This window comes from Salmo salar, chromosome ssa28 (genome assembly GCF_905237065.1).
Source record: "Salmo salar chromosome ssa28, Ssal_v3.1, whole genome shotgun sequence".
Classification (NCBI taxonomy): Eukaryota; Metazoa; Chordata; class Actinopteri; order Salmoniformes; family Salmonidae; genus Salmo; species Salmo salar.
In genome coordinates this window covers 414792-641242 of record NC_059469.1, presented here as the reverse complement: position 1 = coordinate 641242, position 226451 = coordinate 414792, and the positions used below count along the sequence as shown (strand labels likewise).

General features: G+C 42.9%; 4 protein-coding genes and 1 long non-coding RNA gene across 8 annotated transcripts; 2 read left to right on the top strand and 3 right to left on the bottom strand.

The window, feature by feature from the left end:
* Positions 1-23180: 23180 nt before the first annotated feature.
* Positions 23181-24392, top strand: LOC106589214 (uncharacterized). Its single transcript, XR_001324798.2, has 2 exons — positions 23181-23312; positions 23503-24392. It is a non-coding gene; the product is annotated as an uncharacterized lncRNA (long non-coding RNA).
* Positions 24393-25999: 1607 nt separating this feature from the next.
* LOC106589264 (inhibitor of nuclear factor kappa-B kinase subunit alpha) lies at positions 26000-53540 on the bottom strand. Its single transcript, XM_014178991.2, has 22 exons — positions 53094-53540; positions 52797-52903; positions 47832-47926; positions 46573-46690; positions 46263-46332; positions 46084-46172; positions 45827-45916; positions 45568-45692; positions 45349-45456; positions 43264-43399; positions 42810-43004; positions 42555-42657; positions 42237-42360; positions 41859-42010; positions 41586-41647; positions 41307-41416; positions 39573-39622; positions 39158-39263; positions 31960-32107; positions 29132-29268; positions 28887-28986; positions 26000-27639 (listed from the first exon to the last, which is right to left on the bottom strand). The coding sequence occupies exons 2-22, from the start codon at positions 52899-52901 to the stop codon at positions 27574-27576; spliced, it is 2289 nt and encodes a 762-aa protein (XP_014034466.1). The 5' UTR covers positions 52902-52903; positions 53094-53540; the 3' UTR covers positions 26000-27573.
* A 6112-nt stretch (positions 53541-59652) lies between these two features.
* LOC106589263 (PH and SEC7 domain-containing protein 1) lies at positions 59653-123945 on the bottom strand. 2 transcript variants are annotated; one of them, XM_014178990.2, is made up of 14 exons: positions 123484-123945; positions 122275-122811; positions 112934-113122; positions 112541-112621; positions 111989-112101; positions 110779-110837; positions 108854-108943; positions 72231-72274; positions 65160-65353; positions 64764-64834; positions 63577-63734; positions 62537-62681; positions 62117-62260; positions 59653-61848 (listed from the first exon to the last, which is right to left on the bottom strand). In XM_014178990.2, exons 1-14 carry the CDS (start codon positions 123816-123818, stop codon positions 61591-61593), a joined length of 2418 nt encoding a protein of 805 aa, XP_014034465.2. In that variant the 5' UTR covers positions 123819-123945; the 3' UTR covers positions 59653-61590. The 2 variants fall into 2 exon arrangements, with proteins under 2 accessions (XP_014034465.2, XP_014034463.2); XM_014178988.2 differs by having other exon boundaries at positions 122320-122811.
* LOC123723868 (uncharacterized) lies at positions 123905-170830 on the bottom strand. Of its 3 annotated transcripts, XM_045710136.1 has the most exons (5): positions 170407-170830; positions 131837-134298; positions 125016-125109; positions 124650-124767; positions 123916-123999 (listed from the first exon to the last, which is right to left on the bottom strand). In XM_045710136.1, the coding sequence occupies exons 2-4, from the start codon at positions 134126-134128 to the stop codon at positions 124676-124678; spliced, it is 2478 nt and encodes an 825-aa protein (XP_045566092.1). In that variant the 5' UTR covers positions 134129-134298; positions 170407-170830; the 3' UTR covers positions 123916-123999; positions 124650-124675. The 3 variants fall into 3 exon arrangements, with proteins under 3 accessions (XP_014034464.2, XP_045566091.1, XP_045566092.1); XM_014178989.2 differs by lacking the exon at positions 125016-125109 and having other exon boundaries at positions 123905-123999; positions 170407-170828; XM_045710135.1 differs by lacking the exons at positions 125016-125109; positions 170407-170830 and adding an exon at positions 150412-150532 and having other exon boundaries at positions 123905-123999.
* Positions 170831-184560: 13730 nt separating this feature from the next.
* Positions 184561-208520, top strand: LOC106589262 (elongation of very long chain fatty acids protein 6). Its single transcript, XM_014178984.2, has 4 exons — positions 184561-184951; positions 188018-188149; positions 202516-202667; positions 204640-208520. The coding sequence occupies exons 1-4, from the start codon at positions 184860-184862 to the stop codon at positions 205065-205067; spliced, it is 804 nt and encodes a 267-aa protein (XP_014034459.1). The 5' UTR covers positions 184561-184859; the 3' UTR covers positions 205068-208520.
* Positions 208521-226451: the final 17931 nt, after the last annotated feature.

Genomic DNA, 226451 nt, shown 5'->3' with positions numbered 1-226451 from the left:
GAATTACATTTATTCAGAGCTCGCAAGGGAACCACGCCTGCAAAGCCGGTTACGCACTTTCATACGGTAAGTCTGAATACCAACTACTGAGAAGTACATAGGAAAGGTGTGCGTAAGAAATGTGTAATTTCCTAAGTTGGAATCGGGCCCTAAGAGCGTTGCACACCTGGATTGTACAATATTTTACCATTTTATTCTTAAAATAATTATTCATGCTGTGTCAAGTTGGTTGTTGGTCATTCCTAGACAGCCATTAACTTGCCGATTTAGGTCAAAACTGTAACTAGGCCACTCAGGAACATTCAATGACGTTTTGGAAAGCAACTCTAGTGTATATTTGGCCTTGTATTTTAGGTAATTGTCCTGTTGAAAGGTGAATTTGTCTCCCAGTGTCTGATGGAAAGCAGACTGAACCAACTTTTCCTCAAGGATTTTGCCTGTGCGTAGCTCTATTCCATTTATTTTATCCCAGCCACCACCATGCTTGAAAATATGAAGACTAGTACTCAATGTTGTGTTGCGCCATAATGTTTTGTATTAAGGACAAAAAGTTCATTTCTTTGCCAAATTGTTTTTGCATTACTTTAGTGCCTTATTGCAAACAGGATGCATGTTTTAGAATATTTTTATTCTGTAAAGGCTTTCTTCTTTTCAGTATGCCATTTATGTTAGTATTGTGGAGTAAGTACAATGTTGTTATTGATCCAGCCTCGGTTATCTCCTATCACAGCACGGGAAGTTGGTGGCACCTTAATTAGGTAGGACGGCTCGTGGTAACGGCTGGAGCAGAATCAGTGGAATGGTATCAAATTCCGTTTGCTCTGTTCCAGCCATTATTATGAGCCGTCCTCCCCTCCCCAGCCTCCACTGTATCACAGCCATTAAATGCAAAATCACCATTGGCCTCACGGTGAAATTCCTAAGTGGTTTCCTTCAGTGTAATCAATAACTGTGCCATTCTTTTTAAAAATTTATTTTCGTGGTATCCAATTGGTAGTTACAGTCTTGTCGCTGCAACTCCCGTACGGACTCGGGAGAGGCGAAGGTCAAGAACCGTGCATCCCCCAAAACACAACCCAACCAAGCCACACTGCTTCTTGACACAATACCCACTTAACACGAAAGCCAGCCGCACCAATGTGTACGGAAACACCATACACCTGGCGACTGTGTCAGCGTGCACTGCGCCCAGGCTGCCACAGGAGTCACTAGTGCGCGATGGGACAAGGACATCCCTGCCGGCCAAACCCTCCCCTAACCCGGACTCCCCTGGGCCAATTGTGCGCCGCTCCATGGGTCTCCCGGTCGCGGCAGGCTGCGACAGAGCCTGGACTCAAACCCAGAATCTCTAGTGGCACAGCTAGCACTGCGATGCAGTGCCTTAGACCACTGCGCCACTCGGGAGGCCCTGCACCATTCTTAAAGGGATATTCAATGTTTGTTAGGTAAAAAAAACTATCCACAAAGATGTGCCCTACTTTGCGAATCATTGGAAAACCTCCCTGGTCTTTGTGGTTGAAACTGTGCTTGAAATTCACTGCTCGGCTGAGGGACCTTACAGATAATTGTGTGGGGTACAGAGCTGGGGTAGTCATATAAAAATCAGGTATACCACTATTATTGCACACAGAGTGTAGAAAAGGCTTTCATTTGCTCACACTTTTTTGTTAACTTACCCTTTAATTGCACTTTTTTGTTAACTGTTTCTTTATTTGCTGAGCCATAGAGATCCCAACATATCATTCTTCAATGTTGCTGCCAATGTAATACAGGCTTTTGGGCACTAGAGATCTCAATACATCTCAATGCTCTGAGTGCACCTGCAACCCATTCACTTGTTAAATACCGGAGTTCTTTCATTTTTCAGTTCACTACCAAACAATCCAGGCAGTTGTAAAGAACCTCTCCAGCATTATCCATTTTATTTATGTTATTTGTACATGTGTAACCCAAAATATTGTTAACATTTTTCATGTATGTATAGATGCACATTTTAAGATGTGCTGTGTATAATTTAGCGGTGAAATGTTTATGATCCAAGATATGATAATGTGAATTCTTTGTAACATTCCCTAATGCAGATATATTTTACTTTCTATTTCCTGTTTATCATTTAGCACACATACTCAAGTCAATGGAACTTATGATGGAATATGTTTGATTGACCCTCTAAGTCTCTCTCCCTATCCTTGTCCTCTAACCGGGACACCTGCACCTGTATCAGCTCCTACCTCACCCAGTGCATTCAAAATAGAAAAATAACAAATGGTCCTTCGGCTGGATATGGAGCGGGACACGTGTTCCCATGGATAAGGACCTCAAACCCTCCACCCTCAATGGCGAACTACAGCCTGACTCCACCAATGCTGGGCCCGGCACATGTGAGATGCAAGCAAGTTGAACCTTCACTGTCTCAGCCAAGTGCAGCAAGCGCACATTCAGCAGGAACTAGGCCTAAAGAGGAGCCTGTTTTGGGTGGGAAGAGACGGAGTGGGAAACAGCCCCCAGACCATTTGAGAGACAATGAGGTTTACCCCCACATAACCCGATCTCAGAGATTATCCACGCAACCACAGCGGCCTACCTGGCTCAACACTCTCTATCCAAGCCCTCTTCCTCAAAGCCTATGGAGGCCCCAACACAAGAAGGCCTGCCATTTCACCAGTCTCTGGAAGACTCCTCACGGGGGAGGCACTCTGGGGGATCAGAACAACATTCTGATACATCTCTCGTATCCACTAAATCATCTCATTCAATGAGAACAGAGGGCCGCTCTTCATACCGGTCATCTCAGAGCCGTGGGAGTGGATGGAGTGAGTCCCTGAGTGACTCAAGCTGCCGCTCTCAGGAAGTGTATGAAGCTCCTCAAACTAAAGGTAAAACGCCAAATCATTAAAGGACACTCAAGTTGATGAGGAGTGTCGGCGCTTGGACACCCAAACGCGACAAGCCTTTGAACCACATGAAATCATAGCCAAACGGCTAGAAAGACAGCGACGTCTAAGGCAAGTTGAAAGGGATCTGGTGGAGGCTTAGATGATGGCAGCCTTCTTAGAAAGGAACCAACAGAAAAGCGGTGAATCTGACCAAGAGCAACAAGAACAAAGGGTTGAGCCTGACCCCCACCATGGGGCTTACAGGAGTAGGCAGAGCACCACAACCTGTTATTCTCCTCTGCCAGTGAGTCAGAGGGGGAGTCACAGGTTCAAGATCCGGACCAGGAGGAGATGCGTAGCGGTCTAAGGCACTGCATCGCAGTGTTGTGGCATCCCTACAGCCTGGGGTTCGATCCCAGGCTGTCATTTTTAAACATTTTATTTTATTTCACCTTTATTTAACCAGACAGGCCAGTTGAGAACAAGTTCTCATTTACAACTGTGACCAGGCCAAGATAAAACAAACCTACAGTCAATAACACAATAGAAAAGTCTATATACATTGTGTGCAAATGAGGTAAGATTAGGGAGGTAAGGCAATAAATAGGCCGTAGTCGCGAAGCAATTACAATTTAGCAGTTAAACACTTGAGTGATAGATGTGCAGAAGATGAATGTGCAAGTAGAGATACTGGGGTGCAAAGGAGCAAAATAAAAATAAAAAACGTCCGTGACCGGGAGTCCCATAGGGCGGCGCACAATTGGCCCATCGTCCTCTGGGTTAGGGGAGGGTTTGGCCGGGGGGGCTTTACTTGGATAATCGCGCTCTAGCAAGTGCTTGTGGAGGGCCAGGCGTCTGCAGGCTGACTAAGGTCGTCAGTTGAACTGTGTTTCCTTTGACACATTGGTGCAGCTGGCTTCCGGGTTAAGCGAGCGGGTGTTAATAAGCGCGGTTTGGCGGGTCATGTTTCTGAGGACACGACTCGACCTTCGCCTCTCCCAAGCCCGTAAGGGGAGTTGCAGTGATGAGACAAGATCGTAATCACGAAATTGGGGAGAAAAAAGGGGGTAAAAAAAAAGAGGACATGCCGGTACAAGATGAGGAGTCAGAGAAGTGAGAGGTTCAAGATCCGGCTGGATCACAGGATTAGTTACCATCACCAAGATCTCCTTCACCATGACTTTATCGGCCTCTTCCTACACCTGGCCCGAAACCACCTCTTCGTCCACAGACTAGTGGGGTTCAAACCCCACCTTCTCCTATACCACGCCCGGCTCCAAAACCACCTCAGCCGCCACAGACCATTGGGGTCCAAAGTAGAGTTCGACCGATTATGATTTTTCAACACCGATACCGATTATTGGAGGACCAAAAAAAGCCGAAACCAATTAAATCGGCCGATTTTTAGATATATTTGTAATAATGACAATTACAACAATACTGAATGAACAATGAACCCTTTAATTTGAACTTAATATAATACATAACATCTATTTAGTCTCAAATAAATAATGAAACATGTTCAATTTGGTTTAAATAATGTAAAACACATTGTTGGAGGAGAAAGTAAAAGTGCAATTATGTGCCATGTAAAAAAGCTAACGTTTAAGTTCCTTACTCAGAACATGACAACATATGAAAGCTGGTGGTTCAATATTCCCAGTTCTTCAATATTCCCAGTTAAGAAGCTTTAGGTTGTAGTTATTATAGAAATTATGACGCGTCAACTATTTCTCTCTATAGCATTTGTATTTCATATACCTTTAACTATTGGATGTTCTTATAGGCACTTTAGTATTGACAGCCTAATCTCGGGAGTTGATAGGCTTGAAGTCATAAACAGCGCTGTGCTTCAAGCATTGCTAAGAGCTGCTCGCAAATGCAATAAAGTGCTGTTTGAATGAATTCTTACGAGCCTGCTGCTGTTTACCACCGCTCAGTCAGACTGCTCTATCAAATATCAAATCATAGACTTAATTATAATAAACACACAGAAATATGAGCCTTTGGTCATTAATATGGTAAAATCCGGAAACTATCATTTCGAAAACAAAACGTTTATTCTCAGTGAAATACGGAACCATTCCGTATTTTGTCCCTAAGTCTAAATATTGCTGTTACATTGCATAACCTTTAATTACAGTCTTTGTTAGGAAGAAACACTGTTCGCAACGAGCCAGGCGGCCCAAACTGTGGCATATGCCCTGACTCTGCTTGCACTAAACGCAAAAGTGACACAATTTCCCTAGTTAATATTGCCTGCTAACATGCATTTATTTTAATTAAATATGCAGGTTAAAAACAATATACTTCTGTGTATTGATGTTTATGGTTAGGTACATTTGTGCAACGAATGTGCTTTTTCGCGAATGCACTTTTGTTAAATCATTCCCTGTTTGGCGAAGTTGAATTAGGCTGTGATTCGATGATAAATGAACAGGCAACGCATTGATTATATGCAATGCAGGACAAGCTAGTTAACCTAGTAATATCATCAACCATGTGTAGTTAACTAGTGATTATGTTAAGATTGTTTTTTATAAGATAAGTTTAATGCTAGCTAGCAACTTTTACCTTGGCTCATTGCAGCCACAAGGTCCTTTTGACGCTGCACTCGCGTAACAGATGGTCAGCCTGCCACGCAGTTTCATGGATTGCAATGTAATCGGCCATAATCGGCGTCCAAAAAGGCTGATTACCGATTGTTATAAAAACTTGAAAATCGGCCCTAATTAAATCGGCCATGCCGATTAATCGGTCCATCTCTAGTCCAAAGTCAAACCCCACCTCTGCCATTACCTCCCAGCAAGTTTCCGAACCAACCTCGGCGTCAGTCGACTAGCTGTGGGGTCCAAACCCCATCTCAACTGGTGTTTCCAAGCAGGGTTCTGGACTCACTTCCAATGATAACTAGTAAGGTCCAAATGAGGGAGCTACCCCAGCCTTCCCTGCTTAGCTGGGTTCCAAACCCACCTCAAGCTTCTGGGCTACGCCGACCAGAAGAATGCCAGGGGGCCCAGTCTGGCACTGGCTCTGATCCACCAGCACAACTATCCTCCCGGGCCTTCCACTCAGCAACTGGCAGGGGTGGAGCACCCTAGCCCCTTTCTCTCACTATACGCTACCACAGCCAGACAATGGGGCCAACATCATGGAGCTCCTTGTCGCCTCCACTTATGGTATACCCAGACCTAAGCTGCCTTACTTCGAAAGTGGGAAAGGGAGTGCTTTCATCCTCTTGAAGATAGCGCTAGACAGGCTCCTAGGTAACCATGGTCACCTCTGAAAGCAGTACAAGTTTCAAGTGCTCCTGGATCGTCTGAAACTTCCAAGTGCACAGAAACTGGCGAAATCCTGCATGTACGAAACCAGGCTATAGACCTCAGCTCTCAATGCCAAGTATGGACAGCCCTGCCAGCTCGTACAGAGTGAAATTGGCAACATCTTCAATGTGCCACGTGAGGGCAGATGCCACAGCCTTCTAAGAATTAGCCCTTTCCATCCAATTGTTGATGGGCATTGGAAGGTGACCAGGGTGCTGAGCTCAAGTGTGATCATGTGAACTGGTTGCTGGGTAAACTTCCACCTGCATACCGTGATGGGTTTATTGATAACTGCTTGAGTTGTGGTATCTTAGGAGATAGAGTAGGCCAAATCTATACCCTCCAGAACCTGTCTGATTGTTTGCAGGTGAAAGCAAAGGCCAAAAGACTCTCCCAGACAGCTTCTGTCTACTACCAGGACAAGAGGGAAGTTAACCGGAAATAACCACGGTGCCTGGGTACCACCAACATGTTCCTGACCAGTGAACTTGACAAACAAGCCAGTTACAGCTCTCCGTGTGGTAAGCAGCAACAATCGAACTAGAACTAGCCTAAGAATTAAATGATATTGTCCTTACTGTGAAGGGGAAGAACACTTCCTAGGCTCATGTCCTGAGTTCAAGCAGCTCTCAAGGGAGAAGGTCAGGAATTGGTCTCAGTTAAAGGCCTTTGCTGGAGGTGTGCTTCAGAGGAGGAACTCACACCTGAAGGCCTTGCCGCTTCCACAGATCCACAGGGCACAGCCTCTATTGCTCATAGGGTCTGACCATCCACACCTGCTGGTCCCCATCAATCCAGTCCATATTGGCCCTCTGGGAGGCCCTGTCCCTGTCCAGCTTGGTTGGGTTGTGCAGTACCCAGCAAGCCAGATGCCACACACAGACGTCCAGCAATGCCTATTCTCTACCATTGTTTCCCCAGCCACTGAACTCCTGAAGAATGTAGAGAAGCTATGGCAAGTGGACACATTCCTCCATCGAGACGAAAAGGAAGTCATACATTCCAAACAAGATCTGTGTGCCTTGAATCTACTGGAAGAAAAGACCACAAGAATCTTGGTGGATGGGGTCCAGAGATATGCAAAGCCTCTACTCAGGGCCCCCAATAGCCCACAGCTTCATGCTACAAAACGAGCAGTGATGCCTTCCATTCGTGGCACTGAGCGTTGGTTGCTAAGGAACCTGAGGTTGGCCGAAGTCCACCATCATGAGATCTAAAAGCTGATAACCTCAGGCTATGTCACCAAACTCACTCCTGATGCTGAGGAAGGATCCCTAGAATTCTGGTACCTGCCACAACACCTTGTTGAGCAACAGACCGGCAAATGCAGACTAGTGTTCAACTGCTCCTATCAGCACATCAGTCAGATCCTGAACGAATGTCTCTTACCAGGACCAACACTTGGCCCTTCCCTGCTCTGAGTGCTCCTCAGGTTTGGGCAACACACAGTGGCTATAAGCAGCAATGTTCAAGGCATGTTGCACCAGGTGTGCCACCTTTCCTCCGACAAGTCACTCCTCAGGTTCATTTGGAGGGATTTGGACTGAAAAGCAGAGCCCAGCACCTATGAATGGCAGGTCCAACCCTTCGGAACGACGTGTTGTCCTTGCTTTGCCATCTATGAAACATGCTCGGGACCACCACAATCGCAACACTTATGTTTAGGAGTCGAGCACACCTATGTGGACAACTGTCTCAAGTCTACCCACGGAGACAGAGGGAAAGTCGTTGGCAGACAGGCTGTACTGCTGCCTCTTAGTTGGGGGGTTTCAAGTTCAGGCAATGGGCCAGTAACATACCCTCTTTTGTGGAACACCTTCCTCCAGAAGCGAGGTCTGAGAGCAGTGAGCTATGGCTCTCCTAGACCACCATCAATCCACAAGAACCAACTCTGGGACTGCGCAGGAGCTGTCAGCCAGACACCCTCTGCTACAAACAACGAGCTGTCCAAAGAGAAGATAAACCAACTCTGAGGGTCATTTACACAATGCTAGCCAGCTAATATGATCCCTTAGGCTACATCCTCCCTTTCACAGCCCAGGCAAAGGTTCTTGTACAGGACCTCTGGTGCAGCATGAGGGGCTGGGAAGACCCCATACAGCCTGTACAAGAACCTTTGCCTGTGATGGACCTCCTCCACTCCTACCACCACCTGAGCCTGAGCCACTTTGGGCTCCCCAAGGGCCAGAGCCACAAACGGTTGCAACTGAAGAATGGCCTATGCGGGCACGAACTTGCCCTGCTCAACTGGAGGACTACTTAACCTCCTTTCATTCTTATGCTCCGTTAGGTGTCTTAGCCAACCTCCAGATTAAATGGACAGAACTGTCTAGTTTGGAGAGTCGTTGTTTACATCTTCTGTTCAAGGGCTAATGTTTCTTTCTTACAGGTGCAGTTGAAGTAGAAAGTTTAATTTAATCCTGTCTTAGGTCAGTCAGGATCACCACTTTATTTTAAGAATGTGAAATGTCAGAATAATAGTAGAGTGATTTATTTCAGCTTTTATTTCTTTCATCACATTCCCAGTGGGTCAGAAGTTTACATACAGACAATTAGTATTTGGTAGCGTTGAGATGTTGAGATGTTGCTTCAATTTAGCCACACAATTTTCCTGCCTCATGATGCCATCTATTTTGTGAAGTGCACCAGTCCCACCAGCAGCAAAGCACCCCCACAACATGATGCTGCCACCCCCATGCTTCACGGTTGGGATGGTGTTCTTTGGCTTGCAAGCCTTCCCCTTTTTCCTCCAAACATAACAATGGTCATTATGGCCAAACAGCTCTATTTTTGTTTCATCAGACCAGTGGACATTTCTCCAAAAAGTACGATCTTTGTCCCCATGTGCAATTGCAAACTGTAATCTAAATGTATAATAATATAATAATATATAAATGTAAATGTAAATGTAATCTGGCTTTTTTATGGCTGTTTTGGAGCAGTGGCTTCTTCCTTGCTGAGCGGCCTTTCAGGTTATGTCGATATAGGACTTGTTTTACTGTGGATATAGATACTTTTGTATCTGTTTCCTCCAGCATCTTCACAAGGTCCTTTGCTGTTGTTCTGGGATTAATTTGCACTTTTCGCACCAAAATACGTTCATCTCAAGGAGACAGAACGTGCCTCCTTCCTGAGCGGTATGACGGCTGCGTGGTCCCATGGTGTTTATACTTGCGTACTATTGTTTGTACAGATGAACGTGCTACCTACAGGAGTTTGTAAAATTGCACCTAAGGATGAACCAGACTTTTTTCTGAGGTCTCGGCTGATTTCTTTTGATTTTCCCATAATGTCAAGCAAAGAGGCACTGAGTTTGAAGGTAGGCCTTGAAATACATCCACAGGTACACCTCCAATTGACAAAAATTATGTCAATTAGCCTATCAGACGCTTCTAAAGCTATGACATCATTTTCTGGAATTTTCCAACCTGTTTAAAGTCAGAGTCAACTTAGTGTATGTAAACTTCTGATCCACTGGAATTGTGATACAGTGAATTATAAGTGAAATAATAATCTGTCTGTAAACAATTGTTGGAAAAATTGCTTGTGTCTTGCACAAAGTAGATGTCCTAACCGACTTGCCTAAGCTATAGTTTGTTAACAAGAAATTTGTGGAGTGGTTGAAAAACGAGTTTTAATGACTCCAACCTAAGTGTATGTTTACTTCTGACTTCAACTGTATCACTCTAGGTTCTTGTCCTATGAACATTTGTATATATGGTACCAGTCCCTGGTTTTGGAAAGGGGGAAATGGTTATGTATGGTATGACGTTCTGTTATTGTACTGTACGTTGTTATGGTTTACAACAGTGTGCTGCTTTACGTATGAATGGGTTGTCAGAATCAAATCAAATCAAATTTATTTTTATATAGCCCTTCGTACATCAGCTGATATTCTCAAAGTGCTGTACAGAAACCCAGCCTAAAACCCCAAACAGAAAGCAAAGCATGTGAAAGAAGCACGGTGGCTAGGAAAAACTCCCTAGGAAAAACTCCCTAGAAAGGCCAAAAACCTAGGAAGAAACCTAGAGAGGAACCAGGCTATGAGGGGTGGCCAGTCCTCTTCTGGCTGTGCAGGGTGGATATTATAACAGAACATGGTCAAAATGTTAAAATGTTAAAATGTTCATAAATGACCAGCATGGTCAAATAATAATAATCATAGTAGTTGTCGAGGGTGCAACAAGCACGTCCGGTGAACAGGTCAGGGTTCCATAGCCGCAGGCAGAACAGTTGAAACTGGAGCAGCAGCACGGCCAGGTGGACTGGGGACAGCAAGGAGGAGTCATACCAGGTAGTCCTGAGGCATGGTCCTAGGGCTCAGGTCCTCCGAGAGAAAGACAGAAAGAGAGAAAGAGAGAATTAGAGAGAGCATATTTAAATACACACAGGACACCGGATAAGACAAGAGAAATACTCCAGATGTAACAGACTGACCCTAGCCCCCCGACACATAAACTACTGCAGCATAAATACTGGAGGCTGAGAATGAGTGGCATGTCATAAAACATCAGAGTGATGTACAATGTGAAACTGTGCATATGTGTGTTCTTCTACAGCTAAGCTAGATATAACAGGTACCAAAAAATTTCTGCAGCATTGAAGATCCCTAAGAACACAATGACCTTCATCATTCTTAAATGGAAGAAGTTTGGAACCACCAAGACTCTTCCTAGATCTGGCTGCCTGGCCAAACTGAGCAATCGGGGGAGAAGGGCCTTGGTCAGGGAGGTGACCAAGAACCCGAACCCGGCACCATACCTACAGTGAAGCGTGGTGGTGGCAGCATCATGCTGTGGTGATGTTTTTCAGCAGCAGGGACTGGGAGACTAGTCAGGATCGAGGGAAAGATTAACGGAGCAAAGTACAGAGAGATCCTTGATGAAAACCAGTTTCAGAGCACTCAGGACCTCAAACTGGGGCGAAGGTTCACCTTCCAACAGGACAACGACCCTGAACACACAGCCAAGACAACACAGGAGTGGCTTCGGGATAAGTCTCTGAATGTCCTTGAGTGGCCCAGCCAGAGCCCAGACTTGAACCCGATCAAACATCTTTGGAGAGACTTGAAAATAGCTGGGCAGTGATGCTCCCCAACCAACCTGACAGAGCTTGAGAGGATCTGCAGAGAAGAATGGGAGAAACTCCCCAAATACAGGTGTCAAGCTTGTAGTGTCATACCCAAGAAGACTCGAGGCTGTAATCGCTGCCAAAGGTTCTTCAACCAAGTACTGAGTAAAGGGTTTGAGTACTTATATAAATGTGATATTTCAGTGTTTCATTTGTAATAAATGTGCAAGAATTTCTAAAAACCAGTTTTTCCTTTGTCGTTATGGGGTATAGTGTTTAGATTGATGAGGAAAAAAAGCAATTTAATACATTTTTGAATATGGCTGTAACATAACAAAATGTGGAAAAAGTCAAGGGTTCTGAATACTTTCTGAATGCACTGTATTGCACAATCTCTAAATCTAGGAGAACAAAAACAGCTGTGTGACAAATTCAGCTTTGATTCTGTGAATGTCTAATCCAAATGGCCAAAGTTCTAAAGGGAAAATGTGCATTAAAGCCACAATCTGTAATATTTCTGGTCTTACAGTGTGTCTTATTTGTTAAATTGCTTCAAGACGATATTGGCAATAAATAGAATTCACAAACTCAAAGAAGCCCGGCCATGTCTTCAATTACAAATTTGATCTCCCTTGTGTTTCATAATGATTTGTTAAAGACCAACACAAATGTCAAGCTCAATCGCCATATTCAAGTACTGTACAAGTTCCTACATACTGGGTACTGGGGAAAAGTCCAGCTAGTCGATTACTTATCAACTAGATTCCATAACAACATCCTTTTCAATAGCAAGTGCAAACGTAACGGCACAACATTAAGTTCTTAATAGTCAAATCATGAAATAAAATGCATACAATTATTTTCACTTCAGTTGTCTTCCTTTAAAAATATATTTTTTAAAACAAGAGGACAGTTTAATACAGTCCCTTGCTTACAGCCGCCTGTCCGGTGGCTTCCACAGCCGACCCACCCGTGAGTAAGTGTGAACTCTGACAGGGGTAGGGCACGAGTTGGTGAGCTTGGTGGGGGAGAAGCTTCAGCCTCAGTTGGGTCATGTCTCAATTTTGCACCGCTTGCCCTTAGGCCTGGACTGTGATCCAGCTCATCTGAGTGAGTGTATGGCGTGTTCTGGTTTGTTGATGGCTCTGCTACATGCAGATCCACCCAATTGCGACAATAGAGGCACCGACATCCACCAGGTAAGAACGTGATGCAACTCTGTAGGCACGTGCCCAGCCTCCAAAGTCCTGTATGGTCTCCCGGCAGCGGTTTCATCCTTATCGTTTCACCCACCTCCAGCTCTGGTAGGTATCGAGCAGTCCAGTCATAGAAGCACTTAGCGAGCTGCTTTCTGTGGCGCAGTTTGTCCGTGATGCCAACCATGACGCCGGACTCAAGTAGCTTGTTGGCTACAGGGGTGGTAGTCTTCAGACGTCTGGACTGAAGGTGTTGTGCTGGGCTGCTGTCCATGTTTTCGGTGGGTGTGTTCCACGACTGTAAATGGATTTCCAGAGGTCATTGCTGTCACTCAAGGCCTTGTGTAACCGTTGTTTTGCTATCTTGACAGCTGACTCTGCCTTGCCATTTTCCTTTGGTTGCCTTGGAGAAGAGGTCACGTGGTCAAACTCCCATTCTGAGGGGAAACGCTTGAACTCTTGAACTCTGCATGGAATTGTGGGCCATTGTCCATGACGACCTTGTCAAGCTGGCCTTGCAAACTGTGCCTTGCAGTGCTTTATGAATGTCTCGGCAGACAAGTCAGGGAGCAGTTCAATTTCCCAAAAGTCAGAGTAGTGATCAACGATGAGAAGATAGTATTTTTGTCTGTGGCTGAATAAGTCCATGCTCACGATTTGCCAGGCCCTTGTGGGCAGTTCATGCGACATCATGGTTTCCACTTGCTGTTCATGAGCGTATTTGTAGTTTGTGTCAGGGGGCTAGGGACAGTCTGTTATATCTGGAGTATTTCTCCTGTGTTACCCGGTGTCCTGTGTCAATTTAAGTATGTTCTCTCTAATTCTCTCTCTTTTTCTTTCGGACCTGAGCCCTAGGACCATGCCTCAGGACTACCTGGCTTGATGACTCCTTGTTGTCCCTAGTCCACCTGGTCGTGCTGCTGCTCCAGTTTCAACGGTTCTGCCTGCAGCTATGGAACCCTGACCTGTTCACCGGACGTGCTACCTGTCCCAGGCCTGCTGTTTTCAACTCTCTAGAGACAGAAGGAGCGGTAGAGATACTCTGAATGATTGGCTATGAAAAGCCAACTGACATTTACTCCTGACCTGTTGCACCCTCGGCAACCACTGTGATTATTATTATTTGACCCTGCTGGTCATCTATGAACATTTGAACATCTTGGCCATGTTCTGTTATAATCTCCCCCCAGCACAGCCAGAGAGGACTGACCACCCCTCATAGCCTGGTTCCTCTCTAGGTTTCTTCCTAGGTGCTGGCCTTTCTAGGGAGTTTTTCCTAGCCACCGTACTTCTACACCTGCATTGCTTTCTGTTTGGGGTTTAGGCTGGGTTTCTGTACAGCATTTTGTGACATCAGCTGATGTAAGAAGGCCTTTATAAATATATTTGATTTGATTTGTTGCATGTGGTACAGCTGCTGACAGTCTAATTTCTGCCTGCATGTTTGGCCAGTATAATGTTTTGTGTGCGTGGCAGTAGCATGCGTCATCTCCAACGTGACTAGAGTGTATGCGGATAAGCATTTCTTGACGTAGTGATTTGGGGATAATTACTTTCTGACCTCTGAACAAGATGCCATTTTGCACACTGATCTCGTCTCAAAAGGTCCAGTATTCTCTCACTGTGAAAGGCGTCTCCTCTTTCAGGTACAGCCAACCTGTGAGAACCATTTACTTCAGTGACAGTAGGTGTTCGTCCTTGTCAGTGTGTTGCCTGATCTGGGCTAGGCAGTGATCTGTGACGTTCAAGTAGTTTGCCTGATTGATTTGTTGAACATCTTGTTACTGTAGCGAACAGATGGCATGTCGCTAATAGGCAGTGCCTCTGCCTGTACATTGTGCTGTTGCCCTGCACAGTGTGTCACTGATGTATATCTCTGGCCCTGGATTGTAGAAGACCTTCAGGCTGTAGTTTTTCAGAGTCAGGAGCATGCTATGAAGTTGAGGAGAGGTTTACTGAATATGGTTGGGTTTTAGAAACTGAAAGCACGAACCACCGCATGTAACAATGGCAAGGCGACTGTTAACATGGCAGAATATAAACAGTGTAGTTATTCACTCCACAAGGCAATCAAACAAGCTAAACGTCAGTATAGAGATAAAGTGGAGTCGCAATTCAATGGCTCAGACACGAGACGTATGTGGCAGGGACTACATACAATCGCGGATTACAAAAGGAAAACCAGCCACGTCGCCGAGACCGACGTCTTGCTTCTGGACAGGCTAAACACATTCTTTGCACGCTTTGAGGATAACACAGTGCCTCCGACGCGTCCCGCTACCAAGGACTGTGGGCTCTCCTTTTCCGTGGCCAACGTGAGTAAAACATTTAAACGTATTGACCCTCGCAAGGCTGCCAGTCCAGATGGCATCCCTAGCCGCATCCTCAGAGCATGCGCAGACCAGCTGGCTGGTGTGTTTACGGGCATATTCAATCTCTCCCTATCCCAGTCTTCTGTCCCCACATGCTTCATGGTGGCCACCATTGTTCCTGTACCCAAGAAGGCAAAGGTAACTGAACTTAATGACTATCACCCGTAGCACTCACCTCTGTCATCATGAAGTGCTTTGAGAGACTAGTCAAGGATCATATCACCTCTACCTTACCTGCCACAATAGACCCACTTCAGTTTGCATACCACCTCAATAGATCCACAGAAGATGCAACTGCCATCGCTCTGCACACTGCCCTACCCCATCTAGACAAGAGGAATACCTATGTAAGAATGCTGTTTATTGACTACAGCTCAGCATTCAACACCATAGTACCCTCCAAGCTCATCATTAAGCTCAAGGCCCTGGGTCTGAACACCACCCTGTGCAACTGGGTCCTGGACTTCCTGATGGACCGGCCCCTGGTGTTGAAGATAGGAAACACAACCTCCACTTCGCTGATCCTCAACACTGGGGCCCCACAAGAGTGCATGCACAGCCCCCTCCTGTACTTCCTGTTCACTCACGACTGTGTGGCCAAGCACGTCTCCAACTCATTCATCAAGTTTGCAGACGACACAACAGTAGTAGACTTGATTACCAAAGATGACTCGACAGTCTACAGGGAGGAGCTGAGGGCTTTGGGAGTTTGGTGCCTGGAAAACAACCTCACTCAATGTCAACAAAACAAAGGAGATAATCGTGGACTTCAGGAAACAGCAGAGGGTGCACCCCCCTCTCTACATCGGCGGGACAGCAGTGGAAAAGGTTGGAAAGCTTCAAGTTTCTTGGCGTACACATCACTGACAGACTAAAATGGACCACCCACACAGATAATGTGGTGAAGAAGGCGCAACAGAGCCTCTTCAACCTCAGGAGGCTAAAGAAATTTGGCTTGTCACCTAAAACCCTCACAAATATTTACAGATGCACAATTGAAAGCATCCTGTTGGGCTGTATCACCTCCTGGTACGGCAATGGCACAACCAGCAACCGCAAGACTCTCCAGAGGGTAGTGCGGTCTGCCCAACGCATTACCGGGGGCGAACTGGGGGCGGCAGGTAGCCTACTGGTTAGAGCGTTGAACTAGTAACCGAAAGATTGCAAGATTGAATCCCCGAGCTGACAAGGTAAAAATCTGTCATTCTGCCCCTGAACAAGGCAATTAACCCACTGTTCCTAGGCCATCATTGAAAATAAGAATTTGTTCTTAACTGACTTGCCAAGTTAAATAAAGGTAAAACAATAACAAATACCCGCCCTCCAGGACACCTACAGCACCTGATATCACAGAAAGGCCAAAAAGTTAATCAAGGACGTCAACCACCCGAGCCACTGCCTGTTCTCTCCGCTATCATCCAGAGGGCGAGGTCAATACAGGTGCATCAAAGCTGTGAACGAGAAACTGATAAAAAGCTTCTATCTCAAGGCCATCAGACTGTTAAACAGCCATCACTAGCACATCAGAGGATGCTGCCTATAGGCATAGACTAGGAATCACTGGCCAATTTAAGGAATGGAACACTAGTCACTTTTTTAATGTTTACATATCTGGCATTACTCATCTCATATGTAAATACTGTTTTTTTTATACTATTCTACTGTATCTTAGTCCGTTCCGCTCTGACATCGCTCGTCCATACAGTTGAAGTCGGAAGTTTACATACACTTAGGTTGGAGTCATTAAAACTCGTTTTTCAACCACTCCACAAATTTCATGTTAACAAACTATAGTTTTGGCAAGTCGGTTAGGACATCTACTTTGTGCATGACACAAGTCATTTTTCAAACAATTGTTTACAGACAGATTATTTCACTGTATCACAATTCCAGTGGATCAGAAGTTTACATACTAAGTTGACTGTGCCTTTAAACAGCTTGGAAAATTCCCGAAAATGATGTCATGGCTTTAGAAGCTTCTGATAGGCTAATTGACATAATTTGAGTCAATTGTAGGTGTACCTGTGGGTGTATTTCAAGGCCTACCTTCAAACTCAGTGCCTCTTTGCTTAAAATCCTGGGAAAATCAAAAGAAATCAGCCAAGACCTCAGAAAACAAATTGTTGAATTCCACAAGTCGGGTTCATCCTTGGGAGCAATTTTCAAACGCCTGAAGGTACTCCGTTCATCTGTACAAACAATAGTACGCAAGTATAAATACCATGGGACCACGCAGCCGGCATACCGCCCAGGAAGGAGACACGTTCTCTCTCCTAGAGATGAACGTACTTTGGTGCGAAAAGCGCAAATCAGTCCCAGAACAACAGCAAAGGACCTTGTGAAGATGCTGGAGGAAACAGGTACAAAGGTATCTATATCCACAGTAAAATGAGTCCTATATCGACATAACCTGAAAGGTCGCTCAGCAAGGAAGAAGCCACTGCTCCAAAACCACCATAAAAAAGCCAGACTACGGTTTGCAACTGCACATGGGAACAAAGATCGTACTTTTTGGAGAAATGTCCTCTGGTCTGATGAAACAAAAATAGAACTGTTTGGCCATAATGACCATCGTTATGTTTGATGAAAAAAGGGGGATGCTTACAAGCCGAAGAACACCATCCCAACCGTGAAGCACGGGGGTGGCAGCATCATGTTGTGGGGGTGCTTTGCTGCAGGAGGGACTGGTGCCCTTCACAAAATAGATGGCATCATGAGGGAGGAAAATTATTTGGATATATTGAAGCAACATCTCAAGACATCAGTCAGGATGCAAATGGGTCTTCCAAATGGACAATGACCCCAAGCATACTTCAAAGTTGTGGCAAAATGGCTTAAGGACAATAAAGTCAAGGTATTGGAGTGGCCATCACAAAGCCCTGACCTCAATCCTATAGAAAATGTGTGGGCAGAACTGAAAAGGTGTGTGCGAGCAAGGAGGCCTACAAACCTGACTCAGTTACACCAACTCTGTCAGGAGGAATGGGCCAAAATTCACCCAACTTTTTGTGGGAAGCTTGTGGAAGCTTGTGGAAGGCTACCCGAAACGTTTGACCCAAGTTAAACAACCAAATACTAATCGAGTGTATGTTAACTTCTGACCCACTGCGAATGTGATAAAATAAATAAAAGCTGAAATAATTCATTCTCTGTACTATTATTCTGACATTTCACATTCTTAAAATAAAGTGGTGATCCTAACTGACCTACGACAGGGAATTCTTACTCGGATTAAATGTCAGGAATAGTGAAAAACTGAGTTTAAATGTATTTGGCTAAGGTCTATGTGGGTGATTCTGCAACTTCGGGCACTTTGGCCGGCAAGCATTCAGAAATTAAAATGTATTGAAACACCATTTTACCAGTATTATAATCATCTTTGATTTGTCTAGAAATAATATCTGTTAATGGCTGCGATTGTACTATTCAGGAATTGATATTTGTCGTTTTTCTCAGACAGCCATAGACAAATGTCATTTCCATCACATCATTAAACATCCATTTTAGTTAAATGAAGTATCATACAATTATTTTATAACACATTTCTTATACATTTGTACTTTAACTTGCATTGAATATTATTTTAAAAGGTTTTCCTAAAATTAATAATTCAACACTGTCATGACGTTGCCCTCTCTCTGGGAACAGGGAGCACAGTTGACCCCCTCCCCCTTGCACCATCCCCCTACCTACCTCTCCCTACCCAGGCCCTGTGAAAACGGTCGTAAATTCCAAAGGAAATGTCCTGCCTAACAGGCCACAGTTGAGACAGAGAGGGGTTTCAAAGAGAGACACAGGAAATTCTTCCAACTCACAGAATTGGGGAACCGAAATACATTCATGTTCTGGAGAAGGTATAAAAGATCGGTGAAGAATCCAGCTACGAACTGGTCCGCTTGGTACAATATTGTGATACTCAGAAGAGACAATATAGCCATATTACCATAATACTGTTTATATAATAGCCTCAGCTATGGGACTTGCATCTAAATGGTTGTATAAAATGTATTTAATAAGATTAAAGCTATTTGGAATATGTAGAGAGGCTATGTACTGATGTTAATGTGATAGAATTGTATTTCTGTTCAAAGCTTAACTCAGTCATCGGCACGCCCCCAGGGACACAGACAAGACCTGGCGTCATGAGACAGCCTTTTTCTGTCATTCCGAATAAAACCCCCACCCAGGGTTACTTTCTTGAGACCTCCACTCCATGATGAGTTGGCCAATAGGTTTGACCATCCAATTCCTCTACTGAAAGTTAACTACACCACGTGGTTAACTTTTAGACTATCGATAGTCTAAAGAATAAGAACAAGTCTTTGATATTAATTATTAGTCTGCAGCTAAGTATTATATCATTGAACGCGAAGACCGACGAAACATCAATTCTATAACGACATTAATGAATGTCGCTTTGAAAGATCCATTCTAACTGAGAGAGAGAGAGAGAGAGAGAACAGGACAGAACTCTCCAACAAGGATCCTGACGACACACTGAGCGTAATATATATTGATTGCAATTGTTCCCGAATGAGTGAGCGTTCATGTGCAAAGTATTAGCATATCAATTGTTACTATTAATGAACTCTGTGTGCCTTCTCAGCTGCCCTTTATGACCCTTTGTTTTAACAAGACACCAGCCATGCCTGTTTAGCCCACTAGGGCACATTCCTCTACCATTTCTTTGTAGCGATAACTACTGTTTGTATGCTTTCTGTGAATTACTTAGTTTAGTAAATACATGATTTTAAGACAATTGATGTATGGATGACTTTTAGTAAGGGCTGGATTCGTGCAGATACAACAATTTACGACGTTTGGAATGAGACTGGACGCGAGGTAAAATACACCATTTAAACCAGAAGATAATCGGCCTATACTATAATATAATATATAATGTTATAATATAGGAAAGTTATATTAGGAAAATTATAACTTTGTAATCTGAATATTTTCCTTGGTGCCCCGATCTCCTAGTTAATTACAGTTAAACGATTAATCAGTTTAATCGCGTGATAATAATTACAGGGAGTTATTTTGATAAACATGTCTTCAGTTTAATGGTGCCCAAAGACACGACAACACAATGCTTGAATGTATAAACTTGCCTTTGTGACAGCTGAAAATATTTATCATAAAAAAATAAGATATTTCCACCCAACCTTTTTGTGAGATGATAACAACAATATGATTTCCCTATCTAAAACAAATCAATCAATGTAAATTATGCATAATATACTAGTGTAAACGATGTGAAATGGCTAGCTAGTTAGTGGGGTTCACGCTAATAGCGTTTCAATCGTGACGTCACTCGCTCTGAGACCTTGAAGTATTTGTTCCCCTTCCTCTGCAAGGGCCGCGGCTTTTGTGGAGCGATGGGTAGCGATGCTTCGAGGGTGGCTGTTGTCGATGTGTGCAGAGGGTCTCTGGTTCGAGCCCAGGTAGGGTCGAGGAGAGGGACGGAAGCTATACTGTTACACTAATTTACAGAAAAACATGGGTGTGGTGGAAATGACATCTATGTAAAAAAAATTTGAAAACAATATTTTATTGCAAATATTTTGAACAACAACCATTGTAGAACATTTAATTAACTTAATTAACATTTAATTAAGAAAAAGTAAGATTCCAAAAGTGGGCAGAGCTCAAGTAAGTAGGCCAGTGTTTTTGAGAGATGAGCCCATATTGCAGAGTGGTCATCCGCATAGAAGAGCTCCGTGAGCAAAGTGAAACGGTATCATTTGTGGTATGTCCAACACAGGTGTGGAGGGTCACCTGCATGTGAGAATCACCAAAGTGAACTGCCTGGATTTCACTGGTGTATATTAAACACAGGTAGTTCTCTCAGTGGCACAACTTTGGTTTTAGAAGTGGGGGGGAAATAATTATTATAATTTGATTTATCCAGTCGGATAAACACTCCAAACAGCCTACCCGACCGCTCGGAGGTGTCTGCATGGTCCTAAAGCACACTGTTGCCTCATTTTGTATCACATTCAAATGATAAAACTGGAGGGGACGAAAATGCAATTTCAGAATGTGAGGGGGACATGTCACCCCCATCCCCAGTGAAAGTTGCACCCCTGAGTTCTCTGCAAAGTCAATATGCACGATGATCTCCTCTTTCCGCAGATTCTCTTTTAATTCTCTCAGTTTGGAGTATTGGTGTCGAATGTTGTACATGCGTTTCCCCAACTTCTCTTTCAATCCTTTGGTGAAGTCCTCCAGTAGAATATGCAGTGTGCCATACACCTTTTCTTATACTATCAAATGTACGGTGAACTTTTCCATGTTTCCCTCTTTGTTTTTCCCTCTCTCTCTCTCTCTTCAGCTATATTTTTCCACTCAAACCACCATGTCTGCTCACCAGCATCAAAGTCAGATGTTTAAGCTCTTTGGCTTGGCAAAGGGAGAACTCTGTGTACATGCACTCTTTCTTCAGGTTCCCACAGCACAAAGACTCAATAAGGTTTGATTGTTGCTGCAGCGGATCACTTTGTGATGCTGTAGTTTGTCCACCATGAACTGGAGGTTGGCGTGGGTTTTGCAGAGGCATGTGTCCTTATCCTGGACTGTTGGCTTGACAACCCAAGAAGATGTCTTTTAAAGAATTCATAGTAGGACATTTTAGTCTCTGAATATTCCCTCTTAAAATCCTGATAATGGTTTTGAATTGTGCCATTCAAGAAGCGCTTATGCTTTTTTTCTTGTTCCTCATTAGTGTGTCCTTTTTCCCAGTTGTTGCTCTACTGTTGACATCATGTTCATAGAATCTAGTGATTTTCTCTTCTGTGGCTGTGCTAATTATGTTACACTGCTTTTTCCTGGAGTATTGAAGACGTTGGCCTGATTTTATTTGCCCTCATTGCTTTTGCTGAAAATCCAAATTCTCTGTTTGCAGCTTTGACCAGGTCATACTTTCTCAGGATGTTGCCTCTGAGCATTATTGAAGCCACTTGTTGTTTGTTCTTGGCACTGCGCATTTTTTGATACGTTTGCTTTAACTCTGCAATGATGGCATTTTGAAACAATAAAATCCTTCTCAAGTTCTTCGGAGTTCCCTTCATTTTCTGTTTTGTCTTTGGGGAATCTTGTCTATCCATTTTCTTCATCAGTTGATCATACCATTTTTTGTATCTCAGTTTTCCGTTAAGCTTTATCAAGTTTGACATTTGTCATGTAAAGATCTCTACGTTTTTCAGCGACCTCTTCCAACCTTTTTCCTTCCAGCAAGTATTAGACTTCTCATTCCTGTTGCAGACAATGAGGAAGGGGTATAAGGGTGTGCATCAGGGGCAAGTATGTTAGCCTCTTGTTCTGGCTGCAAGTCATCTGGTGACTAAGGTGATATGTTGCCTGATAGGTAGGTCTCCATTGCAACTGTTCTCTTTAAAGTCTGTCTTCTATTCCATTGGTTACATTTCCATTGCCATCTCTTGCTTCTTTGTTCTCACTTTGTAAGCTCAGAGATAGATATCACTTCTCCCTTCTCTTTTTTCTTCCAGTATCTCTCCCTGTCTTTTTGCAGATGTTCCTGGTATCGTATAGGATCATTTTTTATTTTGTTTCTATGTCTGTGACCTCTATGCTGTTTTTTGTGGCATCTTCTAAAAACAAAGAAAAATACTACTTAAGTTTTCCAATTGTGCACACCTTGGAGCATTTTCTAGATTAAAGTAATTTAAAACATTGTTAAATAAGCCTAAAGTAAAAAAAAGTAATAACAATGAATTTTTTAAATTTCCACCACGTTCTGACATTTCCATCACAGTTAAGTTTGTGATGTAAATTATGCTTTTGCTGTTTTTGGAGAAAAATGACAGCCTGCTTAGCAGTCTGTCAATACACTAAATACATCAAATATATATTTTTTTTAAATCAAAATTGTAGCCTGTTTGGAAATGACTGACAAAAATATTCTCTACACAAGCAATATTTACCTAGATTTTTCTTCAACTTCTGGACATCACATCTGGAACAACTGTCCTCTGCAGCCAAATTATTCATTGTGTCACAATACATTTCCGTGGTAACTAAATTAACATTCTCTTGACAAAACTTTATTAATGAGGAATTTGCCCTCAGTGGTGGAAATGACACCACTACCAATGGACAGGTATATTTTGTGTAAATAACAATATAAAGGGAATACTCACAATAAATATTGATATATATTTTATTTAATTGACTCTCTCTAGAAGATAACATGAATAATTACACATTATGTAATGCTTTCTCATAGAAAAACATAGAAGCTCAAAAGTCTGTCAGGGACAAGGGCAAAACAGTGAAATTGAGGTATAAAATGCATCTGAAAAGTAGCTAAAATACTTGGTGTTGAAAAAAATATGGGGTGATTGTTGTGTGAACTTAACATATTAAGAATACTTTTTAAAAAATAAAATCCCCAAAATTGACCCTGAGGACATCCCGTAGTTGCAGAATTACCCATGTAAACTTATGACTTCAACTGTATGTATATAGTCTTAATTCATTCCTACTTAGATTTGTGTGTATTGGATATATGTTGTGTAATTTGTTAGATATTACTTGTTAGATATTACTGCACTGTCGGAGCTAGAAGAACAATCATTTCCCTCCCTACACCCGCAATAACATCTAACCACGTGTATGTGACCAATAAAATGTGATTTTCTCACAGGGGAATGGAATACTAACTGGGACAACTTCTGGGATGAATTTGAGAACTATGCACTGGCGACCGGTCTACATGGAAAAACTCAACGAGGTCCATGCGGCAACTCTGAGGAACTTAATGGGCTGCGAATGCAGGCAAATCTCACTAACAGCACGACAACGTGATGCCAAGGCCATACTAGATGCATTGAGAACTACTTAAAATCCGCAAGGAACGTAATTTACGAGCGGTTCGTTTTTGGAAGCTGCAAACAGAACGAGTGAGTTAGTACACAACTGTATAACCCGTTTGAGAGAAAGATCCGAAACTTGTGAAAGATGAACTGAATTGTGGCAAAACAGAACTGAGAATTGCAAATGAGTGCACGCGCCGGCGTCTACTAAGAGAGAGGCGTAAGGTTAGTAACTGCCATTGAAATGTGCCGAGAGCGATGGAAATGGAAAACCCACGCACACGGACACTTGATACTTTTCATGCTGTTGCCAGGCAAACATTCAGACAAAACCAATCGAGGCAGAGTAATTCACCGCGAACTGCGGACACAGACAGACCCATACCATGCAAATACGGTGGAAATGCACACGCAAGAGGCAAAGAGCACTGCCCAGCCTATGGTAAACCATGCAGAGTTTATGGAACTGATGAACACTTTGCAAAAGTGTGTCTCAAAAGCAAAAGAAGGGCGAGTGAGGGCAAGCGTCATCTTCCGCATGCTGGGTCCTCCGATGACTGTGTGAAACACTGCTGGTTTTTATTAGAAGGGGGAATGGGATAGCAGTGTCTGTGGTTGTTTTATTTGGTTAGTACTTGGTTCACTAACATCGAAACAAGGACAGCTGTGTCTTGTTTTGTACTTGAGTTTACTAACAATTAAACAATGGGTTGTGTCTGCACTTGTTGTTCACTCATATTGAAACAATGGTACATGGGTTAGAGGGATGATCAATACGTTGGAATTCAAAGAAAAGTACATTATCAATCCTTGGAACATGGAACAAAGACAAAATCAAAGCAAACAGCAGTTATTATGGTCTTGTTAAATGCTGAATGAAAACTACCAGACAAAACCAATTTCCCTCGTGACACCTAAGAGTCCTAGACTGGGCTTTAGAGCAACTGGACCACAAGTTTATGGAAGTTGTTACTTACAAGCAGTTGCTATTTATATTGCAGTTTGCCAGGCCACAGCAAATGCTGAATAGTATTCATTTTCCTCTATCACTGCAAAGGCAGAAACTACTTAGCTCAGAATCTTAATAAGTGATGACACCCACACCAGAGAATGACTGACTATTGGCCTATAATTAAATGATGCCATGTGAGCAAATAAATGAGAAGTTCCACAATCTTCAATGAGGATTGAGATAAATCATCTTCTTCCTCCTCTGGCACAAAAAAAGCAGCACAAATAAGCAACTTAAAGGAAAACTTCAGCCAAAAATCACTTTTTGTATTTGTTTCATTAGTCCATTGTTGATTTAGTCTGAACATATTTGGAATGTCAGCAATCAAGTTACAATATACAACTTTTAAAATACAGCCAGTACCAGCTCTATTTCTGTATTTTGTAGGTTACAAATCTTGAAAACTTCATTGCTGACATGCAAAATATTTTGGGACTATAATATTAACAAATGGACTAATGGGAGGAGTTTTCCTTTAAGTTTAAATACTAGGTGAAGAGATGACTAACCGCCTCTTCATGAAGGGAATGCAAACATATTTATCTGACAAATGCACTGATCACGTCAGAAGCGAGGACCAATAGACCTACTCTTCCATTCATTTATAAAAAAATGGGGAGATACATTTCTCTGCCGGACATGACCTGACAAGCTTCACAGGCACTCACCCTCACAGCTCTTAAATCATTTCCTGACATCTGCAGTAAAACTAACATGTCACATGGCCAGCTGAGAGTGACTCTTTTCAATGGAAACAAAGAAATGTGTCATAATGACGGTGGGAAAAAGTGCAAAAACACCAGCATATCCTTTGGACAGTGATTCATGTAATGAACCAGTGACTGATTCTAAGTGTGAAGGGAAAGAACAGTTTTTTAACTTCCTTCATGTTAATCTCAATGGTGAGAAATCACCAGTATATTAAATTCCTGTTAAATTTTTTAAATTATTTTTAAAAATAGGCCTAATTGATTGCAGCTGCATATTTAAAATCAGAAGAATTATATAATCTGTTTGCCAAGTATATGTTAAAGGTTTCCCTGAACACAAGCAATCATGTAACCACAGTAAACCAAAGACACAGCTTGTGTTTGCGGACAGGTTTCTTCTTTACACACATTCCTCAAGCTTCAGCAAGCATATTAAAATCAACCTTTGGAATCCGGTAAAGCAGAAATATGGGCATAGTAACCACCACTACTATGTTTGTGGTACTCCCTATTTTTGCCAAAGTAGGGCTACATTCTCTCAATCCACAGCAGCCAGGGGACAATACAGTTAAGGAGCTTCTTCAGAACCAATGTAAGGAATACAAATTCATGCCAAAGTAATTTTTTATTGTAATAACAAGAAAATGCTTATCTATACAATTACTAGAAAGTAAACATTCATAGACAGGTTAAAACCATCAGATGGAGACAAACCTTAATGAAGGAAACTGACATGTCACTTAACTACTAAAAATAAATGTTGTCCATTGCACTTAAGTACATAAATACATCTTTCTGGAGCAAAGCATCCACTTTATCTTTGTTACAGTCAACACTTAAGTTACACCTCAAGGGTTGTAACTACAGTACATTCAATAATTTACCATGCCCCGCCATTTGTTTCCATACATTGAGCATCCAGTGAAAAGAATGCACACAAAATAAATGTACAGTGCACCTGACAAACTGAATTGAACTTTGGTGGTATGTATTCCATTTTTCAGGTTTAAACATATCAACAATTCCAACATATGGAGAAACAGACCAGCATCCTCTGTCACAAAGTAACTATAGGATTTCCATATTTCCCCCTTCTATGTAAAGTGTGTAGTCATGATAGAATACTTTTCTTAAAATCAAAATAAGATTCACACATGATCAAAACCCTATCCCCTTGATCAATGCATGACTTTATTTTAAATACAGTTTATACATTTCCTGTCCCCATTGGATGATTGAAACGAGAGCTGTGTCACTAGAGCACAGACTCATAAACAGGATTCTAGAGGGCATCCATCCCCCAGATGTCTGACTACTTCCTCGGTATAGAAGGGAACCAGGATACTTGGGAGTGTGAAAGTGCTGTTGCTTGATGGTAAAAGGAAATTACAACCTGCATCTTTTGTGGTTTTCCTTGTGTTGAGTCACGTCAGGAGACATGATAAGGCTCAATACAAATGTGCATGCATATCAAGCTTTCTTATCAGTCCCATTTCCATAGCCCAAACACACTGTAGCTATACTCCATCATTACAAAAAAACTTTTCACTCACAATCAGATGCTACAGTTCGCCTGATTTAACAGTTTAGATACTTGATATGATATTAATAGTAAAATGTGGATTTTGATGAATAGAGGTACTTAGATTTGCACAATAATCAGTGAGGAAAAGGTGACATTTGCTTGAAGAGCAAAGGATGACTGACGTCTTGTGTTCAGATAATCAGTTTTTTTTGTTCATATAAAAGCCATGCTACATCATCCACCTTTCCCACCAAATAGCTGAAAAAAATGGAGAAGTGAGTCATTGAGCACGTGTATTTTTTATCTGCCTTTTGGGGGGGGGGGGGCCTCAGGCTAGTCTTTAAAGTGAATGACCACACATCAAAATGTACAACATAACCGTGACTCCATTTTGTTAACGACATTCAGTCCTTAGTGTTACTTGGTTGGAGAGCAGGCAGGGATTAGCTAGACGGTGCCTTGTTTGTTGTTGACATCAGAGACAGCCGGTGGCACCTTAATTGGGGAGGGGCGGGCTCATAGTAATGGCTGGAACAGCATGAATGGAATGGTATTCAACACATGGTTTCCATGTTTTTGATGCCATTCCATACACTCTATTGCAGCCATTATTATGATCCATCCTCCCCTCAGCAGTCTCCTGTGGTTGACGTATTCACACATTTCGTTTTTGCAGTTTTGTAGACAACGTTTCATATTTAGTCCAGCTCCAATCTTGGTCCTACAAAGACAAACCAAGAGATTATGACATAAAGCTACATTGAGATCAGGTTTTAAGGTTGCTGCTGTCACAAACAAAGGGGTAACTGTGGAATGGCGTTTGGGTTGTGGTTTAGACATTAATCTCCGTTCCCTCCAGCAAGGCAGCCAACCTCCCATTTACATTTGAGTAATTTAGCAGACGCTCTTATCCAGAGCGACTTACAGGAGCAATTAAGGTTAAGTGCCTTGCTCAAGGCAGATTTAGCACTTAGTCGGCTCAGGGATTCGGTTACTGGCCCAACTTAACCGCTAGGCTACCTCCCCAGACTTGTTTTAAATGGATCAGAGTCTAAATGCAAACTCAGTTAGCCTTAAGGTAATGTTCTACACTTAACAAGGCCAGATAAGAGACATCCTGAAGGCCAAATGAGAAGGAACGACTCAGAACCTCATCACGCTCCTGACCTGGGATACCTAATCCCACCCTTATAGGGAGTTGACCCACATAAGAGTGCTGGGTAAATGACGCACACCAGTGGTGCCAACTAAAGAAGAAAGTATGTGTTTCAGGTGTGAATCACATATTATAAAGACTTAAAGGGGGGCTGAACTTTCTGATTTGGCCTTTTGTCACAATGTAAATGTGACAATATGTTAATGTTGCACATCGTTTAGTTGTCTCAAATGCTTTAAATATTTGTATATGAATTTCTACAATTTATTTGGTTTGACGGTTTTAAGTCATTGAAATTTGAAGCTATTGAAATTGTCCCAATATTTTATTCCTTGTGATGGTCCCTAACTAGCCCCATAGGGATATCGAATGTCAAACCAAACTGACCATTACTAATCGGGTCACGTGCAGCTGTGCTGCGATTGATGATTACTTGGTTGCTGCCAGCTGAGGGCAGGATTGAAATAAACCCAACGAAAAAAAACTTACAGTACCCTTTATTATGTTACATGACATTTTTTTGCTATCATCTCGCAAATCTCCATTTTGTATTAGACTAACTTTATGACCAAAATTATCCCATTTACACTTTGTAGTAAATTTTGACACAAGAATAAAATGTTTGACTCTTATCGATGCCACATAGGTCATTTTCAAAACAGAAGCTGCTTTTTAGGGGCAGTCTCTCTTAACACACTGAAGAAAATGTGGTGAAGTGCAACAGTGAAATGTAAGACACTGCATTGACAGAATACCAGGAAACAGGATTCCATTACAAGTCTAGCTAGCTTTGAGAAATTGGCATAACTTACCACTACGCTTTTGGACTGCTCGTCAGCAGCTTCTTGCATCAGGCTGGTCAGCTGACTGAGGTACTTCTGGTTCTCCTGAAGCAGTCGTGGGGCAGCATCACTGGAAGGGGCGGGGAGAGAGAGAGAGACAGAATAAGTCACAATGTATGAAGGACATTCTTTTCGGTCTGCTGTTGAATGTCTGGACATTCCTTTCAATCTGCTACACAACACAAACTCTTCCTGTCTGCTGTATAGACCAGTACCTGTCATTGGGTCCAGGTAGGGAGGTGAGTGGGTGAGGGGAGCTGATGGGCTGGGCAGACTGGGCCCACTGGGGCACCTGCAGAGGGTTGGACGACTCTGGGCTGGCTGCTATCGAGTTCCTTGCAGAATTCTGAGCCTGGGAGAAGACAAACGCCATTACTCATATAGAACACATGTTCACATTATGACCTAAGCTAAGTGAATTCTATAGAAAATTTACCCTTTGCTAAATCAAGTCAAGCCGGCCCCCTTGGTTACTGTTGCAACCTCAGATATTTTCCTGGGAAGCCCAATACTCCAAACTAGTGGAGAAAAACCCTCACAATGATCTTAAACTGTATTTTTAATATACAATGAAATTAAGCAGACTGCTTCTTGCTAATCAGGAGACCCCCTGGTATGTTGTGGTGGACTGTCATAACAATTGCTTCACAGGAACATGGTAAAATTACGTTTTTAGTGTGACTACATACCGGATGGCTCTAAATAAACTGTCAGCATGCAATCGAAGATAATAATCACTCTCGGAGCTAATTAGTGCTCTCAAATCATAATGTCCACAATAGGTGTTATATTCATAATATAGCTAGCTTAACTAGCTAAAATACATTTATAGAAAATAAGTTATATTAAAGGTGGCAATACGTAACTTTTTGGTCGACCTGGCCAAATTCACATAGAAATGTGAGTTATAAATCTATCATTCTACAAGTCTAAGAAGTGGTAGATCTGTTCTATGTGCGTTATTTCTATGCTTCACGTTCTTAAGTTTTGTTTTTGCGTCTTTTACTTTCAGTTTTGTACACGAGCTTCAACCAGCTGAAACAATATTTTTGGTTATGGAAAATATATTTAGCAGTGGTTTAGATAGTATAGAGAATCACTGTACCATCTTATTTTGTCACATAAATTGAAATTAGGTGAACTATTAACCTCTCTAGGGTCGGCGGGATGAAATCGTCCCACCTGCGTTATTCAAATACCTTAGAAATGCTATTACTTCAATTTCTCAAACATATGACTATTTTACACCATTTTAAAGACAAGACTCACGTTAATCTAACCACACTGTCCGATTTCAAAAAGACTTTACAACGAAAGCAAAACATTAGATTATGTCAGCAGAGTACCCAGCAGACGCCCATTTTTCAAGCTAGCATATAATGTAACAAAAACCCAGAAGACAGCTAAATGCAGCACTAACCTTTGATGATCTTCATCAGATGACACACCTAGGACATTATGTTATACAATACATGCATGTTTTGTTCAATCAAGTTCATATTTATATCAAAAACCAGCTTTTTACATTAGCATGTGACGTTCAGAACTAGCATACCCCCCCGCAAACTTCCGGTGAATTTACAAAAAATGTACTAAATTACTCACGATAAACGTTCACAAAAAGCATAACAATTATTTTAAGAATTATAGATACAGAACTCCTCTATGCACTCGATATGTCCGATTTTAAAATAGCTTTTTGGTGAAAGCACATTTTGCAATATTCTAAGTAGATAGCCCGGCATCACAGGGCTAGCTATTTAGACACCCAGCAAGTTTAACACTCACCAAAGTCAGATTTACTATAAGAAAAACGTTATTACCTTTGGTGTTCTTCGTCAGAATGCACTCCCAGGACTTCTACTTCAATAACAAATGTTGGTTTGGTCCCAAATAATCCATAGTTATATCCAAACAGCGGCGTTTTGTTAGTGCGTTCAAGACACTATCCGAAAGGGTAAAGAAGGGTGACGAGCACGACGCATTTCGTGACCAAAAAATTGTAAATATTACAATATACTTCAAAGCATGTCAACCGCTGTTTAAAATCTATTTTTATGCCATTTTTCTCGTAAAAAAGCGATAATATTCCGACCGGGAATCTGCGTTTAGGTAAAAAGACGAAAGAAAATAAAGCATGGAGTCGACTCGTGCACGCGCCTAAGCCCATTGTCCTCTGATCGGCCACTTGCCAAAAGCGCAAATGTGTTTCAGCCTGGGGCTGCCTCGATATCATTCAGCTTTTTCCCGGGCTCTGAGAGCCTATGGGAGCCGTAGGAAGTGTCACGTTACAGCAAAGATCCTCAGTCTTCAATAAACAGAGACAAGAAGAACAAGATCTTGTCAGAGAGGGCACTTCCTGTAAGGAATCTTCTCAGGTTTTTGCCTGCCATATGAGTTCTGTTATACTCACAGACACCATTCAAACAGTTTTAGAAACTTTAGGGTGTTTTCTATCCAAAGCCAATAATTATATGCATATTCTAGTTACTGGGCAGGAGTAGTAACCAGATTAAATCGGGTACGTTTTTTATCAGGCCGTGTCAATACTGCCCCCTACAGGTTAAGAGTTTTACCAACGAGGAAATGGCGGAGCGATTTTTGCACAGTGCAACTTTAATGGCTAGCTAGCTAGCATTTTCATTGAAGGTAGTACCACTGTAGCTAGCTAACCTGCTAGCAAACAATGGAACTAAAGTATAATTTCGGATTCAAAAAAATACCCCAACAGGCTCTGCATTTTAGGAATCACAGTCGCAAGTACCCCTGGTGCTTTTTTTTTAAATGAAAAATCAGTTTTTGCCATTGCCATCATTGGCTTCCATGCGTTTAAAACTAGAGCTTGTTTGAGGCTTGTCGGACACGAGCAAGGTTAGCTCGTGTCCGACCAGCGATTGGTTGCCCATAAATCTGGGGCGGGGCTTAGCAAAGGGTCAATTGCACATTACTTAATAACCCAATGACATCTTATAGTAAGTTATATGACTTCATGATCTTATGACTAACTTTACTGAAGTTCTATAGATAAAACCTCATCACTCACACAGGCAATCTTCAATAGGTGCCAGAACTCTCTTTGTCTCTTAATCTGCATCTGCATCACGGTGTTGTCGGCATCCTTGATGTTCTCCAGTGTCTTCTCGATGCGCGGGAACAGGTCAATGATCTTCTGCTTGCTCAATAAGATCTTACTGCATGGGGAAACAGAAGGTAAACAGTGTTTTCCAGTTAAATTAAGTAGAGTACTTTTCAATTCGTTAGTCAGAAAAGTCTGCCGAGCCCTCTGCCTCTAGAAAGAACAATATGCATCTTCTAGTGATCTTTCGATAGGTCAGGCGCCTGTCAGTTAAAGTCAGCGATGATGGCTAAACACTGCTGGTTTGACGGTCTGCTGTCTGTCCCGCCTTTCGGTACCAGGTTGTAAGTGCCGTGGTTGCAGTCAAGGGAGAGAGAATGAATTTGCATGTTCCATATAATGTGAGTGAATTTGCACTTCCCATATGTGGTAACGATGAGTGGAAATCCACTTAGGCAATTTTTTTTATGGCATATTATTTTATTTTGCGTGCAAGATCCGACATTAACGATGGCCTGGGACCAGTAAAAACATGTTGGGACAGTAACTGTTCTGCGCATTTTGGTATTCCAATTCAACATTTACCTACTCTGTCGCAGTCTACCATTGAAGACACGCGGACAAAGCTCTCCCCTCGCCCTCCATTTGGCAAATCTGACCATAACTCTGTCTTCCTGATTCCTGCCTACAAGCAAAAACTCAAAACAGGAAGTACCAGTGACAAGCTCAATACGGAAGTAGTCTGATGAAGCAGATGCTAAGCTACAGGACTGTTTCACCAGCAAAGACTGGAATATGTTCAGGGATTCATACTATAACATTGAGGAGTACCAAATCAGTCACCAGCTTCATTAATAAGTACATCGACGACGTCGTTCCCACAGTGACCCTACATACATATCCCAACCAGAAGCCCACATTTATAGGCAACATCCGCACTGAGCTAAAAGGCTAAAGCTGCCACTTTAAGGACCGGGTCACTAATCTGATGCTTATAAGAAATCCCCCATAACCTCCGTTGACCCATCAAACAGTCAAAACAGGACCAAGATGGAATCCTACTACGCTGGCTCTGATGCTTGTCGGATGTGGTAGGGCTTAATCTATCATAGATTAAAGGGAAACCCAGCCACAAACTGCCTAGTGACGCCTTATTAGGCTCAGTGCCTTTGGCCAAACTCGTATTTCTAAAAATGAATTCAGAGTCTGTGGCTTCAGGCTCGTGCAATGGTGCCTGGAGAGCATGCCAGCATCGGAGAATACCCTCTCCGTGCTTGCAGAGCCACTGGGGAGGGATGCAGGTAAGAAAGGGTTATTTTGCCTAAAAACCTTTAGACCTATCAAAAAGATATGCTCCTTGAAAGAGGTAATATCCCAGGCCTATTGGGACAAACTCAATGGTGGCCTATTGTATTGATAACAAAACAAAAATGAAAACTTAAGATATCAGATTTGTAGTTTATAAATACTTTGCTACAATGACACTTAGCTAGCTACCCACCTCTTTCCTTTGTTAGCATGTGCACATAGTAAGTACAACAACAGAGGGTAGTGAGGTCTGCACAACGATCACCGGGGGCAAACTACCTGCCCTCCAGGACACCTAAACCTCCCGATGTCACAGGAAGGCCAAAAAGATCAAGGACAACAACCACCCGAGCCACTGCCTGTTCACCCCGCTATCATCCAGAAGGCGAGGTCAGTTCCTGGTGCATCAAAGCAGGGACCGAGAGACTGAAAAACAGCTTCCATCTCAAGGCCATCAGACTGTTAAACAGCCATCACTAACATTGAGTGGCTGCTGCCAACATACTGAGTCAACTCCAGCCACTTTAATAATGGAAAAATTGATGTAATAAATGTATCACTAGCCACTTTAAACAATGCCACTTCATATAATGTTTACATACCCTACATTATGCATACTCATACTGTACTCTATACCATCCACTGCATCTTGCCTATGCCGTTCTACACCATCACTCATTCATATATATTTTTTATGTACCGTAATTTCCGGGCTATAAGCCGCAACTTTTTTCCCACGCTTTGAACCCCGCGGCTTAAACAATGACGCGGCTAATATATGGATTTTTCCCGCTTTCACATTTTTTTTCTCTCCCAAAAAACACATTCTGTGACGTGCTCAGTTTTTTGGCGGCATGAAGCTTTCATTAGACCAATGAAATTGCTGAACGGGTTAAGGTCAAACAACTTTTTTATTTACTGTTTAGATTAAATCGAGCGCTCTCAAACTTCCCATCATTCTGATTACGGTAGTCATTTTGTCACCCTCATCATGGCAAAGACACAGAGAAATGCATATGATGCAGCTTTCAAGTTGAAGGCGATTGATCTGGCTGTTGGAAAAGGAAATAGAGCTGCTGCACGGGAGCTTGGTCTTAATGAGTCAATGATAAGACGTTGGAAACAGCAGCGTGAGGAATTGACTCAGTGCAAAAAGACAACTAAAGCTTACTGCTAATGTTTTATTACAAGCCGTGTTTCGTTAAAGCCTATTTATTTTTGTTACAAGCCGTGTTTCGTTAAAGCCTGTGTAAAGTTCATTTGTTTCAATGTACCGGTAGGCACCTGCGGCTTATAGACATGTGCAGCTTATTTATGTTCAAAATAATATATATTTTTTAATTCAGTGGGTGCGGCTTATATTCAGGTGCGCTCAATAGTCCGGAAATTACGGTACATATTCATTCCTTTACACTTGTGTGTATAAGGTAGTTGTTGTGAAATTGTTAGGTTAGATTACTTGTTGGATATTACGGCATTGTCGGAAGTAGAAGGACAAGCATTTCGCTACACTCGCATTAACATCTGCTAACCATGTGTATGTGACAAATAAAATTTGATATCATGCTTTCAGGATACGTGTTTTTTCAGATTAGACAATGATTCTTTAGTTGTGGACACCACATCACCCCACTCACTCTCTTGCTCTTGGTCCTCCTCAACTTTGTAAGTCACCTTGATTTTGCACCTGTGTGTTTTATCAGTTTCTTTATGACAATATTTTTCCCTGACTCAGTCTGTAATACCTACATTTCCCAAGCAGACCATCATAGTCCCTGTGCCCAAGAACACTAAGGTCACCTGTCTAAATTACTATTGCCCCGTAGCACTCATCTGTAGCCATGAAATGCTTTGAAAGGCTGGTCATGCACACATCAACACATTATCCCAGACACCCTCGACCCACTCCAAGGGGTGCGTGCTTAGTCCCCTCCTGTACTCCCTGCTCACCCACGACTGTGTGACCACGCACAACTCCAACACCATCCTTAAAGTTTGCTGACGAGACAGTGGTTGACCTGATCACCAACAACGAGACAGACTATTGGGAGAAGGTCAGTGACCTGACAGTATGGTGCCAGGACAACATCCTCTCCCTCAACAAAACAAAGGAGCTGATTGTGGACTACAGGAAACAGAGGGCCGAGCACGCCCCCATCCACATCGACCAAGCTGTAGTGGAGCGGGTCGAGAGCTTCAAGTTCCTTGGTGTCCACATCATTAAGGAATTACCATGGTCCACACACACACACACAAACAGTCGTGAAGACATGACAATGCCTCTTCCCTCTCAGGTAGCTGAAAAGGTTGGGCATGGGCCCTCAGATCCTCAAAATGTTCTACAGCTACACCATTGAAAGCATATTGACTGGCTGCATCACCACTTGGTATGGCAACTGCTTGGTATCCGACCACAAGGCGCTACAGAGAGTAATTTACATTTACGTCATTTAGCAGACGCTCTTATCCAGAGCGACTTACAAATTGGTAATGCGTACGGCACAGTACATCACTGGGGCCGAGTTACCTGCCATCCAGGACCACTATACTTGGCGGTGTCAGAGGAAGGCCTGAAAAATTGTCAAAGACTCCAGCCAACCAAGTCATACTGTTCTCTCTGCCATCACATGGCAAGCAGTAATGAAGTCTGGAACCAACAGGACCCTGAACAGTTTCTACCCCAAGCCATGCTAAATAGTTAGTCCAGGTAGGTATTTGGTTAACTATCTGCATTGACCCATTTTGCACTAACTCTTGACTTGGATACGCTGTAGCCGCCACCGCTACTATCATGTTGCCTTGTCACTTTATCCCTACCTATATGTCCATACTGTATTTACTTTAATTACCTTGTAACTCTGCACATCAACACGGTACCCTGTGTATGTAGCCAAGTTATCGTTATTCATTGCGCATTTATTCCCTGTGTTTTTTTTTTGTGTCATTTCCCTCCATTGTTGGGAAGGGCCCGTAAGTAAGCATTTCACTGTTAGTCTACACCAGTTATTCACGAAGCACGTGACAAATAAAATTAGATCTGAAGACTATACATGTAAATGTTATGCTATTTGTACACTGAACAAAAATATAAAAATGCAACAATTTAAGATTTTACTGAGTTACAGTTCATATAAGGAAATCAGTCAATTTAAATACATTCATTAGGCCCTAAAGCTATGAATTTCACATGACTGGGAATACAGATCTGGTTGGTCACAGATACCTAAAAAATAAATATATATATATTTTTTTAAAGTAGGTGCGCAGATCAGAAAACTAGTCAGTATCTGGTGTAACCACCATTTACCTCATGCAGCGCGAAATCTACTTCAAAGGCTGTGCGAAGTTGCTGGATATTGCCGTGAACTGGAATACACTTTCATATGCGTAGATCCAGAGCATCTTAAACATGCTCAATGGGTGACATGTCTGGTGTGTGTGCAGGACATGGAAGAACTGTGACATTGTCAGCTTCCAGGAATTGTGTACAGGTCCTTGTGACAGTGGCGTGCATTATCATGCTGAAAGATGAGGTGATGGCGGCGGATGAGTGACACCGACAATGGGCCTCAGGATTTCGTCACGGTATCTCTGTGCATTCAAATTGCCATCGATGAAATGCAATTGTGTTGTCCGTAGCTTGCCTGCCCATACCATAATCCCACCATTGGGCACTCTGTTCATAACGTTGACATCAGCAAACAGCTTGCCCACACGACGCCATACACACCGTCTGCCATCTGCCCGGTAAAGTTGAAACCGGGACTCATCCGTGAAAAGCACAGTTCTCCAGTGTACCAGTGGCCATTGAAGGTGAGAATTTGCCCACTGAAGTCGGTTAAGATGCCGAACTGCAGTCAGGTCAAGACCCTTGTGAGGATGACAAGCACGCAGATGAGCTTCCCTGAGACAGTTTCTGACAGTGTGTACAGAAATGTTTCAGTTGTTCAAACCCACAGTTTCATCAACTGTCCGGGTGGCTGGTTTCAGATGATCCCGCAGGTGAAGAAGCCAGATGTGGAGGTCCTGCGGTTGTGAGGCTGGTTGGACGTACTGCCAAATTCTCTAAAACGACATTGGAGGCAGCTTACGCCAGTGAAATGAACATTAAATTCTCTGGCAACAGCTCTGATGGACATTCCTGCAGTCTGCATGTCAATTACACCCCACCCCAAAACTTGAGACATCTGTGGCATTCTGTTGTGTGACAAAACTGCACATTTTAGAGTGTGGCCTTTTATTGTCCCCAGCACAAGGTGCACCTGTAATGATCATGGTGTTTAATCAGCTTCTTGATATGCCACACCTCTCAGGTGGATGGATTACCTTGGCAAAAGAGAAACACTCACTAACAGGGAAGTAAACAAATTTGTGCACAACATTTGAGAGAAATAAGCTTTTTGAGCATTTCTGGGATATTTTAGTTCAGCTCCTGAAACGAGGCACCAACACTGTACATGTTGTATTATATTTGACGACTCACACCAACTTCTTCTGCTCCTCTGTCGTTCGCTACAAACTTTAGTCAGAGTACCATCAATGAAGTCGTTTGTTGTGACGAGGGGCGTGGTACAAAACAAAGACGTCAACGATTGGATCGCCTCCAACCAATAAGAGTATCAAAGCCAATGACGAATTTTCAAACCACTGCTTTATCCACCTGTGTTTTGGCTTAACCCATTGGTTTCTGGACCCATCAGACAGCCCCGAATGGTGTTCGCATTCAGTTAAGGGTTGGGGAGGTACTCAAGATCCATGCTCATTGTGGAGAAGAAACCAGCATCTACGGGCGGGGCAAAGCGATTGGCTGGAGCGAGAAGTCTGGGTAGCCAGGTAACCCGCGAGTCAACTTCGAGCAGTACATGAGTTTCCTTCACACCGCACACGCGAGCTGTCCAGAGCAAAAAGAAGCGCCCATCAATCTACTCGCAGAGCTTATTTATGTATTTTAGGGAAAGTGATTAACAACAGTAAACCTTAAATAGTGAATATACTAGCAATATGCAGGCAACTGTTGACTGTCAGCAAAAAGAAAGCAACAAAGACACCTAGCATTTGTCTTGGCTAGCCTACTGGAGCCATGTCTATATCTCTTTTGAAATGTTTCTTATAGAGGCAGCTTCCCATTTTCATATCTTCTATGAAAATGACATACTGTACTTTAGAAACAAATGTATACAATGCAATTCTAAAGAAGAGTAATGACTGGCATTGCCAAATTGTATTAGCCAGGTTTTTAAAAAAACTACATCATAATAACCAAATGTAGCCTATTAATAGCTGAATATAGAGAGAAAGCATGACAACCTATAGGCCCTGCATGACCCCCAAGCTAATTTCCTGCAATTCTATACATTTTGCAGAGAAGAAACTTTGCAGTTCTATAGGATTACCTTACAGTGAATTCATGTTCAAAAACAACATTTTGGGGGGAATACAAGAAGTACTATGGATACTAATATCCTTGTGAGCCTCCCAGGACCATGTTGCCCATGGTTAAGAACATACTGTAGATTAATATTACACCCTTCTTAATTTACAAATCCCTTAGCCAAAATTGTTTTAATCTGTTGTTAGCAATATCCATAAAAAAATAAACAAACAATACATATAATATAAATACATTTCGAGATCTGGCCGTGGACCCCCTGCCGCAGACCCCAGTTTGGGAACCTTATCAGTAAGGCACATTGTTGTGAAACATTTACAATGGGGTAAAAATATATTGCATAGAACAGACGCATGCCTCTCTAACATGCAGAATATAGAATCAGGTCAGCTTTATTAAGGGCATTTCTATCTGCAGCGTTCAGTTGGTGACGTGACAGTCCACTGAACAGTCCCAGACCCTGCTTACCTGAGGTGTGTGTAGAGGTCTCTCAGGACCTTGTCCTGGTTCTGGACAGTCTGTATAATGGCTTTAACCATCTCTGAGCTGTCGCTGCTCACACCAGGGTCAGGCGCTGAGGGAAGAACAGCACACAGGTGTCAGAACGTGGTAGTGTTTATACAACTTTCAAAAGGCACTCGCACATCTGAGCAATCTTGTTACAGGTGCATGGCAACAGTTGAAACAGGATGAAGGAAAAAAAGGAAACCGCACACTGTTCTTGATAGTATCACTATTAGTGATACTATCAAGAACAGTGTTTATACAACTACCATCGTACAATTACAGATTATATTCAATATCCAAAAGTACTACAGTGCCTGATTGAAAATGAAAACAGCTGCAATGCAGTGACTGTATTTATTGGACAAAAGTGGCTTACTTCGGCATTTCATTTTTAGTTGTTTGTAGAGTTCAATCGCCTTGTCCTCCCTGAAATCAAAGAATAAACGATCAATTCTCCTAGAACATTCATTTAAATCTTGTTTGAGGCTTTCAGAATGATACAGCAGTTGAACTTTTCTTGTTAAAATGTGCATTTGAGTACTCTAGATGTATAGGACTGGCAATGAAAATGAAAAACAACATCAGGTCAGCTACTAGCCAAATCAGAAGCCAAACATTTCAATGAGGCTCCATCTACTTCCACAACTTCCTGGCACTTCCTAGACCAGTGGTCGCCAACCGCGATCTTCAAGGCATTCCTAGTCGATCATCAAATACTTCTGTAGAAAAGCCAACGAACGATAAAGGCTTGCGCTCCTTCTTTAAAATCGTGTTGACCTTTTGCCAGTATATTCACTTGAGTCCTGCGCACCAGGTAAGCAAAGTGTTCACATGAGACAAACTCCGCCTACCTGGCAGATCAGGCAAATCTGTGAGTAAATCGAGTGCATCTACTGCGCTGCCCAATCGGATAGCTCAAATCACCATGGCTACAGAGCGTCCATGACCCAGGCCACAGCCAAGTTTAATAGGCTACTAACTAGCCTACGTAAAATGTAATAACTTTTAAAACCATGACCACAGAGAGACTGTCAATGAATACAGCAAAGAGCTGCTGTTTTTATGAGTGAGTTCATGTTTAAGTTTATATTCAGCACTGTCACTGTTTTTATTCAACGCTATCGCAAAATGCCTTTCTCCGTACTTCCGTTCGGGCTGCAGCTGCAATGAATGAGTAGCCAAGTATCGATAGCCCTGCGTTTTATTATTATTAGCAGTTTGTCGTGTCGATTTTAATATTAAGGAATATTGAACTTTCTCTGGTCATAGGAACAACATTAATTTGTGCATGAGGCAGATGCGGTGCGACTCGAGTTTCGCCATCAGGTGGAAGACGGGTGTCCCCTCTCTCTGGTCAGTCTCACCAGAGGAAAGGATGAGGAGAGCTGGGACCGTGAGAGGCGGTTGGGAAAAATCGTTTTGAACAGTCATCCAACTCGGAAACTCGGGCATCTTTCTAGAGCTCCGACTTTTCGACCTGAAGATCACTGACGTTGTGATTTGACATCGTTGACCATCAGATGCAGGTTCTATCAGTCCAGTAAAATAAAAAAGCTAATTATTTCAATTCATGCCCCACAGTGCTAAACCAACTGATCTATTTTGTTATCAAAGCTCGAGTTTTAAAATATAATATGGTCTGATTAACAATATTGGCAGACCAATCATATACATTTTTACATTTTAGTCATTTAGCAGACGCTGTTATCCAGAGCGACTTACAGTAGTGAATGCATACATTTCATTTAAAAAAAATTCTGTGCTGGCCCCCCGTGGGAATCGAACCCACAACCCTGGCGTTGCAAACACCATGCTCTACCAACTGAGCTACAGGGAAGGCTGTAGCCAATATGCTGTGATAAGGTATAAGGTATTAGGCCAACTGCCCAAACCTCATTCCTACAAAACTGTTTGTGAGGTTAATGTATAAAAAATAAATAAAAAAATATAAATAAAAAAATACATCTGAGCACTAGATCTCAGCTTGCTTTTTGACTGCGAAAGTGATCTCGACTCAGAAAAGGTTGGTGACCACTGTCCTAGACCTTCATTGCATTTAATTCAGTAGAGGCAGACAGCCTGTCATTCCTGCCTAGAGTAGAACACTCACAGCTGCTCCATGATGTCTCCTTGGCGACGAGCGTAGGGACTCCTCTGCAGCTCCACAATCTCTGAGTGTAACGACATGATTTCCTCGTCCAGGTGGCTCACCTCGGCCACCTAGAGGACAAAACATACACAGCGGGTGTAGCTAGGGCTAATTAGGATTGGTGGGGTAATCTGATCCTAGAGCTGTGGTTAACTTGTACCTCGATCCATTCACAGACAGCAGCTCAACTAAGATGACCAACCCATGCGATCAATACCAAAAATCCATCCCAGCCAGTACCTGTGCATATGCAGCCGCCTTCTCCTCATTCTCCTGCCAAGCTTTCAGCATTTTCTCAGAGGCTGTGGGAGAAAAAAAAAAAAATCTCATGAAAATAACCAACACTATCTTGTCATAATACAAAACCATGGTTGCTTCTAAAATGGCACCATTCCCTACTTTGCGCCCTGGTTTAAAGCAGTGCTCTATATAAGGAAAAGGGTATCATTTCAGCTGCAGGCCATGTGGGTGACCATTCCTGGCACTACCAATCATCAGCCAGCCAATACTCACAGATCCCATAGTGCATCTGATCGCTGTACTTCTCCAGGTCGTACTGGATACTGCTCTTGAAGAAGTCCAGCTTGGCCTTCAGCTGCTGGGAGAAGGCAAACATGCCGTTCTTGCACCGGGTCAGGTTGGTGTTGTAGCGCAGGAGGCTCAGCCTGGACAAACACACAGAATATAATAACTTGTTAAAAAACTAAAATGTACATCAAGATAACAAGATCACACATGCCATAGATGAAAAAGCAAAGAGTTGATTCTTCCAAAGCAAGTCTGGAAACTTCTTTCAGCCATTCCAGTTTGAGACATTACCAAATTCAAAAGAAAGAATCTCGCTTCCTTTAACTTCACTCTTTTGGTGCCTAGTAAAGCAGGCTTACTCACATGGCAGCCCTCTGGCCCTGGAACAGTCTGCTGTAGTCGTCCTTCAGTCCACAGATGTAGCTCACCGCCTCGCCCCACACCTTCTTCAGCACCACCAGGGGCAGCTGGGACTTAGCCTCCCGCACTGGGAAAAAGGACAACAAGCTCCTACATAAGGCTTGGTACATATGATGGAAGAACATATTGACTGAAGACATCTTTCAACCAAACCATGAATAAAAAAACACAACCTCTATTTAATTGCATGAGCTTGTATTTCCATCCGATCGCCTTTAGATCTCTAAATACTTATCAGCAGGCAGAGAAGGCAGTACTCACCAATAGTGTTGACTTTATCAGGCAGCTGTCTAGCACTGAAGGGACCAGAGTACTTGGTGAGACTCTTGTCAAACAAATAGATGATGTAGCTGTCCCAGCCTCGCTGCACAACACAAAGACAACCACTTTACATGGTGGTCAATTGCTAAATATGTTAATGCTAAACAGGTGAGTAAGATTTCCAATGTATTGTATCAAAACTATATTCTAACAAAATACAACACTGAAGTAGCAAAGTGGAACCAAAGTCCTTACCACCCCGTCGAGGACACACTGGGCTGCAGCCTTCCTGGGGTCCAGCGACACCCCTGTCTCCTGCAGCAGCTCCTGGTTGACCAACTCGATCTTGGTCTCAGTTTCGATGCGGCGCTGCAGGCTATGGAGGCTCTCATCTGGGGCCAGCTGAAAGGAGTGGACCTGGGCCGTGGTCATGTTCAGGATGTGGACAACCTGCCAATGGCATAAATGATATGGGTAAAGTAAAGGAAGCTGATTGGCTAGCAGATGGAGTCAATCCATAATATCAAGCACGAACCGGCAAACTTAACATTTTGCTTAAAAATAATATTATGTGTACATTAACACACTATGGGAACTATAAGCGTTAATTGAATCTTGTCCATGAGAAAAATCAAATAAGAGCCTTAAGAGACACTTGAAAGACTATTGTTAGCTCAAGAGATACAGCATGATACGTTAGAGAACTAACCTTCATGCATAATATCTGTTCCAGCACTTCAAAGCACAGGGGTTTCTTGCTGTCAGCGTTGGTCTTGCCTCCTCTCTGGACAGGGTCCCATTTCAGCATCAGCTGCAGCAGCATCTCCATGGGCTCCAGGAGTGTCCTGAATGAGTGTAATGCAAATTAACATCCCCCGGTGGAGGGGAAACAAATTCAATCTATACAGGTCATGGTCATTTCCCTCAAGTTACTGTCTTGGTTTTCGATTTATGCTGCTCGATGAGGTGAAACTTTCAGAATGTGGTCATAAATTGAGCTGACACGATTCCCTGTTCTACTTTTGACAGACAACCATATTTGTTCTCCACAATAATGTTCTGTTACTTGGCACCCTAATGAACAGGACCCTGGTTTCCCAGGTTGAAAATTAGTCTGTGGCTAAAATATAAGGATGAAAACCAGCGTACACATCCCTCGAGGTTCAGAGCTGGGCACCCCTGCTATACATAGACAGAATAAGACAGGTGGTTACAGTGCCTTCAGAAAGTATTCATACCCGTTGACTTATTCCACACTTGTGTTACAACCTGAATTTATTTTTATTTATTTTTTAATTACACATCTACACATAATACCCCATAAGGACAAAGTGAAAACATGTTTTTAGAAATTGTTGCAAATTTATTGAAGATTAAATACAGAAATCTAATTTACATAAGTATTCACACCCAAGTCAATACTTTGTAGAACCGATTACAGCTTTGAGTCATCTTGGGTATATCTGTATCAGCTTTGCATATCTGGATTTGGGGATTTTCTCCCATTCTTCCTTGCAGATTTTCTCAAGCCCTGTTAAGTTAGATGGGGAGCTTCCACAGATTTTCAAATGGGACTTAAGTCTGGGCTTTGGCTGGGCCACTCAAGGGCTTTCACATTCTTGTTCTGAAGCCATTCAAGTGTTGCTTTGGCTGTATGCTTGGGGTCATTGTCCTGTTGGAATGTGAATCTTTGCCCCGGTTGAAGGTCGTTTGCACTCAAAACAGGTTCTCATCAAGGATATGCCTGCATTTGGCTCCAATCATTGTTCCCTTTATCCTTACCAGTCTCCCAGTCCCTGCCGCTGAAAAGCATCCCCATAGCATGATGGTGCCACCACGTTTCACTGTAAGGACGGTGTTAGATGGGTGATGAGCTGTGCCTGGTTTTCTCCAGACATATAGTTTTGAATTCAGGCCAAAGAGGTTCTCGTCAGACCACAGAATCTTTTGCATTATGTTCTCAGCGTTTTTCACATGGCTTTTTGCAAACTCCAGGCGTGCGGTCATGTGCCTTTTTCTCAGGAGTAGCTTCTGTCTGGCCATTCTCCCATAAGGCCTAGATTGGTGAAGTGCTGTAGAAACGATTGTCCTTCTGTCTGGTTCTCCCATCTCAGCCAAGGAACTCTGTATTTCTGTCAGAGTGGTCATTGTCTTCTTGGTCACTTCCCTGACCAAGGTCCTTCTTGCACAGTTCCTCAGTTTGGTTGGACAGCCAGCTCTAGGCAGCATCTGGGTAGTTCAATATTTTTTCAATTTCCAAATGATGGAGACCACTGTGCTCTTGGAAACTTTCAACACTAGAAATTGTTTTATACCCTTCCCCAGATATATGCCTCCTCACAATTCTCTCTCGGAGATCTACGGACAGTTCCTTGGACTTCATGGTATAGTTTCTGCTCTGACATGCACTGTCAACTATGGGACCTTATAGAGACAGGTGTGTTTCTTTCTTAAACATGTCCAAACAATTGAATTGGCAAAAGTTGGACTCCAATCAAGTTGTAGTGACATATCAAGGATGAACAAAGGAAATTGGGTGGACCTGAGCTCAATTTGGAGTGTCATAGAAAATGCTTATGAAAATATGATTTCTGCATTTCATATACAATACATTTCCAAAAACATGTTTTCACTGTCACTATGGGGTATTGTGTGTAGATGGGCAAGATAAAAAAATATTTGATCCATTTTGAATTCAGGCTGTAACAACATGTAGAATAAGTCAAGGGGTATGAATACTTCCTGAAGGCACTGTAATAATGACAATAGAATAGAATATGTGACGGTGTCTGACCTGCTCAGATTGTTGGGGTATGGTAGATGTGTGGAGAATCTGACTTCCCCATTCAATTCCTCCACAGCCATGATGTCTTTGGGACCTTTGTTCCGCACTTTGCTGGCCCTGAGGAATAACATTGAAATGGCATTCAGGATGGTTAACTAGCGCCCCTTGGAGGATCACTCAGAATTGAAACTAACACTTGAAAACTGTTAAATGTGCAGGGACAACTACCACTGGACAGGCTGAAGATTGTGCAGAAAAGGCCGGAACCCACAACTGCATTCAAATATCATTGTGCCAAAACTCCAGTAGTCCACTGTGACAGTGTAAGGCTTATTCTCAAATAATTCAGGGGCCTGGGGGGAAAAGATATGCAAGTACCAATTAGTAAGTCTGGTTTTAATCAATCGTGACTAACAGACAGAGACAATGTCGCAACGTTAAGTCAACAGGAATCTAGGAGTGCTTGCAGGAGGGATAATATGCTCACCAGGTATTGCAGTGTTCCCACAAATGAGGTGCACAGACTCCCCTGGTCCAAGTCTTTGGCATAGCCCAAGTCTATAATTTTGTGAACCAACTGAACAAGGAAAACATTTTGGCATATTAACATTGCAAGATGAACAGTAGTCTATAAAAATAAATAACAGACAAAGTCACACCACAGAACATCAACAACTGAAAAATGTAAACAGTTATAAAAAGAGCATGATGACACTGTGTGCTGTACCATAAATATTGGGTTACCTTTCCATTGACATCCTGCAGCACTATGTTTTCTGGTTTAAGGTCTCTGTGTATGATCTTGTTTTCATGCAAATACTGGATGCCTGAACCTGTATATAAAGACCATTCAGAAATCAGTTCTATGCAGACCCACAATTGATACAATTATACACAATACAACAGTGGGGTACAGTACATACCAACATCATTGAGCAGGGAAAGTACTTCACTTTCTTTCAGTCCACAGCAATTTTCAGGCTTGCTCAGCATCTGTCAAATTCAACCACAAACACATTGTTGGACAAATGCCTGCTCATGACAGAACCATTTTTTTGTCACTGTAAACTTATGTGAGGCATTTAACCCCTTACTGATCCAGGGGCACTGCCACATGGCCGACGACACTCGGGAGTCTGCATATGTCAAGGGGGTTTATAGCAAATAAAAGAAAAAAAGTGTGTGGACTATAAGGGAAATGGACAATAAAGTATTCATCTTCAGCTGCCCCACCTTTCTGAGGTCTCCCTTGGAACAGTACTCCATGGCCAGCAGTGGAAGGTCGTTTAAGGCAATGTGCTTCATCTCCTCTGGCACGTCTCTGGCTGTCACTACATTGAGATTATTCAACCTGAATAGGCAAGAAAAACATTGTACTTGATAAATACAGTGCATATGGAAAGTATTCAGACCACTTAACTTTTTCCACATTTTGTTACATTACAGCCTTATTGTAAAATGGATACAAAATTAAAAGTGCCTCATCTACACACAATAACCCATAACAAAGCAAAAACAGAAGACATTTTTGCCAATGTATTTACATAAGTATTCAGACCCTTTGCTATGAGACTCGAAATGGAGCTCAGGTGCATCCTACTTCCATTGATCATCCTTGAGATGTTTCTACAACTTGGGAGTCCACCTGTGGTAAATTCAATTGATTGGAAATGATTTGGGAAGGCACACACCTGTCTATATAAGGTCCCACAGTTGACAGTGCATGTCAGAGCAAAAACCATGCCATGGGGATGTTTTTCAGCGACAGGGACTGGGAGACTAGTCAGGATTGATGGAAAGATGAACGGAGCAAATTACAGAGAGATCATTGATGAAAACCTGCTCCAGTGTGCTCAGGACCTCAGACTGTGAAGAAGGTTCACCTTCCAACAGGATAACGACCCTAAGCACACAGCCAAGACAATGCAGGAGTGGCTTCGGGACAAGTCTCTGAATGTCTTTGAGTGGCCCAGCCAGAGCCCGGACTTGAACCCAATCGAACATCATTGGAGAGACCTGAAATTAGCTGTGCAGTGACGCTCCCCATCCAACCTGACAGAGCATCTGCAGAGAATAATGGGAGAAACTCCCAAAATACAGGTGTGTCAAGCTTGTAGCATCATACTCAAGAAGACTCGAGGCTGTAATCGCTGCCAAAGGTGTTTCAACAAAGTACTGAGTAAAGGGTCTGAATACTTATGTACACGTGAATTCAGTTAATATATTTGCAAACATTTCTAAAACCCTGTTTTTACTTTGTCATTATGGGGTATTGCATGTAGATTGATGAGGGGAAAAAACAATTTAAACAATTTTAGAATAAGGCTGTAACTTAACAAAATGTGGAAAAAGTCAAGGGGTCTGAATACTTTCCGAATGCACTATACAAGAAGCAAATGCCGATATTTCAATCATTGAAAAAGTAGAAGTCACCCAGTTCAAACGTGTGTGGCATTCAATGATGTACACAGGATAATACGATATAGACAAACTTTTTCATGATCTGGATCTCTCTGCTCCATCTGTCTTTGTTTCTTGCTGTCAACTCCAGGCGACACATTTTCACCGCAATTTTTTCTGATGTGTCCTATGGTGGAAAAATTGCAAGATTATGTTATAATACTTTTATTGCATCAAATGGGTGTTTTATGCAACAGAATAGAGTACTTTGTTAACTATTGTGTGTGTGTTATACTGAGGATGGGCCTCTGGGAGATGACATTGTAAATCTCCTCTCAGTGTTTTTTGGGTGATAAAACCCAAAGAGCATGAGTTAATGTTTCTGTTCTATATGGTACCAGAGATGGTTCCAGTTTGGAGTCGGAGGGACAGACACTGGTCTTTATACAATAAAAACTGTTGACACAGCAGATACGTATAATACATAGCAGACAGTATCTTTCATACAAATCTTAACCTTGTGACCCATTCTATATATCTGTTGTTCATCATGTAGGTTGAAAAGGGGTGTATCTTGGCTATAAAAGACCTTTGTACTTTTGTCTCGGGGCTCTCAAAGAATCGTTTGATCGTGAATCGTCAACCAGCCATCATTATCGTAGAGCACTCAATCGATTCACTTTATATGTGTGTGTTGTATTGACCTGCTTCCTTATAAGTGATTCAAGATTTAGTTTAAGTATAACTCTAACTTGTGTGATAAGTTTGTCTCTCCTCATTTGATAGTAAAGAAATTAACCACCACAGTCCTTAGAAACAAGGGGGAAAAAAACAGTAAAGTCTCATCTATTATCTCATCAACTCAACAGATGTGCACTTATGAATTCACAGGGAGAAGAATACAAAACAATAAGGAATTTTTAAGCCACAGGGTGTTTTTCTCAAGTGGTGGCCATTTGACCTTTGCCAAAAGATACTGACCCTACCGTTACAGGCTGACTACACCGTCTGCATCGCGCGTGCAAGCGTTGCAAAATAAATTTAGAAATCTATATTATTAAATTATTGCACCCACACTGCTCACGAGCGTCTGCGTTGCCAAGGGCTAAAATAGAAGTCAGTTCTATTTGTGACACAGATCGCACAGAAAGTCCTGCCTCTCCCATCTCCTCATTGGTTTATAGAAGCAGGTATCCACGTGCCATCTCCTTATTGGTTATACCCACGTGGGTGACTGAAAGACGAACGAGGTCGGTGGCGGTAATGCACCTAATTTATGAAAGTTGCCAATTGCAATATAAAGTCCAGAAGAAAAAGCCTGGAAGGAGGAGAGATGACTAGAAACTATTTGGTTGACCGTTTTGTGTGGATTAATTGTCGGATCCACCTCGTGCATTTCAAGTAAAATAACAACTCAATGTTTAGACCAGGGGTGTCAAACGGATCAGGCCCGCAAAGGGGTTTAATCCGGCCCGCGAGATGATTTTGTAAAGTATAAAAATTAGCTGACATTTTTCAATAAAAGAAACTGCTGTTCCAATTGCATCCACTGGATGGCGCAATAGCAATTGTGTTAAGCAAGCAAACTGTTTATACCGGAGCAGAGCAAGTAGGTCAAGCAAGTGCAGCCAGTCCGGATGAGCTACTTTGTTTTGCCCGCGATATTTATTACGGCTTCTACTTTTAACATTATGTGCTTTGGCACCCTCATTGCCCCAATATGTCTCTGTCAAAAAAGAGAAAAGTGGACGCAGAGTGCAGAGTGTTCCAAGAAAAATGGTCATCCTCCTATTTATTCACGGAATTGAATGGGAAAGCTGTATGTTTGGTGTGTTCACAGCATGTTGCAGTGCTGAAAGAGTATAACCTTCGTCGCCACTATGTGAGTCTTCATGCCGACAAATATGACAACTTTCAAGGACAGCGGAGAAGAGAGAAGGTGAATGAACTGTTGGCGGGTGAAAGCTAGCTACCTCATTGCTAATGAAATCGCAGTGGCTTCAAAACCATTTAGTGAGGGTGGATTTGTAAAAACATGCATGATGAAGGCAGCGGAGATTGTGTGCCCTGAAAAGCGCCAGGCTATTGCAAATATCAGCCTGACAAGAAACACAGTTGCAGACAGGATTTCCGATCTTTCAGTGGATTTGGACAGCCAGTTGAAGCAAAAAGTAAAGTCATTTATTGGGTTTTCAGTTGCAATTGATAAAAGCACGGACATTACAGATTTTGCACAACTGGCCATTTTCATCCGCGGAGTTGATGACACATTGACCGTCACCGAGGAGTTCGTGGAGTTGGTGCCGATGACAGATACAACGACAGCAGCTGATATTTTCACCGCACTCGTCGGCGCGCTGGACAGGGTCGGAGTGGACTGGTCCCATGCTGTCAGCCTGGCTATAGATGGTGCGCCCTCAATGATCGGGAAAAAAGCAGGCGTTGTGACAAAGTTCAGAGAGAAAGTGCAATCTGCAAATGGAGGACGTGATTTTTGGACTTTTCACTGTATTTTGCACCAGGAGGCTTTGTGTTGCAAGTCATTAAAGATGGATAACGTCATGAAGGTGGTCATCCAAACTGTTAATTTCATCCGATCCAGAAGCCTGAATCACTGTCAGTTTGACAGCCTTCTCAGAGAGAAAGACCACATCTATGGCCTGCCATACCACACTGAGGTAAGATGGTTAAGCCGAGGTGCTGTGCTTAGGCGTTTCTTTGAGTTACGAGAAGAAATTGAACAGTTCATGGAAGAAAAGGGCAAACCAGTGTTAGAATTTCATTCCGCAGAATGGATGCAGGACCTTGCATTTATGGTGGATGTTACAGAGCACCTGAATAACTTGAACAAACAGCTGCAAGGGCGCAACAAAGTCGTCACCCAGTATTATGACAGCATACGTTCTTTCAAGTTGAAGCTGTCATTGTGGGAGACGCAACTCGCCGGTGGTGATGCAGCTCACTTCCCCTGTCTGAAAAATGTGTGCGTGACCCAACATGTGGCAGACATGAAGTGGTTCAAAGATAAAATAACGGGACTGTTACGGGAGTTTGAGCAACGCTTTCAGATTTTTGGTGAACTGGAGAAAGACTTCAACGTTTTTTGCTCGCCATTCACCGTGAATCCCTCTGATCTGCCCGTCAGCATCCAACTTGAAATAATAGACTTGCAGTGTGACTCGGATATGAAGGGCAAATTTGCCGCAGCTGGCTTGGACACATTTTATCAGAATCTCTTGCCACGTTACCCCAACTTGACAGCCCTCGCTGCAAAACTGTTGTGCATGTTTGGAACCACATATCTTTGTGAGCAAGTTCTCTGTAATGAGCATAAATAAAACAAAGCTGCGCTCAAGGCTCACGCACAAGCACTTGAATCACATCCTGAAGTTGGCTGCCACTCAGGATGTGACGCCTGATATTGATGCGCTGGTGAAAGCTAAAAGATGCCAGGTATCAGGATTCAAATAAACTATGCAACCCCACTTAAAGTGCTGCATGAGACACCCTGATATAGTTCTGTGATCTGTGATATACTTCTGTGAATCACTGAGGCATTGTGTGTTTGTGTGTTCTTTTTCTTTAGAATTTTCAAATAAACTTGAGGTGTTTTATGATTAATAGTGATGTGCTTGTACTATTGTGGACACACTGTCCTCAGGCTCCAGCTTTATGTTTTATGTTGATCATATTAAATCAAAGAAAACAATCTGAAGTTGTTGTTTTTAAGTTATATATACCAAGATTTTACCGGTCCGGCCCACTTGGGAATAGATTTTCCTCCATGTGGCCCCTGAGCTAAAATGAGTTTGACACCCCTGGTTTAGACATTATCCCAGGACAAATTAGCTAGCAACAGCAAGCTAGCTAAATAGGACAAATTAGCTAGCAAGTACAAGCTAGCTAAATTGCCATAAATGTTTAATGCTTTTCCACCTGGCCCCAAATTAGTGTAATTGGTTCAGAGTTTGCTTTGATATTTTAACCGGTGTGTCGTGATGGCGTTTGGTGTGGGGGGACAAAATACATTTATGCAGGATGGCGCAGGCTGGTTTGGGTTCAGTAATATACTTGTTTACAATGAGCTTCTCCGTGGAGCAGGTGTGAAATATAGACCAGAAAACGTACATCAATGCAGCGATGGGATGTGCCACTACTCCAAATTGTACCTTTATTCACACTGCTCTATCGAGAAGACTTAAATACTGCTAGTTTTCCCGGAAAACTGCAATTTTTCATCCTCATGCTAGCTAGTAGAGCCAGGACGATACCATTTCACAATATTTTTTCAAAGGCAACATTTTTAACAGGAAGCAGACCAAACTATTGGTCCTTTAAAAACCTGCTTTAAAATATTGTGTGCTTTAGCTTGGAAAATAAATACATTTGACTCTGGATGACAACATAATGGTGTTTGTTTCCAACATTAAGCCTGTTTTACTAAAGAAGTTAAATTCGCTTCTTGTTGTTTCCGTACCACGATACTAAGGTGTATCGCGATACAGTATCGTCCCGCCCTACTAGCTAGTAGTAGCCACCGCTGCGGTGGCTCATTTTGGAATGGCAGTGTTAGCCAATCAGCTCATTTGTTGTTCAACATGTGCCATTCCATAATGCCCGCAGTGTCTACTGCTAGCGAGCACGAGGACAAAAAGGGCAGTTTTTCAGGAAAACTAGCATTATTCCAACATTCTCGATGAAGCATTGTGAATAAAGGTACAATTTGTAAAACAGCGGTATATTCCATCCCTGCATTGAGGTACATTTTCCGACCCATTAACACACCAGCTTCACGGTAATCATGATTGCATTCACATCCCTGTGCAGCTCAGTGTAACAGTAGGGTCGGTATCTTCTGGCAAATTTGAGTTGTGATATCAGACTTACTATTCACATCTAGGAAGTGGTTAACTTCCTTTCACCTATATGTAAACATACATCCAACTCTTGTCTGATTTGGCAGGATATTCAGCTACCATGATTCAAGTCTGGACTCTGGAACAGCTTAGAGTACTAGGGGTTACTTATGAAAATGTGGCCGTTAGTTAAATACTTACATGATGTTGATACAGGTAGACATGGGCAAAACCGCCCATGCCCAATCTCTCTTTCAATTCCCAGTTCCCGCAGTTTTGGTTTTGTCTGAAAGGAGGCTTATCCATTGCTGTAACGTTAATAACAAGGAATATTAATTTTACACTTGGCTATGCAAATTGTCAACATTTCTAACTAGCCACATATGCGGTAAATGAAGCATTTACTAGCTAACAGTTAGCTTGATAGCTAGTTAGCACTAGCTGTAAACAGTAGCTAACGTTCGCTATTTAGCTAAACAACTTTCAAGTTTGCCATACCTTCGTTAGTGTTGCTAGTCAGCTAGCGTTGCTAACTAACGTTAGTTATTAATTTAGTTCCCCTGCCTGATGTCCGTACACAAAATTGATCAATGGGCAATATAAAGATAAACGTTTAAACTTCACAATCGCCCATGTTTCCCTTGCAGGGTTGTACCCGTGACTGAACAACGAAGACGAAAGTAAACATAGCTCGCTAACGTTAGATAGCAGTTAGCTCGTTGGACTGCCAGCTAACGCTATTTGCTTGAGAAAAAAAAAACGAATATAGCTTGTTATTACAGAAATCTTGGTGTAATAATAGCTAATTGTTACGATATTTCATAAGACAGTCAGCGGCCGTTTTTTCAGAAAAAAATAAAGATCTTCTTGTGTTCGATTAATGCACCATGACAGGAATGTGTACTTTCCTAGATGTGACGTCGCCCAAAAAAACCCGGCTGCTTTTCTGAGGAGAAAAAAAAATGATACGGGTGTGTGTCCGAAAGAGACGTCATGCCCATAAAGGGCACCAAGGCACGTGCCCGCTAAGATTTTAGAAATTCTTTTTGAATTTATGAATAAAAAAATTAAGATATATTTTTATTTTATGTTAAATTAAGTATTAAGCCAACGTTTTATCATAATTATCTATAAAAAAAGATCTGTCAGTTGTATTTTGTGGGCACAGTAAATGTATTTTATATTTTATATTCTTCAAAGTAGCCACGCTTTGCCTTGATGACAGCTTTGCACATTCTTGGCATTCTCTCAACCAGCTTCATGAGGAATGCTTTTCCAACAGTCTTGAAGGAGTCCCCACATATGCTGAGCGCTTGTTGGCTGCTTTTCCTTCACTCTGCGGACCAACTCATCCCAAACCATCTCAATTGGGTTGAGGTCGGGTGATTGTGCAGGCTAGGTCATCTGATGCAGCACTCCATCACTCTCCTTCTTGGTCAAATAGCCCTTACACAGCCTGGATGTGTGTTGGGTCATTGTCCTCTTGAAAAACAAATGATTGTCCCACTAAGCACAAACCAGATGGGATGGCGTATCTCTGCAGAATGCTGTGGTAGCCATGTTGGTTAAGTGTGCCTTGAATCCTAAATAAATCACTGACAGGGTTACCAGCAAAGCACCCCCACACCTTCACACCTCCTGCTCCATGCTTCACAGTGGGAACCACACATGCGGAGATCATCCGTTCACCTACTCTGCATCTCACAAAGACATGGCGGTTGGATCCAAAAATCTCACATTTGGACTCATCAGACCAAGGACAGATTTCCACCGGTCTAATGTACATTGCTCAGGTTTCTTGGCCCAAGCAAGTCTCTTTTTCTTATTGGTGTCCTTTAGTAGTGGTTTCTTTGCAACAATTGGGCCATGAAGGCCTGATTCACGCAGTCTCCTCTGAACAGTTGATGTTGAGATGTGTATGTTACTTGAACTCTGTGAAGCATTTATTTGGGCTGCAATTTCTGAGGCTGGTAACTTTAATGAACATATCCTTTGCAGCACAGGTAACTCTGGGTTTTCCATTCCTGTGGTGGTCCTCGTGAGAGTCAGTTTCAATATAGCGATTGATGGTTTTTGCGACTGCACTTGAAGAAACTTTCAAAGTTCTTGAAATGTTCCGTACTGACTGACCTTCATGTCTTAAAGTAATGATGGAATGTCGCTTCTCTTAGCTTATTTGAGCTGTTCTTGCCATAATATGGACTTGGTCTTTTATCAAATAGGGCTGTCTTCTGTATACCCCCCTTACCTTGTCACAACACAATTGATTGGCTCAAACGCATTAAGAAGGAAAGAAATTCCACAAATTAACTTTTAACAAGGCACACCTATTAATTGAAATGCATTCCAGGTGATTACCCTATGAAGCTGGTTGAGAGAATGCCAAGAGTGTGCAAAGCTGTCAAGCAAAGGGTGGCTACTTTGAAGAATCTCAAATATAAAATATATACTGCTGAAAAAAATAAAGGGAACACTTAAACAACACATCCTAGATCTGAATGAAAGAAATAATCTTATTAAATACTTTTTTCTTTACATAGTTGAATGTGCTGACAACAAAATCACACAAAAATAATCAATGGAAATCCAATTTATCAACCCATGGAGGTCTGGATTTGGAGTCACACTCAAAATTAAAGTGGAAAACCACACTACAGGCTGATCCAACTTTGATGTAATGTCCTTAAAACAAGTCAAAATGAGGCTCAGTAGTGTGTGTGGCCTCCACGTGCCTGTATGACCTCCCTACAACGCCTGGGCATGCTCCTGATGAGGTGGCGGATGGTCTCCTGAGGGATCTCCTCCCAGACCTGGATTAAAGCATTCGCCAACTCCTGGACAGTCTGTGGTGCAACGTGATGTTGGTGGATGGAGCGAGACATGATGTCCCAGATGTGCTCAATTGGATTCAGGTCTGGGGAACGGGCGGGCCAGTCCATAGCATCAATGCCTTGCTCTTGGAGGAACTGCTGACACACTCCAGCCACATGAGGTCTAGCATTGTCTTGCATTAGGAGGAACCCAGGGCCAACCGCACCAGCATATGGTCTCACAAGGGGTCTGAGGATCTCATCTCGGTACCTAATGGCAGTCAGGCTACCTCTGGCGAGCACATGGAGGGCTGTGCGGCCCCCCAAAGAAATGCCACCCCACACCATGACTGACCCACCGCCAAACCGGTCATGCTGGAGGATGTTGCAGGCAGCAGAACGTTCTCCACGGCGTCTCCAGACTCTGTCACGTCTGTCACATGCTCAGTGTGAACCTGCTTTCATCTGTGAAGAGCACAGGGCGCCAGTGGCGAATTTGCCAATCTTGGTGTTCTCTGGCAAATGCCAAACGTCCTGCACGGTGTTGGGCTGTAAGCACAACCCCCACCTGTGGACGTCGGGCCCTCATACCACCCTCATGGAGTCTGTTTCTGACCGTTTGAGCAGACACATGCACATTTGTGGCCTGCTGGAGGTCATTTTGCAGGGCTCTGGCAGTGCTTCTCCTGCTCCTCCTTGCACAAAGGCGGAGGTAGCGGTCCTGCTGCTGGGTTGTTGCCCTCCTACGGCCTCCTCCACGTCTCCTGATGTACTGGCCTGTCTCCTGGTAGCGCCTCCATGCTCTGGACACTACGCTGACAGACACAGCAAAGCTTCTTGCTATAGCTCGGATTGATGTGCCATCCTGGATGAGCTGCACTACCTGAGCCACTTGTGTGGGTTGTAGACTCCGTCTCATGCTACCACTAGAGTGAAAGCACCGCCAGCATTCAAAAGTGACCAAAACATCAGCCAGGAAGCATAGGAACTGAGAAGTGGTCTGTGGTCCCCGCCTGCAGAACCACTCCTTTATTGGGGGTGTCTTGCTAATTGCCTATAATTTCCACCTGTTGTCTATTCCATTTGCACAACAGCATGTGAAATTTATTGTCAATCAGTGTTGCTTCCTAAGTGGACAGTTTGATTTCACAGAAGTGTGATTTACTTGGAGTTACATTGTGTTGTTTAAGTGTTCCCTTTATTTTTTTGAGCAGTGTATATCCTCACGTACTTCGTTCCCCTGTCTAAAATAATTGGGGCATGACACCCTTGTCTGACGTTGCTGCTTAATGTGTGACATCATGCCAAAGACCTAGATCACTGTGATATTGTTATTAAAAAGTGATACGTGTTTAAAAGGTCTGTGACAGACACACACGCACACACGCACACACACACACGGCTGTGAAGGATACTAATGGCATCATGATCATGTCTTACCCACTTTATACTTAAGCAATAAGACCCGAGGAGGTGTGGTATATGGCCAATATATGATGCTACGCGTAGTGCCTGGAAATATCCCTTAGCTGTGGTATATTGGCCATATATCACAAATCCCTCAGGTGCCTCATTGCTATTATAAACTGGTTACCAACATAATTAGAGCAGTACAAGTAATTGTTTTATCATATCCATGGTATACGGTCTGATATACCATGGCTGTCAGCCAATCAGCATTCAGGGCTCGAACCACCCAGTTTAAAATCAATGTTTAATTCCCTTTTGAAATGACAGGTGCAAACAGTCTGGCTCCATGTGTGGTGGTATATTATTTTATGTACTTTGACTTTGATATTTCACAAAAGAAAGAAATGCACAGACATGAGTCACTTTTTGAAACACTTTTATTTTTCCTCTATGCTTCCCAAAAGAAAAGCTCATATACAAACAATGTGTTCTTACAGAGGTGAGGTTTTAACAGGTGGTGGACACATGTACAGCTAAAATGAGTAAAACAATCCAAGTAAAAACATTTTAAATGTCTCTCATTGGCAGCAGTCTAAGAAAACTGAAATGAGTCAGAACCCCACTGTAGTGTATAATATCACAGTTTTGAAAGCGTTGGTGTGGTGTCTACAACACATCAGCATAAAACAGCATTAAATACATTGACTTTATTCAGCTTTATAAAACAAAAAACATGACAATGAACTGAAGGACAAAAATGTTCTTCTGTATATTAACCTTTCATTAAATACACTAAACATAATACAAAGGAAAGCAGACCATAATAATATTATCTCATGCTGTTTATATATATATATATATATATATATATATATATAAACATATATATATATATATATACACGTCACATTCAGAAGTGCTGGCTGGGAATGGGTTGAACATACAGTAACACCTAGGCTTTCATTTCAGTATCATAGAGCCAACACTTGGAGGGAACTAGCGGTTTCAATGCAAACCAGTGCCATGGAGACCCTGCAGCTGCTCTGTGATGATGTCAGAGGGGGCAGGGTGTCAGAGTGGGCATAGAGAGCTCGCTGAGGTTGAAGCTGAGGCTAGTGCCGGCTATCATACTGCTTTATAACAGATTCTATACGGTATTAAACTGTCTGTGCCTCTCTCCCTCATGGTTAGTGCCTGGGACACATGAAACAGGGCATGTATTGCATAGACCCTATGATATGAACAAATAGTGTGTGAGAGATTAGATTTTCAGTTGTTCACCTGTTGATTGAACTACATAATGTCCCTTTGTATGTAAAAGGCCCTCAGTCCTTACCCTGTTCCCTCCAATGTCCGAGGGGACATGTCATTCTGTGGTAGACTACCCTGGCCACATATCCCACCAGTGTCAAACACTATCAATAAATACAAGTACCAAGCAGTAATATCACAGTTGTAACATCGGTACAATACAATTAAAGGTTTATATCATCATATAGTAACAATATACACATACAGTTATAGTAACAATATACACATACAGTTATCTGATAAAGGCAGCTTCCTAAAAGATTATCTAGGAAAGTGATAGCAGTGAGATGATGATGGAGACAGAGGGCAGAACAAACTGACAATATATCAATGACAGAGGGAAAGTGAAGTGATACGAGAGAGGAGGAGGAGTGGAGGGGAGAATAGAGAGGGAAAGAAAGCATGAGCAGAGGAGACTGGAGTGGGGAAGAGATCATGGAAAAGGAAGGAGAAAAATGTGAAAATGACTGAGGTGAGATAGGAAAAGACGAGAGGCAAAATACACCATGCTAAACTTAGACCTAACATTCAATTATCTGTACTAAAATTGTACAAAAAAAACATTTCCAGCAAGGTAACTAAAGTTAATGGACACAGCTGGATAAACCATTCCTGCTTTAAAACATCACATGAATGCACTGGCTAGACCATTATCCTCAGCCACATTCCTTAAATAGGCTCCTTAGTAGAACAGCAGGTCGGCCAGGTCGCAGCATGCTGCATTCAATGACATTCACAAACTTACAGCAGAACAGAAACACATCTCCTCAGATGTACACACACAGACAGACACAGACAGACAGACACAGACACACACACACACACACACACACACACACACACACACACACACACACACACACACACACACACACACACACACACACACACACACACACACACACACACACACACACACAGCAGTACTCCATATCCAGAGACTGCCAATGGGCCACCCTAAAAAGCTTGTGCAGTGCAGGTGCAGCAATGTTATGGCTGAAAGGTAACTGAATGTCCTGCTAAACAGCTCTCTCTGCTGGTACGATGCTGGCATTACAGCTGTTCAAGGCCGACATTTGAAAGCCTGAGTAGCTTGAAACTGAAGGTATGTCATGAAATAGCTATGTTGATTATTTTTCTTTACATTGATTGAGGATATGGTATGGATATGCTTCCATACATATTCCGTCAGTAAATGTCTTGCTGCTTCCCCCCGTCTATTAGCCTACAAGGCCCTGCTCACGCATTTGGCACATTACACATACACCCACTACATTATTCCATATGTCTGTTTTTCATGTAGCAACAACAGCAAAACATTACGCTGTGACAACATCAACAAATACCTTCAAAGTGAATCATGCTACCAATTTAAAGAAGAATGCCCCTCTCACTCGCTTCAGAATACTTCAGGCCAGGGAGTTGAAATAATGATGGGAATTTGATTATGGTATTGTCCCACCTCGCTAGATCTCCTTTCTCAATCTCATCATTGTTTGATAGATACATAGGCATTTAGACAAAACTCAAGACTGTGCTGGTGCCTTTATTGACCCTTTACATACAGAATACTATGTAAAAACACATGATTATCATAGATCACTTTCAGGACATTTAAATACAGGGAATGTATAATATCAACTCTATGTTTATTTTATGCATATTCACCAGGATATATTGTAAAACGACATATATAATGTATCATACAATATAAGCATAATATAGTAGTTGGCAGGTTATTAGAAAACATATGCCATACGTTTACTATAATAACACTTATGTATAATGACACTTGTAACAGTACACAGGAGGAGGGGGAGAATGTCCAACATCAACAGGTTATTGTAAAATGCTGTACAAATATTGAAAAAACAAGTACATTCAGGGTCTGCCTGGTGAGTGTTAAAACAGGTCTTATAAACGAGTGATTACACAGGGAGTAACAGGGAAGACATGTCAATACAACAGGATTGGTACAAAGACAACATAACCCAAACATTTTTTTTTCCCCAAACAGAAGAAAAAGGCAGAGCTCGATGCAGGCATGCTGAGAAAAAACAACATTCACGCACAGAGTAGTAAAAAGAAGCCTGCTGCAAGACAAAGCTAAAACAACTGGCTAGGTAGGAGGGTTAACAACTGTTATTAAAGGGGCAATCTGCAGTTTTGAACAATAACATAGCGGTTACCCTACCACTGATTTGGTAAACAGCTGAGGGATGGGGATGGCGTTTTGAGGCTATACCATGTTTGTTTACAATTACATTGTTTACAAACAAAGGAGTGAAACAAGTTTATATTTTGGGTTGAACTAAGCTCATGAGGCATTGATAGTTTTATTCTTCAAGAATCAATGGGCATATATATTAATCGCAGAAAGCCCCTTTAAGGAAAAGCAATTAAGAAACAATGGGCCTCTCTTGCTGAGAGGATTATTAAGTACAATTACATTTTTTTAACTTGTGTGTAGCTGTACAGTAGTAAACTAGTGTGGCTCAAATGACATCAACCACTCTGACAACCCATTTGGAAAAGATGATAGAGAGGGGAGCCACAGTTACCCCCTCTCTGAGACAGAGAATGTGAGAACAGGGGAACAGAGAGAGAGGGGGCAGAGATTGGAGCGGTCTGAAGTCACGAGAGCATAGTCTCTCGCCCTGACTTGGGCCAGGAGGGAGGGCTGCAACTGAGCCTCCATCGTGGATCCGGGTGTGTAGTGCACTGCCATTCTGATCCACTAGAGCCACCTTGTTGCCATCACATTTGCCCCAAAGAAGAGTTCAGGAGCTGTAAGTACCCTGGTCGTTAGCCTCCCTCATGGAATGTGGACACACCCAGATGTCGTGGAAAAAAAGGGAACGGCAAATGCAATGAGTCGAGGATCTAGCTCCTGTTACTACAGTACTGTAACATGTGTTCAAATCAATAGCACAGTCATCTGAGACTTAATGTGTCAAACGTGTAAACATGTTTGGTCCCAAATCAGAGGAAAACATTTCAAGAAAAAAGGCTGTAGGAGGGGTTTGTGGGAGAGGTGCCCTGAAAGAAAAGGAAAGAAAAAGATGCTGGATGGGAGTCCCTGTACGGCGGCGTTACTGCTTACGGGAGGAACCTCTGTCTTACCATACGGTATGGTACCGTCTATTAACGTATGCAGCAAGCCTTCTCTGGAATACCTTCTTTCCAAGCTACATGACCTCTCCAACGCTCCTCCCTCCCTCCTGTCCCAACGCACCGCTGGCATTGGCCAGTCATAGGATCTGCACCGCTGCACCTCCCCTATTGGCCGAGGAGATCGGGGGTGCCGGGTGGGGGCGCCATGGGGGGGGGGCATGGTGTATACAGTACACTCTCACCCCTCTCCTTTTCAAGCTCTTATAAGCCCCCTCCACTGGATTTCAAATAAAAACTTGCGCAGGGAGACAAACCTGCCACGTCATCACCACCCGGCGCCCCGCCCTGCCTCACTTCTTGACAGCCTGGCGGTAGCTGTATCTCTGGCCCTCGGTGTGCTTTGAGCCTTTTCCTATGCCACTGCAGCCCACTGGCTCCTTGGTGCTGCTGCCCTGGGAGGCCTGGCTAAAGTCCTGCAGCGTGGGGCTGGAATGGGCGCGCTGCAGCCCATTGTCCTCCAGGATCTGAACCTCGAATACGGACAGGTCATCCTCGCCGCAGCGGATCTTGGTCCGCAGCAGCATGGCATAGGTACCGTAGCGTGTTTTCTACATGACAGAAGAGGGAGGGGATGGAGGAAGAAGGAGACAGAGGGAGAGGAGGGAAGGGAGAGGGAGATTGGAACAGGTGATGAGAGAGCACAGGAGACAAGAGGGAGAGCGAGAAAAGGCAAAAAATGCAAAGAGGGGAAGCAGAGGAAGTGAATGAGACAGAAATGCAGTGCTGCATAATTACTTAACACTCGAATAAATTCCAATTTCTTTCTTTTCCTTTCTGTTGCCATTTAAAGTTCACACACTGTCGCCTCGGGCTCACCTCAAACTCCAGGTACTCGTCTCGCTGGCGGTACTCCTCCAGCTCGCGACCTTTGACCTTTCGGTCTGGAGGATACGAGCGCAGCTCAGCCAGTTCAGTGGAGATGGCCCGGAACCGAGTCTCATGGGACTGGACCTGCTCCTCCTGTAAGCACAGATACTCAGAGTTCAGAGTTCACCATCCATATCACCTGACCAGGGTGATGGGAAGATAGACGGCCATGCATTTTCTCCCAGCACATCATCATCACTCATGTCAACTCTCTAGGCCTGACTGAGTTTTGTCCTTGTGGACATTTAAAATGATCACATTTATTCATTAATTTTAAAGAGTGCCTTCAGGGATTTTTTTAAATCATGGTGGTGATATGGTATGGTCAATTTGATTGGTGATATGATGATATGGTGTAAAGGAGGGTACCTGTGACAGTTTGGAGGTGGAGCTTGGCAGCAGCGGTCGGGCAAATTTCTTCTGTGAACCAATGGCTGCAGGGAAAGGTGGCGCCGAGAACATGGCTGATACCGTATTGATGCGTGTGATCCACGACTGCATCTGCTCTGTACTTCTATGGTGGACAAAGCACACACGCACAGTGAGTTTGTGTTGCACAAACACAAACCAAGGATGGACTTGCACGCATGCATATACACAACACACACACACCACACACACCCCTCCCCCCACACACACACATTTCAATCCGCACCGCACAGAGCTAACTAAAACATCTTAGTGATTATCATCACGGCTGCTGAATTAAAAAAATGCTGCTTTGCTCAGACAGCGCTGCCACATCTCCCTGGACACTGGCTGAGAAAGGAGAGAGACAGAAAAAGGGAGGGAGGGAGGGAGGAAGAGAGAGAAAAGAGAGAAAGGGAGGGAGAGAGAGACAGAAGGAGGGAGAGCGGGAGAGAGAGGAAGGTATCTGGGACAAATGCAGGCTGCAACTGGAGAAGAGCCGGTCCTCCTGGGGGACTGGGACATGTGGCCACGTCATGTGCCTCTGCATCCTGAATTTACACCCCCACACTGCCCTCCTCCTCACACACACACACACACACACACACACACACACACACACACACACACACACACACACACACACACACAGCAGGAGGTAGCAACAGCCATTATTTGGCTGGTGAGAAGGGGAGAGACTGGGGCGAGACAGGTAGTGCTCAAACAAGGAGACAAGAGGAGGAGGGCGACCTTGCAAATTCAAGCCCAGGTTTATTGACCGAGGCGGATGTGTGCTGTGCAATTAAGAATAAGTTGCAGGATATGGCTCCAAGCAGAAGAATGAACCCTCTAGCATTCAATTGAAAGTGTGTGAACCGAACTCGTAGAAACGAGGGATGGCTCGATCTTACAGGAGTGTGAGAAAGCAAGGTATAAGTCAGTCTATGAGGTGTGTTAAGAATGAATGAGACAAGAACAGTGAAGTGAGGGATGGGACTCACGGTGCCTGGAAGAGGTAGACCCTCCAGTCGGCGGTGCGGAGGTAGAACACATTGGGTCTCTTGCTGTAGTCGGCAGCCCTCATGGCCAGAGAGTGGTGGATGGACACGGCGTTCTTCAGATCTTCGTCCGACAGCTGCTTATCTGGCCGGTACTCTCCCTGCATGGTCAAACAATGACAATCAGCATAAAGTGTGAATACATCATTATGTCATTATTGACCATCGCAGTAGTTCTTCTAACCACAGGGTAGTGTATTCAATGCCCAGATGGTTCTTTAAGCACCGATAATCTAATGTGGTTGTAATGTGAGAATGTTAAGCATCAGTAAGTTGGCAATGGATGTTACGGTGTGAAATGTCATCAGTCATAAAACATTGATTGTAACTGGATTGTGGATGATTGAATCAGGATAACTGTGTCCCGACCTCTCTTTCTGCAGGATGACTTGTTGTTGGGATGTTACAAAACAAACCATACTAAGGAAAGGGGTCTTTTTGACACCCCCAGTAAGGGGCCTTGCCTCTACCCAAAGCAGACATGACTGTTGGACTAGAGACCACTGCCCATAGACATACAGTACATAAATCATTGGCACAGCTGCGTTGCAATGGTAACATCTCTGGACGGGACCCTTGCTTCCGTTCAAATTTAGCAGAACACAAGCCCAAGAAGCTGACAGGGTTGCCCGTAGCAAAGGCCAGGACCACAGGTCTATATGGGCATAGAGGGCAGTGCCAGGTCTGAGGACTGTAGTCTGAAGGCACTGAACAAAAGGCTAAACCTTTTGTGAATGATCTCATTCTGATAATATCCACAGTCAACAGGGTATGAAAATCCATCCGCATAGTTGGAGAGTGCATCTGTATGAGCAGTTTTAGTATTTCAGTGTGTGCCAATCAAATTTTGGTATACATGCATCACAAATGTTATTGTATATATGGGTATGTTGTAACAAAGTGGGATAGTCTTAGCAATCTTTTGGGGGGTTTTCTTTGGTGCAGAAACTGTATCGTTACTGAATACGAGTGTGTAAAAAGTGATTGGACATGGAAGTCTTTTTGAGACGTTTCAGAACATTTTGCCATGTTCTGTGGTGTGGAACAGTGAAAGTCTCGTGAGTTCATAAAGTGGGACAGAAGTGGCAGAAGTTTCTTCACACCTGCTCCCATCGGCAGGAGCTGCTCACCTTCTGTAGGTAGAGAATCAGCCCTTTCAGAATGCCATAGAACGTCTTCCATCCTCTTTTTCCACGCGGTGCTGTGAACAGGAGAATAGTTAGGTCAAAACTCAGGTCAGCTTCAAATGTCCATACTAACATCAGACCTATCAGACCTCAATACATTGCTTCATACTAAGTGGTAGGAATTATACGATTTACTGTATGTGGACCACAAGAAGTATACTGTAGCTGCTGCTAAAATAACAGCAAAAGACTAAATGAGTAGGATTAACAAATAAACAGCGATGAGGATAGGGAGCGGATAGGGGGTTTGACACATTCTATGCTGATTTATAGGGGTCGATAGTTGCTTTTTTTTTTACCAGTGAGCTATAAATGTATGTATATGGTTTTGGCACGTACTTCTTTTGCCGTCTGAGTCGGCGTGCACCTTGCGCACCAGGAAGCCGTTCTTGTACAGCAGGGCTCCTGAGGGCTGGGCCATGGCCACTAGGGGTTTCCCGCCGCTGGCCATGCTCTTCATGTGTTTAGAGGTGGAGTCTGCCTGGCTGGTGTCCCCCAGCTCTGAGAAAGACTTCCGCATCTCCTCCTCGTCGCTATAGAAGGGTGAGAGACCTGGTTACTACTTTTACCACTTTTACCACGCCTCCATTGGCAACAAGTCAACCAATCACATTCACTTTCCATCCGTCTCACTCTGTGACCGTCTATTATAAGATAGGATGAAAGAGAGTAGTTTCAATGGCAGAACACATAGGCCTATTCAAAGTTCCTCTTCCGGTTATAATGTGCATTTTGTCATCTACCAACATTTCTAAAGTGAAGTGTGTGGGTATAGCCTTGGTTATATAACATATTTACAAAGCACAATTCTACCTAGGGGGAACCTGAGTGAATGATAGTGTTTCTTCCTCTTCAAAGCCTTAATTTTCTGTCTTCCCCTCTTCCCTCCCTCCTTCCCTCCACCATTTATTTGTGATTTCCTCCTGGTCTCCAGAGAACCAGTCCACTCTCCTTGATCAAAACACACCGCAGCAGGAGAGCGACATGATCGATCGCATGGCAGCTTTGAGGTGAAAAACAAGGGCATTCTGTTCCACTAGGGACTTCCTATCTCTGAGATAAATTTCAGACTTGTCACTGACTTTTTCAGTGGCATGTTTCCCCATTGTTTATGAGAGGAACCCCTCCAAAATGGTGAAAAGTAAATGCGAAACTAGCTCAAACAAAACAAATAAATGGGTTACAATTGATGTGTTATCAGAAAACGATACAATGTCTGTGGTTATCAGTGCACGCTGAAGATATATCTGTATCTGTATCTTAGTATATAGTTGATTGTCATCCCTATACCAGTGAAGGCTGGTGGAAGGAGGGTGGATTATTGTAATGGTTGAAACAGAATGAGTCGAAAGGTATCAAACACATGGTTTCCATTCCAATTGGTTTCCATGTGTTTGATGCCATCCCCCATGTGTTTAATATCATTCCATTACAGCCATTACAAAGAGCATGTCTTCCGACTGAAGTGACACCTCCACTGGTCTATACTGTACATAGAGCCAGGAGGTTTTCCTGATCACATGGCCTGACAGGAAAAACTCTGTTCGTAGTTTTTCTTCTTCATGTCACAAGGTCAGGAAAAACTCTTGGCACTGCCTACTAAAAGTATTCAAACCTTGGCTTCCTACTATGTCTAGGATTTGGAGATAGTTTCAGCTCTCTGTTATGTACCCCATCAGAGCAGCCATGAGGAGCCATTTCTCTTAATGAGATCTTAGCAGATCTTAGCAGATCTTAGTAGATAAGCTCTCTCAACTCTCGAACTGAGTGTTATTATAGAGGAGTTAGTCCAACGATGTCACGTTAGGTCCCACTGGGCACAGACATCAGTTTACCGTCTAGTTTTGATATACATTTGGTTGAGTTGTCAACTAACGTGAATTCAACGTAAAATCAACAAAAATATTTTACCATGTCATTGGATAGGCATCGAGGCATTCAGTTAATGTTTAATTGAACGTTAGAATGGGCAAAATGAGTGACCTAAGCGACTTCGAGCGTGAAATTGCTCGTCGGTTCCAGACATGGCGGATCCAGTATCTCAGAAAAGGCTGCCATCCTGGGCTTTCTACGCACAACAGTGTGTAGGGTTTCCTGAGAATGGTGCGACAAACCAAAAACATCCAGTCAGCGGCAGCCCTGTGAGCAAAAACAGCTTGTTGATGAGAGAGGTCAAAGGAGAATGGCAAGATTTGTTCAAGCTAACAGGCGGGCCACAAAGAGACAAATAACGGCGCAGTACAACAGTGGTGTCCAGAACGGCATCTTTGAACGCACAACTTGTCCACTATGTTCGACTCTTATCAGTTATTCAACAAGAAGCACGCGATCACCAACACTGGACATTTCAGAAGTGGAAAAACATTGCCTGGTCCGACAAATCCCGGTTCATGTTGTGTCATGCTGATGGCAGAGTCAGGATTTGGCGTAAGCAGCATGAGTCCATGGACCCATCCTGCCTGGTGTCAACGGTACAGACTGGTGGTGGTGTACCGCCGTCCAATCTGCAGCAACTGCATGATGCCATCGCGTCAGCATGGACCAACTTCCCTGTGGAACATTTCTGACTTGTAAAATCCATGCCTTGAAGAATTTAGGCTGTTCTGGAGGCAAAGGGTGGTTGGACCTGGTACTAGATGGGTGTACCAAATAAACTGGCCGGTGAGTGTAGTTTGGAATTTTGAGGCAGGTTCAAATAATTACATTCACATTTACATTTAAGTCATTTAGCAGACGCTCTTATCCAGAGCGACTTACAAATTGGTGCATTCACCTTATGATATCCAGTGGAACAACCACTTTACAATAGTGCATCTAAATCTTCTAAGGGGGGGGGTTAGAAGGATTACTTTATCCTATCCTAGGTATTCCTTAAAGAGGTGGGGTTTCATGTGTCTCTGGAAGGTGGTGATTGACTCCGCTGTCCTGGCGTCGTGAGGGAGCTTGTTCCACCATTGGGGTGCCAGAGCAGCGAACAGTTTTGACTGGGCTGAGCGGGAACTGTGCTTCCTCAGAGGTAGGGGGGCCAGCAGGCCAGAGGTGGATGAACGCAGTGCCCTTGTTTGGGTGTAGGGCCTGATCAGAGCCTGAAGGTATGGAGGTGCCGTTCCCTTCACAGCTCCGTAGGCAATCACCATGGTCTAAATAATGATCACTCTAGTTCCACTCAAGATGAAGATACTGTACTTAGTATAAACCATTTACACCACATCCCCCCCCTTACTTATGATAATCCTACAAACATGGTTGTGGTGCTGCTAACATATTTTTACATGTGGGATAATCTGGACCTGACGCGGCAGTTAAGAGGATAGCTCATTTTAAGAGCTGAACCTTTCCTATAATGTTTCCCAATACTAGTCAGTTAATCCACCAAATATCAGTCAAACCCAGTTTAAAACAAGGACTACACTTGTTACCTCAGTTTTACCTGTGTAAAAGTTCACAAAACAGACGTGTAAACTACCATCAAAATGGACTCCCTTGGAACCCTTTGAGATTAAGATATGAGTAACCATATTAGCTCTATATGAGTGAGAGAGAGAGAGCAGGATGGAGAGCTAGTGAGAGCTGGTGCTGGTGGTGAGCATGTGTCTCAGAGTTCTAGCCTGTTGCCTGGTAACTGCTGGCCTGCGTGAATCTCACTATACACTGTGACAAAGTAAAGGGAGAGAGAGAGAGAGAGAAAGAGAGAGAGAGAGAGCGTGAGATGGGAAAGACGGGAATGGGGGAGCGAGCAAGATAGACAGAAAACAACAGCCTAGAAAGACAAAGCTGATATAGGAGGTAGGAGCCATAATAAAGAGGGGATAGGTGAGATAGAAGGAGAGGAGGATCGGGTGGTGATGCGTAGTTGGAAGAGAGGGAACAGGTTGATCAGGTCTGGGGCTGGGCTGGCAGACCTGCACGGCATGCTGGGATGTGTGATGACATTGCTGCACCAGTAGCTAACGTGGACACAATAGTCTTGTCACACCTATGACACTTTCCCATTAAAACACATATGACGCGTGACAAAATACAGTATCAGTGTTCCTGTATACTGTGTGGTCAGGTGAAATAGGGCACCCGATGCAGAGCAGAAGTAATCACAACGCCTGACGTACATTACCGTGATGATAGAAAGCATTTCATCCATGGAAATGGTTCAGCTTTTATTTTAGTCCTCAAAATAATCATTATCGTAACCAAAATCTATCAAAATCATTGTTATGCAAATGAGCTACGTATGTAGCTGTAGGTGCTATTTGCATGGTCCCTTATAAATAAATGAATAAATAAATCATTGAAGTCATTGGACTGGTATATTGGTATTATTATGAGAATGTTTTTCAGAAGCCTGGTGGTGTCTATATTCTAATGCCAGTGAAATAGTTTCTTCTTATTCCTTCTTCTAACAGGTGATAGGAGCAAGCAGGAGAGGATACAATGGAAGACAGGATGATTATAGAGAAAATAGCCCAATTAAAGGTGCACTATGCAGAAATCGCTCCACCATTTCGTGGTTGCAAAAATTCTAACAGTTTGCTGAATTTCAGTTTATGTGACAATACAAGCATAGAGAATGTCGAAATCATTGTACCATCTAAAACTGTTGTGAATTATATTTTCAATTACCAAAATATTATTTTTTCAGCTGTTTGAAGCTGATGTACAAAACTGAAAGTAAGACGCAAAAACAAAACTTAAGAACCATATGCATAGAAATAGCACACATAGAACAGATATACCACTTCTTAAATTTGCTTTCAATGAGAATGATGATCTATAACTCACATTTCTATGTGAATTTGATTGGGTTGCTCTAAAAGTTATACATTGCAGCTTTACTGAAGAAAAAAAAATCAACAATGGCATATTTTCAATGAACTCTGAAGCTCTTCCAACTATTGTATTTTTTCACAACTGACGCCAGACATATTGACATAGTAAGGCGTGTAGCCTAGTGGTTAGAGTGTTGGGCCAGTAACCGAAAGGTTGCTGGATCGAATTCTCCGAGCTGACAAGGTAAAAATCTGTCGTTCTGCCCCAGAACAAGACAGTTAACCAACTGTTCCCTGGTAGGCTGTCAGTGTAAATAAGAATTTGTTCTTAACTGACTTGCCTAGTTAAATAAACAAAAGTGTGTCAAATATATAAAGGATATTTCATGCTGAAACCCTCATAATAAACACCACTGGTGTTGATGGTTATTTAGGATAATGTTTTACAGTTTTGTCATTCTATATTGTTTTATATAATCTTATTAGATTGAAAAATATATATTTTACACGTGATAAGACCACAAAGAGTTAATTACAGACATAATCTGAAGTACCCAAAAAGGCCACTAAAATTCCGTATATTCCTTATAAAATTTCCAAAATTCTGTTAATTTACTGGTAAACTTAACGTTTATGTAATATACTCTCTCCTTGCAACCCTAGATTTGAGTCAATAAGGGAGGAGAGCAAGATTAGCAGAATAGAAGAATAATAAAGCAGATGGGCCTCGTTTACCTTTATCTCTATTTCCTCTTCTATTACATTGTTCTTCCCCTCTATCTCTCTCTCTCTATCTCTCTCTCTCTCTCTCTCTCTCTCTCTCTCTCTCTCTCTCTCTCTCTCTCTCTCTCTCTCTCTCTCTCTCTCTCTCTCTCTCTCTCTCTCTCTCTCTCTCTCTCTCTCTCTCTCTCTCTCCCTCCCTATCCCTCTCTCCTTCTGTATTCTCTCTCTACTTCCTCTCTATTCCCTTTCATTATTTTCTGTTTCCCTCATTCTCTCTTTTCTCTCTATCCCTCCCTCTCTCTCTTTCTATGGGGAACATGATGCCCACCCTCATTTCTCTCTGAATCCCCAGAGCTTCTCCCCACCCCCATTCCCGCGCTGAATGAGGAAGTGTGTGTGTGTGTGTGTGTGTATGTTTGAGTGTGCGTGTGGGCAGAACATGTGGGCGCATCCACCTGCATTGGCAAGAGTGGGTATGTGCGCTGTGTGTTTCTCTCTGTGGGGGTGTGAAATAACATTCTCGGCTATCTAGTGGTGCAGCAAATCTATCCGTGTTTGTGTAATCACATGTACACATATTCAATGGTGATAGTTTATGCATTCATGTATTCAAGGGTATATGTGCCTACTACAGTAACTGTATGAATGTTTCTAAAAATGACAACTCTATCGTCGGCCTCTTGTCCCCGGCATCTTGGCCATGTATTTTAATTGGCAGTCTGTTTCTATGGAGATGTTTGAACTGGATTTGCCTCTCTTTTGTAGATCTGTTCCCAGACCTGTTTCTTTGACCACATTTCAGTCAGCTGCTCCAGGATTGCTGCTATTTTGGGGAAGTTAGTGGGAGGCTGTGGTCATACCTTTGTAGAGGATGCAACGAGGACCCTTTAATGAAATGATAGGTGTGTGCGTGTGCGCGAGTGTGTGTGTTCAGAAGTGCGTGTTTATGCTTGCGCTGGAACACAGAGGCAAGAGCAGAATGGTAGCTATGGAGCTGTAGCCATGGTGCTGTAACTATGGCAACAAAGCTTGGAAAGCCAGCAACTGAATTGGCATCTCTGAATCACAGTGGGCTGAGATCCAGAATAGCAACCCTTGACACACAAATGTTTCCATCACAATCCGACAACATGCACATCATTAATAAGGATGCTAACAAATCTATCAATACTCTTCACTGTCCAAATACTATTTGAGTGTGTGTGGACTCTGGGTGAACTGTGTGTGTGTGTGTGTGTGTGTGTGTGTGTGTGTGTGTGTGTGTGTGTGTGTGTGTGTGTGTGTGTGTGTGTGTGTGTGTGTCAGAACACACACATACCCATTCACACACTCAAAATGCACCTAAATGCACAAATACTGTATGTAGAGTACCAGTCAAAAGTTTGGACACACCTACTCATTCCACGGTTTTTCTTTATTTTTACTATTTTCTACATTGCAGAATAATAGTGAAGACATCAAAACTATGAAATAACACATATGGAATCATGTAGTAACCAAAAAAGTGTTATATTTGAGATTATTCAAAGTAGCCACCCTTTGCCTTGATGACAGCTTTGCACACTCTTGGCATTCTCTCAACCAGCTTCATGAGGTAGTCACCTGGAATGTATTTCAATTAACAGGTGTGCCTTGTTTTGTGGAATTTCTTTCCTTCTTGATGCGTTTGAGCCAGTCAGTTGTGCTGTGGAAAGGTAGGGGTGGAAACTTTGAAGAATCTAAAGTATAATATATATTTTGATTTGTTTAACACTTTTTTTGGTTACTACATGATTCCATATGTGTTATTTCATAGTTTTGATGTATTCACTATTATTCTACAATGTAGAAAATAGTCAACATAAAGAAAAACCCTTGAATGAGTAAGTGTGTCCAAACTGGTACTGTAGATAACAAGGCATGCAGGCATTGAAGTGGAACTCACATTGTCCATTGAAGCTTCTCATTCTTGATTGAGTTGTACAGAGCCTGTGGAAGAAAACCAAAGTAATACACCCATTAGATAATAATGACAAATAGTACACAGATTCACCTGGTAGAAACTAATGGCTGAATCCATCAATCAATAAACTATTTAGTCGTAAAGCCAGTGAACCATCAATCAATCAATAGTTTTGGCTCCTCCTTCCTTTCAAGAATCCTCTTTGTCATGTGGCAAAATTAAGTTTGAGCACTGCATGCTCAATTAAAGTGAGTCTATGGAATAACGCAGCAGGCAAAATAGGATTTTTAAGAAAAAGCAAGTGTTTAAGTGTGCATCCTCATTGATAAATGCAACAGGCTTTTGGAGAGTGTCTGCATTTCGCTTCGCTCTCCCATAAATCTCCTGTGACAGCCAAGCGATTTAGACATTCCTATTCAAATCCAGCCCCTTTAGTGACAATGGGATACGCCAACGGAATATGATCAACCGTTTAGCACTGAGGTTCTGTGAAAGGACTGTAGAGGTAGTGGAGTGCAGAGCTATCAGCCCCTGATGGTAAATTCATATCAAGGCCTAGTAGGGATGGGACTGACGGACAACTGTGACAGCTGACATGATGGAGAGGACTCTAGCAGGAAGTACATCATCACCACTACTGTCCCTCCCACATCCTCTGAATTCGGGGAAAATATACAATGGTGTACCGATTAAGGAGACAGGACACCATTATCAATACATAGTGGGTTCGGATCCCACTTCTAACACTAGCGTTGATAGAAAGACAGGACAAATGGCTGTCATGAGTAGTAGGTCTTACCTGCCATTTAAATCAGTGTTGGCTTTTTTTATTAATACATTCTGTCTGATTAAGAAACTGATGCTGATGATGTTCAATTCAATTGAATCATTCAAGTTGATTGACTGTTGGTGTTGGATTTCACCAACTATTCTACAAATAATTTTGCAGTGTGCTTTGTCAGTCAAACCCATTGAAATGAACAATGTGTTTGATGCAGTGTGTCCAATAAAACAAGTGTTCTAAGTTCCCTATTAAACTGTCCCTAACTGAAATACTTGAATGTCAGAGTTTGAGTATTCATGAGCAGCCAGACCATGTAGATTTTCAGTTCTGGGCTGAATCAAATTTCCCATTGCTATGGAGACAAACTGTATCAAATTGAAAATCAAACTGTGTTCCAAGCTTTATGAATATTAATATTCAGCGCAGATACGGCCATCTTTGTGGGAAGCAGGCGTTGGCACATTTCAAAGTCTCATTTACATGCAAGCTTTTGTAGCACAAAACTCTTCAACATAAAATCTGGGGGTGAATTTGTGAACCTGAAAAACAGATGGATTGATCTGCTGTTGCTAGTAGCAACAGTGACTACAGCCATAGTGGCTCATTGAGAAATCTCATTAACTTGAGATTCATGGTCATGTTTTAGTAAATTATTGGTTTCTACATACAGTGGGGAGAACAAGTATTTCATACACTGCCGATTTTGCAGGTTTTCCTACTTACAAAGCATGTAGAGGTCTGTAATTTATATCATAGGACAGTGACACATTATTTGTTGTTTTGGCTCTGTACTCCAACACTTTGGATTTGAAATGAGACATTGACTATGATTTTAAGGTGCAGACTGTCAGCTTTAATTTGAGGGTATTTTCATCCATATCAGGTGAACCGTTTAGAAATTACAGCACTTTTTGTAAACACTTCTACACTAATGTGGATAATACCATGATTACAAATAATCCTGAATGAATCGTGAATAATGATTAGTGAGAAAGTTACATATCATACTCTCCCAAAAATGATAACCTCCCCTGTTATTGGAATGGTGAGAGGTTAGCATGCCTTGGGTGTATGATATTTGTGCGTCATTCATCATTATTCACGATTAATTTAGGACTGTAATCATGATAGCATCGACATTGATGTAGAAATATTTAGAAACATTTTCTATTCTTATTTACAATAAAAGTAACTCCAAACTGGCACAATAGATTATTTACCATTAATTTCTATTGGGCACAAAATTATCAGAAACACAACCAAAACAAACAGCAAATGCATCCAACACATTTGTAGAGCCACAAGCTTGATGTAATCATTGTGTGCTAGGAATATGGGACCAAATACTTAACTTTTGACTACTTTAATATACATATAAGTGTATTTGTCCAAATACTTCTGGTCCCCTAAAATGGAGGGACTATGTATAAAAGTGCAGTAATTTCTAAACGGTTCACCCGATATGGCTGAAAATTAAATCTGACAGTCTGCCCTTTGACCTCATAGTCACTGAATCATTTCAAATCCAAAGTGCTGGACTACAGAGCCAAAACAACAAGAAATGTGTCACTATCCCAATACTTTTGGAGCTCACTGTATATCTCAGAATACAGTACTGTTCATCCAAACTCCATTAGCTAGCAAAATAGATTATCTCAAACTCAGGGTCCAAAATACGCGTTCTTTCCAAAAAGCCTATATCTTCATTATGGAAGTATACATAATTACTGTAGCAGTATGTTGGAATGAGATCAAGCTAAGAGAGACTGATGCTGATAAACACATTACATTGGTCCTGACTGCCAAGGAGACCGTGGAAGGGAGTCTAATGTAATGGAGATGAGAGGGGAGTTAATGGTGGAATAAGTGAAACTTATGGGGAGGACTTGTCAGAACCAGAAGAGGAGGTGAGGAGAGGGGAGAGAGAGGGTGAGGAGTGGGGGGAGAGGCGTAATCAGTGCCATTAGGATCAACTGGCCTCATTCAGATCAGGATGGATGTTCGTCACCTTCACCTCCGAGCTACGTCAGCATCACACGGCACCAGGGCAGCAAATGAGAGTTAGCCTTGAGGGCTGGTGTTAGCACCGGTTACTACACACAACATGCCTAGGTTGCCTAGGTTACGGAAGGGCCTGTCAGCCTGGTGAACACCTAATCTGCAATGTACTCAACTAATAAATGATTCACAACCACATTTGGTCCATAAACTGCATATAGAAATGAATGCATCTGTGGATGTACAAGGTTGCATTGTCTATGATTGTCTATGATTGTCTGTGATTGTCTATTTCCCTAAATTACACACACTTACAGTATATAAAGTACTAGGCATGGCATTTTACATTATGTTGACATGACAGCAATGCACAATGTAATCAGAAATAAGAAAACCCTATGATTCTGAGTGCTTAAAACCCAACCCCACTCACTTTAACCCATGCACACACAACCAAAGTAAGTGTTGAACAGTGGAACATGGTCCACAACAGGTTGGGCTATGTTAGTTGGAGTCTTACCCGGGTGGCACATTGTACCTTCTTCCTCTTGCGGGCCTGCGGGTGGTTCTGTCCATCCTGGGCCTTGCCCAGCAGGTCTGGGAACATAAGGGGCTTCAGGGAGCGCGAGCGAGGGGTTCGGGGGTAGCGGAATGGGTCAATCATACGGAAGTCTCGCCCATAGCGGACTGAGCACAGGGATCGTGAGCGCAGGCGCCCCGCCGAGTGCAGGCTGTTGACACCAATCATGGCCCCTGGGGGTGATGGAACACAGCAGGTAGCACGGGACTAGAGGCCAATTGCCTCAGTTTAGGCAGTCCGTTAGTGTGGACACAGAGAAAGGTACACACTGGACAGTGTCAGAAACGTCCTTTCTTTCTTCGCAAAATGTCTTCTTTCGTTCAGAGAGTTACACAGTACAGCATGGCCGAGAAAGAAATGGAAAAAAGGGTCTGTCAGTCTGTGTTGGCAGCTCCTAGGTACAATAGAGAGACTGAGGGCCAAGCAGTTGAGTGACAGTTCCAAGAAGGAAGCAGACGGCCACGGTGCCAGAGATCATCAAGCTATATCCTCTACACATACACACACACATCAGGTAATCCGGAATTTGATCAACACCTTCACAGGCAAAACCCAAAGTGCCAGGGCTTTATAAAACATGTGCCGATTGGACGATTCCTTCACTGCCACTCACTGTATTCCCAAGGTACACCATCCACAGGTGATCAGTTAACACTAGTTGGATCAGATCCTGATTGAATTGATGCTCCAGGAGGTTTGATAGTCTTTCGAGTCCTATCTGGAGAACACAGTAGAATCTCTCAAAATGATCCCTAAACAGCCGGCCTTCTGTCCCCCTTCTGCCCAGCTAAAACAGCATGCCTCGTTTCCAAAAATGGCTCTGATCCAATTGGCCAACTTTTGACCAGTGGCGTAACTGCGGGTGACAGATACGTACACACACTCACACTGAAACACACACAATGACACACTCGCAGATGGTGCGCGACACTTGCAGAGGTGTGAAAGGACAGCCAGCATGAAACAGATGGGTGCAAAGGGTGGAAATGAAGAGGTAAAAAGGACACAGGCTCACACACACACATACGTCCTTGTGCTCATATAAACACACACACAAACACACACAATGTAAAGGGTCAACAGAGGACAATCTTCTTGAGCAAAGATTCCAAAAAGCACTCTCGATTGCGTCACTTGCCCTGGAGAGATGAACAAAAAGAAATGAAGAAACAGGAGAAAAATGTAAGGAACAACTGACTGACTGACTGACTGACTGACTGACTGACTGACTGACTAGGCCAAAGTCCAGGTAAAAGAGAAAAGGAGAATGACACTGTCAGGGAAAGAGGTACAGTAGAACCCCCTGGTTCAGTCTTATCCACTAGAGGAAAGGGGGATATATCCTGTTGCTCCCAGTGTAAAAATGGGCACCCTTCTGTCTGTCTGTCAGTCAGAATGGAGTGGTGACTACCCCTCAATTTTAGGAGATCAGCATCCGTCCATCTGTCCAGGACCCTTGTCAGCATCTACTTTTAACACCTTGTTCTTGTAGATCACATGTCTTGTCTCGCTCCCACTTTTCACCAGTTCCAAATCTCTTCCCATTGTGCCATCTGGAGGGGGAGGTTTAGAGTAAAGCTTGTCCTCCTGCTGTTGTCTTTCACATCTTGTTTCTCTCCGTCTTTCGCTTGTCTATCTTTCAACGTTCTGTTTTTGGTTCTGTGTCTTTCTGCTGCTGTGGAGGAGAGCTGCCAGAGTCGTACCGAGGAAAGAAACCAGACAGCGACTGTGAATGTGCTCTCTTTCTCTCGCTCTCGTATGCGCACCTCCCTCCATCCCTCCCCTCTCTGTCGGGAGCAAATCACAGCCTTCCAACTCCCTCCTCCAGTCACACACTCACACACACACTCACACACACACACACACACACACACACACACACACACACACACACACACACACACACACACACACACACACACACACACACACACACACAAGCCTCAATATACTTTGAATGGTAACTAGCATTCAGTGCTTGTCTCCTCAGTGAGGTGGGAGAGAGAGCGTTAAGGTGAGAGATGGTTGGAATCAGCATGTGTGTTTTGTGTGTGTATGTGTGTGCAGGGTTGGGTAGGTTACTTTCTAAATGTAATCCGTTACAGTAACTAGTTACCTGTCCAAAATTGTTATCAGTTACGTAACTTTTGGATTACCCAAACTCAGCAATGTAATCTGATTACATTCAGCTACTTTAAGGTTACTTTCCCTTAAGAGGTATTAGAAGAAGACAAAAATGTATGTTACCAATTTAATGTATTTCAGGATAAATCAATGTTAAAGTTTACATAGCTGGCCATATATTGATGTTAAATTTTACTTTATAGGTTGGTTATGTAGGCTTCTTCTAACACATCACTTTCTACTACATATAATAATATGATTAAATTATACCTTTACATTAAAAACCAAAGCCTATCAGAATTACAGTCAATCCAATAAATGTTATTCCCCTTGATCTTCAAGAATAGGACTTGGATAGATTATAGATTAGCCAAATTGTTTTACCTGAGCATAACCCCAAAACTAAGGACTTATTAGCCAGCCCTACTCTGTTGTTTATGATTTGGTTGTCATGGAGGACTGATTGGGCTCAATGATTTGCGTTGAAAAATAAATGCTGCGCTCATGGAATGGCATGCTTTGAGCACTACTGAAAAGTGCTATTTACATGTGAAAAAGGAATTCCATATGCTGCATTTGCTATAGGCCTATTGTTTACCTTTTTGTTGGTGACACTTTGATATCTTGATAATATGCAGCTGTTTAAGGGCTAATCCACAGATGAAACAATAACAAAATCATCGCACCGCCTCTGTTTTGGTAAAAAGCTGAGGGATGGGCCTGGAAAATTGAACCACTCTCAGATTAATAGACAGAGCTGACCATCCATGATATCAAAATGATTGTTTTAACCATGTTATGAGGCTATACAGTGTTTGTTTACATTTACAATGTTACAAACAATGGAGAAAAACAAACGTATATTTTGGGTTCTCATGGAGTGTGACAGTTGAACTAAGCTCATGAGGCATTTATAAGTTATATTCTTCAAGAATCAATGGATTTAAATAGATATAACTTATAAGTCAATGATGAGATTAAAGATTGCCCCTTTAAATCTATCAAAAGTGTGCGAGTTTGAGCATGTGTCCATTAGGCCTATGGATTTATTTTTTATCAGCATGAATTAGATTGAACAATAAAAGCCATAGCCTGGGATCCGCACTATGTAGCTGTTGCAAGAGCGAATTTTTCACTGTCTGTCCGCTGGTTTCAAAAACAGTGATTGATAGGCAGCTTAAACCTCTTGAATTCAACCATTATTGGGCTTAAATACACATTTAGATTTGTGAACAGCCATCCACAACAACCACAATCTGTAAGGCACGAATATCTAAATGAGAGAGCAGCAGTGTGATTCACATCAATGCGCTATGTAGCGATCGATCAAACACATTTGGTGTGTCAACATCGTGGTCAGACTCGCTCAGGTGGAACAAACTTCAATTTGCGCCTTTTTTCAATGCTGATTTGAATGTCATTGCGAAAACAGAGAAGTGTCAAATATTTTTTTTCTGAATTTAAAAGTAATCCTTGAAGTAATCACCTAGTTTTTCAAAAGTATCTGTAATCTGTTTACAATATTTTTACTGGTAACGGATTACAGTTACCGTTACATTTAATCCGTTACTCTCCAGCTCTGTGTGTGTGTGTGTGTGGTGTGTAAAAATCCATAATTTCAACCAGTAATGAAAAAGCTCAAACCAGCCCATGCGTCACCAACAAGCGTGTGTTTAATAACAGTCTATTGACGCACCCGTGCGTCAATATAAGTAACATAATACAAAAAAATGCCATCAAAACCCAGTAGTTTAACATGGAGATATCCGTTTTTTTGCATGAGCTGCATCTCAATCCACCGCATCCGCCTATGTTGGCCTTCCGCATCTGCGGTGGAAAGGGACCAAGCTACAGCAGTGTTCGATGGTGTTCTCTGTTTTGCTCTACAACCCCCACAGGCCCCACGGGACTCGTCTGAAGGTAACCCATACAAATGAATGGACGTATGGAGGTAGTTTTGTGCCAACAAAAATAAAGGGTTAGAAATATGTGTCCAAAAAAACTAAAATATTTCCTGAGCTTTCTTACATATCCTAGATATAGGACAGACACTTCAAAACCTTATTCCCTTGACTGTCTTTTTTTTGCCATTTATGAATGTGATATTCAATGTGTTTCTATGGACTATAGTAGTGAAGGCCAAATTCAATATTTTATAAAAATATTTTTTAATACCTAAAGCGGTCCTAAAATTCTAAATCAAATAGCTAAATGTTCCATGGTATGACCATCTTAAAACAATTCCATATGTTAGCTTAGCACCCCCCAACTGCTTAGACTTTTAGAGGTTAACATTCAAGACAACCGCTATTAAATTATGAATATAACATCCCAAAACAAAATCCAGTAACACCATTTATAAAAGCATATTGCTTTTGCTCCTGTTCTTACAGTCAAGGCATTCGACTGCTGCACAAATGATTGAGTTTAAGTACTAACGCTTTCCCAAGAGTATGATAGCTACAATCGCACACCTGAAATTTAAAACAGTATCACCAATGCCAGAAAATACGATTCGTATGTATTGTATGCTCTACAATGATCCCCACCATGTACCCAGCCACTCAAGATATGAAGTAGAAAAAAACGGAAAGAAAAGAGATGGAGGAGAAAATGGAGCACCTGTCAGGAACCTGGGCTGAGAAGAGTGATGAAGGAGGAGGACTAGCCTCCAGAGAATGTGTCAGATAGATTTATTGACTTAAGAATCAGTAAGAGGGACAATGGAACAGGATTAATCACCAAATCTACAGCCGTTGGGCTGACGAGAGATTTAATGAGGGTTTCACTCACACAGTTTGTGATGCATCGGTAGGACCGCAAGACTGAAACAACTCAGGTTGGTATATCTAACCGGGAGGCAAGACAAAGGACTAAGAGCTAGATCTATTCTCTGTATGCTTAAGCACAGATGCAAAAAATACCACGGAAACAAGGTAGACTTGGGGAATATATTGCGTGAAGAGGGAGGGGCAGAAAGGACAAAGAGAAAAGGGCTACAACTTATACTAGGCATCCAACAAGATAATGCTTTGTCTAACACATCTTTCCTTGTCTTTTCATATATGCACTGCCCTTGCCAATGCCTTGTATGACCTTATCAAAGGCGGTGGAGCTGACACGTCTGTCTCAAATGAACAGGGGGAGCAGAGATGACCCTTTAGTGGAGCTTAAGTGAAATCCAAAGCAGCCTGCATTAAAACTGACAGTCTGAGGGACAACTTTAGTCGTGAGTAGAAGCCTGAGCCTCTCTCTGTTTCTCTCGCTCTCACATACACAAATGAGTGAGCACACACACACGCGCGCACACTCTCTCCCTCTCTCTCTCTCTCTCTCTCTCTCTCTCTCTCTCTCTCTCTCTCTCTCTCTCTCTCTCTCTCTCTCTCGTCCACTCTCTCTTATGTTCACTTGTGAGACAGCTTGGGGAGCAGGGGGGTGCACTCTACAGCCCACATCTCTGCTGATCTAAGCAGCCAACCAGTGCCCCCCCCCTCCCCGCCCCCCTCAGACATGACCTCTTTCCCTAAGCCCAGACTGGCAAGGCTGGCACCCAGCAGCATGGCATAAGATATCCTTGCCTGGGCGAATGTCTCTAAGAGGTTTTGGGGACAGACACACAGCCAAATGTAGAAGCAAAAGCAAAGTTCACCCTTAAATTCCACAGAGGACAAAATATGATAAACTCTGCTAGTAGATAACCAATGATATAAATTATTACTGTTTTAAGAGTTCCCTAACATATGTAACCCACATATGCCTGATGTTTCATGTCCCCTTTTCAGTATATTTCCTCTCTAAGTGTAACCTAGTTCAGTGCATCGTTAACTGCTTTTAAAACCTCTGAGCTAGAGCAACTGTAGAGTAGAGCATGAGCGAGCAAGCTTACAGTCCCTGGCCTCTGCACAGTGCACAATGACTCACTGGCTTGGGCTAGCAGACAACCAATTAAAATAGGTATTTTAAGGGGTTTGGGGATAGCAGCTAAAGTAGCTTTTCTAAGACCGAGCAGCTATAGGAGTTAATGAGTAGCTAAAGGCTCAAGGTGAAAATCTTATCCATGTGCTACACAAGGGCCCCAAATCCTAATTGTTATGCGTCATTGGTTTCATATCCACATTTTTATAACAATTAAATAATCAGGAGACAGGAATTATTTCAATCATTTATCTAGAACGTGTTCACTTCAACACATAGAACCCTCATTATGCTCTGTTGCACAACCTCAATACAGAACATTTCCTCCCCTCCTGCTTAAATTGTCCCCATTATGAACAACAGTCCTGAGAAGATGACTGTCAGTCCCTAGGTGACAACTGCTGGGTCAGGGTGTCACCCAGTAAAAGTACTGGACCACTTCCTGGTGTGGACTGGTGATTATGTCGGTGTCGCTTTACTTAACAGTAACTGATCTGTGTGCCTTTACCAGATGACGTCCTCGGGAATCTGGACAGTCCAGACTGCCGAGGACGTCATCTGGTAAAGCACACAGATCAGTTACTGTTAAGTAAAGCGACACTGACATAATCACAAGACCAGTCTGAGCAGGGAATGTAGTAGGATCCCACTTTGGTCCGTTGAGGTAGTTCCTAGCTAAGACGGTTTCTCCAGGATTGAAAGCTCTGCCCTTTGCTCTCAGTTCAAAACGTTTGACTTGGCTCTCCTGTTAACGTTGCACTGTCTCCGTTGCGTTGGGAGGTCTGAGTAGGTTGAAGCTTGTGCGAAAGCTTCGATGCAGGCAAAGCCTTGGTGGCTGCATGAGGCATGTTCCTGTAGGATAACAAGAAGCTGTTCAAGCGTTGGTGCAGTGTCCCTTAACCCCGAGACACTTTTAGCACTAGAACCACTGGGCTTCTCAGCCTCCAAGTACCCCCTAGAGAACTCGTGTGTCGTACATCCCCTTTAACCTACAGTATGTATCAGATTCATCTACTGTGTTGTATTATGGGTGTTACAACATGGCTATACTCATAATCGTATCCTTATATTTAGTGTTTAATTATGCCTAGGTATTGTACCAACATCTACTTATCTCCCTGCAGGTTTATGGACCAAAAAAGATGCAGATTAGGAGCAGGGCGTGGAGTTGTGTGTGTGTGTGTCTGTGTCTGTGTGTCCTGTCCTCAAAACTTGCAGCGGGCAGACAAGTTTGCTGTCACTCAGTCAGAGTCCGCATCAGCGTTTCTTCTTCTTTCCCTACTCTCGCTTCGCTTGTTAGATATTATGCATATTGATAGCTTTCTAGCAAACGTCCTCGCCTATTGATTTATCATAGTAGCAGGCTAACAGGAGGCAGCAGCATTCTAAACGATCAGACCAAAACATGAGAAGTGAACAGAGACAGCTTCGGGTGAAATATGAAGTGAGTGAACGGAGACAGCTTCGCTTTATCCAATCAGAGCAGCGGGATCAATGTTCAGCCCGCCCTTCTCTTTACAGACAGGAAAACTAGCAAGTTAAGTTATTTAGAGCACTATGCTGAGGAGGAGTACGACGCGCTGTTGCTTTGGCTGCCTCCTTGGCAGCAGTAGCTGCTTTCTTGGTGTTCACAATTCTTCATCATCACCACACTATTGTTCTAAATGAAATCACCCTCTATCCAGTTAATTCAAATATCAATATTAAGTCACATGCACGATTATCAGTTTCTATCGCCCCTATTTTCTGCCCAGTAACAGGAGAAGGATGAAACAAGTTTCTAAAGGCTGTTGACAGCTAATGGAATCCTTAGGAAGTGCAACGTGACCCCACAGACACTGTAGTTTTGATAGGGATTCAAAAGAAGAACTACAATTCTCAGATTTTCCACTTCCTGGTTGGATTTTTCTCAGGTTTTTGCCTGCCATATGAGTTCTGTTATACTCACAGACATCATTCAAACAGTTTTAGAAACTTCAGAGTGTTTTATATCCAAATCTACTAATAATATGCATATCCTACCTTCTGAGTCTGAGTAGGAGGCAGTTTAATTTGGGCACGTTTTTCATCCGAACGTGAAAATACTGCCCCCTATCCTTAACAGGATTTAACAGGCTCTAAATACTTTTCTCTTTGTAATTAAGAAATTCTGACAACTGAGCAATTTAAAATACAACTATTTAGAAAAAGTCAGGAAAGGAGGAGGACGTTGCCTTCAAAATGGCAGATTTATTTTACTTACAAAATCATATGGCAGGGGGCATTGGCCTATGGCGGTTCTACTGTTAAGGCATGTTTCGTGGTCTGTACAAACCTCTCCGCCAGTCCATTGGTAAATGGATGATATGGTGCAGACCTGATGTGCTGTACACCATTGACCTGATTTTTGCATCCCCGACCAAGAGCAACATTCTGTCTTCAAATGGACCTGCGAAGTCGACGTGTATTTGTTGCCACACCTCCTCCGGCCAAACCCACAGATGAAGAGGTGCAAGATGAGGTGCAAGATGAGGTATGTTGCGAACCTTCTGACATGAGGAACATGTTTTCACTTTCTCCTCAATACTTCCATCTAATCCAGGCCACCAGAAGTAGCTTTGTGCAATTTCCTTCATGCAAACCATTCCACAATGACCTAGGTGTAGCTGTTTTACACTGGTTTCCTCAGCGAAGGCAGAATGATAACTCTCCTCCCCCACAGCAAACAACCGGACTGTACTGATAGCTCAGTTCTCATCGAAAGGTAGGGTTTCAGTTCCGGAGCATCTCCTGCAGCTCTAACTTTGATGATAATGTCCATCACTTCAGATAACACTGTTTCTGGTGTTTCTCCGCACTTGTGTTGAAGTGACTGGTGCACTTTCCACTTGTCTGAAGTAGAAGATGTCCACTTGATGTGACTCTGGCTTGACCATAGGTAGTGGTAACCTGGAAAGTCCATCTACATTGTGGTGCAGTTCTGACTTGCGGTACTTGATGTCGTAGGTGTGTGCTGACAACAACAACGCCTACCTTTGCATTCTGCTTGCAGCAAGTGACAGAATTCCAGTAAGCAGTCCAAAGATGCTCGTCAGCAGATGATGATCTGTAAGAAGGGTGAACTTCCTCCCGTACAGATACTCCAAAAACTATCCCTACAGCTTCTCGTTCTATCTGTGCATAGTTACTTTCTGCTTATTTCAATGTAAAAGCTTCTCTTACCAGAAGGCATGATATGGGGCACGACTGCTCCCACACCATACGGACTAGCATCATAAGCTAGTTGGATGGGCAATGACGGGTCAAAGTGTGTCAACGCCTCAGATTTCAGAAGTGTTTCCTTGGTTTTCCCGAATGCTTCCTTGCATTGTTCAGTCCATTTCCATGTTTTGTCCTGACAAAGCAACTGATCCCTTATGTAAAAACCACACGTTTTCATGTGATCATATGTGATCTTATGTGAAGTTAATGTGATATCATGTGACAACATGTAAAGCAACATGTGATACCATGAAAATACACATGAAGTGTTGCTAAAACACATTTCACAAGATTTCATATGTGAAATTTCATGTGAAATCATGTGATTTTCCATATGTGAAATCATGTTTTTTTTTCTGTAAAGGCATGCAGCGGCTTCAGCTTCGTTGCTAAGCTCAGAATAAAGCTTCCGGAGTAATTCAGTAACCCCAGGAAAGAACGTAGGTGGATGACGTTCTAATAGCCTTGATCTTGGATGGAGCCTTTTGCAGGCCCATGGCGTTGATGACGTGTCCAAGGTATTCAACCGATGATTGGAAGAATGCACATTTGTCCTTACAAACTTGCAGTCCGTAGTCCTTCAATCTCTGTTAGGTCACATCCAAGTGCTGGAGATGGTCCTCTTCATCTTTCCCAGTAATGAGAATGTCATCCAGGTAACATTGTACTCTTGGCAATCCACTCAAGATCTGGTCCATCGCCCTCTGGAACAGCGCTGGCACACTTGTGATTCCAAACGGTAGACGACAGTACCTGAAGAGCCCCTTCTGTGTCACGACAGTCAGCAGCTCCTTTGACTTTTCATCCACGTGCATCTGCAAGTAGGCTTGGCAGAGGTCAATTTTGCTGAACTTTTGACCCCCAGCTAAGCCTGCGAAAAGGTTGTTGATGTGTGGTAGCGGATGCTGCTCAGCAGACAACACAAGGTTAACTCTGTTAAAGTCTCCACATAACTTGATTCCACCATCCTTCTTAAGGACTGGTACGGTGGGTGTTTCTCATTCACTCCTGCTGACCAGCTCCAGTTCTTTGTTCTTGACTAAAGTGTCCATATCAGCCTCAACCTTTGGTCTGATAGCATAAGGTACTGGTCGTCCTTTCAGAAACTTTGTTTTGCTGTCTGGCTTAATGCTAAGCTTCACTGTAATGTATTTCATGCTACCCTGCTCTCCATTAAAGACTTATCCATGTTTCTTTAAGATGGCGGGAAGTCCTGTGTCTCCATGTGTCATAGTACGCATTGTGGCAGACCAGGGGGTTTAATCTAAATGTTTACGCAGATCAGACACAAGTGTGATAACTCAGTTTCAAGGATGTTTATTTGAAAACAATAAAGAAAAATAAAATAATATGGTCTCCTCCAGGAGACCTCTTCTGGGTTACCGTCTTCTGGGCTTTGGGGAATGCTGTCTCCTCTGGGGTAGAACACCGAGCTCCTCGGTTCTAGCAGACTGTGACGACGTCTATCAACCTCTCACTAGCAGTCTTCTTGATTTCTTCTGTGCACTGATGAACCTCTTTAGCATCATGGACACACTGACTTCAATGGCCTCTTCTGAGTACAAGTCTGTCTCTAATGGTGTCATTTAGTACATCAATCTCACAGTGCTCTGAAAGGTTCTTTAATGCAGCAGAAAACATTGCCACTGATTCTCCCTCTTTTTGATTTCTTCTGTGGAACCTTCCCAGCAATAACTACTGGTTTAGGTGAAAAGTGTCCTTTCAGTATTTCCACAATATCCCCATACATCTTATTACCTGGTCTGTCTGGCTGTAGTAGGCTGCGTAGTAATTTAAATGTCTTTGGCCCTATGCGGCAGCTTTAGCATCATTACCTACTCCATTCCTGCCCTCCCCTGGTCAAACTATGATGCCGTCTGCCATGTGGTTGCAAATCTTCAACAACTACTTGGTGGCTATCAATGCTACAGGAAATGATGGCCAGATGCTAGGAAGTGTTGTAACTTTGGCTATGGATATTCCAGATCATTTTCTGATTTATTAGTGGAATAATTAATTGATCTAATATATTGTAATACATTTGGTTATCTTATCCAAATGAATCAAAGGTGGGGCACCATTAATGTTTATATATATATAAAGAGAGAGATCCCTTGAATTAACTCTATCATCTATCCCTAGTTATCATTAACTGTTATTATCAGGACAGCAGAGGTCCGATGGCAGCCAGATGCAGACAGTTTGAATCACAGATGTTTATTTACAAAACAGAGGGCAGGCAAATGGCAGGTCAAGGGCAGGCAGAGGTCAGTAATCCAGGGCAGAGTCAGAAAGGTACAGAACGGCAGGCAGGCTCAGAGTCAGGGCAGGCAGAAGTCAGTAATCCAGGGCAGTGTCAGAAAGGCATGCCGGCTTAGGGTCAGTGCAGGCAGAATGGTCAAAACTGGGAAGACTAGAAAAAAGCAACTATAGAAACTTGAAAAATTGGAAAACGCGCTGGTAGGACTTGACGGGACAAGACGAACTGGCAAAGCTGAAGAACATACGCACATCCAGGTACTTTCCGCAGGTGCTGGAGTTATATGTAAACTCATGGAAAACAGAAAGAAAAACGCTGCACACTGCTGCAAGGTGATAACATTTACAATGTTTCAACCCTTAGGTCTTCATCAGGCATTCATATCTCAGGTGGGGGTGGAGGGTCCTATATATAGGGGAAGCACTCAGTGACATCACTTCCTGAAACAGGAGGTAAAAAATGTATAACATAGTTTCACAATATTAACATTCAATGTATCAAAATATATGATCATACACAGAGAATGTGATCAATATTTATAGTAATATACATACAATATTCAATTAGGATTAAAAAAACTATTTAGAATTATTTAAACTATAAAAACAGTTTCAAGTCAAACTACTCGTTAAGGCCAAGAGGAGACAGTGTGTTTTGCCTGTGGATCCAGAAAGATTCCCTTTGAGAGGAAAGAGAGGAAAAAGTTTCTTCTCGAAGGGAATCTTTCTGGATCCACAGGCTGAACACACTGTCTCCTCTTGGCCTTAACGAGGAGTTTGACATGAAACCGTTTTTTTATAGTTTAAATAATTCAAAATAGTTTTTTGAATCCTAATTGAATATTGTATGTGTATGTATATTACTAAACTCAGCAAAAAAAGAAACGTCCTCTCACTGTCAACTGTGTTAATTTTCAGCAAACTTAACGTGTAAATATTTGTATGAACATAACAAGATTCAACAACTGAGGCATAAACTGAACAAGTTCCACAGACATGTGACTAACATAAATGGAATAATGTGTCCCTGAACAAAGGGGGAATCAAAATTAAAGTAACAGTCAGTATCTGGTGTGGCCACCAGCTGCATTAAGTACTGCAGTGCATCTCCTCCTCATGGACTGCACCAGATTTGCCAGTTCTTGCTGTGAGATGTTACCCCACTCTTCCACCAAGGCATCTGCAAGTTCCCGGACATTTCTGGGGGGAATGGCCCTAGCCCTCACTCTCCGATCCAACAGGTCCCAGACGTACTCAATGGGATTGAGATCCGGGCACTTCGCTGGCCATGGCAGAACACTGACATTTCTGTCTTGCAGGAAATCACATACAGAACGAGCAGTATGGCTGGTGGCATTGTCATGCTGGAGGGTCATGTCAGGATGAGCCTGCAGGAAGGGTACCACATGAGGGAGAAGGATGTCTTCCCTGTAACGCACAGCGTTGAGATTGCCTGCTATGACAACAAGCTCAGTCCGATGAGGCTGTGACACACCGCCCCAGACCATAACGGACCCTCCACCTCCAAATCGATCCCGCTCCAGAGAACAGTCCTCAGTGTAACGCTCATTCCTTCAACGATAAATGCGAATCCGACCATCACCCCTGGTGAGACAAAACCGCGACTCGTCAGTGAAGAGCACTTTTTGCCAGTCCTGTCTGGTCCAGCGAGGGTGGGTTTGTGCCCATAGGCAACGTTGTTGCCGGTGATGTCTGGTGAGGAGCTGCCTTACAACAGGCCTACAAGCCCTCAGTCCAGCCTCTCTCAGCCTATTGCGGACAGTCTGAGCACTGATGGAGGGATTGTGTGTTCCTGGTGTAACTCGGGCAGTTGTTGTTGCCATCCTGTACCTGTACCTGTCCCGCAGGTGTGCTGTTCGGATGTATCGATCCTGTGTAGGTGTTGTTATACGTGGTCTGCCACTGCGAGGATGATCAGCTGTCCATCCTGTCTCCCTGTAGCGCTGTCTTAGGCGTTTTACAGTATGGACATTGCAATTTATTGCCCTGGCCACATCTGCTGTCCTCATACCTCCTTGCAGCATGCCTAAGGCACGTTCACGAAGATGAGCAGGGGCCCTGGGCATCTTTATTTTTTCACTAGAAAGGCCTCTTTAGTGTCCTAAGTTTTCATAACTGTGACCTTAATTGCCTACCGTCTGTAAGCTGTTAGTGTCTTAACGACCGTTCCACAGGTGCATGTTCATTAATTGTTTATGGTTCATTGAACAAGCATGGGAAACAGTGTTAAAAACCTTTACAATGAAGATCGGTGAAGTTATTTGGATTTTTATGAATTATCTTTGAAAGACAGGGTCCTGAAAAAGGGGCGTTTCTTTTTTTGCTGAGTTTATAAATATTGATCACATTCTCTGTGTATGATCATATCTTTTTTTACATTGAATGTTAATATTGTGAAACTATGTTATACATTTTTTACCTCCTGTTTCAGGAAGTGATGTCACTGAGTACTACCCCTATATATAGGACCTTCCCCCCCCCCATGATATGGATGACTGATGAAGACCTAAGGGTCGAAACGTTGTAAATAAATATCACCTGGGAGCATGAGCAGTAGTGTGCAGTGTTTTCCTTTCTGTTTTACACAAGACAAACTGGCAACAGACAAACAGAAAACACAGGTATAAATACACAGGAGATAATGGGGACAAATGGGAAACACCTGGTGGGGGGGTGGAGACAAGAATAAGACAGGTGAAACAGATCAGGCTGTGACAGTACTCCCCCCTAGGGGCGCCACCTGGCGTCCTACCCGGGCACATACCTGGTTGACCGGGGTGCCAGCGGCGGAACTCAGCGATGAGGGCTGGGTCCGGGATGTTCCTAGCGGGGACCCAGCACCTCTCCCCCGGGCCATAACCCTCCCAGTCAACCAGGTACTGGAATCCCCTGCCCAGAGGTAGAACACTCAGGACCGTGTAAGTCGGATGGCCATTCGATGAGACGGGCGAGAGGGTTGAGCCTGGAAACAGGAGACAAAGGGCTGTGAGACAAGGGTTTAATTCTGGATACATGGAAAGTGGGATATATACGGAGAGTGCAGGGCAACAAAAGGCCAACAGCAGAGGGGCTAAGGACCTTAGAGACGGAGAAAAGGCCGATAAAACGGGGGGAAAGTTTGCAGGACTCCATCCAGAGGGGCAGGTCCCGAGTGGACAGCCATATCCTCTGCCCGAGACGATAGTGGGGAGCTGGGGTCCCAGACCGGGCTCTCTTCCAGCTACGGCCACAGTGGCTGACGAACATCTGGGCCAAGGGTATGCTGACCACTTACTCCTGCTCAGGGAAGGCTGATAACCCATGGAACACTTGAATAGTGAGAGACCAGTGGCCGAGCAGGGAAGGGTGTTTTGGGTGTATTCGACCCACACGAGTTGCTGGCTCCAAGTGGTGGGGTTGGCGGAGATCAGGCAATGAAGGGTCTTCTCCAGGTCCTGATTGGCTCTCTCCGACTGGCCGTTAGATTGGAGGCTGGCCGATGCCCCAATGAGGGTTCAGAACGCCTTCCAGAACCGGGACGAGAACTGAGGACCGCGGTCGGAGACCTTGTCCCCCGGAAGTCCATGGATCCAGAAGACGTGCTGCAGCATGAGCTGGGCCTTTTCCTTGGCTGCGGGTAGGGAAGGGGAATGAAATGGGCGGTTTTGGAAAACCTATCCACCACAGTGAGGATAGTGGTGTTGCCATCTGATGAAGGGAGACCTGTGACGAAGTCCAGGGATATATGGGACCGGGGATGCTAAAGAATGGGAAGAGGTTGAAGGAGGCCAGCCGGAGCTTGCCGCAGAGTTTTATTCTGGGCACACACTGTCCAGGCGGCGACGAACGTGGAGACGTCAGGAACCAAGGTGGGCCAACAAAAATGTTGTTGTTGCGGCTGGGAACGCTGTGCCTCACGGACATGGTTCTCCATACCCCAGATGAGTGCAGCCACGAGACAAGAGGAAGGGAGGATGGTCTCGGGGTCCGTTGGTGTAGCAGCGGGGCTATAGAGGCGTGAAAGAGCATCACATTCTAGGACCCCGGGCGGTAGGAGATGGTGAAGTTGAATCGAGTGAATAGCAGGGTCCATCGAGCTTGCCTGGAGTTGAGGCGCTTGGTGGTGCGGAGATATTCCAGGTTCTTGTGATCTGTCCATACTATCAATGGGTGTTCCCCCCCTCTAACCAGTGCCTCCACTCCTCCAACACCATTGTCACGCGAGTAGTTCTCGGTTACACACTTTGTAATTCCTTTCCGTGGTGTTGAGATGATGGGAGAGGAAAGCGCAGGGATGCAGCTTTGGGTCTTGGGCCGAACGCTGGGACAGGACAGACCCCACTCTGGCGTCCGAGGCATCGACCTCCACCACAAACTGCCGGGATGGTAGTGAATTGGTGTTTGAGGTCCAAGAACGTCCGTTCTGCAGCTGGAGACCACGTGAACGGGACCTTGGGAGTAGGGCTGGGTGGTATACTTTATTTTATGATATACCAGTATTGATGCAGGGACCGGTTTGGGTTTTTACTTTACCTTCTATACCGGTATTTTAATGTTTGGTTTGTTAAATGTGAAACGCCATGTGTAATGTCATTTTTTATAGTTTACTTCGCTACTTGAGTCACCTCGGCTTTCTCCCTGTGCCACTTTCTACACATACCTAGCCACGCCACCTGTCACTCAAGGAGCGCATTTGATGTTCAACCACGAGACCCTTGCATTCAGTCTGCATGGTCAATGCAGCACATGCAACAATGTTGATGACAACAATGTTGTTTTCACTTTGCTTCTTAATATAAATCCACTAGCGTTCTATAATGACACAGTTTATAGTTTGGGTTTCTTACATCAGCAAACAGCTAGTTTGTCTTTTCTTAGCAAGTTGCCCGAAATCCTGTTAGCCGCTAATGCTAATAGCTAGCTAGCTAATAAATGTACTGAGTAAAAGCAAACGTGGCTAACTAATACAGCCTGATAATACCAGTGATGGTGTTGACCTAAATCAGCATGTTGTTTGTGCAACAGTGTCTTCTAAATCAAAGAGGAATATGCAAAGAAAGCAAGAATATGTTAGCTACATGAAGTAGCTTAGGGAAAACATGCAATGTAGCCAAAGCTTATAGGGTCCCCTAGGAAACACGAATCAACACTTTAGTTCCTACCCTGTCACAATAACTCCTCCCTGGCATTTTAATTTGTTGTTTACTTTTTGCCAAAAACAAGAAAAGAAAAAGAAACCGTTAGTTTTAATAAATACATTGTAAATAAAATATTATATTAATGATGATAGGTTAATAATTTCATATTTAAAAGTATGTACCTAATGTTCTAATAATCTACCCAGAATGTCATTAAGTACTTAACTGATATGTTCAGTCGCAATGAAATTGTAAGCGATAATGGTGCCCAATTCACTTTAGATGAATGGATTTCGTTCCTACATTACAGAGACATTAAACACTCCAAAGTGTCTGTGTACTATCAACGAGCAAATGGCGAGGTGGAACGCTGGAACCATGTTTTAAAAGACTGTCTCCAAACCGCGATCTGAGAGGGAAAGCCTTGGAAACTATATGTCCGACACAGAGTGCGTGCCACTCAAGAAAAGTGAAATCCTACACAGAGGCCAAACTGGGGGCAAAACAATCAATCATCAAAGAGGGAGATTGTGTGCATGTAAAACTCCCATTTTATGTCAAGAAGGGTACACCGAAGTACAGTGCGCCACCAAAAGTTATCCAAACTAAAGGAACAAGCACCTATATCAGAATTTCTTTCATATTTCTTTTCATTTTACCTTTATTTAACTAGGCAAGTCAGTTAAGAACAAATTACTCTTTTCAATGACGGCCTAGGAACAGTGGGATAACTGCCTTGTCCAGGGGCAGAATGACAGATTTTTTTACCCTATCAGCTCGGGGATTTGATCTTGCAACCTTTCGGTTACTTGTCCAACGCTCTAACCACTAGACTACCTGCGTCGCATCCCTCACTGTGTCGGTGATGCGCATCTCAAAGTTCCCTTGCACTCGCAACAGACTATTCAAACTGATGCTCAGAGTTAATTTAGGGTCAGACGAAGCCCGGCTTGGCTAAAGGACTATATTCAGTAAATCTGGAAGGTTGTAAGTAAAAATAAAATATTATAATTGACTGCTAAAGTGTAAATTTGATATTCTGATGTTACTGTCATTATGGCTACTGTGCTGTCTTTTAACACTGTTATTATTATGTGCTTAGTAAAATAATAATGGTTAAATTCAAGCATTGTGAATTGCTTTATTTGGGTTATGCTTAGAGAGCTCTTTACTTTCACAAGAGGGAAATATGTTGTGCCCTGCTGCACTACTCAAGTTTACCACTAGAGACATACATGCATTATAACATACCTATTACATACAGAACGGAAGTATCTACTAAGGATGTAGTTATGTACAAGAAGAGTATGCATGTGCTGATGATGTATGCTGTGATGGAGTGCTAAGCTTGCCGAGTAAACTTACCCATAATTATACCCATCGTGTCCTCATGTTACTGAGCCTAAAGAATAACACAACAAATATTGTCCTCATCAATGTCATTTGCAAGAACAAAATATTCAAACCATTCTGTATATGAGCTCCACTGTTCAATACTTTAATCAAACTGTCCAATGTTTCCAACAATTCCAGCCATTTTTTGTTTCTCAATAGGCTCCTGATTGTCAATCACTTCAATATTGTCCAACCTCAACCACGGCAATATTTTTCTCAGTCACGTGATCTTCATTCACTTCACTCACTGACGTCAAGTTCACTCATTAATCAGTTTTTAATTCCAAAGTTCTACTGTAAGATTTGATAAACATTTTGATGTTTTATTGTTTTTTTTAGTCATGCTGCACGATTCCTCATTTGTCATTTTGAACCTTCGGTATTGCCCCCGTCTACAGCATGATTAAAATTCCCAGGGTGCATTTCGTCTCCCACGATGGAATGTGCCGCCTAGTTAGCTTGTAGTTAGCTTAGCTAGCTTAGTCTAAATACAGTGAGTGTACAAAATATTACGAATACCTGCTCCTTCCATGACATAGGCTGACCAGGTGAATCCAGGTGAAAGCTACAATCCCTTATTGATGTCACCTGTTAAATCCACTTCAACCAATGTATGATTTTTAAGCCTTGAGACAACTAAGACATTGGATTGTGAATATGTGCCATTCAGAGGGTGAATGGGCAAGACAAAATATTTAAGTTCATTTGAACGGGGTATGGTAGTAGGTGCCAGGGGAACTGGTTTGAGTGTGTCAAGAACTGCAACGCTGCTGGGTTTTTCACGCTCAACAGTTTCCTGTGTGTATCAAAAATGGTCCACAAACCCAAAGGTCGAAAACAGGTCATTGATGAAAGAGGACAAAGGAGGCTGACACGAATTGTGCAGAGCAACAGACAGGCTACAGTTAGTCAACTGACAGTCCAGTACAACATTGATGGACAAAGACCCATAAAAGAATGCACAACTCTTTGTACCTTGACACAAATGGGGTATGGCAGCCGATGACTTAAAAGAGTTCCACTTCTTTCAGCATAAAACAAGAAACTGCGATTGCAGTGGGCTAAGGAACGAAAACACTGGACACTGGAGAATTGAAAAAACATTGCCTGGTCTGATGAATCCCGGTTCCTGCTGTTTCACGCTGATGGGAGGACTAGGGTATGGAGAAAACCACAAGAATACATGCATCCATCATGATGCGTGTCAACATTGCAAACTGGTGGTGGTGTTGTGATTATGTGGGGTGCGTTTTCATGGCACACATTGGGCCCCTTGATAAAAGCGGAGCAACGTTTGAATGCAACAGGATATCTGAAGATCATTGCCAATCATGTGCATCCTTTCATAGCAGCAGTGTATCCATCTGTGAATGAATTTTTTCAGCCCCATGCCACAAGGCTAGGATTGTCCAGGAATGGTTCCATGGACATGACAGTGAATTCAGCTTACTGCAGTCACCAGATCTCAATCCAATTGAGCATGTGTGGGATGAGATGGAACGAGCTATTCGGAGTAGAGATCCACTACCAGCCAACTTGACACAACTGTGGGAAGCATTGGAGTCAACATGGGCCAGCATCCTTGTGTAACGCTTTCGACACCTTGGAGCGTCCATGCCCCAACAAATTGAGGCTGTTCTGAGGGGAAAAGGGGGTACAATGCAATATTAGGTAGGTGTTCCTAATGTTTTGTTACGAGTGCATTTCACATTACTTTTGGGTTGTAAATATATTATAATGCTTGCATGAATGTCATGCTGAATATATGTTTATGTCATTGTCACCAATCAACTGCAATAGGCAGGTTGGTTGTTTAGCAACAAAACTGACAGATGTGCAACTTTTGGGCAAAAAAGATGGGGTTGGCTTAGAATGTTGACAACATATAAACTATATATCCAATGTTTATTAAAAACATTTGCACAATGAGCACTTGCTGTCTATCATTGTGCTAATGTTTTCAATAAACATTGGAGACTAAATATAGTTTATATGTTGTCAACAGTCTAAGCCAACCCCAAAAATATTGGAGTAAACTGACTATGAATATCACTCTATAGGTTTTTGAGCGTCTATTTAAAATATTTACAGATGTTATTAGACAAAGACAACCAGAGCAACATATACAATAGCAGGGAGTTCCAATGTGATCAGAAAACTACAGACGGTTACATAGATCACTGAAAACGACTGTCCATAATTTATTGTATTAGTCATCTCAGGGATCCTACTTGAAAACGTCACAGAGAAGCAATAGACATGAAATCATATAATTACACTAAAACTGTGAAGGACATAACTAAACACGTCATAATAACAACCCAAATGTTAAAAGCGTGGTCTTTTAAGGCCTTCCCACACTGTATGTTGGATTCAGTTTTTTATGTTTATATGTCACACTGTGTAACCAAATTAAAATCTTGATATCAATTATCATATGTATTATTGACTGTATGTTTGTTTATTCCATGTGTAACTCTGTGATTTGTATGTGTTGAACTGCTTTGCTTTATCTTGGCCAGGTCGCAGTTGTAAATGAGAACTTGTTCTCAACTAGCCTACCTGGTTAAATAAAGGTGAAATAAAAAAATAAAAATCAACCTGGTCAGATTGTACAATTTGCTTCAGATTTGTCATCACATCCTGGCTTTGGCTTGCGAGGCTACGTCAGCTGATGTAGGTTATGTCAACTGCAGCATGTATTTTAAAAAATTCTACCTGCGGCTATGGAACCCAGACCTGTTCACTGGATGTGCTACCTGTCCCAGACCTGCTGTTTTCAACTCTCTAGAGACAGCAGGAGCAGTAGAGATACTCTGAATGATCGCCTATGAAAAGCCAACTGACATTTACTCCTGAGATGCTGACCTGTTGCACCCTCGACAACCACTGTGATTATTATTATTTGACCCTGCTGGTCATCTATGAACATTTGAACATCTTGGCCATGTTCTGTTATAATCTTCAACCGGCACAGCCAGAAGAGGACTGGCCACCCCTCATAGCCTGGTTCCTCTCTAGGTTTCTTCCTAGGTTCTGGCCTGTCTAGGGAGTTTTTCCCTAACCACTGTGATTCTACACCTGCATTGCTTGCTGTTTGGGGTTTTAGGCTGGGTTTCTGTACAGCACTTTGTGACATCAGCTGATGTTTGAAGGGCTTTATAAATACATTTGATTGATATTGGTCTGAGAACGATTGTTGTTTGGTACTCCAAAAATAGCCATTTCTGTACTAGGGTGCAACTTTATATCAAATGCTTCAGAAAGGGTTTTAAATATAGTGGACCAATAATCTGCCAGATAGGGACAGGACCAGAACATGTGGGTCAAGTCCTCCAAGGGGCCTTTACACCTGTCACATGTACCATCAATATTTGGGTAGATATTTGGGTAGAATTTGGATAATCTGACCTTGCTGAAATGGATACGGTGAAGTACCTTAAACTGTATAAGGCTTAGCCGGGCACAAGAGGAGCTTCCACTTACAGTTAGTAAGGCATCATTCCAGACTTCATCAGTGATCTCTCTGTAACCGATGTGAAATGGCTAGTTAGTTAGCGGTGGTGCGCGCTAATAGCGTTTCAATCGGTGACGTCACTCGCTCTGAGACTTGAAGTAGGGTTGCCCCTTGCGTTGCAAGGGCCGCGGCTTTTGTGGCGCGATGGGTAACGATGCTTCGTGGGGTGTCAGTTGTTGATGTGTGCAAGGGTCCCTGCTTCGAGCCCAGGTTGGGGCGAAGAGAGGGACGGAACCTACACTGTTACATCTCCACCAAGTTCCCTTTCCCACTCAGATCGGATTTTATTGAGTGATGGGTTATCAAGAGACATGATTATCTAAAAAATACAGGATATGAGTCCCTTAAGGTTGGGCTTCGAGTGCGAATAAACTGGCGGAATTGGAAATACCTAAATAAACTTGAATGGGGTAGATTCAATTTGATAGTGAGGTCTTCGAAATTGGCAAAGGTGTCATCAATATAAGGTAATTAAACTTAGTAAGGCCATTCCTCTGCCACAGCCTGAAAGCTGAATCCAGTTTGCCTGGAAGGAAGAGGTGAGTATTACATATAGGACCTTGAATATTAAAATATTGACAACAATTGGATTGGATGTGTAGCGCGAAGCTGAAAGAGGAAGATTGGAGGTGACTAAGGCTGACAAAGAGGAGGAGAAACAGGAATTGGCTTTTGTATGACACCAGTCATTTTATGGGGTGTGAAGCCAGTAAATAATCTTTTGTATAGTCGCTGCCCAGTAATAATACATAAAGTTAGGAAGGGCTAGTCCTCCATGTGTTTTATCTCTCTGGAGAAATGCTTTACGTATTCTTGGATTCCCACCACCCAATAGAAAAAAATATATAAGCTTATCCACTGAAGTGAAAAAAGACTGGTAAAAAAGAGAGGGAGACATTGGAACAAGTACAGAAATCTGGGCAATACATTCATCTTGATCTAATTCACTTTACCAGCTCAAGTAAAATGGAGAATACTCCAGCTCTGAAAGTCCAGTTTCAGTTTATTAATCAGGGGAGTAAAGTTCTCATCATGGAGGGAAGACAAGGTACATTGATCCCTAAATATTTAAAGCCAGCCTTTGACATACGAAATCCTGTAGTTTCTGTAGATTCAGACTTCCTTGTCGCCAATCTTTTGTTATGTCTGGGGGGAATTCATAACAACATCTTTATAACAATTATAAAAATGATGAGATGGGAGACAGGAATTATTTCAACCATTTATCTAGAACTTGCTCATCTCAACACATAGAACCCCCATGATGCTCTGCGGCCCAACCCCAATGCACAACACTAATCCTTTCCTATAATTGCTGATAGGAAAGTTATGTCTGTCTAATTCCCTGATTGAACACTGAATCATTTTGAGGGGTTGTGTCAGCACTATGACTAGTGTGCAAACATCTCTCTGTGTGACATACTATTTCTGCTGAGCGATAGTACGTGGGACTAGGGAACAGGACAGGGTCCCATAGTGCACATTTGAATAGTTTAAAGTGTCCTTTGTGTCAAAATTGGGTACACACAGATACAGACGTGTGGCTCAGTTGGTAGAGCATGGTGTTTGCAACGCCAGGGTTGTGGGCTCGATTCCCACGGGGGACCAGTACGGAGAATTTTTTTTAATGAAATGTATGCATTCACTACTGTAAGTCGCTCTGGATAAGAGCGTCTGCTAAATGACTAAAATGTAAAAATGTAAATGTAAAAATTAAAAGCTGAAATAAAGCATTCTCTCTACTATTATTCTGACATTTCACATTCTTAAAATAAAGTGGTGATCCTAACTGACTTAAGACAGGGAATTCTTACTAGGATTAAATGTCAGGAATTGTGAAAAACTGAGTTTAAACGTATTTGGCTAAGGTGTATGTAAACTTCCGACTTCAACTGTACCTACAGAAAGCTGACACCCTCCTCTCTTCATCAGGGACAAGAGGACAAAGCTTCCAAAGCTGTGTTTATCCTGCAATTGCATTTTGAAATGTTATACGATCAGAACGCATTTTTCTCTTGAGCGCTGGTGGGGATAGGAGAGTGGCTTGTTTTTCACAGCAGCAGGCCCCAGTGAGTGCACAGGTACAGGGGCGGGGCAGGGCAGACACTTTCATTACAGGAATCATTTGATAATCATTTGATAATGCACTTTACTGTTTGACCAACTTACGGTTTTAGCCGCCCCAAAAATATGACATTTTGAGTGAGGTGACCATGCACAATGTGCACTTTCTAAGTTTATAGGCACCCTTTCTGTTTTTTACAATCCATGATCTTGGCTGTCTAACTGATGACAGAGTCAGAGCAGGTCTCTTTGCTGATCCCGCGTTTTACTTTGAATGTGAGTTTGCGTGACCTCATCTCAGCCTATCAGAAAACCAGGCCAGCCCATCTTGATAGGGGGGCCGGCCATTGCCCACTGGTCAGTCAAAGGCTCATTATAGATTCGTATAACAGAGAAATTGAGCCAAAATCTTTAAAAACAATCTTAAACAGACCCATGGGCCACCGGCCATGTCACCTTTTCATGGTTTTATTTTTTTTATACAAAAAGAAATGAGAGAAGTGTGACACCATAGCCAGCTAGTTGCACAGTACAGGAGATTTCTCCATTCTGTCCCTCTATTGTTGTCACGTTCTTCTTCGTCAGAAGATATGTTGAAATCGCTGTCGGACAAAGTGGACCAATATGCAGCGGATTGCGTGCTCATTATGAACACCACGAACAAAACAAGAAACCAACGACCGACAGGACCAGTATAGCAGGCTACACACGTATAGCAGTGCTAAAACAACTACCCACAAACAACAACACCAAACACACCCTAATTTAAAGGACTCCTAATCAAAGGCAACTAGAAAACACCTGCCTTCAATTGAGAGTCCATACCCCAATTAACTATCATAGAAACAGAACAGATAGAAAACCCATAGAAACACAAACATAGAAAAGAAACCCAAAACCCCGGAATACATAAACTAATACCCTCTGCCACATCCTGACCAAACTACAATAACAAATAATCCTCTATACTGGTCAGGACGTGACAATTGTAATGCTAATGGAAAACATATCACTGGGTTTAAATCTGAGAAAGCTGCAGTGCCGATCGAGAGAGCGGGCGCGAGAGAGAGAGGGGGATGGAGAGAGAGTGAGAGAGAAAGAGAAGGGTAGAGAGAAGGAGAGAGAAAGTTAGTGAGAAAGATAGTTAGAGAGTTAAATAGAGAGCAAGAAGGAGAGAGATAGAATAAGAGAATGAATGAAATAAGACACCTTGGTTCCTGATTTCAGCTGTAGTTGGAGGGTTCAGTTTAGTACCCCTCTGTGTACACTGTCCCTCTCAGCCATACCTCAACATACGTATGGAAATCCCCCAAAAATATCACCTCACATTTGTTTGTAATCTGTATAACTGAATGTGATCCGTTTGTGTTTTTCCAGTATTTTGGATGCAAAAGGTATTCTCCATGCTATATTGTACATCCATATACTGTACCACATATGGCACATGTTTATCACCTTACCCACCTCTATACTCTATATAACTATGTATCTTTGGAGATATGAGATCTATGTGATTTTTTATATTCGATTCTACAGTACTCTAGATACAAAACAAAGTCTCTATAAAATAGTTGAACATGAATGTACATAAACAAATAAACAAACAACGATACAACATGCCTCCTTACTTCACGATAAATAAAATATGCATAAAAGAATGAGTGCACATGGAGAAAGGAGAAAGAGCTAGAGGAGAGAAAGATAGTACGGGGAAAGGGGGAAAGGAAAAAACAGAAGACTGGCCATGACCTGCTTAGTATTAGGGGGTTGAGGAATGGAAGTATTGTAGCAGGGTAAGAGAAAGATGGTGAGAGAGAGAGAGAGTGTAATGTTAGAGATAGAAGAGAAGAGCAGCACATAGGTTTGCCTCCTCCGGGGGCCACTGCTATTTCATACCGCCGGAAATAAAACACTTTGAATCTCAAGAAAAAGGGAGGGAGGGAGGAGAAAGATAGTAGGCAAAGAGTGAGAGGGTGGCATGGTGGGTGGTGCTGCGGTGCTGGCAAAATGGTGCTATACTGAAAACGGAAACGAGAGGGAGAGCGAGAGCAGGCACGAGAGAGAGAGAGAGAGAGAGAGAGAGAGAGAGAGAGGGGGGAAGAGAGAAGGAGATAGAAAGTTAGTGAGAAAGAGAGAGAGTTAAAGAGAGAGCTAGAAGTGGAGAGAGACAGAATGAGAGCATGAAATACAGAGACAGAGACAGAATGGGAGAATGAGTGAAATTGGATGGATTGAGCTCCTGCTGGTGCAGTCCTTTGGTGCAGATGTCAGGCTCAGGTTGGCCCAGTATGAGACACATAGCAGCGTGTGTGTGTGTTTGTATGTGTGTGTCTATGCATGCACATATATGTGTGTGTGCGTGCATTCAAGTGCACCCACGTGTGTGTGTGTGTTCATGTGTGTGTCTATGTGTATATAATGGAAAATTATTATGTGAACTCTGCTGCTGAACAGGGATACACTCCAGATATGGAGGGGGAAATGGGAAAGCAGGAAAAGGAGGGAAGGAGATTAGGGATATGAAGCCGATAACAGGGAATCGGCATGACAGTCATTCAGTCAGAAGGAAGTGATTGAAGGATAAGCCAGGAGGGGGATGGGGCAGAGAAGAGGGAGTGGGAGTGCAAGTAGGTGAGGGAGCATTTACAGTGACAAAGCAAAAGGTGAGAAAGACAGAAAACGAGAGCAAAGCATAGAGAAAAAAAGTGACCAGAAGATTTAGAAATCGAGAGATGGAGAGCGGGCAGGGAAAACATTTGGAGAGTTAGAGAAAGAGAGAGAGAGAGAAAGGAAAGTCAAAGAGAGTGGCAGGAGAGCCTGATTTTAAAAGACTTCCTGGATCTATACAGTGCATTAATAAAAAAGCTACCCCAAGTCAATGGGCTTATTCCTGTGCTTTCCCTCTCTCTCTCTATCGCTCTCAATTCAATTCAAAGGGGCTTTATTGGCATGGAAAAAGTGTTTAAGCAAGTGCAATAAACAATAAACAAAACAACGACTAAAAACCAACAAAGGAAATTAAACAAAACAAAGACCAAAAAAAAAAATCTGACATTAACAGTAAACATTACACACACAAAAAGTTTAAAGAGAATAACAACATTTTAAATATTATAATATTAGCGGTTAAAAAAATGTAGTATAACATTTAAAATGTTAAATAAACTATGTACGGTGTTGTGACGATGCGCAAATATTATAATGTATTTCGAATGACGGGGGAAATAAATAGGCAGGTTGAGAGCTTCAAGTTCCTTGGTGTCCACATCACCAACAAACTAGAATGATCCAAACACACCAAGACTGTTGTGAAGAGGGCACGAAAAACCTATTCTCCCTCAGGAGACTGAAACGATTTGGATGGTCCTTAGAACCTCAAAAGGTTCTACAGCTGCAACATTGAGAGTATCCTGACTGGTTGCATCACTGCCTGGTACAGCAACTGTTCGGCCTCCGACCGCAAGGCACTACAGAGGGTGGTGCCCAAGGCCCAGTACATCACTGGGGCTAAGCTTCCTGCCATCCAGGACCTCTACACATTGTCAAAGACCCCAGCCACCCCAGTCATAGACTGTTCTCTCTGCTACCGCACCAAGTCTAGGACCAAAAGGCTTCTCAACAGCTTTTACCCCCAAGCCATAAGACTCCTGAACAGGTAATGAAATGGCTACCCGGATTATTTGCATTGTGTCCCCCCCCATTACCTCAATTAGCCTGACTAATCGGTGCCCCCGCACATTGACTCTATACCGGTACCACCTGTATATAGCCTCGCTACTGTTATTTTCACTGTCATTTTACTGATATTTTATTTCTTTACTTATCTATTGTTTACCTAATTCTTATTTTTTACTTAAAAATTGCACTGTTGGTTAGGGCTTGTTAGTAAGCATTTCACTGTAATACCTGTTGTATTCGGCGCGCTTGACAAATAAACTTTGATTTGATATAGGTTATATTCACATTGGTGTTTCATAGATAAATCTGAAATCGCTATGACTATTTAAAAACACATTTTAACTTTAATACACATATGGGTGGACAAAGTAATGTTTTCATGACCTTTTCTCATGGCAGCAGGTAACACATTTTGCTATTGTGATTGCACACTGCGGTATTTCACCTATTTAAAAAATATATATTTCACCTTTATTTAACCAGGTAGGCTAGTTGAGAACAAGTTCTCATTTACAACTGTGACCTGGGCAAGATAAAGCAAAGCAGTTCAACACATACAACAACACAGAGTTACACATGGAATAAACAAACATACAGTCAATAATACAGTAGAAAAAGTCTATATACAGTGTGTGCAAATGAGGTAAGATAAGGGAAGTAAGGCAATAAATAGGCCATGGTGGCAAAGTAATTACAATATACCAATTAAACACTGGAGTGATAGATGTGCAGAAGACCCCAGAGATACTGGGGTGCAAAGGAGCAAGATAAATAAATAAATACAGTATGGGGATGAGGTAGTTGGATGGGCTATTTACAGATGGGCTATGTGCAGTGATCTGTGAGCTGCTCTGACAGCTGGTGCTTAAAGCTAGTGAGGGCGATATATATGAGTCTCCAGCTTCAGTGATTCTTGCAGTTCGTTCCAGTCATTGGCAGCAGAGAACTGTAAGGAAAGGTGGCCAAAGGAGGAATTGGCTTTGGGGGTGACCATTGAGATATACCTGCTGGAGTGCGTGCTATGGGTGGGTGCTGCTATGGTGACCAGTGAGCTGAGATAAGGCGGGGCTTTACCTAGCAAAGACTTGTAGATGACCTGGAGCCAGTGGGTTTGGCGATGAGTATGAAGCGAGGGCCAGCCAACGAGAGCGTACAGGTCGCAGTTGTGGGTAGTATATGGGGCTTTGGTGACAAAACAGATGGCACTGTGATAGACTGCATCCAACCTAACAGATACGGGAGTTTGTCAAAATGTGATTTGTGTTCTAATTTTTTGTGGGCTTGTGTAATTTGAGTGTAATACTAAATACTAATATAAATATATCTATATATACACTGTACCAGTCAAAAGTTTGGACACACCTACTCATTCAAGGGTTTTTCTTTATTTTTACTGTTTTCTACATTGTAGAATAATAGTGAAGACATCAAAACTATAAAATAACACATATGGAATGATGTAGTAACCAACAAAAATCTTAAAAGTAGCCACCCTTTGCCTTGATGACAGCTTTGCACATGCTTGGCATTCTCTCAACCAACTTCACCTGGAATGCTTTTCCAACAGTCTTGAAGTAGTTTTTCATTTGGTTGGGTCTAATTGTGTTGCTGCCCTGGTGCTCTGTGTGGTTTGTTTGTATTTGTGAACAGAGCCCCAGAACCAGTTGGCTGAGGTGTTCATCTCCTTGCAGGTTAGGGTTTTGTGATGGAAGGTTTGGGCATCGCATTCCTTTAGGTGGTTCTGGAATTGAATGGCTCTTTTCTGGATTTTGATAATTAGTGGGCAGGTATAGTCCTATTTCTGCTCTGCATGCATTATTAGGGGTTTTGCGTTGTACTCTGAGGATATTTTTCAGGACTCTGCATGCAGAGTCTCAATTGGGTGTTTTTCCTATTTAGTTAATTCTTGGTTGGTGAGTGGACCTCAGATCTTACTGCCATAGACGGCAATGAGTTCTATAACTGATTGGAGTATTTTTTGCCAGATCCTAATTGGAAGGTCAAATTGTATGCTCCTTTTGATGGCGTAGAAGGCCAGTTACCTGTGGTGCTGATGTTTGCTAGTTACCTGTGGTGCTGATGTTTGCTAGTTACCTGTGGTGCTGATGTTTGCTAGTTTCCTGTGGCGCTGATGTTTGCTAGTTACCTGTGGCGCTGATGTTTGCTAGTTACCTGTGGCGCTGATGTTTGCTAGTTTCCTGTGGCGCTGATGTTTGCTAGTTTCCTGTGGCGCTGATGTTTGCTAGTTTCCTGTGGCGCTGATGTTTGCTAGTTTCCTGTGGTGCTGATGTTTGCTAGTTACCTGTGGTGCTGATGTTTGCTAGTTACCTGTGGTGCTGATGTTTGCTAGTTTCCTGTGGTGCTGATGTTTGCTAGTTTCCTGTGGTGCTGATGTTTGCTAGTTTCCTGTGGTGCTGATGTTTGCTAGTTTCCTGTGGTGCTGATGTTTGCTAGTTACCTGTGGTGCTGATGTTTGCTAGTTTCCTGTGGTGCTCATGTTTGCTAGTTTCCTGTGGTCGTGATGATTGCTAGTTACCTGTGGTGCTGATGTTTGCTAGTTACCTGTGGTGCTGATGTTTGCTAGTTACCTGTGGTGCTGATGTTTGCTAGTTTCCTGTGGTGCTGATGTTTGCTAGTTTCCTGTGGTGCTGATGTTTGCTAGTTACCTGTGGTGCTGATGTTTGCTAGTTTCCTGTGGTGCTGATGTTTGCTAGTTACCTGTGGTGCTGATGTTTGCTAGTTTCCTGTGGTGCTGATGTTTGCTAGTTTCCTGTGGTCGTGATGATTGCTAGTTACCTGTGGTGCTGATGTTTGCTAGTTACCTGTGGTGCTGATGTTTGCTAGTTACCTGTGGTGCTGATGTTTGCTAGTTACCTGTGGTGCTGATGTTTGCTAGTTTCCTGTGGTGCTGATGTTTGCTAGTTACCTGTGGTGCTGATGTTTGCTAGTTTCCTGTGGTGCTGATGTTTGCTAGTTACCTGTGGTGCTGATGTTTGCTAGTTACCTGTGGTGCTGATGTTTGCTAGTTTCCTGTGGTGCTGATGTTTGCTAGTTACCTGTGGTGCTGATGTTTGCTAGTTACCTGTGGTCGTGATGTTTGCTAGTTTCCTGTGGCCGTGATGATTGTTAGTTACCTGTGGTGCTGATGTTTGCTAGTTACCTGTGGTGCTGATGTTTGCTAGTTACCTGTGGTGCTGATGTTTGCCAGTTACCTGTGGTGCTGTTGTTTAGGCTGAGGTATGTGTGATTCTTTGTATGCTCTAGGGCAATGGTGTCTGGAATGAATTTATGCCAAATGGAGTCAAAAGCATTTTTGAAATCCACAAAGCATGAGAAGTCTTTGCTTTTGTTTTGTTTGTTTGTCAATTAGGGCGTGCAGAGTGTATATGTGTTCTGTCATATGGTATTTTGGTAAGAAGCAAATTTGCTCAGGACATTGTTTTCACTCAGGAAATGTTGGAGTGTGCTGTTGAGGATACTGTTGACACATTCACTGTAATTATTGAGGTCAGATTTGTCTCCACCTTTTTGGATTGGTCTGATCAGACCTTGGTTCCAAATATTCAGAAAGATGCCAGAGCTGAGGATAATATTGAAGAGTTTGAGTATAGCCACTTTGAATTTGTGGTCTGTATATTTATCATTTCATTTAGGATACCATCAACACCACAGGCCTTTTGGGGTTGGAAGGTTGGCATTTTGTCCTGTAGTTCACTCAATGTAATTGGAAAATTCAATGGGTTCTGGTAGTCTTTAATAGCTGATTTTAAGATTTGTAAATTGTCATGTATATGTTTTTGCTCTTGGTTCTTTGTTATAGTATATGGCTGAAAAGGTTTGAGAAGTGGTTCATTCATACATCTCCCTTTTTCTAGCTCTTCGTGCTGTTGTTTGTTCAGTGTTTTCCAATTTTCCCAGAAGTGATTCTTCAATCACATTCTGACGTGCTGTTCCTTCATTTTTCTTACTGTATTTTTGTACTGTTTTAGTGTTTCCCCATAATATTAGCGTATGTTCTGGTTTTATGGGTCTTTGTTTTTGGTTGGAAAGGTTTCTACATTTCTTTCTTAGGCTTTTGCACTCTTCATCAAACCATTTCTCAACGCTGTCACACCCTGATCTGGTTCACCTGTCCTTGTGATTGTCTCCACTCCCTCCAGGTGTCACTTATTATCCCAGGTGTATTTATCCCTGTGTTTCCTGTCTCTCTGTGCCACTTTGTCTTGTTTGCCAAGTCAACCAGTGGATTTCCTTGCTCCTGGTTTGCCCAGTCTCTGTTTGTTTCTAGTCCTCCTGGTTTCAACCCTTGCCTGTCCTGACTCCGTACCCGCCTGCCTGACCACTCTGCCTGTTCTGACTAACAGCCTGCCTATCCCCTTGTACTGTTTTGGACTGGATCTGGTTTCTGACCCCTGCCTGGCCTGACCTCGAGACTGCCTATCGTCTGGTACTGTTTGGACTCTGACCTGGTTTATGAACTCTCGCCTGTCTCTGACCTGCTTTTGCCTACTCCCTTTGTTATAATATATATTGGAGCACAACCATCTGCCTCCTGTGTCTGCATTTGGGTCTCGCGTTGTGCCCTTATAAATGCTATAATTTTGGTTTTCTGCTAGTATTTTTTTAAACATTTGATATGACAAATATACTGTTCAGGCATTCAACTGCTAAGTTTACACCTTTACTACTACAATAAACAGTTTGCCCAGAATGTCATCTAGGAGGGATTGGATTTGTTTTTGGCCAACTGTTCTTTGGTAGATTTCGACACTCTTTCTTTAATCTATAGCATTTCTTAATAGCATGCAGTTTGTTGGGCTTTGATGCCTCATGTTTGAGTATTGCTCTGTTCAAGTAGGCTGTAATTTTGCTGTGGTCTGAAAATAATGTCATTCTCTCTCTCTCTCAATTCAATTTAAGGGCTTTATTGGCATGGGAAACGTATGTTAACATTGCCAAAGCAAGTGAAGTAGATAATAAACAAAAATTTACAGTAAACATTACACTCAAAAAAGTTCCAAAAGAAAAGGCATTACAAATGTCAAATTATTTGCAAATAGTGAAAGTACAAAAGGGAAAATAAATAAACATAAATATGGGTTGTGTTTGTTTTTCCACTGATTGCCCTTGTGGCAACAAGATCTCTCTCTCTCTCTCTCTCTCACTCACACACACACACACACACACACACACACACACACACACACACACACACACAGCAAAAAGCAGTCGTTTTAGAATTCATACCCCTTCATTTCTGGGCGAAAAATATGCCATGCCTCCCTTTCTCCCTCATGTATTATAGATACATCATTACAACTTGTTGACTTATGCTCTGGGGAATTGTGTTGAGGGAACGCTTTGCAGACAAAATTAATAAAACGCATCATCATTAGCCATGTCAACAGCAGGCAACCCACTGATTTAGCTCATCTGGCATCCACTAGTGTGCCTGTTGGTTCTAAATTAAGTCCCCCAGATGGGCCTAATCCCATTATGTTGCCCACAACAGGAATAACCTAATATCATAATCTAATATTGTCTGATCTTGAGCGCAGATGCCCCGGAGGGGAGATACAGTATGTCTTATAGACAACATAACAATTAGCCTCCACCAACCCACAACGCCATGCAGAAGTGTGCTACAGAAAATGGTGACCGAGGCAGAGCCGTGGTAGGTGGACTCAGGGGACACGCGGAGGCCAGCTGACCAAGCTACTGTACAGAATACCATGGCAAAACAACACAGAGCACTCAGCAGGACACACAAACACACTCGCTGTGGCGTGTGTCTGTGTGTTCATGTGTCTGTGTGTCCATGTGCTTGTGCATACATGTGCATCAGTGCTTGTGTGCATATGTGTGTATGTGTTTGTGTGTGTGTTTATAGCAATGCACATTACAGTGACTCACCTTCAGAAGGTCTTTGGAAAAGTCTTGACCCTCATTCAGACCCTCCAGGTTGCCAATGAACTGTGTGCAGGGCATCCTTTTGCCAATGTTCTGAAAAACATGACACACAGTACTTACTCTATGCTATTAGTCTCTCTAGACAGACGGGTTGCCTCCCACAAATGTACCAATTTTCCAGCATATAGTACATGTCTGTATTTAAGCCAACGTCAATTTGGGAGAGACGAAAGGGCGGAGTTATGTGCCTCAAAATCCGTCCAGAGCTCTGCTATAAACATTTCCGGTAGTTAGCTAGATGGAGCTAACTACCGGATATATTCAATGAGTATATTTTGCAGGTGAGTCGTTTGCATGAGCCATGAAGTAAGTTACAAGTTTACAACCATTGACTGACTGTGGAAAAAATGTGCCTAGCCATCTGCGTCCTCATTGCGTGTCGACGTCGGTCACGTTTCAGAGGGGATCATTTTGAAGCCCGTCTACGCCAAACTTGTGATTTGTTGGAAGAGTTGTCTGTCTGAAGAGCACCCTCCCTGAATTGGCCAAGAAAATCCTACATAATTTCCTGACCTAGTACTCTTGCCCTAGCTCTGGGATTTCTGAGACTACTATGCTATATATACATATAATCCTTAAAAAGTATCACTAACATCAGTCATCAAAAATATTTGAACCACAAATCCATTCACAGATTTTTATAATTCATCAGACCTTCTGCAGCTCTCTGACAGCTATATTAGAATTCGTCTTTGAAGGATGTTATGGGGAGAAATTACATTCAGGGACCTCATCCAAATGATTTAATCTAGCTGATGAGCTGAGAGTGTTAAGAGGAAGACTGTGCAAAAGACGTCACGGCGCTTGCTTAGCGAGTATCACTTCCTCCTGATTCGGCTCATACCGAGGCTCAACCCAGGACCTCTGCCTCACAAACACACGTCACCACCCTCCTGAAGCGTCCTACTCAGTCCTGCCATCAAAAATCTAGCTATTCAGCAGCGCAAGTGGAGACACTTCAGACTGAGGACTTTCACAGATAGAGGAAATATTGATGAAAAGAGCAAGTTGATGATGATAAAGAGGAAGAAGAAGATGCTGGGGACTATGATGATGATCAGGATGACTCCATTGATGATGATGATGATGATGATGAAGAAGAAGAAGATGACTACATTGGTGACTACGATGATGAATGATGATGATGATGATGATGAAGCACAGCGCTACAGTGCATTCAGAAAGTAATCATACCTCTTCACTTTTTCCAAATTTGTTTGTGTTACAGCCTGAATTCAGAAACATTCTCACCCCATAATGACAAAGTGGAAATATGTTTTTAGAAATGTTTGTAAATGTATTGAAAATGAAATACAGAAATATCTAATTTACATAAGTATATATTGAATACATATTGAATTCAGGCTGTAAAACAACAAAATGTGGAATAAGTCGAGGGGGATGAATACACTGAAGGCTGTATATCAGCCTGGCATCTCTCAATAGAGAGAGTGGTTTTTTTATCCAGCTAGGTCTAGCCCTTTCAACCAGAGCTAAATGTATCCATATATTATATAAATGGCTCTGACTTAACTATCTGTAATCCTTTGCAGAGGCTGCACATCACACCATGCAGCTGTAGATGGCCTAGATTTAGAGTTATACTGAAATCAGTCTACAGCTTGATATGGACTGGATTTATGATAGAGTGTGGAGCACATTGTAATCAGGAGGCTCGTCCCAGATCAGCCTTCGATCAGTCTGTGGCTTTTCCCCCATAACTACCATTGTACTGAGTCAGTGGAGCCTGGGGGGATTGATCTCTGAAAATTGTCTCGACTCTAAACTCTAGGCTGAACTCACCTAACACTCACACACGCACACACACGCGCACATATGCACACACACACAGACTGAACTCTACTTACATGGCCATGCAGGTCTGTGTTTAGCAGCATCAGGGCACAGGTCAAGGTATGGACACCATCTGGATAAGGAAGACACATATCCATCTATTCAGTTGTGGAAAAAGTACCCAATTATCATACTTGTGTAAAAGTAAAGATATCTTAGTAGAAAATGAAAAGTAACCCAGTAAAATACTACTTGAGTAAAAGTCTAAAAGTATTTGTTTTCAAATATATTTAAGTATCAAAAGTAAATGTAATTGCAAAAATATACTTAAGTATCAAAAGTAAAAGTATAAATCATTTCAAATTGATCATAGTAAGCAAACCAGACGGCACAATTTGTATGTTTTTTTAATTTATTTACGGATAGCCAGGGTCTCGCCCCAACACTTGGACATAATTTACAAACGAAGCATGTGTATTTAGTGAGTCCGCCAGACCAAAGCCAGTAGGGATGACCAGGGATGTTCTCTTGATAAGTGCATGAATTGGACCATTTTCCAGTCCTGCTAAGCATTCAGAATATAGCTTAAGTACTTTTGGGTGTCAGGGAAAATGTATGGAGTAAAAAGTACGTTATTTTCTTTAGGAATGTAGTGAAGTGGTCTAAGGCACTGCATCGCAGTGCTAGCTGTGCCACTAGAGATTCTGGCTTCGAGTACAGGCTCTGTCGCAGCCGGCCGCGATCGGGAGACCCATACGGCGGCGCACAATTGGCCCAGTGTCGTCCGGGTTAGGGGAGGGTTTGGCCGGCAGGGATGTCCTTGTCCCATCGCTCACTAGCGACTCCTATGGCTGGCCGGGCGCAGTGCACGCTGACACAGTAGCCAGGTGTACAGTGTTTCCTCTGACACATTGGTGCAGCTGGCTTCCGGGTTAAGTGGGCATTGTGTCAAGGAGCAGTGTGGCTTGGTTGGGTTGTGATTCGGAGAACGCATAGCTCTCAAGTTTCGTCTCTCCTGAGTCCGTACGGGAGTTGCAGCGCTGAGACAAGACTGTAACTACCAATTGGATACCACAAAATTGGGGAGAAAACAGGAATGTAGTGAGGTAAAATATTTTTTTGATAAATAGTCAAGTACAGTTACCCCAAAAAACGACTTAAGTAGCACTTTCAAGTATTTTTACTTAAGTACTTTACACCACTGCATCTATTATTAACATGATGACTGAGCTGTCATAGTTCTATAGTAGCTATAGTAGACATTTGACAGTACTGTCCTCTTACCCTCAGAGGGTATAAGTTTGGGGTTACAGTGCAGGTATCTCCTGGAGAAGTGAGCCAGCACCCGCTCTCTCTCCTGAGTCTCCCCCATCAGGGAAAACTGTCTGAGAAAGGCTCTGGAACACACATACACACACATTAAGCAGGATTACACTGTTTCTCAACCCCAATCAAGTATCCAGTATCCTCAGGGTGGCAATTTTTAGGTTCCAGACCAGCGGAAACGTACCTCATTACGCACTTATTCACCTCATTCAACTACTTAATTAATCACCAAGCCCTTGATTAATTTATTTAGGAGTGTTATTTATGTGATATAAACACTATTGGCATATTAAGCTGCCATCACTCAACTTGCCACCAGAGAGCAGTATTACCATATACTAACTACAGTGAATGGATCAATGGAATACAAAATGAAGCCCAGCATCCCTTTTAAGGCAACTTATCCAAAACAATGTTTGTAATGTCTAGAAATCCAGTCATCAAGAACCAATTTATGGAAAACGTGTTTGTTTTTCGAGTTGAACAAGTCAGTCAGTCTGAACCCCTCACCTCAGAGCCTGGTCCACAGCAAGACCCTTGAAGTTAAAGAAGTGTAGATACTCTTCTGCAACCATACAACTGAAGTCATTGCTGGGGTGAGTGAGTGAGTGAGTGAGTGAGTGAGTGAGTGAGTGAGTGAGTGAGTGAGTGAGTGAGTGAGTGAGTGAGAGAGAGAGAGAGAGAGAGAGAGAGAGAGAGAGAGAGAGAGAAACATGTTAATCAGTCACACAGCACAGTCGGTTTGAGCCTTGGAGACGAAAACTTAGGGCCGCGGAGGAAGACAGAGGTTTAAGATAAGTTCCAGACCAGGCTTATTATAGCAGTATATGCACTATATATAGCATTGACAATGTATAGCAGCGCATAGTAAAGAGAGGGATTGGCTAGGTGCCAGGTGCTCACTTTTTGCTGAGGTGGCGGGCCACGTCGGACTTCCTGAAGCCGTCCAGGGTGAAGAGACGTTTGGCCAGGCGCTTAGCGGCCTCCCCGTTGGCACGGTTACCATTGGTGAGGGTGTCGCTGCTCCCCAGGCCCAGCAGCTCACTGAGGTCCTGGTCCAGCTCTGAGTCTGTCACCAGACGAGCCTTTTCCCTGAAGGGGGAGAGAGGGACAGAAAAAGAGTAGGGGGTACAAGTAGTAGGGGGAAAGAGAAGGAGAGATAAGTGGAGAGAGAGAGAGAAAGAAAGAGATGGAGGGGGATAAAGAGAGAGGGGGTAGAGAAGAAGAGAGGACAGGGAGAGAGAGAGAGGGAGTGGGAGGAAGAGAGAAAGAGTGAGGGGATGGGTTGATGAATGAGGATGTGGTTCATTTCTTCTCAGCAGCACTGTAACGCTTACAGCAAACCGGTCTAGTCAGGTCTGTTGAAAAAGGAAATAACTAATACATTCGGTCGACCATAGGGTATTATAAGAGGATTACACATTATACAAGCTCCTTATTTCAATCTATCTTTCATGTAACTCCCTCTCTCTTTCTCCCACTTATTAAGCTCCCTTTGAAGTATTAGAAGGTTCAGGAGTGCAGGCCGTACTATATCTGAATTATACTGTGATAATAATTGAAGCATTTTACGTCACCCTGGCACAAGGATGGAACTTAAAAAAATGGAAGATTATGTAATTAAGACCTGTGAGTTCTATCTGTTGATAATAAATGGTTTTAAAATGATAGAGGACCACTATACAGTACCAGCTGCGGTACGCCCCTGAAACACACACTCAAATACTTTACCCAGACTACTAGGAAAATAACACAAGCACAGCACATCCAGACTTTCTTATCATCCCTGAGTCATACTAACCTCCACAGAGCAAACAGGCCATTTTATTAGCTGAATGAATGGCTACGTTACTGATCAATGACTGATCACCAGACACCCCTGTTTCATATATGGAGCTTTCAGAGGTAGTGAGAGGATTTGAAGGTAGATATTAGTAGGATTAATTGGACCCATGCAAAAGAAGCAGATCAGCTACTAGAAGTTTTGTTGTACTATGGTGTGCTTTCTGGACAGCAGCTACAGTAATTGTAAAGCACAAAACATTCTAAGAAAAGTTGAAAATCAGAGTCAGTCAAACAGTTGGAGCTGCAGGCCGGTACCATATACTGTAGTCCCAACCTTCCACTCTACCTAGTCTGAGAGGATAGGAGAGGAAGGAAGAGAAGAGAAGGACTAGGGCTCTTACCTCGACAGTAAGCTTGAGCGGCGAGTAAAAAGGTACATATCCTCTTCGAGTGAGCCATGGCAACAGAACACATAGCGGGCCTTCACTGTCGTACCTGGCCCTCCCTGTTTGAGTGTCTCAAACTAGTCACCCTACCAACCTCCCCGATCCCCCCCTTGTCTCTGCCCAGGCCCCCCGGCTGTGTAAACTTTTGCAACCATCCGGCCGACCTTGGGCTCTAAGCATGGCACGGAACTTGGACCGCCTTTCACTCAAAATCTCTTCCTCCCTCTCTCTCTCTCCCAACATCGCTCTCTCATCCCAATTACTCATAGTCAATAGGTACATCCTTTGGATGAGGTATACATTCTGTCCACCTTGACTCTTAATAGAGATATAATCACACAAATTAAAACAAAGAAAAATAGTGCCAGGGAAAACTTACATTGATAAACCCTATATGTGTGTGCTATACATAGGTGTGTGCTATACATAGCCACAGGAAGTAGGAATGATGAGGTTGCTGCAGCACCCTCTGAAAAATCTGAATGAAAAAAAAAATATTAATATATATTTTAAGTAGTTCACTGGGCCTTTACTAGTCCTGTATTAGCAGACCAATATAGCCAGCCACCTGTAGCGCAGACCAAAAGAAATGTCAGCATCGCCACCCCCAAACTACTTCCTGTGGCTATGGTGCTATAATATGATTATATTATTAACAAATCACAACAAATATTATTGTTCTCTCTTTCCACAACAATGATTTAGTATCCAGGGAAAGGAATTAGGTTATATTCCTCAACTCCAGCCCCGGAGACCGACAGGGTGAAACATTTTTTGTTCCAGCTCCGTACTCACACACCTGATCCAACTATTAAACTTATCATTAATCCTTTGACAGTATTTCCATCAGGTGCGTTAGTGCTGGGTGTGAATCCTGGTTGATAAACACACATGGAATACATACATGGATTAGAGAGGCCTATTGTGAACACCAGCCATTGTTGAAGTGCCGGTTTACTGTATGCAACTCCGCAGGTGATAAACACCATAACACATTACAGTAGTTAGGACTAATTGTTCAGCTATCACAATGCTGCTCAGAGGCCATAAGAGAATTCCCACTAGTGTCAGCCTCCGCTTCAAGGGGCCATTGCCACATAATTGGACCCCCTCTGTCTGTCTAAATGGGCAGTTCTACACAATGGAAAGAACTAGAACCTTGGCACAAACCATCTCAAAAGGGAGATTTTGACTTTTGTTATTTTTGTTTAACCTTTATTTAACTAGGCAAGTCAATGAAGAACAAATTGTTACTTACAATGACGGCCTACCCCTGCCAAACCCGGACGACGCTGGACCAATTGTGCGCCGCCCTATTGGACTCCCAATCACGGCCGGATTTGATGCAGCCTGGACTTCAACCAGGGACTGCAGTGACGCATCTTGCACTGAGATGCAGTGCCTTAGACCACTTCGCCTCTCGGGAGATGTGAGGGAGGGGGGGGGGGATGTCAAAGAGTGAAATTCCAACTGTTATCACATTATGGAGTGGACAAGCCCTCTGCAGTATTTTCAATACCAGCACAATGTAAATATTTAACAGACACATAGAATAGTCAGTAACGGTGTGTGGGTAACATCACTGGGGAAGCCAAGCCAGTAAAAAAGCTATATTACAACCTATGTTGTGATAATTGCATTGTTTGCTCTATAACCCATTCGTTCATATGCCACCGTGATATACAATAAGGCAGTGACAGCAAAAAAGACAACAGTCACACAGTGCCGGAATAAATTCAACTCCACATACGTTTGTTTCATCACAAAATTATATCCTCCTGATTCCTGCTTACAAGCTAAAATTAAAGTAGGACGCACCAGTGACTCGGTCAATAAGAAAGCAGATGCTAGCTATAGGATTGTTTTGCTAGCACAGACTGTAATATGTTCCCGCGATTTTTCCGATGGCATTGAGGAGTACACCACATCAGTCACTGGCTTCATCAATAAGTGCATCGATGACGTCGTCCCCACATTGACAGTACATTACATTTATTTAATTTACATTTAAATGTAAATGACAGTACATACAGTTGAAGTCGGAAGTTTACATACACTTAGGCTCATATGTCACTAAAAACGTGTTTTCAACCACTCCACAAATTTCTTGTTAACAAACTATAGTTTTGGCAAGTCAGTTAGGACATTTTTCCAACAATTGTTTACAGACAGATTATTTCACTTATAATTAATTCACTGTATCACAATTCCAGTGGGTCAGAAGTTTACATACACTAAGTTGACTGTGCCTTTAATTTTCTGGAAAATTCCAGAAAATGACGTCATGGCTTTAGAAGCTTCTGATAGGCTAATTGACATAATTTGAGTCAATTGGAGGTGTATGTGTGGATGTATTTCAAGCCTATCTTCAAACTCAGTGCATCTTTGCTTGACATTATGGGAAAATCAAAAGAAATCAGCCAAGACCTCAGAAAAAAAAATTGTAGACCTCCACAAGTCTGGTTCATCCTTGGGAGCAATTTCCAAACACCTGAAGGTACCACGTTCATCTGTACAAACAATAGATACTTTGATGTGTCAAGTGGGTGAGATGTGCAGTCTGTGTTTGACTTTATGATTTTTGAGATGTCTGAGTATAACTTCATAGAGAAACTCGTCCAAACCTACGTTGGCGCAGCTGTAATGGAATGTATCTGCTATTTGTATTTACAGCTATGTCCCCTGATGTTCCATGATTAAGAGGTGATGACTACTCCACTCCACTACCATTGTCAACTTTCTCCTGAAATGAACTGAAGCCATGACGTCTCAGGACTTCCTGACGGGCCGCCCCTAGGTGGTAAGTGTAGGTAACAACATAGCCGCCACGCTGATCCTCAACACGGGGGCCCAGTCCCTTCCTGTACTCCCTGTTCACTCACCAACAACGACAAGACAGCATATAGGGAGGAGGTCAGAGACCTGGCCGTGTGGTGCCAGGACACCAACATCTCCCTTAACGTGATCAAGACTAAGGAGATGATTGTGGACTACAGGAAAAGGAGTACCGAGCATGCCCCCATTCTCATGACGGGGCTGTAGTGTAGTTGAGAGCTTCCTTGGTTCCACATCACCGACAAACTAACATGGTCCAAGCTCACCAAGACAGTTGTGAAGATGGCACAACAAAACCTATTCCCCCTTAGGAGACTGAAAAGATTTGGCATGGGTCCTCAGATCCTCAAAAGGTTCTAAAGCTGAACCATCGAGAGCATCCTGACTGGTTGCATCACTGCCTGGTATGGCAGCTGCTCGGCCTCCGACCGCAAGGCACTACAGAGGGTACATCACTGGGGCCAAACTTCCTGCCATCCAGGACCTCTTTACCTGGAGGTGTCAGAGGAAGGCCCTAAAAATTGTCAAAGACAAAAGCCACCCTAGTCATAGACTGTTCTCTCTGCTACTGCACGGCAAGCGATACCGGAGCGCCAAGTCTTGGTCCAAGAGGCTTCTAAACAGCTTCTACTCCCCCTCTTTTTACGCTGCTGCTACTCTCTGTTATTATCTTTGCATAAGTAATTTAATAATTCTATCTACATGTATATATTACCTCGACTAACCAGTGCCCCGCACATTGACTCTGTACCGGTACCCCCTGTATATAGCCTCGCTATTGTTATTTTACTGTTGCTCTTAATTATTTGTTACTTTTATTTCTTCTTTTTTTTAGGTATTTTTCTTAAAACTGCATTGTTGGTTAAGGGCTTGTAAGTAAGCATTTCACTGTAAGGTCTACACCTGTTGTATTCGGCACATGAGACAAATACAATTTGATTTGATCACAAAACCGGAGAGCAACATCTGTCCTGTGAAGTTCACAAAGCAAATATTGCATGTAACAAACAGTTATGTGATCTGCAGCATGGTCAAGCAAGTTAATGTTTTCAACAGTTTACTAAACAACTACTGATTTAGAAGCATGGAGTTACAGCAGTCGGCACAAAGACAACAGGAGCACTGCCTCCGTTATTCCAGCACCATTTCAACTTAAACATTTAAACATCATTGAATCAATAAGGTTACACATGCTTAGTTTAATACAGTGAAAAACTTAAAGATACCAAAAACTACTTAGTCCAATCAATGTTGCTAAATATCATGTGGCTGTCCATGGTACTAATTTCTGTGTGTGTGCGTGCGTGCTTATGTGCGCGCACAAGTAAAACATTTTTGGGGGGGGACTCGCCCTACTTGTAGACTAGTTAAACGCCAATCCTGACCTCTTCTCTTTCATGTTGGCAAAACAGTCTGTGGCCCTGTACCCTTTAAGTTTTTGTTTTCATAGGCTACCTAGCTAAAACACTTAAAAGACTAACTTCCTTGCATAGGCAACAATGAACCAGTTAAGTTAGCTAGCTAGTTAACGTGAGCCTACTAGGCTACATCTAGGCTACATATTGAACTTCAATCGCCTTGGGGCAGTGGCACAATATATTAGTTTAAAGTTAGATAATCGCTGTCATAATCATTGGCTTGTACAGAGAATTAAGTCAAAACCACAAGTACAAATCCCCATCCATGGCTTAGGAACGGACAAATTGAGCAAGCTAGCTACTACAGGACATGAACACAAGCAGACCAGAAACAGACACGTTTTTCTGACAATGATGACATTTTGCTCAGGATGTGATTTGATGGTGTGAAGCCAAATCCAAACTGGCCTCCCTTGGGGTGGCGTTTTTCTGTGCCAGGACAGCCCACAGTTGAGCTCAGCTCAATGCTGATTGGTGGCATCAATCAATCAAATGCTACTGCGGCAACATGTCATACTCTTTTGTTCCAGACAGCATCAGATACATGGACTACACATACTGAGACAGAGGCATGCTGTTTCCCTCGCTCTGATGATTTCTCTGGTGAGATTCACTTTACCAACACTTTACACTTTATATTTTTATTCAGTATTCTTAGCATGCTAGCTAACCCTAACCTTAACCCTTTTAGCTAACCCTTCCCCTAACCCTAATCCTTAATCCTTTACCCTAACTTCTAAACTTAACCCTAACCCTTAGCCTAGCTAACGTTAGCGAGCTAGATAACGTTAGCCACCTAGCTAGAATTGATAACATATGATACGTTTTGGAAATTCTGAACATATTGTACATTTAACAAATTCGGAACATATTGCATGTTTTGCAGAGTCGTAATATATCCTACAAAATGGGTAATGGACTTCCACAAATGAATACATACCATACGAAACATAACATATCATACTAAATGGAGTGTCTCGGATTTACGTACAGAATCATCTGAAAATCTCTGAGACCAGGTTGAGTCCCTAAACATCTTTGACCCCTGAAAGAAGCAGAGATGACAGAGAAAAATGTACAGATCCCATCTAGATTCATTCTATCGATTTATGACATTTTTCTGAAGAGCAAGGGTTTATTTAGTCTTCTAAGGCAACATATAATGACGGAAGAGAAGCTGCTTGTACTGTATCTAATTATAGACAAGTTGACTAACAAATAGCCTACCAAAACGTCAAATTATAAGCAGAAACATATCTAAATCGTTCCATCATCTCTGACTGTAGCCAACTGTGCATTTTCTATATTAGCAGATTAGGGTGCGGGCCTGAGATTTTCACTTTAGCACATACAGTACATGAGTATAAAACATTAGGAACACCTGCTCTTTCCATGATATAGACTAGGGGTTCACAAACGTTTTCACTCAGGGGAACATGAAGGGGATGAGATAGGTTAAAGAAGGATTCAGAGGGTGAATGGGCAAGACAAAAGATTTAAGTGCCTTTGAATGAGGTATGGTGGTAAGTGCCAGGCGCACCGGTTTGAGTGTGTCAAGAACTGCAATGCTGCTGGGTGTTCACTCTCAACAGTTTCCCGTGTCAAGAACGGTCCACCAACCAAAGACATAGACAACTTGACAGAACTGTAGAAAGCATTGGAGTCAACTAGGGCCAGCATCCCTGTGGATTGCTTTTGACACCTTGTAGTCCATGCCCCGATGAATTGAGGCTGCTGTGAGGGCAAAAGGGGGTGCAACTCAATATTAGCAAGGTGTTCCTAATGTTTTGTACACTCAGTGTATCATCGGGCGGTTGCGATGGGTTATTAGCAATTTCTGCCGGGTGTGGGTGACCCGCGTACCACACTAACACACGCACACGCACGCATGCACAGAAGCGTATGCACCCGGCACGCACCTGCACGCACAGACACACACACCCACTAACTTGACCAGTCACTACTACCTTGTGTGGTTCAGTTGGTAGAGCATGGTGTTTCCAATGCCAGGGTTGTGGGTTCGATTCCCACGGGGGACCAGTATGAAAATGTATGCCCTCACTACTGTAAATCGCTCTTGATAAGAGCATCTGCCAAATGACTAAAATGTCAATCTTGAACAATAAACATAATTCTGCCATGTTAACTGAAGAATGCAAATATAATACTATTTTCTCCAAAAAAGATCACTTATAGTAGACACCATACATGGTCCACACGTTCAGCTATAAAAAACCTGTATGTTGGGGCCTCCCGAGTGGCGCAGCGGTCCAATCACTGCATTGCAGTGATTCCGGGCTGTATCGCAACCGGACGTAATCGGGAGTCCCATAGGGTGGCGCACAATTGGCCCAGCGTCGTCCAGGTTAGGGGAGTGTTTGGCCGGGGGCTTTATCGCACTCTAGCGACTCCTTGTGGCGGGCCGGGCGCCTGCAGGCTGACCCCGGTCGTCAGTTGAACGGTGTTTCCTCTGACACATTGGTGCGGCTGGCTTCCGGGTTAAGTGGGCAGGTGTTAAGAAGTGCGGCTTGGCAGGTCATGTTTCAGGAGGACGCATGACTCGACCTTTGTCTCCCGAGCCCGTTGGGGAGTTGCAGTAATGAGACAAGATTGAAATTGGAGAGAAAAAGGGGGTAAAATACAATATATGAAGTATGTTCAGACAGTTTTAACCACAACCTACAACATGGTCCTTTATCACCATCTAGTGGTCTGTACCACAAGGTGACAGTGTCTCAGTGCTGTCAAACACAATTACAGACACTCAAACAACAAGGCTCTCCTCTCTTCCTCATCAGCACCTCAGTTCCTCTCTACAGTAACCACAAAACCTACCAGATGGTGCTGGGTTCCAAACCCCTAGCATAATTCTGTTATCATGGTGTTGATGAATGATTAAAAATGTTAAATGAACAAGCAGAAGTGTATATTGAATATTTATGTAAAATTACAATGACAATAAAATTACAATATTCTAGCATTTGAATATATCCTAATATATGATAATACATAATAATTTATACTTATATAACGGATAGATATTGCCACGCAATCTGATTGGTAAAGAGTGCGTTCCAGCTATGCAGTTATTGACAGTAATAGCACAGTTAGCTTAATCACTTTGATATTATCAGTAGTTGAGATGTTTAAGGAGCGGATGGTTGAAGATGAGAGCTGTGCTGCCAGAGCCATCTGCCTCAGTCAGTACCAGTCACCTGCTCCAGCCATCACACACACACACACACACACACACACACACACACACACACACACACACACACACACACACACACACACACACACACACACACAGAATGCCATGGAAACCAGCGGTACGGTGAGGCAGGCAGCCTCCTAATGACCTTCACTAACAGTTCTGCTTCAAAATCGCACTGCAGCAGGTGATTGCCTGGCAGACAAGCCTGGGACTGGGGTGTCTGGAAACTGACATTGATTCAAAGTTGGGGGATGACACAAAAAAGTATATTTTCAATATATATGCACAGTACATAACCTACGCACAATATGATCATCACTTACCACATTTTCCTCTAATATTGTACATAGACAATACACTATAATATAGTGGTTATTTGTTTTTAATTTCATCTCACATTATACCATACTGTATGTATGGAATGGGATTCTATCTTGGCTTTACTTCATCTAGAAGAATAACCTCATACTGTATGTCAGTAGCCTATCAGGTCTGGCCTTTCATACAGTACTTCATCAGAATAGTAATGATGATAACACTGACCTGTGGAAAGAGAGGGAGGGGTTGCTGCTGTATGACATCACTGACCTAGGGAAGGAGAATGTGGGGTTGCTGTACCAGCTGCTCCCCAGCATCCGTGCCCCGCCCCCTCCCCCTCTCAGGGGCGTGTCTTCCGGGCTACTACTCAGCCTTTCGCTGGAGGGGGCACGCGTGGCGTCCGAGTCTCCCGTCACCGTGACGATGGAATCTGATAGGCTTGTCCCCCTCTCGCAGTGGGCCAATGGGGCGAAGCTCAGCTTGACAATCTGCCGGGCGCTCTGACAGATCATCTGACCCCCCTGAATCTCTGGGGTCAGCGTGGGGAGGTCAAAGGTCAGGACGGTCTGTGTGCTGGAGGTCAGCAGCTCCTCACTGTCCAGGTCCAGGCTGCCGTAGGACGTGCCCTTGGCGCGGTGTGACTCCATGATGCTCTCAAAATGGCGGCTGAAGCTGTCGTCGGAGGTGCCTGCAAGGCGAGGCCCCGACACCAGGACGGGTGACTTGAGGGCCGGGAGGTTGTCAAAGAAACTGTCCAACGGCCTAGAGGTAGAGAGAGAAAGATGGAAAGGAGGAGAGACCACAAATGAGACACAGGAAGACTACCTACTCTCTTAGTACAGTCTAATATTCTCAGTGAGTCACCCTGGAAATGATCTCAGCTGAAAGATTGCATTATTAGTGTAGTGACTGAGTATGGCACACTGTATACTCTAAATGTTTGACCTTAGAAAACTGTGAATGCTAAAGTAAAACATTTCATCAAACTGATTTGAAAGGTCTATTGTTAAGTAGGTTGCTAGGAAGATATAAGGTAGCAGAAGGAGACATACAACATAAGGTAGCGGAAAGAGACACACATTCATATACTACTGTAGCTCTTGCCAGATCCTGCTTCACCAGTGTTCTTGTGGGAGAAAAATGACGACACCAACTGAAACATTGATTATCTTCATTCAAAGCACCTTTGTTCTATACGCAAGGACAGATGCTAGAAATAGATAGTACTCATAGCAGTCTGTAATAAAAATCCTGTCAAACTTCAAATGTGTGAGCATGTGTTTGTGTCTCTGCATTATATAAGTGTGTATGATTATGTGTGTGTAAGCATATTTTAAAGTATATTTTTAGGAATGTGTGTGTGCGAGCGTGCACGTGTGTGTTGCATTTGTGCGTGTGTGTTTCTAAGTGCCTATGTGTCTATGTCCATCTCACCTCTTCAGCAGCTGACTAATCACCTGCTGCTGCTGCTGTCTCTTAATGTCCCCTTGCATCCTCACTGAGGCCCAGCTCACCACCTCCTCCTCCTCCTCCAGCTCCTCTTCCTCCTCCTCTCCTTCCACCTCCTCCTCCTCCGCGCTTGTGCTCTCATAGGGACAGACACCCAGGGGGCTGCTGTCTGTACCCGACGTGCTTTTCACGCTACGGTTACTGCCAAATGCTGAGTCGGCGTCTTCCTGCTCAGCCAAAAGCACCTCATCGATGTCGGTCTCACGGTAACAGCGCAGGGGCACGGCATCCAGGTCCGTCTCCGAGTACTTGAGGGTCATCCGGATGATGCCCGTCTTGGGCGACGCCCCCCGCCACAGCTGGGTGAGGAGTCACCAGCTCCACCTCCACGTGCTGCACCTCATGATTAGCCAAGATGAGGGGGAGGGAGATGGGGGGGCGTGGGGGTGGGGGATTCACTGGACTGGCCACTAGGAGGAGCTGTCGAGGCCTCGATGGTATCTGTCATGATGGAACAGAAGAAGCAGTTGATATCACTGAAAAGGAACGGAAAATTACTGTGCTGCCATGCTAATCCTAACGCTGTTGTAAGGTTGCTGAAGACTGACCTCTGAGCATGTTTTGACATGTGTTATGATAAATTTCATGTCACTTGACTCACATAGTACAGTATAGTGTCTACCCCAGTGGTATTCAAACTTTTTCACCGGGGACAACATTTTTTTCCCAAGAACTTCTCTCGACCCCACCCTACCCCAAATCTAATGACACAACCTCACAACTGGTACATTTCGATTTTTACATCAACAAATAACCATAAATTCATTGCATTTTCATCTCTTATCGAAATTAAAATAAACCAATAAATACATTTACTCAATACAATAAAATGTTTCTATTATCTTTCTCCAAAAAGTTTGTATATTGTCCCATACAATAATCTGTACTCTAAATATTAGTATTTTATTTTGGTGACCCCACTGCAGTTCCCTGAAAACCCACTAGGGGTTGCGACCCTGACTTTGAATACCACTGGTCTATTCTATACAGTTAAAGAGCCATAGACATAGTCATAGCGATAAATACTGTATATAGCGAATGCTGTATCTTTCTCTATGGGTAATGAGTATGGGTGGTAAATATGCTCTCACTTTTCTCCCCCCTGCTGGCATCCTCCTCAGCGGGGGTCCCAAATAGGAACTCCCACTTGGCACGAGCTATCCTCTGAGAGTGGAGGGAGGGGCCTGGGACTGCAGAACCACTGTCCGTCTGGAACAACCAAAGAGACATACACACAGACATGTACACATATACAAAAAACCCTCTCTTCTTATCCCTCTCTCTAGCCCTGGGAGACATGGCGCCGACAGATACGGAAGCTCTGATTCTAGCTCCTAAGCAACTTTTCAGTATTGTTTTTTGGGGTGTTATTTCTTACGTTATTAGCCCAGAAAATACTTTGTGTTATTACATACAGAGGGAAACAACATTTGGATATCAGAGTGGCAGTAACTCACCAGCATGACGACCAGGAATACGACTTCCCGAATTGGTTCCGCTGTTCATACCTCCCAGTGCAATTAAACTTATTCCAGAGGCTGCTCCAAAACACTGCCGGCGGAGAAGAGGTATTTGGATTGGACTTCTAGTCCTACTCAGGAGGCGTGCACACCATCCACCACTTCCGAGTACATTACTCACTAATCTTCAGTCTCTGGATAATAAAGTAGACGAGCTCAGGGCGAGGATCTCCTTCCAGAGAGACATCAGGAATTGTAACATACTCTGTTTCACGGAAACATGGCTCTCTCGGGATATACTGTCCCCGTCCATACAGCCAGCTGGGCTCTCAGTATATTGCGCATACAGGAATAAAGTACTCTCCGAGAAGAAGAAAGGCGGGGGTGTATGTTTCATGATTAACTACTCATAGTGTAATTAGTGTGATTTTGTTCACCCATCCTAGAATACCTCACAATCAAATGCCGACCGTATTACCTCCCAAGAGAATTATCTTCGGTGAAAGTTACAGCCGTGTATATTCCCCATCAAGCCGATACCATGATGGCCCTCAAAGAACTACACTGGACTTTATGCAAACTGGAAACCACATATCCAGAGGAGCATTAATTGTAGCTGGGGATTTTAACAAAGCAAATTTGAGGAAAATGCTACCGAAGTTCGACCAAAACATTGACTGTAGTACTCGCGCTGAAAAAACATTGGAACACTCCTACTCAACTTCGAAATGCCTACAAGGCCCTCCCCCACCCTCCCTTCGGCAAATCTGATCACGACTCCATTTTGCTCCTCCCTTCCTATAGGCAGAAACTCAAACTGGAAGTACCCGTGCTAAGGTCTAGTCAACGCGTGTCTGTGTAAGGACGACACTGAAGTAGAGAAGCAGGTACGGGGAGTCAACATTTAATGAGGAACAGACATGGAACAGGACAGGAACAGTGTCAGAACCGGGTAAAACACAGACGTGTGACAATTAATGCAGCAGCGGGGAACACAGCTGGGGAACTGACAAATATAAGGGAGGTAATAAACAGGTGATTGAGTCTAGGTGAGTCCAATAAATCCCTAATGCGCGTGACGAGGGAAGGCAGGTCTGCTTAATGATGGTGGCAGGAATGCGTAATGCAGGGCAGCCTGGCGCCCTCGAGTGCCAGGGGGGAAGAGCAGGAGCAGGCGTGACAGTACCCCTAGCCACCCAGCGTCCCACCTTGTCGAGCATGACGGGCCAGGCGAGGCACGGGCGCCGGACAAGCCAGCTGGGTGTAAAATTCCAACGAACCGGCAGAGGCATGGGAGCCTAGCAAGCCAGCTGAGGCATAGGAGCCTGAGCAGGCGTGACAGTCTGACCAATCAGAATCCATACTTCAAAATGTTTTGATCACGCGGACTGGGATATGTTCTAGGTAGCCTCTGAGAATAACATAGACTAATACATGGATACAATGACTGAGTTCATAAGGAAGTGTATAGGAGATGTTGTATCCACTGTGACTATTAAACCTACCTAAACCAGAAACCATGGATAGATGGCAGCATTTGTGCAAGACTGAAAGCGCGAACCACCGCATTTAATCATGGCAAGGTGACTGGGAATATGGCCGGATACAAACAGTGTAGTTATTCCCTCTGTAAGGCAATCAAACAGGCAAAACGTCAGTACAGAGACAAAATGGTGTCGCAATTCAATGGCTCAGACACGAGGCTTATGTGGCAGGGTCTACAGACAATCACAGACTACAAAGGGAAAACCAGCCACGTCGCACATACCACGTCTTGCTTCCGGACAAGCTAAACACCTTCTTCGCCCGCTTTGAGGATAACACAGTGCCATCGACGTGTCCCGCTACCAAGGACTGTGGGCTCCCCTTCTCCATGGTCGACATGAGTAAGACATTTAAGCGTGTTAACCCTCGTAAGGCTGCCGGGCAAGACAGCATCCCTAGCCGCGTCTTCAGAGCATGCACAGACCAGCTGGCTGGAGTGTTTATGGACATATTCATCTCTCCCTATCCCAGTGTGCTGTCCCCACTTGCTTCAAGATGTCCACCATTGTTCATGTACCCAAGAAAGCAAAGGTAACTGAGATAAATGACTATCACCACACTGTCTATGTGTGGTGATAGCACTATGTGTGGTGGTAGCATTACTTCTGTCATCATGAAGTGCTTTGAGAGGCTAGGTAAGGATCATATCACCTCTACCTTACCTGGCACCCTAGACCCATTTCAACTTGCAATCACCATCGCACTGCACACTGCCCTATCCCATCTGGACAAGAGGAATAGAAGAAGATAGAAGAATGCTGTTCATTGACTATAGCTCAGCATTCAACACCATAGTACCCTCCATGTTCATCATTAAGCTTGGTGCCCTGGATCTGAACCCCGCCCTGTGCAACTGGGTCCAGCACGCCCCTATCCATATTGGCAGGACCGCAGTGGAGAAGGTGGAAAGCTTCAAGTGCCTCTGCATTCATATCACTGACAATCTGAAATGGTCCACCCACATAGACAGTGTGGTGAAGAAGACACAACGGAACCTCAGGAGGCTGAAGAAATTTGACTTGGCATCTAAGACCCTCACAAACTTTTACAGATGCACAATTGAGAGCATCCTGTCGGGCTGTATCACAGACTGGTATGGCAACTGCACCGCCCGCAACCGCAGGGCTCTTCAGAGGGTGATCTGCCCAGAGGGCAGAGGGTGATCTGTGGTCTGCCCAACGCATCACTGGGGGCAAACTACCTGCCCTCCAGGACACCTACAGCATCCGATGTCACAGAAAGGACAAAAAGATCATCAAGGACATCAACCACCCGAGCCACGGTCTGTTCACCCCGCTATCATCCAGAAGGCGAGGTCAGTACAGGTGCATCAAAGCTGGGGCCAAGAGACTGAAGAACAGCCTCTATGTCAAGGCCATCAGACTGTTAAAACCTGTTAAGGACAGGCGTTCCGCTAGCCAACATCCAATGGAACAGCAGGGCGTGAAACACAAAACATAAAAAATCTAATAATTAAAATTTCTCAAACATACCACTATTTTACACCATTTTAAAAGATACACTAAAAGATACACACCATTTTAAAAGATACATTAGATTATGTTAGGAGAGTACATAGACAAAAATAACCACACAACCATTTTCCAAGCAAGGAGATGTCTCACAAAACCCCAAAATACAGCTAAATGAAGCACTAACCTTTTACGATCTTCATCAGATAACACTCTTAGGACATCATGTTACACAATACATGTATGTTTTGTTCGATAAAGTTCATATTTATATCCAAAAACAGCATTTTACATTGGCGCGTGATGTTCAGATAATGTATTCCCACCAGAACCTCCGGTGAATGAGCACATCAATTTACAAAAATACTCATCATAAACGTTGACAAAATACATACAAATGATTTAAAGAATTAAAGATACACTACTCCTTGATGCAACCGCTGTGTCAGATTTTAAAATAGCTTTACGGAGAAAGCAAATTTTTCAAAATTCTGAGTACATAGCTCGCCATCAAAGCAAGCTATACAGATACCCGCCAAGTTCTGGGGTCAACTAAACTCAGAATTAGTATTATAAATATTCTCTTACCTTTGCTGATCTTCGTCAGAATGTACTCCCAGGACTGCTACTTCCACAAGAAATGTTATTTTTGTTCGAAATAATCCATATTTATGTCCAAAAACCTCAGTTTTGTTCGTGCATTCAGGTCACTATCCAAAGGCATAATGCGCGAGCGTAATTCGAGACACGAAAAGTCAAAATGTTCCATTACCGTTCGTAGAAACATGTCAAACGTTGTTTACAATCAATCTTTAGGGTATTTTTTATGTAAAAATGCAATAATATTCCAACCGGACAATAGCGTATTCATTCCAGGAGAAAAAGAAGGAACGGCGCGCTCGCGGGATCGCGCATCACCAAGCCCTTTGTCCTCAGGCAGTCCACTCATTGACTGAGCTACTATTCTCTGCCCAGTAACAGGAGAATGATGAAAAAACTTTCTGAAGGCTGTTGACAGCCAATGGAAGCCTTAGGAAGTGCAACGTGACCAGACACTGTAGTTTCGATAGGGATTCAAAAGAAGAACTACAATCCTCAGATTTCCCACTTCCTGGTTGGATTTTTCTCAGGTTTTTGCCTGCCATATGAGTTCTGTTATACTCACAGACATCATTCAAACAGTTTTAGAAACTTCAGAGTGTTTTCTATCCAAATCTACTAATAATATGCATATTCTAATTTCTGGGCCCGAGTAGTAGGCAGTTTAATTTGGGTACGTTTTTCATCCGGCCGTGAAAATACTGCCCCCTATACCTTAACAGGTTTTAAATAGCCATCACTAGCCGGCTTCCACCCGGTTACATAACCCTGCACCTTAGAGGCTGCTGCCCCATATACATAGACTTGGAATCACTGGCCACTTTAATAATGTTTAAACAATGTTTAAATGCTGAGAACTGGCAGGAAAAGTGGTCTGTTACCTCAACTAATAGGGCCTGTGATTGGCTGAGCTATTGTCAATGAACAGCATTCTTCTGTCTTCTTCTATTCCTCATATGTATATACTGTATTCTATTCCACTGTATTTTAGTCAATGCTACTCCGACATTGCTAAATCTAATATTTATATATTTCTTAATTCCATTCTTTTACTTTTAGATTTGTGTGTATTCTTGTTAGATACTACTGAACTGTTGGAGCTAGGAACACAAGCATTTTGCTACACCCACAATAACATCTGCTAAATATGTGTATGTGACCAATTCAATTTGATATGATATGGAGAGACACGTTTTGTAGCCTTTTACTGCTAAGGAAGCTACCATCCTCTGCCTCAGCCTGACCTATTGTTCAGTGGCATAGGGCACTTTACACCTCTGTGTTAGGGACCAGGTTGCCAAGGAACACAGTCAGCTGACCTGGTCAGCCAATCACAGGCCCTATTAGTTGAGGTAACAGACCCCTTTTCCTGCCAGTTCTTTAGTTGGACACAGGGGTGCAGAGACAACAGATCAGAAGAACTCACCACCTGCACCACCTCAACACAACTCACCACTGGACCCAAGCTACCACCATGTCTGTTAGGCAGTCCAGTGCGTGAATGACCACAAAACCACTATACACTATGACTACAACAATTGCAGTTGTCTATCCTCCTTGTTTGGCGTGTGGTAATAAACGTGTGTTCCGTACATCTGTCTCCTACCGGTCATTTACGTCCTCTAAACTGGCATCCCTATCAGTTGGTGGCACTCTTTTACAGTCACACACACATGGTAAAATTAACAAAATACAAAATATATTTAGTTAACCTCTCTAGGGTAGGGGGCAGTATTTTCACGGCCGGATAAAAAACGTACCCGATTTAAACTGGTTACTACTCTTTTCCAGAATCGAGAATATGCACATATTTGGTAGATTTGGATAGAAAACACTCTAAAGTTTATAAAACTGTTTGAATGGTGTCTGTGAGTATAACAGAACTCATATGGCAGGCCAAAACCTGAGAAGATTCCATACAGGAAGTGCCCTCTCTGACCATTTCTTGTGCTTCTGTGGCATCTCTGTCGAAAATACAGGATCTCTGCTTTAACGTGACAATTTCTAAGGCTCCCATAGGCTCTCTGAAGGCGCCAGAAAGTGGAATGAGATCTCTGCTGTCTCTGGGCTAGGTACAGGAGCGCTGTTTGTGAGTGGTCAGGCTGGTGGCTCAGAGACAGGAGACATGGCCCCGAGAAGTGGCCATGTTTTTCTTTCAGCCTTTGAACGAAAACAACGTCGCCCGGTTGGAATATTATCGCTATTTTACGAGAAAAATAGCATAAAAATTGATTTTAAACAGCGTTTGACATGCTTCTAAGTACGGTAATGGAATATTTAGAATTTTTTTGTCACGACATGCGTCCGCGCGTCACCGTTCGGATAGGGACCTGAACGCACGAACAAAACGGAACAAAACGGAACAAAACGGAGGATATTTGAACATAACTATGGATTATTTTGAACCAAAGTCCTGGGAGTGCATTCTGACGAAGAACAGCAAAGGTAATCCAATTTTTCTTATAGTAATTCTGAGTTTAGTGAGCCTCGATGTTGGCGAGTGTCTGTTTAGCTAGCCTTGATGGCCGAGCTATCTACTCAGAATATTGCAAAATGTGCTTTTGCCGAAAAGCAATTTTAAAATCTGACACCGCGATTGCATAAAGGAGTTCTGTATCTATAATTCTTTAAATAATTTATGTATTTTGTAAACGATTATCAAGAGTAATTTAGTAAATTCACCGGAAGTTTTCGGTGTTTGCTAGTTCTGAACGTCACATGCTAATGTAAAAAGCTGTTTTTTGATATAAATATGAACTTCATTGAACAAAACATGCATGTATTGTATAACATAATTTCCTAGGAGTGTCATCTGATGAAGATCATCAAAGGTTAGTGCTGCATTTAGCTGTGGTTTGGGTTTTTGTGACATATTTGCTAGCTTGAAAAATGTCTGTGTGATTATTTCTGGCTGGGTACTCTCCTGACATAATCTAATGTTTTGCTTTCGCTGTAAAGCCTTTTTGAAATCGGACAATGTGGTTAGATTAATGAGAGTCTTGTCTTTAAAATGGTGTAAAATAGTCATATGTTTGAGAAATTGAAGTTATAGCATTTTTACGGTTTTTGTATTTCACGCCACTCGATTCCACTGGCTGTTGACTAGGTGGGACGATTTCGTCCCACATACCCGAGAGAGGTTAACATCAATATATTAAAATGAATATTTCAATGCAACATGTATGAAGAATAATGTCTCACCTGTATCCCTGAGGTGGCAGCCCCTGTCTCGTTGCTCTGGTGGCTGGACTGACTGGACTCTGGGGACACACAGTCCCTTTCCCCCAGGCTGCCGGTCACCCCGCTGGAGCTGCGTGATGAGGACCCTGCTACCCTGATTTGCTCCCCCTCTGGAGGCTCCTCCACCCTCAGCAGGCCTATCTGTTGCCCTGGTCCGTGAACCTCTTCCCCATCCCCATTCAGGCCCTCATCCTCCTCTGGCGAGTCCAGCACCACAGGGCCCAGCAGCAGAACCTCCCTCCTCCTACGCTCGGCCCTTTTCTGCTGGGCCACGCTTAGGGGCTGCTGCCCAGGTCCAGGTCCGTGTATGGGGTTGGAACTGGAGTTTCTGCTCTCCTCCCCCACTAGGTGGCTCCAGGGCTGCCTGGAGGTCCAGCTGACAGGGGCTTCCACCACACTTTGGCGTATGTAGAGCCTACGAGCCAGCTCGGCACTATCCCCCCTGTCAAAGCAGGAGAAGTCGGCTCTCCTGTCCGGCTCGAACGACCAGAAATCTCTAGTGTACTGAGGGGGCCGGCAGCGATGCAGTGTGGGGCTTTCTGTGACTCTGAGCTGGGCTCTCAGCAGCCTGGGGTCTTTCAGAGGGGAGCTGGTCTCGGTTGGGGGAATAGATGGACGGATGAAGCGTGAAGGCAGGGCAGGGGACCCTCCTACACTCACTACTGTGTCTGATAGAATGGAGCTCTGAGCCAGAGCCTGCCCTCTTCCATGCTGTGTCCCGTGATTAGTTGTTGTTGGAGAGTTTGAGTCCTGTGTGCGTGACGATGGTAAAGAGTTTCCAGCCCGGTGAGAGCCAGTGTCGTTCGACGCTGGTGTGTGTTGGCCATGTAAAGGGATATTCATCTTAACTGTCTGATGCTGCAAATGTTGCCCTTGTGCATTTGGGACAGAACTGTCAGCTTCTCCAGACATACATACAGAGTTGGGGCTCTCAACTTCGTCTAAAGCATTGTGCAATGTCAATGAGTTCCTCTTTACCTCTGCTAAAATAGAGGATACTTTAGTAGCCTCCTCTGCAAGCCTCCGGGCCACTTCAGGGCTGTTGGCTGGGGAGGAGGGTTTGCTACAACTTAGCTGATTCAGTACAGTTCCCGCCCCTAGTTTATTTTCAAGTTGGATGATGGTCCCTTGAGAGGAGGAACTGCTGTTACAGGGCTTGTGCACTTGTTTCTGTGTGGTTGGACTACCTGCTAATGCTTTGTCCAGACCTGCCCAGTGGTGTGGGCTCTGGGCCTGGAGCCCCATGCACGAACAGGGTCTTGAGTTAGGAGACATCCCCAGAGCGGCCTGCTTAGCATGGGACGAAAGCTGGACTGAGGCTGAGCTCCTGGGTAATGGCCCGCAAATGGCCCGGTTTCTATCTGCATCCACAGCGTGATTATTGTGGAGATTATTGCAGGCGCTGTGGCGCTGGACAGGAGAACCACCGGCCCAGGACAGGCAGCGGGCCTGCAGGTTGTGGCGGGAGCCCCTGGGACTCTGCTCGAGCCCATGGATGACCTTACTCCTGAACAGGGGGGAACCAAACCCAAACTCCTCCAGGGCACGCTGGGTGGCCGCAATACCGTCAGGATCCAAGACAGGGTGGCGGAGGCTGGGAGAGCCTGCCGGCTGCTGCTGGTGACCCCCTGGGGGACAAAACGCTAGTTTGGGAATGGAGCTGCATGAGGAGCCAGGACTACCCAACCAGATGGGGTCGCTGAGTTTATTCCGGGGGTGGGAAGGTGGGGACGACTGCTCCTCCCTAGACCTCCTCTGACAGGCTGAGTTCTGTGGGCTCTCCACTGTCTTGACGTTAGCCTTCTCAATGTAGCTGAAGGTGACCACCGACCGTTTGCCATTGCCCCCCACCCCCTGCCCTTTGGAGGGGTGTGTGTGTGGGGTGGTGCTCTTCCCAGTCCCAGAAAAGACTGGGGAGTGGGTCAGTGCTGCTGGTAAACTCTGTTGATGGGAGGTGCTAGGCGATTGGGTGCCACTACCTTGGTGGAGCTGGAAGCTCACTTTGTGTCTGGAGGGAGACTGGGTGTGGGTGAAGTTATGGGCCAGGCGGTGTGTTGGAGCTTTGGTAGGAGTTTGGCATTTTGTCTGGCAGGCTAGCTGGGACAAAAGCCCCGCAGGCCGATCCTGTGCTGAGGCTGAGTCACTCCCAGTCCCAAGCCCCTCCACTCCTCCTCCCAAGCCCCCCTTCCCATCCTGCTCTGGGGCTGACCTCACCTCCGCATACAGATGAATGACTTTTCCAGACTGGGACATGACCTCACACTCTGCACATCACGAGGCCAGGAAGAGAGAGAATGATAAAGAAGCGAGAGGAGTGTATCTTGAGGAGATCTTCTTTCCTACTCAGTAAGAATAAGGACATCGTGGACAAATGGGACCAACAGGCCCATAGGTTGCTTCCAGCAGATCTCTAGTCACCATACCTGTAAAAGAGGGAGAGAGGGATGGAGAGAGAGAAAGAAGCATACAGTAGGTAGTGAGAAGTCATACATTTCTGATCATGTGTGTTACACATGGAGATTGTCTGTTAATGAGTGAAGCAATGACTGGGGGATTAAGTGTAAGAGTAAAGAACTGAGGTAGTGAATGATTGAATAAGATAGTAAGGTGAATGAGTGAGAGTAGCAGTAGTACAATAAAGGGTGAACAGCTTTGCCTCAGATAACCTAGAAAAGTAATCCATAATCCCTATAGAATACTGTTCACTCCTGCAGACATGCAGGTACAAACAAGCATTTCTGATCCTCCAATCTAGACTTCAAACCTTTCCAATCTAGACTTTACAACTTTGAGATTATTGGCTTAATCAATAACAAAGGAAAGCTGCTTTTCCTGATGACTAAATGCCACCCTTCTGGCTCTCCACAAGTTTAAAACAGTGGATTAGGTGCCCTAGTAATTGAGAATGACACATTATCCTGATTGGCTGTTACACAGACCCTCTGTCTGGGCCAACGCCATGGGGGGGTCGCTACAACAACAACAACTCCTGGGTCAGTCAGGTCAGTTTGTAAGATGATCTTTATAGTAAATTGAATGACCACTCTAGATCCATCATCTCCTGCCTTTCGTCCTTATCTCATCCATGTTCAATGCCTTTTTTCACACCAAATGACATACTGAGGGGGTTGGACCTACTGTAACGAATACAAAATCTCTTTAGTAATAATGTTACATCTGTAGAAATATACTGTAAATATAGGATGATGCCTTAAATATTATAGGGTGATATATTTCGGTAGTTTTCATTGAGGATATTGAAGATAACACAGGAGCTGAAACACTTGCAGTCAGAACACTGAATGAAACCAATCAGAGCAAAGCACAGTATATATTCTGACAAGACACTTCAAGGGGATTCCGTTTAGGAAGCATTAAACTAGGAAATTAAGGCTTGGTTTTCTTCAGAGGAATCAATTTGACATTGATGCAGTGGGAAGGAGACTATAACTTTTGTCATTGCTTCCCGATATTCTTCTTCTTCAAAACATGTCATAACATAGAACTGGCTATGTATGTCAGCATGCCATACACCATGCTGTCCCTCTGTCATCACAAAAGTTTCAACACACAAAACCTCTATCAGATCGGTGTCCCTAAACCGGGACAGTTGTTGCTCAATATGCGATAATGTGACTAGAATGACGTTGCAAACAACAGCCAACTTGTTGACATGGACATGTCTTATATGGGCAGAAAGCTTAAATTATTGTTAATCTAACTGCTGCAGTGTCCCATTTACAGTAGCTATTACAGTGAGAAAATACCATGCTATTGTTTGAGGATAGTGCACATCAACAAAACACTTGTATCATGGCAACTGGTTTGATACATTCACCTCTGAAGGTAAATAATGTACTTACATTCAGTAATCTTGCTCTGATTTGGCATCCTGAGGGATAAAATGTAGTGTAGTTTTTTTTTTATAAAATACATTTTTATATTCAAATGTAGGAACTGGGTTCTACAATTTGACCACACTGCTGTCTCTGGCTCCACACCCACCCCGCGCGGCCATCCAGATGTGTGAAGGTTAGTGCCTTTTCTGTAGGGAAGCTAATGATCCATCAAGTATGACATTCCTGGGAGTGTGTAAAAACATTTTTTTTGCATGTTCTCAATAGTTATGTACTTGAAAATTTATAAATTGACCAATTTGGCACATTTGGGCAAACTCCTGGCAGACCTGGCAGACAATATTGTGAAGTGATGTAATTCTTCACTGGATCAGTCTGAAACTTTGCACACACACTCCTACCATCTTGTGGACAATATCTGAATTACACATAATCCTACATCAGTGTCTTTCATTTCAAACACATTAGATATTTTACCAGATCTAAGGTGTTATATTCTCCGACATTAATTTCACATTTCCACAAACTTCAAAGTGTTTCCTTTCAAATGGTATCAAGAATATGCGTCTTTGCTTCAGGTCCTGAGCTACAGGCAGTTAGATTTGGGTACGTTATTTTAGGAGGAAATTGAAAAAAAAGGGTCTGATCGTTAAGAAGTCTAACTACTTGCTGAACAAAATGCTTCCAGTTAAGCAATACATGCTGTCAAACTATCAGAAGTTTTGTTTCACATGTTACTCTGAGAAGCTACGTAGAAAGAAGGAGGACAATGAACTCAAGAGGAAGAGGGTAGCTAAGAATGACAGATTGAAGTTAGGACTTGAGAAAGTGTGCGTTTGTGGGGCACAAAGAGGACTTGACAGCATTTGAGACTTGGCATGCCAAACACACACATGAAAGCACGTGCGCGGACGCACACACACACACACAAACACACAAACACACAAAGCATTTTCCCTTGACTACTCCTCTATCCCACTAACAGCTTATATCCCTTCTCTTACCCCTTTTGGGTAACTATTATTTCACCTACTTTTTACCCTATGTCATAAGAGCACACGTTTAACTTCATAACAAACATGTTTCCCCAACTCAAGAGGTTATATTAAGAAATATGACTATAAAAGTAACAATTAAAGTGACAGGGTTGACCATAACAGGGTTGAAAATGTCATCTTAATTTAGCCATAGCTCTCATTGTGACAGAGGGAATAGAAGCTTGTTGTGTGCAACAGGGAGCGGGAGCGTAACAAAACATTTACACTTCTCAAAACATTTCTAGCCTATCTATCTATGGGTAACAGGGTTGACGTGGTATGCTTGACACACTCAGTTTTCAACCACAAAACAACAGGAAATGGCCAAAAAGAGTAGAACCAGCTCACCTGCTTTTACACTATGATTTGACTATTAGATGGTCTATGTTTCTTTGGGAGAAACAAAAATCTATAAAATATATTAAAACGAAAGTTCAGTTCATGTAACAGGGATGACCTTAGGGGAAAATGTAAATACATCCCTAATCATATGAAATATCAAAGCAACAAAATAACTAGGGCTTTACAATAATGGTGAAAACTTGGGGTAATGTTGGGGTTACGTGGGTTAAAATTTTCCTTACTCGTCCTCTGTAGCTCACTTTGTAAAGCATGGTGCTTGCAACGAAAGGATAGTGAGTTTAATCCCTGGGACAATTGCTACATATGCACGTACGACTGCAAGTCGCTTTGGATAAAAATGTCTGCTAAATGGCATATATTATACACTACCATTGAAAAGTTTTGGGTCACTTAGAAATGTCCTTGTTTTTGAAAGAAAAGAAAGCACATTTTTTGTCCATTAAAATAACATCAAATTGATCAGAAATACAGTGTAGACATTGTTAATGTGGTAAATGACTATTGTAGCTGGAAACAGCTGCTTTTGTATGGAATATCTACATAGGCGTAAAGAGGCCCATTATCAGCAACCATCACTCCTGTATTCCAATGGCATGTTGTGTTAGCTTACATTTACATTTACATTTGTTCTGGAACTCCAATTTGAGCAGCAGCAGCTGAAAAATGAGCTCCTACAAATATTGAAATTTACATGGTTTTTAGAGTGAAGTACATCGGAAAAAAGCAAAAGAAAACTGCAAGACTGAATAGGAGAAAAAACAAGCAACAAACAAAGAAGATAGGCTTTTGAAAAATAACTATTTTTCATAAAATTGTAGTTATCTTAGCTAGCTGAATTGTTTACCAGTTGCTAAGCAGTTGCTAGGGACTCTTTTGGAAGAAGCTAGCTAGCTAACGAAGAACAACAAAGAATATCTAGTTAACAGAAGAAAAGAAAGAGAAAATCAGGACAGAAGAAAAAGGATATCAAAGTGAAACAGTTCTCTAAAGACACAAGAGACAATAATACAAGAAACAACACTTCTGTAGCTTGTCAACTATGTGTCTGTCTATCCCTGTTCTCTCCCCTCTGCACAGGCCATACAAACGCTTCACACCGCGTGGCCGCTGCCACTCTAACCTGGTGGTCCCAGCGCGCACGACCCACGTGGAGTTCCAGGTCTCCGGCAGCCTCTGGAACTGCCGGTCTGCAGCCAACAAGGCTGAGTTCATCTCAGCCTATGCTACCCTCCAGTCCCTAGACTTCCTGGCGCTGACGGAAACATGGATTACCACAGATAACACTGCTACTCCTACTGCTCTCTCTTCGTCTGCCCACGTGTTCTCGCATACCCTTAGAGCATCGAGCCAGCGGGGTGGTGGCACTGGAATCCTCATCTCTCCCAAGTGGACATTCTCTCTTTCTCCCCTGACCCATCTGTCTATCTCCTCATTTGAATTCCATGCTGTCACAGTTACCAGCCCTTTCAAGCTTAACATCCTTATCATTTATCGCCCTCCAGGTTCCCTTGGAGAGTTCATCAATGAGCTTGACGCCTTGATAAGTTCCTTTCCTGAAGATGGCTCACCTCTCACAGTTCTGGGTGACTTTAACCTCCCCACGTCTACCTTTGACTCATTCCTCTCTGCCTCCTTCTTTCCACTCCTCTCCTCTTTTGACCTCACCCTCTCACCTTCCCCCCCTACTCACAAGGCAGGCAATACGCTTGACCTCATCTTTACTAGATGCTGTTCTTCCACTAATCTCATTGCAACTCCCCTCCAAATCTCCGACCACTACCTTGTATCCTTTTCCCTCTTGCTCTCATCCAACACTTCTCACTCTGCCCCTACTCGGATGGTATTGCGCCGTCCCAACCTTCGCTCTCTCTCTCCCGCTACTCTCTCCTCTTCCATCCTATCATCTCTTCCCTCTGCTCAAACCTTCTCCAACCTATCTCCTGATTCTGCCTCCTCAACCCTCCTCTCCTCCCTTTCTGCATCCTTTGATTTTCTCTGTCCCCTATTCTCCAGGCCGGCTCGGTCCTCCCCTCCTGCTCCGTGGCTCGACGACTCACTACGAGCTCACAGAACAGGGCTCCGGGCAGCCGAGCGGAAATGGAGGAAAACTCGCCTCCCTGCGGACCTGGCATCCTTTCACTCCCTCCTCTCTACATTCTCCTCTTCTGTCTCTGCTGCTAAAGCCACTTTCTACCACTCTAAATTCCAAGCATCTGCCTCTAACCCTAGGAAGCTCTTTGCTACCTTCTCCTCCGTACTGAATTCTCCTCCCCCCCCTCCTCCCTCTCTGCGGATGACTTCGTCAACCATTTTGAAAAGAAGGTTGACGATATCCGATCCTCGTTTGCTAAGTCAAACGACACCGCTGGTCCTGCTCACACTGCCCTACCCTGTGCTTTGACCTCTTTCTCCCATCTCTCTCCAGATGAAATCTCGCGTCTTGTGACGGCCGGCCGCCCAACAACCTGCCCACTTGACCCTATCCCCTCCTCTCTTCTCCAGACCATTTCCGGAGACCTTCTCCCCTACCTCACCTCGCTCATCAACTCATCCTTGACCGCTGGCTACGTCCCTTCCGTCTTCAAGAGAGCGAGAGTTGCACCCCTTCTGAAAAAACCTGCACTCGATCCCTCCGATGTCAACAACTACAGACCAGTATCCCTTCTTTCTTTTCTCTCCAAAACTCTTGAACGTGCCGTCCTTGGCCAGCTCTCCTGCTATCTCTCTCAGAATGACCTTCTTGATCCTAATCAGTCAGGTTTCAAGACTGGGCATTCAACTGAGACTGCTCTTCTCTGTGTCACGGAGGCTCTCCGCACTGCTAAAGCTAACTCTCTCTCCTCTGCTCTCATCCTTCTAGACCTATCTTCTGCCTTTGATACTGTGAACCATCAGATCCTCCTCTCCACCCTCTCCGAGTTGGGCATCTCCGGCGCGGCCCACGCTTGGATTGCGTCCTACCTGACAGGTCGCTCCTACCAGGTGGCGTGGCGAGAATCTGTCTCCGAACCACGTGCTCTCACCACTGGTGTCCCCCAGGGCTCTGTTCTAGGCCCTCTCCTATTCTCGCTATACACCAAGTCACTTGGCTCTGTCATATCCTCACATGGTCTCTCCTATCATTGCTATGCAGACGACACACAATTAATCTTCTCCTTTCCCCCTTCTGATAACCAGGCGGCGAATCGCATCTCTGCATGTCTGTCAGACATATCAGTGTGGATGACGGATCACCACCTCAAGCTGAACCTCGGCAAGACGGAGCTGCTCTTCCTCCCGGGGAAGGACTGCCCGTTCCATGATCTCGCCATCACGGTTGACAACTCCCTTGTGTCCTCCTCCCAGAGTGCTAAGAACCTTGGCGTGATCCTGGACAACACCCTGTCGTTCTCCACTAACATCAAGGCGGTGAACCGATCCTGTAGGTTCATGCTCTACAACATTCGCAGAGTACGACCCTGCCTCACACAGGAAGCGGCGCAGGTCCTAATCCAGGCACTTGTCATCTCCCGTCTGGATTACTGCAACTCGCTGTTGGCTGGGCTCCCTGCCTGTGCCATTAAACCCCTACAACTCATCCAGAACGCCGCAGCCCGTCTGGTGTTCAACCTTCCCAAGTTCTCTCACGTCACCCCGCTCCTCCGCTCTCTCCACTGGCTTCCAGTTGAAGCTCGCATCCGCTACAAGACCATGGTGATTGCCTACGGAGCTGTGAAGGGAACGGCACCTCCATACCTTCAGGCTCTGATCAGGCCCTCTACCCAAACAAGGGCACTGCGTTCATCCACCTCTGGCCTGCTGGCCCCCCTACCTCTGAGGAAGCACAGTTCCCGCTCAGCCCAGTCAAAACTGTTCGCTGCTCTGGCACCCCAATGGTGGAACAAGCTCCCTCACGACGCCAGGACAGCGGAGTCAATCACCACCTTCCGGAGACACCTGAAACCCCACCTCTTTAACCTCTCTAGGCTAGGCGGGACGAATTCGTCCCACCTACGTAACAGCCACTGCCAGCCTGTGGCGCGATTTTCAAAACCTTAAAAATCCTATTACTTCAATTTCTCAAACATATGACTATTTTACAGCCATTTAAAGACAAGACTCTCGTTAATCTAACCACACTGTCCAATTTCAAAAAGGCTTTACAACGAAAGCAAAACATTAGATTATGTCAGCAGAGTACCAAGCCAGAAATAATCAGACACCCATTTTTCAAGCCAGCATATAATGTCACCAAAACCCAGAAGACAGCTAAATGCAGCACTCACCTTTGATGATCTTCATCAGATGACAACCCTAGGACATTATGTTATACAATACATGCATGTTTTGTTCAATCAAGTTCATATTTATATCAAAAACCAGCTTTTTACATTAGCATGTGACGTTCAGAACTAGCATACCCCCGCAAACTTCCGGGAATTCGCTAACATTTTACTAAATTACTCACGATAAACGTTCACAAAAAGCATAACAATTATTTTAAGAATTATAGATACAGACCTCCTCTATGCACTCGATATGTCCGATTTTAAAATAGCTTTTTGGTGAAAGCACATTTTGCAATATTCTAAGTACATAGCCCAGGCATCACGGGCTCGCTATTTAGACACCCGGCAAATCTAGCACTCACCATAATCATATTTACTATTATAAAAGTTTGATTACCTTTTGTTGTCTTCGTCAGAATGCACACCCAGGACTGCTACTTCAATAACAAATGTTGGTTTGGTCCAAAATAATCCATCGTTATATCCGAATAGCGGCGTTTTGTTCGTGCGTTCCAGACACTATCCGAAATAGTAAAGAAGTGTCGTGCGCATGGCGCAATTCGTGACAATAAAATTCTAAGTATTCCATTACCGTACTTCGAAGCATGTCAACCGCTGTTTAAAATCAATTTTTACGACATTTTTCTCGTAGAAAAGCGATAATATTCCGACAGGGAATCTCCTTTTCGGCAAACAGAGGAAAAAATCCCAAAGGCGGGGGCGGTCGGGGTCATGCGCATAAGCCAGTGTCCCTTGATCGGCCACTTGAGAAAGGCGATAATGTGTTTCAGCCTGGGGCTGGAATGACGACATTCTGTTTTTTCCCGGGCTCTGAGCGCCTATGGACGACGTGGGAAGTGTCACGTTAGAGCAGAGATCCTTAGTAAATGATAGAGATGGAAAAGAAGTTCAAGAAATGGTCAGACAGGCCACTTCCTGTAAAGGAATCTCTCAGGTTTTGACCTGCCATTTGAGTTCTGTTATACTCACAGACACCATTCAAACAGTTTTAGAAAATTTAGCGTGTTTTCTATCCATATGTAATAAGTATATGCATATTCTAGTTACTGGGTAGGAGTGGTAACCAGATTAAATCGGGTATGTTTTTTATCCAGCCGTGTCAATACTGCCCCCTATCCTAAACAGGTTAAGGAATACCTAGGATAGGATAAAGTAATCCTACCCCCTCCCCCCCCCCCTTAAAAGATTTAGATGCACTATTGTAAAGTGGTTGTTCCACTGGATATCATAAGGTGAATGCACCAATTTGTAAGTCGCTCTGGATAAGAGCGTCTGCTAAATGACTTAAATGTAAATGTGTTAGCTAATCCAAGTTTATCATTTTAAACGGCTAATTGATCATTAGAAAACCCTTAGGCAATTATGTTAGCACAGCTGAAAACTGTTGATTAAAGAAGCAATAAAACGGGCCTTCTTTAGACTAGTATCTGGAGCATCAGCATTTGTGGGTTCAATTACAGGCTAAAAATGGCCAGAAACAAATAACTTCCTTCTGAAACTTGTCAGTCTTTTCTTGTTCTGAGAAATTAAAGCTATTTCATGTGAGAAATTGCCAAGAAACTGAAGATGTGTACTACTCCCTTCACAGAACAGTGCAAACTTGCTCTAACCAGAGTAGAAAGAGGAGTGGGAGGCCACGGTGCACAACTGAGCAAGAGGACAAGTACATTAGAGTGTCTAGTTTGAGAAACAGATGCCTCACAAGTCCTCAACTGGCAGCTTCATTAAATAGTACACACAAAACACCAGTCATATGGGAAAACAAAACACGGAGCATGCATATTATCTCTCTGATTACAATGAAGAGCAAAACATGCCGCTCCGTTCTCAGCCAGCTGCAGTTTAACTAGGTCTTTCTTTGCAGCAGTTGACCATATGACTGGACAATAATCAAGAAGAGATAAAACAAGAGCCTGCAGGACTTTTTTGTGTGCAAAGCTGTCATCAAGTCAAAGGGGGGCTACTTTGAAGAATCTCAAATCTCAAATATATTTTGATTTGTTTAACCTGTTGGGGGTAGGGGGCAGTATTGACACGGCCGGATAAAAAACGTACCCGATTTAATCTGGTTACTACTCCTGCCCAGTAACTAGAATATGCATATAATTATTGGCTTTGGATAGAAAACACCCTAAAGTTTCTAAAACTGTTTGAATGGTGTCTGTGAGTATGACAGAACTCATATGGCAGGCAAAAACCTGAGAGGATTCTATATGGGAAGTGGCCTGTCTGACAAGTTGTTCTTCATCTTGGCTCTTTTTATTGAAGACTGAGGATCTTTGCTCTAACGTGACACTTCCTACGGCTCCCATAGGCTCTCAGAGCCCGGGAAAAAGCTGAACGATATCGAGGCAGCCTCTGGCTGAAACACATTATCGCTTTTGGCAAGTGGCCGATCAGAGTACTATGGGCTTAGGCGCGTGCCCGAGTCGACCCCATGCTTTATTTTCTTTCGTCTGTTTACCTAAATGCAGATTCCCGGTCGGAATATTATCACTTTTTTACGAGAAAAATGGCATAAAAATGGATTTTAAACAGCGGTTGACATGCTTCGAAGTACGGTAATGGAATATTTACAATTTTTTTGTCACGAAATGCGCCATGCTCGTAACCCTTATTTACCCTTGCGGATAGTGTCTTGAACGCACGAACAAAACGCCGCTATTTGGATACAACTATGGATTATTTGGGACCAAACCAACATTTGTTATTGAAGTAGAAGTCCTGGGAGTGCATTCTGACGAAGAACACCAAAGGTAATAACATTTTTCTTATAGTAAATCTGACTTTGGTGAGTGCTAAACTTGCTGGGTGTCTAAATAGCTAGCCCTGTGATGCCGGGCTATCTACTGAGAATATTGCAAAATGTGCTTTCACCGAAAAGCTATTTTAAAATCGGACATATCGAGTGCATAGAGGAGTTCTGTATCTATAATTCTTAAAATAATTGTTATGTCTTTTGTGAACGTCTATCGTGAGTAATTTAGTAAATTCACCGGCAGTGTTCGGTGGGAATGCTAGTCACATGCTAGTGACATGCTAATGTAAAAAAGCTGGTTTTTGATATAAATATGAACTTGATTGAACAAAACATGCATGTATTGTATAACATAATGTCCTAGGGTTGTCATCTGATGAAGATCATCAAAGGTTAGTGCTGCATTTAGCTGTGGTTTTGTTTTTTGTGACATTATATGCTAGCTTGAAAAATGGGTGTCTGATTATTTCTGGCTGGGTACTCTGCTGACATAATCTAATGTTTTGCTTTCGTTGTAAAGCCTTTTTGAAATCGGACAGTGTGGTTAGATTAACGAGAGTCTTGTCTTTAAAATGGTGTAAAATAGTCATATGTTTGAGAAATTGAAGTAATAGCATTTCTAAGGTATTTGAATAACGCGCGACAGGATTCCACTGGCTGTTACGTAGGTGGGACGATTTCGTCCCGCCGGCCCTAGAGAAGTTAACACTTTTTTGGTTAATACATGATTCCATATGTGTTATTTCATAGTTTTGATGTCTACACAATAATTCTACAATGTAGAAAATATAAAAATAAAGAAAATCCCTTGAATGAGTAGGCGTGTCCAAACGTTTGACTGGTGCTGGTACAGTAGCTGTACCATGATATTTGCATTGCTACTAAGGAACCCTCCAATTGTTCTCCACTATTCCACACACTAAAGCCCTCCCCATCCCAAGTTGGGTTGTCATCCTAGTGACCGGCAGACCACAGCCGTCCCCCCCGGATCCATAGGCCCCTCCGAGAGGCCAGGACCCATCCTTTGAAAAGAGCACACAGTGCCACCCACAGAACAGAAGCAGATCAACTGCTGAAAGTAATTAAACACAAAAGCTCAGTTTAAAAAAGGAATTGGGTCCAACACAAGGAACTTACAGTGTAATCCTGAGACAGGTCAACAACCACCATTCTAAGTATATCCTTGCAGCAGAATAGCTGATAAATCAGGTTCTAGGTCATTTAAATAAGGTTCCCACATTTTGTAGAACTGATCTGTTTTAGAATGTAATGTACATGTCAGATATTCTAATGGCAACCATTCAAGTAGTATCTCATGACCTTGTCATTTATCCACTAAGTGGATGTTTTTCCTTGCTGCGAAGGTCAGGATGTTTTTAAAGCCTCCTCTTACCTACATAAGTAATATGCCTACTAAGTCAAATCAAATCAAATGTATTTATATAGCCCTTCGTACATCAGCTGATATCTCAAAGTGCTGTACAGAAACCCAGCCTAAAACCTCAAACAGCAAGCAATGCATGTGAAAGAAGCACGGTGGCTAGGAAAAACTCCCTAGAAAGGCCAAGGAGACCTAACAGCAAATAAACTGGGTCCAATTCTAGGTCAACCCCTAGGATGTTTTCAAGCGCATGTTTTTCAATAATTGGAAGAAGCAATTTCGTAAATTCCTCAGTTTCAGTGTATGGATACCGCTTATTAATCACATCAGACCAACAAAATATCATCATCCACATAAGAGTCACAGCAAAATCTATTGTATGATAGCTTATAGACTATTTTAGGCCCAGCTTTTGGAACTTTGGCTTTCATAATATTGTGATCACTGCATCCAATGGGTACGGATACAGCTTTAGAACAAAGTTCTACAGTATTAGTAAAAATGTGATCGATACATGTAGATGATCTTGTTCCTGTTGTGTTTGTAAACACCCTGGTCGGTTGATTAATACCCTGAACCAGATTACAGGCACTGGTTACAGTGAGAAGCTTCCTCCTGAGCAGACATCTTGATGAAAATCAGTCAACATGCAGGTCCCCAGGAAAGTAGACCATCTCAACTGGGTTGAGGTCGAGTGATTGTGGAGACCAGGTCATCTGATGCAGCACTCCATCACTCTCCTTCATGGTCAAATAGCCTTACACAGCCTGGAGGTGTGTTGGGTCATTGTCCTGTTGAAAAACAAATGATAGTCCCACTAAGCGCAAACCAGATGGGATGGCGTATCACTGCAGAATGCTGTGGTAGCCATGCTGTTTAAGTGTGCCTTGAATTCTAAATAAATCACTGACAGTGTCAGCAGCAAAGCACCATCACACCTCCTCCTACATGCTTCATGGTAGGAACCACACATGCAGAGATCATCCGTTCACCTACTCTGCGTCTCACAAAGACACGTGGTTAGAAGCAAAAATCTAAAATTTGAACTCTGTGAAGCATTTATTTGGGCTGCAATCTGAGGTGTAGTTAACTCTAATGAAGTTATGATCTGCAGCAGAGGTAACTCTGGGTCTTCCTTTCCTGTGGCGGCCTTCATGAGACCCAGTTTCATCATAGCGCTTGATGGTTTTTGCAACTGCACATGAAGAAACTTTCAAAGTTCTTGAAATTTTCCAAATTGACTGACCTTCATGTCTTGAATTAATGATGGACTGTCGTTTCTCGTTGTTTATTTGAGATGTTTTTGCCATAATATGGATTTTGTATTTTACCAAATAGGGCTATCTTCTATTTACCACCCCTACCTTGTCACAACACAATTGATTGGCTCAAACTAAATTTGAAATTCCACAAATTAACTTTTAACAAGGCACACTTGTTAATTGAAATGCATTCCAGGTGACTACCTCATGAAGCTGGTTGAGAGAATGCCAAGAGTGTGTAAAGCTGTGGCTACTGTGGCTACTATTCTACAATGTAGAAAATTGTAAAAATAAAGAAAACCCTGGAATGAGTAGGTGTGTCCAAACTTTTGGCTGGTACTGTATGTTAGGTATATCCTTGTATTGCTACTGCTGTATCATCAAATTCATTATCTAAGTGAGTCAGAAATATAAGAATGTTATCTGTTATTGATTTCATTAACCTTATTTCTAAGGCTACATATGAACTATATTCCTCCCTTTCCTGGTTAGCCTATCAGAGATAGACATAATATGGAAAATAGCAAGCAAGATTAAAAAAAAACATTCACCAGTCCATTAATCAGTTGGTGTGTGTGTTTGTGCTGTAGGGTTGACCATAGGCTTGGCTCTCTCATCCCTTCCAGGCTTTTGGGAGGGAGGGTGGACAATGATCCTGTCATAGCGGATGTAAGCAATGTCCCCACGCGCTCTGGTAGCTTTCATGACTGGGTTAAGTTCTTTCCTCTTCTGGAGTACAGCTTCAGGTTAATCCTTGTTGAGGAAGATAAACGTTCCTCTCAAGTTCTTGGCTCTTTCCAGAACAGCTACCTTGTCCTTGAACCTCAGGAACTTGACCACTATCGGCCTGGGCCTGTCACCGGTGGTGGGTTTTCCAGTCCTGTGGGCGCGCTCCACCTCAATCTTCCTGTGGTCCATCTTCAGTTTCTCCAAGATCATTTCCTTCACTTTGTCCTCAGACTCCGTCCAGGTCTCATGTGGAGATCCTGCAATTCCGTCCACAATCATGTTGTTCCCACCTTGATTGACCCTGGAGATAATCTGATTTCTCTGTCATTGTTATCATGGATTCACATACATAACTGATGCCCTCTCTCAATGACTTACAGATTGCTGTCATCTTGCCGTTTTCCTGTTTAAACTCATCAAGCTGACCCTTGGAGAACTGTTCTTCTGGTCGTCGTCCATTCTTTTATTAGTTGACTCCACCAGTATTTGGACAAAATACTTGAAGCTATTTTATTGTTGTCACAACTGCTTGTAGAACTCTCTTTGTTTGTTTAAAAGATCCTTCACCTGTGATACAGAGACACTACCATCCTCAACGGTACTCCCGTCGGCTTTGGTCTTTGTCATGGTAACAACGTAGGTTACTGGACACATGAATGTTCTTGCAACGTCCCATAAAAGGCATCTAGAACATTAATGTTGTATATTCTGAGAAAATTGTAAACACTTTCTAGATAAGTTCTGCTTGACATTAAGGGAATGTTCTAACTTTTACACCAAAACATGCTAAAAAGGTTCTCAGAAGGTTGTTTGCTAACATAGACTGTTCCCCTAACCAACGAAAAACTGGACACTCAAACATTAGGGGAACATTACGGGTAACATTACAAAAACTGTAATGCCTGCAGGGAGAGAGTGTGTCTGTGTGTATGTCTGTCTGTTTGTGTGTGTGCATGTCAGAGTAAGAGAGAGAGAAAAGAGAGAGAGATGGAGAAAATACATGTTTTCCATTAGTACTCACTAGCGGAATGTCATGAAGTTGTACATGACCTTGTGGCAGTTAAAGATCTAATCTTCCCTGCTTTAGTGACTTCTTAAAAACATAATGAAGAATGACAAAAACAAATATTTGTAAAAACGTGACCAAGACACCCCACAGCACAAATAAACCTATTTTCTTTCAAGGAAACATCCCTTATAACTTAAGCTCTTTCTGTGCCAGCACTACCTTGTTCAGTTTAAAAGGAGGATAATGTGTCCGTCCATTTATTGATTCATGGAGCATCAGAGCTATTACCAGGAGGTTCAAATTAATTTTATTAGTGGCTGTATATGGAGGCAGGAGTGAAAACGCATATTTGAATCTACATCACCACTATGATTAAATGTGTTCAATTGTTCTTCCTTTCTTTGTTCCATTGACATCTCAAGCATGAGAAAAACTACTCAGTCCTTGGAGACTCTCTTAGATGTGACAAACAGGAGAAAAAACATCTCAGTGTCACAGTATCCACAGAAGGTGGCGCCCCTCCTCGGTCGGGCGGCGCTCTGCGGTCGTCCTCGCCGGCCAACTAGCTGCCACCGATCCATGTTTCTGTGTCTTTTGGTTTTGTCTGTCTGATCCGCACCTGTTCCTTGTCTGTCATTAGTGGGGGGGGGGGGTATTTAGTGTGTCTTTTCAGTTCAGGATTTCGTGCAGGATTGTTTTATGACTATTGAGGACAGACGTTAGTAAGCGCTGCTCCCTATTCTAGTTTAGCCGGGCTGCGCCCCGTGCGTCATTTGTTTTGGAAACGTGTTCCCTCTTTGAGTATTGTGTGCGCCCTGTGCCTTTCGGCTTCTTGTGTTGTTTTCGGGTTGTTATTAAAACGCTATCGCACTACCGGACCTCTGTCTCCTGCAATTGACTCTGCCTCTCTACTGCTCCCGGTAAATTGTGACACTCAGTGAATATGTCCTAAACAATAGCATTTTTTAAGACTCGATAAGAACTAATACAAGTTTATGTTGCTTTCAATTAGCTCTGTTTTCCAGCGAGGGATCTGGTTGGCCCCAATACCTGTATATGTATGTTTGTCTTTCGGATGGGTTGGGTTAACAGCGGAGGTCAAATATCTGTTGGACCTTGTGTGTAATTGACCAATAAAGTGATCTTAATCTGGGTGAACAGAGTGAACATGCGCTACATTGATGACAGGACTAAATCTACTGGCTATGATAAAAGGTAAGGAAACTGTGAGCGTCTGGTCACTAATTCCCTACTGAGAGCCAAAGCAAAAGATTTCAGATGCCTATATACATGTATATGCCTAAACTGACCTGTATGCTATTGACAATAACACATGCACATACGCACGCACATGCACGCACACAACTGTATTCAACCTGCCCAGTTTTTCTGTAAAAGCCATAAATGTGGGACAGAAAAACTACTTGAAAATGCATGCATTAACATGGCCTCATATTCTGAGTATAAACAAACATAGCCCCATGCATACGCCCATGAATATGTACACACTCACTAACACATTCTATTGCTCATGCACGCACATGTACATACACACCTCAGGTATACACCCCTCATACACACACACATGGGAGCATGCAGTCTTACTTTACAATGCTCTGACTAATAGGATCTCATTATATCTTTCATTTGTCATCATAATCACGCCCAAACATTAGATACAACTTCATCCTCTGTCAGAGCTCTCTGTTCTCCTAGTAAAGCCTTATCTTGATCGACGGCGAACACACAGCACCGTAATAGCAGCGGCAGAGACAGAAGCTGCAGTCTCACACAGAGCCAAATCTCCACTCCTCCCTGCCTCTCTTCTCGTCTCTCCTCTATCACACTCACCTCTTCTCTTCTTAGCGCGCTCATCCACAGTGGATTTACACCTCCCACATGACTTCTTAGCCCGCCTTCCTTCCTTCCTTCCTTCCTTCCTTCCTTCCTTCCTTCCTTCCTTCCTTCCTTCCTTCCTTCCTTCCTTCCTTCCTTCCTTCCTTCCCTCCTTCCTTCCCTCCTTCCTTCCCTCCTTCCCTCCCTCCTTCCCTCCCTACCCGGCTGCAGTATGCAGTAGATTCATGGAACTGCCCTACTACTACTACTACTACAGGCTGCTGCTACACTGGCCAGCTTTCCCCTGCAGGCAACGCTGCCTCAGACCACACCCACCGAACGCACCACCAACCAATCAGCACGCGCACACCAGCTGGACCTCTCTCTCACTCTGCCAAACACACTGTGTAAAGGGTAAGAGTGAGTGTGGTGGTGGGTACAGTAGTTTAAGGGTTGATTTCTAGGCACAGAGGGCACTGGGGCAGAAGGGAAGAGTGATATGTGGAATAGAGTTCAGGAGGGAGTTGGCAGATAGGAGAGGAACAGTGTGGTGCCAGGACAACAACCTTTCCCTCAACGCCAGCAAGACAAAGGAGCTGATCGTGGACTACCGGAAACAGAGGGGCGAGCACGCCCCCATCCACATCGAGGGCGCTGTTGTGGCGCGGGTTGAGAGCTTCAAGATCCTTGGTGTTCACATCACTAAGAAATTAACATGGTCCACACTAGGGTTGCACAATTCCTGGAACTTTCAATAAGTTCTCTGGTTTTCCTGAAATCCCAGTTGGAGGTTCCCAGAATCAGGAGGAAATAAGTGGGGCGGCAGGTAGGCTAGTGGTTAGAGCGTTGGACTAGTAACCGAAAGGTTGCTAGATCGAATCCCTGAGCTGACAAGGTTAACTGACTTGCCTAGTTAAATATAGGTAAAAAATTATTAAAAGCAGGCAATCCAGATTTCTACAACCAGGATTTTTGGAAAACCAGATCATTTATTTTGCAACCCTAGTCCACACACTGTCGTGCCGTCTTCCCCCTCAGGAGGCTAAAAAGATTTGGCATGGGCCCTCAGATCCTCAAAAAGTTATACAGCTGCACCATTGAGAACATCTTGACTGGATGCATCACTGCTTGGTAGGAAAACTACAAGGCACCAAATCGCAAGGCGCTACAGAGGGTGGTGAGTACGGCCCAGTATATTGCTGGGGCAGGGCTCCCTGCCATCCAGGACCTCTATACCGGCGGTGTCAGAGGAAGGTAAAAAAAATTGTCAAAGACTCCAGCCACCCAAGCCATAGATTGTTCTCTCTGCTACCACATGGCAAGTGGTACCAGTGGACCAAGTCTGGAACCAACAGGATCTGGAACAGCTTCTACCTCCAAGCCATAAGACGGCTAAACAAGACTGCTAAATAGCTAATCAAATGGCTACCCGGACTCCCTGCATTTACCTTTTTTGCACTAACTCTCTTGCACTGACTCTATGCACACACACTGGATTCTACCCACACACTCATACATACTGTACTTACACCCCAACACACATACACACACCCTACATACACCCACACACACATAACACGCGCACACATGCATACTGACGCCACACACACACTCACCACATACGCTAATGCTACTGTCTATTATCTATCCTGTTGCCTAGTCACTTTACCCCTACCTATATGTACTGTAAATAGCTACTTCAATTACCTCGTACCCCTGCACATCGAGTCAGTACTGATACTCCCTTAATATAGCCATGTTATTTTTACACGCTATTGTTATTCGTTATTCACTGTGTATTTATTCCTCGTGTCATTATTATTATTATTATTATTTAAATCTTTGTTTAATCTGCATTGGTGGAAAATGACCCGTAAGTAAGCATTTCACTGTAAGTCTACACCTGTTGTTTATGAAGCATGTGACAAATAAAATGTGACTTGATTTGAACAACAATAGCCAGATAGACCCTGACCAATGCTGCTTCTGTAGTGTAGGGTACTCATTATGGGAAAGTGATAGTTTTCAACACACACACGTCCAAACATGTACCTAATATACCTGAATAAATAAATGATAACAAACCTTCAGCATGAGCTGTAGGTTTAGGGTTAATATAGCCATATTTACAATTCATAGGCACCATAAATAATGTAAACATATTGTGCAATGAACATGGGTGGCTTTAATAATTCAAGAAAATATAACAACTTGTTCCTCTAACCAGAAGTAAAATGTGTTAGGAAATTTTATGGGCTTTCCTTTGAGACCGCCTATTATATAGGTCCTGGATGGCAGGAAGCTTGGCCCCAGTGATGTACTGGGCCGTTTGCACTACCCTCTGTAGCGCCTTATGGTCAGATGCCAAGCAGTTGCAATACCTGGCCCCCATTTTCCTGTAGTCCATGATCAGCTCCTTAGTCTTGCTCACATTGAGGGAGAGGTTGTTGTCCTGGCACCACACTGCCAGTTTAACCAGTTGACCTCCTCCCTATAGGCTGTCTCATCATTGTCGGTGATCAGGCCTACCACTGTTGTGTCATCAGCAAACTTAATGATGGTGTTGGAGTCGTCTTTGGCCACGCAGTCGTGGGTGAACGGGGAATACAGGAGGGGATAAGTACACACCCCTGAGGGGCCCCAGTGTTAAGGATCAGCGTGGCAGACGTGTTGTTGCATACTCTTACCACCTGGGGGTGGCCCGTCAGGAAGTCCAGGATCCAGTTGCAGAGGGAGGTGTCTAGTCCCAGAGTCTTTAGCTTAGTGATGAGCTTCGTGGGCACTATGGTGTTGAACAGGCAGTGTGGAGTGCGACTGAGAGTGCATCATCTGTGGATCTGTTTGGGTGGTGTGCAAATTGGAGTGGGTCTTGGGTGTCTGGGAGGATGCTGTTGATGTGAGCCATGACCAGCCTTTCAAAGCACTTCATGGCTACCGACATGAGAGACACGGTGCGGTAATCATTTAGGCAGGTTACCTTCGTTTCCTTGGGCACAGGGACAATGGAGGCCTGCTTGAAACATGTAGGTATTACAGACTCGGTCAGGGAGAGTTTGAAAATGTCAGTGAAGACACTTGACAGTTGGTCCGAGCATGCTTTGAGTACACGTCTAGGTAATCAGTCTGGGCCAGCGGCTTTGTGAATGTTGACCTGTTTAACCTGTTAGGGCTAGGGGGCAGTATTGACACGGCCGGATAAAAAACGTACCCGATTTGATCTGGTTACTACTCCTGCCCAGTAACTAGAATATGCATATAATTATTGGCTTTGGATAGAAAACACCCTAAAGTTTCTAAAACTGTTTGAATGGTGTCTGTGACTATAACAGAACTCATATGGCAGGCCAAAACCTGAGAAGATTCCATGCAGGAAGTGGCCTGTCTGACAAGTTGTTGTTCATCTTGGCTCTTTTTATTGAAGACTGAGGATCTTTGCTATAACGTGACACTTCCTACGGCTCCCATAGGCTCTCAGAGCCCGGGAAAAAGCTGAAAGATATCGAGGCAGCCTCTGGCTGAAACACATTATCGCGTTTGGCAAGTGGCCGATCAGAGTACTATGGGCTTAGGCGCGTGCACGAGTCGACCCCGTGCTTTATTTTCTTTCCTCATTTTACCTAAACGCAGATTCCCGGTCGGAATATTATCGCTTTTTTACGAGAAAAATGGCATAAAAATGGATTTTAAACAGCGGTTGACATGCTTCGAAGTACGGTACTGGAATATATAGAATTTTTTTGTCACGAAATGCGCCATGCTCGTCACCCTTATCCTTTCGGATAGTGTCTTGAACGCATGAACAAAACGCCGCTATTTGGATATAACAATGGATTATTTGGGACCAAACCAACATTTGTTATTGAAGTAGAAGTCCTGGGAGTGCATTCTGACGAAGAACAGCAAAGGTAATAACATTTTTCTTATAGTAAATCTGACTTTGGTGAGTGCTAAACTTGCTGGGTGTCTAAATAGCTAGCCCTGTGATGCCGGGCTATCTACTGAGAATATTTCAAAATGTGCTTTCACCGAAAAGCTATTTTAAAATCGGACATATCGAGTGCATAGAGGAGTTCTGTATCTATAATTCTTAAAATATTTGTTATGTCTTTTGTGAACGTCTATCGTGAGTAATTTAGTAAATTCACCGGCAGTGTTCGGTGGGAATGCTAGTCACATGCTAGTGACATGCTAATGTAAAAAAGCTGGTTTTTGATATAAATATGAACTTGATTGAACAAAACATGCATGTATTGTATAACATAATGTCCTAGGGTTGTCATCTGATGAAGATCATCAAAGGTTAGTGCTGCATTTAGCTGTGGTTTGGGTTTATGTGACATTATATGCTAGCTTGAAAAATGGGTGTCTGATTATTTCTGGCTGGGTACTCTGCTGACATAATCTAGTTTTGCTTTCGTTGTAAAGCCTTTTTGAAATCGGACAGTGTGGTTAGATTAACGAGAGTCTTGTCTTTAAAATGCTGTAAAATAGTCATATGTTTGAAAAATTGAAGTTTTTGCATTTTTGAGGTATTTGAATATCACGCCACGGGATTACACTGGCTGCTGAGTAGGTGGGACGCAAGCGTCCCACCTAGCCCATAGAGGTTAAAGGTTTTGTTCACATCGGCCTCCGAGAGCGTTATCACACAGTCATCCAGAACAGCTGGTGCTCTCGTGCATGTTTCCGTGTTGCTTGCCTCGAAGCGAGCATAAAAGGCATTTAGCTCGTCTGGTAGGCTCACGTCACTGGGCAGCTTGTGTCTGGGTTTCCCTTTGTAGTCCGTAATAGTTTTCAAGCCCTGCCACATCCGAGCATCAGAGCCAGAGTAGTACAATTCAATCTTAACACATCTAGACGTTCCGCTAGCGGAACACCTGCTCCAATATCCAATGATGGGCGTGGCGCGAAATACAAATTCCTCTAAAATCCGAAAACTTCCAATTTTCAAACATATGACTATTTTACAGCATTTTAAAGACAAGACTCTCGTTAATCTAACCACACTGTCCGATTTCAAAAAGGCTTTACAACGAAAGCAAAACATTAGATTATGTCAGCAGAGTACCCAGCCAGAAATAATCAGACACCCATTTTTCAAGCTAGCATATAATGTCACAAAAAACAAAACCACAGCTAAATGCAGCACTAACCTTTGATGATCTTCATCAGATGACAACCCTAGGACATTATGTTATACAATGCATGCATGTTTTGTTCAATCAAGTTCATATTTATATCAAAAACCAGCTTTTTTACATTAGCATGTGACGTTCAGAACTAGCATACCCCCGCAAACCTCCGGTGAATTTACTAAATTACTCACGATAAACGTTCACAAAAAACATAACAATTATTTTAAGAATTATAGATACAGAACTCCTCTATGCACTCGATATGTCCGATTTTAAAATAGCTTTTCGGTGAAAGCACATTTTGCAATATTCTCAGTAGATAGCCCAGCCATCACGGCTAGCCATTTAGACACCGACCAAGTTTAGCCCTGATCAAACTCCGATTTACTATTACAAAAGTTTCATTACCTTTGTTGTCTTCGTCAGAATGCACTCCCAGGACTGCTACTTCAATAACAAATGTTGGTTTGGTCCAAAATAATCCATCGTTATATCCAAATTGCGGCGTTTTGTTTGTGCGTTCCAAGACACTATCCGAAATGGTAAATCAGGGTCGCGAGCATGGCGCAATTCGTGACAAAAGATTTCTAAATATTCCATTACCGTACTTCGAAGCATGTCAACCGCTGTTTAAAATCCATTTTTATGCCATTTTTCTCGTAAAAAAGCGATAATATTCCGACCGGGAATCTCCGTTTAGCTAAACAGAGGAAAGAAAACAAAGCTTTCGGTCGACGCGGGCACGAGCCTGAGTCTCACAGTACTGTAACCAGCCACTATCCAAACGCGCTACTTCGTTTCAGCCAGAGCCTGCAAAGCCACGATTCAGCATTTTGCCGCCTTCTGAGAGTCCGTGTGAGCCGTAGAAAGTGTCACGTAAGAGCAGAGATCCCCTGTAATAGATAGAGATTATCAACAAGGCCAAGAAATGGTCAGACAGGGTACTTCCTGTACAGAATCTTCTCAGGTTTTGGCCTGCCAAATGAGTTCTGTTATACTCACAGACACCATTCAAACAGTTTTAGAAACTTTGGAGTGTTTTCTATCCAAAGCTAATAATTATATGCATATTCTAGTTTCTGGGCAGGAGTACTAATCAGATTAAATCGGGTACGTTTTTTATCCATCCGTGAAAATACTGCCCCCTAGCCATAACAGGTTAATACTGTATTGACGCTTTGCTTGTTTGATGGTTTGTCTGAGGGCATAGCGGGATTTCTCCCACTCCTTGAAAGCGGATTAGTCCGGATTAGTCTCCCACTCCTTGAAAGCGGCAGCTATAGCCTTTAGCTCGATGCAGATGTTGCCTGTAATCCATGGCTTCTGGTTGGGATATGTACGTACAGTCACTGTGGGGACGATGTCGTCGATGCACTTATTGATGAAGCCGATGACTGAGGTGGTGTACTCCTCAATACCATTAGATGAATCCCGGAACATATTCCAGTCTGTGCTAGCAAAACACTCCTGTAGTGTAGCATCCGCGTCATCTGACTACTTCTATATTGGGCGAGTCACTGGTGCTTTAGTTTTTGCTTGTAAGCAAAAATCAGGAAGATAGAATTATGGTTAGATTTGCCAAATGGAGGGCAGGGGAGAGCTTTGTATGCATCTCTGTGTGTGGAGTAAAGGTGGTCTAGGATTTTTTTTTTCTGGTTGCACATGTGACATGCTGGTAAAAATTTGGTAAAACTGATTTAAGTTTGCCTGCATCGAAGTCCCTGGCCACTAGGAGTGCCGCTTCTGGGTGAGCATTTTCTTCTTTGCTTATGGCCTTATAGAGCTGGTTGAGAGCGCTCTTGGTGCCAGCTTCGTTATGTGGTGGTAAATAGATGGCTACGAATAATATACATGAGAACTCTCTTGGTACATAGTGTGGTCTACAGCTTATCATAAGGTACTAACATTATACATCGCGCACCAGCTATTATTGACAAATAGACACACACCCCCACCCCTCGTCTTACCAGAGGTAGCGTCTCTCTTCTGCCGGTGCATGGAAAATCCCGCTAGCTCTATATTGTCCATATCGTCGTTCAGCCACGTTCAGCCTTGCCCCAAGCTCTTATCAGTTCCATCGAAACTGATATAATCCCTATAATGGTGATATTGAGAGAGATACACTACATGACCAAAGGTATGTAGACACCTGCTTGTTGAATATCTAATTTCAAAATCATGGGCATTAATATGGAGTTGGTCCCCCCTTTGCTGCTGTAACAGCCTCCACTCTTCTGGGAAGGCTTTCTACTAGATGTTGGAACATTGCTGCGGGGACTTTCTTCCATTCAGCCACCAGAGCATTAGTGAAGTCGGGCACTGATGTTGAGCGGTTAGGCCTGGCTCACAGTCGGCGTTCCAATTCATCCCAAAGGTGTTCGATGGGATTGAGGTCAGGGCTCTGTGCAGGCCAGTCATGTTCTTTCACACCGATCTGGACAAATCTCTGTATGGACCTTGCTTTGTGCACGGGGGCATTGGCATGCTGAAACAGGAAAGGGCCTTCCCCAAACTGTTGCCACAAAGTTGGAAGCACAGAATCATCTAGAATGTCATTTTATGGTGTAGTGTGAAGAGTTCCATTCACTGGAAGTAAGGGGTCTAGCCCAAACCATGAAAAACAGCCCCAGACCTTTATTCCTCCTCCACCAAACTTTATAGTTGGCCGTGTGCTCGATGTTATACACCTGTCAGCAAACGGTTGTGCTGAAATAGCCGAATCCACTAATTTGAAGGGGTTTCCACATACACTACATGACCAAAAGTATCTCAAAGGGTTTGAGATACAGAACTATGCAGTCATATCGTGTTGCATCAGGAGTCACAGTTGCGAGATCTAGCTGTGAAGTCTAAAAGCATTCTCAGACGCTCAGATCTGCACAGGAAGAAAGTTAGCACACTTTCAGTCTTTTGAAATATTAAAGAGCATCGCTGGTAGCTTTAAATAAAAGAGCGAACCTATCTTTTTCTGTGCATTTCCATCCTGTGTGAAAACGCATATTCACTTCACTCAGGATGGAAAGTCTGTCATTTGGTGTGACAATCTCTAATGTGTACCAAATGACTCAACAGAACAGTGACGATCAATAAAAATAACAACTTATTGCTCTTCTTCTATTAAAGACTGATCCTCCTGTCTGCTTGTATGCTGGGGTTCACAGTCTGGACTAAAGGCTCAGCAGACAAAGACATACACATTAACTGTCTGGTTAGAGATAGACAGATGGACGGGCAAGTAGACAGGCAGGAGGCAGGCAGGCAGGCAGAACTGTCTTTCTGACAGGACGAGCCACCAGCAGCAGACACTGATAGCTCGAGAGCACCGAGGATTTACGAGCCCTGATAAACAATAGACGGGTGAAGAGAAGAAGCCGTAACTTTCCTCTCCTCTAACAGCCTTGGCCAATCCCAAAACATGGCATTCTGTAAGCACAGCCATCCTCTCAGAACAAACCTTTAGTGTGATGACACCGGGACTGCCAGTGAAAGCCTTTGCCCGCAGTCAAGTGAAACCTATTACCAGTCACAATAGGGGAGTGCTGCAGGGCAGCTGGCCACCTCTCTACCCATGACCTCCAACGGAACCTGTGGAGCTGACAGGTCATTTATCCAAATGTACACTGGCCTGTCGTCTCATCTGTAGCCCTACTCCTGTGTCACTGTCTGCAGCCGTGCGTTCCCCTGCACACTGTTGGATATGGGGGATATTTGGTGGCAAAAATAATGATAGTCAACTTATTGTGTCCTCTCAGAAGACAGGAAATGGAATTTGAAAACGTATGCCTAAGCTTACTATTTATGAATAAGTAGCTTGCAGGACTTGAAGACATTTACCTCTGCTGGTTTTGCTTCCAAGATTCTCATCTTGCGCAACAGATTAGTGTCGCCTGTCTTCACAACAAACAACCGTATATGGATAAACATGCACAATCACACGGCTTCACTCATAGCAGGGCGTCCTCATAACAGACATCAGAATTTCAGAGCGACCTATCGACTATCACAACAAGCTATCTCTGCAGAATGCACCACTGAAGCCAGCTTTTACCTTTGAGCAGTGTCAGCACTCCTGAAGGCAGATGCATGCGGAGGGTTTTAAAAGCATTGAAGCTTAAGCAGCCTCACTATAGCCCACTGTAAAAGCAAACCATAATCATGTACAGTGTTCCATTTCAAACAAAGTGTTAAGGCCAATCAAATGATCTTGATTGCTTCCACCGTTGCGGCAATTTGGCTCGTTGTCCACAGTCCCCTTTACAAAGACAAACAATATCACTGTTGTTTTGGGGGTACTAAAATAATGTCATAATAAGACTCCCAAACACATTAATGTGAATGGGGCTAGTTCTTCTCTCTTACGTTCTATCTAAAATGTTCTAGTACTATTTGCCTAACCTCTTTATTTGATCTCAATCTCTTCAGTCAAAGACTCAATCATGGACACTTACTGACAGTTGTGGCTGCTTTGTGTGATGTATTGTTGTCTCTACCTTCTTGCCCTTTGTGCTGTTGACTGTGTCCAATAATGTTTGTACCATGTTCTGTGCTGCTATCATGTTGTGTTGCTACCATGTTGTTGTGATGTTGTGTTGCTACCATGCTGTGTTGTTGCCTTGCTATGTTGCTGTCTTAGGTCTCTCTTTATGTAGTGTTGTCTCTCTTGTTGTGATGTGTGCTTTGTCATATTTATATATATATATATATATATATATATATATATATATATATACATATATATATATACATATATATATATATATATACATACTGCTCAAAAAAATAAAGGGAACACTTAAACAACACATCCTAGATCTGAATTAAAGAAATAATCTTATTAAATACTTTTTTCTTTACATAGTTGAATGTGCTGACAACAAAATCACACAAAAATAATCAATGGAAATCCAATTTATCAACCCATGGAGGTCTGGATTTGGAGTCACACTCAAAACTAAAGTGGAAAACCACACTACAGGCTGATCCAACTTTGATGTAATGTCCTTAAAACAAGTCAAAATGAGGCTCAGTAGTGTGTGTGGCCTCCACGTGCCTGTATGACCTCCCTACAACGCCTGGGCATGCTCCTGATGAGGTGGCGGATGGTCTCCTGAGGGATCTCCTCCCAGACCTGGACTAAAGCATCCGCCAACTCCTGGACAGTCTGTGGTGCAATGTGGCGTTGGTGGATGGAGCGAGACATGATGTCCCAGATGTGCTCAATTGGATTCAGGTCTGGGGAACGGGCGGGCCAGTCCATAGCATCAATGCCTTCCTCTTGCAGGAACTGCTGACACACTCCAGCCACATGAGGTCTAGCATTGTCTTGCATTAGGAGGAACCCAGGGCCAACCGCACCAGCATATGGTCTCACAAGGGGTCTGAGGATCTCATCTCGGTACCTAATGGCAGTCAGGCTACCTCTGGCGAGCACATGGAGGGCTGTGCGACCCACCAAAGAAATGCCACCCCACACCATGACTGACCCACCGCCAAACCGGTCATGCTGGAGGATGTTGCAGGCAGCAGAACGTTCTCCACGGCGTCTCCAGACTCTGTCACGTGTGTCACGTGCTCAGTGTGAACCTGCTTTCATCTGTGAAGAGCACAGAGCGCCAGTGGCGAATTTGCCAATCTTGGTGTTCTCTGGCAAACGCCAAACGTCCTGCACGGTGTTGGGCTGTAAGCACAACCCCCACCTGTGGACGTCGGGCCCTCATACCACCCTCATGGAGTCTGTTTCTGACCGTTTGAGCAGACACATGCACATTTGTGGCCTGCTGGAGGTCATTTTGTAGGGCTCTGGCAGTGCTTCTCCTGCTCCTCCTTGCACAAAGGCGGAGGTTGAGGTCCTGCTGCTGGGTTGTTGCCCTCCTATGGCCTCCTCCACGTCTCCTGATGTACTGGCCTGTCTCCTGGTAGCGCCTCCATGCTCTGGACACTACGCTGACAGACACAGCAAACCTTCTTGCCACAGCTCGCATTGATGTGCCATCCTGGATGAACTGCACTACCTGAGCCACTTGTGTGGGTTGTAGACTCCGTCTCATGCTACCACTAGAGTGAAAGCACCGCCAGCATTCAAAAGTGACCAAAACATCAGCCAGGAAGCATAGGAACTGAGAAGTGGTCTGTGGTTACCACCTGCAGAACCACTCCTTTATTGGGGGTGTCTTGCTTATTGCCTATAATATCCACCTGTTGTCTATTCCATTTGCACAACAGCATGTGAAATTTATTGTCAATCAGTGTTGCTTCCTAAGTGGACAGTGTGATTTCACAGAAGTGTGATTGACTTGGAGTTACATTGTGTTGTTTAAGTGTTCCCTTTATTTTTTGATATACATTTATTTATTTATTTATCCCAGGTCCCCGTCCCCGCAGGAGGCCTTTTGGTAGGCCGTCATTGTAAATAAGAATTTGTTCTTAACTGACTTGCCTAGTTAAATAAAAGTTAAATAAAAAATTTATAAAAAAATAACCTTGTAAGATCGAAAATTGATTGAATTAATAAAAAACTATATATTTGTTATAAACCATCAAAGCTGGACAGACTGTAGCTAAAAAGGAAGTACTCTCGAGGTAATATACTTTTGGACATGCCTTAATTGGCATTGGAAGCAGACATGTAGGGTGACATAAATTTGGCTATTAAGCACGACTCTCCAAAGGACATTGTGACTATCAAAGAACAGACTACGAAATCTATTACTGGCAATGAAATAGCACTTAACAAACATCTCACACATGCCAAGAATGCAAGCTAAAACACTTTGACTCTCTCTCTCTGACTCTCTCAGGCCAAAACATAGCTCTAAACAAAGTAGCAGAGGAGGCATTTCGGCTCTAACAATAACAGAGTGCCTCTTTAACAGGTTTTATTTTCATTAATCACACAAGGAATCCAGGCTACTGCAAGCCCTCCATCTGCAACAAAGCCAAGACAGCTCCACAGACTGTGCTAGTTCTGTAGCAGCCCTAATTATAGCAGCAGGAACGTGAAATGCTTGACATCATCACAGATTCCAAATGTAAACTGCCCTCTTTAGTGCCAGCAGCACCACCCCAAATCCTACAATGAGATATTGCTTGTTTGATTTAACCTTATTGTCCATGGCTTTGACTGCATTTTGATTGTATTTGTATGCATTTTGTATGTAGCTGTAAATTGAAGGACTGTCTGAAGATTAGCCTAATGATTAGCCTAATGAACAGCAACAACAATATTGACCTGCTCAGTATCTCTTGTTCAAAATTAGCAGCACAGTCAGGAACCTCTTTATGGGATGAATATGACTGTACAATCTATGAGCTCCTTAGCCATCCAATGATTTCAAAGGGAAAAACACAATACCACAAAATTATGAAAAAGACAAAAGCATAGGGGTTAGTGAGAGGGAGTGAGAAACAGTGTGTGTGTGTGTGTGTGTGTATGGAAAGAAACAAAACAAAAACGTGGGAGGAAGACAAAAGAATCTCTCAAGCTTGATCAGTCACCAATAGTGTGCTGTTTTCTTAGCCTGGCTAACAATGCAAGATAAAGAGGTCAGCAGACAATCACAAACACTGTTACACCAAGAATCAATTGGGTTCCTCCGGACATGGTTAGTGCTGCATACCACTTTATCCTGTCTCTGAAACATAACATGTTTCAGGGCATTATGTTAGATGCAATCTGTGGTGGATCTTATTTCACAGCTATTATGTTCCTGCATTGCTTGCAAATTAAAGTCCCAATACACAAAAGACAAATCATTCTAAGATATACAGTGCTACCGCACAATTTAGTCGTTAACCTGGGCCTTACACTAGAGATCTTTTCCAATTCATGATCAATTTGTGATCAATTAATAACCAACAGATTGAAATGGATTTTATCCTATCAGACACCAGATTGTCTACAAAATGTTTTTAAGGGATTCATAATGAGGTACAACCATCCAACTTAAGTTTTTGCAGCTAGTTTTCAGTGATAACATGAGAAGATTCTTGTGCATCTGAAATCTATGAATACTTAACTGCTGTTGTGTTTCTAGGGAAATGCAATGGCAAGCAGAACTGCAAAGGTGATGAAGGAGGTATCTTTGTGTGGGTGTGTGTGTGCGTGCTCTGTATCTGTAGATATGTCTGTGTGTACAATCTTAGAAAAAAAGGATTCCAAAAGGGTTCTTCAGCTGTCCACATAGGAGAACCCTTTTTGGCTCCAGGTAGAACTATTTTTGGTTGCAGGTAGAACTTTTTTGGGTTCCATGTTAGACCCTCTGTGTAAAGGGTCCGACTATGAGGACAGCTGAAGAACCCTTTTAGGTTCTAGATAGCAAATCATTTTCTAAGAATGTATGGGGTGGGGAGGACAGTAGCATTGGGAATACAGTGATACACTATCGCTGCCTGTGTCATCCCATCACAGAGCTAATAGCCAGAGAGAGAGGAGCCTGGTTGAAGACTGGGGAAAGCAAGCACTTCATAAAGTGCAACAAATGAAGCCAGACACTTTCGGCTGGCCTTAGTAATAGGGGAGAGGGTTAATATTTTTTCCAAGGAGGCATTTGACAGGGTGCCTGGAATGGTAATGTATCCTTCTCCCCTAAGGCATCTGTAAAAACGAGCAGTCTCTGCAGTATAATTCATCATCATTAGCATATATCATCATACATTATGGGAAATGTTGTATCTGTACTAGGCCTCCCCTTACAAGAAAAAAAAACATGTCAAATTTGAGCTTAAATTTCATGTAATACCATATTTTCACATGTATTACATTTTGAGTTCACATGTTAACACCACCTTTTCACATGTGAGGAGAATAACATGTTTTCACCTCACACGTGATTGCACTTTCACATGTGAAAGTTTCAGTTTTACATGTTAAAAACGTGCACGTGAGAATTGGATATGCAGTTTCACATGTGAAAAACTCCACGCAAAAATCAAAATTTCTAATGTGGAATTGCAAGTTCAGATGTGAAAATCAATCCCGTGAAAAAAATGTTTTTGCAGTTTCACATGTAAGAAAACATCACACATTACAATCTCAATTTCACATGTAAAGTTGCAAATTCACATGTGAAAAACAATAACATGTAAAAAATCTAATTTGCAGTTTCATATGTAAGAAAACAAAAAATTGTGATATTTACATTTACATTTACGTCATTTAGCAGACGCTCTTATCCAGAGCGACTTACAAATTGGTGCATGGATGGTCAGTCCTTGATCCATAGCATAGTCTATGGATTTGAGAGTGGTTGCATTTCTCTAGCGTCATCTCTTAGCGTTTTACCGAAACTATGGGAAAACATTTTGTTAAAGTTTCAATTAAGAATTCACGCTTTCAACAACTGAGTAACAGTGTTATTATATACTGCAATCCTCTAGTGAGTAAGTTACTTTTGTGCCATTAATATCAAGCAAAACTTCTGAAGTCAAGAACAACACTCTTAGTATTGCAAACAAAAATAATGATATTGAAAGCAAAACCCAAAAGTATTGATCGCAAAACAAAATATTGCAAGAAAACAATTTTTAAATGTGAGAGCAAATGAATTGTAAATTAATTAGTGTGTCAAATCGGAGGGCCTGTTGTCCGGACCTCTGGCAGTCTCTATGGGGGTGCCACAGGGTTCAATTCTTGGGCCGACTCTCTTCTCTGTATACATCAATGATGTCGCTCTTGCTGCTGGTGAGTCTCTGATCCACCACTACGCAGACGACACCATTCTGTATACTTCTGGTCCTTCTTTGGACACTGTGTTAACAACCCTCCAGACGAGCTTCAATGCCATACAACTCTCCTTCCGTGGCCTCCAACTGCTCTTAAATACAAGTAAAACTAAATGCATGCTCTTCAACCGATCGCTGCCCGCACCTGCCCGCCCGTCCAGCATCACTACTCTGGACGGTTCTGACTTAGAATATGTGGACAACTACAAATACCTAGGTGTCTGGTTAGACTGTAAACTCTCCTTCCAGACTCACATCAAGCATCTCCAATCCAAAGTTAAATCTAGAATTGGCTTCCTATTTCGCAACAAAGCATCCTTCACTCATGCTGCCAAACATACCCTTGTAAAACTGACCATCCTACCGATCCTCGACTTCGGCGATGTCATTTACAAAATAGCCTCCAATACCCTACTCAATAAATTGGATGCAGTCTATCACAGTGCCATCCGTTTTGTCACCAAAGCCCCATATACTACCCACCACTGCGACCTGTACGCTCTCGTTGGCTGGCCCTCGCTTCATACTCGTCGCCAAACCCACTGGCTCCAGGTCTCCATCTACAAGACCCTGCTAGGTAAAGTCCCCCTTATCTCAGCTCGCTGGTCACCATTACAGCACCATCCTGTAGCACGCGCTCCAGCAGGTATATCTCTCTGGTCACCCCCAAAGCCAATTCCTCCTTCGGCCGCCTCTCCTTCCAGTTCTATGCTGCCAATGACTGGAATGAACTACAAAAATCTCTGAAACTGGAAACACTTATCTCCCTCACTAGCTTTAAGCACCAGCTGTCAGAGCAGCTCACAGATTACTGCACCTGTACATAGCCCATCTATAATTTAGCCCAAACAACTACTCCTTCCCCTACTGTATTTATTTATTTATTTTGCTCCTTTGCACCCCATTATTTCTACTTTGCACTTTCTTCCACTGCAAATCTACCATTCCAGTGTTTTACTTGCTATATTGTATTTACTTCGCCACCATAGCCTTTTTTTTTGCCTTTACCTCCCTTATCTCACCTCATTTGCTCGCATTGTATATAGACTTATTTTTCTACTGTATTATTGACTGTGTTTGTTTTACTCCATGTGTAACTCTGTGTTGTTGAATGTGTCGAACTGCTTTGCTTTATCTTGGCCAGGTTGCAGTTGTAAATGAGAACTTGCTCTCAACTTGCCTACCTGGTTAAATAAAGGTGAAATAAAAAATAAATAAAATGCAAAGAAATTGTTTACCTCTCTCTTTCCTACAATTATCCACCATTTTGGTTGTTACCCAGGCCTTTGCTTTCACTGCCTCTTTTCCAGTTGAAAGTTTTGGCACATTCATTCCAACAACATAGCAACACGACATCCCACTGCTAGTTTCCCTCTGAAGCTAAGGAGGGTCGGTCCCTGAATTGGAGACCATATGTAGCAGGAAGTGGTAAAAATGTATGTGTGGGGAACAAAAACATTTTTCTCACTTTACATTTTTCACGTGAGTTGTTGATGTTGTTTTTTTGTAAGGGTCTCTATATTCTTAGTTATACCAAGACCTCATCTGATGTAGAACTAATTCAACATTCAATGTAGGCTATTAGTAATGGTATGTATGTTGACAATAGCAACATGACAATCTCATAAACTCACTGCCACTCACTGTGGCAATTGCTGAAAATGCAGTTGTTAAATGTTACAGAGGTATTCCTTACTAAATTAAACAATGAAGTGTTTTTACACAGATTGAATACAAAGCACTTTCAGTAAATATATTATGCTCTAAAATAGAATAGAATTTTCAGTAGATGTAGCCTTTCATCTATTAGTTTTCGTCTGTATTCAGGTGAAGATGGCCTGTCTGATACGGACATGGTAATTCCCATGTAAAAGGACCCATGAGCACCAACGTGAAGTTCATAGGAGCATGTCAAATCTTGTGTCAAATGAAAGCTTTTTATAAGATTTTTTTTATTTATGGCATACAGTGCATTATTAAGTATTCAGACCCTTTTACTTTTTCTACATTTTGATACGTTACAGCCTTATTCTAAAATGTATTATTTTTAAAATCCTCATCAATCTACACAAAATACTGAATAATGATGAAGTGAAAACAGGTTTTTAGAAATGTTTGTAAATGTGTTAAAAATGTTAAACAGAAATACCTTATTTACATACAGTTGAAGTCGGAAGTTTACATACACATTAGCTAAATACATTTAAACTCAGTTTTTCACAATTTCTGACATTTAATCCTAGTAAATATTCCTTGTCTTAGGTCAGTTAGGATCACAACTTTATTTTAAGAATGTGAAATGTCAGAATAATAGTAAAGAGAATGATTTATTTCAGCTTTTATTTCTTTCATCACATTCCCAGTGGGTCAGAAGTTTACATACACTCAATTAGTATTTGGTAGCATTGCCTTTAAATTGTTTAACTTGGGTCAAACGTTTCAGGTAGCCTTCCACAAGCTTCCCACAATAAGTTGGGTGAATTTTGGCCCATTCCTCCTGACAGAGCTGGTGTAACTGAGTCAGGTTTGTAGGCCTCCTTGCTCGCACACACTTTTTCAGTTCTGCCCACACATTTTCTATAGGATTGAGGTCAGGGCTTTGTAATGGCCACTCCAATACCTTGACTTTGTTGTCCTTAAGCCATTTTGCCACAACTTTGGAAGTATGCTTGGGGTCATTGTCCATTTGGAAGACCCATTTGTGACCCAGCTTTAACTTCCTGACTGATATCTTGATATGATGCTTCAATATATCCACATATTTTTCCTCCCTCATGATGCCATCTATTTTGTGAAGTGCACCAGTCCCTCCTGCAGCAAAACACCCCCGCAACATGATGCTGCCACCCCCATGCTTCATGGTTGGGATGGTGTTCTTCGGCTTGCAAGCCTCCCCCTTTTTCCTCCATACATAACGATGGTCATTATGGCCAAGCAGTTCTATTTTTGTTTCATCAGACCAGAGGAAATTTCTCCAAAACGTACGATCTTTGGCCCCATGTGCAGTTGCAAACCGTAGTCTGTTTTTTTAAGGCAGTTTTGGAGCAGTGGCTTCTTCCTTGCTGAGCGGCCTTTCAATTTATGCCGATATAGGACTCGTTTTACTGTGGATATAGATACTTTGTACCTGTTTCCTCCAGCATCTTCACAAGGTCCTTTGCTGTTGTTTTGGGATTGATTTGCACTTTTCGCACCAAAATACGTTCATCTCTAGGAGACAGAATGCGTCTCCTTTCTGAGCGGTATGACGGCTGCATGGTCCCATGGTGTTTATACTTGCGTACTATTGTTTGTACAGATGAACGTGGTACCTTCAGGCATTTGGAAATTGCTCCCAAGGATGAACCAGACTTGTGGAGGTCTGCAAAAAAAAATTCTGAGGTCTTGGCTGATTTCTTTTGATTTTCCCATGATGTCAAGCAAAGAGGCACTGAGTTTGAAGGTAGGCCTTGAAATACATCCACAGGTACACCTCCAATTGACTCAAATGATGTCAATTAGCTTATCAGAAGCTTCTAAAGCCATGACATCATTTTCTGGAATTTTCCAAGCTGTTTAAAGGCACAGTCAACCTAGTGTATGTAAACTTCTGACCCACTGCAATTGTGATACAGTGAATTATAAGTTAAATAATCTGTCTGTAAACAATTGTTGGAAAAATTACTTGTTCATGCACAAAGTAGATGTCCTAACCGACTTGCCTAAGCTATAGTTTGTTAACAAGAAATTTGTGGAGTGGTTGAAAAACGAGTTTTAATGACTCCAACCTAATTGTATGTAAACTTCCGACTTCAACTGTAAGTATTCAGACTCTTGGCTATGAGACTCAAAATTGAGCTCAGGTGCATCCTGTTTCCATTGTCCATACTTGAGATGTTTATACAACTTGATTGGAGTCCACCTGTGGTAAGTTCAATTGATTGGACATGATTTGGAAAGGCACACACCTGTCTATATAAGGTCCCACAGTTGACAGTGCATCTCAGAGCAAAAACCAAGCCACCAGGACGAAGGAATTGTTCGTAGAGCTCCGAGACAGGATTGTGTGAATGCACAGATCTGGGGAAGGGTACCAAAACATTTCTGCAGAATTGAAGGTCCCAAAGAACACAGTGGCCTCCATCATTCTTAAATGGAAGTGGTTTGGAACCGCCAAGAAACTTCCTAGAGCTGGATGCCCAGCCAAACTGAGTAATTGGGGGAGAAGGGCCTTGGTCAGAGAGGTGACAGAGCTCCAGAGTTCCTCTGTGGAGATGGGAGTACCTTCCTGAAGGACAACCATCTCTCTGAATGTCCTTGAGTGGCCCAGCCAGAGCCCAGACTTGAACCCAATCGAACATCTCTGGAGAGACCTGAAAATAGCTGTGCAGCAACGCTCCCCATCCAACCTGACAGAGCTTGAGAAGATCTCCAGAGAAGAATGGGAGAAACTCCCCAAAGACAGGTGTGCCAAGCTTGTAGCATCATACCAAGAAGACTCAAGGCTATAATCGCTGCCAAAGGTGCTTCAACAAAGTACTGAATAAAGGGTCTGAATACTTATGTAAATGTTATATTTACGGTTTTTATTTTTAATACATTTTCTAAATTTTCTAAAAACCTGTTTTTGCTTTCTCATTATGGGGTATTGTGTGTAAATTAATTAGAATAAAAAAAAAATACATTTCAGAATAAGGCGGGGTACTTTCCGAATGCACTGTATGGTTTGTTAAACTTTGAAATGGTTTTTGTTTGGCATACATTTTGAAGTGAAAAATCTGAGTCTCCGTTACGATGGAATTGCCCACATCCTGATAAAAATCTTAATTTACAATCTCCTCACGTAGCTCACAATCCATATGACCTAGTATTCGATCACACACAACTTTTCCACTTACGAGCAAAACTTAATTTGCCAATGTGTAAAACCAAAATATGCAATGCGGGACAAAATAATAGATAAATTACAGCAACATCGACGGCACTTTTAGAGGTTGCACATCCTAAAGGTACACCACGAAAACATGGTACAATGTCCTGATATTAGTCATTGATATATCGGAGAAGAAGGCTACTTTTGCCATTTGATATAATTTAACCTATAACAAACGACCTGCAGAGGAACGTGACATCCTGTAGATTAATCACATGCAAATGTATAAAACGTGTCACTTACCGGACCATTAGATAGGCTAAACGTTGCAGAAGGACAGCAAGGTTTCGGTGAGTTGGTCTGACCGCATGTTACTATGTAGCATAGACCATGGAATAAGAGATGCGTTGTCTATTACACCGGCGTACTGCAGGCAACACGCTGTTATTGGCACTGCAGTCCGCAGCTTCGAGTTCCATCAAGTATGGAGGTCGTCAAGTTGAAATAGACATTACGTGATGTAGATACACAAAGGCGACGGTAGCCTATGTAGTGCTGAAATGGACAGCTTCTTACGTTGTTCCTATGGGTTTTTTATGGGAACGAAATATGCCGGTGGAGCGTCTACTGCAACATAACAGTCGGATATTCTATCTTTCCAGACGTCACAACACACTAGAGCATGCTCACACCATCTCACACCCTCCCTGCCGGTTCGAGCATGCTCAGTCACTGCAGCCCAGACTCATTAGTTTGCACATATGACAAGTTATTCAGTTGTTGTGGGGAGGGATACGTGAGCACGGCTAGACTACAGTATGATGGCAATGCTGTTAGCAAGGACTTGTCTGGCACTGAGAGACTGGGGATATTCTGAGGATATTCTGGGAGTCACAGGTGTTGTCCAGACCACTGATAAGGGGAGTACAGATAGATCTATGACATGATTTTGCTTATAGGTGTTACTCATAATTTCTACACATTTACACAGCATAGCCTACACCTTGATGAAAATCTGAGATAAGCAAAATACAGTATGTCTATGGATTTCATGTTTAGGAAAAGTCAGGAGTTGATTATGAACCCTTTATGAAAAGTTCCTGGTGCGAGTGGAACCCCCTCATAGATGTAGCAGTACAGGGAAGAGCAGGCTATGATTTATGTGAGATGCAGTATACATAAGGGGTTTCATTGGAAAACTCAACAGTAAGGTAAGATACTGTATTAATTCCCAGGCTCCTGACACAAACATAAACACACATTTTAAATACTTTATTTGAACCTACAAATCACATTACAGTCGAGAAGGATAAAACATTTCAAAGGACATGGATATCTGGAAACTTATGGATACAGAAAGCACATTCTTCTCCATACAGCTACCCTGCCCATGACCGCTGACACGGAGCAGTACCTTACGAGCTGGTTTGCCTTTGTCCTATGCAGGCCTGCAATCTGAAGGCCACGTACTGTCAGCATATGTACATGATGGCCGAGATTCCCAAAATTCAGCACCACAAATTTGCACTGATAACCAAGCCTGTTTAGGCGTGACACAAGGGGCTGGTATGTAGGAGATCTGCTCCATGTCGGAGTCAAACGAGCAACATACTTCCAAAATGAACACCTTCCTTCAGCTTTCCCCCCATAAGAAAAAACATCTTCATCAATATCAAACCAGCCTCCTCTGACAAGAGAATGTTTGTCAATATGCACTGATGGTGGTACTGCCTGTCTCACCTCTCTCTCTCTCTCTCACACTCACACACACCTTGATACAGGTCTTTTTGAAATTATAGACATGACAGGCAACTAGAAAGCAGAACCACTGCACAGAATGCTGCTCCACTGGTTTCCCTGTTGTAATGAGTGAAAAGGTGTTGCACTGAACAATTTACTCTTTTATACTGCATACATTACAGTAAAAATAACTCTACATTATTTCAGTGGAGTTTAAGAGAAGGCATTGGTAAAACATTTGTACTTATTGAAATACATTTCACTGAAAGATTGACAGTAGTATAACCACCAAGTTCAAATCAAATCAAAGTTTATTTGTCATGTGCGCCGAATACAACAGGTTTAGACCTTACAGTGAAATGCTTACTTACAAGCCCTAACCAACAGTGCCATTTTTAAGTAAAAAATAGGTATTAGGTAAACAATAGATAACTAAAGAAATAAAAAATATACACTGCTCAAAAAAATAAAGGGAACACTAAAATAACACATCCTAGATCTGAATGAATGGAATAATCTTATTAAATACCTTTTTCTTTACATAGTTGAATGTGCTGACAACAAAATCACACAAAAATAATCAATGGAAATCCAATTTATCAACCCATGGAGGTCTGGATTTGGAGTCACACTCACAATTAAAGTGGAAAACCACACTACAGGCTGATCCAACTTTGATGTAATGTCCTTAAAACAAGTCAAAATGAGGCTCAGTTGTGTGTGTGGCCTCCACGTGCCTGTATGACCTCCCTACAACGCCTGGGCATGCTCCTGATGAGGTGGCGGATGGTCTCCTGAGAGATCTCCTCCCAGACCTGGACTAAAGCATCCGCCAACTTCTGGACAGTCTGTGGTGCAATGTTGGTGGATGGAGCGAGACATGATGTCCCAGATGTGCTCAATTGGATTCAGGTCTGGGGAACGGGCGGGCCAGTCCATAGCATCAATGCCTTCCTCTTGCAGGAACTGCTAACACACTCCAGCCACATGAGGTCTAGCATTGTCTTGCATTAGGAGGAACCCAGGGCCAACCGCACCAGCATATGGTCTCACAAGGGGTCTGAGGATCTCATCTCGGTACCTAATGGCAGTCAGGCTACCTCTGGCGAGCACATGGAGGGCTGTGTGGCCCCCCAAAGAAATGCCACCCCACACCATGACTGACCCACTGCCAAACCGGTCATGCTGGAGGATGTTGCAGGCAGCAGAACATTCTCCACGGCGTCTCCAGACTCTGTCACATCTGTCACATGTGCTCAGTGTGAACCTGCTTTCATCTGTGAAGAGCACGGGGCGCCAGTGGCGAATTTGCCAATCTTGGTGTTCTATGGCAAATGCCAAACGTCCTGCACGGTGTTGGGCTGTAAGCACAACCCCCACCTGTGGACGTCGGGCCCTCATACCACCCTCATGGAGTCTGTTTCTGACCGTTTGAGCAGACACATGCACATTTGTGGCCTGCTGGAGGTCATTTTGCAGGGCTCTGGCAGTGCTCCTCCTGCTCCTCCTTGCACAAAGGCGGAGGTAGCGGTCCTGCTGCTGGGTTGTTGCCCTCCTACGGCCTCCTCCATGTCTCCTGATGTACTGGCCTGTCACTTGGTAGCGCCTCCATGCTCTGGACACTACGCTAACAGACACAGCAAACCTTCTTGCCACAGCTCGCATTGATGTGCCATCCTGGATGAGCTGCACTACCTTAGCCACTTGTGTGGGTTGTAGACTCCGTCTCATGCTACCACTAGAGTGAAAGCACCGCCAGCATTCAAAATTGACCAAAACATCAGCCAGGAAGCATAGGAACTGAGAAGTGGTCTGTGGTTACCACCTGCAGACCCACTCCTTTATTGGGGGTGTCTTGCTTATTGCCTATAATATCCACCTGTTGTCTATTCCATTTGCACAACAGCATGTGAAATTTATTGTCAATCAGTGTTGCTTCCTAAGTGGACAGTTTGATTTCACAGAAGTGTGATTGACTTGGAGTTACATTGTGTTGTTTAAGTGTTCCCTATATTTTTTTGAGCAGTGTATATAAACAGTAAAATGACTGAAAATAACAGCTAGTGAGGCCATACCCTTGTCTGTACATTATGCCCTGACTCTGTCCTACCACGCCCAGAAATCTGCTCCTTTTATTCACTGCTCCCAACGCACTGGACGACCAGTTCTTATAGCCTTTATCCATACCCTCATCCTACTCCTCCTCTGTTCCTCTGTTGATGTAGAAGTTAACCCAGGCCCTGTGTGTCCGCAGGCGCTCTCATTTGTGGACTTCTGTAACCGTAAAAGCCTTGGTTTCATGCATGTTAACATCAGAAGTCTCCTCCCTAAGTTTGCTTTACTCACTGCTTTTGCACACTCCGCCAACCCTGATGTCCTAGCCGTGTCTGAATCCTGGCTTAGAAAGGCCACCCAAAAAATCTGAAATGTCCATCCCCACCTACAACATTTTCTATCAAGATTAAACTGCTAAAGGGGGCGGAGTTGCAATCTACTGCAGAAAAAGCTTGCAGAGTTCTGTCATACTATCCAGGTCTATGCCCAAACAGTTCGAACTTCGACTTTTAAAAATCCATCTCTCCAGAAATAAGTCTCTCACTGTTGCCGCTTGTTATAGACCCCCCTCAGCTCCCAGCTGTGCCCTGGACACCATATGTGAATTGATTTCCCCCCATCTATCGTCAGAGTTCGTACTGTTAGGTGACCTAAATTGGGATATGCTTAACATCCCGGCCGTCCTACAATCTAAGCTTGATGCCCTCAATCTCACACAAATTATCAAGGAACCTACCAGGTACAACCCTGAATCCGTAAACATGGGCACCCTCATAGATATCATCCTAACCAACTTGCCCTCTAAACACCTCTGCTGTTTTCAACCAGGATCTCAGCAATCACTGCCTCATTGCCTGTGTCCGTTATGGGTCCGCGGTCAAACGACCACCCCTCATCACTGTCAAACGCTCCCTAAAACACTTCTGCGAGCAGGCCATTCTAATCGACCTGGCCCGGGTATCCTGGAAGGATATTGAACTCATCCCGTCAGTAGAGGATGCCTGGTTGTTCTTTAAAAGGGTTTTCCTCACCAACTTAAATAAGCATACCCCTTTCAAAAAATGTAGAACTAAGAACAGAGAACTAACAGAGAACTAAGAACAGCCCTTGGTTCACTCCAGACTTGACTGCCCTTGACCAGGACAAAAACATCCTGTGGCGTACTGCACTAGCATTGAATAGTCCCCGCGATATGCAACTTTTCAAGGAAGTCAGGAACCAATATACAGAGTCAGTTAGGAAAGCAAAGGCTAGCTTTTTCAAAAAGAAATTTGCATCCTGCAGCACTAATTCCAAAAAGTTTTGGGACACTGTAAAGTCCATGAAGAATAAGAGCACCTCCTCCCAGCTGCCCACTGCACTGAGGCTAGGAAACACTGTCACCACCGATAAATCCACGATAATCGAGAATTGAATGCAGTCTATCACAGTGCCATCCGTTTTGTCACCAAAGCCCCATATACTACCCACCCCTGCGACCTGTATGCTGTCGTTAGCTGGTCCTCGCTACATATTCGTCGCCAAACCCACTGGCTCCAGGTCATCTATAAGTCTTTGCTAGGTAAAGCTCCGCCTTATCTCAGCTCACTGGTCACCATAGCAACACCCACCCCTAGCATGCGCTCCAGCAGGTATATTTCACTGGTCATCCCTAAAGCCAAGACCTCTTTGGCTGCCTTTCCTTCCAGTTCTCTGCTGCCAGTGACTGGAATGAATTGCAAAAGTCACTGAAGTTGGAGACGGATATCTCCTTCATTAACTTTAATCATCAGCTGTCAGAGCAGCTTACCGATCGCTGCAGCTGTACACAGCCCATCTGTAATTAGCCCATCCAACTACCTACCTCATCCCCATATTTGTTTTTGTTTTTCTGCTCTTTTGCAAACCAATATTTCTACTTGCACATCCTCATCTGCACATCTATCATTCCAGTGTTAATTGCTAAATTGTAATTTTCTTCGCCACTATGGCCTATTTATTGCCTTACCTCCTTACTTCATTTTCACACAATGTATACAGATTTTTCTATTGTGTTATTGACTGTACGTTTGTTTATCCCATGTGTAACTGTGTGCTTTTGTTTTTGTCGCACTGCTTTGCTTTATCTTGGCCAGGACGCAGTTGTAAATGAGAACTTGTTCTCAACTGGCCTACCTGGTTAAATAAAGGGGATCAGAGTCAATGTGCGGGGGCACCGTTTAGTCGGTAATATGAGGTAATATGTACATGAATGTATAGTTAAAGTGACTATGCATAGATGATAAACAGAGAGTAGCAGCAGCGTAAAAGAGGGGTTGGCGGGGAATAGGTTTTGTTGTTCCTTTCAGTCTCCTGAGAGGGAATAGGTTTTGCCGTGCCCTCTTCACGACTGTCTTGGTGTGTTTGGACCATTCTAGTTTGTTGGTGACACCAAGGTCCTTGAAGCTCTCAACCTGCTCCACTACAGCCCCGTTGATGAGAATGGGGGCGTGCTCGGTCCTCCTTTTCCTGTACTCCACAATCATCTCCTTTGTCTTGATTACGTTGAGGGAAAGGTTGTTATTCTGGCACCACCCGGCCAGGTCTCTGACCTCCTCCCTATAGGCTGTCTCGTTGTTGTCGGTGATCAGGCCAGAGGGAGGTGTTTAGTCCCAGGATCCTTAGCTTAGTGATGAGCTTTGAGGGCAATATGTTGTTGAACTCTGAGCTGTAGTTAATGAATAGCATTCTCACGTACAGTATGTGTTCCTTTTTTCCAGGTGGGAAAGTGCAGTGTTGAGTGCATCTGTGGATATTGTGTTAAACCTCTTCAAAGTTAGGAGGGTTTGTCACAAATTAAGTGGGAAACTGTCACCAAATTCAGCCCAGAATGAAAGTTCTTTCGAACATGACAGTACCTGTGTGTTTGTTTCGCTGTCCTGGTCCACCCAGGCTGCAGGTAAGGTCAAGGATAGCAGGGTTCGGTACACAAATCTGGTTCTCGGTAGGTCCAGGTCTAAACGCCAACAGGTAAGTCCAAAACAGTCCAGCTCGTACACGGTAAATCCAGCCAATGTAGATTATCTCTTTCTCTATGGTTCATAGATCCTTCCCGCCCTCTCTCCCTCTTCCTGGTTTTTCTTGACCTTTTATCTGTGGGTCGGCTCCACCTTCTGAGGGTTCCCCTTGCTTCTGGGAATTGTAGTTTTGGCAGTCGGCCATTTTGTGATATGTAGTTCTGATCGGGGTGGCCATTTTAGTGATCGGGCAGAGCCCGTTTATTAGTTCTGCCCTCACATATCTGCCATTTATCACTCGACCCCCTTCTTTGCCACAATATGTTTGAGCAGTATGCAAATTGGTGTGGGTCTAGGGTTTCTGGGATAATGGTGTTAATGTGGGCCATTACCAGCCACTAAGGACATGAGTGCTACGGGTCTGTAGTCAGGTTAGGCAGGTTACCTTAGTGCCCTTGGGCACAGGGACTATGGGGGTCAGCTTGAAGCATGTTGGTATTACAGACTCAATCAGGGATATGTTGAAAATGTCGGTGAAGACACCTGCCAATTGGTCAGCACATGCCCGGAGCACACGTCCTGGTAATCCGTCTGGACCAGCTGCCTTGTGAATGTTGAACTGTGTAACGGTCGTACTCACATCGGCTACGGAGAGCATGATCACACAGTCGTCCGGAACAGCTGATGCTCTCATGCATGCCTCAGTGTTGCTTGCCTCTGGGCTAGCAAAATAGTCCTGTATTTTAGCATCTGCTTCATCTGACCACTTTTTTTATAGACCAATCACTGGTGCTTCCTGCTTTAATTTTTGCTTGTAAGCAGGAATCAGGAGGATAGAATTATGGTCAGAATTGCCAAATGGAGGGCGAGGGAGAGCTTTGTATGCGTCTCTGTGTGTGGAGTAAAGGTGATCTAGAGTTTTTCCCCCTCTGGTTGCGCATTTAAGATGCTGATAGAAATGAGGTAAAACTGATTTAAGTTTCCCTGCATTAAAGTCCCCGCTCACCCAGAGCGCCGCCTCTGGTTGAGCGGTTTCCTGTTTGCTTATTTCCTTATACAGCTGACTCAGTGCGGTCTTAGTGTCAGCATCCATCTGTGGTGGTAAATAAACAGCCACAAAAATCATAGATGAAAACTCTCTTGGCAAATAGTGTGGTCTACAGCTTATCATGAGATATTCTACTTCAGGCGTGCAAAATCTAGAGACTTCCTTAGATGTCATGCACCAGCTGTTGTTTTCAAATGTACACAGACCGTCCCCCCTCATGTGCTGTTCTATCTAGCTGGTGCAGCGTATATCCTGCTTGCTGAATGTTTTCCATGTCGTCATTCAGCCACGATTCGGTGAAACATAAGATATTACAGTTTTTGATGTCCTGTTGGTAGGATTTTCATGATCGTACCTCGTCGAATTTATTGTCCAATGATTGTACGTTGGCAAGTAATGTTGATGGTAAGGGTAGATTTCCCACTCGCCGTCGGCGGATCCTTACGAGGCACCCCGCCCTGTGTCCTCTATACCTGTGTCTCTTTCTCTTGCCAATGACGGGGATTTTGGCCTTGTCGGGTGTCTGAAGTACGTGTTCTGCTTGTTAAAGAAAAAATCTTTGTCTAATCCGAGGTGAGTGATCGCTGTCCTGATATCCAGAAGCTCTTTTTTGCCGTAAGATACAGTGGCAGAAACATTATGTACAAAATAATGGATAAAATACGTGAAAAAAACACATGATAGCACAATTGGTTAGGCGCCCGTAAAATGGCTGCCATTTCTTCCGGCGCCATCTTCTTATCACTGGAAACTGGTGTGTTAGTGCTGGGATAGAGGAAAAATGTGCACCTTCTGGGGTGTCTGAGAAACACTGCACTGGGGGACCATCATGTCCAGGTAAACTGATCTGTAATTCCCACTCTCTCTCTCAGTACATGGCACTGGTCTCTATCTTTTCAACTACAGTAGGCTGCTGCTCTCTATATTTTCTCCTGCTCTCTCCTGCCTCCTATTGGCTTCAAGGGAGGATGTAAGTACACTGAAGGGCAGGGAGGTTGTTAGAGAGCAGAGATAAGACTCTGCAGCCCTGGCCTCATGCCGGGGTAAAGGCAGATCTATGATGCCTCGTTCTTACTTTCACAGCCTGTTGTTGACTTTTATTCAAACAAACAATATTCGTTCCCATGAGAACTCTATGGAATGTGCATCTAGGTTACTTATAGGTTTTTTTTATCCATTTGGGATGACATCTGTCTGCTGTTATTGTAAATGCATTGTAAATGTAAATTATTTAACAAGGTTTATCCCAAGTGCATTTATTATGTATTGGTTTATGCGTTTAAGTCTTGAGTTATTACATATCTGCAGACACAGTATCCCATACTATTACACCCCTAGCACATCTTAGCTTTGTCCAGAAGATGGCATCATTCTCATACCAATAAGTTCTTAGCCAGGCTTCCAAACTCATTGGCTGGTGAATGAGACTGAGCTTAAATTCTAACAGCGTTATCGGATAAACTGTTGGCCACATGTGCTGGCTACATCATTCTGGGCAAACCTGTATTATTTCAAATGTATAGAAATGCTTGAATGCTTTTATTAAATTGTTTATTTGTCTGTGATTAGGTTTTAACTGAATTTTACATGCAACACAATTTCAAATGATGCATCGGTGGAAATGATGAACAGATGGCATGGCAACAGTCTCCACATTTGAATGTTTATTTGTCTTGTATTATGCAGTGATCAAATTAATGTGTATTTCTGTTATATTATGCAATGATAAAATGACAGGCCTGAGCATATTGATTTTGTAATAATTAATTGGTAATCCCTATGCTGATTTTTGCTGCCTACTAATTTAAAAATGTATTTTACTCAGATTTAGCTAGGTTAAATCAGGGAGTAAGTACAGATTGGGATATGTGGGACATAGTTTGACCACACACACACCCTGCAGGTGTATAAGTGTGTAACAAGTGAGTAATAGGACAAATATAACCACCCACCAATGTATAAACAGTATGTCAGGTGCTGCTGATAAGACACCATTGGAATGCATTGTTTTCTGTGGGCAATTAGTAGGCCTTTATCAGGAATCAAGGTAAGACCCAGATGCAGACTGTCGAAGTAACAATGTTTATTATAGCAACGGGGCGGTCAACGACAGGTAAAGGCAGGCAGAGGTTGATAAACCAGAGTATAGGGGCAAAGGTACAGGACAGCAGGCAGGCTCAGGGTCAGGTCAGGCAGAGGTCGGTAATCCAGAGGTGGGGCAAAGGTACAGGATGGCAGGCGGGCTCAGGGTCAGGACAGGCAGAGTAGTCGGGCAGGCGGGCTCAGAGACAGGGAAGGGTCAAAACCAGGTGGGCGAGAAAAAGAGAGACCGGGAAAAAGCAGGAGCTGAGAAAAACTCTGGTTGACTTGACAAACAAGACGACCTGGCAACAGACAAACAGAGAACACAGGTAAAAATACACCGGGGATAATGGGGAAGATGGGCGACACCTGGAGGGGGGTAGAGACAATCACAAGGACAGGTGGGAACAGATCAGGGTGTGACAGCCTTAGTGTATTTTCTATAGCACTATCTTTAACCATAGTTGGAAAGTGAATGCTACAGTTCTTAAAAGTTAAATAATTGTTTCATAGTAGTGCATAACTGATAATATAACTATTGCCTGCCTGTCTGACTGGCCACAGCATCCCAAGAGGGGGCTCAATATGTTTGGCATAGGACACTCTCAGGTGTTTGTGTGTGTTGAATCAGTCAAATTGAATGAAATATGTGACTAATTTGGCCTATGTTTCAATCATGAGCTAAATCCATCATTGAGCACCATCCAGTTGAAAGCAACATGAGTGATTAGACCGATTCAGAGTGATTAGTGATTAGACCGATTCAAGCCTCATCTTCTCTCCCCCCAACACTTTGGCTTTCAGTCCATGAGATTACGGGGACGTTGCCTGATGACTCAAACTGAATTATTCCACTGCTTTATCATTCGCTACATACTTCAGTCTGGAATGCCATCATTGAAGTTGATTGGGTGATGTCAAAATGAGTTGTGTTGTAGAAAACAAAGTCATCAGCGATTGGATCATCTCTAACCAAACAAAGTATCAAAGCCAATGATGAATTTTCTAAATGAGTGTTCTGGCTCTGGCCCAACCAGTGGTGTTGTGATGCCTGGAGAAATGGGTACTCTAATTTGACAAGATTTTTCCAAATGCCCCGCCCGGCGAAGTATGATAACTTCTATGAGAAACAGTGACATACACTCTGAATTATCTAAAATTATCAATTCCATATTGGTATTTCACAGTCAGGCCAACCCAAGATGTACTGTGCAAGTAGGCTAATAGTAGGCCTACTATTGAAACAGATCAATTAGGTTGTCAACTGAGTCAGAAATTCACAAGTTTCTGAATTTTACATTATTTTCTTCAGATTTTCGCTCTCAAAGTCACACTTATTTAATAGTAAAACAACTACATTGGATGTTTTAAGTCCATAAGAATGCTTAAACCACAGCAGGAGAACCCTTTTATGGTCTGGGAAAAATCTAAGAAATGTTGATTTTTTTGTGAGGTTACCCTTTAACATTTAATTAAGAAGGTTTTTTGGGAAAGCCTTTCCATCTACCAGAAGATGTTAGGCGTACAATAGCATTGATATAATTTTCCTGTTCCTTAATTGTTTGAAACCTGGATGTTTTACTTAATATTATGAGTCATGTCTTACCTTGCTTCAAAGTAGCCTATAGCCAAAATCCCACCAGAGAAACGTGGAGGAAAATATTTTATTAAGACTTATATGTGTTCTCCTGTTGTATTGGTTTTCTTTCAACTATCTTTCATTGTCTAGCAGCCAAAGGCATTATCGTAGTCATAATAGCAATCCATGATAGTTGTTGCATCTTCCCTGTGGCTCAGTTGGAAGAGCATAGTGTTTGCAACGCCAGCATGGTGTGTGCAATGCCAGGGTTGTGGGTTCGATTCCCACGGGGGGCCAGTACAAATGCATGAAATGAAATGAAAATGTATGAAATGTATGTATTCACTACTGTAAGTCGCTCTGGATAAGAGCGTCTGCTAAATGAGTAAAATGTAAATGTAATCTTTAGCTCTTTCTAAATTTCTAACCAATATTTCCATCTCTGTCCATGAAACCTCTTGCATTTTAGAACGTTGTTTACATTCACGTGTAGGCCTACTGCCTTGTGCCTGCCTTGTGCACATCGCTGTGCCTAAAATGTCAACAAATAGTTTATCAACATTTTAAGATAAACATTCTGATCTGTTCCTCTATCATTTAAACGTGTTAACCCTCGCAAGGCTGCCAGCCCAGACGGCATCGCTAGCCGCGTCCTCAGAGCATGCGCAGACCAGCTGGCTGGTGTGTTTACGGACATATTCAATCAATCCTTATCCCAGTCTGCTATTCCCACATGCTTCAAAAGGGCCACCATTGTTCCTGTTCCCAAGAAAGCTAAGGTAACTGAGCTAAATGACTATCACCCCGTAGCACTCACCTCCGTCATCATGAAGTGCTTTGAGAGACTAGTCAAGGACCATATCACCTCCACCCTACCTGACACGTTAGACCCACTCCAATTTGCTTACCACCCCAATAGGTCCACAGACGACGCAATCACAATCGCACTGCACACTGCCCTAACCCATCTGGACAAGAGGAATACCTATGTAAGAATGCGGTTCATCGACTACAGCTCAGCATTTAACACCATAGTACCCTCCAAACTCGCCATTAAGCTCGAGACTCTGGGTCTCGACCCCGCCCTGTGCAACTGGGTCCTGGACTTCCTGACGGGCTGCCCCCAGGTGGTGAGGGTAGGAAACAACATCTCCACCCCACTGATCCTCAACACTGGGGCCCCCACAAGGGTGCGTTCTCAGCCCTCTCCTGTACTCCCTGTTCACACATGACTGCGTGGCCATGCACACCTCCAACCCAATCATCAAGTTTGCAGACGACACTACAGTGGTAGGCTTGATTACCAACAACGACGAGACGGCCTACAGGGAGGAGGTGAGGGCCCTCGGAGTGTGGTGTCAGGAAAATAACCTCACACTCAATGTCAACAAAACAAAGGAGATGATCGTGGACTTCAGGAAACAGCAGAGGGAGCAGCCCCCTATCCACATCAACGGGACAGTAGTGGAGAAGGTGGAAAGTTTTAAGTTCCTCGCCGTACACATCACAGACAAACTGAAATGATCCACCCACACAGACAGCATGGTGAAGAAGGCACAGTAGCGCCTCTTCAACCTCAGGAGGCTGAAGAAATTCGGCTTGTCACCCAAAAACACTTTACAGATGCACAATCGAGAGCATCCTGTCGGGCTGTATCACCGCCTGGTACGGCAACTGCTCCTCCCACAACCGTGAGGCTCTCCAGAGGGTAGTGAGGTCTGCACAACGCATCACCGGGGGCAAACTACCTGCCCTCCATGACACCTACACCACCCGATGTCACAGGAAGGCCAAAAAGATCATCAAGGACAACAACCACCCGAGCCACTGCCTGTTCACCCAGCTATCATCCAGAAGGCGAGGTCAGTACAGGTGCATCAAAGCTAGGACCGAGAGACTAAAAAAACGAATCTATCTCAAGGCCATCAGACTGTTAAACAGCCATCACTAACATTGAGTGGCTGCTGCCAACATACTGACTCATCTCTAGCCACTTTAATAATAAAAAATTTGATGTAATAAATGTATCACTAGCCACTTTAAACAATGCCACTTTATATAATGTTTACATACCCTACATTACTCATATCATATGTATATACTGTACTCTATACCATCTACTGCATCTTGCCTATGGCATTCGGCCATCGCTCATCCATATATTTTTATGTACATATTCTTATTCATTCCTTTACACTTGTGTGTATAAGGTAGTTGTTGTGAAATTGTTAGATTACTTGTTAGATTTTACTGCATGGTCGGAACTAGAAGCACAAGCATTTCACTACACTCACATTAACATCTGCTAACCATGTGTATGTGACAAATCAAATTTGATTTATACAGCCTTATTAATTGATATGACGTATACATCCACTACACTACTTTGATACGCATTGTGGGGATGACGAAATGGGTATATGCAATGCCCACTGAAAAATAAATGGGTATACAGGCTTATACCCTCCACTACACCACTGGGCCCAACCCATCAGTTTCTGGGATGAATCAGACTGTCTAGAATGGATTTCATTTCTAGAAATGGTCTGGGAGGGATCACATCCAGACTCATTTCGGTGAAGATACTAATGTCCATGGGCTTGGCACAGCGTTTGGCCGGAGCTAGCCAATGACAACCAGGGGCACGCTACCTATTTCTACAATAGATTTTTTAAACCTAACCCTAACCCTAATCTTAACCACATGCCTAACCCTAACCTTATGCCTAACCATAATGTTAAATTAAGACCAATAAGTTCATTTTAGTTTTCATTAACTTTTACAATAAACCGATAGCCAATGTTTACTTTGTGGCTGTGGTAACTAGTGAAACCCTAGCCTCGCCCAGTCCCCAACAACCGGATGTTCCGGTTTTCAAGGGTAATGGAAAGAGAGCCTGTGACGCGGAACTCCATCTTAACTCCTCCTCCACATTTACTGGATTGGTTGAACAGTGCAGAAGAGCACCTCCCCCGACAGTTTTTTTTTCTCCTCGTCAAGACCAGTATGCAGGGGATGTAGTTTCAGGCGTTTCTTTTTACGCTTGATACTTTAGGAGGTTAGGCCGGAGCAAGGAGTTTGGGGTAGCCAGGCAAGAGGGGAAGTCATTGCCCTCGGCTGCTGTGCGTGAGTGACAGCCGGGAAGTGCATCTCTACTCTCTACTGCATCCTCCCATTTGCTCCTAGAATTCACTTGATGTCAAATCAACTGTCAACCCTACAGACAGGGTGAAAACATAGACCAGGATTTTTACTGGAGGAAACTGAAATTACGAAAATGAACGAGACAGAGCACATCCCGCTTGCAGAATACGATTTTGAGAGAAAATTTGATGAAAAGGGTGCTCTCGAATGGATGCAAGAAAACTGGTGAGTAGGCTAACGTTACCAATTCATCCCTGGATAAAAGAGTAGCCTAGCCTACGTAGTCTGAAGCCGGTGAATTCCCATCCTTCGCCGCCAATTTTGGATGGATTGAATTCTCATCCACGCACAATGTCATGTAGGCAACACGTTTTGCTTCGTCCCGCAACAAGCCATTCTTTACAGATCTGTAAACAATGGCTCATTGCGGTAAAATCTGTATATTGACCACATTCTTCAATGATTCGGAACATATGTCGCGGTTTTTTTTTTTGTACATTTGTATCTTACATTGTATCATATACAATGTTCGTTTTGACTATTCTACAAAGTAGCGATAAGTCAGTCGTTGATATATAAGGCTCCTGTAAATTGAAATACTTATTATAGTTCTCCGGCCTCTTTTAAAATGTCCTTGAGGATGCTACCAACTTAACTTCAGCTTTCATCTTTTATTAACGTTAATGACCTTTGATCCATCGCATGATACAGAAGCCATCCACTCTGTTGCTTGTTACATTGTTACTACAATATGACGTCAAACTCGATGTATAGGCTATCTGCTGTTCACTTCAGTTTGTGTTACATGCACGTGCAGTCACATGCAATGAATGATTACTAAATATCTAATGTGATGATTATTAAATTATTAAATACATAGGCATATATATACAATATAGGATATCAATAGGCTTACATTTAATAACTTGTAATATCAACTCAAAGGCTCTCCCCATCAAATGAGTATATTCTACTCAGCACACAAACCAAAATGGTCTCAAATGCTTCTCTTTGTGTACAATCAATTGTGTGAAGACCAAGACAGAGCACATTTCTGCACAGACTTGCTTGGATTCTTGATGGCATTTTCTGACTTAAGAGACAGTCTCAGAGGCAAGAAAGCTGTCAATGTGGATTGAAAAATTCCTGGAAATGTGCAGTGTTGGCCAAATAAATTCACCCTGTTTCACCCTGCCCATGCATTCCTCAGATCGAGCTCATTTGCGTAGGCTACAGCAAAGCATTGAAGTGAAGGATAGCCGGAATAGTCTAAAAGCACATCTAGAGAGACACACGAAACACCAATGCTTTGCTTGCATGTGACATCCAGGCCTGCCACGCTGTGATTAATGGTCTAGACCTGCTTCAGCATGCATTCTGCTGATTAGCCAAACAAGCTAGCTAGTTGAAAAGGCAGAAATGTCTGCTTTCTGAGAACATTTGCTCCCACAGGACCCTCCACCCCTCTCTTGGCTCTCAGGCCCTCATTTTCTCTCTTTAAAGGAGCAAAATAAGGCCCACACATTGTATTTCACCTCCACCTCCAAAGGATACAATGACTGCTGCTTCTCTCCATTCTCTTTCTCCCGCTCTGTAATGCCCAAAACACATTCCCTGTATCCAGTGCCTAGGTAGTTATGATAAGGCAGTCTACTCTGCATTGTTTCACAGTGCACTATATTGAGCCACTCCAGTTTACACAAAGGGAGGGGTTCACTGGAATACTTTAGCGATCCTCACTATGTGAGCCAAGTTATAATTCCCACCAATTGTGTTGATCCTAATGGCGCGATACATAGGTTGTTTGCCTTTCACAACAGTGACCCGGGTTCACTTCCCTGTGGCAAAATGCATGAATAAATCAACTTAGATGTATAATAGTTTTAAATAGTTTTTGACTATCCATAGACAGACACAGTGATGGTATTGCTCTTAATGCTTCCCTATGGAATCCTTCATCAGTTTAGTGAAAGTTTGGGACAGAGAATGACCACTAAAGCCCTACTGTATTGTGCCCTGTATATAGTCATACTAAACTGGGTCAAGCAACAACATCTTATCTGTTTAATATGTATTCTGTCAATCTGGATTAGTCATCTGGTCCGTCATCAAAATAAACCCCCTCTGAAGTACACACATCATTGCTTTTTAGTATTCAGCCTTATTCGCCTGAGTGCCTCAACTGACCTTTTGGTTAAAAAAAAAAAAAAGGCCAGTCAGTGATATATCTAGTATTGTCATTGCAACCTGCTTCTAGCTGTTTTCACATAGCATCACAGTTGATTTTAGACGGGAGCAACGTATACTCAATCTAATTGCCTGATTACCCACGGGCAGCAGTAGTAGAAGTTCTGGTTAGTATGTCAACATCTAAGCTTGGTTAATCATTGGTTCTGTGATTACGAATAGGGATGGGGTCTGGAAAATAGAGGGGATGGAGGGGGGAACGGCTCATAATAATGGCTGGAATGGAGTAAATAGAAGAGTATCAAAAACATGGTTTGCATGTGTTTGATACCATTCCATTCACTCCATTCCATCCATTGTACTCCGTTTCAGCCATTATTATGAGCCGTCCTCCCCTCAGCAGCCTCCACTGTTAATAGCCTTATGTAACATCATCTGTATAATGCCAGTACGGTATCAGTCTGTGGAAATTTAGATGATCGAGTTTAGCTTAGCTCGCCTCGTGGCTTGCTGTGTGTACATTCAGAGGGCTGCCACCAAGTAAAAAGGAATTAGAAATGTGAACTGCAGTGTCAATCCTAAAAGTTGGCTAAGGACTGGTTCATCCATTCAGAATGATCATTGATCACATAAATGCATGGTTGTAGTCTAAAATAGATTTAAGACAGCCTCCAGCGATTTTTTTATTTTTTTTATTTTTCCTGTTGAAGAGCAATATCCCAAGTATAAATACAATAAAGTATACACACTAAAGGGTAAAAAATAAAAGTTTTGAGCAAAATAGTGTTTTTTAGACAACTGCAAACTTCAAGGAGTTGGGCATTTAAGGAGTTGGTCTGTGGTGCCCGCTGATGTCATCGGGCTCCCGTCTTGCTTGAGGGAAAACAGAGGAGCATTAGCGAACACAAGAGGTAAGCCCCCCCCAGTTGTGCCATGTCATGAGGCACCTGGTGTTAAATGAGGTGAAAATGCGTCTGGACCTTAAAGCTTGTTTGCATTTCCACCGTGCTCTCATCTAAATCATGGCCTAGGGCACAGGTAAGTACACTAATCACTTAAGAACAGGTTTGATGATGTGTTTTGGTGTTTATTTTTCCTCAATAGGAGCAAGTCCTTTATGTTCTGTGGACTCTATGCTGCAATCATCTTCGGGGTCCAACACTTCATGCGAGAGAGGCCCAAGCTGAACCTGCGCCGACCCCTTGTCCTCTGGTCACTCAGTTTGGCTATCTTCAGGTGAGTGACACAAACTGACCACTATGTTGCAGTAATAATAGCTTTATGTGTATTCCTGAACACCATCAAACTATAATAAATCATTCAGTCAATTACTCAACCAATCAGTGTGAGTGAAGCTCTAACTGAACACTAGTGGTGGTTAGCCTTGTTATCTTCCCTCATCCTTGCTAACCTCAGCATGGGAAATGTTGGCCACAAAGATGTTTGTATATAGAGCTAGTTCTCTCTCAGAATTAACAGGAAGTGGCCTTATCACAGTGTTTAAATGGACAATCTTGATTTAGGGGGCAACATTTTTCTCTTCTAAGCACACATGGAGTACGCAAAAACATGGATTTCTAGAGCGAAATCTGAAAACTTCTCCTTTATAACTCCTCTTCTTCAACGACATCCATGAGCACTTTGGAGCAGGTTTTCATCAAAGATCTCTCTGTACTTTGCTCCGTTCATCTTTCCCTCGATCCTGACTAGTCTCCTAGTCCCTGCTGCTGAAAAACATCCCCACAGCATGATGCTGCCACCACCATGCTTCACTGTAGGGATGATGCAAGGTTTCCTCCAGACATGACGCTTGGAATTCAGGCTACAAAGTGTTGGTTTCATCAGACCAGAGAATCTTGTTTCTCATGGTCTGAGAGTCCTTTAGGTGCCTTTTGGCAAATTCCAAGCGGGCTGTCATGTGCCTTTTACTGAGGAGTGGTTCCTTCTGGTCAATCTACCATAAAGGCCTGATTGGTGGAGTGCTGTAGAGATGCTTGTCCTTCTGGAAGGTTCTCCCATCTACACAGAGGAACTCTGGAGCTCTGTCAGAGTGACCATCGGGTTCTTGGTCACCTCACAGACCAAGGCCCTTCTCCCCTGATTGCCCAGTTTGGCCCGGGTGGCCAGCTCTAGGAAGAGTCTTGGGGGTTCCAAACTTCTTCCATTTAAGAATGATTAAAGCCATTGTGTTCTTGGGGAACTTCAATGCTGCAGCCATTTTTTGGTACCCTTCCCCAGATCTGTTCCTCGACACAATCCTGTCTCGGAGCTCTACGGGCAATTCCTTTGACCTCATGTCATGGTTTTTGCTCTGACATCCACTGTCAACTGTGGGACCTTATATAGACAGGTGTGTGCCTTTCCAAATCATGTACAATAAATAGAATTTACCACAGGTAAACGCCAATCAAGTTCTATAAACATCTCAAGGATGATCAATGGAAACTGGATGCACCTGAGCTCAATTTTGAGTCTCATAGCAAAGGGTCTGAATACTTAAGTAAATAAGGTATTTAAGTTTTTTATTTGTAATAAATTTGCAAATATTTCTACAAGCCTGTTTTTGCTTTGTCATTATGGGGTATTGTGTGTAGATTGATGACCATTTTTTTAAATTCTCTTTTAGAATAAGGCTGTAATGTAACAAAGTGTGGAAAAGGTCAAGCGGTCTGAATACTTTGTGAATCCACTGTATAATTGGCTGTGAACCAGGGTTGGGGTCAATTCCATTTCATATCCAGTCTATTCAGGAAGTACACAAAAATGTTAAAATGATCTTCAATGCTGGACTCCTAATATCCCTAATATCAATATGCCTTGTCCATTACTGTCCTGGTTAGTGATTATTGTCTTATTTCACTGTAGAGCCTCTAGCCCTGCTCAATATGCCTTTTAACCAACCATTTAGTTCCACCTCCCACATATGCGGTGACATAACCTGGTTTAAACGTCTCTAGAGGCAATATCTCTCTCATCATTACTCAATGCCTAGGTTTACCTCCAATTTACTCACATCCTGCCATACCTTTGTCTGTACATTATGCCTTGAATCTATTCTATCGTGCCCAGAAACCTGCTCCTTTTACTCTCTGTTCCGAACGTACTAGAACACCAGTTCTTATAGTCTTTAGCCGTACCCTTATCCTACTTCTCCTCTGTTCCTCTGGTGATGTAGAGGTTAATCCAGGACCTGCAGTGCCTAGCTCCACTCCTATTCCCCAGGTACTCTCATTTGTGGACTTCTGTAACCGTAAAAGCCTTGGTTTCATGCATGTTAACATTAGAAGCCTCGTCCCTAAGTTTGTTTTGTTCACTGCTTTAGCACACTCTGCCAACCCGGATGTCTTAGCAGTGTCTGAATTCTGGCTTATGAAGACCACCAAAAACCCTGAAATTTCCATCCCTAACTATAACATTTTCCGCCAAGATAGAACTGCCAAAGGGGGCGGTGTTGCAATCTACTGCAGAGATAGCCTGCAGAGTTCTGTCATACTATCCAGGTCTGTACTCAAACAATTCGAGCTTCTACTTTTAAAAATCCACCTTTCCAGAAACAAGTCTCTCACTGTTGCCGCTTGCTATAGACCACCCTCTGCCCCCAGCTGTGCCCTGGACACCATATGTGAATTGATTTCCCCCCATCTATCTTCAGAGCTCGTGCTGCTAAGTGACCTAAACTGGGACATGCTTAACACCCCGGCCATCCTACGATCTAAGCTTGATGCCCTGAATCTCACACAAATTATCAAGGAACCTACCAGGTACAACCCCAAATCCGTAAACACGGGCACCCTCATAGATATCATCCTAACCAACTCGTCCTCCAAATACACGTCTGCTGTTTTCAACCAAGATCTCAGCGATCACTGCCTCATTGCCTGCATCCGTATTGGGTCTGCGGTCAAACGACCACCCCTCATCACTGTCAAACGCTCCCTAAAACACTTCAGAGAGCAGGCCTTTCTAATCGACCTGGCTGGGGTATCCTGGAATGATATTGACCTCATCCCGTCAGTAGAGGATGCCTGGTTATTCTTTAAAAGTGCCTTCCTCACCATCTTAAATAGGCATGCTCCATTCAAAACATTTAGAACCAGGAACAGATATAGCCCTTGGTTCACCCCAGACCTGTCTGCCCTTGACCAGCACAAAAACATCCTGTGGCGTAGCGTACTGCATTAGCATTAGAGGTTGACCGATTAATCGAAATGGCCGATTAATTAGGGCCGATTTCAAGTTTTCATAACAATCGGAAATCGGTATTTTTGGACGCCGATTTGGACGATTTTTTTATTTTATTATTTATTTATTTATTTATTTATTTTAAAACATATTTTTTAGACCTTTATTTAACTAGGCAAGTCAGTTAAGAACACATTCTTAATTTCAATGACGGCCTAGGAACGGTGGGTTAACTGCCTTGTTCAGGGGCAGAACGACAGATTTTTACCTTGTCAGCTCGGGGATTCAATCTTGCAACCTTACGGTTAACTAGTCCAACGCTCTAACCACCTGCTTTACATTGCACTCCACGAGGAGCCTGCCTGTTACGCGAATGCAGTAAGAAGCCAAGGTAAGTTGCTAGCTAGCATTAAACTTATCTTATAAAAAACAATCAATCAATCATAATCACTAGTTAACTACACATGGTTGATGATATTACTAGTTTATCTAGCCTGTCCTGCGTTGCATATAATCGCTTAGGTACACGTTGCTCCAACCATAAACATCAATGCCTTTCTTAAAATCAATACACAAGTCTATATTTTTAAACCTACATATTTGCTAACATGAATTTATTTTATCTAGGGAAAATGTGTCACTTCTCTTGCAAACAGAGTCAGGGTATATGCAGCAGTTTGGGCTGCCTGGCTCGTTGCGAACTGTGAAGACTATTTCTTCCTAACAAAGACAGCCGACTTTGCCAAACGGGGGATGATTTAACAAAAGCGCATTTGCGAAAAAAGGACAATCGTTGCACGACTGTACCTAACCATAAACATCAATGCCTTTCTTAAAATCAATACACAGAAGTATATATTTTTAAACCTGCATATTTAGCTAAAAGAAATCCAGGTTAGCAGGCAGTATTAACCAGGTGAAATTGTGTCATTTTGCATTCATTGCACGCAGAGTCAGGGTATATGCGACAGTTTGGGCCGCCTGGCTCGTTGCGAACTAATTTGCCAGAATTTAACGTAATTATGACATAACATTGAAGGTTGTGCAATGTAACAGGAATATTTAGACTTAGGAATGCCACCTGTTAGATAAAATATGGAATGGTTCCATATTTCACTGACAGGAAAAACGTTTTGTTTTCGAGATGATGATAGTTTCCGGATTCGACCATATTAATGACCTAAGGCTCGTATTTCTGTGTGTTTATTATATTATAATTAAGTCTATGATTTGATAGAGCAGTCTGACTGAGCGGTGGTAGGCAGCAGCAGGCTCGTAAGCATTCATTCAAACAGCACTTTCGTGCATTTGCCAGCAGCCCTTCGCAATGCATTGCGCTGTTTATGACTTCAAGCCTGTCAACTCCCAAAATTAGGCTGGTGTAACCGATGTGAAATGGCTAGCTAGTTAGCCGGGTGTGCGCTAATAGCGTTTCAAACGTCACTCACTCTGAGACTTGGAGCAGTTGTTCCCCTTGCTCTACATGGGTAACGCTGCTTCGAGGGTGGCTGTTGTCGATGTGTTCCTGGTTTGAGCCCAGGTAGGAGCGAGGAGAGGGACGGAAGCTATACTGTTACACTGGCAATACTAAAGTGCCTATAAGAACATCCAGTAGTTAACCTGTTTAGGATAGGGGGCAGTATTGACACGGCTGGATAAAAAACGTACCCGATTTAATCTGGTTACCACTCCTACCCAGTAACTAGAATATGCATATACCTATTACATATGGATAGAAAACACCCTAAAGTTTCTAAAACTGTTTGAATGGTGTCTGTGAGTATAACAGAACTCATTTGGCAGGCAAAAACCTGACAAGGTTTCAGGCAGGAAGTGGCCTGTCTGACAAGGTGTCGTTCTTCTTGTCTCTGTTTATTGAAGAGTGAGGATCTTAGCTGTCCCGTGACACTTCCTACGGCTGCCATAGGGTCTCAGAAGGCGGCAAAAAGCTGAATCGTGGCTTTGCAGGCTCTGGCTGAAACAAAGTAGCGCGTTTGGGTAGTGGCTGGTTACAGTACTGTGAGACTCAGGCGCGTGCCCGCGTCGACCGAAAGCTTTGTTTACTTTCCTCAGTTTAGCTAAATGGACATTCCCGGTCGGAATATTATCGCTTTTTTACGAGAAAAATGGCATAAAAATTGATTTTAAACAGCGGTTGACATGCCTCAAAGTACGGTAATGGAATATTTAGATTTTTTTTGTCACGAATTGCGCCATGCGCGCGACCCTGATTTACCATTTCAGATAGTGTCTGGGACGCACGAACAAAACGCCGCTATTCGGATATAACGATGGATTATTTTGGACCAAACCAACATTTGTTATTGAAGTAGCAGTCCTGGGAGTGCATTCTGACGAAGACAACAAAAGGTAATCAAACTTTTATAATAGTAAATATGATTATGGTGAGTGCTAAACTTGCCGGGTGTCTAAATAGCTAGCCCGTGATGCCTGGGCTATGTACTTAGAATATTGCAAAATGTGCTTTCACCAAAAAGCTATTTTAAAATCGGACATATCGAGTGCATAGAGGAGGTCTGTATCTATAATTCTTAAAATAATTGTTATGCTTTTTGTGAACGTTTATCGTGAGTAATTTAGTAAAATGTTAGCGAATTCCTCCGGAAGTTTGCGGGGGGTATGCTAGTTCTGAACGTCACATGCTAATGTAAAAAGCTGGTTTTTGATATAAATATGAACTTGATTGAACAAAACATGCATGTATTGTATAACATAATGTCCTAGGGTTGTCATCTGATGAAGATCATCAAAGGTTAGTACTGCATTTAGCTGTCTTCTGGGTTTATGTGACATTATATACTAGCTTGAAAAATGGGTGTCTGATTATTTCTGGCTTGGTACTCTGCTGACATAATCTAATGTTTTGCTTTCGTTGTAAAGCCTTTTTGAAATCGGACAGTGTGGTTAGATTATCGAGAGTCTTGTCTTTAAATAGCTGTAAAATAGTCATATGTTTGAGAAATTGAAGTAATAGGATTTTTAAGGTTTTTAAAATCGCGCCACAGGCTTCAAGTGGCTGTTACGTAGGTGGGACGAATTCGTCCCGCCTAGCCCATAGAGGTTAAAGGTATATGAAATACAAATCGTATAGAGAGAAATAGTCCTATAATTCCTATAATAACTACAACCTAAAACTTCTTACCTGGGAATATTGAAGACTCATGTAAAAGGAACCACCAGCTTTCATATGTTCCCATGTTCTGAGCAAGGCACTTAAACGTTAGCTTTCTTACATGGCACATATTGCACTTTTACTTTCTTCTCCAACACGTTGTTTTGCATTATTTAAACCAAATTGAACATGTTTCATTATTTATTTGAGGCTAAATTGATTTTATTGATGTATTATATTAAGTTAAAATAAGTGTTTATTCAGTATTGTTGTAATTGTCATTATTACAAATAAATACATGCTAAAAAAAATCGGCAGATTTAATCGGTATCCGCATTTTCAGCCCCCCAATAATCGGTATTGGTAACGGCGCCGAAAAATCATAATCGGTCGACCTCTAATTAGCATCGAATAGCCCCTGTGATATGCAACTTTTCAGGGAAGTTAGGAATCAATATATACAAGGAAAGCAAAGGCTAGCTTTTTCAAACAGAAATGGGCATCCTGTAGCACAAACTCCAAAAAGTTCTGGGACACTGTAAAGTCCATGGAGAATAAGAGCACCTCCTCCCAGCTGCCCACTGCACTGAGGCTAGGAAACACTGTCACCACCGATAAATCCACTATAATTGAGAATTTCAATAAGCCAAAATGATCTGCCGAAATTGTTGCAACCCCTATTTCTAGCCTGTTCAACCTCTCTTTCGTATCGTCTGTGATTCCCATAGATTGGAAAGCTGCCACGATCATCCCCCTCTTCAAAGGGTGAGACACTCTAGACCCAAACTGCTACAGACCTATATCTATCCTACCCCGCCTTTCTAAGGTCTTCAAAAGCCAAGTTAACAAACAGATTACCGACCATTTTTGAATCCCACCGTACCTTCTCCGCTATGCAATCTGGTTTCAGAGCTGGTCATGGGTGCACCTCAGCCACGCTCAAGGTCCTAAATGATATCATAACCGCCATCGATAAGAGACATTACTGTGCAGCCGTATTCATCGACCTGGCCAAGACTTTCGACTCTGTTAATCACCACATTCTTATCGGCAGACTAAACAGCCTTGGTTTCTCAAATGACTGCCTCGCCTGGTTCACCAACTACTTCTCTGATAGAGTTCGGTGTCAAATCGGAGGGCCTGTTGTTTGGACCTCTGGCAGTCTCTATGGGGGTGCCACAGGGTTCAATTCTCGGGCCGACTCTCTTCTCTGTATACATCAATGATGTCGCTCTTGCTGCTGGTGATTCTCTGATCCACCTCTACGCAGACGACACCATTCTGTATACTTCTGGCCCTTCTTTAGACACCGTGTTAACTAACCTCCAGACAAGCTTCAATGCCATACAACTCTCCTTCTGTGGCCTCCAACTGCTCTTAAATGCAAGTAAAACTAAATGCATGCTCTTCTATCGATCGCTGCCTGCACCTGCCCGCCCGAATAGCATCACTACTCTGGACGGTTCTGACTTAGAATATGTGGACAACTACAAATACCTAGGTGTCTGGTTAGAGTGTAAACTCTCCTTCTAAATCTAGAATCGGCTACCTATTTCGCAACAAAGCATCCTTCACTCATGCTGCCAAACATTCCCTCATAAAACTGACCATCCTACCGATCCTCGACTTCGGCGATGTCATTTACAAAATAGCCTCCAACACTCTACTCAACAAATTGGATGCAGTCTATCACCAAAGCCCCATATACTACCCACCACTGCGACCTGTACGCTCTCGTTGGCTGGCCCTCGCTTCACACTCGTCGCCAAACCTACTGGCTCCAGGTCATCTACAAGTCTCTGGTAGGTAAAGCCCCGCCATATCTCAGCTCACTGGTCACAATAGCAGCACGCGCTCCAGCAGGTATATCTCACTAGTCACCCCCAAAGCCAATTCCTCCTTTGACCGCCTTTCCTTCCAGTTCTCTGCTGCCAATGACTGGAACAAACTGCAAAAATCACTGAAGCTGGAGACTCATGTCTCCCTCACTAGCTTTAAGCACCAGCTGTCAGAGCAGCTCACAGATCACTGCACCTGTACATAGCCCATCTGCAAATAGCCCATCCAACTACCTCATCCCCATACTGTATTTATTTATTTATCTTGCTCCTTTGCACCCCAGTATCTCTACTTGCACATCATCTTCTGCACATCAATCACTCCAGTGTCTAATTCATTTACATTTGAGTCATTTAGCAGACGCTCTTATCCAGAGCGACTTACAGTAGTGAATGCATACATTTATTTTTTATTTTTTTCGTACTTGGTATATTGTAATTACTTCGCTACCATGGCTTATTTATTGCCTTACCTCCCTTATCTCACCTCATTTGCACACACTGTATATAGATTTTCTTCAACTGTATTATTGACTGTGTTTTGTTTATTCCATGTGTAACTCTGTGTTGTTGTATGTGTCGCACTGCTTTGCTTTATTCTTGGCCAGGTCACAGTTGTAAATGAGAACTAGCCTACCTGGTTAAATGAAGGTGAAATAAAAAATTTAAAAATGTCCATGTAGAAAATTTGGAATTGGAATTTGGTAATCTTTCAGAATTGACTTGAACTGAAATGGAATTGACCCCAAACCTGCTGGGAACTCAGATATATACACAACAACCATATGCAATCCGGGTGATGTCACTGTACAATGTACTATATAACGGGGGAAAAGTGCTATAGAAATCCTATCTGTTATCCTTATTATTAAGGAGGAGTCAAGGAGTACACAGAACCTCATTATACAGCTCACAATAGGGAGAGCTGTTTTGATGTGCCACAGAGGTACATCATCATCATCTGTGCCCATGCCCCCTGCTGTGCCAACCTTAATCCTAATCCCGGAGCTGTGGGCATAACCTGCCCACTCAATCCCCTTGGTGCTAGCTGGACAGGATAGCGTGTCCTTGGCATATGAAACACTTATATAATCCATATATTCATTACTGCACAATCACTGCAACATTTTACCACATAGGTTTTTTAAGAATAGACTACTGGCCTTTGTAATAAAAAGTTAGTTACCAATGTTGAGGTTGGTACAATATATAACATATAGATAGATAGTTACTATTGATAATGTGGAGAAGGTAGGTTGTAACTATAGATCATGTTTTTACAGATGGTTAATGTTGATAATGGTGTTATTAGTTGTTAGTTACGATAGATAACATAGATAGTTACCATTGATAACGTAATGTTAACCTCTCTGGGCTAGGCGGGATGAAATCGTCCCACCTACGCAACAGCCAGTGTAATCCCGTGGCGCGATTTTCAAATACCTTAGAAATGCTATTACTTCAATTTCTCAAACATATGACTATTTTACAGCATTTTAAAGACAAGACTCTCGTTAATCTAACCACACTGTCCGATTTCAAAAAGGCTTTACAACGAAAGCAAAACATTAGATTATGTCAGCAGAGTACCCAGCCAGAAATAATCAGACACCCATTTTTCAAGCTAGCATATAATGTCACAAAAACCCAGAAGACAGCTAAATGCAGCACTAACCTTTGATGATCTTCATCAGATGACACACCTAGGACATTATGTTATACAATACATGCATGTTTTGTTCAATCAAGTTCATATTTATATCAAAAACCAGCTTTTTACATTAGCATGTGACGTTCAGAACTAGCATACCCCCCGCAAACCTCCGGTGAATTTACTAAATTACTCACGATAAACGTTCACAAAAAACATAACAATTATTTTAAGAATTATAGATACAGAACTCCTTTGTGCAATCGAGGTGTCCGATTTTAAAATAGCTTTTTGGTGAAAGCACATTTTGCAATATTCTCAGTAGATAGCCCAGCCATCACGGCTAGCCATTTAGACACCGACCAAGTTTAGCCCTGACCAAACTCCGATTTACTATTACAAAAGTTTGATTACCTTTGTTGTCTTCGTCAGAATGCACTCCCAGGACTGCTACTTCAATAACAAATGTTGGTTTGGTCCAAAATAATCCATCGTTATATCCAAATAGCGGCGTTTTGTTCGTGCGTTCAAGACACTATCCGAAGTGTAAATAAGGGTCACGAGCATGGCGCAATTCGTGACCAAAAATTTCTAAATATTCCATTACCGTACTTCGAAGCATGTCAACCTCTGTTTAAAATCCATTTTTATGCCATTTTTCTCGTAAAAAAGCGATAATATTCCGACCGGGAATCTGCGTTTAGGTAAACAGGAAAGAAAACAAAGCGTTCAGTCGACGCGGGCACGCGCCTGAGTCTCACAGTACTTTAAACCAGCCACTTCCCAAACGCGCTACTTTTTTTCAACCAGAGCCTGCAAAGCCACGATTCAGCATTTTGCCGCCTTCTGAGAGCCCATGGGAGCCGTAGGAAGTGTCACGTAACAGCAGAGATCCTCTGTAATGGATAGAGATGGCAAAGAAGGCCAAGAAATGGTCAGACAGGGTACTTCCTGTACAGAATCTTCTCAGGTTTTGACCTGCCATTTGAGTTCTGTTATACTCACAGACACCATTCAAACAGTTTTAGAAACTTTGGAGTGTTTTCTATCCAAAGCCAATAATTATATGCATATTCTAGTTACTGGGCAGGAGTAGTAACCAGATTAAATCGGGTACGTTTTTTATCCAGCCGTGTCAATACTGCCCCTTAGCCCTAACAGGCTAATTGCCCATGACTGTGCAGTTTTCAGAGCAGCTTCATTATTTCCCTCATCCTGAAAATGACAACTGTGTCTCAATGCTCTCTTCTTGTGTTATTCCCACTGCTGTTTGACTGGTGTTTAGTTACATGGGTTTGGGGATGGCTTTTTTACATTTTTACATTTCAGGTGTCTTGACTCCTATAAGGATCCAAAGGATCAGGTTACAGTGGGTCTGCTCTACAGCGCCCTCTCTCCCCTACAGAGGGGGAGAGTGGTGAAGTTGGCTGTTTTATGACGGTCGTAAATACCTTACAGAAACTCTCTTCCTTGTCTTGCAATATTAAGGGAAATAAACCTCTGGAACAAAGAGAGTCCTCCCTCCAAAAACTCCAACATCAACAGATGGGGGAATGAAACAATATTTCTCTTCGTCCAAACAGTTGGAGTGGTCCGTGGGCACTTAAAGAACAATTATGTCAGATCAGTTGTGTTTTGGGATCCCATAAAGGACAGTATAACAACATAACTTCATCTCTGAATGTGTATATTTCCCATATGATTAAATATGAAACTATTTGTGAGAAGATGTGATGTTAGCCTTCTAAATGAGAGAATTGTATTTCATATAAGTCTTAACCAAGTCAGTGGCCATGCCCACGTGAGCACAGACATTACGAAAAAAGGAGACAACACCCTTTTTCCCTGAGTGCTTAAATAGGGAGTGCTTAAATAGCACTTGTGACAAAATGTACATTTAGTCAATATATAAATTGCAATCCCTTTCGAATGAGCAGCTGTTCATGTGCAAAGTATTAGCATTTCAATGAGCCTAGTTATCAGCTGTGTGTGCGATAGTGAAGTCCTTTGTCTTTTCTCCCGCTCTTTCTTACCTGCCCCTCCCTTTTCATTTGGTGTAACAAGCCGTCATATAAAATCACATTTTATTGGTCACATACACATGGTTGGTTAGCAGATGTTAATGCGAGTGTAGCGCAATGCTTGTGCTTCTAGTTCCGACAGTGCAGTAATATCTAACAAGTAATCTAACAGTTCCCTAACAACTACCTAATACACACAAATCTAAAGGGGTAAATGAGAATATGTACATATAAGTATATGGATGAGCGATGGCCAAGCGGCATAGGCAAGGTGCAGTAGATGGTATAAAATACAGTATATACATATGATATGAGTAATGTAAGATATGTAAGCATTATTTACCTGTTGGGGATAGGGGGCAGTATTTGCACGGCTGGATAAAAAACGTACCCGATTTAATCTGGTTACTACTCCTGCCCAGTAACTAGAATATGCATATAATTATTGGCTTTGGATAGAAAACACCCTAAAGTTTCTAAAACTGTTTGAATGGTGTCTGTGAGTATAACAGAACTCCTATGGCAGGCCAAAACCTGAGAAGATTTCAAGCAGGAAGTGGCCTGTCTGAGAAGTTGTGTTTCATCTTGGCTCTTTTTATTGAAGACTCAGGATCTGTGCAATAACGTGACACTTCCTACGTCTTCCATAGGGTCTCAGAGCCCGGGAAAACGTTGAACGATATCGAGGCAGGCTCTGGCTGAAACACTTTATCGCTTTTGGCAAGTGGCCACTCAGAGTACTATGGGCTTAGGCGCGTGCCCGCTTCGACCGAATGCTTTGTTTTCCTTTGTCTGTTTATCTAAATGCAGATTCCCGGTCGGAATATTATCGCTTTTTTATGAGAAAAATGGCATAAAAATTGATTTTAAACAGCGGTTGACATGCTTCGAAGTACGGTAATGGAATATTTAGAATTCTTTTGTCACGAATTGCACCATGCTCGTCACCCTTATTTAGCCTTTAGGATAGTGTCTAGAACGCACAAACAAAACGCCGCTATTTGGATATAACGATGGATTATTTTGGACCAAACCAACATTTGTTATTGAAGTAGAAGTCCTGGGAGTGCATTCTGACGAAGACAACAAAGGTAAGAACATTTTTCTTATAGTAAATCTGACTTTGATGAGTGCTAAACCTGCTGGGTGTCTAAATAGCTAGCCCTGTGATGCCGGGCTATCTACTGAGAATATTGCAAAATGTGCTTTCACCGAAAAGCTATTTTAAAATCGGACATATCGAGTGCATAGAGGAGTTCTGTATCTATAATTCTTAAAATAATTGTTATGCTTTTTGTGAACGTTTATCGTGAGTAATTTAGTAAACTCCCTCTGTTGTTTCCTGAAGTCCACGATCATCTCCTTTGTTTTGTTGACATTGAGTGAGAGGTTGTTTTCCTGACACCACACTCCGAGTGCCCTCACCTCCTCCCTGTAGGCTGTCTCGTAGTTGTTGGTGATCAAGCCAACTACTGTTGTGTCGTCTGCAAACTTGATGATTGAGTTGGAGGTGTGCATGGCCACGCAGTCGTGGGTGAACAGGGAGTACAGGAGTCGGCTGAGCACACACCCTTGAGGGTCAGCGAAGTTGAGGGTCAGCAAAGTGGAGATGTTGTTTCCTACCTTCACCACCTGGGGGCAGTCCGTCAAAGTCCAGGACCCAGTTGCACACGGCGGGTTTGAGACCTAGGGCCTCCAGCTTGATGATGAGTTTGAAGGGTCTATGGTGTTGAGGGTACTATGGTTTAGTCCACTCGGGATTTTTCATTGTATCATGTTAGTAACCAATGTATAACCTATCCTGTGTGTGTTTATGTACTTCTGTGTGATTATTTAGTTAGTTCGTAAATAAATAATTAACCTAATTGGTATATCGCTGGTTAATCATTTATGCTTGGGTTCGTGCAGATATCCTATAGTTTGCGACATTCAGAATATGACTGAGGTAATAATACATTAATAAGTGACTGTAATCGATAAAATATGAAAATATCTGAAGAGTTAAACAACATTTTCCCGTGGTGCTCCGACTTCCTAGTTAATGTTTACATGATTAGTTTAATCACATAATAATTACACAGAGAATTGATTTGATAATATAAGTCTTCACATTAATGATAGTCCAAGACACGACACAGGCCTTGTGATTTACAATTGATAAGGAGAGGTGATATATTTTCATAGTGTGTCCAAATTGAAATGACCTCACTCTGTAAGTAGCCAGAGTGTGTTTCAGATGAGAAGGAAAGCTACAAATCGATAAAGTGTTTACTAAGCATACGCATCCTGTTTACAAAGTAAGAGCATGTGTGTCTAAGTCTTTATTGGGCTTAATGGAGGTCTAAAATGGTTGGAGACAGGGGAAGGACAGCCAATTGGAGATGTGACCCACTGATATAGCTTATCTCTTATCTTGTTTCAGGTTTAGAGCGTTATGGCAACTGCAACATTGGCAGTTCATATAGTTGAGAGGTATATCACATTTCGTCATGGTACCGCAAAGCTGACAGTATATAATATAGTTGAGAGATGTATATCGCATTACATTATGACAACCACAAAGCTTATAGTTCAGGTGTATAAAAATATGAGCTGAATTCGGACGTGTACAAAACACCTACTTACAGTCAGTCCACTCTGATCGACCATTGGCATTAGACTTGTGTTCAAAATGTTTCGTATACCAATGACTTGTGTGTAATTGTGAATTCCCTATAGTTAGACAGAGCAGATTAACGTAACACTATCTCATAATCTATATGTGTTTCATTCCACAGTATCATCGGAGCTGTCAGGACCGGATGTTACATGTTCCATGTCCTCAACAAAAGTGGCTTTAAGCAGTCGGTGTGTGACACCAGCTTCTACAGCGCTCCTGTCAGCAAGTTCTGGGCCTATGCCTTTGTCCTGAGCAAGGCCCCTGAGCTGGGTAAGGAATGTCCCAAATAGGGTCCAGTTCTGAATGCTTCAGATAGAAATACACTGAGTGTACAAAACATTAGGAACACCTCATTACATGACATAGACTGACCAGGTGAATTCAAGTGAACGCTATGCTCTCTTATTGATGTCACCTGTTAAATCCACTTCAATCAGTGTAGATGAATCAGAGGAGACAGGTTACAGAAGGACAATTGAGACATGAATTGTGGGTATGCCCTTCGGAGGGTGAATGGGCAAGACAAAAGATTTAAGTGCCTTTTGAATAGGGTGTGTTAGTAGGTGCCAGGCACACATGTTTGAGTTTGTCAAGAACTGCAACGCTGCAGGGTTTTTCACACTCAACAGTTTCCCGTGTGTATCAAGAATGTTCCACCACCCAAAGGACATCTAGCCAACTTGACACAACTGTGGAAAGCATTGTAGTCAACATGGGCCAGCATCTCTGTGAAACGCTTTCGATACCTTGTAGAGTCCATGCCCTGACGAATTGAGGCTTTTCTGAGGGCAAAATGGGGTGCAACTCAATATTAGGAAGGTGTTCCTTATGTTTTGTACCCTCAGTGAATGTCATGTAGTACAGACATGCATGTACCTCTCTTTCATGCAGTGCAAGATATTCAGCTCACCTTGAGCTGATGTATACAAGTCATTTCTGACCCTGGCCAACGAGTGGGAGCGATGGAGTGGGTTGTAATTGGTCAATTAGGTCAGAGGGCCAATCAAAGAGAAGGAGGCTGGTGCAGGACAAAAAAACAACCTTAAAACAATTTGTCTATTTATGTAATTCCGGAAGCATTTGAAGTTTCTAGTGTACTTGTATTGATCAGCGGAGGCCTATTACCTCAAGACCTGTGTGGCTGCATTTTGATGCTGTCCCCTCTCTCAGAGCAGTAATCTAGTCACTTCTACCTATCTGTCAGTCAGACAGGGATGCAATAGTGTTGATAAATGGACAGAGATGCTGAGGTGGCGAAAAAAAATCCCATTTGGGAATAATTGACATATGTCTCCTCCTGAGCAAGAGACAGGAAGGGCATGCTTGTGTTCTAGAATGGGACAGATGTGTAATATACAGTATTACACCAGTTTAGTTTGCACTGTACACAGAGACGGCAGAAGTAGGGGTGCGGCAGCAGCGGCCCCACCCCCTGGTCTGCGCAACTTCGAAGTTCAACTGGGTTAAATGGAATGAAGTCTGGGCACTGACTGTAGGCCTATAACTTCTCACATGTAGCTTAATATTATATTAACGCCTTAAAATGATACATCATTTTGTCTCTGCAATAATATAATTTATTTCTGTCAGCATCTTATGCGAATGTGTGATTATGGAATGTGTAAACGAGCTATCTTTGTCAGCGACATAAAAGCTGGCAGTTTTTCAACCACATAAAATATGCATCCTGAAATCTTATTATAAACATGTTGGGTCGTTGTTTTAGAGTTGGGCTATTGTCTCCCTGGTCCCTAAACGTCCTCACTCCGGCGAGAGGAGCAGAAGTGAAAATGAACTTTACCGATGTCAAGTAGATGATTATTTATGCATTCATTCTATCGATTTGTGACATTATTCTTGTGGGCAAGGCTTAATTTAGTCTTCTATCTTCTAGGGCAACAAGTCATGACAGAAGATAAGCTACATGTATCTAATTACAGACAAGTACACTAACAAATAGCCTACCAAATGTCAGAAATTATGAAGAGGATGTTTAGTTTAAGTTCATTGGAGTGTGTTAGTATGTTGTTGTATGCTTCCTAATATGTTGTGTGTTTGTGTTTAGTACTTCACTGTACTTTTGAGGACCACAACATCCCATCTTTCCAATTCTTTTTTGGAAGTGAGGTCCAAAAAGCCGGTCCTCACAACTTTTTACTTCTACTATGTGTATTCACTATTGTTTGAGAGAGAGTGAAAGTGATCAAACATCAGAGTGATTTCCCCCTCCTTCCCTTTTCAGGCGACACGGTGTTCATCGTGCTCCGTAAGCAGCGCCTCATCTTCCTGCACTGGTACCATCACATTACCGTGCTGGTTTACTCCTGGTACTCTTACAAGGACCAGGTGGCCGGTGGTGGCTGGTTCATGACCATGAACTACCTGGTCCACTCCTTCATGTACACCTACTATGCTGCCCGGGCGGCAGGTTACCGGGTGCCCCGACCCTGCGCTATGGTCATCACGGCCACCCAGATCATGCAGATGGTGATGGGGCTTGCTGTCTTAGGCTTGGTCTACCACTGGATGCACGAAGTGCGCTGCCCGTCTTACGTGCCCAACATCGCCTGGGGCTCACTCATGTACCTCAGCTACCTGGTCCTGTTCGCCTCCTTTTTCTACAAGTCCTACCTCAAGGTTGCCGCTGACAAGGAGTCCAAGGCCAAGTAGGGGCTGGATTTGTCAGAGGCAAGTTGTACACTGGGCAAGTCATATTAAGAGTGTGCCTAGTTGAGAAGAATATTGCATTGTGCCATAATGTGTGAGTCACAACTGGTTTTTGCTGGTTGCTGGGTCCACGTCAATTTCTTCCCACCCCAACTTTGTATTGCTGTAGCTCATCTAACTAACTAGAACCCTGGATTACACGATAATAGAATGGTTGTTGAGAGTGGACAGGGGAACCAGTGCATGGTCAGGACACTTTAATATAATATTCCATTAAATAAATAAAAAAAGGCGATAGAGAGAGCAGCTCAGTTTGTGTTTGACTAAATGTACTACTCACTTCATTTTGATTTTGTGGCTTTGTTAATCAATCTTTTTGACCAGCTGAGTCCAGTGAAAAACACAGCCATATGAGTCCTGAGGTTTCTCCAAGGGCAGTTTATAACCGCGTTTGGAGTCTGCGCGTTCAATGAATTTGACAGTCACTTACAGGACATTATTAATGCTGAAAGGCTCTAACTTGTAGTGAAATCTGGTGCTTTTTAGACCAGCACTGAGAATTGTCTCACTGTATTAGACCTCACAACCCTATAGTATAACGAAGTGACGATCGAAAGGAACAAATGCACTGATTAATGAGGATAGTTTTTCTGTTTTAGTTGTAGGTAATTGTCTGGGAATAGGTGGGAGGAGAGAAGCGCACAGAAAGGAGTGACACTTGGAACAATGTGTCCATTGTAAATAATATATCTTAAGAATGTATTTATTTTCTTAAAATCTAAAGTCTATGGGGGTCCTTGGAGTGTACCAGGAAATAGTGGGACTCAGTACGTTTCTGCCTTTCTTAAATTGTGCAGTATGAGTTGTGCACTTTTGTATTTGAAATGTTTTTCTTTACGTCACAACAATGCACTATATTGTTTTATTTTTTAAAGTATTACATCTCTCTGTATGTTCATTAAAGAATCGGAAGTCCCCTGAGATTATTTTTATTTGTCAAACAGCAGCCGATCGATCATCACGTCACCAGAATAAGACCCTCAATATTTATTGGAAAGGAACAACAAACTCATCACCGTGCATTTTTACCACCCTGTGAAGTTCATCATAACGTCCCACTGGGCACAGACCTCAATTCAATATCTGATCCATGTTGGTTCAATTTCATTGAAATGACATGGAAACAACGTTGCTTCAACCAGGTTGTGCCCTGTGGGTTATTTGATTTGTAGTCTAATAAACTGAATGCTTTCCCGAGTCATAGTGGGAGAACCACACACCATATCATGGTGTGAATTCGAGTTTAATTTGATATGACAGTTATTATATCAATATTTGTGAATAAAGGCGTTTCCACGGCCATTTCTCCCATAATACATTTTACAGACAAAAACATCCCACCTAGCGTAACAAATTTGCTGTTTACATCAAGCCTGTCGTGACATTTTCTATCCGACATTTACTTTACTTTAACTTTACATAAAAATGTTGAATTGAAACCTGGTAACTGTAAAGCCCTAGTTATTTTGTTGCTTTGACGAAGTCATTTGTGATGATTATCATTTATTTCATGTGATTAATCTAATCCAGGGGTGGGCAACTGGCGGTCCGCAGCCCCTCTGTTGTAGGCCCGCAGGTCAATTTACCCCCCCCCCCGGGATGTGGGTACACAGACCCGTGAGCCACTGTGGCCCCTCATGATGTATTCAAAGTTGCCCATCCCTGATCTAATCACATGAAATGTATGTCAACCCTGTAACGTGAACTGAACTCTCATTTTAAAAGGGTGAAACTATTCCTTTTGAAAGAATTTTTTCAAAAGAAACATTGAATATCTAATAGTCAAATCGTAGTGTAAAAGCAGGTGAGCTGGTTCTACTCTTTTTGGCCATTTCCTGGTGTTTTGTGGTGGAAAACTGAGTGGGTCGAGCATAACATGTCAACCCTGTTACCCATGTTTTAAATGTTTGAAATGTTTTAACAATAAAACATTTTTTGGGGGAAGCTTGCATTCAATTTCCCTTACCTGTTTTAACACAACAAGCTTCCATTCCCCCTGTCACAAGGGGATTAATGGCTGATTTAAGATGAAATCGTCAACCCTGTTACCATCAACCCTGTTACTATATTTGGCATTTTAATAGGCACTTACTATAGATTTTTGTTTTATTGAGATGGGAAAAAATGTTTTTTATTCAGTTTAAACATGTGTTCTTTGACATAATATTAAAATGAGGTTAAATAAAACATTTAATTATAATGTTATAATACCCAAAAAGTTACTCATTTGGTGGAATGACCCAGATACTGTTACACAAAGACGCATATTCCTTTTTGTTTCCTCCTATTTCAAATACGACCACCAGTGTTGATTGGATACGTTGTGTAAGTAGAGGCTTAGGTCAAGGCAGCGACATAGTTTTATTGTCTAGAAATCTAGTAGATACAGAAAGTAGTGTCTCGTAAGCACACCTAACTTCTAGTGAGTTTTAACCCTCGGCAGCTTATGTGTGTCTTCCTTTATGTTTGTAATAGAGCTGCACTGTACTATCTCCTTCCTACACATCCTTCCAGAGCCATACTGGTGTGAGCACATTTACTTTAATGTATGTATCAGCTGAGAGTAGTTATGGCTTAAAGTATACAGACTATTTTGATGCTGTGTGTGTGACATTTGCCTTCATAAGCACTACTAGACATTTTTTTTAAACCTTTCAGTCCTGTTAAACCCCCCCCGGTGACGCCTAGTGTGTCATGGAGCTCGTACTCTTAAGTTTATTAGCTTCCAACACAAAGTGAGACAGTCTAGCCTGTACATGGCTGGTAGTCGCCAAATGTCTTAAGTAGTGCTTATAATCTTATTACAATGTTGTGTTTATGAAGTAGCTACACTGCCCTTATGTAATATCCTTCATATTACTCAAATGTAACACCTGATGCTGCAGCAGGCACATTAATGTATTACCATTGTTATAGAATAGTACAATAAGCTTAGCAGTGTTAAGAAGTGTGAATCATTTATAAGACCACACCAGAAGAGTGAATCTGCAAGAAATATTTATTTCACTTGGCTGGTGTTGTGTCAATAATGATGATATTATGATCATGATGTGACATTATACATGTTGTCCACCCTCCACCTTGAAACCAACGGTTGCATTTTAGTTGTAAAATATCGTAACGATAATACGCAGGGAATATACTCAGTTTATAATACAGTCGTGTGCCAAATGATGCTTCTGCAGTTTTCTACTCTGTTAGGAAAATGTGAACACAGTTCGTGTTTGTATATTATCTTTGCTGATGAAGAGTGTAAGAACATATGCTTATGCATCCCTGTGAGTCTTCTATCTACTACGTTACTGATAAGAAAGGGAAAAAACTGTCAAGAGCTTTGATGTTTAAATGTTTGGATTTAAAATGTTGAAACAATAAATTCATATCTGTTTTAAAATACTTTTGCATTGTTTCGTTCTTGCTGAAATCTGAGGGGTATACTAAAAAGTAGGATCAAGGAGTTAGCCAGCTAACTTGCCTAAATATTCTGAAATAACGTACAAATATTTTGGCGTGGTCTAATTGTCTCAACAACCAAAAACAGATATGACTTCAGCTTTCTTATTGAATCAGATAATCAACAGTTCATTTAAGGGGTGAAGAGGTGGTGCAAGGGGGGGCGCTGTTGCATACTCTTCGAAGAGGTAGGGTTTCAAATGTTTTCGGAAGATGAGCATATGAAGCATATATCAACTTAAGTAAATAAATGGGGAAATTGAGTTTATCTCCTATAGCTTGCTGTTGCCTGTTGGCTGCCACATCTGTAGGCTACTAGAATTGATCAGCTAACAAACAAGAAACAATGCCCTGGGCATTCGTTCAACCTACTGCCAGTCAAGTCAACGGCAATGGAGACATAAGGATAACTAGATTTAGGTCATTTTTAACTTCACAATTCTAACCTAAGAAGTGTAAATGGTATTCATCCAGCTAGCCAGCTAGTTAAGGGTACAAAAAAAACTATCTAAAACAAAAAATGAAATATAAATCTACATGGCTAGCTAGCTAGCGAATTAATCATTTTTTTCCATTGACTTTTGGTTAGTGCATGCGCACTACCATGGATATTTTCGGCAGTTAAACATAATAATTTGTTTAATTTGTAAAGAGCTTTTATCCCACCAAAGGCACACCTTTTTTGACATATTATTATTAATAAAAACAATCCAAAACACAGAACACAGAAAACAATTCAAACTATATAGCTACAGGTGTCGTCAGATCCGGCGGACATTTGAACAGAATTAGCAGAGGTCCTTGAAAGCTTTTCTGAACAGCATGGTCTTGAGCTTACATTAAAGTAGTACAGATACTCTGCAGCCTTAATAGTATCTGGAAGTGCGTTCCACCGCCGCGGAGAAGCGCAACTGAAAGTCCTGTCACCCATAGTTTTTAGTCTGCTGTGGGGCTGCTGAAGGGAGACGGACCTGGAGGAGCGAAGGGTGCGTGTGGGACAGGAGGGTAAGAATGAGGTCAGACAGGTACTTGGGTCCAGAGTTGTAGATAGCTAGGTAGGTGTGAACCAGGATTTTGTAGTATATGGGGAGCCAGTGGAGGTTGAACAACACTGTAGTGATGTGCTCGTGGGGGGAGGACACATGCAGCACAGTTCTGGACATATGACAAACATGACAAACTGAACACAGTATGTATGTATGTATTAACGTATCATGATGAAATATTGTAGTGAAGCAATATATGAGATGTGATTGTCCAACATTTTCTCTGGCTTCAGCTCAAAAACAGTAGCCATGTTTTCCAAAATATTTTGACCAAAAATCCTCTCTGATTGGAGGATTCCTAGAAATTGCCCACTAGGTTTGGCTGCCTATCAAGATTCCCCAGAGCATTGCTCGCCAATAATGCCTAAAGAAATTGCCATTGTATCATGGCCTTAAGTCTTGTCACCAACGGCGTCCTAGTGTCAGGGAGGATATTGAGGATGGTTTCTGTGAGAACCTGCAGACCAGAGTTTGGAGACAGGTAGTACTATACATCTTATGAAGGACCATGGCTATGGCCAGCTTGTTTGTTATTGCATTGATTGATTCATTTACTGTTTGTCATATATCACAATGGGATACTGTTTACACAAGCAGTGTTGAATGTAAGGCTATTATAGCCAATGAAAGTGATTACACACAAGAATGACTGGTTATTTGTGTACGTACCGATGTTAATTTGATCACCCTGTTGCAGGAGAAAATGCTTCTGAGGTTTGTCATTTCCACTTTGAAATTTCAGACTTGATTTCCCTTATGAAAAATGTATCAACCCCTACAAAAATTTATATTAATTATAATCCAAATTTCCTGAAAATAAATAAATAAACAACACAACGAACAAAAAGTCTTGCAGGCTTCTAACAGCTATACAAAAACAAGATCCCACAACTGAAGGTGGGAAAAAGGGCTGCCTAAGTATGATTCCCAATCAGAGACAACGATAGACAGCTGCCTCTGATTAGGAACCATACTCGGCCAAACACAAAGAAATAGAAAACATAGAATAGAACATAGATATACAAAATCTAGAATGCCCACCCAAATCACACCCTGACCTAACCAAAATAGAGAAATAAAAGGGCTCTCTATGGTCAGGGCGTGATAATAGGTTGATAACAAGAAATCCGATAAGGGAATAGGCAAAAGGCGTCATTAGTGAGGCAGGCCAAAACTATCATACACGGGAGGAGTAATTACAGAAAAAACAGAGCTCCAAATAGAAGTGTGTCACAAAACAAACAATACCTCACAATGATGGAGTGCAAAGAACTGAACTAAATAGTGTGTGATAATGACATACAGGTGTGTGAACAGTTGATCAGAATTCAGGTGATTGGGATCTGGAGAGTGAGCTGCGTTCAGGGGATCTACGTGTTTGAGAGTGTGAGCTGGAAAGTGGGCTGGAAAGTGAGCTGCGTTCAGGGGATCTACGTGTTTGAGAGTGTGAGTTGGAAGCAGACGTTATACTAAGAGGACAGACATTCTGCACTATCCCTGAGACTTCGCAAAGAAGCAATTAAAGCTAAAAAGAAGAAACTTTACCTGACCTGAGTTATGTTGGTTATAAAATACCACAGCGTTTTAGGTTCACAGGGATTTTTGGAGGCCCTGTTCCAAAGTCAGAACATTTTTATATTCAAGAATACACAACGAGTAATTTTGAATGACTTATTTTGTACCTTCGTCACTACCCTCGAGTGTTCTACATTGGCTATGTGAGAAGTGTTAAGCATCAACTTGAGAGAAGAAAATATATGCTCATTATGCTGTTAACTTTTTACACATGTAGCCAGGGTAGTCGAAGTCTGTATATCACTTACAGGTACAGTGACAACAAGTCCTAGACTAGAGGAAGTCAATTTTATGGGAGATAGTTTTGTCAAAATGATGAGGTGACACCTCACATCAGGATAAACATCAGTCTCTGTGTCTGTTAAATATGAATGTAGGTCTGAGTATGTCTAGGGGAGAGCATTCTCAGCAAGCTGATCAAAGAATGACACATATGCCAATCAGAAGAGAGTAAGAGAAGGGCCTACCATAGCTCATGAAGCCCCCTCGGGAATGAATTAGGTAGTGGCCTAGCTTGCCGTTTCTGACATCTGCTGCTATCAAAACAGAAAATTTAAATACACTCTGTCCAAATCCCCGGCACAGAGAGAACAGATCACTCAGATACATTTCCTGAGAGAGACAGGTCGGTGGCTTCTAACTGCGGAATTATTATGGCTTAGCTAACAACATTCCTTATGGCACCCCAATACTCCCTACATAGTACAAAACTGCACAGGCTACTTCTCTCATAAACTTCAGAGAAGCTTGTGTGTGTGTGTGCGTGTGCGTGTGCGTGTGCGTGTGTGTGTGTGTGTGTGTGCGTGTGTGTGTGTGTGTGTGTGTGTGTGTGTGTGCTTGTGTGTACTTGTGTGTACTGTGATATTTCCTACAGCATTTTGTCTGTTACCTTCTGGCTTCTTCCATGTAATCAAAACCGTCTGTAATTCTTCATCATCCTTAAATTGAAGTTGCTTTACAGGGATACGTGATTCATGATGCCATTAAAGTCCAGCTGAGTAGTTACTGCCCTCCTGTGGAAACAATGTGATTAGTTTTCCGACATAATATACTGGTCTATGCAGGGCCCAAGGTGACTTGGAATGTGTGGGATGAATCGGATGATACTATACAAAATGCGATTATATGAGATGATGTATATTCTGTGTGACCTTCAGAACGACAGCTTTCATTTCAGTCATTACATTTCAGTCCACAAAAGCTTCTTGAGGATTGAAATTGTGTAGAACGCCCCCCCTTCCCCGGAGTAAAATGCCCCCTGCCTGTTATTCTCATAGAAACCACTTTATGTCACCAATTTCATTCTAACACTTTCCCTGGTTGACACTACTCTTGCCACAATGATGCCTGTGCAATATTTCTGTGAGGTTGTCAGCCAACCCATTTATAGGTTTATAGTTGCGCAGAGTCAGAGAGACATACTCTACTGTAGGCCTACTGTACACCATAACAACAATGATAATCATGTATTTACTTAGGTTAATATTAATCATAATTTTGGATTACATTACGGAGCAGCGCACAAACAAGTATTAAATCAAAATGTAGCAATTTTAATCTAAGTAAAAATGGATGCCTATGTTGTGTTTTCGCATCGTGGGCTCAAGCTCCTTTTAGCTCCTGTCTGTAGCAGCACTCTGCCTGCATTCTCTTTGCGGGGCTCATTAGCTAATGAGAGACAGGTGTCAACCACATACAGGTGTGCGCGCAAAGCGAGAACACAACATTAGCATCCATGTTTGATTTTGATTTAGAGAGAGGGAGGTAGCATCTGAAAACTGGATTTAGACCAATAGGTCTACATTCTTCTTGTGCACTTCTCGGAACTGTCCACCGATTATGGATAGCCTAGGGCCTAGGCTACCTTCCGACATGGGATAGTGTGTTACAGGTATCCTAGCCGGGTAATTTCAGTGTGACTTACTTCTCGAATGGCTACAAGGTCTCAAGTTTGGGCAAGGGTTTGCTTCGGGACCACAACTAAGGGACTCTGTTGGGACACTGATACAGATCAGCCCAAGCAATGTCCCTACATAATCCCTTAGTTGCAGTCCCAAATCTAAGAAAGGGAGGGACACATGGACTAAAGGTTACATAAAACATGACTTAGGCCTACCTACTCAAAACGTTCTACAAGATTTCTAACCTTCTTCAGACTATTGTCAATCATCTCTCTTTCATGGCTCCATAGCCTAGGCCAAGGCTAGCCTACTCTGAATGTATGTGTGTTTTGTCTTCTGTTCTTGTAAAAGCCTACTCACACACAGTTTGCATGTTTCCAGTCAATGTAAATACATTTGAGTGTGCACAGCTCTGGGGACACGTGGCCACATTCAGGCAAGCTTGTTAACCACAGGGCACGTGAAGTGCCGCCGCTGCCGTGTGAGCCCACACGGACCCGCTGCATTTTATTTTCCTGAAAAACTCCATTGCTCCAAGCTCATTCAAGAAAAATGTATTGAAAAGAAAAGTTGGGTTACGGATGTAACCTTGGTTCTCTGAGTAGAATAACGGGTCACCAAACGACCTATGGGAACTCCTTCACCTTCACACAATGTGATTTAAATGCTTAATATCAAATGTGTACAGTCACGCCACACCCTTACTTTACCCACGTGACTTGTCACTATAAAAATCAGTGTGGCGTGACATCCTGTCTGTTACTTTACTCGAATCCCATGGAGGTGGAGGAACGACATGAAAATTTGGCGACCCATTACTCTACTCAGAGAACCAAGGTTACATCCCTAACCCAACGTTCTCTTTTGTTTTTGTAATGGATTCGCCAAACAACCGATGAGAGAGACTGTACCAAAGAAGTTGTAAGGACAACGGAGCGGGATAACTCACCATCTAACTTAGTTCAGATGAGTCCCTGGGACGTACTTGTATCTACCACAGGATGCAACAGAATATAATTACCCAACAGGGTAACAGAGAACTTCAACTGTGGAATACAACTGTATACACAAGCAAGCTAAAAGCTAGAACTTAAAACACGAGGCTTCAATCAGGTGCAACAGCACCAAGAGTAGAAGGCCTCTGTAAAGAACAGTGTTACTCACAGTTTTTTGTAAATGGGCCACTGGGTTGAGACAATCTTTCAGAGGGCCGCACAGATCTTTAATTTGTTGTTATTTTTCTTCCAATATTATCAATTATCAATTGAGAGCAAATTCAGAGAAATAGAGCACATGCAATTGATTTGATCTACAGCACATCACAAATAGAGTTGAAGTCGGAAGTTTACATACACGTTAGCCAAATACATTTAAACTCAGTTTTTCACAACTCCTGACATTTAATCCTAGTAAAAATTCCCTGTCTTAGGTCAGTTAGGATCACCACTTTATTGTAAGAATGTGAAATGTGAGAATAATAGTAGAGAGAATGATTTATTTCAGCTTATCTTTCTTTCATCACATTCCCAGTGGGTCAGAAGTTTACATACACTCAATTAGTATTTGGTAGCGTTGCCTTTAACCTGTTAGGGCTAGGGGGCAGTATTGACACGGCCGGATAAAAAACGTACCCGATTTAATCTGGTTACTACTCCTGCCCAGTAACTAGAATATGCATATAATTATTGGCTTTGGATAGAAAACACCCTAAAGTTTCTAAAACTGTTTGAATGGTGTCTGTGACTATAACAGAACTCATATGGCAGGCCAAAACCTGAGAAGATTCCATGCAGGAAGTGGCCTGTCTGACAAGTTGGTTTTCATCTTGGCTCTTTTTATTGAAGACTGAGGATCTTTGCTATAACATGACACTTCCTACGGCTCCCATAGTCTCTCAGAGCCCGGGAAAAAGCTGAATGATATCGAGGCAGCCTCTGGCTGAAACACATTATCGCGTTTGGCAAGTGGCCGATCAGAGTACTATGGGCTTAGGCGCGTGCCCGAGTCGACCCCATGCTTTATTTTCTTTCGTCTGTTTACCTAAACGCAGATTCCCGGTCGGAATATTATCGCTTTTTTACGAGAAAAATGGCATAAAAATTGATTTTAAACAGCGGTTGACATGCTTCGAAGTACGGTAATGGAATATTTTGAATTTTTTTGTCATGAAATGCGCCATGCTCGTCACCCTTATTTACCCTTTCGGATAGTGTCTTGAACGCACGAACAAAACGCCGCTATTTGGATATAACAATGGATTATTTGGGACCAAACCAACATTTGTTATTGAAGTAGAAGTCCTGGGAGTGCATTCTGACGAAGAACAGCAAAGGTAATAACATTTTTCTTATAGTAAATCTGACTTTGGTGAGTGCTAAACTTGCTGGGTGTCTAAATAGCTAGCCCTGTGATGCCGGGCTATCTACTGAGAATATTGCAAAATGTGCTTTCACCGAAAAGCTATTTTAAAATCGGACATATCGAGTGCATAGAGGAGTTCTGTATCTATAATTCTTAAAATAATTGTTATGTTTTTTGTGAACGTTTATCGTGAGTAATTTAGTAAATTCACCGGCAGTGTTCGGTGGGAATGCTTGTCACATGCTAGTCACATGCTAATGTAAAAAGCTGGTTTTTGATATAAATATGAACTTGATTGAACAAAACATGCATGTATTGTATAACATAATGTCCTAGGGTTGTCATCTGATGAAGATCATCAAAGGTTAGTGCTGCATTTAGCTGTGGTTTGGGTTTATGTGACATTATATGCTAGCTTGAAAAATGGGTGTCTGATTATTTCTGGCTGGGTACTCTGCTGACATAATCTAATGGTTTGCTTTCGTTGTAAAGCCTTTTTGAAATCGGACAGTGTGGTTAGATTAACGAGAGTCTTGTCTTTAAAATGGTGTAAAATAGTCATATGTTTGAAAAATTGAAGTTTTTGCATTTTTTAGGTATTTGAATATCGTGCCACCTAGCCCAAAGAGGTTAAATTGTTTAACTTGGGTCAAACATTTCAGGTAGCCTTTGTCGTGTCTTTGGCATCATTAAACTGAAGACATGTTTATCAAATAACTCTCTGTAATTATTATTACGCGATTAAACTGATTAATCGTGTAACTGTAATTAACTAGGAGGTCGGGGCACCAAGGAAAATATTCAGATTACAAAGTTATAATTTTCTTAATATAACTTTCAGATATCATAATATCTGATCTCTGAATCTTCTGATTTAATGACGTATTCTTTACCTTGGTCAGTCTCATTCCAAACGTCATAAATTGTTGGTTATCTGCACGAACCCAGTCTTCACTATGGAGTCATCCATACATCAATTGTCTTAAAATAATGTATTTACTAAACTAAGTAATTCACAGAAAGGCATACAAACAGTAGGTATTGTTACAAAGAAATGGTAGAGGAATGTGCCCTAGTGGGCTAAACCGGCATGGCGGCTTGTTAAACAAAAGGGGTGGTTCAGAATGGAATATTATACAATTGAAATGCTAATCCTTTGCAAATGAACGCTCACTCATTCGGGAACAATTGCAATCAATATATACTGCTCAAAAAAATAAAGGGAACACTTAAACAACACATCCTAGATCTGAATGAAAGAAATTATCTTATTAAATACTTTTTTCTTTACATAGTTGAATGTGCTGACAACAAAATCACACAAAAATAATCAATGGAAATCCAATTTATCAACCCATGGAGGTTTGGATTTGGAGTCACACTCAAAATTAAAGTGGAAAACCACACTACAGGCTGATCCAACTTTGATGTAATGTCCTTAAAACAAGTCAAAATGAGGCTCAGTAGTGTGTGTGGCATCCACGTGCCTGTATGACCTCCCTACAACGCCTGGGCATGCTCCTGATGAGGTGGCGAATGGTCTCCTGAGGGATCTCCTCCCAGACCTGGACTAAAGCATCCGCCAACTCCTGGACAGTCTGTGGTGCAACGTGGCGTTGGTGGATGGAGCGAGACATGATGTCCCAGATGTGCTCAATTGGATTCAGGTCTGGGGAACGGGCGGGCCAGTTCATAGCATCAATGCCTTCCTCTTGCAGGAACTGCTGACACACTCCAGCCACATGAGGTCTAGCATTGTCTTGCATTAGGAGGAACCCAGGGCCAACCGCACCAGCATATGGTCTCACAATAGGTCTGAGGATCTCATCTCGGTACCTAATGGCAGTCAGGCTACCTCTGGCGAGCACATGGAGAGCTGTGCGGCCCCCCAAAGAAATGCCACCCCACACCATGACTGACGCACCACCAAACCGCTCATGCTGGAGGATGTTGCAGGCAGCAGAACGTTCTCCATGGTATCTCCAGACTCTGTCACGTCTGTCACATGCTCAGTGTGAACCTGCTTTCATCTGTGAAGAGCACAGGGCGCCAGTGGCGAATTTGCCAATCTTGGTGTTCTGCCAAACGTCCTGCACGGTGTTGGGCTGCAAGCACAACCCCCACCTGTGGACGTCGGGCCCTCATACCACCCTCATGGAGTCTGTTTCTGACCGTTTGAGCAGACACATGCACATTTGTGGCCTGCTGGAGGTCATTTTGCAGGGCTCTGGCAGTGCTTCTCCTGCTCCTCCTTGCACAAAGGCAGAGGTAGCGGTCCTGCTGCTGGGTTGTTGCCCTCCTACGGCCTCCTCCACGTCTCCTGATGTACTGGCCTTTCTCCTGGTAGCACTTCCATGCTCTGGACACTACGCTGACAGACACAGCAGGAGCAGGAGAAGCACTGCCAGAGCCCTGCAAAATGACCTCCAGCAGGCCACAAATGTGCATGTGTCTGCTCAAACGGTCAGACACAGACTCCATGAGGGTGGTATGAGGGCCCGACGTCCACAGGTGGGGGTTGTGCTTACAGCCCAACACCGTGCAGGACGTTTGGCATTTGCCAGAGAACACCAAGATTGGCAAATTCGCTACTGGCGCCCTGTGCTCTTCACAGATGAAAGTAGGTTCACACTGAGCACGTGACAGATGTGACACAGTCTGGAGACGCTGTGGAGAACGTTCTGCTGCCTGCAACATCCTCCAGCATGACCGGTTTGGCGGTGGGTCAGTCATGGTGTGGGGTGGCATTTCTTTGGGGGGCCGCACAGCTCTCCATGTGCTCGCCAGAGGTAGCCTGACTGCAATTAGGTACCGAGATGAGATCCTCAGACCCCTTGTGAGACCATATGCTGGTGCGGTTGGCCCTGGGTTCCTCCTAATGCAAGACAATGCTAGACCTCATGTGGCTGGAGTGTGTCATGCTATGGACTGGCCCGCCCGTTCCCCAGACCTGAATCCAATTGAGCACATCTGGGACATCATGTCTCGCTCCATCCACCAACGCCACATTGCACCACAGACTGTCCAGGAGTTGGCGGATGCTTTAGTCCAGGTCTGGGAGGAGATCCCTCAGGAGACCATCCGCCACCTCATCAGGAGCATGCCCAGGTGTTGTAGGGAGGTCATACAGGCATGTGGAGGCCACACACACTACTGAGCCTCATTTTGACTTGTTTTAAGGACATTACATCAAAGTTGGATCAGCCTGTAGTGTGGTTTTCCACTTTAATTTTGAGTGTGACTCCAAATCCAGACCTCCGTGGGTTGATAAATTGGATTTCCATTGATTATTTTAGTGTGATTTTGTTGTCAGCACATTCAACTATGTAAAGAAAAAAGTATTTAATAAGATTATTTCTTTCATTGAGATCTAGGATGTGTTGTTTAAGTGTTCCCTTTATTTTTTTGAGCAGTATATTTATGCTCAGTGTGACGTCGGGAACTTTGTTGGAAAGGTCGTTCTGTTGGAGAGTTCTCTCTCTCTCTCTCTCTCTCTCTCTCTCTCTCTCTCTCTCTCTCTCTCTCTCTCTCTCTCTCTCTCTCTCTCTCTCTCTCTCTCTCTCTCTCTCTCTCTCTCTCTCTCTCTCTCTCTCTCTCTCTCTCTCTCTCTCTCTCTCTCTCTCTCTCTCTCTCTCTCTCTCTCTCTCTCTCTCTCTCTCTCTCTCTCTCTCTCTCTCTCTCTCTCTCTCTCTCTTGGTTAGAATGGATCTTTCAAAGTGACATTCGTTCATGTTGTTATAGGACAGATGTTTCCAGCGGTTGTCGCGTTCAATGATACCGAATTCCTAGCTGCAGACTAGTAATTAATATCAAAGACTTGTTCTTATTCTGTATCGATAGTCTAATAGTTTAACCACGCGGTATGGTTAAAGTTCAGTAGAGGGATGCATGGTCAAACCTATTAGCCTATTAGTCTTGGGAAAGAAACCCTGGGTGGGGGTTTATATACTGAACGTAGAAAAGGCTGTCACATGATGCCAGGTCCTGTCTGTGTCCCTGGGGGTGTGCCGATGACTTAGTTAACCTCTTACATCTAGACGTTCCACTAGCGGAACACCTGCTCCAATATCCAATGATAGGCGTCCTCGAAAATCCGAAAACTTAAATTTTTCAAACATATGACTATTTTACACCATTTTAAAGACAAGATTCTCCTTTATCCTCTTACATCTAGACGTTCTGCTAGCGGAACACCTGCTCCAATATCCAATGAAGGGTTGGCGCGAATTACAAATTCCTCAAAAATACAAAAACTTCAATTTTTCAAACATATGACTATTTCACAGCATTTTAAAGACAAGACTCTCCTTTATCTAACCACACTGTCTGATTTCAAAAAGGATTTACAGCGAAAGCAAAACATTAGATTATGTCAGCAGAGTACCAAGCCAGAAATAATCAGACACCCATTTTTCAAGCTAGCATATAATGTCACAAAAACCCAGAAGTCAGCTAAATGCAGCACTAACCTTTGATGATCTTCATCAGATGACACACCTAGGACATTATGTTATACAATACATGCATGTTTTGTTCAATCAAGTTCATATTTATATCAAAAAACAGCTTTTTACATTAGCATGTGACGTTCAGAACTAGCATACCCCCCGCAAACTTCCGGGGAATTTGCTAACAATTTACTAAATTACTCACGATGAACGTTCACAAAAAGCATAACAATTATTTTAAGAATTATAGATACAGAACTCCTCTATGCACTCGATATGTCCGATTTTAAAATAGCCTTTTGGTGAAAGCACATTTTGCAATATTCTAAGTACATAGCCCAGCCATCACGGGCTAGCTATTTAGACACCCGGCAAGTTTAGCACTCACCAAAATCAGATTTACTATTAGAAAAGTTTGATTACCTTTTGTTGTTTTCGTCAGAATGCACTCCCAGGACTGCTACTTCAATAACAAATGTTGGTTTGGTCCAAAATAATCCATCGTTATATCCGAATAGCGGCGTTTTGTTCGTGCGTCCCAGACACTATCCGAAATGGTAAATCAGGGTCGCGCGCATGGCGCAATTCGTGACAAAAAAATTCGAAATATTCCATTACCGTACTTCGAAGCATGTCAACCGCTGTTTAAAATCAATTTTTATGCAATTTATCTCGTAAAAAAGCGATAATATTCCGACCGGGAATCTCCTTTTCGGCAAACAGAGGAAAAATCACAAAGACGGGGGCAGCCAGGGCACGCGCCTAAGCCCACAGTCCCTTGATCGGCCACTTGAGAAAGGCGATAATGTGTTTCAGCCTGGGGCTGGGATGACGACATTCTGTTTTTTCCCGGGCTCTGAGCGCCCATGGAAGACGTAGGAAGTGTCACGTTAGAGCAGAGATCCTTTGTAAAAGATAGAGATGGCAAAGAAGTTCAAGAAATGGTCAGACAGGCCACTTCCTGTAAAGGAATCTCTCAGGTTTTGACCTGCCATTTGAGTTCTCTTATACTCACAGACACCATTCAAACAGTTTTAGAAACTTTGGAGTGTTTTCTATCCAAAGCCAATAATTACATGCATATTCTAGTTACTGGGCAGGAGTAGTAACCAGATTAAATCGGGTACGTTTTTTATCCAGCCGTGAAAATACTGCCCCCTAGCCATAACAGGTTATCTAACCACACTGTCCGATTTCAAAAAGGCTTTACAGCGAAAGCAAAACATTAGATTATGTCAGCAGAGTACCCAGCTAGAAATAATCAGACACCCATTTTTCAAGCTACCATATAATGTCACAAAAAACAAAACCACAGCTAAATGCAGCACTAACCTTTGATCATCTTCATCAGATGACACTCCTAGGACATTATGTTATACAATACATGCATGTTTTGTTCAATCAAGTTCATATTTATATCAAAAAACTGCTTTTTACATTAGCATGTGACGTTCAGAACTAGCATTCCCACCGAACACTTCCGGTGAATTTACTAAATTACTCACGATAAACGTTCACAAAAAACAGAACAATTATTTAAAGAATTATAGATACAGAACTCCTTTATGCAATCGCGGTGTTCGATTTTAAAATAGCTTTTCGGTGAAAGCACATTTTGCAATATTCTGAGTAGATAGCCCGGCCATCATGGCTAGCTATTTTGACACCCACCAAGTTTGGTACTCACCAAACTCAGATTTACTATAAGAAAAATTGGATTACCTTTGCTGTTCTTCGTCAGAATGCACTCCCAGGACTTCTACTTCATCTCCCAATGTTGTTTTGGTTCCAAATAATCCATAGTTATATCCAAATAGCGGCGTTTTGTTGTGCGTTCAAGACACTATCCGAAGGGTAATGAAGGGTGACGCGCCTGGCGCATTTCGTGACAAAAAAATGCAAAATATTCCATTACCGTACTTCGAAGCATGTCAACCGCTGTTTAAAATCCTTTTTTATGCGATTTTTCTCGTAAAAAAGCGATAATATTCTGACCGGGAGTCGTTGTTTTCGTTCAAAGACAGAGAAAGTAAAATGGACTCTTCTGGTGCATGCGCGCGTCAGTCTCATTGTTCTCAGATCGACCACTATCCAAATGCGCTACTGTTTTTCAGCCATGGCCTGCAAAGTCATCATTCAACGTTCTGGCGCCTTCTGAGAGCCTATGGGAGCGTTAGAAAATGTCACGTTACAGCAGAGATCCCCTGTTTTGGATAGAGATGATCAAGAAGGCCAAGAAATGGTCAGAGAGGGCGCTTCCTGTTTGGAATCTTCTCAGGTTTTGGCCTGCCAAATGAGTTCTGTTATACTCACAGACACCATTCAAACAGTTTTAGAAACTTTGGAGTGTTTTCTATCCAAAGCTAATAATTATATGCATATTCTAGTTTCTGGGCAGGAGTAATAATCAGATTAAATCGGGTACGTTTTTTATCCGGCCGTGAAAATACTGCCCCCTATCCATAACAAGTTAAGACTCCAAAGGGAATTGCAGTTTCCTTCATTAACAGTCCAAAATCACATTGCACAATATCACAAACAGTTCTATCCTTATTCATTCATTTTATACAACCATTTCGATGTAAGTCTCATAGCTGAGGCTAGTATAAAAACATTATTATGGTAATATGGCCGTATTGTCTCTCATGAGTTTCACAAAATTGTACCAAACGGACCAGTTCGTAGCTGGATTCTTCACCGATCTTTTATACCTTCTCCAGAACATAAATGTCGTTCGGTTCTCCAATTCTGTGAGGTGGAAAAATTCCTTTGTCTCTCTATGAAAACACTCTGTCTCTTTATACTGTGACCATGAGGCAGGACATTTTCTTAGGAATTTACAACCCCTTCTGACCATAGCAGCCTGGGTGTAGGAGACAGAGGGAGATGGTGAAGAAGTGCAGGGGGAGGTGCAGGGGGAGGGGGTCAACTGTGCTCGCTGTACCCAAAAAGGGCAACGTCATGACACCTTCCACAAGCTTCCCACAATAAGATGGGTGAATTTTGACCCATTCCTCCTGACAGAGTCAGGTTTGTAGGCCTCCTTGCTCGCACACACTTTTTCAGTTCTGCCCACAATTTTTCTACAGGATCTTTGTCAGGGCTTTGTGATGGCCACTCCGATACCTTGACTTTGTTGTTCTTAACATCTTACATCTAGACGTTCCGCTAGCGGAACACCTGCTCCAATATCCAATGATAAGCGTGGCGCGAATTACAAATTCCTCAAAAATACAAAAACTTCAATTTTTCAAACATATGACTATTTCACAGCATTTTAAAGACAAGACTCTCCTTTATCTAACCACACTGTCCGATTTCAAAAAGGCTTTACAGCGAAAGAAAAACATTAGATTATGTCAGCAGAGTACCAAGCCAGAAATAATCAGACACCCATTTTTCAAGCTAGCATATAATGTCACAAAAACCCAGAAGACAGCTAAATGCAGCACTAACCTTTGATGATCTTCATCAGATGACACACCTAGGACATTATGTTATACAATACATGCATGTTTTGTTCAATCAAGTTCATATTTATATAAAAAAACAGCTTTTTACATTAGCATGTGACGTTCAGAACTAGCATACCCCCCGCAAACTTCCGGAGGAATTTGCTAATAATTAACTAAATTACTCACGATAAACGTTCACAAAAAGCGTAACAATTATTTTAAGAATTATAGATACAGAACTCCTCTATGCACTCGATATGTCCGATTTTAAAATAGCTTTTTGGTGAAAGCACATTTTGCAATATGCTAAGTACATAGCCCAGCCATCACGGGCTAGCTATTTAGACACCCGGCAAGTTTAGCACTCACCAATATCAGATTTACTATTATAAAAGTTTGATTACCTTTTGTTGTCTTCGTCAGAATGCACTCCCAGGACTGCCACTTCAATAACAAATGTTGGTTTGGTCCAAAATAATCCATCGTTATATCCGAATAGCGTGGTCAGACAGGCCACTTCCTGTAAAGGAATCTCTCAGGTTTTGACCTGCCATTTGAGTTCTGTTATACTCACAGACACCATTCAAACAGTTTTAGAAACTTTAGGGTGTTTTCTATCCATATATAATAAGGATATGCATATTCTAGTTACTGGGTAGGATTAGTAACCAGATTAAATCGGGTACGTTTTTTATCCAGCCGTGAAAATACTGCCCCCTAGCCATAAGAGGTTAATTAAGCCATTTTGCCACAACTTTGGCAGTATGCTTGAGGTCAATGTCAATTTGGAAGACTCATTTGTGACCCAGCTTTAACTACCTGACCGATGTCTTGAGATGTTGCTTCAATATATCCAAATAATTTTCCTTCCTCATGATGCCATTTATTTTGTGAAGTGCACTAGTCTCTCCTGCAGCAAAGCACCCCCACAACATGATGCTGCCACCCCCGTGCTTCACGGTTGGGATGGTGTTCTTCGGCTTGCAAGCCTCCCCCTTTTTCCTCCAAACATAGCGATGGTCGTTATGGCCAAACAGTTCTATTTTTGTTTAATCAAAACAGGGAACATTTCTCCAAAAAGTACGATCTACTTCCCCTTGTGCAGTTGCAATCTGTAGTCTGGATTTTTTATGGCGGTTTTGGAGCAGTGACTTCTTCCTTGCTGAGCAGCCTTTCAGGTTATGTCGATAATGTGGATATAGATACTTTTGTACCGGTTTCCTCCAGCATCTTCACAAGGTCCTTTGCTGTTGCTCTGGGATTGATTTGCACTTTTCGCACCAAAGTATGTTCAACTCCAGGAGACAGAACGCATCTCCTTTCTGAGCAGTATGACAGCTGCCTGGTCCCATGGTGTTTATACTTGCGTACTATTGTTTGTACAGATGAATGTGGTACCTTCAGGCATTTGGAAATTGCTCCCAAGGATGAACCAGACTTGTTGAGGTCTCCAATTATTTTTCTGAGGTCTTGGCTAATTTCTTTTGATTTTCCCATGATGTCAAGCAAAGAGGCACTGCGTTTGAAGGTAGGCCTTGAAATACATCCTTAGGTACACCTCCAATTGACTCAAATTATGTCAATTAGCCTATCAGAAGCTTCTAAAGCCATGACATAATTTTCTGGAATTTTCCAAGCTGTTTAAAGGCACAGTCAACTTAGTGTATGTAAACTTCTGACCCACTGGAATTGTGATACAGTGAGGTATAAGTGAAACAATCTGTCTGTAAACAATTGTTGGAAAAATGACTTGTGTCATGCACAAAGTAGATGTCCTAACCGACTTGCCAAAACTATAGTTTGTTAACAAGAAATTTGTGGAGTGGTTGAAAAACGAGTTTTAATGACTCCAACCTAAGTGTATGTAAACTTCCAATTTCAACTGTATATACATACACACATCAAATAGGCTACATCACATGTATAAGCACCATACTAATGGTTACCTCAGAAGAGAAAATGTCTTCTGCTCCTTGACTGTATTCATTCTAAATGTATAGTCTATTGTTGCTATCGTTGTGAGGCAATCCAAGTGTGAATTGGTCAGTCTATTTCTCTGTTTCTGTTTCACAATGTTCATTGTTGAAAATGTTGCTTCACATGAATAAGTGCTGTCAGAAAATATCACTTTTTGCACACACTGCTTCAGAAGTGGATACTCTGTGTCTGACACAAGGCTCCAGAAATGGGTAACACCTGATCTTAGTTCACCTTGCAATGTTCACCTGCAATTTGCCTGCAGCTCCACTATCTCACTCTCTATTCCAGCATGGTCAGGACAGAGGGTTGTGACGACTGTGGTCAGAGATGACACTGGCACATGAAAAGGGTTCTCAATGACGTTGAAATGATGTTGAGTACTCCTTGTACTCCATGATATCCCTGAATCTTGACTCAAACTCTAACTTCAACTCTTCCAACACACACACAAATGCATCATAGCTAAAATGTTGCAGTATGTCTGGGTTGGATGTGGCGACTGCTCTGAGTTTTGGGAAATTAACAAACTGTCTGTCAGGTATGAACAGTGTGGTGATTTTATTTTGAAATGCTGTGACCACACGCAGCATTTTGCCAGGAGTTTTAGCTTTCCCTTGGAGCTGGAGATTCAATGTGTTCAGGTGGCAGGTGATGTCAGTTACAAAAGCCAGCTTTAACATCCACTGTGGATCATCTAGCTCTGGCTCCTTTTTCCACTTGCTTGCAACACATTTGCAAATTTGAGGGAGGAGAGAGAGAAATCTTTCCAAATCTCTGCCACGAGACAGCCATCTCACTTCATTGTGAAATATCAAGTTGCCTCCAGCAACTCGCGGAATTAAAGGTGATTCATTGCCCCCGCAATAATAATGTTCTCCACGCGCACGACTTGCTGCATCTGTAACGTCTGCTTCCAACTCCCACTCTAAAACACGTAGATCCCCTGAAGGCAGCTCACTCTCCAGATCCCAATCACCTGAATTCTGATCACCTGTTCACACACCTGTATGTCATTATCAAACACTATTTAGTTCAGTTCTTTGCACCCCATCATTGTGAGGTATTGTTTGTTTTGTGACACACTTCTATTTGGAGCGCTGGTTTCCCT

Excerpts from the sequence above, each read along its gene's own strand:
- LOC106589262 (XM_014178984.2), top strand. The coding sequence starts at position 184,860 with ATGAACGAGACAGAGCACATCCCGCTTGCAGAATACGATTTTGAGAGA. Across the intron at positions 184,952-188,017 it reads GAATGGATGCAAGAAAACTG|GAGCAAGTCCTTTATGTTCT; the intron begins GTGAGTAGGCTA and ends TTTCCTCAATAG. Across the intron at positions 188,150-202,515 it reads CTCAGTTTGGCTATCTTCAG|TATCATCGGAGCTGTCAGGA; the intron begins GTGAGTGACACA and ends TTCATTCCACAG.
- LOC106589263 (XM_014178990.2), bottom strand. The coding sequence starts at position 123,818 with ATGACCCTCAAGTACTCGGAGACGGACCTGGATGCCGTGCCCCTGCGC. Across the intron at positions 112,622-112,933 it reads GCCCGCCACCTCAGCAAAAA|CAATGACTTCAGTTGTATGG; the intron begins GTGAGCACCTGG and ends CACTCACCCCAG. Across the intron at positions 62,261-62,536 it reads CCACCTCCAAACTGTCACAG|GAGGAGCAGGTCCAGTCCCA; the intron begins GTACCCTCCTTT and ends CTGTGCTTACAG.
- LOC123723868 (XM_014178989.2), bottom strand. The coding sequence starts at position 134,128 with ATGTCCCAGTCTGGAAAAGTCATTCATCTGTATGCGGAGGTGAGGTCA. Across the intron at positions 124,768-131,836 it reads CTGCCACCTCAGGGATACAG|ACGGACAGTGGTTCTGCAGT; the intron begins GTGAGACATTAT and ends TGGTTGTTCCAG. Across the intron at positions 124,000-124,649 it reads TGCCAGCAGGGGGGAGAAAA|ATACCATCGAGGCCTCGACA; the intron begins GTGAGAGCATAT and ends CCATCATGACAG.
- LOC106589264 (XM_014178991.2), bottom strand. The coding sequence starts at position 52,901 with ATGGATAAGCCTCCTTTCAGACAAAACCAAAACTGCGGGAACTGGGAA. Across the intron at positions 43,005-43,263 it reads AACAGATATTATGCATGAAG|GTTGTCCACATCCTGAACAT; the intron begins GTTAGTTCTCTA and ends TGCCATTGGCAG. Across the intron at positions 32,108-39,157 it reads GACCTCTACACACACCTCAG|TAAGATCTTATTGAGCAAGC; the intron begins GTAAGCAGGGTC and ends TTCCCCATGCAG.